General features: G+C 38.4%; 1 protein-coding gene, 2 long non-coding RNA genes and 4 pseudogenes across 3 annotated transcripts; 3 read left to right on the top strand and 4 right to left on the bottom strand.

The window, feature by feature from the left end:
* Positions 1-45,026: 45,026 nt before the first annotated feature.
* On the bottom strand, positions 45,027-67,976 carry LOC110350065 (uncharacterized). Its single transcript, XR_002396367.2, has 3 exons — positions 67,888-67,976; positions 45,798-45,886; positions 45,027-45,150 (listed from the first exon to the last, which is right to left on the bottom strand). It is a non-coding gene; the product is annotated as an uncharacterized LOC110350065 (long non-coding RNA).
* Positions 67,977-73,570: 5,594 nt separating this feature from the next.
* On the top strand, positions 73,571-87,878 carry LOC101699206 (cyclin-Y-like protein 1; annotated as a pseudogene).
* Positions 87,879-108,723: 20,845 nt separating this feature from the next.
* On the bottom strand, positions 108,724-262,018 carry LOC110350066 (uncharacterized). Its single transcript, XR_002396368.2, has 7 exons — positions 258,505-262,018; positions 256,389-256,457; positions 172,570-172,653; positions 160,723-160,906; positions 156,229-156,490; positions 113,588-113,840; positions 108,724-112,284 (listed from the first exon to the last, which is right to left on the bottom strand). It is a non-coding gene; the product is annotated as an uncharacterized LOC110350066 (long non-coding RNA).
* On the bottom strand, positions 134,090-140,159 carry LOC101699558 (homeobox protein TGIF2 pseudogene; annotated as a pseudogene).
* Positions 180,377-181,175, top strand: LOC101699925 (olfactory receptor 6C74-like; annotated as a pseudogene).
* On the top strand, positions 195,280-199,447 carry Actbl2 (actin beta like 2). The gene has a single exon (XM_004848498.3). The coding sequence runs from the start codon at positions 195,386-195,388 to the stop codon at positions 196,514-196,516; it is 1,131 nt and encodes a 376-aa protein (XP_004848555.1). The 5' UTR covers positions 195,280-195,385; the 3' UTR covers positions 196,517-199,447.
* A 14,176-nt stretch (positions 262,019-276,194) lies between the features above and the next one.
* LOC147824578 (pinin pseudogene) lies at positions 276,195-280,039 on the bottom strand (annotated as a pseudogene).
* Positions 280,040-288,358: the final 8,319 nt, after the last annotated feature.

Below are 288,358 nucleotides of genomic sequence, written 5' to 3'. Positions count from 1 at the left end.
TCAGGTAAGGTCCACAGCTCTGATGTCACTTACCTATCATGAGCAGTAGTGTGTAGGGCAGAGTGCAAAGATAACCAGCAGTAAGTAGTATCACTTTTATAGCTTCATGCCTATAATAAGTACAAGACTAGTTCTTCTACCCTTGCAACTGCACTGGCTGTGTGATTTTCTTTTTCCAAGAGAATGAAACAGAAGTGATTTGCACTGTTTCAGGCCTTAATAAACCAGGAAGTTTCTTCTCTTCTTTATTTGGATTCATGAACCACTATTTAAGGTTCAGCTACTCCACTGCATATACAGTGTGCGAAGTGATGCTTCATCCAACAGCCAATATCAGCCAAATGTGTGCGTAAAGCTATCTTACATCATTGAGCCCTAGAAAAATTCAGCATAAGTCATCCCAGCTGACACCAAATGGAGCAGAAAATTGGATCAACCAATTCATATAATCATAAGAAATAATAATTATTATTTTAAGTCACTAAGGTGTGGGGTAGTTTGTTATGCAGTAGTAACTGATATAGGGGGAGGGCCCATCTTTGCAGGTTCCAACTTTACTAGAGCTTCCTTTCTTGCCAAACTCAAAACTTTTTAAATATCATGGATATTTTATCAAGACTGGCAACAAATCAAAATTTTACCTATCTCCCTGTGGCCAGAATATACAGCACCCACTCTAGGCACTGTAAGAAACATTAGCCACAAGAAACAAAGATGGGTGAAAAGAGGGAGACTATCACGTTGTATTTCTAGGTGTCTGCCCAAAACCTCATGGTCTCTAGGTGGGGCTTTTGAGAGGTGACTGGATCATGGGGCTGTGATACTCATCAATGGACTGGACAAGTCCACTGATGAGTTTATAGCTAAACATGATGTTGAAAGTTGAAGCCTGGTTGGAGAAGGTGGGTCACAGAGCCCATTGCCTAGAATGGTCTATCTCCCTCCCTCCTCCTTTAATCTGTCTCCACTTCATATCTGTCATGCCATGAGCAATTCTCCTCTGCCATGTCCCTCTACAATGCCACCCTGACTTGAAACCACCCAAGAGGTGTTAAAACCTCTACAAACTGTGAGCCAAATGAATTTTTCCTCCTTTAAATTGTGGGTGTCAGGTACTGTGTCTCAGTGATTAGAAAATAACTAGGACAAATTTTGGTACCAGAGAAGTGGTATCATTGCTATGACCCTACCTGAACATGTGATTCTTTGTCATTGGTTTGTGGGAGGAGTTTGAAAAGGTTTGGAAATGGTGGCTGAAGCAGCAGCCCTAGTGTGTTTTTAAGCCAAGCTTGATGGGAGGTTTTTGTAGCAGCCCAGAAGTCCAGAATGTTGACAGTAATGCAGCCAGGAAGATCAGGATCAGGAAGTTACAGTTGGGAACAAGGACTCCATTGACAGTTGGACTCCAGACAAAGTGTGTCATGCTCTGGTAAAAAATCTATCTACATTTTCCTCCTGTTGTGAGACTTTGCAGGAGTCTGAGATTAAGAGCAACAGACTAATTAATCTGATGGGTGAAATGTCAAGGCAGTCTAATGTTGAGGCTGTGGCATGGGTGTTATTTAGGGGTTTTAGCCAGCTCTGCATTGAGAATCAAAAGCAAATGTCCAGCTGAATGATTTAAAAGTTTTGAATTTTCCCAGAAAGTAAGATCCAGTAAAGTTGGGTCCTGAAAATATGGAATAGAGGAAAGCTTACCGCTAAAAGATTAGCATTAAAAAGAAGCCAAGCACTTTGGATCTAGACAATACAAAGGATGTCTTCTTGAGGGCATGGGAGGAATCCAAAAGACCTATTAAGTTTCCCAAGGGAAGAAAAATAAAAGACTGCTTTGAGAAGAAATCCCTGGGCTCTTTGTTGGAAAAGGATTGATTCCCCAGGATTCAGATTACTATGCTGTACCATTGAGGCACGTGGAAGCCTGTGGAAACTTAATTCAAATAGACTTTACTACTGTTCCACTTGATGGCAAACCTTGGTGTCATCCATGTGGTACTGGTTATACATGTATGCAGAATGCAAGAATTGTGAAGTCAGGGATGCTTTCACCCAGATTTCAGAAGAAGGCCTGGGAGACCAGGCAGTTTGCCTCTGAGAGGCAGCGCTTGAAGCTGTGAGCACAAAGCTGAAAGCACATGGAGATGCCAGGATGTTGAAAAACCAAAATGTGGAACATCTGAGGAAAGCTGAAAGGAGTGAGCAAAGCCAGCCCGAAAGAGGCCATGAGGGCTACAACCACTGGCCATGCTGTAGAGATGGGACACTCAAGACCTTTGAAGTTCACGTCTCACCACTATTCCCCTGGGTTGATCCCCTTATTTTTTCTTTTTGGAGTGGAAATATTTACCCTGTGCTTTTGTATATAGACAGTGTTTAACTTTCTTTTATTTTTTATAGGAACTCATAGCTAAGAATTTGCCTTAAATCTCAGAGGAAATTCCAGACTTTCAGCAATGCTGAAACTGTTAGGACTTTGGCAATTCTTAGAGATGGGCTAAATATATTATAAATAAAGGGAGAAGGGAAGAATGTTATGTTTTATATCTATATGTCCCTTCCAAAGCCTCATGCACTCATAGGTGCAGCTTTGGAGAGGTGGTTGCATCACGGGGGTGTGATACTCATCAGTGGATTAATCTGTCTTAGTTATATTCTTGTCTCTGAGACAGAGACAATCCTGACATCAGTATCCTCTGCATTGTGTAAGAAAGACTGACTCAATAAGCTTGTTTAAAGGTGCTGTAGGCCCTTTGGAATCAACCAATCTTGTGGCTCTCTTCTGTGTATATTTTCTTTAATTCTTTGGATGAAAAATATCAAGAAAATCATTTCAAAGCTAGGGGTTATAAATTTATTTCTTAATATAAGACTGAAATCTGACTGTGTGAACCCAACTACTAAGCTATGCTTGCCATCCCTAAGTCTTTTAAACTGTCCCACAACAACAGCAGTTCTTCACCTCAGAAAAAGTACAAGGAACTTCTGCTCTCTTTTTTCAAAAATTTCTTTCCCCATCGTAGGAACATAAAGTTTCATTTTGAGCTTATTCAGAAAGCAAATGATGTTGAAACAAGCAAAGATCTTGTTTTATTTCTGTTTCTATAGCTTCATAAAATTTAAAAAAATCTTCCTTGCACAGAAAAGCAATTTCTAAGAAAGGAATGAGATATGCAGATAATAATGAAACTCATTCTATGGAGAGTAAATCAACCAATTTAATTTGGAAAGAGGCAAGAGAAAGGAAGAGCTCATTAAAGGGGAATCAGATCTGAGGTCCATCTATCATTTATCTATCATCTATCTGGACATCTATCATTTATTCCCTGATTGCAAAGATTATTTCCTCCTGGAATGAACAAATAGAAGGAAAAAGGAACAGCTGCTGTGTCTTCATGGTGCAGATTGCTTTAGAATTGGTATTTTAAAAAGAGAGATGGGTGTAAGAAGAGAGCATCTTTCAGTAGAAAACCCCAAGAAGATTCAGGGAGCAGTGGTTTTTCAAAGGAAGAGATCAAACACAAGTGAACGGAAACTGCCAGAGATCAAATAAAAATGGAAATTCAACTGAGAAAAGCCCATTCTGTGGGTCTGAGAGAGTATTTCTGGTACTAGCCCTTAAGAATAACCAGGAATTACTAAAATAGAAATACTATGTGAGTGATTTTAAATTGTTTTTTTTTGTTTTTATTAAATATTTTCACACTTACTGAAGTTAGTTACATTTTAATAAATGTTGTTTTATTAAAAAGATTTCCATTTCCTATATTGATAAACTACCTTATTATGTCATAAGGATTGGAGCCACTTAATCATGACTACCCTACCAGTTTGTTGTGGGAAATTCTCAAAAAGAAAATCTCTCCCAGGAGAGAGTGACAGCCACACAACCTCTCTGTATTTGACCCCCTTGGTATGACTTGGCTGCCACTGTTCAGGAAAATCCCTCAGTCACTAGAAGACAGCTTCCCTGAAGCTTCATGTGCTCAGCTAAGTGGGTATATTTCTGAGTCTCGGTTTTCACACACTCCAAGAAAACCTTGGTTTAGTTATTTGTGCCATGTCAATACCACAAAAATCCCATAAATAATCATTTTCTGGAAAAGGTACATATTCCCTTTGAAAGCCCATTTTCTTTTTAAAAAGCCAGCATAACAGAAGTATCACTTCCTTATTTAGAAAAAAGGGGGGAATTTCTACTGTTTGTTGGCCAAATCCCATGAGCCACCCTAGTTAGCATATTTAGCGTGTGTGTGTGTGTGTGTGTGTGTGTGTGTGTGTGTGTTACTAGGGATCAAACCTATGACCTTTGGTGTATTTTTTTTTAATTTTGAGACAGGATCTAGCTAAATTTCTAAGGTGTCTAGGCTGCGCTCAAACTTGCAATCCTCCTGCCTCAGCTTTCCAAAGTGCTGAGATTATTGGTGTGAGTCACCATGACTAGCTAGTATTTAACATTTGTGGAGTGACAGACACTTTGCTAAATATTTTCACAGAAATCCTTTGAGAGAAGCATAATTTTCTTTTCTACTTCAAGATATAGAACCGGACAGGATCTCATGTGCCCTGGGTGTGCCTGGTGAGAGGCAGAGCTGGACATCTATCATTTATTCCCTGATTGCAGAGATTATTCCCTCCTGGAATGAACAAATAGAAGCTGCAAAGTTCACTAAAATCTCCTCAGACTGGCTGTCAGATTGGTTTCCACAAAAATACTTGCTCATGAACTGCCAGGATTTCTTGTCAATAACTTAACTTTAAATGCCACTGTTCCTCAATCAAAGAAATTTATTGATTATTTTAAACTATGCTATTGACTTATAGCAACTATAGCCCTATTTTTGAGACTAGTAGAATTAATAGGCTATTTCTCCATCCTGGAGATACCTTGGTTAAGGTAGGTATCTATAGTCATCCTACTTGCTTTCTTCTCTCATTGTACATGCTAGAGTGAGCCATGCCAATCAGTAGGTTCTCTTCCACCTATAAGACTTAACAGAAAGATCCAGAACAAAGTAAATGTCAGTCAGAGGTGAGGCCATCCCAAACCTCCACCTCATTGAACATGCTGTGTGCTAGAGCTCCCTCTTTAGCTTCCTGGTTTACTCTCCACACTTCCAACCCTGCCAACAGGATGCTCACAGGTTTGGAATACATCATCGTAACTTCTTGCCATTGGCTCTGGTCAAATTAAGCCAGAGGGAAGTGGTTTCAGGACACTAGAGGCAGGAAGAAAGCAGGTGTGGTTGGTTATCCCTGGGGGCTCGCCACGGAGAAATACTGGGGTGGCCTTATGCCTTCATCAGAGGCAACAGTGTCTGATGAACAACCCTCTCCAGACAGTTCTTTCTCTGGATTCTGGCCTTTCCTTCCACCTGTCACTCGGACTAGCAGTGTTAACAGGAATCCCTATTAGCAGAGAGGTCCATACCATTCCTTTCATTTTCCTAAGCCATATCCATACATTCCATTTAAATACCCTTTTTAAATCACACCCTTTGCAAATCACCCAGTCTTGATATACCATCTGTTTCCCATCAAAATCTTAAATAATACAGTTCTGAAAATGTTGACAAAAACCTACACTATTTACTAAAACATTAATACTCTATAAAAGCTTTAGTAAGATACAGCCCCCAAAATTGCAAGAGATAGCCCTTTTCTGAAGACAAGGATTTTGTTTATTGTGGAAAAATTATTCATTGATTCTGAATTAGATGAAAAGAGAAAAATGTCTTGCTTTTGATATAATTAAAAACATTACCAATATAATATAACAGAAGAGAAAGGGATCTGTTTGACTTTTATAAGTATCAAAGTCAAAGCGCCCTCACCTACATTACTTTTGAGAGTCCAGGACATCCAGCAGCACCAAAGACCCTCCTGTTCTTTCTTTTCGTCTGGCTTTTCGTACTCAGAGGAACATGCAGGTGCCTCTGCCTCCAAGAATCTGAAATCCACTCCTTACTCTGTCACTTCATAACCTTGACCTTGGGTACTTTAAATTATTTCCCCAAACCTTGTTTCTTGTTATCATGCCCCACCACCTCCACCACCAAATTCATGTATTAAAGTCTTAATCTTGACTGTGATGCTATTTAGAGGTGAGAACTTTGGACAGTTATTAGGGTCATTAGAGTGGGGTTTTCATGATAGATTTGGGCCCTTATAATAGAGACACCAGAGAGCTTCCTTTCCTTCCTCCAGATGAGGACACAGCGAGAAAGCAGCTATCTTCAAGCCAAGAAAAGAATATCAGAAACAAATCTTACCAAGCCTTCATCTAGGACTTTCCAGCCTCTGGAACTGTGAGAAAAGATGTAGTTTAAGCCTTATCACTTCTGTTATGGTAGCCCAAAATGATTGAGACGGTTATTTTACTTTTAAACTAAAGGTGGTAAGTCTAAACTCTTCACACTGGAAGTCTCCTCTTCTGTTTAGTGGTTGTACACATTTTGTCATATTGGGTAGACAAACCTAAGTTTCATTATCTATAAAATTCAAATAATAGCACATTCTTTTGGGTTTGCTGAAGATTAAATAAAATAATTCAATTAAGGTACTTAGCACAGTGTCTGGCACCTACTAAATATCAATTAATAATCATTATCACTGCTGTAGAAACACAGAATGAATAACTCTGTCAGAGATAGGGCAAATAGGCAGTCTTCTTGAAGGAGGCAATGAAAATAGAAGACAGCACTGTATCTTATAGTCAGCATTTTTTTTGCATTCCCCAAATACTGAGCCCAATGTTAGCCATATAATATTAGGTTCTTATTACCTGGTCTTTGAATAACATATTAATATTTGCAATAATAAACCAATTTCAAATTAAATAATAGTATAGAAGTTATAGCATGAATAATAATGTGAAATTTACATTGCCAGTAAATGAACCAGCTGGTAAAGAGAGAATTTTGTAAACATTTTGATTGTCCTTTTGAAAATGAAGAAAAAGGTCGAGATAATGTGGGGATCCAGAAAGAAGATACACTTAATCTCAAACCTCTTTAAAATGGGGATAAACTGCCTGGCTGAATTCTGTGGAGGTGAATTTCAGGGAGTGAATTCCCTAGCTAGAATGTACATTCCTTAGATTAAAAAATAACACTATTTTACATTTGCCCTTTACCCCTCAGCAGCATGGGATTATGTTTACTGTTTGAAAAAGATACTGAGCAGGCTGCCCTGAGTACTCTCAGTCCATTGAAGGAGACTTCCTGGAAAGGAAAGAACCTCAATGATGAGTACAAGATAGTGAGTTCAAACAAAGGGGTTTGTTTCTAGTGAAAAAAATAGTTTGAAAAGGATTAGGTTTATAATTAATTTCTCATGAATTTTGGAACTTTTGTTGCATTGTTAAAAATTAATTTTTTAAAGTTAAGAAGAAAGAGGAGAAAGGGAGAAAAGAAAATAAGAGAAGGAAGGGGAGGAGGAACGATATGAAAAGGAGGAAGACGAGAATAAAGAGGAAGGAAAACAGAGAAGATAAGAAAAGGAGGAGAAATGGTGCCCTGAAATCTCTGAAAGGAGCCCAGAGACAGAGGGCTTGGGTGCCCCAGAAAGAAGCACCTTCCTCCCCCTCTGTGGGGGAAGCCAGCTAGGATACAGCAGCAGGAGACCATCTGCTCACAATCCACATCGGAGTGCTGTGAACAGATGAGAGCAGTAATTGCTCAACTACTAACCCTCTTGTGCCTCTCTAAATTTGATAAAGTTCATTCAGTCAACACGTATACAGATTGGATGGGCTCGCTTTGTTGGTAGGCTCAATTGCTGAGGAGGATGGAAGACAGAAGGAACTAGAATAGATAACTGGTTCCATGATTTTCCATCTTGAAGCATTTGAAACACACAAAATGGACTGAAAAGAGTATTATATACAGAAGACATTAACACAAATACCAAAAATTTAAATCATTGTTAATTAATTACTAGACTAATCAGAAGGGAAGGAGATTAGTAAAAGATTTCTTACAGGATGTGAATCTGACAAATGCCCTGAAAGAAATGTAGAGTGTAGCTCAACCAGAGTAGTTTAGATCATTCCAGGTTAGATTCGGGAAAATGGCCTGAGGGAAAATTAGAAATTTAATTACAGTTTCCAAAAGTAGTGTTGAGCTTATGTGGAGTTTATTTTTTTCTCATAGAAAAGAAGTCCAAAAGGTCTGCTGGCATGCTTGTCATCAAAGAGCCAGGTGCTTTATGGTTTTCCATTCACCATCCTTTGGACATAACTCTTATATTCTTGTATGTTGGGATGGCTTCTAAGCTCCAGCCATCACATCCACGTTTCAGACAAAAGGAAAAGCTAGGCCAAATAGTCACATGCTTCCTTTTTGAGGAGCCTCTCCTCTTCCCTCTATATCCCCGTGGCTAAAATCTGTCACTGTCTAACCCTACCTGTAAGGGAAGCTCAAGAATATAGCTTTTTAGCTTGGTACCTTGCTACAACCAATGGAATCAAATATTTATCTTTTTAAAATTTTATTGGGGGGGGGGAGTACTGAGGTCCTTGTGCTTGCTCAGCAGGGGGCAAAACCACTGAACTAAATTTCCTGCCCATAATCAAATATTTATGAGTGAGAGGTAACCCTAGAGTTCAGTAAGAAGTAAAGCAAAAGGTTTCACATAAAAAAAAATTGACCCTGTAATTTATGGCCTGGGTCAAAGGCTCTGAAGAATGAATGAAGCCAAAGAAAAAAACATTGCTCTTTCATAGTAGAATGGTTTTGAAGACATGGATTAAAATTTTGTCAAAAAGGCCTTGAGAAACCTCATGTAGAGGAATTAACTGCAGAATTTGTTCTACTTGATATCTAGTGTCAGTCACTGTGGAAATGGGCTCAGAACCAGCCAACAGCTACCACATAGCAGTTCATACTAAGTGTGACACTGTGATGCCTCTTTTAGGACCAACAACATCCAAATGTCTCCTTTAAGATCTTCAAACTCCTTCATGTTGGTATTTGGTACATTTCCAAACTATCTTCATCTTATTTTGGCTTCCTATCGGTTGAATTTAAAATAGAAATCAAGAGGTTTCCACACAAATTTTTACCACTTTTTATATTTTGTTGCATTCTAGTAAGATGAATGGAATTGTGTGAACATTAATTAAAACATCAATTTAAGACATACGTACATCTTAAATTTGAAACCAAGAGTCATTCTACCAAGATAATGTTATCCAGGGTGATATTCGACAGAGAACACCCACATTCCCCAGTATACATACTGAGAATCAAGTGAGAGAGAAACAGGCAGTAAGAAAGTACCTAAAGAGAGGCTCACTGTTTGCCCTGTGGTCTGTGTTAATCACACTCCTGATCCAAAACTTCACAGACCACGTGTGTAGTTGCCCTGGTAACAGGAGTGTATGGAAAGGGATGCTCTTCTAGAAGTACATCATGGTATTTATTAAAAATAATTTAACACTTTGTTCTCATAAATACAACATTTTCTAAATGCAACTTAGAAAATCTTAAACATGAAAAATTTGACTCATTTCTTGAACAGCAAAAGAAGCAGTCTCAGGAAAGTCTAGTGATTTGTGTGAGGTCACATACCTTCCAAGTGGAAAAACCTACTGTCAACTGAGTATAGCCACATGCATCATGACTAAGCCTAAATAGTAACTCTCTCAAAGTTACTCAGATCATTTCATTCTAAATTTATTTTTACTACTATTAGCAGTGAGTTCTGATAGAATATAAAGCTCTTTTTCTTCCTCTGGGTTGTGCATACAATACAGAAGTCTTGGATACTATAAATTGTTGCTTTATATAATTGTATGTTTTAATAAACCTATTTTTAGCTCCTCTCATATCCAAAATTTACCTAATCTCAAACAAAATAAAATAAAACTTTTAGTTTAAAATACATGCTAAAGCCACCAGCCTTTAAGTCAAGAGGTCTGAGATGTGTTTCTACCTTTGTAAGCATTTTAATCTCTAGGGTCCCCTGTTAAAATAATTAAGTTAGATCCTAAATACTCCTTTCAGCTTTACATTCTAGAATTCAGTGCTGACATGGTTAAAAATCCATTCAAGTTTACTAAAAGGAGTTGGTATTTCCACAAAATAAAGCTCCATGGCACAGTGAAGAACAATACCAGACAACATGGCTTGCCCATATGATAAGACAGAGCCTATAAATAGGAATCCCAGAATATCCATTCATAATGCTACTGGCTGGTGGCTCATCAGCTGCCTGGAGCTGCTATAGATTCAGAAGACACTTCTTTGTTAGGCTCTTCTCTACTTATAAAAACCCAGCAGCTAATTTGAGATTTAGTACTAATAGGTCAGTGTTTTATGTGGCGTAGTACACTGATGAGCTTCTGGAACGAGGCTTATTGCCTGTGCATGCTTGGTTTGTGGCTTCAGAAGAAAATATAAGACCTCATTCTGCTCTGTCTCCTAGTTAACCCTCTCATAATAATCTGACATTGTCTTTGAAAATAGGGCAGTAAATTGTAGACATCCCAGGCCACAGAGGAGAGCTCTGAAAGAAAACATGCAAAATGAAGGGAATATCACTAAATAATGCTAAAATAGATTTTCACATTTTATGTTCCCCATGGAAAATATTAGATTTAGAAATAAAAGGGCTGATAATCTAACTACCATTACCAAAACATCCACATGGATACACATCTCTTCCTCTCTAATACTTCTCCCCAGATCCCTCCTTCTTAAAGCTACTTATTTATTTCCTCTATTTTAGTTATATTTTCTTCTTACTCCTTAAATTTCTTCACTTATTCTCACTTACCTTTTATTCTTTCAAAACTTACTGAAATCTCATCATTCAGAAATGTCCGTGTTTTTTTTTTAATTCCAGTACAGAATTATTTTGGACGGCATAAATAAACTTTGAAGTGCTTTGGTAAAATACTCTTTTTCACTTAACTAAACACTAATTCTCAGAAAGTTTAATCATATGGACATGTGAGCAACATAATTCTTTCTGTCTCAGTGCCAGCCCATACCTATTCTATGAAATGGGCCTATTTTTCTCTGCTTTTAAATAAAATGCTAAAAATCCCCAAAGATTTTGTTTATTGTTGGATGACTAAAATCTTAAAGCCCCTCTTTCTAGGTTGGAAACATCCACACTCCTCTGACGTGGGAATCGAGGGGTATACACTCAATACACAGATAATTGGCTAAATATATTTTCAGTTGATTGGGGCCCATCACAGAGAAAGAATTCCTTTTTAATATCCTTTTACTTATATTTATAAATATTCCTTTTTACATCAAGATATTTCTATAAACATACAACTAATCACATATTGCTTTCCTATAAATAAAGACACTAAAATATTTAATTTCCTTTTCATGGACCCTTCCTCTTCTCTTTCACCCTTTTAATAAATTACTTTTCTTACCTCTTCTATTCTTATTTGCTTCATCATTTCAATTATCCTATACTTTTTATCCATAAAAGTGTAGAGAAAAAAGTGAAGAAGAATCTCAACGTTCAACAAAGTCATCCGGTTAGACTGAAAACAGAAAACCAATGCCAAAAAGGACCTAAAGTCATAAAGATAGTATCAAATCAAAAGGAAAGTACATCTCCTGACTTCTCTTATATGGTTGTGTCCTTTACAGGAAATGATTCCCTCTTTTGAATTGTTTCTCTTAAAAACAAAACAGTCTTGACATCTTAAATTGACTTCTCTGGGCAAGACCCAATCAATACTACATATAGGTATTACATACTCCCTAAATTCTCCTTTCAGCTCTTTTTAAAATCCATCTATTTTCTCCATTATGCCTGTCCCCATTGTTAAGTAGGCTCCAAAGTGATTGTGGTTCCTGAATCCCTTCTTTCATAAGGCAGATAACTTCAAGTGACATACAGAATTCTAAGAATAGATTTTTCTTCATCTTCTCTGTGCATCTCCAAAAAGATCCCTGCAAGCAAAAGTGATGAATGGGGCCTATGTTAAAAGCCAATCTGTGTACACCATACTGAAGGAAAAGAAACATCTTCAAAACCAATTTAAACCACTTCTCTTTACAGCAGGTTGCCATCAGTAACAATGAAGTTTCTGGTACCATCTTGCTACTCTCTCACACACCAAAACCTTCCTCCTACTTGCCACCAAAATTGATCCGTAGAAATACTAGTTCCTGATGTACATAACTTCTCCTAATATTGTATAGAAGATAATGACTCATCAAATCATTGTAATAGAGTCCATCTAGCACCCACTGGCAAGATTTCCATTCACTACTTTTTGTCAGGGTGCTCTGCAATGAGATGAGAGAAAGCACCAATATCCATTTGCACCTCCATAGCAAGCCTATCTATGCTGGTCCAAGCTTAGCCCCTGTCTCCAAAAGCTTGTCCCAAGGGACCATCCTATGGTTCCCTGTGATGTGAGCTGAAAGAAAGGCAGAAGTACAAGCAGCACAAACAATGATGGAAGTGTGTAAGTCCCCAGCTCATGCGACTCATTATGTTTCTGTCCCTGCTCCTGCTCATTCTGACAGTACCAACTTTAGCTTACAGTGAGGTGCTGTTGATTTTACCAGAACTTATTACTCGCTGAGTCTGTCAGAATCTAGCTCAAAATGGGAAGTTTATCTGCTTTTCTAAATTATTTCATTATTTTTAAAGTGTTTTCCTTCTGTTTTTACATTTCTAAAAATTCTAATTTATTACATAATAGGCAAACAAAGAAAATCCTCTAATTTTCTTTTTCTCTACTTTGTTTCTTATTTTAATCTTCTTTTATCTCCTAGAAGATATTAGTTTAAAAATTACATATTTTTCCTCTACTGTGTATTTCTTTCTTTTTCAAATTTTCTTTCCTTGCTTTGTATGTGACATTCACATTAGGTTTTCCTATGCTACTTATTCAATTTTTACTGTCCCTTCATATTCAATCTCTGTTCTAGATTCCTATTCTGTTCTGTAACAAATAATAATAATTTCTTGCTCAGCCCCCTTAGGGTGTCATTTTACTGATTTGGGGAGTGGAGGGGGATATTCAGTGTGAAACTACCCTGTGTGGGATTTTGTCTGAAATCACTTACTTGGTTTGCTTCCCTTTCCTGGCTTTATTCCCTAACTTCCTCCTTTGTCTCTGAGGAAATAGTTTCTTCAAAAACCAGTTGCATACAAGCTCTTTTCCCAGTATCCGCTGCTGGGGGAACCTATCTTATGAAAATTCCAAAATTTTACTCTTAATGATATAAGAAAAGCCTGGCCCAATCTCTATTGATAGTGTCCATATAGTAAATACTTAATGCACATTTGATAAACAAATGAATGTTCTACAATAAAATATAAAAGAAAAAAATACCATTCAATAAAGTAGATGGGAAACATTTTCTCTTTTATATAAATACTTGATGTTGATATATAAAACACATGATAATACTTTGCTAAAGATGCTTAAAATGTATGCACTTCTGAAGAGAGGTATAATATAAAAAGTTGTCAAAACTTAATTTGTTATCCAAAAAAAATCAGAATAATAAATGTTAAGTCAAAAATTAGTAGACAGAGTTAAATTTAAAGTATATGAGTAGCACATTAGAAAGTTAAAATTTTCCCCTTGTTAATGAATGTCAAAACACTGAGTGTTCCATCTAATTTCTTAAATTTGAAACTTATGAGAAAATTTTTGAAGCATACCCTGTTGGGTTCTCTGGATATTGTAGCAACACACACACACACACACACACACACACACTCACACACACACACACACGCACCACCCAGCATATACATACTCCTTTTATTATGGAGCAAAACACAATAAGAGAAATACTTGAGGTTTACTGAAGTTTACAGAAGAACAACATCTTTCTTGTTTTTTAAAGTTACAGAATAGATTCTAAACATCTAATGAATGGCTTCAACAGAAGTAGCCTGGAAAGGAAATAAATGCCTGGACTACTGCTGCTGCTGCTTTCTGCCTGCCTTGCCTGGACTGTATTTCCTCTGCAATGCCCCTCTCCCATGCCACCTTGCCTTAGAGTCAGACAATTAGAGACTGAAACCTCTACAAACTGTTAAAATCATAGAAATCACAGAAGCAAGAAGTACCATCAAAACAGCTCATTGCAACTCAGGATTCCAAAAATGGGACTCTGAAAAGAAATATACTGAATTACAGATGCTCATCTATCTTTCTCCATCCCACCAGCTCCGGCAATTGGAAGGAGAGCCTATTGTTGGTTCAAAATGTGAGATGTCACTGGAGCACCAAAAGGGAAGTATGGAGTCCATAAGAACACATTTAAAATTTCTTATAAAAGATTTACACTGTACTAAGGGCTAAAGTCTCAGACTTTAGAAATTTCCAGTCTAAAAGAAGAAGGATAAAAATAGCTGTGGTGTCAGACCATGAAAAAGCTTTGAGAGGTCTCACTTACTCTCTGTGAAAAAGACAAAGAAAAAGAAAGTGCTAACAGACATTCTACACAGGCCAAAAAAGAGCCCAGGAGAAAAGAACTGGAGGGCATTTCAGAAGGTTAAAGAGCCAATAATAACTGTAAAGGCCCCAGCATCAAGAAGCAGAGCTGCCCCCAGTGCAGAGGAGGTAAACTTTCTGGGCCACCATACCACCATCCTCAGCACCAAGGAGCACAGCTGCCCTGAGCTCAGAGGAGGTAAACTTTCCTGGACAATGTACCACTGCCCCCAGAGCCAAGGAGGTGAGCCACTTGGGTGCCAGCAGCACACATCCTCCCTCATCCGCTGAAATGAGAAGACATAAACAAATCTCAAAACCAGACTTCCAGATCTCCTAAAGCAACCCCAAAGGGAAACTACATGGAACAATCTGGTACTCAACCACCTGGACTCCCTGAAATGGCAATAAAAGAGGATCTAGAAAAAATAAAATCAGAAATAATTTCTCAGATAACAGCAGAGATTGTGCCATAGTGCAAGACATGATTAATAAATCTAGAGTAGACACAGATTAAAAAAATAAAGGAGCTGAGGAACATAATGGAATCCCAACATAGGAAACAAATGGAATCCATAAAACAGATGCAAACAGATTTCCAGGAGATTTAAAAACTCCATTGAAAGTCTATGCAGCAGAATGAGCCAATGTGAGGACAGAATTTCAGATATAGAAGATAAGATTGGAATTAGTGACCAGGAAAAGAAAAGTTTCTTTAAAATAGTAAGGGACCACAAAAAATCAATCCAGCAGCTGCTAGATGACACAAAGAAGAATAACATAAGACAGATCGGAGTCAATGTTCACAGAAGTGATCGCAAAACAGTTCCAAGCAGAGAAAAAGAACTTGACATATAGATAAGTGAGGCATGTAGGACTCCAACTAGCCTTGATTAAAAAAAAAAAAATCTACATAAAGGCATATAATAGTTAAGATTCCAGAAACCTAACAGAAGAACAAAATTCTACAAGAAGTTAGAGAAAAGAAACAAATCATATACAAAGGAAAGCCCATCAGAATCACAACAGACTTCTCAGCACAAACCCTCAAGTCAAGAAGAGCTTGGAGTGATGTATTTCAAACCCTAAAGAAAAACAGCCTCCAAACCAGATTGATGTACCCTGCAAAACTATCTTTCAAAATTGATGGAGAAAGAAAATACTTTCACGACAAAGAGCACCTTAGGAAATTCACGAATACCAAACCAGCACTCCAATAAATTTTAGACAATATCCTAGGAAAAGACAACGAGGATCACAACCCCGGGAAGCCCAGTAGAATGAATCCATCGGGCATGACAAGAAATTAAACACAAAGGGGAAGAATCCAACCAAAGGAAAGTCATGACAATGATAAGTCAATACATGTCAGTTAAAACCATCAATGTTAAAGGCCTCAATTCACCAATTAAAAGAAACAGACTGGCAGAATGGGTCAAGAAGCAAGATCCAACAATATGCTGCATACAAGAAACACACTTAATTCAAAAAGAAACTCATAGACTGAAAGTTAAAGGGTGGAAAACAGTACTCCATATGATGGGAACCTGAAAGAAAGCAGGAGTAGCTATCCTCTTTGCAGATCAAGTGATGTCAAACCAACTCTGATTAAGAGAAACAAAGAAGAACACTACATCCTTGTAAAGGGAACACTCCAAGAGGAAGAGATGACAATCATTAACATATATGCACCAAACACTAGTGTGCCCAACTATATAAAACAAATACTGGCAGGCATAAAAATCAAATAAGCACTAATACAATAGTAATGGGGGACCTTGATACCCCCTGTCACAGATAGATCGACTAGACAAAAAATAAGCAGCAAAGTACTAGAACTCAATCAGACTCTTGAACAAATGAACTTAACAGATGTTTACAGAGTGTTCCACCCCAAAAAATCAGAATACACATTCTTTTCATCTGCATATGGATCATTCTTTAAAATAGATGACACACTCACTCATAGAACATGTTTAAGCAACTGTAAAGGAATTGAAGTTTTCCCCTGTATATTATCAGACCATAGTGCAATGAAATTGGAGATCAATAGCAAAAGAAACCACAAGAATTTCATAAACACATGGAAATTGAACAACACACTTCTGAATAACCAATGGGTCACAGAGGAGTGTAAAGAAGAAATCAGAGAGTTCCTACAAATAAATGACAATGTCAATACAACATATAGGAATCTATGAAACACAATGAAAGCAGTCTTAAGAGGGAAATTCATAACAGTGAATTCTCATATTAGGAAAACAGAGTGAGTGCAAATAAACAACTTGATGCTGAACCTCAAGCTTCTAGAAAAAGAAGAGCAGCACAAGCCCAAAGCTCATACAAGAGAGGAAATTACAAAGATCAGAGCAGAAATCAATGCAATGGAGACTAAGAGAAAGATACAAAAAAAAAAAAATCAATGAAGCAAAAAGTTGGTTCTTCAAAAGAATCAACAAAATTGACAAACCCTTAGCCAACCTTATCAGAAAAGGGAAAGAAAAGGCCCAAATCCATGCAATTAAAAATGAAAAGGATGAAATTACAACAGACCCAGCAGAAATCCAGAGGATCATCAATACCTAATTTGAGAACCTATCACCAATAAGATAGAAAACACAGAAGAAATGGACAGATTCCTAGATAAGTATGAATTACCAAAGTTGAACAAATACCTAAAAATTCTAAACAAACCAATATCAATCAATGAAATTGAAAGTGTATTTAAAATCTTACCAACTAAGAAATGGCTGGGTCCTGATGGCTTTACTGCTGAATTCTAGAAGACATTTAGAGAAGAATTACTGCCACTACTGTTTAAACTCTTCAATGAAATTGACATGGAAGCAATACTCCCAAATTCATTCCTGGAACCAGCCATCACCTTGATCCTCAAAGCAGAGAAAGACCCAACCAAAACAGAGAACTATAGGCCAGTTTCACTAATGAACATAGGTACAAAAAATCCTTAATAAGATATTGGCAAATAAAATGCAGAAGATCATCAAGAAGATCACACACATTGACCAAGTGAGATTAATCCCAGAGATGCAGGAATGGTTCAACATACACAAATCAATAAATGTAATGCACTATATCAATACAACCAAAGAAAAAAACTATATCATCAACTCAATAGATGCAGAAAACAATTTGACAAAATCCAACATGCATTTATGATAAAAACCCTACAAAAAATTAGAATAGATGGTCTCTACCTCAATCTCATAAATGCTATCTGTAAGAAATCAACACCCAATATCATACTGAATGATCAAAAACTGAAATCCTTCACACTAAAATCAGGAAGAAGACAAAGATGTTCACTATCACTACTCCTGTTCAATATAGTCTTGAAAACAGCCACAGCAATTAGACAAGAGAAAGAAATAAAAGGAATAAAAAGAGTAAAATTAAGAAGTCAAATTGCCATTATTTGCCAATGACAAGATACTCTAAATTTAAGACCTCAAGAACTCCACCAAAAGTCATCTAGACTTAATAACCTAATTCAGCAAAGTAGCTGGATACAAGGTAAGCACACAAAAATCAATAGCTTTCCTCTACATGAACAACAGACTCACTGAGAAAGAAATAGGGCAAACAATTCCTTTCACAATAGCATTCAAAAAAACTGAAATACCTAGGAATCAACCTAACAAAAGAAATCAAAGACCTCTTCTCTGAAAACTATAGCACTCTGAAAAGAGAGATTGAGGAGGATATCAGAAAATGGAAAGTCATCCCTTGCTCCTGGATAAGAAGAATCAACATAGTGAAAATGGCCATACTTCCAAAAGGGCTATATAGACTCAATGCAATCCCAACTGAAATCCCAAAAGCATACTTCATGGACCTTGAGAAAACAATCCAAAAATTCAATTGGAACAACAAGAGACCTAGAATAGCAAAAGCAATTCTAGGCAACAGAGACATGGCTGCGGGTATCAGAACCCCCAACTTGAAACTATACTGCAAAGCTACTGTGATAAAACAGCATGATACTGCCAAAGAAATAGACCTCAGGAGCAGTGGAACTGATTAGAAGATGTAGAAACAACTCCAGATACACCAGCCACCTCATCTTCAACAAAGAAGCCAAACACCCTCACTGGAGGAAAGATAGCCTCTTTAATAAATGGTGCTGGAAAAATTGGGTTTCAACTTGCCACAGATTAAAACTAGACCTATATCTCTCACCACACACTAAACTAAAATAGAAATGGATTAAAGATCTAAATATTAAAACAGAAACGCTGGACCAGCTGGAAGAGAAGTTAGGTAGAATTCTTGAAGACATTGGTGTAGGAAAAGATTTTATGAACAAAACCTCAGTTGCCCATGAACTAGCACAAACAATCAACAAGTGGGATCTCTTCTTATTAAAAAAACTTCTGCCCAGCAAGAGAAACCACCAACAGTGTAAAGAGAAAATCCACAAAGTGGGAAAATAATTTCACCTGCTGCTCCTCAGACAAAGGTCTACTATCTAGAATCTATAAAGGACTTAAAAACATCAGACCTCCCAAATTTAAAGACCCAATCCAAAAATGGATATCTGAAATGAACAGACATTTCTCAGAAAAAGAAGTAGAAATAGCAAATAAACATATGAAAAAATGTTCCACATCACTGGTCATTCGAGAGATGCAAATGAAAACAATGCTGAGATTCCCCCTCACCCCAGAAAGAATGGCTGGTATTATGAAATCAACCAATAACAAATGCTGGCAGGGCTGTGGGGAAAGAGGAACCCTGCACCACTGCTTGTGGGAGTATAAATTGATGCAACCACTGTGGAAATCAGTATGGAGATACCTCAAAGAACTAGGACTAGAAGGCCTATTTGACCCAACTATTCCTCTGCTGGGGATCTTCCCCAAAGAATTAAAAGAATCATAGCACAGTGATATATGTGTATCCATGTCCATAGCAATAGAGTTTGTAATAGCTAAAACTTGGAAACAGCCCAATTGCCCATCAACTGGAAACTGGATAAAGAAGATGTGGGGTTTTTTAATAAAATGGAGTATTATTCAGCCATAAAGAACAACAAACTAGAGACATTTATAGCTAAATGGATCCACATTGAGCCGATACTCTTAAGTGAAATAAATAGGCCAAATGTGTAAATACCAAATAGTTTCTCTAGTGTGAGAAACTAAAAGTGTAAATAAGGACTAAAAGGTATAATAGATAATGTGAAATAGGAAGAAAAGGGGCAATAGGGAAGAGGAAGTGGGAGGGGTAGGGAAAAGGAAAGAAGGGTGTAGAATTAAAAGGAGAAAATGAAAAAATGGAAACAAAGTCTTTGTAAATAGGAAGGGATGCAGGGGTTGAAGGGAGGCCTGGGGAATGGGCAAAAATAAGAACCAAGAGAGATTATGTAAAGGTGCAAATTTCCAAAGATGAATACCTAAAATGTACCAATAAAATTGATTTTAAAAAAAGAAAATAAATGCCTGCTTTACAAAGAGAATTACTAATAATAAAGCCAAAGGGAGTAGCAGCTGTTATTTCTGATGTTTCTGGTGGCCTGAGAGTGCCTGGGCCTTGGCTGTGGCTACCAATGCCTAAGGGCTCCTTGCTCCCCAGCTTGCATGGGAACAGCTGTGCTGATCAGGACAGAGCTACATCTCTTTAGTTCAGAAGGTGAACCTTCTTTTCATGTGTTGATTCTGAAGTGATGTTTCCAAATCACCCCAGCAACACTGGTTCCACTTTAGCCTGTTATCATTGCCAGGCTTAAGCCCTGAGCCCAGATCCATTATGAGGTCCTCATCACCCCATATTGGGCCCTCATTCGCTGACCATTACCTGAGACACCAGCCTGGCATCTTTGGCCTGCTATCTGGTCACTTTTATCCCTTTTGCTTCAGCCTGGCCCATATGAGTGTGGTGAGATCCTCTCTATACTCTGACTCCTGTAACCTATTTTGTCCTACTTTTGGTGTAAGATACGAGGGATCCTCATGGATTTTAGTAGAAGAAAGTTCAAATCTTCAACAAGAAATGATTGTTTTCAAGTAATAGTCACTATAATAATTAGTTTAACCAAAAATAATGGGATCTTCTGGAAGGATATACAGTATTCCCAAAGGATACTGTAGGAAGGATATAGGAACCCCAAAGCAATACAATAGGTCCTCAATAAGGATTAGAATGAGAAGAAACAAACGAAGTTTCATTCTTGGGTTCAATGGGCTTGAGGGTCTTTTATCTCAGCTAGCCAGATCCAATTCTATCTTTATAAGATTTTTCAATTCAACTGACTAAATGCTCTGTGTCTAATTTCATATTCTTGAGAGAATATATTTGATGGGTTCAGCATGGTAAAATCAACCATAACAACAAGGAAAAAAAATAGTACCTCTTTCCGGTACCTCAGATACTATAAGAGAGGCATGCTCCCTGGGGGCGGGAAGGAGTGACAAGCATCACTAATATACCTTGTTCTCTGAAAGCCTGGAGGATGAGTCATTCTGGAAAACTACTTTCACAGTGCTGAGATTTTATATAAAACTTACATTATGTATTACTGACATCATATTTATTGAAAATCTTTAAAACATATACTTCAAGCTTCCCTGCCTTCCTAATTGGTATGCTGTGGGCATTTAAACCTTTCTCTTATGACTCAGCCATCCTTATCATCACCGCATACTGTATACTCTGCAGTACAGAGACAGCCTCAAGTCTTTCTGAAGTCTGGGGGCTTATTTTCAACCAACTAAAATGGCACATATTGTTATATTTTAGGTTGTTCTCTGTCATCGATAGCTTCCTGTTGCTTTCAGTGCACATATTTCTAAAAGCCCTTCTTCTCATGTTTAATTTGCTAGTGGTACAACCCCTGTGGCTTTTCAAATTAAATTGCCCAGGCTGTTTGTTATAATCCATTAGCTTGCAAGAACAGTCAGGCACTCAGGATCCTCATTTAATGGAGGATAATATACAAGTACACAAAATATTTAAGAAAGCTCATCATTCAAAAAGCCAGCTTTCACAGGGAACTAGAACATTGTCTAGGGTACACAGCACAGCTCTTGTGACCCAGATAGTCTGCTTCCTGTGGGGGAAGCTGAATGGAACATCACAGAGTGGGTGGGATGAAACTGAATGCCTCAGTGCAGTCACCAGCAGGTAAAAGCTTTTTGAAATGTGTTCATATGTAAGCTTTCCTAGCTGAATAATGTATTCTGTTGCATTTCAATGTACCTATAAATTAGCTGGGGTGCTTATTAAAATATAGATACTGGTTTAGTATGGGTAAGTGAGCGAGAGTCTGCCAGACCAAAAAGCTCCAGGTGATGCCTGTGACAAACCATCCTGATGAGGAGGCTGCTGAGTATGTTTGTTTTCGGCCTGTTAGTGCCTCACATCACTTGCAAGAATATAAGAAAGAACTTCACAGAGAGAAGGAGTCCTCCATGGATCACCCGGATGCTTGACAGAATGGCAGCACAGTCAAGATTACATTAATGGCTTCTCTGGATGTTCTATGCCCCTGTAGGCCTTCTCACTAAAACCCTGACCTCATGCTCTAAAGTTTGCCAGGCTAATACTCAGTGAGTTTGGGGGAGTTCATATGCAAGTGATCCATTCCACCTTCAGTCCACCCCTCCCGGAGTTAACCTTCTCCACCTTCACTCAAGATGTCCTCCCAGTTATGTCTTCCCACTTCCTCTCTGTTTCCCATTTCACTTTCATATTACTATCAACCCACCTCCTCTTTCTTCTTTCCTCTTTCTCTGGTTCTGTTTTATCATGGCTTCTCTTGCCCCACTCTCCTACTGGTTTTGGCTCAGCTTGTCTGTTTGAATCCTGACTGATAACAAGCACTTAGTACAGGGCCTGGGGCATATAGCTCAATGCTCAATGGATTTTATCTATAATCATTATTATTAACTGTGCATAAGGAGACACTGGCAGATACTTCTCTGAACCATTGGCTATGGGTATGGTCAGATCCCAGGATGCCTTACCCTGAGTTATATAGTCAGCTTCTAAGAATGGTGAATTTAAGTATATACTACATATATATGAAAAAGAAAACAGGCCTCACAAAGAGGATCAGAATTCATATCTACTTATAAGATATGGACTTATAAATTTGTGCCTATTTACTTCTGGTTCTTGAGCTTCTGTGAGATAAGCAAGATTGCTAGATGATGGCAGTGGCATTATTATATTTTAGAAGTTGCCATTGATAATTTTTAATGTATCAGTTATTTAAAATGATTCACTGTTCTGAAAGAATAGTTAAAGATGAATAAAATCAAAATCTTCTTTGTAGATCCTACTTAACCCCACCTGTGCTGGACATTGTTTGATTTTCCTTCACCACCCCTCCTAACCCCCTTCTTGCAATGACATTCCACCATGAAGGAATTAACTCTCACATTCCATGTGGTTGAGAAAAAACTGTTAACAACAATGCCCCACCTGTGGCCAAAAGGGTAAGCACAAAAGCAAACTCAAGCCATCATTCTCTGATAGCTCTTTGGACAGAGTGGACACGTGATGGACACATGACACAATAGTCCAATAAGAATTCTCTATGAAGATATCATACATAGACCCTGAGGAAAACAGAGTCTCTCTCCTAAAGCATGAGACATAAGGATGCGACTTTATGTTTACCCAAATCCATCTCCTGTGTCATGTACAGAGAACTAGCTTGAGGACAAAGAAACAAATTGAAAAATCAGGTATATGCCTTGCAAGCACAAGGTCCTGAGTTTGATCCCCGGTACCGCAAAAAAAAAAAAAAAAAAAATCAGGTATAGAAAACAGACTAATATGACCCATTGACCTTAAATTTTGAGTACCAGGGCCAGACCATGCTTGAAACTGTATACTAGTTTATTAATTACCAATTGCTACACCACAAATTCCCTGAAATTTAGCAAATTAAAACAATGTGTGGCTTCTGAGTTTCCAGAATCAGGAATGCTTAGTTGGGTGATTCAGTTTCAGGGTCTTTCACAAAGTGTAGACAAGTTATAGATCAGGCCTATGGTCATCTGAAATTAATCTGGGATCCACTTGCAATGTAGTATAGACAGAAGGTCTCAGTTCATTGCTCTGGAGCTATCAAAGCATCTTCACCATAAAACTCCCCAAGTCTGTAGTCTGAGATTGAAAGCAAGCAAGAAATTGTAGTGCCTTTTATGAGCCAGTCCGCAGAGTCGCAACACTGAACTTCCACTGTATTATGTTAATTAGGAATGAGTCACTAGATGCAGCCCAAACTCAAGGAGGAGAGTTAGGTCCAACGTCCATAAACAGTTTGTGGACTTAAAACTACCACACCACCCCCTATATTTTCAAGTTACATAGCCCTAAAATTTCCATTTTTATTTCTTGGAAGAGATTGTACTGGATTTCTGCCATTTGATGTTAACACTCAGGAAGTTGGCAGTGTGCCACTCACTCCTCCTCTAGCCTTGACCTTGACTTCATATTCTAATGAGTGGCACTTTCTCAAAAGGCTGAGATGCCAACTGATATACATATGTCTTAGCTTGTTCTGCTGTCTTATATCATACTGATAAGTGCCCTGAGCTCAGTTGCTCCTGGACTAAGACCCTGGTGAGTACACTCCAGATTTCCTGACTGGCCAGTATCTGCCCGAAACTTCAAGGATCTGCTTGCTCCATGTTCCTGACTCTTTGCTTGGAAATTCTTTTTGTCATCTGCTTACCTGTTATCAGTCTCTACCTTGCTACTTCTCTGGATTTCTTTTCCTCACCAATAGCAAGGTCTGTGATTCTTTGTTGTCTTACTAGTACCTGCCTCTTCCCAAAGCAATTATTTCCAGATCATAATCCTAAAATACTGGCCCTTCTCTCTGCAGTTAACTTTTCCATACCTGTGATAAAGATGATATAATATTCTATAGTTCTTTTCATAGGAGATTCATGTAACTTTATTTCAAAAAACTTTTCCTTAAGAAGCAACTGATAAACCAGTCTCATTGTTAGAGTTATAATGCTAAAAGTTGGTATCTAGTAGCAAATGCAAATATATTACTAATATGTTTATAAATTAATGTATCATGAGCAGGAACCAGAACACATTAGAAAAACTAGTATGAGTCAAAGTGTGTTAAGGCTAAAGAAATAGACATTACAAAGCCCATTTGTTCCTAATCTGAGACCAATAAATGTAGCAACAATGACTATGAGCTGTTTTCAATCTTTTTTCTCAAAAAATAATGGAAATATTTGCAGACAATAAGGGCATCAGACTAAAATGATAGGGTCTGCTTTTGCATGAAATTTTATCCAATCTGTATTATGTTGTATACAGTACTGATTATCAATGATGATAAGCTTTGACTGGTTACATGTGATAGCTTTTACAACTCATTAAAATATTCATATGCTAGGAAATGTTCAGACCCAAAATGAACACCTCTGGCATATAATTGATCCTGGATTGACAAAGTGCCCAAGAACACAAATTAATGATCAGTGGCCACCAACACATCTAAGATATGTCTGCAATTAAACTTCATTTCTAGAATCCCATACCATCACAGCCAATAAGCCATAAGTATCAAGACTTTAAAATCTGGACCAGCATTTTAATGGAAAAATATTGATGACATAGATGAAATTATTGTATAATTTCATAATTAACACAATATGTTAGTATGATAAAATGTAAAACATGGAATTAATGAGAAAATCAATAGAAGAAATTATTGATGGTGAATTAATTGAAAAACCTTATCTAATTTAATGTCTTTCTTTTACACATATGGGAACTGGCATTTTCAGGGAGAGAAGTGAATTGTCCAGGTTTGCACAGTATGTAGGATCACTGGATACCACCTCTCACTCAAAGCATTTGCCTCTTAAACATGTTACTTTTTTCACAACAGAGAAATATGATCTATGTTGCCACACTCTAAGTTTCCTGACTTTCCAACTCATTTACATCCAACTGCCTGCTTCATTTGAAATTCATAGAGGATATCAAACTTAATAGACTAAAAGTGAGCTATTCTTTCTTAAATTGGCTCCCAAATTCACTTCTTGCTCATTTTCCTTGTCTCATTAATAGGCATCCTCCTAGATTCACAAGACAAAAATGTGAGAGTACAGCCTAATTTTCTTCCTCAAAGCTCATATTCAGTCATTTACAGGTCCTGACATTTCTACCCAAAAAACATACTTACACTTCATCTACTTCTCTCCACCTTCACTCCCAACACAATAAATCAAGTAACCATCATCCTCTGCCTAGGATTCAGCAGTAGCATCCTACTTGGATTCCATTCTTCTCCCTTTCCAACCCTGTTCCAATTTACTTTTCTTTAAATAGTCGAAGTGATTTTTAAAATATTAATCAAGGATACAACTTTCTGGTTTAAATATCTTTCATAGTGACTCTTCAAACAACGATTTCACAACTTTGTCATTATTGACGTTTTGCACCAGATAATTCTTTGCTGTAGGTTCTAACCTGTGCACAGCAGTATTTTTGGCAGCATCCCTGATTTCTACTCACCAGATGTCAGTAGCAACCCCATATACACAGTGGTGAAAATTAAACAAAAAGGGGAGCTGGGCATGGTGGTGCATGCCTGTAATTCCAGAACTCGGGAGGCTGAGGCAGGAGGATTGCTGTGAGTTCAAGGCCAGCCTGAACTACACAGGGAGATGTTGTCTCAATAAATGAATGAATAAATAAATACAAACAAAAAGAATCACAGGCACAGACAAATTCTCTATGGAGAGTCAAATCATTCCTCAAGGAGAAGCACACCTTTATTGTATGATGAATCTAAACTTCCATACTTTCAATGTGAACTAAGATGACTTTTCAGTCTTCTCATGCTCAGCCCATCCTTTAAATGCTTTCCATTATTTTCTCGGATGCTTTTGTCATTTCACATGTGCCCTAAGTTATTTTACCCACTTCAACAATCTCAATATCTATCTAGCGCTGATGAAACACAATTTCATATTTTTAGCCCAGATCTCTTTCCTGGACCAACGTGGCTCCCATTTGTGGATCTCATGGAACCTCAAAGCCACATACCTAAAGTAACTAAAGCCAGACATGTTTTCAAATGCAAGTCACACGGCCAAAAGTAAGGAATGATCCTGGGCCAGGATCATAGCACTATACATGCAGGAAGAGGTAAGCGAAATTACAACACTCACTCTAGGATTACAAGGCCATAAACACTAGAGTGTGCCTGTGATCTGCCTTCATGGCATCGTGCATTTACAGTATGTGGGTGATTTGTGGGCTAATAAAGACATATAGAATAAGCAGGAATCATGGTTAGAAATGTTAAAGTTAGCCCTGGGAGAAAATGTTTTCATTTCATCACTTTAAAGAGAAAACAAAATAAGGAAATGGACCTTTTTAAAAAGTGCCTAAGAACAAATAGTACATTTTGACATGTTTGGTATCAAAACACAATATCATTTTCCTAGTAATGGTTCCAGGAAGCTAATAACTTTGCGTGCTGTGATCCTAAGTCCCACTCAGATCAGACCACCCGTCCTGACTTAAAGGTAGTGTAGCCTTAAGCCCCTTCTCTGATAACTGGAATTCCCTGCCAAGTGGGCTCTGTGTTCACATTCTAGTATCTTTTGGCCTTGATACCTGGACCGTTGGAAACTATAATTAGAAGCAGAGTTTCCTGACATAAATAAAGTGGGCTCTTCCAGATGAAGGAGCTCAGCAAGGCACAGTACACATCACAGAAAGTGTTGACAAAGGGTTCTCTTAAAAGTTACTCCAAGCAATAAATAAGTCATTCCCAGAAGAGTTGGCTCATGGTTTGTATTGTCTTCTGCAGCACTCCTGTGATTCTAAGGGTCTGTTTCATTACCAGTGGGGCTGTGGTGGCAAAATTCAAATACATTTATTTCCAAACAAAGGCTTCATTTTATTACTTATAGTGCTAAGAAGAATCACAACGCATTTTTTACCAATCTTCTTTAATCTCTGTATTTCACCATTTGTATAAGTAATGCACAACCAATGTTAAACAAATCTATAATGACTTTTGTTGTGTTTCAGAAGTTGCTGAGCTTTGCCAAACACAATTTAGAAATCTTATTGCAACTACTACTTCATGTTAAATTGAGGAAGTTGACTTCCAGAGAGGTTAAATGACTTCAAAAATTCACCAAGCCAGTTAGTGTAAAAGCTAGCACTAGCACCTAGTCAACTGTTTTACACTAAAATATTAGATAGACTGAAAAAAAAATCCTCTAAAGGTGACCTAATGGCAGCAGTGTCTCCTTCACTTTTTCTATTCTTCATCTGTTTCTACTCTACCTCTGTAGAGAATTCTTAGTGGCATCAGATGTTGGAAATATAGCCTCTGTTCTCACTAATGCTAGAGCTGACAAAATGGAAAATAGAATTGATCACTCCAAAGTGTGATTTCTAAAAAGTAGAATCTTTTTCAAGACAGGAAAAAAACAGTAAAAATGATTCCTAATTCATGAAATAAAATACCTAACACAAACCTATGGCAAGGAAATGAAAAGATATATTTTAAATTGCATTTAACATCTGATCAGCTGGCTTTCATGAATAATATCTGTCTATGACCTTTTCTTCTAGTTTCACCAAACTTTGTGCTATTATTTCTTTTGACTTTATCTAGAATATAGAAACTAGAGACAATGGGGATTAAGAAGAAAAGGAAGATACATTAAGGATCTACAGTACAATGTTAAAAATATACTAAACTCTATCAACCTTCTACTTGGGCACCTAACTGCTTCCCCACCCAAATGTGGTAGCCTTCCCTACAAATCCCCTGGACAGCAGAGGAGTACTGTTAGATTAACTTGTAGATATGAAAAACAAGATATAGTTTAGGGGTTAGGCAGCAAATTATTAATTAAACCAGGCTTAAAACTCAGGGATGTTTTCATACTAGTTCAGAAATCTTTCCTCCACATCAGCAGGTGCCAAAATTCTGCCATACAAGGCAAAGTGGTAAGTATTTTAAACTTTGGGGGCCATATAATCTCTGTTGAGGATTGCTAGGTTTATCAAAGAAAAAGAAGAACACATAGTTAAATTTAAACTTCAAATAAACAACTAATAATGTTTTACTACAAATACATCCCATATATATTGTTGTTTATTTGAAATTCAAATTTAACCTGACTTCCTGTATTCTATATGTCACAACCACTCAACTTAGCCATTGTGTGCAAAAGCAGCTAGGAACAATGACTAAAACGAACACATGTTGCTGCATTCCAATAAAACTTTCTATTTACTGCAATGGGTAGCAGTGCCGATTTGGCTAGTAAGGGTCATGCTTGACCAGCATCTACTCCAAATAATTGGCCTTGGCTTTATCTAAGTAGCCTGGATAAAGGAAATAACAAGTTTATATAATTGTTTTATTTGATGCATAGACCATTTAACAAGATAAACTTTAAATGTTAATTCTCACTGACAGTACAAATGGCTCAATTTGTCAAAATACAATAGCAAAGCACTTTCAAGTTTTTTGAGTTTCCTCATTTTGTACATTCTTGAACTGACTTTCAGAGGAGTGGGGTGACTTACTCAAGGTCACATTGGTCACACTGTAACCAGTAGAAAAAGCAAGCCTAGAGTTCAGAGATACACCATCACTTTAATGTTATTTGAAGGTTGTTATTGTTATTGGGTTGTTAAAATGCTGAAATCTCTGTGATTGTAATATGTTGCCTAAACTTTACAGAACCACATTTCCCTACCCAGTAAATTTGGGACATAAAAAATAATAGGCACATAGGAAAAATTAGAAAGTAGATTGTTCAGTTTCTTGCTTTCTGAAGTCTCAAGCAAGTCTGCTGTCATTCTGCTCAGTACCTTCATGGGCTCTACTCTCACTGCTTAACCTGCAAACACCTGCTCCTGTAAGGATGCTTCAGAGAGGTACCCAGGAATTTCTACAGCCCCATAGTGGATACATTCCTGCCCAACTGCATAGTATTTATTTTCAGCAAAGATCACTGTTGAGGAAACATTTTTTCTAATAAATAACTCAGAATTTTACCTCTTCAATCGCTGAAAAGAACACAACACACAAAGCTGACTAGTGTGAAGGATCAGAGAATGAGAAATCATAGGTGTATGAACAGCCACTACTCCAGGATTTAGCAGAGCAGAAATCAAAACTGTTTATAAACACACTTTTTCAGGAAGTATATAAGATTTCTGAAAATAGTAATATTGCCTTGAAATAACAAAGTAACTTTCCAGGAAAAATGTGAATCAAGAGCAGTGTGTAACACACAAAAGAAAACCAGAAAAAGCTGGAATAAAAAGCAATATAAATGCAGCTCTCCTCACTAAGAGGAAGTCATGTGTTTATTAACAAAGAATAATGTGAAATTTATACAGAGACTCTACTGCTAATCACTTGTATCTTGTGATATCTTTGTGTGCCCCTGAGTTCTGCCTAAAGCAAGTATGTATGTGTTTATATAGTCTTATATACAATGTAAGTTAATTCATTGGCACCTGACTCTTTTGCTGCCTTCATCATGTCCCAAGTCCATGTCATGCTTTATAGAAAGCTGTTTTATGTGGGTACAATATGACGCTTACACTCAAAATTGCAGCTATGCAGGAGTGACAAAATCAGCAGTACCTTTACAAGAGTACAAACCTCGTTTCTGATTACATAAACAGAACTCTATCTTTTCTGGAATGTATTTGATATTGCAAATAACATGGCACTGTAAACATCCCTGCTAGATTTTATGGATTGGAAGTCTCACTTCACATTTGCAATTTAATCTCCTTCCTCCCTGTGCAGTAGATTCTTGTCATTTTGTCCACCCATCATCTATGTACTTTTCATATTTGGGGAGAATTCCAGGATAGATGGGAGTACCTCCTACTGCAGCAGCAAAGGAAGAAATAATCCACAGATATTGGAATCCATGAGTGAGAGGTGAGGGAAGACTCTGGAACCAATATGACTATAGTAAAGGAATGATGGTTCAAGGAAGCAGTTAATACCTTATTCAAAGGTAGAACTTATAGTAGAATTGCCATACTTTCTATCTATAAGTTATTCCCTCAGATTTGCCATTTGTTATTAAAACTACAATCTACCTATCAATTAATAGGAATTTTACCATTTAACACAGTGCTAGGAATTCTGTGAGACATGTATAACCTCAAAACACCTTTTAATACAGATGTGAAATAAAAAAGATAAACCAAGAAATAATGAATTGTAAAGATGGCCTATGGTTAAGTTCTAAATAATGTGATAGAGAACAGAGAATTTTTAAAAAATTATATAAGAAGGCTTCATAAAGGAAGTTACTCTAATCTATAATATAATATGGATAGGTTTTAGGAAGGTAGATAAAAATTAGAGATTAAGTCAATAATCTATAGAGTAATGGGGGTCATCATTATTTCTAGTCATTTAAGTTGGTTAGAACTTCCACCTCTTGTTCTGGGTCCTACCAGTTAGAGAAAACCATATGAAACATTAGAGACCAGGAGGCTTACTGACCTGACTCAACTTGTTCAGTGTGATGTGCTGCCCTACACATGTGTCTTCTTACCATTCTCTACCTAAGTATTTCCCTCCAGACAGTACCACACCACATTTTTCCTTTTTCTACTGCTTACTATCCTCCTAATCTGCATAAATACATTCTTAGTCAACTGTCACAATGGCCTTCAAAGCTCTAACTCCTACCTATCTCTCCAAACTTGAGAAGGTTTGTGATGGGCATCAATTATACTAACTCTATCTCTAGGGTGGATTTTTATCTGGATCATCCATTCATGGCAATTTCTGCTAGGGAGTACTACCTTTATATAAGGGTCTCTTACAACATTACACCTGGTTGGGGTCCAGTCTTTGTTTTCTATACCTCTTATAGTTTGTTAAAACCCAAGATCTAGGACTACACAGCATGGTCAGGCCCCCCTGGCAAATGCCAGTTTGAGATTTGGCCAATGACCATTTTTGCAATGACAATCATTGTTCAACAATTATTTTTATACTTTCCAAGAGTTTCCTCTGTTTCTCTGTCAGCTATATATTTTGGAATATATCTGTAATGTATATCTTGATCACTACTGACAATTGTCAAATTATACTCCATAGTTTTTGTATGTTCACTACAACATCAGGGATGTCAACTGAAAGAGTCCAATACATATAGTCAGCTATACATTTTGAACTATGTTTTTAATTTATTGTTTTAAATGTTCTATATTGGAAGAATTTCTATGTGTATTTACTAAACATTTGGATAGGAGAAAGCATACCCAAATACATCCTTTCTTTCTTTTCAATGTGTTTTCAAATGAAAAATGCATACAGAAAATATAGCAGGTAGATGTACTCAATATCTAGACTTAACATACATCAATATATTGTCATAATTACTTTGACATTTTATATACACACATACTCCGCTCTCTCTTCTCTTCCATTATGATCGGTATGGATGATTATCATGCTTGCTTTAGTGCTTTACCAAATATATATGTATCCACAGGTAATATATGGTATTGTTTGTAACACATTTACTACTTACATAAATAATATAACCTGAGGGCCAGGGATTTAGCTCAGTGGTTCCACTTCCTGCTTCACAAACACAAGGACCTGAGTTCAATCCCTGGTACCAAAAAAAATAAATAAATAGTAATAATAATAATAATAATAACAATATAACCTGAGCACAATAAATGATATTTTTTAGTCAACATTTTGCCTTTGAGAGGTGTTCAAACTAACACATGTAGATCTAGTGTGGTAATTTATGGGTATATTTCATTTTATTGCAAAAATTAACCATAATTTATGTATTTATTTCTTTGTGGATAGATACAGAGATCATTCACTACCACCTTCTTTTGTTCTCACTGGTATAAATGGTAGCTATCACTTGGATCTGAAACATTTCCCAAAAGTCCTTGTGTTAAAGGTTTGCTTGGTCTCTGGCTTATGGTGCTCTTGGGAAGTGATGAAAACTTTAAGATGTGGGACCTACTGTGAAGAAGTTAGGTCACAGGGGACACTTCCTCAAAGGGGATTGTGGGATCCCACCTCTTCCTCTCTCACTTTTTCTTCCATCCACAAGATTAGCAGCATTCTCTACCATGTGTTCCTATTATGATGTGCTGCCTCCCACAGGAAAAACAGTCATGGACTGAAACCTCCAAAACAGAGCTAAAATAAAACTTTCCTCTTTTTAAATTTATTATCTCAGATAATTTGTCACAGCAATAGCAAACCAACTAAGACAATGGTATGCAATGGCAGTCTTTGCTCAAATCTTCTAATATATATGATATACTCGGAGGTACATATAGAAAAATGGAATTGCCAAGTGTAATGTGGAATGTATATCTTGATCTTCACTAACAATTGACAAATTGCACTCCACAGTTTTTTGCACATCTTCACTATATTAAGGCTGTCCAATGAAAGAATCCAACGTTGAGAGTTGGACACCATTGTAAGTTCATTTGCTCTAGTTGCTGCCACTAAATGCCAGCTAAAACTTAACTGAGACCTCTCCCTGTAGTGTGGGTTTCCTCAAAGCTATAGGATGGTTTTTCTCATCCACATGGTGGCTGGGTTCCAATATCTCAGAAGGTAGCCAGCTCATATCAATGATAAGAGGTCCAAAACCAAATGGACTAGTTAGTCAACTTTTCACTGTTGTGACAAAATACCTGAGGATTATTTTAAAGAAGTAAATATTTATTTTGGCTAATTTTTTGAAGAAATTTTAATTCACTCTCCTTGGGATCCACTGTTTCTGTGCCTGCTGAGGCAGAACATCATGGTAGCGAGTACATGGTGGCACAAAGCTGCTTACCTCAGGGCAGACAGGAAGCACAGAGAGTATAAGAGACCAACAGGAAGGGGCTTGGGAAAAGATATAATCCCAAGGTCATGCATCTGTGACCTATTCTCTATAACCGGGTCCCATATCATTGAGTTTCCATCACTTCATAATAATGCCATTAGACTATAAATCCATCAATGCCTTAATCCCGATGAAGTTAGAGTACTCATGATCAAATCACCTTGGAATGCATAAATACATTTTTGAGACATTTTATATGTAAAGTATGACATGAAATCTGAGAAAATCAGAAAAAAAGATGATGATAAGATGATGTTGATCACACAATTAACCTGTGAATGAACCAATCTTAATGCTTGTCCTTCTACTGAACTTCCCATATGGGATAATACATACAAACCAATTTGTGTTGGGCCTTCTGTTATCTGTATTCAAAATTTCTTTAATTAATATATTTTATTTCAACTATCAACAACAGGATAATAGGAGAGATCATTAGGAATGGAAGACCAAATGCATCACATATGATGGTGTTAGAAAGCTGAGTCTGTATGTCAAATGACTAAGGGACCACAACTCTTCATATGTCCTCACATCTCATTATTTTTCATCTTGTTTTTCAATCTTATTTTTCATACAAATCTATGGTGGAATTAAATTTCCACTGCAAAAAATACTTTTTACATTGCTATCACTGAGCTTCACATCCTGAAACAATTTATCCCTATTGTACCCTAAAGCCTGGTTACTTTGCTAATTTGTTGATGATATCTCATCTGGATATTGAATCTGTTTGTTAGTCAATTAAACAGATGGGAGAAAAACCACTTAGATCACCCCTACTTTTATGACCTATGCTACTATTTGAATTTTCATCCCAGGTCCTTAATAAGTACCTACAAACAAATTGTAATGATGAAGATTTGCATCATTATTTGCAGAGTCCATTTATTTTCCTGGATGCAGAATTTGTCCAAACAATCAAGATCTACCCTAAAATTTTATATGCTTAGCTTTAGAACCAAGTAATAATTTGGGGTAAGGTTGGATATTATCTTTAAGTTAAAATAAACACAGAGCTAAAATACTAATAAATGTTATTGGATGCTTATATAATTTGAAATGGCATTTCTACTTAAAAAGTAATTTTGTAAATGATGGAGACATTAGACACACAAATAATGCCTTTTACTACTTTTTTAGTTTAAAATAGTTTATTTCAGATCTCTGAGTCAACATACATTGTATTGCAGACAATTCAAATTCAGAAACCAAATCTCTAGAGTTTAGAGAAACAAATGACTTAAAGCAAGTTGAAAATTCCTTAAATGACTCAAAAACTGCAGAAATGAAAATCTCTGTCCTTTCTTCTACTTTAGTATCATACCATAATGATTCTTAATAACATGTTGTATTTCACATTTTTAAGAAAACAGAACATGCACAATACTCAGTAGATAACTAGACTTATTACTAATGAGAGACAAACTATGAAAACAAAAGGAGACCAGGTCAACCTTCTTTGGTGAAAAGAAGGCAGGAAAATTATTTTTAAAAAAACATCATAAATTCCATAAAGGCAAATAAAGGTGATCTGGACACTCAACATCACTGAAGTGCTCTTGAACAAATCTGCAAAGTAGATTTTGAAGCTAATTACAATTGGGGAATATAAAGGCTAATGGTCCCGATCATCTAGACATTAGGATTTGTGATTCAGAAATAAATATGAGGAGAAATAAATAGATAATAAACATCCTTGAAATATAAAAGAATGGTTCAAATGAAGAAAAAACATTATTTGGAGCGGCATTTTCTTCACAAAGAACAAGCATTGGAAAGAACAAGAGTTGTAATGATGCATTGAGGTTTATTTTCCCTGCAGTAGCCTTTATTTCTCTCTCCAAAGCACATCTTCTATCCAGTACTTAGGCAAATGCTACTCTAGAGATGTTATTTTATAGCAAAATAAATGCTATAAAGGAATATAAGAAAACAGCAGCCTTTGTGTTTATTGTGAAGTAATGAACCCCAAAATAATAACTATAGATTTAGATAGGGCTTTCAGAGTTATCACCTGTTCTATTTTTTGAGACAGGCTCATACTATGTAGTCCAGGCTGGCCTTGAACTCACTGGGTAGATCAGACTGGCCTCAAACTTGTGATCCCCTTCTTCAGCTTTGGAAGTGCTGAGATGTTCTTTCTCTGTTGATTGTTATAGTCACAAGCAAGATCTTTTGTTTTCCTGTTCTCTACTTTCTCTTGTGTATTTTTCATGATAAACATGTGAATAGCAAAAGAAAGAAGGGAATGGCAGGTCAAAAAATGTCATTAACAAGACTGCAAAATTACCTGAATTAGATTTAACTGCAAATGCTCTGACAAGTTGTGCCAAATTTAGTACCCACCCCACCACTCCTCCCTCCCAACCTCTCCTAGCCAGGGCCCTTCTGTCCTACACATGTGCTGCATTTCCTTTTCCTTCTTGCCTGCAGACCTTGGTTTATCCAATACCCTAACCCATAATCCTACTGTTCAATCCTTATTGAGCTGTACCTTATAGTTCCTTCAAGACTTAAAACAAATACCTTTGTCTTCAGCAGCCTTCTCCCACTAACCTAACCCTACAATGTAGATTTTTCTTCCTCTAAATACAGAAATATTATATCTAGGCATACTTGATACAGTGTCTGGGTTCAAAAAATCATTTTTATCATTATTATAACTTAATTCTCATATATGTTAAATTGACAACTTTACTATCAAATGAGGACATCATCTTAAAGGTCTCCTCCAGATTACATATGTCAAGCATTCACTTTTTTCCTTTACCTTTACAATTTTTGTCTTCCACTTCTAAGTATAGAATGCTCAAGTAATACTTGATGAATTCAGTTAATTTTTTTTTTTTGAGACAGGGTCTCACTGTGTAGTTCAGGTTGCCCTTGAACTCACTATGTTGCCTAGGCTGGCCTTGAACTCATGGCAATCCTCCTGCCTCAGCCTCCCAAGTGCTGGGATTAGAGGTGTGCACCACCATGCCTGGCAGTTAATCTATTTATGATTGTTTAAAACTTAGTTAAACCAGTTCTATCAATAAGATATTAAAATGCTTAATTTATATTCCAGGACCGCACAAGATAATAACAATTATGGAAATGTAATCAGTTGTGCTAAAGACCAAAGAAAATAGGGAGACTTAATATCAAATGCTCTTAGAGCTTGTGCCCACTCTACACCCCTGCATTGAAATCAGTTAAATGTTTAGTACAGTCATCTTCACATAATTATATTTATCATTTGATTTTCCATCTAATTGAAAGATCATTTCTTCTTTCCAGTAGGTACAATTGCTTGCCTACAGATTTAATGGTTTCTGACACAGTTAACTTTTGTTTTTGGACTTCTCTTTAAATTTCAATATACTAATTAAGTTTACTTAATTTAGTTAACAAGATTATTTGCATACATCTTAAGACACATATTCATGGGCCCTTTGTCTCTGTAAAAAGGTTGCAAAATGTTTTTTCAGTCTCTCAAACTCTACATTCCTGGAGGAAGGTGAACAACTTCTTGGTTGGCTCCTTATTACCTTGATGTTGATGAAGAAACCATACCTTCCCGGGCATAACAAAATAGGTCTGAGAAATTTCTGGGCTCATCAGAAAATGCCAAGGATGATAAATAGATTAGAGGGGTCTGTGAAGCTGTTCTATATTGGATGACTTACTCAAAGTTCCAGTATGGATTGGATATGGTTCATTTATTATTAAAGTGATTACTGGAAGCCTGAAATATCAATGTCACCTGTTAGACCTTCACCTAGGGTGAGAATTGTCTTCTTATACATCCACTCCCATCCATCTGCTCTGTTCTCTCAGTCCTCAATTTTATAGATGGCTATTACTTATGTTATAGATAATTGTACATCAGACATCATCTAAACTCCCATTTTGGGCTCAGAAGCTTTTAAAATTAATGCCCTTACTTCAAATTATCTACATAGAGAAACTAATGTTTTCCTTTCTCTTTCTCTTGCTCCCAGACCCACCTTTTTGTGCATACACACATTCTGATTTCTACAAATAACTTTCTACATGTCAATAATTTTTATATCAAATATTCTTACTCCTGAAAAAAAAAAGTTTCCAGAGATCTCTGATCTCAAAAGAGCTGTGAACAGTCAGGGACAGTCTCAAATGAATTGAGGTTTACCTTCAAATTACTCTATTAATATTTCTGAAAAACTGACACTGATAAGGTAGAAAAAATACAAAACAAAAGCAATTTTACCGCACATTTCTATCTCTACTTCCCATTTGCAACTCATGAAGGGGAATACTGTGTGTAGTATTCTTTGATGGCCTGAATTTGCAGAATATTAGCACTTGGGAGGAATCCTGAGTCTTCCATCCTTTCCTCATCTCAGAAAAAGACTGTAGTTAAGTAAAGCGATTTATCCCTGTCAAATAACTAGCTGCTAGCAGATCAATGGATCAAGGACTCCAATCTTGTTATTCTAGACCAATGCTTCTTCCACTGTTTTGTTAAATTGGCAATATTGCAACCAACAAAAGAGTTAAGTAAAAGAAATCCAATACTTCTTTTAAATTCCTCTAAAGCACGGCATCATCTATTAGAAAAAGAAACAAATGAATAGATATAAATAAATCCAATTCACAATTACGAAAAATGCACATAACATGAAACATTCCCAAAGGTATTCATCCATGTTGAAAATACACCCACATACCATGGAAATCCCCAAAATTTCCAAATTTCCCCTCTTTAGAACTAGGAGTGTTAGATTATTACTGAGAAATTTCCAAAGCTTCTGAAGTGACTTGAGGTCAAGTAGGACCCTGAAAACAATGGCCTGAACGAATACTAGGTGATAATATCATAAATATCATAGAGCAGGGGAGTAATTGCTAGCACCTGCTAAAGGCAAAGTAGGTATTTCAAGGACAATGTGTGTTTAGTTAAAATAAAATTCTCAATTCCTGGTTCTTAAAGAAGAATCAAATTAAGACCTTAATGTGTCTTTCCTGTCTTCTGCTCCCTGCTCATATCCCACTTATAGAAATTGGTTGGTAGCTTGGTAGAGGGAGAAACCCTCTTCTGATGCTCATTCAGAAAGAACCAAAGCATCTTCTGCCTCGCCATGTGTCCCCATGCTCTTCCTGTAAGAACTGAGTCTCCTTACTTCTCTCATCAATGCATCATCAACGCATTGCTGATGTTTCAGAAGAACTAATTTATAGCATTTCCCCTCACATGTAACAGCATAGAACTTGGATCCAATAGAATCCTAAAGCTTCTGATTTCATGTGATATGGGGAGATAGGGAATCTCTCCAAGAGACTGAAGAAAAAGTCAGTTGAATCTGTTTATTCATGATATCTAAATCAATCCTTCCTTTCTGTCTTCCTCCCTTGCTCTCTTCCTCTGACCTCTTCCATTCTCTACTCATATCCTTCCTTGTTCTTCCTCCTACTTCCTTCTACCTCCTTTCTCCCCTTCCCTTTTTCCTTTGAATTTTTAATCTCTTGGATTGCAGGAAGTTCAGTCTGTAATTGTAGACCAACTATTTTACAATTCTTCCTTTCAAAAAACGATATCGTTAACAGATGCTGATTAACACAAGTTCCAGAATTTTCAGGTGCAGAATGAGAAAATAAATAAGGTTTTATGAAAAGACAACTAGAGGTGAAATTTTTCTTATAGGAATGTGTTAGATTAAATAATTCCCCTTCCACACTTCCTCTACTCTCTCTATCTCACTCAAGTGGCCCCTCCAGTTGGAACCCATCAGGAAAAGTATTATCCTGCCTTTCTGGTGATACTAATTTTAGGACAAGTGTGCCTGCCCTTAAAAAATTCAAATGCCAACAAAGTGGAAGAGATGAATGAATAACCATTCTACTGGCTGTGAGATGGCCACTGTGTGAGAGGGCTGTGCAAAGTGCTGTGGAAACACGAGGAAGGAGACAGGCTTTGGTCTGATTTGGTGAGGCATCCTAACAAAGGGGAATTTAAGCCCAGTGGACTGAAGTATCTAGTGATGGTATTTATTCACCATGTACCTGATGAGGACATAATTTTTAAGGTGTGTGATGAGGAAAGTCTTTCAAAATCTCTCAAATTCTTCTGTGTTAACTGTTAGCCATCTTGCCATACATCCTGAAATTCACACTCAAACAGGTGAGCAAGGAAGCAGTGTGGCATGGTCCTAAGACATAAGTTGTAGCTTCAGACAGGCAGGCTTGATTATCACTTTTTTCCAACCCTTGCTGCAGGTGGTTAACATTTTGTTTCTTGGCTTCCTAATTTGTCCAATAGGAAAGTACCAGCTTGAATGTTTCTAGTGTATTCATAAAATATCCAGGCCATCAGCACCAGTGTTCATTCTCTTTCTCTCTTCTTTCTCTGTTTCACACACACACACATACACACCACATCTTTTATACTGAATCAAGTTCTCAATCCTCCATCTACAAAACCTGTAACCGGCAGTGGCATTACCAAACTGTGAAGACTGTGTCTAAGAAGCATGGTAGCTAGTTTCCCTTATTCTGATGTACAAGACACGGTGAAGGAAACTCAAGTTTCTAAAATTAACTTCTTAGGGATCCAAAATTCATAAAACATCTGTCGCTTTCTTCTCCTTCCTCACTTAGAAGTTTCTCTCTGTGAATTTTAATCCCCTTGCACTGTAGTATGAAAGGAGGAAGAAAGAAAATTTAGTAGAAGACCCCAAACAGTAGTTTAGCTTTCAACTAGCATTTTTCATGCTATACAATATAAGTGAGGTTGTTTAGCCCTGACATTTTCTTTTGTGGAGTAAGCACACCTGAAAAATCTTTACATATGGAAAAATCTCTTTTCATCTTCTGGAAAATAAGTAGAAATTTTTAACTTACAAAATTTTGTTTCAGTTGAAACATTGGGGAAAAAAGCAAAAGGATTGGGGTGGAAACAAAAGCCATTCCCAACATGTATAACTGTCAGTTTGCACTACTACTAGATTTATGAGGTTTGTCACCCACCTATCCTGTTGAGGGAAACTGCCCACTCACAGCCCCATGAAACAACTACCCACATTTGTACCATATGACCCAAGCCATACTCAGCAACAGCCAATTGCATCAGTAGGGCATTCCTTTAAAAACATGTCAGTCCAGATGGACGGATAGGAAAAGATAATTGGAACCATCAAATTTCATCCTCTAGAATTCAGTGCTGGAAAACACAGTGAAGGCAGCTTCCAATAGGAACACAGGCTAAAGGGGGCATCAAAATAGGTCATGTGAGGGAGGCAGGAGGGGAAGAGGACATAAAAAGAATTGAGATGTGTCATGTACACATACCAAATACCCACAATACAAGTAGTCATTTATGGACTGCAAACATGCACTACCAAAAAAAAAAGTAAGTCATCTGGCTGAGAGGCCGGAAAGGCAATGCCATATGTCAGTTGCTGTTCTCAAGAAGAAAATCTCTGAGGAAGAGAAAAGAGGAAACGTGCAGAAAGCCTAAGACTCACCACAACTTTATTCAGCCTCTTCCTTCTCCTGTCACCAGAAGTTAAGCCTCCTAGAAATTCCTCTGCTTCACCCACACACACACTTTGTTTGCCAGGCTCTGTTCACTTTCCCAAACAGATGACATGGCTATGGATCTCCTCATTCTGAGCCACCCCACTGCCATGTCCCAGGCTCTGTGAACCATTTGTCTTTCAAGAAAAAGGTCAACTGACCATGTTGAAATGTGAGATTTGATGGAAAGCAAGAGAAAGAACACTTGGTGAAGGAGCCATCACAGGCTTTATAGACCAAACACAATTGTGGCACTGCTCTCATTTCTGCAAACCATTTGCAGAGCTGAAATAGTTTTCATATATATAAAACTATCATAAGTGTCCTTACTAGCCCTTTCCAGGCTGGATCATTCTTGCTGAAATAGCTGAAATAATTTTCCCTCTTAAATCTGTTTTCAATTCCAGTTATCATCATTCTCCACATTCAATTCAGACCTTAGAATTCAATAGGAGCCCAGTGAATTTTTTTGCTTCAGGCCTAATTCTTCAGTGATAAATTCAGAAAAGTGACAGATAAATCTGTTTTCTAATGGCTACAACATCTCACGATAGGTACCATTACTTAATATATATTAATCATTAATATGATAACTGGAAGGGAAGAAAACAGAAAGATATATATCATATAGATATTTTTAGGATCTGTATTCTAAAGTACAGTTCTGGTGGAAGCTTCTTATTGGGACAAGAGTTAGGAAGAATAGTGAGTATTTTAGGGGGTAGATATTTAATAATGTTTTATTACAACTTTATGTTTTTAGATCAATTTTAGGTTCACAGAAAACTTGAAAAGGAAGGTACAGAGATTTCCCATGCACCCTGTGCCCCTACACATGTACAGCCTCTCCCATTATCAACATCCACCATCTGAGTGGTACATTTGTTACAGTTGGTGAAGCTGCGAAATTCCACATCATCACCCAAAGTTCATAGTTATTACTGCAAGTCTCCCTCTCTCTTATGTATTCTATGGGTTTGAGCAAATGTGTGATGACACATGTCTACCATCATGGTATCATATAGAGTGTTTTCATTGTTCTAAAATCCTTTGTGCTTGCCAATTTATCCCCCCTGCTCTTGGCAAACACTGATCTTCCCATTGCCATAGTTTGATGTTTTACAGAATGTAATATAGTTGAAATTACATAGTATGCAACCATTTCAGATTGGTTTCTTCCATGCAGTAATATTCATTCAATATTCCTACATGACTTTTCATAGCTTGATAACTCATTTCTTTTCATTGCTGAATAATATTTTATTGCTTGAACTGATTGGTTTATTTGCTCACATTTTGAAGGATATCTTGATATCTTCTAAGTTTTGGCAATTATTTTAAAAAGCTGCTATAAACATCTATATGCAGGTTTTGTGTCTTTGGTTTCTGTATGTGAACAGAGGATTTCCATTCCTTTTGGTAAATGCCAAGAAGCACAAATTCTGGATTATATGATAAGAGTATATTCAGTTTTGTAAGAAACTGTCAAATTATCTGCCAAAGTGGCTACAACATTTTACTTCCCTATCAGCAATGAATGAGACTTCTTGCTATCCCGTACACTTACCAACATTTGACAGTGTCAGTGGTTTGGATTTTTGCTATTCTAATTGCTGAGGAATGGTATCTCATTTTTGTTTTAGTTTGCATTCCATATGGTTATTTACTATGAGTATATCTCTCTTGATGTGACGTCTTTCAAGGTCTTTGATTCTTTTTTTAATTGGGTTGTACATTTTCTTTTCTTTTTTGGGGGGGGGGGTTACCAGGGATTGAACTCGGGTCCTTGCGCTTGCAAAGCAGGCCCTGGAACCACTGAGCTAAATCCCCAGCCCTTTTAGTTGGGTTGTTTGTTTTCTTATTGTTGAATTTTTAAAGTTCCTTATACATTCAAATAAGTCATTTATGAGATCTGTCTTGTGAAAATATTTCCTCCCAGACCACAGCATGTATTCTTTTGACACTGCTTTTCAGAATAAAGTTTTTAATTTTAATAAAATCTAGCTCAGCAATTATTTCTCTCATGGATTATGCCTTTGATATTTTATCTAAAAAGTCATCACCATACCCAAGGTCATATAGTTTTTTCTCATGTTATTTTCTAGTTATATTTTATAGTTTTACAATATAAGTTTAAGATCTATTTTGAGTTAATTTGGGGGAAAATATAAAACTTTAGTCTAAATTCTTTTTTGCACATGGATGCCAAGTTGCTCAAGCACTATTTGTAGAAATGAGTGTCTTTGCTCCATTGCATTGCCTTTGCTCCTTTGTCAAAGATCAACTGACTGTGTTTATGGGAGTCTCTCTCTCTCTCTCTCTCTCTCTCTCTCTGGGCTTTCTTATCAGATCCACTGATCTATTTGTCCATTTCTTCACCAGCTCTACACTGACATAATTCCTTAGTTAGTAAGATTCAAAGCCAGGTAATATCAGTTCTCCAAAAATGTGTTAGCTGTTCTGAGTTCTCTGACTCTGCATATAAACTGTAGAATTAGTTTGTCAATATCCACAAAATAAGTTACTAGAATTTATGTGTATATATTTCACTGTGTTTTTAAATTTTGTAATTCGCGTATAAATTGTACACATTTATGGGGTACTGTATGATGCTTCATTACTTATATTATGTAGTGTGCAAATGAGGGTAAATACATCTATCTTCTCAAACATTTATCATTTTGTGGTGAAAAATAATCAAAATATTTCCCAATAACTTTTTGCGAAAAACAGTACCTTCTCATTATCTATAGTCATCTTACTCTACAAAGAACACAACTTATCTAACTATAACCTAGCACCTACTGACTAACCTTTCCCCAGTCCTCCCTCTTCCAAGCCTCTAGTAACCATCACTCTACACTCAACCTTACTATGATCAACTCTAAGATTCTACATATGAGTGTGATCCTGTAGTACTTGTCTTCCTGTCTCTGGCTTATTTTACAACATACCTCTAGTTTCATCCATGTTGTCACTAATCACAAGATACCATCCTTTTCTATGGCTGAATAATATTCAGTGGTGTCTATACACACATTTCCTTTATCTATTCATCAATTGATGGACACTTACATTATTTCCATTTCTTGGCTATTATGAATAATGATGCAATAAACCTGGAAGGGCAGATGTCTCTTCAACATACTGATTTCATTTCCTTTGGATATATACTTGATAGTGGGATTGTTGGATCAATGGTAGCTGTAGTTTAAATTTTTTGAGGAACTTCAACACTATTTTTATAACAGCTGTGTTAATGTAAATTCTACTCAACGGTGTCTAAGGGTTCTCTTTTGTCCATATCCTCATCAGCAAGTGTTATCTTTTGTCTTCTTTATGATAGCCACTCTAAGTAGAACAAGGTGATATTGTGGTTTTGATTTCATTTCCTGATGATTAGTAATATTGAGAAGTTTTAAATATATTTCTTGGCCATTTTATGTCTTCTTTTGAGAAACAGCTATTTTGGTCTGTTGCCCTTTTGTTTTGTTTTGAGTTCTTTGAGGTCCTTATATAATCTGGATCTTAACCCTTTATCAGATTTATAGTTTGTAAATATTTTCTCCCAATATGTTATTTGTGCATTCTCTTCATTGTTTTCTTTGTTGTACAGAAATTTTTAATTTAATCTTAATTCCTTGTTTTTACTTTTGTTGCCCATGCTTTAGGGGTCTTATCCAAATAATCTTGCCAATTCCAATGTCATGAAATATTTCCCAATAACTTTTTTTGAAATATAGTACATTCTTATTATCTATAGTCATCTTACTGTGCAACTGAACATGAGAACTTATTTCTGTTATCTAACTATAACTTAGCACCTACTGACCAAGCTTTCCCCAGTCCTCCCTCTTCCTAGCCTCTGGTAACCATCATTCTAGGGTTCTGGTGCCCTAAGGTATGGTATTATTAATCCTAATAACTTACAAATATGCTCTCTGAAATCTGCCTCCCCTCCTACATAAATACTCAACAATTCTAGTTGAGCACAAAGATGAGGAGGGTCAGTACTTATTGTTTCAAATTTTAGATAAGAAAATTTAATTTAATGAGTAAAGGGATTAATTACCTATGCAAAGACATTAACTCCTTTGAATCAATCAAGTGACTCAACAAAACTAAATAAACTCAATGAACATGTAGCCATGTCACAAAATAAAAATTAGCAAGCACAAGAGAAGAAAAGGACAAATCTCTTCATCTTCAAGGGCTTTTGCAAACTTGGTGTCTCTTCAGATTTAGCTGTCCACTCAAATGTTGAGGAACCTAGAGTGAGAGTAAGCCTGTGTTAGTCCATTTGTGGTGCTATAAAAAAATACAACAGGTGAAATTTATTTATCATGGCTCCAGAGGTTGGGAAGTCCAAGATCAAGTTGCCAGCAGATTGGTGTCTGGTGAGGGCTACTCTCTACTTCCAAGATTGTGCCCTGTTTCTGCATGCTCTAGAGAAGAGGTGCACACATCCTCACATTGCACAGGTGGAAGGACAAGAAAGATGAATGCTGCCCAAAGCCTCTTTCTGTAAGGACCTTAATCCCATTCGAGAGGAAGAGGCCTCCATGGTTAAATCACCTCGTGCAGGTCCCACCTTTTAATATTATATGGCTCATTAACTTTCAAACCTGACTTTCGGATGGAACACATTCAAACCATAGCAGGGCCTTTACAGAACAATGGACATTTGCCAACTCGGCCAATTCATGTAACAGAGAGAAATTGTGTATAGGCTGAGTCTGACACATTCAGGCAGCTGTGAAATCAGGCCTGCATACCTTAATAACTCACAACAGAGCTCTTGGTCAGTAAGCCCATAAAAAGATAAAAGTTGTATGTTTTATAATATACAACAGTAGGGACAAATCCTGACAATGCAAAGCAAAGAACATGCAGAATAGGTCAAATTTATAACTTACAACATTATAGAATTGTCTTTCTTTTCTCTTTTTTTTCTTCTTTCTTTCCTTCCTTCTTTCCTTTCTTCATTCTTCTTTCCTTTCTTTCCCTTAAGGAAAATTAAGTCTTAACTTCATCACTGTATTCCAGAAAAGGTCAGACCATCTTTGTGTAAAACTAGCAACTGGCAACATGGAGGAGACATATTTCAGAACCTTTCAGTATACAAATGTCAAATCAAATTAGGTTCAGACTTTCCACTTCGTTGAACCATAATTCGATGAGAGTTTTATTATGCAAATGCACTGAAAAGCACAGGTCACCAAAAGCCCTACATACAACAATGGCAGCCATGTTGTACCACTAAGAAAACACTACATCTTGAGGGTAGGAACTGGAGCTGATATAAAGTTCTAATACTTCTAGTACATTGATCTTGCTACTATAGTGATATCTTCACAGAACACACAATAAATGATACTCAGAAGTGATATTGTTCTGTGCCAAGTTAACCAGAATGAAATGTATTCTGAGCTTAACTATAAAACATTAGTCTCCTAAATACATCTTTGGTTTATACTTTGTTTATGATCTCCTTAGTTGTCTGTAAACTAAGGGTACTTTTATGTTTGCTTCTTTTTTATACATATCACCATATGTATAATCTTTCAAGATTAACTACCAGTCTCATTGAAAATAGCTCATTAAAAATAGCTGCCTTCTTATATGACCAAATCCATAATCCTTCAAGATTAACTAATTTCATTACACATGATTCAATGTACTCTTCACATTTACCAGAATATCTAGGATAAGTTGAGTTATTAAAGATTTTCTTGTTCTCACACACAAATGACTTCAGAGATTAATGCCTAAATACCCTTATAAAATCAGGAAATAAGCTGAGCAATTTCCCAGAAGCTTAGAGACAAAACTCAAAACCTCTAGCTACCTATGAAATAAACTCATTAACTTTTAAAAAACCTCATTAAATTCATGGAATTGCAATAGAGTCCACTAATATTCTGTAAACATGACATTTACTCCAATCTCTTCTTTTGGTAAATACTGTTCAAGTAATGCCTTCATGACAAAAGGGCTTAAAAATTAATTTCCAGCAAATATTAAAAGATACCACTTGGAATACATAACTTTAACTCCAAAACATTTCATTTTCCTGTTAGACTGACATCAATTTAAGGGCTCATAAGCTTATTTCAGTCAATATAAATCTTCCTTTCAAGTTATGAGGAAAAACAAAGTCGAAATCTGCCAGTTTCTTTTGGCAACCCTGATCTAAATAAAACAATGTCAAGGATGTTGTGAGGACCACAGCAGACTCAGGAAATTTCTGAGTGGAGGAGACTCAGATGTCATCTAGTGTCACCATCTCTCTGGTTGCATGGACACCTCTCTAACGATCCTCAGTGGAGGACCATCCAGACTGTGTTGAAGAACCCTGGTAATGACACACTCACGTGCCACTCATGCCACTACTGGGCTTTTGGGAGGTCTTGCATTTGTCCGTGCTGTTTCAGATCCAGAAAAGCATCTTTGCATTCTATGTATGACATTTCCAGGGACATGGCAAAGTCTACTCCCAGCCTATGGTACTACGTGTTTGTCCACTCCTATGTATTTACTCTGGACTAAAGGTCCTTTCCCTTATCTTTTCTCATTTTCTGAAACCCAGGCTCAGTAAGGCAATACTAGCACTAACTTCAGGCTCAGCTTGCTTTGATGACTACTTAGACACAATTTTCCCATACACCCTTAGTACACTCACAGAAACAGGTTTTTTTAAAATTTGATCTCTGCCTCCACATAGCCATGAAATTATAGGCAAGCACTACTTCTTCTGCCAACTTTTTCCACAGCTTGCCCTGACCAGCTCTCCTTCTAAGAAGCCCAGATCAGACCATGGAGAGCTGATACTCACACATGCCTGAAACTTCTGTTCATATGTCTGCACTATGCATTGTCAGATCAAACAGAACAATTAGTATGTGGTTATAACAAAGCAGATCCAAGTTTACTAAGAAGACAGCCCTTGGGGTTTCTGTGGACAAGTGACATTACAGCAGAGTCTATCCAACATCTCAAACCCACAGCTCAAGAAGAAGAAAGGACAAGCCAGCACCCAAGGCAGCACTGACCCTCCTGTTCAAAGCAAACACTTGTTCCAATCCATCTTACCCAGTCTACTTTAGAATTTCCCCTTAAGTATTTTCTTTGTCCTGTATTTTCACCTCTCTTGGGTGATCACACTTGGCCCTTTTCCTGCTTAGGCCCTGTACAGAACCGCCAGCCAGATGTGCCAATCTTACATTCTAAGTGTATTTGAAATAGCTAAGTTAGGCAAGAGGAAATGAGCAAAGGGCATTGTATGGAGAAAGGGTGGCAATAGTAATGGGCTGGGGGCAAAGCACTCACTTTCAAGTATCCAGGAAACAAATAACTTTTACATTTCTAGAGCAGAGGGTAAAAAGAAATGATGGAGTATGAGGTGGTGAGGTCCACTGAGGCCAGATCAGAGAGTCTGTGCCTGCCTTGTGGAAGAGCTTGGACTCTGTGCTTTAAGCTGTAGAGAACCAAGAAACTTTCAACCTACTACAGAACATATAAGTAAAAGTAATTGTACACACTGATCTTTTGAATATACTTTTGAAGTTCCTATGGTTTGAGTGATATTTTGGGGGCATAGTTTTAGATATGCATTTGTAAGTTACAGACTACTTAAATAAAAGGATGATGTATATATGTGTGGGTGTATGTGCCAAAGAAATTCCAAGATTTATGACAGATCTATGAAAGATTTCCAAATTCTCAGAATCTCATATTTCTTCCCTTTCTGTCTCTCCTTATCTTACAAGAGAAGAAAAATAGGAGAACAATGGTAAAAGTATATACAAAGTTTTTTTAAAAGAGAGGTGAAAAAAGAAGATTTAAAAAAAGAGAAGATAGGAGAAATCATGTTTTTCTTAGCTTATGAAATAGTTTGTTGATAACCTATTACTGTTTAATTATACTTCTCATTTTCATATTCTAGCAGGTAATGTCTTATCCTCTAATTATATTATTTCAATATATTTCACTTTACCCAAGGAGATTTTAAACATAGTGAATGCAGAAGTTATATTCAAAAGATCATTGTGGACAATTACTTTCATTTATGTTCTGAGGTGGGTTGAAAAGGTCTATCTATAACCATAGGTCTATCTACAAATGTAACCTTACAGACATAATTGAAGATCTTCAGGTGAGATCATGCATTATCCATTATGGTGAGCATTAATCCAATGCCAAGTGCCTTAAAAGAGAAGGAAACAAGACACACAGAGTAGATGTGAAGACAGAGGCAGAGCTTAGTGTCTATAACCCAAGGAACAGTAACAATTGCCTGCAACCATCAGAAGTTAGGAGAGGTGCACAGAGTGAATTATCCCTCACAGATTGAATTTCCAACCTCATGCCTCATAATGGCAATGTCCCAAGGATAAAAACCCCTGCAAAATGTTGGCTAACATCTCATTTTTCTTGGATTTTGTCTTTTAAATATTGATTGATCACAAGTTCTCTAGTGCCTTAAAATTTTTTTCATTCTACTTTTTCTAAATCTTTAACCCTTGTTGGGAACATCAGTCTGCTGCAAGCATTTGACCTGAGTTTGAGAAACTTCAGATCAACAACAGTGGTGATGCTCAGGAGTGTGACTAAGTCAATGCTCTGCCCCTGTGGCCCCAAAACTAACTCAATCACTCTATCTATGTATTAGCACAAGCAAGTATCTGGGTAAAACTGGCTGCACTTAAGGACTTCATTTCTTCCCACCACAAGCTCATATTTATTAAAAATATTTTTCCCATTTCCCCCTTTTAAGATGGTTGAGAACTAGTGAGAATCTCAGAAGTCTGAGGTCATGTGTTTTTACCTGGCCATGATCTTTAGCTGTGTAGTGCCTTCTAAATGAGCCCTACAATGGGCCTCATAAGAACAAAAATGAAATATACCTTGGAGTACCCAGGAAAATGGAATAAAAGGTAGAAAGAAGACCAAATAGCTTATGGCAGTTTCTTTTTTTTCTAGTACATTTTTCCAGTACATGAAGTTTATATTCATCTTAGGAAGTAGATGCATGTACATAACACAGCCTGATTCTTTTGCAATCCCCTTTCCCTACCCATCCACTTCTCTGTCACTCCTCTGAATCCCCTTTCCCAGTTTTCATTCTTATTGTTACTATTATTATTATTAATAGTAATAGTAGTAGTAGTAGCAGCGGTAATAGTTTGTGTGTATGACAATACAATTTAGGTCCTACAAAGGGTTTTCTTTTTGTATTAAATTCTTTTATTGGTACATTGTAGGCATACAACACAATTACATTTCTAATTGGGAATTGTACCTTTATATAATGCATCTTGGTTCTTATTTTTTCCCCATTCCTAGCCCTCCCTTCACGCCCTCCACCCTTCCCTATTTACAAAGACTTTATTTCCATTTTTTCCATTTCTCAGCATTTTTTCCTTTCCCTTCTTTCCTTGCCCCTGCCCCTCCCACTACCCCGAGCCCTTTAGACCTTTTCTTCCTATTTTACATTATCGATTATTCATTCTAATCATTGGTACATTTTAGGTATACAATATAATGACATTCATCATTGGAAATTTGCACCTTTACATAGTCTCTCTTGGTTCTTATTTTTCACCCTTCCCAGCCCTCCCTTCAACCCCTCCAGCCCTCCTTATTTACAAAAATTTTGTTCCTATTTTTCCATTTTCTCATATTAATCCCATTCTCTTCTATCCTTTCCGCTAGCCCTCCCACTTCCTTGCCCTTTGCCCCTTTTCTTCCTATTTCACATTACCTATTATACATTTAGTCCTTACTTATACTTTCGGTTTCTCACACCAGAGAAAGTATTTGGTATTTACACATGTGTGTCCTATTTATTTCACTTAAGCGTATTGCCTCAATGTGCATCCACTTAGCTCTAAATGTCTCTAATTTCTCATTTTTTATGGCTGAGTAGTACTCCATTTTATAAAAAAAAAACCCACATTTTCTTTATCCAGTCTCCAGTTGATGGGCATTTGGGCTGTTTCCAAGTTTTAGCTATTACAAACTGCTCTGCTATGAACATGGGTGCACATATATCACTGTGCTATGATTCTTTGAATTCTTTGGGGAAGATCCCCAGCAGTGGAATAGCAGGGTCAAATGGGATTTCCAGTCCTGGTCCTTTGAGATATCTCCATACTGATTTCCACAGTGCTTGCATCAGTCTACACTCCCACCAGCAGTGGAGCAGGGTTCCTCTTTCCCCACAGCCCCACCAGCATTTGTTATTGGTTGATTTCATGATAGCAGCCATTCTTTCTGGAGTGAAGTGGAATCTCAGTGTTGTTTTCATTTGCATCTCTCGAATGACCAGTGATGTTGAACATTTTTTCATGTATTTATTTGCTATTTCTACTTCTTTGTCTGAGAAATGTCTGTTCATTTCAGATTCCCATTTTAGGATTGGGTCTTTAACTTTGGGAGGTCTGATCTTTTTAAGTTCTTTATAGATTCGAGATAGTAGACCTTTGTCTGAGGACGAGCAGGTGAAGATTTTTTCCCACATTGTGGGTTGTCTCTTCACACTGCTGGTGGTTTCTCTTGCTGTGCAGAAGCCTTTTAATAAGAAGAGATCCCATTTGTTGATTGTTTGTGCTAGTCCATGGGCAACTGAGGTTTTGTTCATAAAATCTTTTCCTACATCGATGTCTTCAAGGGTTCTACCTAACCTCTGTTCCAACTGGTTCAGAGTTTCTATTTTAATATTTAGATCTTTAATCCTTTTTGATTTTAGTTTAGTGCATGGTGAGAGATATAGGTCTAGTTTTAATCTTTGGCAAGTTGAAACCCAGTTTTTCAAGCACCATTTATTAAAGAGGCTATCTTTCCTCCAGTGAGGGTGTTTGGCTCCTTTATCAAAGATGAGATGGCAGAGGGTGTCTGGCATTGTTTCTGCATCTCCTAATCTGTTCCACTGGTCCTCAGGTCTGTTTCTTTGCCAGTACCATGCTGTTTTTATCACAGTAGCATTGTAGTAGAGTTGCAGGTTGGGGATTGTGATACCCCCTGCGAAGTCTCTGTTACCTAGAATTGCTTTTGCTATTCCAGGTCTCTTCTTGATCCAAATGAATTTTTGGATTGTTTTCTCAGGGTCCATGAAGTATGCTGCTGGGATCTCAACTGGAATTGCATTAAATCTATATAGCAGTTTTGGAAGTATGGCCATTTTCACTCTATTAATCCTTCCTACCCAGGAGCAGGGGATGTCTGTCCATTTTCTGATATCATCTTCAATCTCTCTTTTCAGAGTGCCATAGTTTTCAGAGAAGATGTCTTTGATTTCTTTCATTTGGATGATTCCTAGGTATTTCAGTTTTTTGGATGCTATTGTGAAAGGAATTATTTGCCCTATTTCTGTCTCAGTGAGTCTGTCATTAGCATAGAGGAAAGCTATTGATTTTTGTGTGTTGGCCTTGTAACCAGCTACTTGACTGAATTTGGTTATTAAGCCTGGAAGACTTTTGGTGGGGTTCTTGGGGTCTTCTATATAGAGTATCATGTCATCTGCAAATAATGACAATTTGACTTCTTCATTTCCTATCTTTATTCCTTTTATTTCTTTCTCTTGTCTACTTGCTGTGGCTAATGTTTCCAGAACTATATTGAACAAGAGTGGTGATAGTAGACATCTTTGTCTTCTTCCTGATTTTAGTGTGAAGGATTTCAGTTCTTGACCATTTAGTATGATATTGGCTGTTGGTTTTTCATAGATGGCTTCTATCAGTTTGAGGTAGAGACCATCTATTCCAATTTTTTGTAGGGTTTTTATCATAAATGCATGTTGGATTTTGTCAAATGCTTTTTCTGCGTCTATGGAGATAATCATATGGTTTTTGTCCTTGGCTCTATTGATATAGTGTATTACATTGATTGATTTGCATATATTGAACCATCCCTGCATCCCTGGGATGAATCCTACTTGATCAGGGTGTATGATCTTCTTGATGATCTTCTGCATTCTGTTTGCCAGTATCTTATTAAGGATTTTTGCATCTATGTTCATTAGTGAGATTGGCCTATAGTTCTCTTTTTCAGTTGGGTCTTTCTCTGCTTTGGGGATCAAGGTGATGCTTGCTTCTAGGAATGAATTTGGGAGTATTGCTTCCCTTTCAATTTCCTTGAAGAGTTTAAACAGTAGTGGCAGCAGTTCCTCTCTAAATGTCTTGTAGACTTCAGCAGTGAAGCCATCAGGGCCCGGGCTTTTCTTAGGTGATAAGTTTTTAATTACATTTTCAATTTGATTGGTTGATATTGGGTTGTTCAGAATTTTTAGGTCTTCTTCGTTCAACTTTGGTAATTCGTATGTATCTAGGAATCTGTCCATTTCTTCTGTGTTATCCATCTTATTGGTGTATAGGTTCTGGAAGTAGGTATTGATGATCCTCTGGATTTCTGCTGGGTCTGTTGTAATTTCGCCCTTTTCATTCCTAATTGCATGGATTTGGGCCTTTTCTTTCCTTTTTCTGACAAGGTTGACTAAAGGTTTATCAATTTTGTTGATGCTTTCGAAGAACCAACTCTTGGCTTCATTGATTTTTTGTATTGTTCTCTTAGCCTACTTTGCATTGATTTCTCCTCTGATCTTTATAATTTCTTCCCTTGTATGAGCTTTGGGATTGTCCTGCTCTTCTTTTTCTAGAAGTTTGAGGTTCAGCCTCAGGTTGTTTAATTGGGCTCATTCTGTTTTCCTAATATGCGTATTCACTGCTATGAATTTCCCTCATAAGACTGCTTTCATTGTGTCCCATAGATTCTTGTATGTTGTATTGTCATTGGCCTTTAATGAAAGGAACTGTCTGATTTCTTCTTTAATTTCCTCTGTGAGCCATTGGTTATTCAGAAGTGTGTTGTTCAATTTTCATGTGTTTATGAAGTTTTTTGAGTTTCTTTGCTATGGATCTCCAATTTCACCGCACTATGGTCCAATAATATACAGGGGATAACTTCAATTCCTTTGCACTTACTTAAACATGTTCTATGTGTGAGTATGTGGTCTATTTTGGAGAATGACCCATGTGTAGCTGAGAAGAATGTGTATTCTGATTTTGTGGGGTGGAAGACTCTGTAAACATCTGTTAAGTTCATTTGTTCAAGAGTTCGATTGAGTTCTAGTATTTCATTCCTTATTTTTAGTCTAGTTGATCTATCTATTTGTGACAGTGAGGTGTTGAGGTCCCCCACTACAATTGTATTAGTACCTATATGACTTTTCATGTCCGTTAGTATTTGTTTTATATAGTTGGGTGCACTATTGTTTGGTGCATAGATATTTAAGATTGTCATCTCTTCCTCTTGGATTCTTCCCTTTACAAGGATGTAGTGTCTTTCTTCATCACTCTTAATCAGTGTTGGTTTGAAATCTACTTGATCTGCCAAGAGGATAGCTACTCCTGCTTTTTTTCAGGTTCCTGTCACATGCAGTATTGTTTTCCCCCCTTTAACTTTCAGTCTATGAGTTTCCTTTTGAATTAAGTGTGTTTCTTGTGTGCAGCATATTGTTGGATTTTGCTTCTTGACCCATTCTGCCAGTCTATGTCTTTTGATTGGTGAATTGAGACCATTAACATTGATGCTTATAACTGAAATGTATTGACTTGTCATTGCCATGACTTTTTCTTTTTGTTGTGTTTTCCCCCTTTACATTTAATTTCTTGTCATGCCAGATGGGTTCACTCTGCTTTGCTTCCTGGGGTTGTAATCCTCAATGTCTGTTCCTAGGAAATTGTGTAAAATTCTTTGGAGTGCTGGTTTGGTATTCACAAAGTTCCTAAGGTGCTCTTTGTCATGAAAGTATCTTATTTCTCCATCCATTTTGAAAGATAGTTTTGCAGGGTACATCAATCTGGGTTGGAGGCTGTTTTCTTTTAGGGCTTGGGATATGTCACTCCAAGCTCTTCTTGCCTTGATGGTTTATGTTGAGAAGTCTGCTGTGATTCTGATGGGCTTTCCTTTGTATGTGATTTGTTTCTTTTCTCTGACTGCTTGGAGAACTTTGTTCTTCTGTTGTATTTCTGGAATCTTAACAATTATATGCCTGTGTGTAGATTTTTTTTGATCAAGGCCATTTGGAGTCCTATATGACTCACTTATCTGTATGTCAAGCTCTTTTCCCCTGCTTGGGAAGTTTTCTGCCATTATTTCTGTGAAGAGATTTTTTATGTCATCTGCACTCTCTCCTGTTTCTTCATTGAGCCCAATCAGTCTTATGGCATTCTTTTTTGCATCATCTAGCAGCTGCTGCATTGATTCCTCATGATCCCTTATAATTTTGAAGCAATTTTTCTTTTCCTGGTCACTAACTGCAATCTTATCTTCTATATCTGAAATTCTGTCCTCACATTGGCTCATTCTGCTGTGTAGACTTTCAGTGGAGTTTTTCATGTCCTGGAAATCTATTTGCATCTGTTTTATGGATTCCATTTGTTTCTTATGTTGGGATTCCATCATGTTCCTGAGCTCCTCTCTAGATTTATTAATCATGTCTTGCACTAGGGGCACAATTTCTCCTGTTATCTGAGAAATTATTTCTGATTTCATTTTTTCCAGATCCCCTTTTGTTGCCAGTTCAGTGGGTCCAGGTGGTTGAGTATCAGAGTGTCCCATCTCATTTCCCTTTGGAGTTGCTGTAGGTGATCTGGAAGTCTGGTTTTGAGACTTATTTATGTGTTTTCTCATTTCTTCTGGGGCAGGGGGCTGTTAGCGCCTGCACGTATTACCTCCTCTGAGCTGGGTGAGGTGAGATAGGGGCCACGAGCAGCGGTAGGGATGGTGACCCAAAAGCCCTTTCCTGTGGGCTGGGAGCAGCCGGAGGGATGGTGGCCGGGAAACCCCTTCCTCTGGACCAGGAGCAGTGGGCTGGTGTCTCAGAAGCCCCTACCTCTGGGCCAGGAACAGTGTGACTCAGTACCTTGGTCTGGTGGCCTGGTGTCCTCTGTGTCTTTGTAGTGTGGAATCAGGTGGCTGCCTGTCTGCAACGGGGTGATTCCGTGTCTTCCGCGTGACTCTTGACCTCAGTAGGGCGTGCACAGACCTGCCTGTCTGCAGCGTGCTGTTTCGGCATGTGTTCTGTGCGACTGGGGACCTAGGTAGGGTGGTGCATAGGACCTTTATCATCCATGGTATTCACTTCTATTTTCTCTTCTCAGCAGCATCCATTATTGATAATTGATTTATTCATTCTCTTATTTTGATTTATTTTATTTCCAAAGGATCTTTATTTTTTATAACATGAATTGAAGGACCCTAGTTATCAAAAGAGACTCCATATTACTGCTGAAAGACCCACCTGCCAGCTCTTTAGATGAACTTAAAAGGAGGAAGCTTAGAAACCTCCTCCCCTTAGAAAGTCTTTTAGAAACAACAATTAATCAACTATTGTTTTACAAATGTTCTAAGAGCAGGACGTTCTGCTTCTGTACCTTTTGCTTGCTTTACTAGTTCTATCCCATAGAGGGGCCTAGAAACTGCTGGCCTCAAAGGTGTGTAAAACATGTTTGTCTCCCCCCAGTCCGGGCTCGAGTCTGATGCTCGGCTTGGGTCCCGGGCGGTAATAAACTCCTGTGTGGATTTAATATCGGTCTCTGGTTGGTTCTCTCTCGCTGAGTGTAACATGCATAATAAAGGAAAAGTAAATTGAAAGTAAGAAATGCCAGTTAAGTGAAATGGGATAGAAAAATACAGTGGAGTCAGAAGTGAATTTAGATCACGAAGGGAATATCATAAAGTATACTAATGTGGTTGGGAGTGGGCTACAGCTTGGGCCTAAATCTTTTAACGGCCAACTAGAAAGGGAAAGCTTGTCTTCCTTACAAGTTTACAGAATCCATTAGGTAAAATCTAAACAGTTAAATAGGTGAAACACAATTGTTTCTGGTACTGAACTAAAAAAAATTCTCCTTGTGTCCTCAATATAGAGGGCACTATGAAATGTGATAAAAGGCACCTTGGATACCATCCTTAAATCTAATTATTGAGGAATTGGATGCTTCACTTGTGATGTAGTTTCCTTTTGAATTCTTCTCATTCTCTAATTTGTATGAGGAACCCCACATCTGTGCTTATTGAGCCCTCGTTTTGAGATAAGTTGGGCCTTAGCAAGTGGGTCACTTTTTTTCCATCCTTTTGCTCCCCTGTGCTTCCTTTTATAAGTCTGGGAGCCACTACAATTTCTTTTAGTGGTTCCTACTCCCTAGTCATTTGGTATTCCTCGTTGATCCTTATAGGATGTATTAGCTCCCTATTGTGCTGTAACAAATTAGACCAAACTTAGAGGCTGGAAGCAATGCAAATTTATTATCTTAAAATTCTGGAGGTTGGGAGTCCCAAGTGGTTTTCACTGGGTTAAAATCAGTTTTCAGAAAGGACTTGGAGGCTGTAGGGGAGAAGCAGCCCCCTTAACCTGTGCTACCTTCTAGAGCCACTTGTGTTCATGGCTCGGTCTTCTTCCAGACATCATGTTACTGTGACCTCTGCTGCCACCATCACAGCTCTTTATCTTCCCTGCCTCCCTCTTTTACTTATAAGAAGCCTTGTGATTATACTGGGCCACCTGGATAATGCAAGATGATTTCCCTATCTCAAGACTCTTAATTTAAACCAGGTGTGGTGATGCACACCTGCCTGTAATCCCAACACTCAGGAGGATGAGGCAGGAGGATTATCATGAGTTCCAGGGCAGCCTGGGCAACATAATGAGTTCAAGGGCAGACTGAACTGCATAGTGAGACCTTGTTTCAAAACAATTCCCAAACCAAACCACCCTTAATTTAGTCCCACGTGTAAAGTTTCTTTTACCATGTAATATAACACATTCACAGATTCCTGAGATTGGGATGTGGATATCTTGGGGCTGAAGGAACATTACTTTGCTTACTAGGCATTATTCTGAGAACCAGAGGGCTGGGCTGTGTGTTGTGCTGTATACTATATGAGCTCACTTGGTAAGTGTATCAGGTAGGGTCCAGGCAACAAATGTGGGCCATGCCATATGGTTCAGTACAGGGAACTGAATATGGGCACCAGTGATATAGGGGAGGCATGAGCTGGAAACAGGGAAAGTGAGAATACTCAGACACTGCAAGAGAAGGCAGTGTTGCCAGAACTCAGGCGCCAGGGTCACCAGGCTGAAAGCATGGAGGAGGTGTTGTCTGGCAGATACTCAGGTCATGAAAAGTGAACAGATACTGTGGGAGATACAGAAAAAAATGGGGAGATACCCTGGCTTCTCCCTCTTTCTCATTGTGCATCTGTCACCAGTGTCTCCAAATTTTGCCTACACTTATCAGAAGCTAATAGATAAAAGAATATGAAGGGTATAGCTGACAGACCCCTGGAAAATGCCACCTGAGAGGAGAATGACAGGGAATTGATGTGAGAACAAACTGGTAAATGTCCTACACACCTCTGTGGTGAGAGAGTGCATATGAAAAAGAGGAGCCAGAGATCTGGTACTTGGTTCTTTAAATCTTTTACACTGGCTGTCATCATAGGGAAGAAAAAGAAACTGCATGCATATATTGGGGAAGAATGTTCTGGAAGTATCCATTGTAGGATTTCCCCAATGAATGGATCTGAAAAGATCAGCCACTTTGAAAAGGCAAATGTTTTCTCTTTATGGAACTGAATGGACAGTAGTTCCCTCTGCTCTTTCATCTTACTTCCTCCACCTTTTTCTCTTCTAATTGCTTCTATCTCTTCCCTTCATTTTCTTCCCTCTCCTTTTTCTTTCCTTTGCCTTCCTTTCCTTTTTATTCCCTCCTTTTTCCTCTTCCATTTTCCCCTCACTCTTTCTCATTCATTTGTTGCATTCACTTATTAAAATGCAGATTTTATCAGTCTACAGATACATTCTTAAAAGTAGTAGTTCTGTATGACTCTTATTGTTCACCTTGTCTATGTTTTCATTTTTTTTTTTTTTGTACAGGGGATTGAACTCAGGACCTTGCACTTGCGAGGCAGGTACAGTGCCATTGAGCTAAATCCCCAGCCTTATGTTTTCATTTTTTACTTGTAGTTCTCAGGACCAGGGACTTCAGAATTATTTCATTAGCATGTTTTTGTTTACATGTCTATCTTAAGAAGTATTTAAAAAACCCTTTGTAGGGGGAGAACCCAACAAAAAGAAAAAGTCATGGCAATGACAAGTCAATACGTTTCAGTTATAACCATCAACGTTAATGGTCTCAATTCACCAATCAAAAGAAATAGACTGGCAGAATGGGTCAAGAAGCAAAATCCAACAATATGCTGCACACAAGAAACACACTTAATTCAAAAGGAAACTCATAGACTGAAAGTTAAAGGGGGGAAAACAATACTGCATGTGACAGGAACCTGAAAAAAAGCAGGAGTAGCTATCCTCTTGGCAGATCAAGTAGATTTCAAACCAACACTGATTAAGAGTGATGAAGAAAGACACTACATCCTTGTAAAGGGAAGAATCCAAGAGGAAGAGATGACAATCTTAAATATCTATGCACCAAACAATAGTGCACCCAACTATATAAAACAAATACTAACGGACATGAAAAGTCATATAGGCACTAATACAATTGTAGTGGGGGACCTCAACACCCCACTGTCACAAATAGATAGATCAACTAAACTAAAAATAAGGAATGAAATACTAGAACTCAATCGAACTCTTGAACAAATGAACTTAACAGATGTTTACAGAGTCTTCCACCCCACAAAATCAGAATACACATTCTTCTCAGCTGCACATGGGTCATTCTCCAAAATAGACCACATACTCACACATAGAACATGTTTAAGTAAGTGCAAAGGAATTGAAGTTATCCCCTGTATATTATTGGACCATAGTGCGGTGAAATTGGAGATCCATAGCAAAAGAAACTCAAAAAACTTCATAAACACATGAAAATTGAACAACACACTTCTGAATAACCAATGGCTCACAGAGGAAATTAAAGAAGAAATCAGACAGTTCCTTTCATTAAAGGCCAATGACAATACAACATACAAGAATCTATGGGACACAATGAAAGCAGCCTTATGAGGGAAATTCATAGCAGTGAATACGCATATTAGGAAAACAGAATGAGCCCAATTAAACAACCTGAGGCTGAACCTCAAACTTCTAGAAAAAGAAGAGCAGGACAATCCCAAAGCTCATACAAGGGAAGAAATTATAAAGATCAGAGGAGAAATCAATGCAAAGTAGGCTAAGAGAACAATACAAAAAATCAATGAAGCCAAGAGTTGGTTCTTCGAAAGCATCAACAAAATTGATAAACCTTTAGTCAACCTTGTCAGAAAAAGGAAAGAAAAGGCCCAAATCCATGCAATTAGGAATGAAAAGGGCGAAATTACAACAGACCCAGCAGAAATCCAGAGGATCATCAATACCTACTTCCAGAACCTATACACCAATAAGATGGATAACACAGAAGAAATGGACAGATTCCTAGATACATATGAATTACCAAAGTTGAACGAAGAAGACCTAAAAATTCTGAACAACCCAATATCAACCAATCAAATTGAAAATGTAATTAAAAACTTATCACCTAAGAAAAGCCTGGGCCCTGATGGCTTCACTGCTGAAGTCTACAAGACATTTAGAGAGGAACTGCTGCCACTACTGTTTAAACTCTTCAAGGAAATTGAAAGGGAAGCAATACTCCCAAATTCATTCCTAGAAGCAAGCATCACCTTGATCCCCAAAGCAGAGAAAGACCCAACTGAAAAAGAGAACTATAGGCCAATCTCACTAATGAACATAGATGCAAAAATCCTTAATAAGATACTGGCAAACAGAATGCAGAAGATCATCAAGAAGATCATACACCCTGATCAAGTAGGATTCATCCCAGGGATGCAGGGATGGTTCAATATATGCAAATCAATCAATGTAATACACTATATCAATAGAGCCAAGGACAAAAACCATATGATTATCTCCATAGACGCAGAAAAAGCATTTGACAAAATCCAACATGCATTTATGATAAAAACCCTACAAAAAATTGGAATAGATGGTCTCTACCTCAAACTGATAGAAGCCATCTATGAAAAACCAACAGCCAATATCATACTAAATGGTCAAGAACTGAAATCCTTCACACTAAAATCAGGAAGAAGACAAAGATGTCTACTATCACCACTCTTGTTCAATATAGTTCTGGAAACATTAGCCACAGCAAGTAGACAAGAGAAAGAAATAAAAGGAATAAAGATAGGAAATGAAGAAGTCAAATTGTCATTATTTGCAGATGACATGATACTCTATATAGAAGACCCCAAGAACTCCACCAAAAGTCTTCCAGGCTTAATAACCAAATTCAGTCAAGTAGCTGGTTACAAGGCCAACACACAAAAATCAATAGCTTTCCTCTATGCTAATGACAGACTCACTGAGACAGAAATAGGGCAAATAATTCCTTTCACAATAGCATCCAAAAAACTGAAATACCTAGGAATCATCCAAATGAAAGAAATCAAAGACATCTTCTCTGAAAACTATGGCACTCTGAAAAGAGAGATTGAAGATGATATCAGAAAATGGACAGACATCCCCTGCTCCTGGGTAGGAAGGATTAATAGAGTAAAAATGGCCATACTTCCAAAACTGCTATATAGATTTAATGCAATTCCAGTTGAGATCCCAGCAGCATACTTCATGGACCCTGAGAAAACAATCCAAAAATTCATTTGGAGCAAGAAGAGACCCGGAATAGCAAAAGCAGTTCCAGGTAACAGAGACTTCGCAGGGGGTATCACAATCCCCAACCTGCAACTCTACTACAATGCTACTGTGATAAAAACAGCATGGTACTGGCAAAGAAACAGACCTGAGGACCAGTGGAACAGATTAGGAGATGCAGAAACAATGCCAGACACCCTCTGCCATCTCATCTTTGATAAAGGAGCCAAACACCCTCACTGGAGGAAAGATAGCCTCTTTAATAAATGGTGCTTGAAAAACTGGGTTTCAACTTGCCAAAGATTAAAACTAGACCTATATCTCTCACCATGCACTAAACTAAAATCAAAAAGGATTAAAGATCTAAATATTAAAATAGAAACTCTGAACCAGTTGGAACAGAGGTTAGGTAGAACCCTTGAAGACATCGATGTAGGAAAAGATTTTATGAACAAAACCTCAGTTGCCCATGGACTAGCACAAACAATCAACAAATGGGATCTCTTCTTATTAAAAGGCTTCTGCACAGCAAGAGAAACCACCAGCAGTGTGAAGAGACAACCCACAATGTGGGAAAAAATCTTCACCTGCTCGTCCTCAGACAAAGGTCTACTATCTCGAATCTATAAAGAACTTAAAAAGATCAGACCTCCCAAAGTTAAAGACCCAATCCTAAAATGGGAATCTGAAATGAACAGACATTTCTCAGACAAAGAAGTAGAAATAGCAAATAAATACATGAAAAAATGTTCAACATCACTGGTCATTCGAGAGATGCAAATGAAAACAACACTGAGATTCCACTTCACTCCAGAAAGAATGGCTGCTATCATGAAATCAACCAATAACAAATGCTGGTGGGGCTGTGGGGAAAGAGGAACCCTGCTCCACTGCTGGTGGGAGTGTAGACTGATGCAAGCACTGTGGAAATCAGTATGGAGATATCTCAAAGGACCAGGACTGGAAATCCCATTTGACCCTGCTATTCCACTGCTGGGGATCTTCCCCAAAGAATTCAAAGAATCATAGCACAGTGATATATGTGCACCCATGTTCATAGCAGAGCAGTTTGTAATAGCTAAAACTTGGAAACAGCCCAAATGCCCATCAACTGGAGACTGGATAAAGAAAATGTGGGTTTTTTTTTTTATAAAATGGAGTACTACTCAGCCATAAAAAATGAGAAATTAGAGACATTTAGAGCTAAGTGGATGCACATTGAGGCAATACCCTTAAGTGAAATAAATACGACACACATGTCTAAATACCGAATAGTTTCTCTGGTGTGAGAAACTGAAAGTATAAGTAAGGACTAAATGTATAATAGGTAATGTGAAATAGGAAGAAAAGGGGCAAAGGGGAAGGAAGTAGGAGGGCTAGCGGAAAGGATAGAAGGGAATGGGATTAATATGAGAAAATGGAAAAATAGGAACCAAATCTTTGTAAATAGGGAGGACTGGAGGGGTTGAAGGGAGGGCTGGGAAGGGTGAAAAATAAGAACCAAGAGAGACTATGTAAAGGTGCAAATTTCCAATGATGAATGTCATTATATTGTATACCTAAAATGTACCAATGATTAGAATGAATAGTCAATAATGTAAAATAGGAAGAAAAGGTCCAAAGGGCTCGGGGTAGTGGGAGGGGCAGGGGCAAGGAAAGAAGGGAAAGGAAAAAATGCTGAGAAATGGAAAAAATGGAAATAAAGTCTTTGTAAATAGGGAAGGGTGGAGGGCGTGAAGGGAGGGCTAGGAATGGGGAAAAAGTAAGAACGAAGATGCATTATGTAAAGGTACAATTCCCAATGAGAAATGTAATTGTGTTGTATGCCTACAATGTACTAATAAAAGAATTTAATACAAAAAAAAAAAGGTCCAATGCAGTCAGAAGTAAATTTGTGAGCAGTAGAATGGACTTATTTCTGGTTAGATAAGTGTATCAGTTGGATGGAGGAAGAAAGAGTTTTCCATCATATTGTATGATGGAGACACACAAAATCTCCATTATATTTCTGGGTAAAACTACAAACATAATTGCTGGTGAAACATGACTAAAAGCCATTGGAGAACTGGAGACAATAGAGAAACTTCATGTTGAAGATGAAACTAACAAGTAGACATATATCCTCACATGTTGTCCCTGTCATTGACTATGCTTCCAGCCAAATTTTCTCATTTCTTTCCAAGAAAAGAAGACACATATACTTCGGGTCATGTTCAACACTGCACATAAAGTAGATCTGGGATGTTCTTTGGACTCTTCCATATCATTTCTCTTCTTAAAAATAAAATGTTGCAGGCTGGCTGTAGAACTAGGCGAAAATAGCTAAGACTCAAGCAGCTCCTGTTCACAATGATTATTTGAAGATTTATAATATACTAGATATAATTGCTACTAAATTAACACTAAAGGCTTCAGGTAACTGATCTGCAGACCAAAAATATCCTGACAGCAGGGAACATAATTGCTTATTTATACAAATGGTCTGTGCCCTCAGGCATTCTGTGTAAATAGATCATTATAGCCATTTCCAAGACGTTATAATCCATTAGATAAATTAGACATGCTTTACTAGTCCTAATGATACAATCCCAGGACAAAATATCTCCAGAAACATTTATCCATTCATCCCTCCCGACAGGCTTGGCTTTATGTGAGGGCATTCAGCCGAGAAAGCTACCAAATGCTTCTATTTTGAGAAAAGGCAAGTGCTGAATCTCAAGGTTCAAAGAGTTGGTACCTTCTTTGTGTTGCTGAGCAATAGATGATTCCACAGAACCAACCCCTATATTTAAGTCAATAAATTATGACCTTTTTAATAACTACCAAATCACATTTTTTTGTTTGTTCATCATTTATAACTGATGATTTTCTTCTGAATGCCCAGAGTAGGTCTCATGTTTCCTTCTTGGTACTATAACTACTGATTGCCTAAAAATAATTCCAGGCCTTCTCTTGCCCTTCACCGGCTCTTGCCAGGATTGTTCTGGTAGTCTTTTATTAGTCTCCTTGGCTCTGGTCTCTTCCCCAGCTCATTTAGTACTTAGCAACAGATGAATTTCCTTTCAGCAAAACTAGAAAGTATACTTTGTTTTGCCACATATGTAAACACATACTTTTTCATTCAATTATTGGAATAATTGGAAAAAGCAAAATCATTTCTCTGATCAAAACTGTTCCATCTGACTTCATTGCTTATATCCAAGGTGACTTTGAGTTTCAGTCTGTCCCAATTTATATCCATTATTCTGGCATAATCTTAAAACACCTCTTTTCATTTTCAAAAGTGTCCCAGGTTTGGACAATAATGTTCAAATATAAAGTAAAGCAGCTGACACTTGTTAGCTTAAAGGTCACTCCTATGCTGAACTGTAGCTTCTCTAACAATTCTGTTAACCACAATCCCAGGATTCCAGAAAATCTGAAGGGCCAGCTAACCACCATGCCACACTCTGTGCTAAAAATTTATGGAATGAAGAACATTGCCCTTCAAAATCATGGAGCCCGGAGGCTAGAAGACAGCTCCCATTTCGTCAGCTCCACCATTTTGCTGATGAAGAAAATGAGCTGATGATGGTGCATTGGTGACACAGGCATCGGTGTCTGCTAACTCTTGACCCAGGGCATTCTTCATGCAGCAAAGACTATGCATAAACAGGAGGATATGAATGTAGGAGAGACTTTTTCTCGTGTTAGGAATGAATTTTGCATTGAGCTGTTTGCATTCCTCCATACCTAGCAGCTGTGGCAATTTTTAAGAGGATTTTTCAGGGTGGGGGGTGCAATCTGTTCTTGTGGAGCACTCAAGTTAAATGACTCAGAGAGAAATCACACTCACAACTTCTATTTTATTAGCACCACCTGTGCACTAAAGAAAGGAACCTTCCGTGAATTTTAAATAAAAAGAAACTGGGTCCTCACATCCAACTGCCCAAATAAGTTTATAAATGGATCTCTAGCTTCTTCCATGCACTGTTTTCTTCTAGTCCACAGGCTCTGAGTAGGAGCTTGGCTCTCTGTTCTCTTTCTCTCCCTCCCTCCCTCTCCCTCTCTCTTCCCTCTCCCTCTCCCTTCCCCTCCTCTTTTCCCCCTTCCTACTAGCTTCTTTCTACCACAAACAGGAAAGACAGGGACCAAGCTTTTCTGTCATTGCTGAGCCATGCAGGCTGGAAAAGCGATAACAAACAATAAGTCACCTTAGCTAAGTTATTGTAGTGTATTTCCTCTTCCTGATTGGATAGTCGCAGTAAAGCAGCTTCAGTGACATTTAAGAAAGAATTAAAAGTATGAAGTAGATGTGTTGGTTAGTTTGTTGGGTCAAACTGGATGGACTCTAGTCCCCAGGCCCTCAATATAGCACTAATCTAAGTGTTGCTGTGAAGGTGTTTAGTAAAGGTGATGAAAGTCCATAGTCTGTTGCTTTTAAGTAAAAGAGATGATGCAAGGTAATCTAGGCCTAATTCAATCTGTTCAAAAGCCTTCAGAGCAGATCTGGGACTTCATTGAGTGACATTCAATTTCCAACCTGTCCTGCCTCCTGCCTTGAACTCTACAGAGTTCAGACTTATCATATAAACTAAACCTTTGCCTTAAATCTCTTACTATATAATTCCATTACTTTAGCTATATCCTAATGCAGTGTGGATAGAAGAAACTTGGGTTTTCTCCCCATTTGTTGTGTAATTATATAGTAGGAAAGAAACAGATCATTTTCTAGTTGACACATATTTCAGGCCTGGCAAGTACACACCAATAGAAATAGTCTCCTCACTGGAGTTCATTCCACTCCCCCTTTTTACCTAAGCCCCTGATCAAAAGATTTGCCCATCACACCTGGATGTGCTTAAAACATCATGAAGGATGGCTCTCCCCAGACCAGTTAGTCTCAATCCTGGCTTCACTTTAAATCTTTTGGGAAGTTTTAACAATACTGAAACCTGACCCTACACCATGTAATACAAACTAGAATTCTGGGGATGAAATCTAGGCATAATCTTTTATAAGCTCCCAGGTTATAAATATGAGCCAAGATTGGAAGACACTGCATTCAACTGACCATTTGTAACTGACATCGGCTAAAATCATCCTGCCCTAAATAATACAGGGAGAATTATCTGAAACCTCATTCACAATTTGTGGAAATTTCCAGGTCCCCCCTAAAATTTCTCCAAATTTTCAAGGGCAGTTGTAGCCTGAAGGTCAGATTGCCAGACTTAGCAATAAACAAGACAGGCAGAATGTAGGACATTTAGAGCATCCTGACAAAGTCAACACATGTTTCAGGACAAAATCATGAAAGACAAAGGCATTTTTCTGTGTATATAGAATGCCTGTTTAGCCTCTGGCCATGGACACCCTCAATCCAAGCTCTTTCTCTTATTGAATTGGTTTGATCTCTTTACAGTTCTACATATTCTGTCAGGGTCCTACATACCTGAAGTTAGGTGTATATCATTCATATCCTATGTCTGCAAAGATAATGCAAGGCTGTTATAAGTGAAGTTGACTTTGCCAACAGTCTGAAGAAGAAGGGGAAGTTAATGTTTTAGCAACATAAACAACTGAACAGTGACTATGAAGAATCTTCACTACAGTGGTTGCCACTTCCCCATATTGTTTAGTCTTTTCCACTTCTATCCTCTCTTCTCTCTTTCCTCTTCCCTAAACTCAAATTCCCATTCTTTTCTGATGCAGAATGGTTTATTAACCTCTGTATTTTCCTTCTCACCTTTTCCCTGAAATTTCTTACCAAGATATGCTGGCCCCAAACAGAGCCCCTTCATTATAAGTGACTCTCCTGCCACCTAGAAAGACACTTATTTTTCACTCAGGTCTATGATTATGTTTGTATTTCCTATGTCAACAAACACTAATTTGGGGGCCCTCTGAGTCTAAGAAACTCTGTTGTACTTCTAATTTTCATTAAGGGGGAGCTATTTCTGTTTTATAATCAATACAGTCACCTTAAGTGAACCGAGTTAGAGAAACTCAATTTCCTAAAACTGCATTATTAGGACTTGGTACCTGGTGCGTACAACACTGTAAGTCAGCCTTTTCCCAACATATGCTAATCATTATAATTACCTGAGCCTGTTAAAAGTGCAATTTCCTATTTTCAGCCCAGACTTAGAAAATTACAATCTTGAAGGAGATTATTTTTATAATTAACCAAGTTTAGAAAACACTGGTCTAAGCTCTTGAAGGTCCCATTAAACCTAAGTAAAGACATTTCCAAATGGAGGTATTAGCATAAACCGGTTTAGTCAAGGAGTCACAGAGTAGAAATCCCCTGTGGGAGTTCACCTAAAGCCTCCAACTCTAATTCTCACCTGTTCAATCTGTAGGCCAGAATGACTTCCGAAGTTTCTTCCAACTCTAGCGTTCCATGAGTATACTACTTTGACCCATAGAGCCTTAAAAAAAGCCTTCCAGACTACAACCTTGAGGACTAGTCAGGGTTGACCATGAAGATAAGAGAAAAATTTTAAGAGACCAATAAGTGAAAAACAAAGTAAAGTCTTGTTGGAGATGATATTTTCAACTGGGGGCAGTCCAGTGAGAACACAAAACAATAGGCAATTGGAGAAAGGAGCAGCGACCAAGAAGACAAGTGAGGACTTCAATGACATTGGATCACCACATTTTGGGACAATCTTGCCCAGGACTACCTTTGTTGTTGTTTCATACAAAAAGGCATGACCAGATAGTCTCAATGTCCCTGAGTAGTGGGCCATCCTACTCCACTAAGAATTGTAGCATGAATGTTAAAAGTAGGAGTGGTTGATCTCACTGAAGTACAGTGGCAGAAAGTGTTTCCTTAACTAGAAAACCACAATTTTCTCCTCAACACACACTGAACTCATAAAAGCAGTTCACTCTGTTCAGTGGTGTAAAAATTAGAAAATGACCTGTAGGCATTTTTTCAGATGCACTGTGGAAAGAAGTATGTCACGTTAAAGATTAGGGATCTATGAAGGGCACAGAGAACCAAAAGGAAGTTTATTCATCCTTTAAAAAATAGCTGTCCATCACCCCAAGCAGAGGTCTCCCTTAGCTACTCCATTAGTTACAAATGATTTCACATCTTTGTTCAGTTTTGAATTCAGATATGAAAGCTTCAAATCACTACTACAAAACAGAAAGATAAATGATATAATGCTCATTTATATACCTTGTTCAAATAAAACACCAGAAGAAAGTCTAGAATACTGATAAATATTCCAAAACAATGAGCATAACTGCTCCAAAGATATGTAACCAAAGGATTAAACCACTTAAAATGATTAAGTAAAGCAAGATTTTTATCATGGTAATTTCACATGAAATTTTACAAAATACCATATGAGCATGATACTTTAGAAGGAGAATAATAATGTATTGAGAGTACTCTTCATAAAGAGTTTTCTAAAGGTGAAGAAAGAAAAAATGGAAAAGAAAAAGAGAACCATCTGGGCTCTTTTGTGAGGTTATTGGTCACCCAATGTAGAACCCTAGACCTGGCACAGATTACATCTTAGGACCCACATCTCTAGAGGCTTGTGAGAGCAGCCAGAATACAAAGTGAAGTTAGGAGAGAGCCATGAGCCAGACAGTCCAATCTGTGATTCTGTGCCCATGGGCAAAGATCTTGGTTTGGGACCCTGTTTCCTTATTTACAGAGGGTGTAACACCAACTTCACCATACAGGCAAAGAATGGAAATCTGGTATGAGAAGCTCAACACATTTAATCAGAGCCTAATTAATAGTAGGTACTAATATGACCTGAAATTTCCATAGCGTTTTATTACAGCTACTATTTATTAAAGGCCTTCTGGATGAATGCACATTATAAATGATCAGACATAAGGTATTTAGGAGAAATTATATGTCTCTGACAATGTTATCAGGCCTGATATGCTAATAAAAACCAACTCACAGGTATCAGAATTCTGCAAACTGAGAAGACTGACATATTTTGATGATAGCAAAGTGAGAAGAAAGAATAGCAAAAAACAGAATAGGCCAAGGAGGGCTGCCCAGAAAACAGAAAGTCAGAATGAAGGCCATGCATCTTTAAGAGGAAGGATCAGCAAAACTGAGGCAATAAGATATTGAACACAAAATGTGACTCTAAAAAAGTCTATGTAAATAGGGAAGGGTGGAGGGGTTGAAGGGAGGGCAGGGGAATGGGAAAAAAATAAGAACCAAGATAGATTACATAAAGGTGCAAATTTCCAATGATGAATGTCATATTGTATACCTAAAATGTACCAATAAAATTAATTTTCAAAAAACCTCAAATCAGATAACGTCACTGCAATATTTAAAAACCCTTCCAAAAAAACCAAAACAAATATGCTTAGAAGTCTGCTTTTCTAAGGGCACTGGCTCCAGAGCCTAGCTGTTGAGATTTGAATCTCAGTTCCACAACTTACTAGCTGTTATTTAACTACACCTGTTATTTAACAGGTGCTTTGCCTCAGTGAACCTTGGAGAGAATGCTAGAATGTGTCTCAGGGGATGATTGTAAGGGTTACACATACTTAGCTCCAAGAAAACGCTATATAAATTACTCTTATTATATTTTTATCATTGTTATTTACTCAATAAAATCCCATAAAAACCTTAAAAAATCTTTTAACTACCACTAGTATTTTTACTCTTATTTTATATTTAATTAACTTAATACTGCCACATTAAGTCTTTCCAAAGCATAGTTTAATAAGTCTTAATACTTTTTAGTATAGATTATTACCTTTTCCAACCAGTCTCAAGGATTCCTATAAAATAAGTAACTTTTAGCAAATATTGCTTAAAAACATTAATTTAAATTTGCTAATTAAAAATATTCAACCAATTAAAACATTCAAGAAAACAAATCTAAAATTCATTCTAAATCTAGCATCTAAAGTAACAGGCATCAATACCACATTGACATAAATTCAGGCGTTCCCTCAGTCAGCAGAAAGACAAATAATTTTAGAAAAAATTATTTACATATGGGAGAATATTATAGGAAATTAAGTTGGAAAAGGGAGAAAATAATAAGCATTGATTCAGAGTTTAGGAATTTCATGAAAACTTTTCCGAACTCCCTCCTCTTTTATTTGTAGGTTGTGGCAGCAAAGAAGGAATCCAAATGAACCCAGTAGTCAAGATGGAACACTTTACCACATTCTGTCATAATCGCGTGTATTAAAACTCCTCTCCTGAAAGTAGAATTGATCCAATGCAGAATGTTCTCCCATCCATATCAACCACAAGGACAAAGCCTGACTTCAAAGGGCAGCCGCCACCAAGCTATAACCTCAGCAGTGACCATCTTGCCAAATATAGCCAACAAACTCTAAATCACTTCTAGTTCCCTTCAAAATAAGCATGTTTCTAATCAAAGTGTATTTTCACAGATCTTCAGGAATGCTGACATTCTTGGCTTGGAAAAAGCGCTCAAACTTTTATCTCTAAAGAAAGCAGGCCCATGATCACAGTGGGGCAGGATGGTGGCCACTAAATGATATGAACCAAGCTGCCACCGAGATTTAATCATTTTTGACATTCATATATAAAAGAGAAGCTGGAGAACAAGATTAGAATGTTTAGAATTAACTGTGTACATATAGATAGACTCTTTTTTGTCATTTTTGGTCCAGAATAGACAAAGTGTGGTTTTTTTTCAAAGCGTGTTTTTATGTTGCACATTGTTCACTAACCCACAGTCAAATGCACAAATTTTATTTTACCAATATGATATCCCAAACATTCTGTAGGAAATCATGGTCCCTGCATCTTGATAGTTTAGATTTTTATTTATTTGTTTGGAGTGTGCATGTGTGTATATGTGTATGTGTTACAAGGGCTCAAGCCCAGGATTTTGTGCGGGCAAGACAAGCATTTTAACACTGAACTACAGCCCCAGTAGCCAAAGCTACTGTTTTTTGCATTCCCTAAGTAGGCTGTATTTTAAAAACTTCTAATGAAGCCATGAAAATGTATTTTAATGAACACTGGCAAATACATCTACTACAGATGGCTTAATGCATTTTAAAGACTGTATTACTAATTTACTCTTTTAAATTACTGCTTTACTATCATTATGAAAAGGATATATATTAGAGTCATCTACTAAGGACTATTTTTACTATCATGAAAAAGATATATATTAGAGTTATCTACTAAGAGGACTATTTTTACTATCATGAAAAGGATATATATTAGTTATCTACTAAGAGAACTATTTTTAAATAGTTCTGTCAAAGAGAATTTAAAGGTTTTTAAATAAGAGATTTAAAACTAACAAAAGTCAGCTTACATTATATTTGACCATATCGCTCAAAATACAAGATAAAAAAGAATAATTTCTGACCACTGGTCAACTAATAATCAATTTTTATGTAACATCTAGTAAAGGAAAAGATCCCTTAACAAGGAATTTTAATACAGTATAATCAATGTTCTAAAAGAGGAGGCAGCCCAGGAGCATCAGGGTGCACAGAAGACTTCTACACCACGTGCTGGGGCCAAGAAGAGCTGTGTAGAGGAGCAGTTTCTAGCCTGAGACATAAAACTGAATTCAAGCAGTGTTTCCCCAAGTACGATCCAAGGACAGCTGAGAAATTGAAAGCTTCTTAAGAAAGTGTTATGAAATCCTGCATTTTCCATCATTATAGGTTGAACTGTAATGCCCCCCACCCCCACCCACCCACAAATATAGTGAAATCCTAGCCCCTGGTTCCTTATAATATGACCTTATTTGGATGTTGGGTCTTCACAGAGGTAATTGTTTGGAAATGAGGTCGTTAGGATTGCCCCAACCAAGTATAGCTGGTAGCCTTTTAAAAAGGGGAAGTTTTGAAACTCAGAATCACAGATATACACAGGCAGGGTGTTGTATAAAGATTGAAGGTAATACTGCCACAAGCCAAGGAACTACTGAAAGCTAGGAGAGAGGCCTGATCCTTCTCTACCACCTTCAGACAGGGCCCAAACCTGTCTGATCTTAGATCTTGATCTTAGATATCTACCTTGGAGAACTGTGAGGCAATAAATTTCTGTCATTTAAGCCACTCAGTTTGTGGCATTGTGTTAAGGTAGCCCTAACAAATTAATATTCCACAACATATTTGTTTGAGGCCATATCCTTACATGTGCTTCAACCAAATGACATATTGCAAAGATTGAATTAGGAAGCAGGTAGGAGATTCTAGTGTCTTCTACCGAGCCAAAAATTAAAGATATTTGAAAAAAACTGTAAAATAATGCCGCTCTTCTCACTAAATTGTCTTTTCCTGTCAAGACTAAATATTTTTATAAAATGGTATTCATGCATTATCACTATTGTTATTTTAAAACTTATCAGTGATATTAATGATAACTATATTTTTTCTTACCTTTAATTCCTTATACCACAAATGTTGATAGATACAACCTTGAGAAACAAGAATTCTTTGAGCTCTTCAATTTTTGCAGTTTAAAGGAGTTCTTCAGACTAAAAATTTGACATGGAGTTAGCCAGGGAAAGTAGGAGCAAAAGCGTCCAAGTTAGGGGAACAGGACAGGCAAAGACACAGAAGACAAAAAGGAATCCTAGTTCAATGTAATAACACAGAGAGTATAAAAGGGCATAGAGATGAAAAAGTAAACACCAGATCACAAAGGTCTGTATAAATTAAGGAGTATGAGTGTAAGCAAAGAAACAAAGAACTGACTAGCCATTTTGGGGACAGGGTCCTCTCAATGCAGTAAGAAGAATGGAGGGGGCAGAAATGAGAGCAAAGAACTAGTCAGAAGTTAAGTACTTTAGCAAAGACAAACTAGTAGCTATGGAAATAAAGAGAAAATGTAAACCAATAAAGGACTTGCTGATTATTACACATGGGAGGTGAGAGACAGAGAGGGACTTAATTTAGAATAACAGTTTCAGACTTGGTCAACTAATTAGTTAGTGGTACCATTTAATGAAACAGAAAACAGGTAGAGGCCCAGTTTGGAGGAGGGAAAGTAATGAGTTCAGTTTTTCAAATGGTGATGCTGAGATGGCTGAAGAACATCTGAAAGTGGTAGACTACCAAGGAATTTATCATAGAGTGCAGGAGACAGGTATGGATTGGACATACATGTTTGGGAAGTATTTCTATATAAACTATGTAGAGCACAGATTGTGCTGTTTATTATTATCATTTCAATGTGTAATTAATGCATGAGCTATTTGTGAGACATTTTACATCATTTTTTCCAAACCAAGTCTTCAAAAATCCTGTGCATGTTTTTCCACTCGCAGCTTGTTCAAATTGGACAAGCCACATTGCAAGATGAAAGTGTGTAGAGTAACTATATGGAACCCAAAAGACAGGAAGATCAACAATGTGACCACTGAGACATCACCATTAAGGAAAGAGCAGAAAGGGGGCGCAAGAAAGGAATGGTCAGAGAAATAGGAACACAACTGGAGAAGAGAGTGTCATAGAAGCCAGGAAAAGAGAAAATTCTTGGCATAAAGTACTGTTCCACAAGGTCAACAGGTCAAATCAATAAGACGTTCAAAATGTCCACTGAGCTTTGATTTGAAAAAAGAAAGTCTGCCTTGATAAGTTTCAGATGGATAACACCTTTCCTCTCAAGCAAATTATGTTTAATGCATAAACAGTGCCTCCCATCTCTTTAGCTCTATTTGCAATAATTAAATATATTGATTTAAATGACACCTGGGAGGTTTGGGAGAAAGGAATTAACTTGTTCCATATTTATAAGTGGAGTTCAGATGTATAAACACAAGTTAGAAAGACAGAGAGAGGAAGGTTAGTGTGAGATGAAAGGGTCAGTAAAGGAAATGATAGTTGGAATAAAGGACTAATGGCCCCTTGAAATAACCTTGCTCTGTGGGAAGCCCTCAAGCAGTCTAGTCTTGTACTGCCCAGTACTACAGCAGTAGACACATGTGGCTTCTGAGCACTTGCAATGTGGCTAGTCCAAATTGAGAACTGTGAGTGGAAAAACACACACAGAATTTTGAAGACTTAGTTTGGAAAAATGATGTAAAATGACTCATAAGTAGCTCTTACATTAATTATATACTGAAATGATAATACAAGCAGCACAATCTGCACCATGACCAAGAATCAGTTTCTTCCTGTTTCTTCTGTCTTGCACGCTCACTGTCAGAGGCTTCAAAATGATAGGTTTTTCTTGTTTCGATTTGCTTCTCATGGCTGTATGGCTGTATATATAATTGACACCAGTGGTATTTGGAGTTACACACCCCTTTTTTTCTCCTATAGAAGCAAAGAGAGTGACACTTTACACCTTTCTTAAAAGGAAGTAACATTCTCGATGGCTACCTGAAAACTCTACTTGCATCTTATTGGCCAGATTTGGGGCCAGTCCACAACCAGTCATTGGCCAGGGTGTTGGGATTATTCTTGGATCAATTAAATTCCCTTCGAACAGAAGCAGCATCCATTGAGAATCCATGTTGATAGAGGACAGGTGGATGTGTGAACAAAATTAGCATTCTGTTAAGAATGGAGAAGGTAGGGAATTTGGCTGGGTAGGGAATTCACAGCAGCCAGGAATCTGTTTAAATACAAATAAGAAGGAGCCAATAGGGAAAGCTTAAAAATACAAAACAGAGATTTGTATTTCCAGCCAATTATTCAGTCATGAAACATCATAAATTGGGCTCTCATCAGTCCCACATTCCTGGGTTTAGTTCAGGGAAAACCATCTATTTTTTTTTTAGGTTTTTATTTTTTATTGGTACATTTCAGGTATACAACACAATTACATTTCTCATTGGGAATTGTACCTTTACATAATGCATCTTGGTTCTTATTTTTTCCCCATTCCTAGCCCTCCCTTGACCCCCTCCACCCTTCCCTATTTATAAAGACTTTATTTCCATTTTTTCCATTTCTCATCATTTTTCCTTTCCCTTCTTTCCTTTCCCCTGCCCTTCCCACTACCCCTACCCCTTTGGACCTTTTCTTCCTATTTTACATTATTGACTATTCATTCTAGTCATTGGTACACTTTAGGGATACAATATAATGACATTCATCATTGGAAATTTGCACCTTTACATAGTCTCTCTTGGTTCTTATTTTTCACCCTTGCCCAGCCCTCCCTTCAACCCCTCCAGTCCTCCCTATTTACAAAGATTTGGTTCCTATTTTTCCATTTTCTCATATTAATCCCATTCCCTTCTATCCTTTCCCCTAGTCCTCCCACTTCCTTCCCTTTTGCCCCATTTCTTCCTATTTCACATTACCTATTAAACATTTCAGTCCTTATTTACACTTTCAGTTTCTCACACCAGAGAAACTATTCTATATTTGTACATGTGTGTCCTATTTATTTCACTTAAGAGTATCACCTCAATGTGCATCCACTTAGGTATAAATGTCTCTGATTTCTCATTTTTTTATGGCTGAGTAGTACTCCATTTTATAAAAAAAAAACACATTTTCTTTATCCAGTCTCCAGTCGATGGGCATTTGGGCTGTTTCCAGATTTTAGCTGTCACAAACTGTGCTGTTATGAACATGGGTGCACATATATCACTGTGGTATGATTCTTTTAATTCTTTGGGGAAGATCCCCAGCAGTGGAATAGCAGGGTCAAATGGGACTTCCAGTCCTAGTTATTTGAGGTATCTCCATACTGTTTTCCACAGTGCTTGCACCAGTCCACACTCCCACCAGCAGTGGAGCAGGCTTCCTCCTTCCCTACAGCCAGGCCAGCATTTGTTATTGGTGGATTTCATGATAGCAGCCATGATTTCTGGAGTGAGATAGAATCTCAGCGTTGTTTTCATTTGCATCTCTCAAATGACCAGTGATGTTGAACATTTTTTCATGTATTTATTTGCTATTTCTACTTCTTTGTCTGAGAAATGTCTGTTCATTTCAGATGCCCATTTTAGGATGGGGTCTTTAAATTTGGGAGGTCTGATCTTTTTAAGTTCTTTAAAGATTCGAGATAGTAGACCTTTGTCTGAGGAAGAGCAGGTGAAGATTTTTTCCCACATTGTGGGTTGTCTCTTCAAACTGCTGGTGGTTTCTCTTGCTGTGCAGAAGACTTTTAATAAGAAGAGATCCCACTTGTTGATTGTTTGTGCTAGTTCACGGGCAACGGAGGGTTTTTTCATAAAATCTTTTCCTACACCAATGTCTTCAATGGTTCTACTCAACCTCTGTTCCAACTGGATCAGAGTTTCTATTTTAATATTTAGATCTTTAATCCATTTTGATTTTAGTTTAGTGCATGGTGAGAGATATAGGTCTAGTTTTAATCTTTGGCAAGTTGAAACCCAATTTTTCCAGCACCATTTATTGAAGAGGCTATCTTTCCTCCAGTGAGGGTGTTTGGCTCCTTTATCAAAGATGAGATGGCTGAGTGTGTCTGGCATGGTTTCTGCATCTTCTAATCTGTTCTACTGGTCCTCAAGTCTGTTTTTTTGCCAGTACCATGCTGTTTTGATCACAGTGGTTTTGTAGTAGAGTTGCAGGTTGTGGATTGTGATACTCCCTGCCATGTCTCTGTTACCTAGAATTGCTTTTGCTATTCTGGGTCTCTTCTTGCTCCAAATGAATTTTTGGATTGTTTTCTCAAGGTCTATGAAGTAAGCTGCTGGGATCTCAATTGGAATTGCATTAAATCTATACAACAGTTTTGGAAGTATGGCCATTTTCACTCTATTAATCCTTCCTACCCAGGAGCAGGGGATGTCTGTCCATTTTCTGATATCATCTTCAATCTCTCTTTTCAGAGTGCCATAGTTTTCAGAGAAGAGGTCTTTGATTTCTTTCGTTAGGTTGATTCCTAGGTATTTCAGGTTTTTGGATGCTATTGTGAAAGGAATTATTTGCCCTATTTCTCTCTCAGTGAGTCTGTCATTGGTGTAGAGGAAAGCTATTGACTTTTGTGTGTTGACCTTGTAACCAGCTACTTGACTGAATTTGGTTATTAAGTCTAGAAGACTTTTGTGGAGTTCTTGAGGTCTTCTATATAGAGTATCATGTCATCTGCAAAAAAGACAATTTAACTTCTTCATTTCCTATCTTTATTCCTTTTATTTCTTTCTCTTGTTTAATTGCAATGGCTAATGTTTCCCGAACTATATTGAACAAGAGTGGTGATAGTGGACATCCTTGTCTTGTTCCTGATTTTAGTGTGAAGGATTTCAGTTTTTGACCATTTAGTATGATATTGGCTGTTGGTTTTTCATAGATGGCTTTTATCAGTTTGAGGTAGAGACCATCTATTCCAATTTTTTGTAGGGTTTTTATCATAAATGCATGTTGGATTTTGTCAAATGCTTTTTCTGCATCTATGGAGATAATCATATGATTTTTGTCCTTGGCTCTATTGCTATAGTGTATTACATTGATTGATTTACATATATTGAACCATCCCTGCATCCCTGGGATGAATCCCACTTGATCAGGGTGTGTGATCTTCTCGATGATCTTCTGTATTCTGTTTGCCAGTATCTTATTAAGGATTTTTGCATCTATGTTCATTAGTGAGATTGGCCTATAGCTCTCTTTTTCAGTTGGGTCTTTCTCTGCTTTGGGGATCAAGGTGATGCTTGCTTCCAGGAATGAATTTGGGAGTATTGCTTCCCTTTCAACTTCCTTGAAGAGTTTAAACAGTAGTTGCAGCAGTTCCTCTCTAAATGTCTTGTAGAATTCAGCAGTGAAGCCATCAGGGCCCGGGCTTTTCTTAGTTGCTAAGTTTTTAATTACATTTTCAATTTGATTGGTTGATATTGGGTTGTTCAGAATTTTTAGGTCTTCTTCGTTCAACTTTGGTAATTCATATGTATCTAGGAATCTGTCCATTTCTTCTTGTTGTCCATCTTATTGGCGTATAGGTTCTGGAAGTCAGTATTGATGATCCTCTATATTTCTGATGGGTCTGTTGTAGTTTCACCCTTTTCATTCCTAATTGCATGGATTTGGGCCTTTTCTTTCCTTTTTCTGATAAGGTTGGCTATAGGTTTGTCAATTTTGTTGATTCTTTCAAAGAACCAACTCTTGGCTTCATTGATTTTTTGTAACATTCTCTTAGTCTCCATTGCATTGATTTCTCCTCTGATCTTTATAATTTCCTCCCTTGTATGAGCTCTGGGGTTGTCCTATTCTTCTTTTTCTAGAAGCTTGAGGTGCAGCATCAGGTTGTTTAATTGGGCTTGCTCTGTTTTCCTAATATGCGTATTCACTGCTATGAATTTCCCTCGTAAGACTGCTTTCATTGTGTCCCATAGATTCTGATATGTTGTATTGTCATTGGCCTTTAATGGAAGGAACTGTCTGATTTCTTCTTTAATTTCCTCTGTGTCCCATTGGTTATTCAGAAGTGTGTTGTTCAGTTTCCACATGTTTATGAAATTTTTTGAGTTTCTTTTGCTATGGATCTCCAATTTCATCGCACTATGGTCTGATAATATACAGGGGACAACTTCAATTCCTTTGCACTTACTTATTAAACATGTTCTATGTGTGAGTATGTGGTCTATTTTGGAGAATGACTCATGTGCAGCTGAGAAGAATGTGTATTCTGATTTTGTGGGGTGAAACACTCTGTAAACATCTGTTAAGTTCATTTGTTCAAGAGTTCGATTGAGTTCTAGTATTTCATTACTTATTTTTAGTCTAGTTGATCTATCTATTTGTGACAGTGGGGTGTTGAGGTCCCCCACTACAATTGTATTAGTGCATATATGACTTTTCATGTCCATTAGTATTTGTTTTATATAGTTTGGTGCACTAGTGTTTGGTGCATAGATATTTATGATTGTCATCTCTTCCTCTTCAATTGTTTCCTTTACAAGCATGTGGTGTCCTTCTTTGTCTCTCTTAATCAGTGTTGGTTTGAAATCTACTTGATCTGCCAAGAGGATAGCTACTCCTGCTTTTTTTCGGGTTCCTGTTGCATGGAGTATTGTTTTCCACCCTGAAAACCATCTATTTTTAAGTGGCCTAAGCAGTAGATCACTATGAAAATTCACACTGTATTAAAACAAAGATATTATTTCAAAGTTGAATGTCAGTGACTTTCAAAACATCTACCACTTGGTACTATCTGGACCTCCAGCACCTCCACTTACTTGAACAAATGGCAAATAATCCTACTCAGCTTCTGACTTTGTTTTCAGTAGACACACTTGGCTTGTCTTTATGCTCCTTCTCTCTTCCTTACACTCCCCACCTCTTTTCGGGCCACATTAGTGACAGTGTGTGTTCTTATGACTATTTGAGCCTAATGTGAAATAGATGAGCCACACTGTCCTAAGGACAGTGTGAGCATGCATGCCTCAGGATTTTGTGACTGAGCAGGAAACAAAAGATGTCCTTCAGTTACTGTTGTGTTTATCACAAAAACAGCTTGGGTTTTGAAACACTCAGCGTTAATTATTCTAATTGCCCCACATGATTCCTCTGTATCAGTCCAAAGGTCAGGATATACAGAAGGAATTGGAACTCCTCAAAGTTGTTTCTTCATTGGGAACAATGAAACAATGAGAGCACAGAGTCGAGGCTAGCAATTAAATGAAACAAATCATGCTGACATGGTTCCAATCAACCCATGGAATTTTCAAATTAGGAGAGACTTTCAAGACAATCCAGCCCTCTGTAATAGGTAAAATAATGCCCCCCTCAAGATGTCTGCATCCTCATCTTTGCAACCTACGAACATGTTTTCTTACAGAGAAAAAAGGGAATTTGAGCTGGAAAATTATCCTGGACTATCTGGGTAAACAAACATAATCACAAAGGTCAGATAGAAATGAGGATGGATGGTTGATGGAAGCAGATATTGGAGCTATGTAAATGCTAGTGTGGAGGGGACAATGATCCAAAAAAGGAATGCAAGAAGCCCACAGAAGGAAACAGGTTCTTCCAGAACACAGCTTTGCTAAAGCCTTCATTTTAGGCTTCTGACTTCTAGAACTATAAAAGAATCTTACGATTTACATATAAAATATCCCCCAAAATTCTCATGTGTGTGAAAGGTGATTGGATCACTGGTGAGCTATAATCATCAATGGATTCATCCTTTGAAGAACTGAGTAGGTAAATGTGCTGGTAGGAGGTGAGGCTTGCTTGGAGGTAGGTCACTGGTGCTGTAACCTGGAACGGTATATTCTTTTTCTGGGGGTTGGGTAATGGAATCAAACTTAGGACCTTGCACTTGCAAGGCAGGCAGCGGCACTACTGAGCTAAACCCCCAGCCCTGGTAGGGTATATTCTTGTCCCCAGCTCCTCTCTTCACTTTCTGCTTCCTGGATGCTATGTGTTGAGAACCCTTCCCCCACCATGCCCCTTTGTATTCTTGCTTCTGCCTTGGAGCCAGCCAACAATAGTCTGAAAATGTGACCCAAAATAAGCCTCTCCTTTGGGTATTGGGTATTTTGTCCTAGTGATGAGAAAGTGACTGAGAATAGACTTGTGTTGCTGTAAGCCACCAAGTCTGTGTTTATTTGTATTAGCAGCCATAGAAAACCAATACACTCTGTGACCTCATTGTATAGTGACCACATTCTGAACCAGTGCCTGCCACACACTGAGGTGTTTTTGCTTCCCTTTTCTAAAGTACTTGCCACCATGATATCAGGGTATTTTTGTTCGCTAACCATGTCCCTAATGAGATTCTAAGTATCTTAATGGTAGATGCTATTTTTTCTTTTTCGTCTCCAGTTACACCCATCACAGATTACTGATGCAGAGAAATCATTTACTAAATATCTGCTAGCTGGAAGGAAGTCAGAAAATTAAAAAAGAATACATATATACTTGAAGTCCATTTAAAAATCCCCTAGATTTAGGATATCCTGTGAGTCTAAATCACAGGAAATTAATGACGGCACTCTCCAACTTTGTGATTATGTGGTACCTTCATTTTAGAAATGGCATGACACTGGACAAATTGAAGAAAAATCAATGCCAAGTTCTTTCTAACTAGGATGTGGGATGTGAATACAGAGATATAGCTTTGACTTCTAACTTTCAGGATGTTTGTGTCTGTGCAACTGAGCAGAGGATTGTGAGTAACATTTGTATGATCTAAATGGAGAGCCTCCTGGGAAACAAGGTGGTCCTCAACATTCCAATATACATGGATTCTCCATATTGAATCATTCCACAGCAGTCTAGGAAATACTGCTATTTGACTGAAATCCCATATTACACAACTCTGTAGTTCAGATCTCCCCGATCCTCACTCTCAGTGTATAACCACTGTGTGTAGGATGTCCATTAGGCCAGAGTCAAGCCAGAAGGGTGCAGATCAAAACCACCATGAAGAGCTTCCAAACCAGACTCTAAAGCATGCTTAGGGCCAAAGCTCAGAGAAGGCAACACCTTGTTTTGAGTTCAAAAGTCTAGATTAGGATGAGAATTTTGAGAAAATGTCAAAAAGGTAAGAATCAAGAACCCCTGGAATGGAAGAAGGGATTAAAATAAGGACAAAAGGGAGTAAGAGAAGGTCAAAGACATTTACCATAAAGGGGAAAGCTGGAAACAAGAGATCAAGGCTCAAAGAGCAGCAGAAATGAAATGAAAACTCCTGGCAGGCTCAAAGGTATGAAGGTTCCAGAAGTTAGCCTTGTTAGTTGTAATTTTTCCTTCGGTTTGGCAAATGATACTATTAATTCCCTCAAGGCTTAATCTGACAACCAACAGAAGTGATGCAAATCTTATCTAGGCTCTTGATTCATCTCACATACCATAGTCTCTGAACATGAGCACTTCCTTCCTATACACAACACTTTATGCCTGTCAGCATCTTCTTTCATCATCTTGGCCTCTTGGCTATGATGTGCAAGTGTTACTGAGGCCACATTGGTGTTGTCAAGGCCACAGAATGCTGAGGACCATGGCCAGCTGCAGGAGACAGGCAAAGGCAGCAAGCATTTCTTTAGATCTAAAGTCTTCCTTTAAGGAACTTTAAGGACTACACATGACAAAATTTCTCTTCAGTTTTATCAGTTTTTATTGTTGTTAACCCAGAATATTATATAGCACATAATATACACAGCCCAAACATTCATGAAGAGGTTCAAAGAGCAAGAGAGAGAAGGGAATCTCTTGAATAATAGTCTTTTATTTGGTCAGCCAATGAATGGCCTATTTTGGCTGCAACAGAGTTATTTACAAAGTTTCCAGCCTCCAAACACTGCTTTTGTACCCTGAAGCCTTTCTCATTGAAGTCTGAAGGTTGCCTCCAGTCCTCTGGGTGAACTCCAGGCAATATCCCCACATGCATGAACTTCATAATGTGTTGAGCAAAGAGACAAATTAATCCATAAACATGTCCTGAGGGACATTCATAGGTAAGGTGCTATACTAGGCTCTGAAGGGCACAGCAGTGCCTTAGGAATAGACCTGGCCCTCAAGGAGCCAGTAACAATAATGACAATAATGACAACAGCTAACATTTTCTGAGACCTTACCAAGTGCTGAGTCCTGTGTGGAGCTTCTAATTTAAACACTAAAGGAAATCAGAAGAACACAGGAATTATGATTATTCTTATTTAATAACTAAGAAAAAACTGTCCTGCTCAAGGTCACATGAAAACATCAAATTTGAGTCTGAATTTCAAATTTCTGTTCATAAGTCTTGGTTTAATAGATGAAAACTGTTTACAGGAGACAATCTATGGTAATGGTTATATAAATAAATATAGACATAGATATATACAAAAACTGTGTGTACACAAATGTGGCAAAATGTTATGGGTACAAGGATTCTTTGTACCATACTTATAACTTTTCTAAGTTTAAAATTATTTCTAAACAAATTATTTACTATAAAACTATGCTTAGCTTGAGGAACTTTATTACTGTTAAATATTAACTAAGTATATTCACCTATGCTAATGTGATAGGAGACAATGTTGGTTAAAATTAATAGTTCTTTGCTAATAAGCATTAAGGTTTTCACAGTTTTCTTTGTCATTTGTGTTTTCATTTTTAGCCAGTTACGTATTTGTGACTTCACTCACTTTTTTGTGGGTGGTGTAGTGGATGCTGGGGGACCCTACCCAGATCCCATCCTCAGGGCTGGAACATTCATCTACATATTGTTAGGAATATTAGCTGCTGATATCTCACATTTGTATCCCTCCCTGGGAATTCCCTCTACCCAAAGGGAACCATCTCACCCAATGGTTACTGTCAGTCTCAGGCAACAGCCTATGAGAAATGACTGGCTAAGGGGTAGCACTAAGTCCTGAATTTGAGATCACTTTGAAATGCTATCCCAGGTTCCAGTAAAATTGAGTAATATTTCAGTTGAGACCACTTTGTGTATCAGCATCTTCCCCCAGCCACTTATCTTCCTAACCTTTTCACTCGTAAATCTCCAGACAGCACTCACAAATGAACTTGCATACAACTCTATCCCACAGCCTGTTTCCTGGAGAATCTAAGACAGCCAGGACATCTTCTGCTTGGTGAGTAATGCTCAGTACTATATTTATTACCATTAGAATGTGAAATCTTATCAAATTTGTTTCATGAGAATTAAAGATGTTTGCTGTTAATCTACCCATGATTATCATTAATATCTTTAATATTACTCATGTCTAACAAATACTGTGTACTTTTTTTTCTTTTGATACCAAGAATCAAACTCAGGACCTTGTGCTTGTGAGACAGGCAGCAGAACTACTGAGCTAAATCCCCAGCCACTACTGTGTACTTTTAAAAGGCTTTTGTGTGTGCTCCATTTGATCTCATGATCTTAATCATGCAGGTCATGAGCTGTCTGTCTGTGTTCAGACCTAAATGTATCACTCACCAAATTACTTAAACTCTTTAGGCATTTTTTGTCTCATTTAGCAAGTAGGAATGATATGATTTCCTACACTGTAAATTATATATTATGGGATGGTGATTATATTGTTGATTAATACAAAGGTGATTACTGTATGTAGGAAGCTCTTAGGTGATGATGGTGATCCTTTCAACTGTAGTCACAGGTGGGGCTTTTTCAGAGCTGGCTGTATCTAGAGTAAGCAACTGATTCATGGTACAATGCTAGGATTAAAGGTGGGTGATTACTAAATCAGTCCACTGATTGGTTTGGCCCTGCCCTAATCCTGGTATCCCGGATACAATAAGGGGGTCAGAAAGAGGTTTGTCTTGCTCTTGTTGCTTTTGCTACCTTTGGTCCACCATGAACTGTTGCCCCTCTGCCATGTGCCATCCTACCTTGGAGCCAGCTGAGTATGGACTGAAAACCTCCAAACTGTGAGCTAAATAAACCTTTCCCTTTTTAACTTTGCATGTTGGGTATTTTGTCTCAGCAACAAGAGAAAAATAACTAAGACACATATCATGATTCATAATTCTACAGCCATATATTATAACATTCAAATTTCATTTCAAAAAAATTCTCTGAATGTGTGCAAATAAACAGTTGCAGATTGTTGAAGGTAAATTCATAGTATGCCATGTTTTCCATGTGTAACTTGAACTATATGTAAATGGGCTTGGTATTATTTGAATTAACTTTAAAGGTGACTTTGATCCTATATTTCAAATTTATTTTATTATATTTTGGTTTATCACAGACCTTGAGCAGGTGGTAACATACTGACACTGTGCTTCTGTGTTTCTTCTAGAAGAGTCAGACAGTGACAGTGACTGAATAATTCGGTGAACTTGGGGACTAAGTCTTCTTAACCAAATAGAGGGGCTAGAAGAACAAATTTAGTATAAAAAAGTATTATTTTTTAAAAAGTATTATTTTAAAAGGTATTACTTAAAATTTATCTATCAGTTTTTTGCCACTGACCCTTGCAAGTATTCAAAAATTAATTTGTAAAGTTTATATTCTGGGCATTCCTTTATCCTTAAAAATCCATAGAAACAGAAAGGTAAACATCAATGTATCAACTGCTCTAAATTTCACCATTACCAATTTTCTTTTGGGAGGAATTGGAAAGCTTGGTGCTTCCCACATTTATTTACTGGGAAATATGCATTCCTTTGGAATGCTTCATAGCCTGAGAAGCTGTGTGTGTATATCCAACCTAAATTTGGTCTTTCAAATGCCTATTTATTTCATTTCTCCTACAGCCAAAGTGAGGCATTTCTACTGCTCATTTAAAAATAAGTGGCTCAAGCAGTCACATGCTTTACACTTCCCACCTCGTGAGTCAGTCCGTGTTCCAGCTGTGATGATCACCGCCCTCCGGGATGCCAGACACCTGCACTGGAGGCCCCTACCTGGGACATCTGGCTGCCACACTCCAGGACTCAGGCTGCTGCCTAGGACTCCGGACACCCACCCAGGATGCCCAGCTGACCATGCCCAAGGCCTTCCAGCAACTTGACCAGCAGAACTAACGGGGCCCAGCAGGTGTAGCTTTGGAATCAAGCCCTTGTGACCAACCAAGGGCAAGCACCATTTTCCTGAACAAATGTCAAGCATAAGTGGATGCTCAGAGGATATGCAACAACTACATCAATGAATCTCCAGGGCAGCTTACTAGGAAGTACAGCTCCTGCTCAACGATATTTCTAGATGACAGCACATTCAGCCAGCCTAGTTGTGGAGTAACAGTAGAATGTGTGAGTATAGCAGTATATAATCTCATAAAGAACAGAGATGCAAACAGATGCCTGAATATTTTTGATGAGTGATTGCATCCACTTATAAGAGAGAAACTTGCAGAGGACTGCTTCAAGCAAGATTATGAACACATATATATTTACAGATTTTTTGCTATTATTTTTAATGCCACACGGTTACCAACTGAATGTGCAATAACAACTTTGGTCTTCTTAGAAAGGCTTTTATCGAATGCTGAGATTGACATCTGTCCCACTAACTGGAGAAGGATAGTCCTGGGAGCCATTCTTCTTGCCTGCAAGTATTGGGATAATGCGATTCTATGGAACGTCGAGTTCTGCCGGATCTTCAAGGATGTTACACTTGAGGACATAAATGAGTTGGAAAGGCATTACCTGGAGCTGATTAAGTTTAACATTAATGTGCCTATCAGTGTTTATGCCAAATACTACTTTGACCTTCGCACTTTAGTGTTTGACAACGGCATGTGCTGCATGCGTGTGCCTCTTACCAAAGAAAGAGCTCAAGATCTAGAGGTCAAGTCACAATTTTGTGAAGAGAATAACTTGTGCAGAGCAGCTGTGAGAAGATCATCCAGTGATGGCAATTGTGTTGGTTTTTATGTCTAATAGCATCCTCTCTTAAAAGGGAGAAATGGGACCTAAGACATCATGAACCCCTCATTTTCAAAAGTTGGAGAAAAACCACCTCTCTTGCAAAACAAACAAAAAACCCCAGCAAAGTTAATATTTTCACCAAAAAGACCTTGAATTCAAGCAACTCCTAGACAGTGACATTTGCACTGGATGGGAAAGAAAGAGGCCTTGTCAAAGCAGCAACACACTTCCTGTTCTCACTGATGCGAGCAGAGTTGCAAGGACTACAAAGCAGAAGCTCTGAGCTGACACAGAGGCATTTGCTTACTTTGCAGGCTAATGCCTGTGAGCTCTGTGAGGCTTTTGAAATAGTTTAAATTAAAATTAATTTAAAGTTTTAAAGTTATATTTTAACAATAGTACCCATATAACTGTTCTGCCCGCAATATGGCTACATGTGCCTATAGGATTGTGCAGTATTGCCATTAAAATATGGGGATCTAAGGCCAGGGATTTAGCTCAGTGGTTCCTGTGCCTGCCTTACAAGCACAAGGGCCTGAGTTCAGTCTCCAGTACCAAAAAAAAAAAAAAAACCACCAACAACAAAAATATGGGGATCTTTTATATTGCTGGGGAAAAAATTGAGAGTCTCCATCACTGAGACACACACCAAGCCCCACACATGGGCATTTTCATACTCACAAAGGCCCTGAGGAGTAGACTGTTGCACTGTCAGGTATTAAAGGTTCTTCCTTCCTGTGGTGTCATTGAGTTGCTAGTCATTATTGTCAACGAGTTTACACAGAAAAGCTGCTGTAGAACACTTGCCACTCATGTCCTTTGCAAGCATTACTTAATACCATTGTGGCATGTTGGTGGTCATAAAGAGAAAGTCTCAATTATGGACTTTCTACCTCTATCGGGCCCATGCTGCATCTTGTGAACTCTTAATGGTCCTTCGTGTTTTCTAGTGATTTTCCCCTTGTTAAATAAACATAATAGAAGATATTTTCATAACGCAAACCAACACGGTGGTCTACTGATAACCAGAAGATAGTAAAATGCAAGATGTCCCAAAACTTTCAGTGTAGTTTTAAGCCTTACACTACTGTGCTGCTGCCTCCCAGGGCATTGCAGCAGAGGCTGCAAACTTTTATAAAACATCATTTGAGAATTTCGGTTTTGCAAATTTGGAATATTAAGCTTTTATTTTTACTTTTTTCCTAGTGTCTCTTAAAGGGAATAGAAGAAAGAGGAACTGGAACAAAAATTCCAATTAAAAGCTTACTATTCCACATTTTAAAAATTGGGACTTTCAGATGATGTTTTATAACATTGCAGCTCCTGTACTTCTCTTGGTATCAAGGCTTGGGATTACACTGAGATTTTTGGGATGCTTTGTATTGCCACAGAATTTCCCTCCTGTTTTTAAATAGTTCTTTAAGAGCTATGTACTATCTACTTTGATCATCTAAATTTCTTTTCTCTAGATTTGGTAAAGGAAGATTATTAAAGGCAGTGTTAATTCACGTGTTATAAAAAGGAATTGGACCCCAATAGCAGCAAATGATATGAAAGTTTCTTTTAAAGTCTACCCTACATGTTAACCTGGCCCTAGATGCCCCATTTCAAATCCTCCTATTTAAGAGGGAACTTATGTGAACCTTAGGAATGTTACTGAAAGCTTTAAAGGGCAGAGATTAAGTGATTTGAGGAAGTTTACAATGATGTTACCTACATTTGAAATATTAATACTGATTAGTGTTCTTGCCCTGTGAGATCCATTTTTCTTCCATCTCAAATGTAATCCTAGGAATCTTGTCTGTAACAAAGCACTTCCAGCCCGGCAGTAGTTCCTCATAGTGTAGCAGGCCCTCACACAACCTTGCATATTGCAGGTTCCACCGAGTTTTTTAAAAAGACATAAGAGATAACCAGTGGCATATGAAATATTACAATCTACCACCTCAAAATAGTTTGTGGAATTTCAAGTTTGGAGATCTGAGTGTTAATTGCAATTTTATTTTGAAAAATAATGCTACCACTTAGTTATGTTTCTTCCTCTTGTCTATATTTTCTAAAAGTCAATAAAGTATTTTGATTGAAATACAAAAAAATAAGTATTAACTTGTTAAAAGTAAGGTTTCTAAATACCATCTCTCACTATGCAAATTATTTAACCTCTTGGGTGAGTTACTTCACTTCCTGGATATCATTTTTCTTGTCTGTAATATGTGAATAACAATGGTACCCACCTCATGCACATACTGTGACAATCAGCTGACATAATATACAAACAGCTCTCAGAGTACTGGCTGAAAGATAATAAGTGTAAGTGTTAGCCATTGTAACTTTAATATTACCATCATCATTATTGCTATTATTAAAGCTTTAATCCATGTGCCTTATATATTCAAAATGAAGTTAAATCACTTTATTTACAATATACTATGGTTCAGTCTTTTCTTCTAATTCACACCAGCCTTTTCCCAAAAAAATATATACATGATAGTGTGGTCTGAAATTTACATTTACTTTTTTCCCTATTCATAATGTGACAGGCAGTTACCATGAGATTTTTCAGAGCCAAATAAAGCCTCATAATTCTTTCTGTACAAGAGCAAAGAAAATATTTGATTCTTCTTTATTCCTAATTGGAGACATTTGTGCTTTTGTTAATTGTACAATTTTAAGATCCTAAAGCTGGAGTGATTTAAAAATCAAGTTCATTGTGCAGCTTTCCAAATTCCTGAAGGGTAAACTCATGGCAAAATGCTGAATATAAAGAGACAAAACTTTAGGATAATTACAAGAGGTAATCATAGGTTATTATATGTGAAAAACACTTGTTTTCTAAATATAAAATGCAGTTTTTAAATCTCTCAATTTATTCCATGCAAAGGAAACAAATAAATGATATAGAAGTCCAGCAAGCTTAGAAATCAATGTTCTTCTATCCAGTTGGCAGTGATGATTTAGAACTAACATTTAAGAACAAGGAGTCATAACCTCAAGATACTTGTAATTGGCCAGTAAAAAAAAAAATTTTGGAAAAGATTGGAGTGAAAGAAGAGGTGGGTGGGTGGCATCCATCCAATTAGAAGCAATTTATAGCTGCACCAACATGTCCCTGGGCATAAGTTGTAGGGTCAGACCACCTCTGAAGAAGTGATTTGCTCTGCAAAGGTTGAAGGAAATCAAAGAATACAGACACGGTAGTTGAGACATAACAGTCTCTAGCCTTTCTTTTGTCTGCTCAAACCTGGGGAGAAATTGGACCAGGTCCAGTGAAGGACAATGGTGAAACTCACCAAAGATGTCTTCAGCCTTGCTTTTGCAAATCTTCTCGACTTCAAGGGTTGATTTAGTACTTCCTTATCAGGCCCATTTCTGCCTTTATCCCAAGCAAATGGAGCAAGAGATTTGTGTCATCCTTTGAACTTAGAAGTTCATTCACATCTCCTTTATATGTGGAATCCAAGAAGTTGAACCCAGAGGGTCTGAGAATTAAATGGTGGTTACCAGGGACTGGGACATCAGGGAAAATTGGGGGATATTGGTCAAATGATCCAAAATTTCAGTTAGAGGAATAAGTTCAGGACATCTATTGTACAACATACTGACTATAGTTAGTAATAATGTATTGTATACCTGAAACTTGCTAAGAAAGTTGATTCTAAGTGCCCTCACCACAAATAACTGATAAGTATGTGAGGTAATGCATGTTAATTAGCTTTATTTAGCCATTCTTCAATGTAGGCATATTTCAAAATACAATGTCGTACACCATGAATATATGCCCTTTTGATCTGTCAATTAAAAATTAGTCTTTTACAGCCGGGGATTTAGCCCAGTGGTTCCGCCGCCTGCCTCACAAGCGCAAAGACCCAAGTTCAATCCCTGGTACCAAAAAAAATTAGTCTTTTAAAATCAGCCCATAAAAACTCCAAGCAAACTTGCAAGCAGCAAAGAGGATATGTGATTTTCTCTGTTCTTTCTTCTAGTTTTTGATTTCATAAATCTTTTTGCCAAATAGTTACAAACCTTTGTAGTCCTCTCCAGTGACTGAACTTTATCTTTCTTAGATGATAGCTTTACTCTGCTTTCATATTTTTAAAAGGAGAAACTCAAAACATGTCAGATGTTTCTCTTCAATGTCATAAGAATTTCTGGGTATTATCCTGTCTCCTGATTTTATTTTGTCAAATAAATCATATTTAAAACTAATATAGTGAATGGTTACTGAAAATAACTTACCATTAATTTTCTATGAGCTTGAATCCATCGTAGTTTTATCAAGATTGATTAATTAGATAACTGATTTAAGGAACCTTACAAGAAATAGTGTAAACATAGTGCTTTTAAAAGAGAATATTCCCAGAAAATATAAGGAATTATTTTCATAAAATGTCTCTATGACTTTAAAGATTAGACATTTTGCAAAACCTTGGCAAGCCAGCTACTTAACACTGTCTTTAACAAAGAGCTGTGGTCCCAGGTGGGAGGAAGGAGGAGGAGGATATTGTAGGCGGGGGTAAACAGAAGGGGCATGCAAATACATGCACAGTACCATATGCCAGCATCTTACTAAGCAGATTTCATGTTAAAAAGTAATTCGATTTTAAACCCTGCTAATGAGGCACTGTTTCCTTATAAACTTATTGTTTCCCATACAATTTCTTTGGAAAGCAAGATACTCTATTTCTTCTGCATCTAATAAGAGAAAGTACTGGTATGTTAGGACAAAAGAGTAAACGGAGACTATCAAAAGGTATAAATATGTCACACAGTGTTCTCTCTGAAAGAGCTGGAAGACATAAGAAAATATTCACACAGCATTTCAGGAATATCTCTACCACATAAAGCAGGTCATTCTTGCATGACCACAAAAAAAAAAACCACAAAGCATATACATATTTCCTCTACATAATCATAGCCAACATCAGTAAAACATACTTCTAGTTACAAAGTACCTTTACGTCCCTTTTACTGCAACAAACCCATGTAGTAGAAATTATTATCACAGCTATTTTACAGATGAGAAAGTTGAAGGTCAGAAAATCAAGAGCAGAGAGTTCATATTCTTTCTGCCTTCATATATGCTCTTCAGAATGTATGCTGTTCATGTTATAACACTGCTGAGGGGTTGGCTCTCACCATCACTCATTCATCCGGGCATCCTCTAGTGCTGATCAGAAGAGTCTGACAGCATTTGTCCACTGTTGGTTGGGGCCTTGTCTCAAGTCAGCTCAAGGTCCATTCTGCTACCTGCTCTTCTGGGCTGGCAGCCAGGTTTATCAGCACTCCCCAGCAAGCCCTCAGCTCTTGATGCTGTCTCTCACTGTGTCTTTAACACTTTTGCTACCACCACTCAGCCTCAGTAAATCACGACCCTCATCTGACCAGGTCAGTCTGCTGTGTCACAACTATAGATCTCACCTCCTTCCTTCTGTTTTTGGCCTTCTGATCTGATACATCACACTAAAGTCCAGGGGATCCTTGGCAAGGACCTCATTACTAGCAAGGACACTTGTAAGAATATGCCAGGGGTTCTCAGGCATTTCATCTCTCACAGTTCCTAAGCCCACCAAATAACCCCCCTCATACGCACACTCATTTCACCTCAGTTGAAGACAAGGTAATACTTCATTCACTTATCTGCTTTGGATAGGCAATTTATAGCTCTAAAATTCATTAAATGTCATCTTAAACATTTAACAAACATTATATAGTACCTAGTATATGTTGGACATTGTTCTAAGCCCCTTACAAATTCATTTTATCCTCACAAAACGCCTTGTGCTTCACTGTCTCTGTTTCACAGGTAGAAAATCTAATGCCGAGTTACTTTGTCCAAAATAACTTGCTAAGAAGTGAGGGTCAGGTTTTAAACATGTGAACTTGCTAATTCTAGCGCCCATTATTGTAGATAGGTAAGTTAATTAGATATATTGTAGGCAGTTAGACAGGGCCTCCCTTAAGGTGCCAGCCCTCCAGGAGCCAACACAGCAAGGAGCCAACAGGGACAACAATTGAGGCACATTCACTGGTTAACATTATAAAAAGAGGAAGTACCACTTCAGCTGGGGTTAGACAGCAGTGATTGATATTTTAAATGGAAAATGCCTTGTATGTGACTTGTTTTCCCATTTGACCCCCATTTAATCAATATTACCTGGGTGACTGTATTTGTAATCTTATTGGTTGGTCATGGTTTTGTCCCACCTCATCCCCACCTTGTAAATTTCCATTGGGTCTTATAGTTTTGTCCCACTTTGTACCCGCCTCACCACATGGCTTTGCTGTATAAAACAACTTTGAAAAGTGGGGTGAGGGGGCAACCCACTTTCTGGTCCCCCTTCTGTCTCTCTTAGACAAAAGCTTTCTGTCTCTCAATAAATTTCCCCTACTCTTAACCTCCATTGTTCCTAGAATTCATTCTTCAATTTTAGAGAACATGAACTCTTGTTTCAGATATCTAGTAGGTTTGGGAGCTACATCTCTCCCTCCTATATCACCTTCTCTCAACCACTACATGCTCTGACCTTCTGGTTGAGGGACATATGAGGGGAATTAATAAGGATGAATGAAAAATGTATGACAGTGTAGGATAAACTGAGAGTAAAGTGCCCTGAGGTTGAAAAGATGAAAGAGTGATCTCAATAGATAGTTAAGAGAGCAGGGCAGATTCTCTGCAAACAAATCAAACATTATTTGGGGTTTCTAGGCCTCTCTGATACCTTCCTTTCCCTCTTTACCCCTCATACACCAGAAGTAACCAATGTGGAAACACCTCTGCAGCCATTTTTCTTTCCAGCTCATGATAGCTTATTTATAACACCACCTACTTGTCAAGATGCAGAGATTTTATGGCTTCATAGAGACAATACTTTGTTAATTTATAAATAATTATTTTTCAAGCTATGGTACATTGACACTTCCCTTGAGCTGGGGGGAAAAAAAATTCAGCAGATTTACATCTCAAATTCTTATGGCACCATAAGAGATTTTGGGAGAGGGTTTGCTTTGTTTTTGTTTTTGCTTAATTTGGTATTCAAATCATGTGGTTGTACATTACAATTAGCTTGGTTCATATTCATCTGAGGATCTTTTGTGTGGCAACATCACACACATCTCACTATTTTCCATAGATCCTGGTTTATTTTATGATGACAGAGAAAATGGAAATGTTACAGCTGAGGAATTTGTTATAATATTAGTCTTCCTCCAGCCTTAAAAGGCTGATTGTTCACCATTCTGCCTTCCAGCAGTTCCCTCTCTTGCACAGTTACTATTGAACTGTATTTAACCGACTGGGTGGGCTTCTGGTAGTAATTAAATTGCCATCTTCATTCAATCCCAGGGGGAGCAAACAGTAAGGGTAGCAACAGCAGAGCTTGTAGTAACATTTCACCATCGGCAGAAGGGCAACTTGAAGGGCTATTTTGTGCTCTGTCTCTGTTCTTTTGGCCTTAAACCTACAAACATTTGATGATAAAGCATCCTGTAAAAACTCCGCATAATTTACTGGACTCTTGCTTACAGCAGTGTAAGACCGAGGGCCTTACCAAACGCTCTGAGGAGCTGACTGCAGTGAAGCACAGCCGGGGATCCCAGCGGTGCCTCCAAAATGTAAGACCAAGGGCCTTACCAAATGCTCCGAGGAGCTGACTGCAGTGAAGAACACCCGAGAAGGAACACACCAGACAAGTTGGAAAGTAAAACAGAACTTAGTCTGGCCAGACGGCACTCCCAAAGCAAAGTAGCTTAGAGAGGCGACTAGCCCAGAGTCCAAGGCTCTTTTATAGGGGGTTGCAGGGGAAGTTAACAGGTGAAATTTACAGAAGAGGAACAAAGGTTAGTGGTCAGCTGACACGTACTGATGGTCAGCAGATGTTTGTAGATTGTTCTATAAACATCAGTTTTCGAACAAAGAGTTGAGTAATTTACTTTGAGACCTTATGGCTGATACAGATCTTATCTAGTGTCCGGGAGCTAACAAGCATCTTTATCTATTTACTCACATTCAATCACAGTTGGGGGTAGGGGAGTTTTATGATTACAGAGTTATGCAGTCCCACAGCAGGGTTCTATTATTTTTTGACACTTCATTTCCACAGTTAGGCAATGGCTTTGGAAACACATTAAAGATTCTTTCAAACAATGCTTGCTACCCAAATGCCAACAAGGATCAGATTTTGAATACTTAGCCCTGAACCTTAGTTTTTAGAAAAAGTAAGAGAGAAAGAAAAGAAGGTAGGAAAGGAGGTGGAGGGGGCGGAATATTACAGAAGTAGCATAGATCTGTGGCAAAAAAATAGTTCTGGAATTCAGAAATGAATATTAATTGCACCTCTCCTAGTGCTTGGATCCAAGAACAGGAAAAATATCTTTAGTCTCTTATCTCCTTTACTCAAAATTCAGAGTCTGAATACATCAGAACAAGGTTGAGCTCAATGATTTAAAAAAACATAAGAATAATAACAGCGGTGATGAAAACACATAATAGAAACCTGTAGCTAGCAGTTGAGATCTGGTGTAGTACAACCATAATTCAGGGCCCATCAACTCTGGGGTCCTTTTCCATTCTTACCTGGGCAACTTATGGGTCAAGATGGTTCCCTGAATTCCAGCCATCAGGTCTGCATTTCAAACATTTGGGAAAAGGAAGGAATGAAGAAGAAGGAATGACACTTTGAAAGTCACCACAGATTCACTTCCCAATCATACTTTATGGTCCAAACTGAGTCACTTAATCACAAGGTAGCTGTAAAAAGATAATTTTTTGCCAGATACCAAAGTAGCCAGCTTAAGAGGAAACAGATAATATATTTGCAGTTGCAAATGGCAATTCCTGCCATGTAGAAATGCAGATTTCTCATCTGGGATATTTAAATGTCTCAATGAGACACTATTATAATACTCCAACCAGAACATCTAGAAAACAACATAGAAACCACCTGTGGTCTCACTTCAGCCTAACCTTTCCCCTTCACTTTGCCTTCCCATCCTATTCCACTGTTGATATTGCCTAGTAATTGATATTACTAGCACTTTAAAAAAGAGAAATTTTAAGAACTGACCCCTATTATCTGATAAATGTCTTTCAAGTTTTTGGCTGATATAGCTACATTGTCTAGTGTGAAATTAGATGTTTTATGGTGAAAAGCTTATCCAAACATTTAAATTCAACAACAAATTCTAAACATAAATAGTAATATAAACTAACAAAAGTCAGAATTCACTTCTGAAACTGCCTAAGTGACAATCAAGAAGAGAATAAAAATTGGAATCATGCTAAGAAAAAAACCATAATATAAAGAAAGCTAAAACTTAAAGGTTTTATGAAACATACCAATACTACCAGTACTATGCTAACACGGGTACTTGTCAAAGGTCACAGACAGTGTCATACAATTGTCACAAGAAATCTATGAGAGGGGCACCTCTTTTTTAAAAACTCTTGTCCTGTTATAGTTTGGGTCTTAAATGTTCCTCAAAGGCTCATGAGTTAAAGACTTAGTCCCCAACTTGGCACTTTTGGGAAGTGATAGAAATTTAGAGGCGGGGCCTACTGGGTCTTTTTAAGTGACTGGATGTATGCCGTCTGAGAGGATGTGGAACCTTAGTCTTTTCCTCTTCCTCTCTCTTTCATTTCCAGCCATGAGGGTAATGGCTTTGCACTGCAATGTCCTTCCCACCATGATGTGCTGCCCACCATGGATGTAAAGGAATAGGGCCAATTGATCATGGACTGAAACCTCTAAAACTGTAAGTCAAAATAAGCCTTTTATAAGGTGATTATCTGTTACAGTAGCTGAAAAATGGCCAACACATTTACAAATAAGGAAATTGAGATTCTGAAAAGTTTACAGACTCATTCCAGGTCACATATGTAGATATAAAATGGAAAGAGATTTAGAAAGGATGACACACACACTCTCACACATACACACACACACACACACACACACGCACATGCACACACCACACAGTAAAATGGTCCAGAGCAGAAAGGTCTTGTATAAAGACAGGCCACCTTCTAAGGAGCAGAGACCTATACAAGAGACACAGCCAACCTAAGTCACCACACAAGAGAAAAGCCTGAGTTGCACCTTGGACTCACTCTGACCTACTGTAATCTCCTGCACATGCTCCACTGGCTAAACCCAGAGTCCAAGAGCAAGGGCATTCTTGATATCATAATATAGTCTACAGAGGTCAGCCTCCCAGAGAAGAAAGCAGGGATGAAAAGAGAGGGATGAATCTAGAGGGGCAACAAAGCACCCAGCACAGAGAACTCACTGTCACTGTCCTCTTCTCACTGCATTCAAGGGCAACAGTGGGCAAGTGATATAACTTTGTTCATTTTTCCATCAAAATGTGCCTTCCCATTCTTGCACCTACACATACACGGCATAGTCAGGATGCAGTTTGTAATTCACGGCCCTCTTACTGACAGCAGTAACTTTCACACACTGTATATAAAGGTTTCCGTACCTTAATCTCAGCCTTTAAGGTCTAGGCAATTCACTAACCTATCTTCATTTATGTTAGGATGACAGAAATCTACTTAATTTCTTTCATTGTCTAATGACACAATCAAGAGCTTCTTCCTCCTATATGAATCACCCATTCACCAAAGAATAGCCTGTGTAAGTCTCTTGATTTTCTTAAGAGAAAGAGAATGGCAAGTTAGCGATATTCTCCAAGTGGCATCCTGACTTGAAGGCATGTCTCAGCCAAGATCTTTCATCCTGGATGAGCAGGTCCTTAGACAGGTGATTTGTTTTCCCTTTCTCTGCTCCTTTGCCCACTAGGTATGGCCTTGTCTACCCTCATTAAATGTTCTTTTAGTCCTTTCTAACCCAACATTTACTTCCCACCTACTCAGTTCTTTAAGAAAGCCTGTTTAGACAAAGCCATTCCCAAGGGGAGTTTCAGGTTATTTAAATTTTTAAACCAACTATGCTCACTAGGAAAGTACAGTGATCCTCATTATCTACTAGTACCACTTGAAATATCCTGAACTATTTTGCATGGAGATTTAACATAAGCCTCCTTTTTTTTCCCTGAAGACATACTCTCTCACTGTATGACTTGCCATGATTATGTAATTAACACCGTATTGGTGGGAATTTAGATTTCTTCTTTGTTTCACCACTATGAACAATGAATGCTATACTGACATAGTTGTAAATATATCTCTGTGCCCATCTGGGAATATCCCATCAGACTCCCAGATCAGGAAATTTGATAGGTCAAAGAACTTACTTTTTTTTTCTTTTAACAGATACTACAAAATTGATTTTTTAAAGCTATTTGCAATCTTGCCTAATATATGAGATTAAGCATTTCTTCATACCTCACTTCAACCCATACAAAATAATGGATCCTACTAATCACTCAAATGTTTCCAAGCCTTGTAGGCAAAAAATTGTTTCAGAATATTTTAATTTAGACTTATGTGATTGCTAGTAATATTGAGCATTTTATATGTTTGTAGAACATTTTTATTTCTTTTTTTCCAATTTGCTGCTCTTCATGTTTTCTCATTTTTAGTGGAATATATTTTTCTCATTGACTTGTGGATATTATCCATAATATAGGGTAAACCCTTAATCCTATTATACACCATAAATATTTTCTCCTAACCTTATGGTAGGCAATCATAATAATTTTTTTGTGAATATAAATTTTCAATTTTGTGTAGTAAAGTATATGAGTCTTTTTAATCTCCTCAAAATTATAAAAATATGAAAACTTAGGAATGCATGACCTTTCTACACACTGCTTTTAGGACTTCACTTTATACCCACTGTTTTGGAAATTTTTAGCCACTGGATTAAACATCTAATGTATTCTTTTAATCTGGAAATTGTTCTTCAGCTTTAGAACAGTTTCTTGAATTATTTAAAAATTTCTTCCCCTCTATTTTCTCCATTCTGATTTTCTGATATATCTAGAACTCTTGAACTGGTCCTCTAAATTGATTTTATTTTCTATCTTTTAACCCTTTTGCTATGTAGTTTCTAGGAGATTTTGTCATTCCTATTATTCTACTGAGTTTGAAATATGTTTTCATATTTTAAATTTCAAAGTGATCTTATTTCTGTCTTTTTGAATGTTTTATTTTTGTACTTCTTGACTTATTTCATGAACTAAATGCCTCAACTCTCCAAAGATTTTTAATGAGAATAAGTTTGTTCCTTCTGATTTTTTTGGTTGTTTCCATTTTTCTGCATATTCCCTATTTTCAAGATACTTGGTTTTTTTGTTTTGTTTTGTTTTGTTTGTTTGTTTGTTTTGTCTCTGGCTTTCATGTCAGAGACTCTTCTTTAATATCCAGTGACATTTGCCACCCAGTCATATTTAAGAATGAGTGGCCACAGAGCCAGGGATGTCACAGAGCCAGGAAGCCTGGGGCGTCCCTAGCTGAGCCATCACATTGAAGAAACCCCAGTGTCTGTCTTTCCTGGGCACTTAGCCACTATGCTGGGCAGGTGTAACTCCAGCCAAATTTTCTGGCAGCCAAATGGAGGGAGAAGGTTACTAGCCTTAACATACAGAAAGTAAACTTCCACTTTACCTCTTATTTTCAATGTGGCGCCCTGACCCCTCTGTCTGGGGCTCCATCCAGACCCTCTGTTTAGAAACTTCAGACAATCCTCATCCAGCCACTGCAGTGAAGGGTGGGACAGGCTGGAGCTGCAGGACCAGGTTAGAATTTCAGAGCTGATCACCTATGCACAGGATTTCTGCATACTCCACAGAGTGAAACTAACTCTGCCTTCATCTTCTTTTTCCAGTGGCACCTACTACTGCCAGTTCCTGAGACACAGGGTTCTATGGTATAGATAAGGTTTCTTCTTTTCTTTTCCTGCTGCCAGTTTAAAATTCAGCTTTTTCTGTTTTGCTGAATCAGTCAATAATTCCTCACCTTCCTACTTTCCAGCCTCCAAAATGTTACTATTGTCTCCTCTCCAACTTGATCTTTATATTGTATTTATCTTTCTTCTCTTACTGTAAAATGAGTTCTTTGGCCAAAAGTAATGTTAGGTGGAATATAATGAACATGGACTAGACCATTCTGAAATATAAAGATAAGGCAGAGTTAAGAGAATTAATTTTCAAAAAGAGAGTATGAAAACAAAGAGAGAGACTATGAAGAAGTGAGAGAAAGCTAGCAGGAAACCACAAAAAGATATAAGAAAGCACGGGTCCCCGGTATAAGGTGCTGCGGAGAAGCTCTTACGAGATCTCAGAACTGGTCTACATTTGACAAACTAGTGATCATTAATCATCAACTTAGAGTGTGTGTGTGTGTGTGTGTGTGTGTGTGTTATTAAATATGTAGTTTTAAAACCTGACCAACATGGATTATATGAGATTAGGAGATGAGAAGTTAGAGACAATGAGTACCTTTGAATGAGTACCTTTTCCGATAACATTTGTTATAAAGAGTTATGGGAGTTTTTGTCTGGTTCGGAGGGTAACTAAGGGAAATACAGTGTAAAAGAAGAATTTTTCAAGATTGAAATTATTGCATTTTAGCAAGTTGTGATAGAATAAATATAATGATTCAAGAATAAATGAAGAAAACTGCAGAGAGAACAGAATCTAGTAGGTATGAAAAGAGATTCACCTTTTTGAGGCCATAACAGTTTGTCTATTGTAACAAAAGAAAGAGAACATGGGTTGGTTAGTAGATAGAAATATTCAAGGGTAGTTATACTTGCCTTTTTATTTTCAGCCAAAAAATATTCAAACACATCTACTAGGCAGGGATGGTTGGGGAAGATTGGAGGATTTAAGGAAAACAAAGGTATGAAATATTCATCAGGGAGCCGGGGATTTAGCTAAGTGATTTCACCACCTGCTGTGCAAGTGCAAGGACCCAGGTTCAATCCCCAGTACCAAAAAAAGAAAGAAAGAAAGAAAGAAATATTCATCAGAAAAATGGAATTTATTAGAATTGTTGACTACTAATGACAGCATGCATGAAACTTCTTGTGATAAATATGAAATTAACGTAGTTAAGATAATATTTTACCCTACATTAATCTGCCTAAAGTATGTCAAGAAGTTGGAAATTTAACTCATTTGAAGAGTTTTATGGGGTAAAAACCCTACAAAGGGAGTCAGGAACAGTTTCTAGTATATGGTCATACAAGGAACCAGGGAATCTAAGATAGGGAAGAAGATAAGTGAAGATAGGTAAAAAGCAGACTGCAGCAAAAACATAAATTGATAGATCAAAAGACTGAAGCTCCAAAGAAGTTGAAATATTATTACCATGCAGCTACTGGAATAATGAGCTGGAAAGACAGGAAATAATACTCAGCTTGACAACGAGATTGCAGTGTTGGTATCTGCTGTCTATGACAAGGTCTAGAGTGTGAGCAGGGAAGTGGAGAAAATAAAGGAAATGAGAAGGTACAGGGACTAATTGATGATGGAGTTATCAGGGAGTATGACTCCCACATGCAGAAGAAGAATGCAAGGTTTTGATGAATAAGGAGGAATCACAAGGTATGAAGGAATTGTCCAATAAGGAAAGACTGTGGGAGTATAGGTGGAATTAGGCACTTCAAGAAACTAGGGTTTTTAGAGAAGGGGAGAAATATTGTTTGGCAATAGCAACCAGGAACAAGAAGAACATTTACTCTAACATGAAGCTTTGTAGAGTCAAGAGAAAGAAAAATCTCTCAGGAAATAACTAAGTTTCAGCTAGCCCAAGAGAAGCAGTGAAGGCAATATTTAAAGAACAAGCTTCTTTCTTTCCTAAATCTTCTTCCTTCTTAGATTCATTTTTAGTTTGTTGGTTTTGTTTTTCTGGAGCACATCTTCTAAGGATTCTTCCAGAAAGTCTGTGGATAGTTATATTTTTGAGCCCTCTATTGTTTAGTGAAGGGTTTTTTTTTTTCTCCTGAACTCTACATTTTGCTAATTAAAGAATTCTGGGTCCCAAACAATCTTGTTTTTCATATCTTAACTTCTTTCACACATTTTTTCTGCATATTTGGATGAGTTCTGGAACCATTCCCCCCAACATCTTCCAGCTCATGAAATGTATCTTCAGCTGTGACCATCTTAACATCCACCCCATCTGATATTGGCTTTTAAAAATTGTCTTTCACTTTTAAATACCAATTTTTAAATTATTTTTTATATCATTTTATTCTTGGTACATGGTAGTAAATTGTCCAGAATTTTTCTGGGAATTTTATTTTAATTTATTCAAGTCCTTAGTTTGCAGTTTTGACTCTAATTTCTTGTGTGCTAGTTCTTTTGTTTCTTGAATTTGAAACTTCTTCTTCATAGTGTTGATTTTTCTTAAGTGTTTAATGATTTCTGCATAACTGTCTGGATCTGTATATGAGAATCCTTTTTTTTTATCAATAAATGAACATTCTATTTACAACCAACAATTCTTTGTAGTTGATGAGGTGGTGATATGTGAAGTTCAGTAGAGAATGTGGATAGCTTGTTTAAATAAGAGTTCTTGTTTAAATAAGAATTCTTGTTTAAATAAAAGTTTAAATAAGTGTTCTGTAGCACATCATGACAGCCCGTCTAGCAACCCTAAGACTAATTATTCTCCATCAGATTCCCACCTTCAAGAGTTACACTCAGAGCTTATCCTAGTAGGAAACACTGAGGTCAGCTGACCTATTCCTTTCTTACCCCACCCCCAACTTCTTCTACCATTTGTGTCGACCCCAGACATTGATTGCTTCAGTCTGCTTTTTTTCTCCACCTAGATCCAATATTCATGCTTGGAGAACTCCTCAATCATATAGTTTGTTCTGGTTTGAAGACAAGACTATGAATTTTATCCCAAGAGAACATTCTAGTTCTGCCTGCTGCTCAGTTTAAATTTGGGGAGCAGGGAGAATAAAGGATTCTCAGTACAGTTCTTTAATTCATTTTCCTAGATTCTCTGTGCTCTCATAAGCAAAAGAATAAAGTTGTCCCTATCTCATCCCATACATAAAAATTAATTCAAACTGGATAAATGTCTCAGATATAAGACCTAACACCATAAAACTCTTAGAAAAGATATAGAGATAAATCTCCATGAACTCAGAAATGGCAATGGCTTCAAAGATATGTGCCAAAATCATGAATATTAAAAGAAAAAAATAGATTAGGCATCATCAAAATTAAAAACTTTTTTTACTTCAAAGGACACTATCAAGAAAACAACCTACATAATAAGGGAAAGTGTCTGCAAATCAGATCCAGAATATATTACAAACTCTTAAAACTCAACAGCAAATTCAGACAAGAAAATTTTAAGATGGGCAAAAGATTTCAATAGACATTTCTTCAAATGGACAATAATCACATGAAAGATGTTTAAGAACATTAGTCATTAGAGAAATGCAAACAAAAATAACAATGTGATGGCATTTCAAACACATAGGTGGCTATACTTTTTAAATGGAAAATAACCAGTGTTATCAAAATATGGTGAAGCAGAAACTCTTTATGTATTGCTGGTGTGATTGTGAAACTGTTGAGTCCTACAGAAAGCAATTGGCTTCTCAAAAAAGCTAAACATAGAGATATAATATGACTCAGAAACTCCACTTTTAGGAACATATGTGAAAAAATGAAAATAAGTTCTCAAATACTGGTAGACATATATTCAGAGCAGCACTATTCACGATAGTTATTTAATGGATACAGAGTTTTAGTTTGAGGAGAAAGTTGTGCTGAACTTTCTATCACCAGCACATACAACATACTGGTTTATGCTGGTTCTTCTTAGGAAACCCAAGTGCTCAGATCTAGTCTAGTTTTCATGGAGAAACAGTCAATGCCAACTCCAAGTAGTTAATTCAGGCTGCTCCAAAAAAGTAAAAACTACTGATTGTCACACCCAGGGCTGAATGGATCTTTGATTTAAGATTAAGGTCAAATTTGTATAGCAGACACAAAAAGCATCCCAAAATCAAACATCCAGAAGTAGTTTCAAAAGTCAATTTTAGCCATGTTACATATCTATGTTAGAATGGTACCAATATAGTTTCAGACAACTTGAGAACTTTAAACTGGACTATATAATGCTCCTTGGTTGCTTACCTATGCTACTTGGTAGTCAAGAAGTAGAATATTAGAGAATTTGACCTTTGAAAGGCTCAATAGAAAAACGTTGTTTCCAAAAGCTAATTGTTATTGTCAATTTTTTCCTGCTTACTCCTCATCCCCAACCAAGAACAGACTCCCATCTGCACATTCAATGTACATTCTTTCTCTCCCCTCCTCTCTCTGTAAGACCGAGGGCCTTACCAAATGCTCCGAGGAGCTGACTATAGTGAAGCACACCCAGGAATCCCAGTGGTGCCTTCAGAATGTAAGACCAAGAGCCTTACCAAATGCTCCAAGGAGCTGACTACAGCGAAGAACACCCAGGAAGGAGCACACCGGACAAGTTGGGAAACAGACCTTTATTAGCCTAGCCAGACGGCACTCCCAAAACAAAATAGCTTAGAGAGGCAACTGGCTCAGAATCCGAGGCTGTTTTTATAGGGGGTTGAGGGGGAAGTTAACATATTAAAGAAAGGGGGACAAAGGTTAGTGGTCAACTGTCACATACTGATGGTTAGCAGACATCTGCAACTTGTTCTAACAATTGTGGTGCCTGGAATATCAGTTCCAGATAAACAAAGAGTTGAGTAGTTTACTCTGGGACTCTAGGTCTGTTACAGATCCCTATCTAGCGTCTCTAGACTACCTGGGACTCTAGGTCTGTTACAGATCCCTATCTAGTGTCCCTAAACTAACAAGCATCTCCATCCATTAACTCACATTTTAATCACAATGGGGCTGGAGAAAAAGGAACAAAGGTTATGCAGTCCCACATTCCCCACTGATTTTTTTTTTGGAACTTATGTAATCTTACGCACAAATATAGGTATCCATTGTATACAACAACATGACAATAATAAGCATGTACACACAACTATGATGACAAGAAAAAGTTGTTTTAACCATTGTAGGTTGGGCAACCATGAAGTTAACCATTTGAACAAGTCCCCGCCATCCTCATTATATATTTTTTTAACCAGATCTTCTAATTGTTTTACCTTTTTTTTTTTTATCTTTGGACCATTATTGGTAAGATTGAAACAACATATATTTTTTACTCTTTTACAACCTTGGTGGTGGAGGAGCAATGAATAGTCTATTGTTGCTCTATTATCTAAGATTGCCTGTCTCTGTTCCTGTAACTCTTGGTTAACTAATGTCAAGGCTGATGAGGTAGCATTTAACCCTTTGACCACCTTGCAAGCTAATTTTCACACTGCCTTTTCAGCATGGACTCCTATAGAAGGCAGGGCAACAAAAGATGCTATCATGGTTATTACTTCAGCATCTGTTAACAGACCTACGTAATTATCACATCCTGGTGCAGTGTAAGGTGACCAACGTTTAGTTTTGTTAGGCACAACCAAATCAGTCCTGTCTGGCAACACTACAGCTAGACGACTCAAACAGCAACGGGTCTTGGTTAAATTTGCTGGAATATAATTAAAGGTTATTCCTTCACAGGTATAAAACCATCCTATGGGCAGGGAGATATGGCAATTATTATACACAATTTTTTGTTTTATGTGGCAGGACATCCCTTTTGACTGTTTTATCCTCAGACACTTGGTTGTACAATTTTCATATATAGCGCATTCAGTTTTGTTTGACATAATTACCTTGGGTGTATATAATTTGACAGCATTTTTAGGTTTATGGCAGGTGTCATGCCCCCAATTATAACTATCCATGTAAGTAAGATTTTTTTCCTGGGATGTCCTTAAATAGGGTATAGGGTCGTATTAACTCTAAAGAGGTGCATACGGGAATGAGACAGCTTCCCAGCACATAATGGAAATTTACATCAGCATTTAAGCAGAATTCAGACAAGTTAGGCGAGTTTTCCAATTGAATCCATACATTTTTTGTGTGATCTAGTCCTCTTGGAGGCAATAATGTCAGTGTCCTAGAGAATATCATCATTAAGGTGAAACATCTCCAACCCGTTCCAGTCTTAGCTTTTGGTCACCTGGTTGGCTGATAACCTTCCATTTGTCCTTCTTGATGTCTGTGGGAGGTCCTGCTTTTAGATGGTTGCGATGTATCCAGGCAGAATGTCCAGCCACCTTCACCGCCAAGGGAGTTGACAGGACAATAGGAACTGGTCCCTTCTAACGAGATTCTAGGGTCTTGGAATCAAACCTGCAGATAAAAACCAAATCTCCCGGCTTATAGGGTAAAGGTTGTAAAGGGTTTTCATTTGGACTAGTCATTTTCTTTCGTAATGTCTCATGTAGCTCTGACTGAAGCTGATGAACTGCCTTTAAGGATTTAAGGAGTCGAAGGTGGGAAAATTTTTCCTTTAATTCTACATCTATTAATGGAATGATTGGGGGAGATTGTCCATAAACAATCTGGAAGGGGGACAGATTGAGGGGGGTCTTGGGAGGGCAAAGGGGAGAAGCTCTACCCAATCTAGTTCAGTCTCCAAGCATAATTTAGTCAGAATTATTTTTTAAAGTTCGATTTGTTCTTTCTACCTGTTCTGAACTTTGAGGCCTATAGGCACAGTGTAGATTCTACTTTATTCCAAGGATATTACTAATTAACTTAGATATCTTAGCCGTAAAGGCTGGACCACTGTTGGACCCCAGAGCTAAGGGCAAACCAAAACTGGGAACTATTTCTGTCAGGAGCCTTTTAACTGTTATTTCTGCTGTCTCCTTCTTAGTGGGGTATGCTTCTACCCATCCTGAAAATGTATCCACAAAAACTAGCTGGTATTTGTACCCATACATGCCCGGCTTCATTTCAGTAAAGTCCAATTCCCAATGTTCTCCTGGAGTTAGCCCTCTGTGTCAGACCCCAGGGGGCCCGGTTATCCGATTAGCATTTACCTTGAGGCAGGTGGGGCATCGTCTCACCATGTCCTGGGCCTTTTGGGCTAATCCCTGGCTGACAAAATGGGGTCGTAAGGCAGCCATCATCCTTTTTTCACCGAGGTGGGTGGACTCATGTAGTTCTCACAGCAACGTGTCTGCTACAGCAGCTGGGAGCACCACCTTTCCCTCCTTAGTTGTCCACCACCCATGTCTTCCTCGAGTCCAGTGTCTCCTGTTCATTTCCATTAACTCTTTGTCTGTATATTCAGGTTTTTCTGGGAGCACTGGTGTGGGAAGCAGAACCATTTGCTTCCCCACTGATTTTTGGGTGGCTTGTCTGGCTGCCTGATCAGCAGCATTATTCCCAATCACCTCGGGGCTTGACTCCTTTTGGTGCCCACGGCAATGGATGATGGCAACCTCTCAGGGCAACAAGATGGCTTGTAATAGTGCCAATATCTCAGTCTTATTTTTAATTTCCTTCCCTTCGGAGGTTAGCAGCCCTCTGTTCTGATAAATCTCCCCATGTACATGGGCAGTGGCAAAAGCATAATGGCTATCAGTGAATATATTTATCCTTTTTTCTTTTCCCAATTCCAGAGCCTTAGTTAAAGCAATCAGCTCAGCCCTCTGTGCTGATGTCCCTTGAGGTAGCCCCTGCTCCCATTCCACCTGTTGGTCCTGGTTGACCACCGCTGCCACTCCAGCATACCGCACACCATTATGAACGAAACTGCACCCATCAGTATAGAGCGTTATCTCTGAGCGGGGGAGGGCCTGGTCCATCAAGTCCGGACGTCCTCCCCTCAAGTTTTCAAGAGTCTCGAGGCAATCATGGATGGGCATTTGTTCGTCCTATTCTGGGAGTAGAGTAGCCGGATTTAGGCCCTCGGTGGTGGCAAACTTAATGCGTGGCTGTTCTAATAAGAGTCCTTGATATTGTAACAGTCTGGCATTAGACAGCCATTTGCTGGGTGAGCTATTTAACAAGGGCTCAATGGCATGGGGAGTGATCAAAGTTAAATCCTGTCCAAAGGTCAATTTGTCAGCCTCTCGGGTTAAAGCAGATGTTGCTGCTATTGTCCTCAAACAATTAGGCCACCCTCGGGCCACTGGGTCAAGCTTTTTGGAGAGGTATGCTACAGGCCACTTCCATGGCCCCAAAAGCTGAGTAATTACTCCCTTAGCCACCCCATTTTTCTCTGTCACATACAAGGTAAAGGGTTTGTTTAAGTCTGGCAGTGCCAGGGCTGGTGCCGATGCAAGTGCAGTCTTAAGCAATTGAAATGCCTGCTGGCAAGCCTCAGTCCATTCGAGGGGTGTATTTCCTCCCACAGTGGCCTCATGTAGGGGTTTGGCAATCTCAGCAAAACCAGGAATCCAAATCCTGCAATAGCCAACTGCCCCTAGGAACTCTCGCACCTGTTTCTTTGATCCTGGCTTTGGAATCTGGAGAATTGCAGATACTCTAGATTCTGCCAGCCTCCTCTTTCCCTTTTCAAGAATATAGCCCAAGTAGGTTACCTTGGTCTGGCAGAGTTGAGCTTTCTTCCAGGACACCCGATATCCCAGTTCCTGGAGGGCTTTCAGGAGGCCCTTGGTGGCTGCAATGCATTCCTTATCGTTTGAAGTCGCCACCAGGAGGTCATCAACATACTAAAGAATAGTCGCCTGGGGAAACATTTTTCTTACCTCCTGCAGATCTTTGCTGAGAACTTCCCCAAACAGAGTGGGGGAGTTTTTGAATCCCTGTGGCAGCCAGGTCCATGTCAGCTGTCCAGTTGTTCTGGTGTCTGGGTCAGTCCATTCGAAGGCAAAGAGGGGCTGGCTCACAGGTGCTAGAGGCAGACTGAAAAATGCATCTTTAACGTCTAATACTGAGTACCACACATGACCGGGAAGGATGAGACTCAACAGAGTATAGGGGTTTGGCACTGTTGGGTGAACGGTCTCCACCCGGCTGTTTATTTTTCATAAATCCTGTACTGGTCTGAAGTCTGAGGTGTCAGGCTTTTTCATGGGAAGCAGTGGTGTGTTTCAGGCTGTCTAGTAAGGGATCAAGATGCCGGCTTTTTGGAGTCAGTGGATGTGTTTGGAGATCCCTACCTTGGCCTCGTGAATCTTTTTTTTTTTTTTATCTACTAGAAGAACCCCGTCTTTTTTTTTTTTTTCTTGGTCTCCTTTTTTTTCTTTCTTTTCAACTTTTTATAATCCCTTTTGTAATGGCCCTTTTCTTTGTAATATGTACATTGATCTTTTTCTAACAAGGGCCATACTTTATTTTTATCCTTTTTTTAAATTTTCTCTGTATTTTTTTTTGGATAAAACCTCCATCTGTCAAGGCTGCAATGTTCGCCCTTCCTATCTTTTTAGCCATTTTATCCTCAAAAGGATCCCTATTGTTAAACACCTTCATTGTCACACTCATCAACTTTTCTCTATTTTCTCTCTCAAATCTTTTTATCTGCTGCAGTTTCTTTCTAATATCTGGGGCCAACTGAGTAACAAAAGCCAAATTTAATTGCCTGCCAATTTGCAGGGGCATCTGGGTCAATTGGAGTATACGCACGGTATGTTTCCACAGACGCTCCAGAAAGGCAGAAGGGGATTCCTCAGGTCCTTGAAGGACCTTGCTTACCTTGCTCAAGTTGGTAGCCTTTTGAGTGGCTCCCCTCAGGCTAGCTAGGAGATGCTGACAGTAGTTTTGGAGAGCTTCTCTCCCGCCTGAGGAATTAGCTCGCCACAGGGGACGGGTGGACGGAAGTTGCGCCTCAAGATGGACCCGCTGTTGCTCATCGAGGGGGCCCTCTGTTCCCCCTAACACTGACTTTATGGCTTCCCCTCGGATCTTTTCTCTTTCCTCGGAGGTAAAAAGAGCTTGCAGAAGTTGTTGACAGTCATCCCAGGTTGGGTCATGTGTATGAAAAACAGATTCTAGGAGGGAGATCTAAACCTGGGGTTTTTTTGAAAAAGGGGGATTTTGGTGTTTTCAATTATACAGATCACTGGTAGAGAAAAGGATATAGACATAATGACACTGTTCTACTTCCCTAAGAGGCAGAAGAGGACCTGAACTAGTCTCTTCAGTGAGAGCTCCACTGGGACCATAAGGGGCCCCTGTTCGAATGTGGGAGGGGGAGGTCTTATAACAAGATCTAAGGGGTCAGGATCTTGTGAGAGCACTGGCTTGGGAGCTCAGGTTTTGGCCTCTTGGGGTTCCCTTGGGGCCATAACCAGAATGCGAGAGTTTGTTCGCAGGGAACAATGCTGTAATCATGCCGGAGGCTCTTGACAAGCCCGAACCCAGATATTTATATATGGAAACTGATCAGGATGGCTAGGGTGCCCAGTGACCCTTTTCCATATCGCCCTGCAGAGACCTGGGTCAAAAGAGCCCTCAGCTGGCCATCCAACTCCAAAGGCTGGCCATTCCAATTGACACAGGGAGTGAAGTTTTCCGCGAGACAATTTAACCCCATATTCGTTCTCCTGTTCGGGGGGAAAAAGCCAATTTAAAATTAGTGAGAAAACAATCCAATGGGGTATTTCTGGAGCAGGATCCTCCCATCTCCGCCCTGATGGTTTGGAAAGAATTACAAAATTAAACACCCAATGGACAGGACATTAACATATTAATGACAAGACAAACAGGCGCCACAACAAAAGCAAAATTAAACCTTTCCTTGTTCCTCGTCAGGAACCTTGGGGTCAGGGGAGGCTTACCGGCCTGTCAGCCACCTCACTCCTGACAACAAATGGTTGCAACCGGCCAAAACTTACCTCCGGAGGTTTTCTGAGGTCTGTGCCTGAATCTCCTGCTGGATCCTGCCACAGATTCTCGGCTGAACCGGGGTTCCTTACCCAGGCATCTCGCTGGGGCCTCCAAAATATAAGACCGAGGGCCTTACCAAATGCTCCAAGGAGCTGACTATAGTGAAGCACACCCAGGAATCCCAGTGGTGCCTTCAGAATGTAAGACTGAGAGCCTTACCAAACACTCTGAGGAGCTAACTAGTGAAGCACACCCAGGAATCCCAGCAGTGCCTTCAGAATGTAAGACCAAGAGCCTTACCAAATGCTCCAAGGAGCTGACTATAGTGAAGAACACCCAGGAAGGAGCACACCGGACAAGTTGGGAAACAGACCGTTATTAGTCTGGCCAGACGGCACTCCCAAAACAAAATAGCTTAGAGAGGCAACTGGCTCAGAATCCGAGGCTGTTTTTATAGGGGGTTGAGGGGGAAGTTAACATATTAAAGAAAGGGGGACAAAGGCTAGTGGTCGACTGTCACATATTGATGGTTAGCAGACATCTGCAACTTGTTCTAACAATTGTGGTGCCTGGAATATCAGTTCCAGATAAACAAAGAGTTGAGTAGTTTACTCTGGGACTCTAGGTCTGTTACAGATCCCTATCTAGCGTCTCTAGACTACCTGGGACTCTAGGTCTGTTACAGATCCCTATCTAGTGTCCCTAAACTAACAAGCATCTCCATCCATTAACTCACATTTTAATCACAATGGAGCTGGAGAAAAAGGAACAAAGGTTATGCAGTCCCACATCTCTCTCTCTCTCTCTCTCTCTCTCTCTCTCTCTCTCTCTCTCTCTCTCTCTCTCTCTCTCTCTCTCTCTCCCCTAACAAATGTCCCTTATCTTTACCAAGGCTCTGATGTCTTAGGGCACATGAGAGCTGTACTATGAGTAGCTTTTAAGAATCTTCTTCCCTACTCTGATGCTTGTTTACCTTGAAAGAAGTTGCTCAATTCTCAAACTGTTTCCAACTCCTTGTGGATTTGAGTTAGATCAAGAAGAGCCAGGAGGTAATGGACTAGTAAAAGTAATGGATCAGAGCAAGCTATCACATGAAGGCCAGGCCTTCTAATGATCCCCTCACATTTCCAAAGACCAAGAGAGTTTGTAAATTATCCATGACTCACATCACTTCCTTTGCCAGGCTTCCTGGTGTGTGAGACTGAGTGACCCTAGAGACTCCTGCTGGAAAGATGGTTGGGTGAATGTTTGGGGAAATAAGGGAACCTACACCCTTCAGAGAATTTGAAATTCTGCATACAGCCCATATGTAGATTCAAATGGTATGCTCTGTCATGGTTTAAACTACTATAACTACAGACTGAAGAGACTATTCTCAATGAGTAAACTAGAGCTTCCTGGGGTAGAGCTTAGTTGTGTCTGAGTTTGTCTCACACTTATTGTTCTTATGTTTCTTGATAGGGTTAATAGGGGCAAGATTGCTTCGGCAAATATACTTCATTATGGAACCTTTATCCCATGGGCAATTCACCTCATGTAGAGGGCTCTGTCACACAAATCAGAATCTTTTATTAGACTTCATTAGTGGAGAGGCAAAGACAGGGCTTAGCAAACTCTCAGAATGAAAGAATAGAGGATAAGAGCAATTATTTATAAGCTATATATTTCTGAGGTTTTGCTTTTTTTGCTTTCTCTTAAAAATATGTCCAAATTTTCTGATTGCCTGCAGTTGGATCTTCACCTTCAAAAACAGTTCATCTCTGTGTGTGGTCACATGGGCTCAGTGGAAGATCTGGTTGGGGCAACTTGCTCCAGACATCCCGGTGGGAGGGAAGGGTTTAAAGACCAGAAGGCTCCTACTGGTGTGCTTCCCACAAAAGCTGCAAGACAAAACACAACAAAACACCTGAGCACAAAACACAACAAAACACTCTTGACATCTACTCAGTTTACATGCAGGATTCTCCTCACCTACAGATCTGGCTTGTCCTTCTCCAGGGACCCTTGGGCTGAAGCAAGCACTGCTCCTTTCCTCCCTACCCTCTCCTTCCATCTCAGCAATTACCTGATTCAAAATAATTCCATTAAAAAGCAATTTTCAAAGAAGTATGCTAGAATGATGATGTTTCTTTAAGCCTTTCGGACAGTCCTTTATAAATGAGCAAACTTGCTTTTCCTTCAAAATCTGATGTAATAAATTTTATGTAAGAATTAGGCTAGCTGAAATACTATGGTATTATGTGCAAAAAGCCTCTGTAAAGACTAGAAATGACCTGTAAAGAGCTTGAAAAAGTACTTTTTCACTTGAATGTTTATTTCCACATCTGTACCTTCCCTCCCATGACAGAGAGAATAGTGTTTTCCTCCCAGAAAATGTCCATATCCAAATCCCTGACACTTATGAATATGTTACTTTACAAAAGGTACTTTGCAGATGTATTTAAGAGTCTTTGGGATGGAATAATTCTTCTGGATTAGCTAAGTGGTCCCTTTGTAATCACACGAGGGAGGCAAGAGGTCAAAGTCAAAAAATTGAGAAGTGACCATGAAACCAAAGGAAAAATGATGCATTTTCTAGAAGAAAAATAGGGCTATGAGCTAAGAAATGCAGACAGCCTCTAGAGGCTACAAAGAACAGGGAAACAGATTTTCTCCAGAAGCCTTCAAAACAAATGCAGCTCTGTTTACACCTTGATTTTAGACTTCTGACCTCCAGAATTTTGAAGAAATCAGTCTGTATTGTTTTACACCGTTAATTTTGTGGTATGTTACAGCAACAAACAGGAACTAATATACCTCCCCTTGCTCTTTCTTAAGGTGCAAACACCAGCAAACTCTGTTAGGCCTCCCTGCTACTTGTTTCCCTTTCTGAACAGCAATGAGAGGCATCAGAAAGGCACTATAGATTGGGAGGAAGAGGTAAGTAAGGTATCACTGCCTATCCACTTGCTCTAGAAAGTGCCTCCAGCAGTGGTACAAACAAGGGTTCTTGAAACACCACTGTCTCCCTCTTCCCTTCTAGTTTGATATGAGTGGCTTCATCTTCTAATTGCTAGTGTAGGTCTTCCAAAGCATTTATTATGAATTTTGCACGCTAAGCCCTTCTATTAAAATAACTGACTTGGGTTACATGTTCTTGGCTAAGTCCTTTTAAGGACCAGTCACATTTTTAACTTGGCTCACCTGTATTTTTATACTGATGTTGCTTGTTCTGGGGGTCAAGATGATATTACATATAAGATCCTCTCCCACACCTTTAACTCTCAGCAGAGTGACATCAATGGCTTCCCAGGGGACTGACAGCTTTGCCCTTTCTGTTCCCTGCTTCTGTCAGTGTAATGAGTTTCATAACTCCTCACAGCAGTGGCTAAGATGCAACTTCATTAACTTCTGCAAATTAGTTTAATTCTGGTGTGAATCAGTCAGACTTTGTGATCTAGTAACACAGAAAAATAAGAGTGACAATGATAGGTAAAGAATTTCTTTTTCAATCAGTGTACATATCATTGGCAAATCAAAACACTTTGTGGTTTGTGAACTGAACGATCATTCTCATCAGTTTTACTTAACTTTCTGCAGTTGAGGTAACAAGGCAAGGCTTTACTTTGGACATTGCTAAAGGAGAGCATCATTTGGAACAATGCAATAGATTGCCAGCTCTTGAGTTTTATGTATTTAATAAGGCCTGGGGATTAGATGTCTTTGGAATCATAGAACTGGTCTCTATAAATAAAGCCTCTAACTCCTACCCTGATGTATTAATTTTCTAGGAATGCCTATAATAAAGTACCATGAGTGGGTGACTAAATTTATTCTCTCATCTTTCTGGAACCTAAAAGTTCAAAATAAAGGTGTCTCCAGGACTGGTTCTTTCTGAGGCTATGAGGGAGAATTCATCCTATGCCTCACCCCCATCTTTTCGTGATTTGCCAGCAAGTAAAAATGTTCCCTGACTTGTACAAGCATCACTCCAATTTCTGTGTTCCTCAGTCTTCCCATGAAACTCTTCCTGTGTAACTGTTTCTGAATTTCTCTTTTATAAGGACAAGCATATTGATAAAAACTCACCTTAATTACTGCATTTTAATTTGATTGACTCTATAAAGACCCAATCTCCAAATAAGGTCACATTGTCAGCATATGAATTGGGATAGGGCAGAGGAGAGACACAATTCAATACATAACACCTATTCTCCAAAGTAGGCTATTGACAATCACATTGGTAGTTCTAGTAGACTTAGTTTGCATGCCATGAGCTTTCATTTTTAATACAAAACTCATTTGACCCAATGGACTAGTTGGTTTATTTTAATGTTTCTTTCGGTGGGAATAGGAAGAACAACTTTGGGAAACTTTTCTTATTAATCCTGAAGATTCAGAGACATGTGAAGGCTACTTCTCTAGATTCCTTTAATTATAATTTAGAAATTAAGAATCACAGTGAACTGGTAACATCTGGTTGTGTGTTCCTTTTTTGTGAAACTGGAATGAGTTAAGATATTTTCAGACTATAAGCTTGGAGTAAGAAAAGATAATATCATTTAAGCACAGGAAAACATCCAATATCACATGATTAATGCAGTAGAACCACTCAGCGCCATGTTCCTCTGCTTTCCCCCAAATCCAAATTTGAATAGCAAATTAATCTATTCAGTTCTTAAATAATGTATATTTCTACTTTTTCTTCTTTCTCTCAAAACTTTCTATGGGAAAGGTAAAGAATTTAACAACAATACACTTGGAGAATCAATGATAAGCAAGGCCCCTGATGGCTTAAGACCTGGGGCAATGTTTTGCATTCTACATGATTCCATGGAATAGATATTAACATGTGGAACACATTCCTTTTCTCATTTACCTAAAAGTAAAATAAAAATCCAAATGCACTTAAAGAACACCTTCTTGGATAACCTCAACTCACTGAAAGTCATGTTTCTCATGCTCAGAAGCTAAAAGAGATCAACTATACAAAAAGAAAAAGCAACCTGCAACTGTTGGCTATATTCCTTGAAGAAATTATGTATCATTTTCTTTAACCTTTACAATTCATATTTTTCTGAAAATGTATGTGCATTTTTCATAAAGTTAATGTATCGAGGGAAGCACATGGCACTTGGATAAATGAGTTGTGGTTAAACTAGTTCATGTCAATTTTCTGGAGTTGTAAGATATTTTACAAGAAGGAAAAAACACTATAGAATAGTGTACAGGTACCAGGAAATAATTCCTCCACAGGTACACTTTTCACTGGCTACTGGAATACCAATTGGCCAGTTGTGTGACTCAGGCACAAAGGCCTCCTCACCCAGCTTTATTAAATGAGCGACATGATCTTCCTCCACAGCTGCATCTCACAGGCTCTTTTCTAATCACCAGTCACTGATATTGTCATCTACAGTCACTCCTGCACATCCTGTTCCACCAATCCTAAACATCTTTAGAGCACATCTTCTCTTTCTTCTATGCCTTGGTCATCATAACTTGACACATTTATCATGTGAGAATAGTGTGAGCATTTTTCATAGAAAGCCCTTTTTGTTAAGACCAAGAATTGCAGAGTGATTTCATCAGCAAAAATCAGAGAAACAAATACTCCTTTTGAAAAGCTTCAATCTTTAGTGAACTACACATTAAAAATTAGCTGGTTATAACCTTCAAATACAAAATATGTTTATACCATTTCACAATGGCCTCTTGATGAAAGTCTATTCTTTGTGGTGTCTTTGTTGCATATTTAGTCACTCCAAAGGATCAAATGTATCAAAAAGTTTGGCAAGAAATCTTTCCTTCCTTTTCCAATTTCCCACAGATTTTATAAACGTTGGCCCTTGAACACACAAAATTGTATGAGCCTATTACTGCAAACTTATTCTGCCTGAAGATTAATAGACAGCAGCAACTTTATATTCCAGTCATAGCCTAAAATTGAAGTTCTTGAGATTTGGAACCAAGCTGAAAATTCTAAGGCGGAACAGTGGATATTTCAGTTCCGTAAGTCTGGGAGCAAACTGGCCTCAATGCCTGTCATCTCCAGCTCCACAGGCACCAAATGCAGGTAAGAGCAGGTAATTTCAGTTGCTTCCTTTATTCTCTCATTCCCCCAGCCCTTCCTATCCACCTCATAACCGTACTGAGTATAGAAGCACATTTTCATTTTTCAGAACCCTATCATACACGAATTTTTAAACTAAAAATTGTAATTTAATATAAAGATTTTTTGACTTTTTTTGTACCGGGGATCGAACTTGGGTCCTTGTGCTGGTGCAGCAGGCAGTGAAACCACTGAGCTAAATCCCCAGCCCTAATATAAAGATTTTTTACCATTGAAAACCAACAGTTATTGGCATATGTGATAATGATAATAGTAGAATAAGGCTTAAGAAAAGGCACCAGTCAAATTACTGAGTCCCAGCTTCTCCACCATTTCTATTAAGTAGAGACCTATGAAACTGCCTTTTACATAACTAGGTCAAAAAAACAGTTTAACACTTACAATTTCTTATGGTTCAATTTAATTGAAATCTCACCTACCTAAAAAAAATAAGAATAATAATAGTTGCTTTGAGTCATTTAACAGGGTAAAGGATTTTATTTGCATAATTAACTATAACCAAAATAGCAAGTAATAAATATAGCAAGAGAGTGCTTTTCTAATCGTAATGTGCATAGGAATTACCTGGGGATCTTATTAAAACACAAATGCTGATTCGGTGGTTTTCCTGGGGGGCCCAAGTTCTGCATTTTTTACAGGCACCCAGGTGTACCTGACACAGCTGAAATCATACTTCAAGTAGCAAGGTTATAGGAAGTGCACTTCTCTAAGGATAAGAATCATCTGGGGCATTTGTTAAAAATACCATTTCCCAGGCCTCTCCTATGGAGACTTTCATTTAGTGAGTCTGGGATTGGGCCCAGATAGTTTTTAGCAAGTACCTATAGGTTAGTCTCATTATGAGGAGAATATAAGCAGCACTACTGTAAGTAAGAGAGGTTGAAAATAACTTCCTTATAAATGAGGAGGAAGAAAAGGTTATTTTCAGCAGAGAGGTCAGAGGAAGTTTTGAAGAGGAGACCATTCAACAAGCCTTAAAAGATAAGTAGGAACTGACTCTAGATAGATGTGGAGGAAAGCACTCCAGACGAAAACTAGGATGAGTTAAAACTCAACACAAGGATGTAGTGGCTCAGTAGGAACCCACTCAAACTGTTCTAATTATCTGGAGCACAGGATTCACCAAGAGGAAGGTCTCAATTACCAAGAAAGACATTTGGACTTTATTTTGAAAAACATTGAAAGATGTTGAGCATTTCTGAGAAATAACATGAGCAGAACTGGGCTTTTAGCACCTTGGCTGTTTATAGATTGAAGCTGGGCCTGGAATCAGTGCATGCAGATCTGGAAATAGAGCCCATGACTGAGAATCAAGAGCTTACCTCTTCCTGCGATAGACTCAGGAGTGAGTCTTTCTTGGTTTCACTCTATCAAGAGAGGAATGTCCACTTAGACATCTAGATGCTCATGGAGGAGTGAATTTCTAAAATATTTGTTTTGTATTAGTCATTTCAAAGAAAACTGTCTGGGAACAGCTATACTGAGCCCCACAACAATGGAATGGTGGGACAGTCCTTTGCAAATGACAAGTAGAATTCATTCTCATCATCCACATAGACTTCAAGAAACTCAGATGGTGTCCTAAGGATTCTTTGTAGCTCATTCAACCCCATTTTCTCTAAGAAGCTCCATCTGTCCTTGAAATGGCACTTACAATGCCCAGACCCCAACCTCCAAAGTGATCAGCAGCTAAACAAGCCTGCCTTCTGAGAGTCAGTCTTCCAACTCAAGGACACCCTCTCTTTTATTTAACACAAGTATTATTAATGCAGCAAAAAAAGAAATCCAGTGGAAGAAAGGAAGAAGGAAGGAAGGAAAGAAGAAAGGTAGGAAGGAAGCAAGGAAGGAAGGAAGGAAGGAAATGATACTTATCTTTCACCCCAAGCTTATTAGAGTGTTAAGCTCTATTATGAAATGTCTTCAAACTCTAACCTTCACACTGTCTCTCCTGAAACCCTTCTGGCCCTCCTAGCACTCCTGCTACAATAACTCCTTTCTACAGAATTATTTCTACCTGAGGGCCTCTGGAGCTACTTAAAGCTCCCACCAGGAATCTGTTACTCTGCACACTGGGGCCTGCCACTCCCCAGTGCATCTGCTGCCTAAGGGGTCACACATCTCAGAATCAGTGCTGTTCTGGTTACAATGAGTTTTTATTCTCCCCAGTTCATGATATTAGCTATTCAGCTACAGCAGACTTCTCATATACTAGAGTCATCTCTTAGACATTTAAACTTTTTCTGTTTCAATAGTGAATGGGATTCAAGAACTTTCTGAAAGGAGCTAGATTGGCTCAGGAGGTAAACTGACTAGGATTCATGAGTACTGTGCAAGATCACTCAAGATAAAAACAAAGGAAAACCCCTATTTCATATTCAGAAACCCAAAATTACAAACTAGGTAGGAAAGGTCAATGAGAACAGAACAAGCACACATGAGCAAAGTAATTGGAGGATAAACAAAGGAACAATGACTTCTAAATCAGCTGTATTCAAGATGTCATCCACAAAACTCAAATACTCATAAACTAATTTTTCAAAACATTACAATTCATGTATACTTAGACATTTTTGCCTCAGAAATAGCAGGCACAGTAGCCTCTCAAATCCACACACTTCACTGTGTACAGTATTTCTGTCACAAGCAGACAAGCATAACTAGTCCTGAAATAGCCCTTTCTGTTAAAGCTTTTTATTCTCTTTAATACAAGTAAACACAGCCCACTGCTGTCAAGGATGCTTAAGGCCCTTTCAGCATTAATGCTGACTTATTGCAGGCCACTTAGCCCTATTTTTTGGTTCATGCCTCTATAAAAGAGAGACAAGACCAAGTTGTACCTTAGATAATAACAGCTGCAGTTTATCGGGTACCTGCTCTGCTCCAGGCCCTTTGCGTACACCATACTGCTTATACTTTGTCCTGGTTTAGAGCTAAAATGTCCCCTCAAAGTCTTGAGCGTTTGGAAGGTGACTGGATCATGAGGGTACTATACTCATTGTTGGGTTCACCCACTGATGAGTTCAGTAGCTGTGCTGTTAGGAGGTGGGGCCTGGTTGGAGGTGGATCACTGGGGACGTGACCTGGAAGGGTGTATTCTTGTTCCCTGGTCCTCCCTTCTCTCTTTGCTTCCTGGCTTCCATGGGTTAAAAAGCTTTTTCTCCACAATGTTCCTTTGCCATCCTATTCCTCCCTTGGAGCCAGGCAACTCTAGACTGAAAATGTGAACCAAAATAAGCCTCTCCTCCTTTAAATTGTGTTGGGTCTTGTGCTCAGTGATGGGAAAAAGGACTAAAAAATCCTTTTACCAAGCTGCTAGCATAGCTCTGTCATTCGACCCATTTTATAGATGAAAAAACTAAAACCATGAGACTAAATCACTGTCTTGGAGATACAGTATAAATGGCAAAACAAAGATTTAAATCCATATTGATATTGTACCAAAGCCTGAGTTGCCATGTTTCCCCATGTGACAGGGATAGATCTATTTCTGAACAGTTATTCACATTAACAGGTAAAAGATTCTATGGTTTCGGAGAACAGAAACCTACTTTTGTACTACAGTTCTCATCAGATATCTTTAACCCTGCCTTTGAGACTCATTCTTCTGAACTGCACTGTAATAAACCTCAATGCCATTTCTCAGCTTCACAAGGCTTATTAACTGTCCTTCTGTTGCCCCCATTGATATTTTTCAGCTGTTAGTACAGTTTGGTTTAGTAGACAGAATGTGGGAATTGACCACTTCCTTAATTACACCTGGATATGAAAAGAAAGAGCATTCACCCAGAGGGCATAATGTAGAATCTGAGAAGGATATTAACATCCCCAAAGAAGACCCAAAAAAAGCCACATTAAGAACTACCATCACAAAGCCACTTTTATGATTTTTCAGCCCTTCTAATTTATTCCACTAAGAAAATAAATATATAGCTTTCTCTATTAATCACTTGTAGAAACGTTTTATATCACCCCTTTTCACAGGCATAATTTGCTGATTTGGGAAAATATTAATATGTTTTATTCTTGCTCAATATATATATATATATGCTCCTTTAGCTACATCAGTAGGAGGTTAATCTGCAGTAACCCATCTTTAAATAAATTAACTAACATTATAAAGTCCTCTGTGTCTAGAGATAGATTGCTAACTGGAGCATTTGAGGAGGCTGGCCTCAGGGCTGGAAAGCAAGCTGGATCCCATTTGCTTAACTACATGTTTGGGTTAACCAAAAGCAGCCAATCAGAGCCACACTGTATTTATGTGAACTCCTTTGCATCTATAAAATAGATTCCTGAGAACCAAAACAAAAAATTTGCTTAACCAAGTTTGCTGCTCTCTTGAGCTCCCTATTCTTGATGTTGGTTCATAAAAACTGTTTTTGGTCAGACTAGCGGTCATTCAGGGGAAAACCAGTCATTAAAAAACCTCATGATGACCAAAGAGTGTGCATAGGAAAGAGATACTTTTGCATCAAGACTAGGGTCAAAAGTGCGATGCTGGAGTCTTATTGCTCTCCACGCCATCTTTACCTGGCCTCAGGAGTTGCACCAGTAAACTAGTATTGCAATCCTCGCTAGGTTAGGAATAGAGAAAGGGAAAATACATAGCCCAAGTCTGTAATTTCTACTTAAAGTAGAATAAGATTGGGGATATAGAAAGGAATATAAGCAGAATAGAATATGCATGTGTCCTTTGTCTTGTCTTTTCTTTCTTTTCTTTTTATAGCTTTCTTGATTGCAGAAGAATATCCTTCCTTTCTTCTTTTCCTTTTTTCCTTCATTCTATATCCACTATGTGCCCAAAATATTTCTAACATTTGATATGGTAAGGGATGGAGGAGAAAATACAGCCTTGGAATTAAGCTCTGGGAAACAAAATTAGCGGCCCACAGATGATTCATGTAGGGAATTTTGACTTCAGTATCCAGGTCTACTGAGAAATGTGGGTTTGAATCCCACCCAGCAGCCACAGGTCAAGGGGAAGCTGTCTTTTTCTTCCATCCCTCCTACCTCATTCCTAACCTAATTGAGACTGTGCTCTCCCTTAGAGACACTAACTTCTTAGATGTGAACTCTCAAAACTTTTATGATTCATCCATGATGTAATCATTAGTTCCTCACATTTCCCTTGTTTTTCATGACAACTTCGATGTGGGATAATAAGCACAAAACTGGAGATACTCGGGTGACCAAATGGGGAAACACAGGGGGTGAATGTCGGAAAGCCTGCTGAGCAGCAGCAGCTGGGAGCCTGCCCCATGTGGAAGGAATATGGCACTGTGCTCCCCAGGAGGCAGACACTGCTTACTACCCAAAGGCAGGGCAGACAATTTGGCTTTTGTTCCTATTGGCTTATTCATTGTTCTGATGCATCTGAAAGCATTTTTTAGTCAAGAAGCCCTGATGATTGAGAATAAACTTGACTTGCAATCACAAAAAGTTTCCCGATGTGTTTGTTCAGCTGCGATTGAACAAAAGAGCATTGTCTCCCTTAAGAAAGAGAGCAGTACCTTTATACATTACAGTTAGGAAGACAAGACATGAAGAGATATTAAACTTCCCATCAGTGTGTGGTCCCTTAGACCTCACATCCATGATCCTGGCCCCTTGTATCAATAGTGGAAGCAGTAGCTGTTGCATGTGTCAATATATCCAGAACTGAAAAAAACAGCAGTATTGTTGCTTTCTCTTCATTTCCACTGATACCTTCTCATCTCGTATCTGGATGGTTACACTAGCTGTTCATACTTGTTGTTGCTTGGCCTGGATGGGGATTAAACCCAGGGCCTTGCACATGTAAGTGCTCGACCAGTGGGCTATAGCCCCAGGCCATGCTGGTTACTTCTTACCCCAGGATAAGCAACAGTTGACAAATTAGCCTTAAATACTATTTCCATCATACTATCTCCTTGCTCAAGAACATAAATTCCTATTTCTTGAAGCAAATCTAATTCACTACTTGAGCCCCCTTAATCTCTTCCATGGTCATTCTCCTACTACCCTGTGCATGAAGAGTGACCTTCATTAAATCCTTTCTGCATAAACTCCACTTGGCTTTAAAATCTCACCACCGAACAACTTCATCCCCACTGAAGAACACTTCCTCTTGACTCTCACATGGCTTATGGTCTGTCACGGATAGGTAGGTTACTGTTTAATTATTGTGCCAGAGATAATAAATTTTTTTTTGGTTTCTATCATTTCTGCTTTTTGAGTCATAGAATCTGGCTTTTGTAGATAAGCACACGACTCCCAGCTAGGGACAACATTAGGGACTTAGATGTTGCTTTTGCTAAAAGCACCAACTAAAAGCAGGGTAAAAGTCTGGCATCTCTGCCTCATTTTGTATCTGTCTCCCTCACCACCCTAAACTTTGGGTCAGATTTCCTATTTCAAAATAAAAAAAATAAAATGGCTGGGAATGTATCTCAGTAAGAAAGACCTGGGTTCCATCCCTGGTAGCACTAAATAAATAAATAAATAAATTTGACCTAATTGATTTATAAAACACTTAGCCCAATAACAGCCAAATTCATATTCAATTTTAATACTTATGAAGTCTTCAACAAGATAGATCACTTATATTTTGGCTATAAAACAGATCCTAATAAATTTAAAAGATTGACATTATATAGAATATATAGTCTCACCACAACAGAATTAAATGAGAAATAAATAAAAATAAGATATCTGGAAAAATTCCCAAGTATTTACAAGTTAAATAATACAGTTATAAATAATCCATGAATACATCAAAAGAGAAATTTGAAATTTTATTGAACTGAAAAAAATATACAATATAACAAAATTTGTACAACACAGCTATTACGGTCCTTAAAGAAAAATATATAAGTGCATATATTAAAAAAAAGAAAGTCTAAAATTTATTGCCTAATTTATCATCCAAAAAGCTAGAAAAAGAAGAGCAAATTAAACTCAAATTAAGTCAAAGGAAGTAAATAAAAGAAGTAGAAATAAATTCATCACAAATAAGCAAACAATAAAGGAAATCAATAAAACCAAAGCCTGGCTCATTGAAAATGTCAATAAATTTTAACAGTTTCTTGCCAGACTTATTAAAAAAAATTTTTAAAGGGGACAGGGAACACAAATCACTACTATCGGGAATATGAGCAACAACATGACTCCCAATTCTACAGTACTAAAGAACACATAAGGGAACTTCAGAGCAATGTTCTGAAAATGAAGTCAATAACCTGGATGAAATGAGCAAATTCTTCAAAAGATAGAAACTACCAAACTGAAAGGTAAGGCATGATGAGACGCCAAATCACCTCGCTGCAGACAGGCAGGTCTGCCCACACCCTACCGAGGTCCCCAGTCTCGAGGAACGCACGCCGAATCAGCCCACTGCAGACAGGCAGGGCTGTGCACACCCTACCGAGGTCCTGAGTCACACGGAAGACATCGAACCACCCCGCTGCAGACAGGCAGCCACCTGATTCCACACTACAAAGATGCAGAGGACACCAGACCACCAGACAGAGGTACTGAGTCCCATTGTTCCCGGCCCAGAGGTAAAGGCTTCTGAGCCATTGTCCCACTGCTCCTGATCCAGAGGAAGGGGCTTCCCGGTCACCATCCATCCCACTGCTCCCAACCCAGAGGAAGGGCTTTTGGGCCACCTTCTGTCCCACTGCTCCTGGCCCAGAGGAAGGGGCTGCCAGGCCTCCATCCCTCCCACCACTCCCAGCCCAGAGGGAGGGGCTTCTGAGTCACCATTCCACTGCTCCTAGTCCAGAGGAAGGGGTTACCCGGCCACCATCCCTCTGGCTGCTCCCAGCCCACAGGAAAGGGCTTCTGGGTGACCACCCCTACCGCTGCTCCCAGCCCCTGTCCCACCTAACCCAGCTCACAGGAGGTAATCTGTGCAGGTGCTAACAGTCCCCCGCCCCAGTCAAAATGAAAAAACACATAAATAAGTCTCAAAACCAGACTTCCAGATCACCTACAGCAACCCCAAAGGGAAATGAGATGGAACACTCTGATACTCAACCACCTGGACCCACTGAACTGGCAACAAAAGGGGATCTGGAAAAACTGAAATCAGAAATAATTTCTCAGGTAACAGGAGAAATTGTGCCCCTAGTGCAAGACATGATTAATAAATCTAGAGAGGAGCTCAGGAACATGATGGAATCCCAACATAAGAAACAAATGGAATCCATAAAACAGATGCAAATAGATTTCCAGGACATGAAAAACTCCATTGAAAGTCTACACAGCAGAATGAGCCAATGTGAGGACAGAATTTCACATATAGAAGGTAAGATTGCAATTAGTGACCAGGAAAAGAAAAATTGCTTCAAAATTATAAGGGAACATGAGAAATCAATGCAGCAGCTGCTAGATGATGCAAAGAAGAATAACATAAGACTGATTGGGCTCAATGAAGAAACAGGAGAGAGTGCAGATGACATAAAAAATCTCTTCACAGAAATAATGGCAGAAAACTTCCCAAGCAGGGGAAAAGAGCTTGACATACAGCTAAGTGAGGCATATAGGACTCCAAATAGCCTTGATCAAAAAAGAAATCTACACATAGGCATAGAATTGTTAAGATTCCAGAAACACAACAGAAGAACAAAGTTCTCCAAGCAGTCAGAGAAAAGAAACAAATCACATACAAAGGAAAGCCCATCAGAATCACAGCAGACTTCTCAACACAAACCATCAAGGCAAGAAGAGCTTAGAGTGACATATCCCAAGCCCTAAAAGAAAACAGCCTCCAACCCAGATTGATGTACCCTGCAAAACTATCTTTCAAAATGGATGGAGAAATAAGATACTTTCATGACAAAGAGCACCTTAGGAACTTTGTGAATACCAAACCAGCACTCCAAAGAATTTTACACAATTTCCTAGGAACAGATATTGAGGATCACAACCCCAGGAAGCAAAGCAGAATGAACCCATCTGGCATGACAAGAAATTAAATGGAAAGGGGGAGAACCCAACAAAAAGAAAAAGTCATGGCAATGACAAGTCAATACATTTCAGTTATAAGCATCAATGTTAATGGTCTCAATTCACCAATCAAAAGAAATAGACTGGCAGAATGGGTCAAGAAGCAAAATCCAACAATATGCTGCACACAAGAAACACACTTAATTCAAAAGGAAACTCATAGACTGAAAGTTAAAGGGTGGAAAACAATACTCCATGCAACAGGAACCTGAAAAAAAGCAGGAGTAGCTATCCTCTATGCAGATGAAGTAGATTTCAAACCAACACTGATTAAGAGAGACAAAGAAGGACACTACATCCTTGTAAAGGGAACAATCCAACAGGAAGAGATGACAATCATAAATATCTATGCACCAAATACTCGTGCACCCAACTATATAAAACAAATACTAACAGACATGAAAAGTCATATATGCACTAATACAATTGTAGTGGGGGACCTCAACACCCCACTGTCACAAATAGATAGATCAACTAAACAAAAAATAAGTAATGAAATACTAGAACTCAATCGAACTCTTGAACAAATGAACTTAACAGATGTTTACAGAGTCTTCCACCCCACAAAATCAGAATACACATTCTTCTCAGCTGCACATGGGTCATTCTCAAAAATAGACCACATACTCACACATAGAATATGTTTAAGTAAGTGCAAAGGAATTGAAGTTATCCCCTCTATATTATCAGATCATAATGCAATGAAATTGGAGATCCATAGCAAAAGAAACTCAAAAAATTTCATAAACATGTGGAAATTGAACAACACACATCTGAATAACCAATGAGTCACAGAGGAAATTAAAGAAGAAATCAGACAGTTCCTTCAATTAAATGACAATGACAATACAACATATCAGAATCTATGGGACACAATGAAAGCAGTCTTATGAGGGAAATTCATAGCAGTGAATATGCATATTAGGAAAACAGAATGAGCCCAATTAAACAACCTGATGCTGAACCTGAAGCTTCTAGAAAAAGAAGAGCAGGACAATCCCAAAACTCATACAAGGGAGGAAATTATAAAGATCAGAGGAGAAATCAATGCAATGGAGACTAAGAGAACAATACAAAAAATCAATGAAGCCAAGAGTTGGTTCTTTGAAAGAATCAACAAAATTGACAAACCCTTAGCCAACCTTATCAGAAAAAGGAAAGAAAAGGCCCAAATCCATGCAATTAGGAATGAAAAGGGTGAAACTACAACAGACCCAGCAGAAATCCAGAGGATCATCAATACCTACTTCCAGAACCTATACTCCAATAAGATGGACAACACTGAAGAAATGGACAGCTTCCTAGATACATATGAATTACCAAAGTTGAACGAACAAGACCTAAAAATTCTGAACAACGCAATATCAACCAATCAAATTGAAAATGTAATTAAAAACTTAGCAACTAAGAAAATCCCCGGCCCTGATGGCTTCACTGCTGAAGTCTACAAGACATTTAGAGAGGAACTGCTGCCACTACTGTTTAAACTCTTCAAGGAAATTGAAAGGGAAGCAATACTCCCAAATTCATTCCTGGAAGCAAGCATCACCTTGATCACCAAAGCAGAGAAGGACCCAACCGAAAAGGAGAACTATAGGCCAATCTCAGTAATGAACACAGATGCAAAAATCCTTAATAAGATACTGGCAAACAGAATGCAGAAGATCATCAAGAAGATCATACACCCTGATCAAGTGGGATTCATCCCAGGGATGCAGGGATGGTTCAATATACGAAAATCAATAAATGTAATACACTACAGCAATAGAGCCAAGGACAAAAATCATATGATTTTCTCCATAGATGCAGAAAAAGCTTTTGACAAAATCCAACATGCGTTTATGATAAAAAACCCTACAAAAAATTGGAATAGATGGTCTCTACCTCAAACTGATAAAAGCCATCTATGAAAAACCAACAGCCAATATCATACTAAATGGTCAAAAACTGAAATCCTTCACACTAAAATCAGGAACAAGATAAGGATGTCCACTGTCACCACTCTTGTTCAATATAGTTCTGGAAATATTAGCCACGGCAATTAGACAAGAGAAAGAAATAAAAAGAATAAAGATAGGAAATGAAGAAGTCAAATTGTCATTATTTGCAGATGACATGATACTCTATATAGAAGACCCCAAGAACTCCACAAAAGTCTTCTAGACTGAATAACCAAATTCAGTCAAGTAGCTGGTTACAAGGTCAACACACAAAAATCAATAGCTTTCCTCTACACCAATGGCAGACTCACTGAGAGAGAAATAGGGCAAATAATTCCTTTCACAATAGCATCCAAAAAACTGAAATACCTAGGAATCATCCTAATGAAAGAAATCAAAGACCTCTTCTCTGAAAACTATGGCACTCTGAAAAGAGAGATTGAAGGTGATATCAGAAAATGGACAGGCATCCCCTGCTCCTGGGTAGGAAGGATTAATATAGTGAAAATGGACATACTTCCAAAACTGCTATATAGATTCACTGCAATTCCAATTGAGATCCCAGCAGCATACTTCATACACCTTGAGAAAATAATCCAAAAATTCATTTGGAGCAAGAAGAGACCCAGAATAGCAAAAGCAATTCTAGGTAACAGAGACATGGCACGGGGTATCACAATCCCCAACCTGCAACTCTACTACAATGCTACTGTGATGAAAACAGTATGGTACTGGCAAAGAAACAGACTTAAGGACCAGTGGAACAGATTAGAAGATGCAGAAACAATGCCAGACACACTCAGCCATCTCATCTTCGATAAAGGAGCCAAACACCCTCACTGGAGGAAAGATAGCCTCTTTAATAAATGATGCTGGATAAATTGGGTTTCAATTTGCCAAAGATTAAAACTAGACCTATATCTCTCACCATGCACTAAACTAAAATCAAAATGGATTAAAAATCTAAATATTAAAATAGAAACTCTGAACCAGCTGGAACAGAGGTTAGATAGGACCCTTGAAGACATTGGTGTAGGAAAAGATTTTATGAACAAAACCTCAGTTGCCCATGGACTAGCACAAACAATCAACAAATGGGATCTCTTCTTATTATAAAGCTTCTGCACAGCAAAAGAAACCACCAGCAGTGTGAAGAGACAACCCACAATGTGGGAAAAAATCTTCACCTGCACTTCCTCAGACAAAGGTCTACTATCTCGAATCTACAAAGAACTTAAAAAGATCAGACCTCCCAAATTTAAAGACCCAATCCAAACATGGGCATCTGAAATGAACAGACATTTCTCAGACAAAGAAGTAGAAATAGCAAATAAATACATGAAAAAATGTTCAACATCACTGGTCATTCAAGAGATGCAAATGAAAACAACGCTGAGATTCCACTTCACTCCAGAAAGAATGGCTGCTATCATGAAATCAACCAATAACAAATGCTGGCAGGGCTGTGGGGAAAGAGGAACCCTGTTCCACTGCTGGTGGGAGTGTAGACTGGTGCAACCACTGTAGAAATCAGTATGGAGATACCTCAAAGAACTAGGACTGGAAGTCCCATTTGACCTCCCTATTGCACTGCTGGGGATCTTCCCCAAAGAATTAAAAGAATCATACCACAGTGATATATGTGCACCCATGTTCATAGCAGTGCAGTTTGTAATAGCTAAAACTTGGAAACAGCCCAAATGCCCATCAACTGGAAACTGGATAAAGAAAATGTGGTTTTTTAATAAAATGGAGTACTACTCAGCCATAAAAAATGAGAAATTAGTGACATTTATAGCTACGTGGATACACATTGAGGCAGTACTCTTAAGTGAAATAAATAGGACACACATGTCTAAATACCAAATAGTTTCTCTGGTGTGAGAAACTGAAAGTGTAAATAAGGACTAAATGTATAATAGGTAATGTGAAATAGGAAGAAAAGGGGCAAAGGGGAAGGAAGTGGGAGGGCTAGGGGAAAGGATAGAAGGGAATGGGATTAATATGAGAAAATGGAAAAATAGGAACAAAATCTTTGTAAATAGGGAGGACTGGAGGGGTTGAAGGGAGGGCTGGCCAAGGGTGAAAAATAAGAACCAAGAGAGATTATGTAAAGGTGCAAATTTCCAATGATGAATGTCATTATATTGTATACCTAAAATGTACCTATTATTAGAATGAATAATCGATAATGTAAAATAGGAATAAAAGGTCCAAAGGGGTAGGGATAGTGGGAGGGGCAGGGGCAAGGAAAGAAGGGAAAGGAAAAAATGATGAGAAATGGAAAAAATGGAAATAAAGTCTTCGTAAATAAGGAAGGGTGGAGGGCGTGAAGGGAGGGCTAGGAATGGGGAAAAAAATAAGAACCAAGATTCATTATGTAAAGGTACAAGTTCCCAATGAGAAATGTAATTGTGTTGTATACCTACAATGTACCAATAAAAGAATTTAATACAAAAAAAAAGAAAGGTAATTACGCATGATGGTGGCAGAGTGAGACACTCCAGCAGAGTCTCCACAGGAAATATCAATTTGAACAGCTGTTCCAGCACAAAACTAACTTCACAAGAGCAACCAGGGGACCAGGTGACAGATCACAGTACCTGGGTCAGTACAATAATAAGAAAAGATGTGTTGAAGAAGACAAGAAGCTGTTATTTGTATCACTCATCCCTCAGCTCCAAGCAGCTCAGATGGAGAAAGATGCCTCCTGCTTAGGGAAGAAGGGATAAATTAAGTCCAGATCTTAGATTTGAAATCCAGTGCCAGGCCCACCAGAGTAAAACCCAGCACTACACACAGCCTCATGGTCTCTACCACCAGGTTAACTCCCACAGACAGAGTGCTGAACCACCACAGACTGGTGGCCAAGAGATTGCATCTACCATCACTATCCCAACCTCAGACACCAAAGAACAGAGATGATTAGAAAAGTAAGTACTGGACTTAAACCTGGAACTCACCATCAAGCCACTGAAACCTAAAACCTGGATTGAAGCCTCCGGCCCTGCTCAAGTGACAACCAGAGCTCCAAAGTCCCCATAAGACAGACTTGTGTGTCGTTGACTACAGCAGTCCTGATCTACAAGTCCTCTGTAGCAGCAGGCAGGCTATGGAATGCCCATGGTCATTGCAGCACTGTTCACAATAGCCAAGAAATGGAAACAACCCAAGTGTCCAACAACCAATGAATGGATAAAGAAAATTAGGACATATAAACAACAGCATACTACTCCATCATAAAAAGGGTGAAATCAGGACTGAGAATATTGCTCAGTGGTATAGTGCTTGCCTAGCCTGTGCAAGATACTGGTTTCAATTCCCAGTACCACCAAAAAGAGAAAAAGATGAAATCTCTTTGCAACAACATGGACAGAATTGAAAGTCATTTGTATTAAGTAAAATAAGTCAGGCTCAGGAACAAAGGTTAAATATTACATGATTTCACTTATATGTGGAATATAAAAATGGTCTGGAAAAGATAAGACTAGAATATTTGTTATCAGAGGCTGGAAAAAATAGGGGGTGAGGGGGATTGAGAAAGGTTGGTCATCAGGCATTAAATAATAGGTAGGAGAAATAAATTCTAGTGTGCTCTTGGACAGTGGGTGACTAGATTGATTGATATAGATAGATAGATAGATAGATAGATAGATAGATAGATAGATAGATAGACTATATTTTTCGAAGAACTACAATAGATTTTTAATATTTTTATGAAAAAGAAATGATAAATGTTGGAGAAGACAGATATGTTTATCCTAGTTTGAACATTATACTATAGATACAAGTAATGAAACATCACATGGTACCCCATAAATATGTCCCTGCTCTATGCGTCAATTAACAAAAATCTTCTAAGTGTTTTAAAAAGAAAGAGAAGTAAATTACCAAAACAGACACAAGAAGAAAAAATGACATGGGAATAGCCCTGATCTATATTTTTTAGTTAAATTTATAATAAAAATTCAATGGAGAAAGATATTCATTCCAATAAATGATAGCAAAACAACTTATTTAAAATGCAACACAGTAATAAAGCTATCAGATTTTATAGAAAAATACAAAAGAACATATTTTGACACTGACTTGAGCCACGATTTCTTAGATCAGACAAGGCATGAATCAGAATGTAAAAATAATTCTCAATATTAACAAGACAACCTAATTTTCAATAGACAAATATTCTATAAATATTTCATTAAAAATATAACATATGCACAATAACCACATAAAATGCTGCTTAACACTTTTAATTATCATGGTGTGTAAGTACCATGGATATCACTATAGAGTTACTAGAATAGCCAGTTAAAGGTTGATAAGTAGTGCTGGTAAGACTGTAGAGCAGCTGAACTTCTCATATTATTACTGATGCATCTGTAAAGTATTACATACACTTTCAAAGATACTTCAGCAATCTCTTAGGTTCATCACATACAGAATAGCACAGGCTGTATAATTTGTAATGAAAAAATATATATTTCTTATAGTTCTGGAGGCTGGGAAGTCCAAGATCAAACCACAAGCATCTGGTGTTTGGTAAGGGCCTTCTTGCTGTATCCTCACATAGTTGGAGGTAGGAGAGGAAAAGGAGAAAAATGTTTTGTTTTCCTAAGAGAGAGCAGGAGAGACTAATCCCACTCCTACAAGCCCTTTTTACAGTGGCCTTAATCCATTTCTAAGAACACTTGACGCTTGCACTGGGGCCCACATCCTACCACTGTTGTTTTGGTAATTAATTTTACTACATGTGAATGCTGGGTGACAAGTTGAGATTATAGTACCATATGAGCAGCAATATATAAATGAATCATGTATTTAGAATTTGGAATTCTACACAGCAAAAGAAAAGAATGAATTACTGATATACACACACTAAAAGAAGTGAACCTGAAAAGTGTACATTGAGTAAAACAAACAAGATACAAAGAAGAATGGCACAGGGTACATAGTAGTTGGCCCCAGTACAAAACAGAGTAGGAGTAATCTGCTCCCGTTTGCAGCTTAGGCACTTCATTCATGGTACCCAAGTCTCAGGCTACACGTACTTGCTATATAATTCTATCTGTATGAAATTCAAAAGATAAAAAACTGATCCATAGTGACAGAAAACAGATCAGTGACTGCCATAGGCCAAGAGTAGGTAATTTTTTTACAAAGGACTTGAAGGAACTTTCAGGGATGATGGAAATCTTCAGTATCTTGATTGAAGTGGTGGATAAATGGGTATATTTCTCAAAACTCGTTAAACTGTATACTTAAGACAATGCATTTTATTTTAAGTAAATTATACCCTCAATAATGCTCACTGTGTTTTTAAATAGAAAAAGAAAAAGCCATTGCTCATACCCACTTCCTCTCTTCTGCCTTGCCATGAGCTGGAATGTGAACAAGGTAGGGAGGGATAAGCCAACTTCAACCATGACAAGGAAGAGAAACCTGAATCCCAGGAGCCCAGCTGTCCCTGCATGCTAGATAATTCATCCCTGAAGAGAAAAAGGTCCCTATCATGTTTGTGTCACTGCATTTTTTCAGTCACTACATAAAAGTTCTTAGGCTGTGTCCCAAATAACACAATTACAAATAAGTAATTTTACCAATTCCTTTCATCTGTATTTACTTTATCTACTAAAAATAGACCATAAATTCTTCATAAGGCAGGCCTGCAGAAAAATGAGCCTTATTCCCCAAACCATTCAGGAGACTCAAATTCATTAGTTGTAGCCCTACCCCACACTTCTCTCCATCACCCAGAATAGTTCATCTTAGGGAGCCCTGTGATGGGAGCCAATGTACTCTAGCTGGCTAATTAGTACTTTCTCTGTAAAAAGAACACCCCCAAATTAAGCAGACATCATGAAGTCATTTCATGGTTTCTTGCAAAAAGAAAAAGGGGAAAAGAAAAGTTAGTTCAAGAACTAACCATATGGTCAAGAACATGATGAAATCTCAAAAAAATGTCTTTATTTATATTGAAAAGGTAATAGAGTCCACAGGACACCAAAATAACCAATCTAGCTGAAAGGCCAAAAAAAAAAAAAGTAATTGTGTTTAGTTTATCAAAATACTACTGCAGTGGCCCTCTTGGCACAGTTGTCCACGTGTCAGTCTCAAAATGCTACCGCAACCCCTCAATACGTACACATTGATTAGGGTTTTCAACTTTTAATGTATTTTGCTGCAGTACACAAACAATATGTTCCTATGACATTTTCCCACTAACCTACTAGGATCTAAATTCACTTATACTTTGAGGATTTAAAAAAATAAGGATGATAGAAGTTTGTCCAAGTAGCTAGATGGTAGCAGTAATTTCAGTGACACATATGCCTCTGAAAAAGTATAATGAAATGAAAGAAGTAGGGGTGTCCAGTTAGGATCAAAAACAGATGAATAGCTCTTTTTTTTCACTGAGCACCTACTGTGAGAGGGCTTCATCCAAAATTCTTAATAAATGAACGCTGGGAGGCTAAAGATATTCTTTCTGAAAAATATCCCTGTGCTCAATTTTAAGAGAAAAAAGTGAAACACAATTTTTTAGTTTTTAAGACCCCTGCTGTCTCTAGTGTCATTTTCTCATTTTATATTTGAGAACTTAGAAAAAGAAAAAAATCCACATTTTATTAAATCAAGGAATTGAGAAAGTCCGTTACTTTCTTAAAAACATTCTAATTGCTCACAGGAGTAATTTCCTGCAATGTTGTCCACTTATTTATATGACAAAAATACTAGCTGGCAAACCAAATGCCTAAGTAACCACTTCCAAGCCATTTTTTTAAAATACACTCACACATTCATAACAATAAACACATATACCTTTCACCTTCCTCCTGGATTTTCTGTTTAATTGGCAAGTTATGGCACTGACAAGGAATGAACTACCAGTGATTCCTTTGGGGTCATGTGTCTGTAACTCCTCTGAAGTCCCATGTAGGGCCCATTATCACCAATATGGCTCCTTATCCATTCCTACCCATGCTGCCTAATGCTGGGATATAAATCTCTTCCCTGAGCGGGCACAATTAAAGAGGGAACTTATGCTTTCTCCTTCTTTCAGCTCTCTGTCTATCCCTTCAAGCACTACCTCTTGCCTCCAACTCCAAAGGAAGAGAACTTGTTCCTCTAATTATCCAAGTGCAGGACTTATATTGGACCAATTCACTAAGAGTGATTATGCCCTGAAACCAGAACCCTCAGCAGTTCTTCCTGCCTCCATCCATGTGTCCTACTAAATCAAGATGAGCCCAGGGCTCGCCTTCTTTCATCACAGCTAGAACCACTTAGTGCACTTGCTCACTCTTACGCGCTTTCTTTCCATCTCTCTCCACCTCTATCATTCCTTCCCTTCTACCTCCTTTGCTCAAGATCATAAGAACTTTAGATTTGAGAGCAATAAAGTAGGAAGCCTCTTGTAATCTCAGAGCTCAGTAACTTTCTAGTATAACTTTATAAAACAAAATTAGTAGATGTTTATCAAATATTAATAAAGTAGTATCCTGATTCTCTTCTGGCCACTATTTCCCATTGTGTGCTCCCTCTGCAAGGATCTCCCAAAGAGAAAGGTGGTTGTTAAGATTCCCAGCCCATGTTCTGAACATCTACATGGCAGCACTTACTTTCTGTCCCTTTAATTCTGCATTGACTGAACTATGATAGCAACCAATCATGATATTTTTATTTATATAACACCTATTATTCTCAATTTCACAAATACTACCTTATTTGAGTCTTTCGTAACCCTATGATATTTGTACAATGGAGATCATCAACTCCACAATTACAAAGCAAAGGCTAAGAAGAATTAAGTGGCTCACTCAGTGAGTTTACAGAAGGTCAAGGCTAAAGCTGAGAGCTCTAATTTGCAAGTTAGGACATTTCCCTCCATGTATGATCATTGTCTCTGTGTTCACTTACTTCTAAAAGGGAAAAAAGAGCTATTCAGGAAACACATCTAAGGAGCATTTGGGGCTTATGTGAATATAAGAGACGTTCACAAGTGTATTACATGTGTATCCTATGTTTACATGAAACAGAAAATAAAAGATATGTGTGTCATTATTTCATCTAGCATAATTTTAGCTTTCTTATTATTTTCAGAACTAAACTTATATATTCTTCTACTTATTAGGAATTTGCACAATAGCTAGCATCCTCATAAGTCCTTTCTAATGGCTGTTTTAGTCTAACAACCTCCTTTGTCTCTATAGCATGAGCAATATACTTTTTTTAAATAAAAACAAAACAACTTTATTTAACAAAGACAAAACAAGTTATTTACAGTAGTTGTTTGCTCAAATAACTGAATGGGACAACTGCTTCTCTTCCAGGTGTATTTTATAACCAACTCCAAGCAGAGGCTGCCCCACCCCCAGACACCTCATTTTACTTAAGAGGGGAATGCCAAACAGAATTCAGCAGCATGGCTCCCTCACCCCTCACCACCTCCCCTGCTCAGCTCTCTGTGGGAAGGGAAAATCCCATTCAGCCCAATATACAAGTCCCCTGCTACAGAGCACCCTGCAACAGTCACAATGGACCTGGGCTTGCTCATAGACCTGGCTGGGTTGGACAACATGGGCAGACAGCAGCTTCAACTAGCTCCGAAGCTGCCATGTTTACCCTTTACCAGCTAAGCCTCAGGATCTGAGGACCCCTGATCCCCTGGGGCAGAGGAAAAAGGGGCTGGAGGAGGTGGAGCAGAAGGTTCGGGAATCTTGCCCACCCAGAGAGCAGAACTCCCTTTCAGTCAAAAAAAAAAAAAAAAAAAAAAAAAAACTATTCCCACTCTCACAAGCAAGGGATGGGCCAAGCCACTCAAGAGAGGTGGGGGAGCCTTCTTGAGGGCACCAGGGTCTTCCTAAAAGGACAGAGGATGTGTTCTGTCTTTCTTCTGGCCAGGCCCACCCAAGTCAGTCAACACCCAGGAACCCCTTCCACTTGTGCCCAACCTGGCAATTTCAGCAAACTACAGACAGGCTTCTGGTATAATTTTTGGCCCAGTAACATTATTAAGAACAAAAATATGCTGGCTAATAAATATCTAAGATAAGTCTTTCTTAGAATATATAAAGATGGGGTATACTGCTGTTGAACACTATCAGCAATGAAACAGCGGAAAAAAAAAAAAAACAAAAAACGGGAGATGAAGACCAACTATGGTATGTTTCACTGGGAAATTCAGGCACGCCCCTGCAACTCCAACTTACAGAAAGGTGAAACAAAGATACTCAAAGCTACAGTATCAAGCTGTTAACCCATTTTCAGCCCCAGCTGTAGGCATTACTCCCTGCTTCCTCCAGGAATACCTTTCTGCCTTGGTTGTGGGAAAAGCTGCCTACTGGAGGAGCTACAAGGGCTTCCTGACCAGCAGATGGCTCACTTCTCTCCAAGAAGGGGATGCTAAGAGCTTCTGATGTTCTAGCCAAGTTCCTAAAAGGATTCAGGACTCAGGCTGTAGACAAAGCCTTGAAGAACAAAGAAAGGGAAAACATTAAAATGAAAGAAAAAAAAAAAACCACTGTCTTAGTCTAGTTTACATCCCATACCCCCCCCCATACAGTAAAAACAAAAATTTCTCTGGTTTTCTCATTTTCTGCTCTAAATCTAGGTTTGGTCAGATTGGGCTCTCCTTTGGCTGTGGCTTTATTCCCTTCAGTGACTAATGCAAAAAAAGCCAGTGCCCATGTGTTTTTCCTCCCTGCTTTTTTTCCAGAGGTGGCAGCAGGTGATGGTGGTAAACCAATACCAAAACAACCATTTGGAATTTTGTGCTACTGCAGAAATTTAGCTGGTCCCCAAAATAACAAATATGCCTTCCTTATACAACAATCCTCGGTTGCAGTGGTGGATAATTCTCAGTTTATCAGACTATCATTCAATGCTGTCATTCCCCACACCTGGGATAACTACTGCTATTAATGCAAACCACAGCAAAAAGGAAAAACTTAATAGTTTAGCAAACACCTAAACATTCAACTGGAGTCGGTCCTGTTACGTCTGGTGAGTTCCGTTTTTGTCCATATTTATGAACTTGGAATGTCCACACCTGGCTTGACAGAAAGAGGCACAGCTTAGAGGCAGCTTGGAGCCAGAGAGGTCTGAACTTGGCAGGTTTCCTGAGCCCAGCCCAGGACAGCAGGCTGGAACAAGTGTCCTGGGGTTCTCTGGAGAAGCAGCAGCGGCACCATGCAAGTCTCCAATCCCTTAGTCTTGTCACTGAGGAGGCCCGGAGAAAGGGCAGAGTCAGCATAGGAGAGGTTCCCATCATAATGCAGTGACGCCAGAGGGCATCTTCCTGCTAAAGACCTCTGGACAGAGGAGATGATCCTGATGCTTGGCAGTGATCCATAGAAAACCCTCTGTAGGTAGGAAGTGAACCAGGAACCCAGGATAGCTGGCTGTAGCCTTGAGCACCCCTATTGGCAGATGCCTACTTCCGGTTCTCAGAGACTAAAGGGGTGAGAGTGTGCAGAAATGGGGGTGCTGGGTCCTGCTGCTTCTGAAGCACCATCTCAGCGGCCCTCTGCAGCACCACCTCCACCAGCAGCTGGAAGCTGCTGAAGTCCTCCTTGTCCTGCTCTGGAGGTGTGGGTGGTAGTGTGTTGAAAAGTCCACCTGTGGGGCTCCCAGCCTCACCCCTGGTCAGTAAGGTTAGTGTACCCCCTGGAGTGACTAGGGGCTTAGGGGGCTCTAGCTCCCCTCGTGGGAAGGGAGCTGCTGCCTTTTCCCCCTGGCCTGAGTGGAGCGGCACAGAGCACACAGGAGAGCACATTGGTGCGGGCTGGTACAGACACAGCCAGCACTGAGGGGCTGTTACCACGGGGAAGGGCTACATCTGAGGCTTTCCCCCCACGGCGGGAAATGGTGAACTGATTAGGGTCTTTGCCATCCTTCCGCAGCATCTCGGGGAGGAGCCACCGCCGGGCATTGATGAACCAGTTACATATCTGCAGCACTGAGAGGTTGGTCTGTCCGGAAAAGCTCAGTTTCTCTTGCTCAGAGGGGTAGGCGTTGTAGTGGTGCAAGTACAGCCAGTCCCGGAGGATCTTCACTGACTCCTTGGGCAGGTTCCCCCTGCACTTCCTCTCGCCCACCAGGGACAGGAGACCTTCATCCTCACCTAGATCGCTGTCAGATGTGGTGGCTAGGGGCGAGGCTGGACCTCCAGTGAGCCTTTTGGATTCTACATTATCCTGCCTCCCAGGTGTCTGAGGCCCAAGAGGAGTCTGGAAACTCTAATCACCACGGCCTGCAGCAACCCATGTAATATTTGCTGAGCACCAACTATGTACCTTCTCCCGGCAGCTTTCCGGCCCACGGGGCCTCGGGCGGGGGGCGGGACGTCCCGGCCAGGGGCGGGGGACGCCCTGGGGCTTGCGCCGAGTACCTGCCCGGTCTCAGCAATACACTTTTAAAACAAAGAAGTGTCATAACTAATAATATAGAAGTTTACCCGATTTGTTTTGGCCCTAGTACTTATCTACCAAATACTACTTTTAAACTAGAACTGTACCACTGAGTATTCCCCAAATAAAGAAAACAATGATGAGATAAAATAGAGGTCTCCAGATATCTTCATCGGGTCAATAGACAAGTCAACTTTGGATGATCAGCATAGAGATCTACATCAACATTTTGGGATAAAAGCAAGCCCCTATAGTGTTAAAAATTATTCTAGCTCAAAATAATAAACTAACTATGGTTACTAACAGTACCAGTCTACACACAAAGGACAGCCAGATGGTAGAGACTGAGCAAAGGGCCAATAACAACCACACTAAGCAGACTTAGCAGGTAATGAAGCTTCAATCAACCGACATGAAACCAAACCAAGTTTACTCCCATAGAGAGGTTTAGTTTGCCAAGTTCCTGGTAATAAATACTGCTCTAAAATGAGCAGACCAGTGCAAGTGTTGATAGACCCATGAGATCTGGACCAGCTGTCAGACACTGTTTTAATACACAGAATATGTGCTCCATTTGGCTAAAGGATCTTTCCAAATTTGCATGGACCCTTAAGAAGTGTTACAATCAAACATCTGGGTCTACAATCAAAGTTGTAAAATGAATTCTACAGCATTTCCATGAATTACATATGGCACTCCATCTTTTCATCAGTGGCAAACCTTAGATGCTTACAAGATGCAAAGGGGGCTCTGACTTCAGAGACCTTGGCCAAGTAACATAACCTTGAACTAAACTAATTCCTCTACGTGCCTTATTTTGTTCTGGGGCTTTATTAATTCATTTCTTGATTTTTTCCCCCAGCAGATCTTTAATGGAGCATCCTCTACATGCCAGCCACAGTTAAAGGAAATGGGGAGGCAGAAGGCAGAAGTCAGTGAACAGACAAATGGCCCTACCATGTGGAACTTACATTCAGGTGGAGGGGTTGTGGGGAGAAGAGCAAACAAAAAACAAAAACAAGCAAAATGTATAGTATTGACTATGATGACTTCTCTATATGGAAATAGTGCTCTGTCAACACAAATGTCAACACAAATGGAAGGAAGATAGGGAGTGTAAGAGTAATGATATGTTTCCACTTTAAATGTAAGGGACTCCTCATTGCTGATGTGGCAAAACTGAGAATATCTATCTTATTGTGTTGGAAAACACTTAAGTGAAAAACTTAAGTGAAAAGAGCTCATTCTTCATTATGATTGCACTGTTCTGATCTCCTAAGATAGTCGTGACTTACCTGAATGCCCATGAGGAAGTACTACATGTTACACAAAATTAATCAAAATTTCTTTCTGGGATCTTATTAGTTTTCCATTAGGGAAGTAATGAGAGGCACCACCATTTGAAGAAAGATTATTGAACTAGAATTTGGGGCTTTTAGGATCTAGTCTCCACTATGTATAAATCCTTTCATCACTTTTTACCAAAGTAAATATTTTTGTTTGTTTTAATGGCTCTCAGAACATTTGGTCAATGAGGTATATGATATGAAAACCACAAATTAAATTGGAAAGAAAAAGACTTGGAGAATACAAATGAAAGAATTTGTCGAGTAAGATGAGAAGCAAATAAAACTATTCAGAAGAAAGGATACAGTGGGTCAGAATATGAAGAATGGAGATTTTAAAAAAATTTCCTTGACTGGAACCAAAATAACAAGACTAGTAGCATATGATGAAACAAAGAATGTAAACCAGAGCCTGCTGAAGGATCAACATGAGGACATAAGGACCTAAAACTTCAATGAAAAAGGAGACTGTTACTCTATTTATATAGAGAAAATAACATCATTTAAGTAACAATCAAAAAGAGAATTTGAGAAGTACATTCCAAGAGTAAAAGCAAAAATTTTCGGAGTCAAAGATAACACAGAGTAGACTGGGATAACATCAAACTAATTTCTAAAAATGGTTTAGTACTATTTTCTGTAGTTTTCAAATTTTGTGATTGGCATTTAATATCTTTATAATCAGAAAGAAACTTTAATGATATACATATATGTATATATACTTACAAAACAGCATGATGGCAGAAGCAAAGAAGAAGCTTGAACTAAGAATTGAAATTAAGTCATTGCCCTGAGGTTATGTTCTGATGATCATCTACTCCTATTAGAAACTTTTTGCATAAAGGAAGATTGCAGCTAGAATCCTGTTCAGTTGTTTTAGAAGTTTCTGCAGTATAGAGAATTTTTGCAATAGAAAGGGTAGTATAAGAAGAGATCAGAATCAGTGGTAGGAATAGATCCAAAAAAGGGCCATTAGCCTAATCATCCCAGCAAAAAAAAGGGGTTCATTAATGTCCAAGGTAGAAAAGATTGGTAACTATCACTAGAAAGACATTTTTAAATCAGTGATTTTTACATTGTGAGCAAGATAAATTTTCCAACCAAACTTCATTTTCAGGCCCAGCATAAACATCAAAGAGTGTCTAATCCACTGTAGTAGAAGAGCCTAGTAGCCCTCCTTCCCAAGTCTCTCCCAGCTCCTAAAGCTGCTCAATAGCAGCACTTCTATGGAGTTCCAGGCTCAATGGAACATGACTTGGAAGCTGTTGGCTTTAAGTCATCTTCATATACTGTATTAGAATTTTAATTTGCTGTATGGGGAGGAAAGATTCATGTAAAATATATATGTAGTAATATAAATATAACTCATATCTCAGTCACACATGTCCAGGTTTACTGAGGGCTCTCTGAACCTGGCTAAAAGCATCCAACTGGAGTCACTATTCTCAGTACACAAACACCTAGATCACAGAACTGGCTGGCTTATACAGCCCTGTTCCATAGGTGTCAACTAAATAATACCATCCTCTATATATAGCTGTTCCTTGGAGATCAAATTCAAGAATGCTCTGTGAAACCCAGTGACTAGGTTATCTGAAAGCCAAGAACAACTTGGTAAAGTGAAAAAAGCAGAAGTAAAACCAAGAAAGGCCAAAGTAAATCTAAAGCTAAAAGAAACTTTCGTCTAAGTACACTGTATATTAATCACTTACTGTTCTTTGATTTTTGTTTTTGTTTTTGAAAGAAGGTCACTATGTTGTTCACACTGGTTTTCAACTATGGGCTCAAGTGCTCCTCCCACCTTGGCCTCCCAAGTAGCTGCAACTACAAAAATATACCACTACACACACCTGGTTTGTTTTTATTTTTAATTTATCTAGTTTGCTATTGCTTTTTGCCTTACTATGTTCCATTTAGATGTTTTAACCAAAAAATGTACCTTAAAATCTGCATATATGATTTTCCCTGAATTGGTGGAGTACAAAGCCTACTGATATGCATTATGGAGAAGTCTACTGAGATCATGGGACAGGGGCTCTGATAAATGATCTCCAAAGGACTCTGAAATAAATAGGCCCCAAGCCTCAACTATAATTCAATAGCAATGTATGGTGGAAATGAAATCATTGCTATGTATTCATTTTATTTGACATTTTTTATGGATTAAGGAAAATAAGAACAGATCATTACTTTACATGCAGACAAGTCAGGAGGAAAAAAAATGAGTTAGTGATACTTTAGGAATCAATTCTTTGAACAAATTGAATGATTCTTTCTATGAATTTATACATTAAAATATATAAATAAGAAATGAGTGAGAAATCAGACACTTCTTCCAGACTCTGGTTGAGATTTTTAGAGGAGTGCTTCAAGGTCTCTAATCACCCCTTTTTTCTCAACAGCAAAACCGTGTTTCTTTGTTGACCACCAAGATTCTGAGACCCAGGACAAAGACATCTAAGCTTTTAAGGAATTGGAAACTGAGTAGTGTGGGTTGGGAAGAAGAGCTGTTGTTTCTGTCTTTCTAATGAAATCTCTCAGAGGGAAATCCCCTTCCTTTCAAATCAAAACCAGAAATGAGAAAGATTGCATTTATAAAAAAGCTTTTAAACCATTGTCTTGTTACTGTGAAATGGGAGACTCCTGTCAGATTTTCTAGGAATAAATTTCACCAGCTGGTTCAGGCCTTTGTAGTTCACATGTTTTGCAGGCAATAGCTGGATCCCATCCAAGCACTGAAATGACAAAAAACTCATCTTTCACACAGGCTGCCATGATGATAGACTCTGGAGAACTGGAGGGAGAGAGAAGAAAGGTGTGGTGGGATCGCTGAGCAGCGGTGGTTTTACAGAGCACTGTAAAGGGCTTTATGGTTCCATTACCAAAGGCAGCACTGGGAGGAGGTGCTGTCTGGGTTCTGAACAACACTAAGGACATGCCTCACTGGGGCTCAGGGCCAGAGGTCCCTGCACCACAGAGTGTGGATGTAAGAAAACAGATCTTCCTGCTTAGCTACACAAATTGTTGCTGCACTCTTTACATTCAACTTCTCATGGGACCCTTAATAAATACCAGGAAGAAACAAGAGGGAAAATACCACCTCTTTTTCTCTAGAAGACAGAAGTATCTGATTTCTTTCTTTAAATAAAGTCTCCAAATGAAAAGTAGGAAAAATAAAATTTTAAATCTCAGAAGGTTTTCCTCTCATGTCTCTTTGGTGATTTGAATCTTTGTAGTTCAGTTTTGACTTAGTCTCATTTTCCAAGGGTTTCTTCAGAGGTTTTGTTCAAAGGAGCAGCACAAAGGATCTAGGGAGAAAGAGGTAGGAGAAAATATTTTTTTTGAAGTGCTACCATTTGAACTCACAAATGTCAATCAATCACAGAATCTCCCCTAGCCAGCTTATTTTGGTGGTCAGATTTCACAAGGCCTGTGTAGAAAGCAATTAGCAATTGAAGGAGATGAGAAAAGGAAAATGTATCAAAACTCACTGAACGAATGAAAAATAAAAGTCAGTGTTCAGGGGAAAAAAACACTCTTAAACAAGAGTTTGACAAGATGCTCACCTTGACCAAATTTTTCCAGGCTCCCCTGAGCCACCTTTGTTGACTAGGCTCCGTCCTTTGGCATTCCTCAAGAGCCCAGTTTTGGGGGGTGGGTTTTTTGAGGTGCTGAGAATTGAACTCAGGTCTTTCACACTGAGCTACATCAACATTGTAAAGTCACTAAATTGCCCTGGCTGAGCTCAAACTTGTGATCCTCCTGCTTCAGCCTCACAGTGTTGGGATTTCAGGTCTATGCCCTCACACCATCAAAGAACCCAGTATTAACAAGAACCCTGATAAGCCAGTTTAAAGTCTCTACATTCCATATCTGATTATTCTCAATACCTGACCAAATTTCTCATCTTCCACCATTGGTATCTGATCACCCTTTCTGCCTTTGGCACAAATCTGGTAAGTTGATTTAGCCAGAATCTCCCTTACCCTGGATGCTTTTTCTTAGTCATTTTCCATCCACTGACCCTACCCTACTTCTTGACTCTGAATTCCCTCTTACACGGGCTGTATTCAGAATTGAGGCCTATGTTGAGAATGGAATTCTCTGCTGAGATCTCTTTCCTCCTATTACAGTAAAATATTTTTCACCGCATTAGTTACTGTCTGGGTTTGGGTTTTCTTTAACAAGCTTATCCTTTCCATAAGTCTTCTTCATAAAAAACTTGATTATCTGATTTATAGACAAGACCATCCCTTTATTCACAGAATGGAAGGAGTCTAGCTTGCAATGGCTATTTACAGATATCTGACACAGAAACTGTTTTATAAGCTAAGAATGTTTATTGCACAGAACTGGTTGTTTCAGCTCAGTTTCAAGAAGCAAGCACAGGATCCCAGACATTGCAATTAATATACGTAAGTGACATGAGAACAAATTGTAAGGATCACTAGTATGAAGAGTCTCCCGGGATTTCTGAATGGAACTATTCCTCGGGCCTAGAGTTTTCTCCTACAGAAATCTAGCATTAGCAGTCCTTTTGGTATCGCCTCTCTCTGTATCTAGACCTTAAAGACCCATCTATAGAGTCACTACATACTAAATGTTCCTATTGAAAGGGAGATCACTTTTCAGGGTCTTTGTTTTACAAAACTGGGAAATGACACTCCCAAACTTTTACCACTGCTCCCTGACAGATAGTAAGGCCTCCCATAAGAGTTATGCATTACATTTCCAAACAATCAAAGTTCCGAAGGAGAGACAAAAACAGAGGAAGAGAGCTTAATTCCAAAATATAGTCAAGCAATAGGCAACTTCAATGAATGAAAATGGGTTGATAAATTATTCAGTCACATAGAAGTCAAAAGACCAAGTTATTTGATTAAAATCTATCCACTTTCAATGGGTTTGACTCCACTACTAAAACTCCATGTTTAATCAAAAGACAAGTGTTCAAAGTAAAAAAAAAAAAAGAGAGAGAGAGAGAATAAGCATGGTTAATATAAAATTAGAGGAAGTAATACTGAGAAAATAATTTTAAAAGCAGGACATCAGCTCCATCTAGGTGACATTCTAAAGGAATAATATAGCTAAATCTCTTGAGTGCCCATGATACGACAGGCACTGTCTAATTCCTTTACATGAACCAACTCATTTAGTCTTTGCAACAACCTGTTTGATAGTCATTAACTATATTTCAAAGAAAAAGAATCAGAGTTCAGAGGGGTAAAGAAATTGCTGGAAGTTTCACAACCAGTATTTCTCCCCAGGCCAGGTAACCACTACATTACACTGGGCTCCAGAGGAACATGCAGATGCAAAAGTAAAACACTGGCACTAACCTCTGTGGGGAAGAACTGCATAAGACCAGGTCAAAAGATAGAACAAGGTCAGCAGTTCTTATTTTTCATTTTTTTTATTATTTGCAAGCTGAATTTACTTTTAAAGACATTAACCTCATAAACAAAGCTATGTGCTTTAGGAGGATACCATTACCTTTATCATAATTTGACTTTATGTTGAAAACAGACTAAGCTAAGTTTAGGGTGATCAGGACCCAGAATAATGATCTCCCAGAATGGTGCATCAAGCAGTTCTTATTTTTCTAAAATCAAAAAAAAAGACTATGAAAAAAGTAAAGAACCTCATGAGTCTGATATCAAATCTCAGGAAGCATTTGTCTAAACAGATGGTTTATATTCTTAGAAAAGAAAGCAGTAAGTATTAAGTACTAAGTACTGAGTGCTAAGTACCAGCCCAGGCTCATTAAGGACAAGTCTTGCCTTCTGACAGTGTCATCAAAATGATAGATCAAGGGAATTATAGAGATAGAGGGTATCTGAGTTCAATAATACACTGGCAATGTCCATATTGATATTCATTAAAACATGATAAATAGGGTTAGTTGAAGAAATATTCCCCCAGAGAGTTAATAAGCAGATATCTGTCAAATAAAAAGGAGGTCTGGACTGGCACAAAGTTCTTGATTAATCCTATTCTATTTCTATTTATGATTAGGATAAGATATACTTCCAAAGACAAAGATATCAGTGTTGGGAGATATCACAAATAGAAAGAATAAGTGTAATAAACATTTTAAAACAATTTTTGATAAGCTGGAATAATGTATTTAAACTCATGAAACAAATAAAAATATTACACCTAAGTATTAAAGAAAAAAATCAATTGCAAAGGTACAGAGTAAAGAATTGCCTTAAAATAGCTCACTCGAAAAAGACCTCAGGGCTTGAATGGATGAACCTGAGAACAAGCCCACAGCACAAGACCACTGTCAAAAGAACTACTGTAGTCTTGGGCTAAACATAGAGAAATTTATCTGTCATTTTTATGTGCTTGGATCATACCAGGACTGCTTTCACATTTGAGATGCATGCTGGAGTACATTCAGAGGAAAATACTCAGTAACACAAAAGAGCTAGAAAACATATCAGAAAGCATAGTTGGCAGTGCCCATAATTTATCATGTGCCAAACTTAACTTACTATTCTCCTCTCAATATGTTTTTCCTCAAGTATGCACTATCTTTTCTTGCTTAATGATGTCTATCCCTTCCTTCAGGCTAAAAACCTAAATAATACCCTACCACAGTTTATCCTATTATTAAGAACTGATCCTCTATCTTGTCAGTTCTCCAATAAACCCATTTTTCCCCATCTACTTTGCCTTAAATGTACCTTTTCTTCATGACCAACTTCACTTCTTGTTGCTCCTCTCTGTACACTCTGCATTCCCTAATATTTCATTCATATGATGAGAACTATAAATCAGCTCTACTGTCAGAGGAGTGAGTCTGGAGGGTGTGGTGCAGACCAGATGGGTAAGGCTTGAACCATTGCTTACAGGAAGTACTCTCCTGTGCAGCCATGGAAGTGTCATCAAATTGCCTGCTGCAGGGAGCATAGTTGAGTCGTGGCAGCTGCTGCTTGTCCAACCCTCCCATCTCCTTCATGCATAGGTCACAACAGAAGAAGAGCACCAAGGCAGAGGCAAACCCATCCTAGAAGGAAGGAAGACTCTAATCAACAATTTAGGCTTGAGATCGCCCAATCAGCCTGGATTAAACTATCTTGGGACTGTGCATCCGTGTAAGAGTCTTCCTATCCTATTTCTCTCCCTGTCTGTATACTATAGCCTGAGGCCCCGCCTACCTCTTGCTCCCTTCTCCAAGCAGTTTCTTTCATATATACTTGCATCTTATCTACTTCTAGGTAGGCAGAACTAACACAACTTATACATGCCTTATAGTTCTACTTTTTGCCCATTTTCTCTAATATCTCTTCATCAAAGCCTTATTATCACCATGTCAACATATTGCCTTAAAAATTATTGCAGAGGCACCTCTCTTTCAAGAATGTACTCAGAAGAAAAATATGTCTCTTTTCCCCATGTGTGGTTTTGAATATAGTACTGTGTCATACCTCCACGTTCTTATTTTTACTGAAAATACCCTTAGTCTGTTCCTCATATTACAGACTTCTAGTCATCCTTCAATGCCCAGCTCCATCATCCTCTCCTCTATGAAGACTTCCTCGAGCCAACTAAAAATATTTGGTTGGCAACTACCACAATTTTGGCTCCATGTTTCTTATTACATCTTCTACTATCATACTATCCTTCTTAATCAATATTAAGCCTTAACCTACTGACTGCCACACAGTCAGTGCTCAGTACTATTAGTTGAAATAAACAAATTATTAAATCTGAAAAAGATAAGACTTAATGAGCAAATAATTACCTTAAAGTAACTGAAGCATTGTCATCAGACAATCAGATCTTGTGGTATTTCAAAGACACTCTCAATAAGCACTTTTGTATGGTACAAGGGAAAAGATGGAAGTTGGAGAGCAATGGAAACTTTTTGTTGTTGTTGTTAAGGGAAACTTTTTTTAAAAAGCATAAACTATATTTCCTTGCTCCCAAGATGAGGTTACTGTGTTCTGAAACAGTTTTATTCAGTGAGGCATAAGAACAATATAGATCCACTCTGATCTAGAAATCCTTTTTAACCATTATCACAGGTTTTAGAAGAAGTCAGATAAATAGCAAAGATCTTTTTATTGGGTAGTAATGGTGCATAAGGGTAGCATTTTTATTTCTTAAGCAATATTAGAAAAATGGTTTAAAAGTACCAGCTCTCTCCCTGATAACGTTAATCCTAAAGTACAAATTCCAATTTTGTCTCTCTTCTCTTTGACACTAATCCTAGGCCAAGTATGGATTATTCCTGAAATTTAAATTCTTCACCAAAAAAAGGCAACAGAAAAAAATATTGATCTTCTGCTCAAAGTTTCTCAGAAAAAGGCAATAACTTACTCCATCAAAATATTTTCTCAGGTAAAATATTTTTTTGCTTGGAGGACTGATACTTACCTCTACTTGATTCCTATCTTGGTAGGGCTCTTTTAGGAGTTTCTTTCACCAGTAACAGTAACCCTTTTCCTACCTACCCACATAAATTTCCTCCTCCTAGATAAATTTAAGTACAATTATAAAGAATTTCTGCCAAATCCCTGGGGAGAGGAGGTCAAATATCAAAATGGCTCCCCAGTGTTAAAACAGGCACATACATAAAATGACTGTATTGGAACGTAAAGTACTGGCTCTATTCTCTCACTGTTGCCTGAAGTTAACTTTTATAGATCAATGTCTGCATGATTATTTTGTTTTCTCTTTTGCATGTCTCACAAGGGCAGGTAGAGTTTCTGTCTGTTTTGCTAATTCCTATCCCTACTGTAGGCTCTCATAACTGTGAATGACTGGTTGAAATAAAAACTAGTACAACCATTATGGAAATCAGTATGGAGATTTCTCGAAGGACTGAAATTAGAAATTCCATACAATCTAGCTATCCCCCTGCTAAGTATCTTCCCCAAAGAGCTTAAGTCATCATACTACAATGATATTTACATAACAATATTTATAGCAGCACAATTTGTAATAGCTAAATCCTGGAAGCAGCCTGTATACCAATCAACAGACAACTGGATAAACAAAATATAGTATCTATATATAATGGAATACTACTCAGCTATAAAGAATGACAAATTTAGGCATTTGTAGGAAAATGGAAGCACATGGAAAACATAATGTTAAGTGAAATAAATCAGACACACAAGCTTGAATACTATATGGCATCCCTCATTTGAGTAAGGCAATGTACAAAGAAAGAAAATGGAAAAAAATGGATAAAAAAGGACAAGGGGACAGATTTCACACAATAAGAAAATGGTCCAAGGGAACAGGAGAAGGGGAAGGGGAAGGGAAGGTGAAATGAGAGGAATAAAGATATGCCATGTATAGCAACCTATTAACTCTAATGGATGTAAATATTATAAGCCATAACATGTGCTAAGACAAATAGCATCAACAGGTATTAAAAAGGTGATTGGGGAATCAGAACGGGGGTAGGAGGTTTTTTAAAAAGCTCTTATAGGGCCAGGGATTTAGCTCAGTGGTGCCTCCACATGCTTCTCAAGCACAAGGTCCTGAGGTCAATCCCCAGTACCAAAAGAAAAAAAGCTCTTATGGGCTGGGGATTTAGCTCAACAGCACAGCGCCTGCCTTGCAAGTACAAGGTCCTGAGTTTGATCCTTCTACAAAAAAACCCCTCTTATATGTACATCTAACCACTCCCCAAATGATCGTCAACTGCATGAATTACAAACACATACTAATAAAATAAAACAAATTGAAAAATAAAAAATAAATAAATATAAAAGAGTGAAAGCCCTAGAGTACAAAACAATTATAACTCTCCAAACTGAGACAGGACAGGAAACATGTTTGTGGATGAAATAAGATGTGAATTGTCTCCCATTCTATTTCTTCTCCAGCAATATCAACAACATTGTTTTGACATGATAGGAAGGTGGAACAAGGGTATTACAGCTTGGATTTGAAATGGCCCCCAAACTCATGTCCTAAAGGCTTGGTTGAAAGCTAAATGGACTTTTGGGGTTGTAATTAGGTCAAGAGGATGCTAACTTCATCAAGTGGGTTAATCCACTGATGAGATCATAATTTGATGCCATTATTGGGAAGTAATAAAAGCAGAAAGTGGAGCTAAGGAAGCACCACCTTGAAAACTATCTGGTTCCAGCCTCTCTCTCTCTCTCTCCCCCCCTCCCTCCCTCCCCCCCTCCCCCACTGTGGAGAGCTGCGTGTGCCGCGCCTTAAAGATGGCGCTGGTTTCCGCCTTCCGCCATCCCGACGGCGAGAGCTCTTTATGATAAACAACTCCTTATTTGGCTGTGATGTGTCTGATGCTCTGCCCCCTCTTACGTGTACCTATCCGCATTCGCCACATGACTATCCATGATTGGTTGGTTCAGGGGTACTTATTCTAGGGACGGGTGCTCCCCAGGGGTAGAAGAAAAAGAATGTTAAGTTTTCCTGAATAAACTGCTAGAAGAAGAGCGTTGGTGTTGCGTCGTCATTGCTGGTCAAAGGCGAACGCGACAAGTGGTGGCCCGTACGGGGAACCCTCAGCTCAGAACTTCTAGCAGTCAGGGCAGCGCGCTGGTAAGTTCCCGAGGTAAGTTGGGACAATAAGGTCCGCGGTCATTGCGGCTAGTTGCTCTTGTCTGTAGGCAGAAGGGAGCGAAGACAAGTTCGCGGATTCGCGAACCGAAAGTAAAGTTCGTGGGACAACGAACCGAAAACAAGACATGGGCGCTTCTCATTCGCACCCAATTTTTTTGGCTCTACAGGAGCTGCTCTTATCAAAGAATTTAAGATTGAAAAAATCCATTCTACAGAGGTTTCTAAATGAGTGTGATACTGCCGCCCCTTGGTTTGCAGTATCGGGTAATCTTACAGTCCCCTGCTGGGACAAACTAGGGCGAGACCTAGACATGGCAAAGGAATGGGGAACATTAAAACCAGGAGTTATACCCGTGTGGAAACTTGTTAGGAGCTGCTTGGGGGATCATAGGTGCTCTCATGCGGTAGAGGAAGGGCAAGCAGTGTTAGAACAACTGAAAGAGGAGAGATCGGCAAAGTCAGACAATTCATCTGAGACTGAAGGCTCTAGCTCTAATAGTGAATCTGAGGCGGAAAATTTGGAGAAGGAGATTCACGCTCTTTTAGAGAAATTAGATAAGACATCGATTAAGGAAAAGAAAAAGAGGAAGCCTCCGGAGAAGGAGAAGGGAGACCTGGTTCCATCTGCTCCTCCTCCCTATCATCAGGAGGAAATGGGTATGGGCCAAGGGAGCCGTAACCGGTCACTTTGCCCGGATGTATGGCATCAAGTCCGCACAGAGCTGACTCTGGCCTGTCCCGTGTTCCAAGATAACGCTGGGTTCCAGTGCCTGTGGATGCTCCTTCTTCTATGACACTGTTTAGACAGAAAAGAGATTTTGGGATCACAGCCGCCATTGTTGCTGCGGTCTCATTGGCTGCTGTGGGAGCTACCACTGCAGCGCTTGCCATGAGCCAAGCTGTTCAGACAGCCCAAACCTTAAATAATCTTTCAGCTAATGTGGCTCAAGCTTTGGATATCCAAAAGGGAATTATTGGCCAATTGAAAGGAGGGCTATTAGTATTGAATCAAAGAATTGATTTGACCCAAGAACAAGTTGATGTATTATGGCAGCTAGCTCAATTAGGATGTGAGTGGAAAATGCAGGGTCTCTGCATTACTTCTGTACAGTATCATAACTTTACTTATGCCGCTAATCTATCAAAAGTTTTGTCTGAGTATCTTTTAGGGAACTGGACCGGAGAGTTTGACACCATGATGGAACGGCTAAGAGTGGCCATCGTCCACGTAAATTCAACCAAAATTGATCTCTCCCTGGCTACAGGATGGACATCTTGGATTTCTTCCGCCCTGAATCATCTTAAGGAATGGGCGGGTATTGGGGCGGTAGTTTGCCTTCTGATATTGACCTCTCTGGTGGGCCTGTGGTGCTTGTGCCGGATGAGGATTACACAAAACCGAGACGGGGCTATGATTATTCAAGCGCTCACAGCCATTGAGGCTGGGCAGTCCCCCCAAACATGGCTTGCAGCCATAAAATTATGAGGCATCGCGTTCAGGCTGCACGGCACAGCACTGCACATGAGAATCGCTGTCTGCTGTTAGTGGTCTCATGGGGAGCATGTCTGATTGCATGCGGGTTAGTACCGTCCTCTCCCAATAAATCCTTTAACAACTCCCGCCTCTGGAAAAAGGGTACTGGACGGGTTGGACTCAAGTCGGGTTGAAAAACCTGATGTAGAGTCTATACAATGTCCTTTATGGTTGCCAGAGATCAGACCTCTACTCTCAGCCTGTTTCGCTTCTAAACAATAAGGGGGAACTGTGGAGAGCTGCGTGTGCCGCGCCTTAAAGATGGCGCTGGTTTCCGCCTTCCGCCATCCCGACGGCGAGAGCTCTTTATGATAAACAACTCCTTATTTGGCTGTGATGTGTCTGATGCTCTGCCCCCTCTTACGTGTACCTATCCGCATTCGCCACATGACTATCCATGATTGGTTGGTTCAGGGGTACTTATTCTAGGGACGGGTGCTCCCCAGGGGTAGAAGAAAAAGAATGTTAAGTTTTCCTGAATAAACTGCTAGAAGAAGAGCGTTGGTGTTGCGTCGTCATTGCTGGTCAAAGGCGAACGCGACACCCCACCCCCTTCCCAGCTGCCAGGATGTGAGCAGCTCTCCTCCACCATGTCCTTTCACCATGATGTTTCTACCTTGGAGTCAGCCTACCATTGACTGAAACTTCTGAAACTGTGAGTCAAAATAAACGCTTTCCTCATTTTATTTTTCTCAGGTATTTGGACACAGGGATGCAAATCAGACTAACAAAAAGTATAAAACTAAAACAAAATTAAACTATTTGGTAGGTTGAAAAAGCCCCCCCCCACAATGGCCACATCCTAATTCCTTCAACATGTGACTTTATTTTTATATGATAAAATGGACTTTTTGTAGATGTCATTAAATCGAGGACACTGAGATGGTGAGATTGCACTGGATTTTCTGGGGAGCCCTAAATGTCTTCACAATGTCTTTATAGTACAAAGACAGAAACATATTTGACACAAAGACAGAAGAGGATGTGGTAATGAAACAGAGAAAGATCTGAAGATACTTTTCTGATAGCTTTAAAGACAGAAGGGTCATGAGCCAAATAATGTGAGGAATGAAACTATAATCTGGAATATAGAGGAAACAAGTTCTTTTCTAGAGTCTCTCAAGGGAACTCAGTCCAGAAAACCCTTGTTCTTGACCAGGTAAAACAGGTTTTGAACTTCTGAGCTCTAGAACTGTAAGAGCGTAAAAAATACTCACATATAAGCCACTAAGTTTGCAGGAGTTTGTTATAGCAGCCATTGACAACAAATATAAACTGTAAGTACAATCCCTTGGCAGTATCTAAAACATTAATAATCAAGAATAGTTATTGGAGCTTACTATACATCAGACTGTGTAATGTCCCTTATGTACTTTGAGTCTTTGGAGTCTTATATAATTTCTATAAGGGAAATATATTAAGAACTCTAATTTATAGGTATGCAAACTACGTCACAAAATTATCCCAGTACAGAATTGGAATTTGAAGCTAAGTACCCCATGAGTCAGATTTTCATCCTGTTACACAGATTCTTTAATATCTATTTTGTGGTTCTTTTCTATTTTAATATGATAGAAGGTGAGGGGTTATGGTGGGTTACCTCAAAACAACACTACCACAAGGGTTCGCTTTGTCTAGATCCATAATATCATTCATTTCAAAGGATTATTTCAAATAGTTGCTTCTTAATACATGAAAAAACCGAGTCATAAAAAATTAGGGCTACCGACGGCAAAACTGGAAACAGCCTGGTGGCTTCCCTCTGTTGGGCCTCATGGAGTTGTGACCTTCATTGTCTTTCTCTAGGACATTGCTTAAACTTGTTTGGAGTGCTGGTTTGGTGTTCATGAAATTTCTCTGGTGTTCTTTGTCATGGAAGTATCTAATTTCCCCATCGATTTTGAAAGATAACTATGCAGGATACAACAGTCTAGGTTGGAAGTTATTTTCTTTTAGAGCTTGAAATACTTCACTCCAGGCTCTCCTTGATTTGAGGGTTTGTGTTGAGAAGTCTGCTGTGATTCTGATGGGCTTTCCTTTGTAGGTGATTTCTTTCTTTTCTCTAACTGCCTGTAGAATTTTGTTCTTCTGTTGGGTTTCTGGGATCTTGACTATTATATGTCTAGGTGTAGATTTTTTTTTTTATCATGGTTAGTTGGAGTTCTATATGCCTCACTTATCTATACATTCAATTCTCCACCTCTGTCTGGGAAGTTTTCTACTATTACTTCTGTGAACAGTTTTTTATGTCAATTGTACTTTCTCATGTCTTTTTATGGACTCCTATCAGTCTAATGTTATTCTTCTTTGCATCATCTAGCAACTGTTGGATTGATTTCTCATGGCCCCTTACTATCTTTGAGAAATCTCTGTTTTCATGGTACTTAACCGCAATCCTGTCTTCTATATCTGATATTCTGTCTTCAGATTCTCTTAATCTGCTCTGCATGCTTTCAATGGAGTTTTTAATCTCTTGAATATCTGTTTGAATTTGTTTCATGGATTCCATTTCTTTCCTATGTTGGGCAATCATGGTTTCCATTTCTTGCTTATGCTGGGCATTCATGGCTTCCAGCATGTTTCTGATCTCATCTATTTTCTTATTTGTTTCTGCTCTAGAGCCTCTAATCATGTCTTTCACTCTGCTCACCATCTCTGTATTTATCTGGGAGTTTATTTCTGCTTTGAATTTTTCTAGAGCCTCATGCATCTGTTTTGTTACTTCCTGTGCTATCAGTTCAGGGTGTCCAGGTGGTTGATTACCAGACTTTTCCACCTCATTTCCCCCAGAATTTGCCTTTTGTGGAGTGGAAGCTTGAGTTTGTGCCTTGCTTAAATGTCTTCTCATTTTTGTTTTTAGTATTGTCCTTGGTTTAATTCCTGGATTGATATTTTGAAATTGCTTAATGTAGATATCTTTGTTGCTTGTGTTTAAAACCCTTGTGGAATGATTGCTTTTCAGAGGTGTCTTCCAGATATAGCTGATGTTCAGGTTTTACGACTCTAATGACTCTGAAGCTATTTCATTTTCACTATACCGGGAAGGAAAACTGATTAGATCAATCACAACATCTTAGCCCAAATGATACAATCAGCAACACCATAGCATCAAGAGCAGCTTAGAAAATGACAATTTATGGTAGTTATTAATCTATCACATTTAACTGTGTGAATTAAATCAAAGCCAAGGACCAACCCAACATATTTTTATAGTGAATAAACTCTTCAATATAACAACTTTACCCTTTGGGATGGGGAGTTAGAAGGAGTTGGGGAGGGAGGGACAGGTAGAAAGATCAGGAAAGATTAGCGATGAGGCTAGAAGACACAGGATGATCACACAAACTCTAAGAAATTGTTAAAGGCAAGAGGAAAAGGCAGAATGAAAGAACAAAGACATGAACAGAACCACCTAACAGCAACAGAGAGGCTAGATACTGTATTTACTTTCCTTTAAAACTAATGATAATCCAGAGAAGGAAAAAGAGAAGAAAAGAAAAATAAAGGAGAAATCCAAATTCAATCCAGGAAGGAACAGAGAGAGAGAGAGAGGAGAGAAAAGAAAGGGGAAAAAAGAGAAAACTAAAAATTTGAACAGAGTAGAAAAAAGTAAAAATTAAGAATTAAAGATAAGAGAAAAATTTTTTTTTCTTTTTTGCAAATAACAAAAAATAAAAATGAAGGGCCTCCTTCAGTGTATGACTCTGCTGTCACAGTAGGCAACATAGGCAGCCATGTGCATATACAAGTCAATGAGTCTCAGCAAGCCTGTTGCAGACCTGTGAGATTCAGGCAGATTCCTGGCTGCTAGTCCCAAGTTGAGCTCCCTGTCCTCCTGCAGGGTTGAACTCTGCAAAGTTCTACTGCGGGTTCCAGTTGCCCTTCCCCTGAAGATAGTGCAAGTTCCGATGGGAGGTGATGATCTGTCCAACTTACCAAGTACGGTGGTCTGGTGTGCCTTTATTGTAGAGATTCTCCTTACTTTTCCGCTGAGCTTCAGTTTTCATCAAGGAGCCTGAGAGGCCCTCTTCCTGTTGCTATCTTCTGCTCTATCTTGTGGCGCTCAGGACAAGGGCCTTTATAATTCCCTGTGCCTTGTGCCCCAGGAAGAGCCTGGAATGGAGCAGTGGTTGGGTTGGGGGGGGGGCCTTCATGCTTCCTGGCTCCTCAGCTTGCACTGGTTGGTCACACTGAGTGGCTGAAATGATAACGCTTTGGATGCATTAGAGTAAATAAAATATATTTTAAAATAATTTCACCTATTTCTTTTAACTTTTATAAACATGGCTACTACAGAATGTGATATTAAATGTCTGGCTACAGATTTCTATTTGATAGTGCTCCACTAGATTTTTATCCCAAACAGTACAGAAAAGAGTCCTTTTCCAGGCTACATGAAACAATCTCAGCTTGAACATTTTCAGAGTCAAGAAGGAACTCGAAAAGCTGGCAATTCCATTTTTGAATGGCTCTTACAGTCACTTTCTACTAAATGAACATCATAGATAAGGGGAGAAGATAGATTATAAATATATATTCTCAAGAGAAGGATTTCAGATTAATTAATTCTAGCCTTGGTCTTACCAGTGTAAAACTGAGAAATGATTCCTCAGATTACTACGAAATTCAAAACCATCCCTCAAAACATAATACCATAAAATAACTGAAAGAAAACATTGGATTTTTAAAATGGAACACAAACTTAGAACCTACACTTAAAAACACATTAAATTATTTAAACATTAAAAATTACTCTATAAAGGAAAAAGCACTCTAAAACCAAAAGACAAATAAGCAACTGAGGGGCAAGATGGCTCTCATGTGACAGACACAGATCCTGATTTCATAACAGAAAACCAAATCCTACAATTCATTTTTAAGCAACTTAGCAACCCAACTGAAAAGTGAACAAAAGATGACAGTTCACACAAGAAAAAGCACAGTGGCTGTTAAACATGTAATAAGATGATCACCCTTGCTCATAATAAGAGAAATGCAAATTGAACAACTACAGTGAAATACCATTTTCTGTCCATTAGTTTGGTAAGCATATGAAAGCTTCCAGATGCTTGGTATCATTGAAGTGTAGGAAGTATAACATGGAACAATATCTTATGAGGGCAATTTGGCAATAAGTAGCAATATCCCATAAATATACTCACAGAAGTTCACAAAACAGTGGATATAAGACTATTCACTGGACAAAAATTGTTACACCAAAGAATTAAATCCAAAATAAATACCACCAATAGGAAACTGGCCAAGTTATGGCACATTCATATAGCACTGTGCAATAATTTATAAGAATAAAACAAGCAAAAGATCCAGAATAGCCAACACAATATTGAAGTAGGATCTAGTCACAGTACTTATACTCCCTGACTTCAAATCTTACTACAGTAAACTACAGTAATCAACATACTGTGGTTTTGCAAAAAAATTAGAAAATAAATCAGCCCAACAGAAGAGAGAAACCAGAAATAGACTCATATAAATATAATCAATTCATCTTTGACAAAGGAGCAAAGACAATAAAGTGAAGAAAATATCATTGTTTCAACAAATGGTGCTGGAACAACTGGACTTCTGCCTTCAAAAAGAGAAAATGAATCTAGACAAAAACTTTACTTAAATCCTTCATAAAAAATAACTCAAAATATATTATAATGTGAAATGTAAAACAAAAGTCTATAATACTCCTAGGAGAACACATTGGAGAGAACCTAGATGACTTTGAGTATGATGATGAGTTTTAGGTACAGCACCATGGCCGCAGTCTGTGAAAGAGACATTTAGTAAGCTGGACTTCATTCACATTAAAAACTTCTGGTCAAAGAAAAACACTGTCAAGAGTATGAGAAAACAAACCAAAGACTTGGAGAACATATTTGCAAAAAATACATCTGATGGGCTGGGGATTTGGCTCAGTGGTTTCACTGCCTGCTGCACAAGCAGAAGGATCTGAGTTCGATCCCCGGCACCAAAAAAAAAAAAAAAAGATATAGTAGGGCCGGGGATTTAGCTCAGTGGTTTCACTGCCTGCTGTGCAAGTGCAAGGACCCGAGTTCAATCCCTGGTACCAAAAAAAAAAAAAATACATCTGATAAAGGACTGTTAACCAAAATACATAAAGAATTCTTAAATTTCAATAGTAAGAAAATAATGTGATTTTAAAATGACCAAAAAACCTTAACAGACACTTCAACAAAGAAGATATGCAGATAACAAATATGTGTGTGAAAAGATGCTCCACATCATATGTCATTGAAGAATTATAAATTGCAACAATGATGGAATATGACTCTATGCCTATTAGAATGACCAAATTCCAAAGCATGACAATACCAAATGCTGACAAGGCTATGAAACAAGAACTCTCCTTCACTGCTGGTGGAAATGCAAACTATTACATGCACTTTGCAAGACACTTTGGCAGTTTCTTACAAAATTAAACATACTCTTTCCATAAAATCCAGCAAATTTTACTTCTTGTTATTTACCAAATGAGTTAAAACATATATCCACACAAAAATCTGCACATGGGTATTTATCCTATGTTAACTCATACTTTTTCAAAACTGAAAGCAACCAAGGGGTCCACGTGGTAGTAAATGGTTTTAAAAAATCCTGTAGCATATCCAGATAATGAAATATTATTCTGCAATAAAAAATGTGAGCCATAAGGTCATGAGAGCACATGGGGGAAACAGATGCATATCAGTAAGTGAAAGAAACCAACCTGAAAATGGTACACACCATATGTTCCAGCTATAGAACATTCTGGAAAAAGCAGACTTATGGAGACTGTAAAATAAGCAATGATTTCCAGGACTTTGAGGGAGGGAGTGATAAGTAGATGGGACACAGAGAACGCTTTGGGCAGCGAAAGTACTCTGTATGATACCATACTGGTGGATACATGTCACCATAAATTTGTCAAAATCCATGTAATGTGTAACACCGAGCATGAACTCTAATATAAACTGATAACAAGCTATCATAGTAGGTTCACTAACGACAAAAATAGTACCACCCTGTTTCAGCAGAATGCTAATGGTGGTGGGGTAGCTACTCTAAAAAATAAAGTATATTTGAAACTTATAATTAAAAAAAATAAGATAGTTTGTCATAGTTAATTTTATGGGTAAATTTGACTGTCCATGAGGTACATAGACATTTGGTCAAACATTATTCTGGGTATATCTGTGAGGGTGATGCCAGATAGGATTACTATTTGAATGTAGTTGGGCCTCTTCCAAACAGTTGAAGGCCTGAGAGAAACAAAAAGTCTGACCTTCCTACAAGCAAAAGAGAACACCTCCCACCTGAATGCTTGAGCTGAGACATTGATCTTTTCTAGCCCTCACCCTCCAACTGAAACACCACCTTTCTTGGGGCTCATGCCTACCAGTTTTCAGACCCTTGGCTTTCCTGGATCTCTGATTCGTCAACTACAGATCTTGGGACCTCTAATCCTCAATAATTGCATAAACCAGTTCCTTAAAATAACACACACACACACACACACACACACACACACACACACACACACACAATACTCGTTCTGTTTCTCTGGAGAACCTGGATGTTCAGGTCTCTAAGAATTTTCATATTTCATTAAATGAAAAAAAATTAAAGTAAATTGTGCTCACACATGGAGAGAGAGACAGACACAGACAGTGAGAGACAGACAGATAGACAAACAGACAAACTAGGTATTTGTCCATATAGTACAACAGGCACTTTTCATATGATATTTTTTAGGAGTTTTTAGGGTTTTTTCTATGAACATGTGTTTCCTATTCAAATAAATATGTTTAGAGTAAGAATAAAAATGCCTTGACTAAAAATTACTATCAAAAGCTTAAAAACAAATACTTTGAGGTAGACTGTTCAGCTTGTGAGCTTGAACAGGGAGTAGCCAGCCATACTGTGGTAGCCTACAGTGATATTTTGTTCCTTCCACAGTGGTTTTTAAGGCTCACCCTGGGCCTGGGTCTGGAAGGATGTCAGCAATGACTGACCCTGAGAACTGAAGGAAAAACACCACCCTGCACCTCTTCCCAGATCACCATCTACCAGGCTGACCCTGCCCTCTCTTCAGGAAGGCAGATGCAGAACTCTTCACCCTCCTCTGGCAAATAGGACATGAGTCCGCAAGGGAGCAGCCCAACTGTCAGGGTTCTCACCTCCCCTACCCAGGTTCTCTGACAGCTGATCAGAGCAATCAACTAAGAATCGCATAAGACCAGTGCCCAGATAGAATGCAAACTACTGAGGGTGAGGATTCAGGCAAGGAAAATTGCTTTGCCCACTAGCACTTGGCACTCTTGTATCAAAAACCCTGCCTCACTCATACAAACTTTTCCAAAATGAACTGATCTTCAGAATAAGCTAGCCCAGACCATAGCACAGTTTCTCAAACCATACCTTTATATGTCAGCTTACAGCCTGGTGAAATCTGCTTCTCCTTTGTCCATTCCATGGGCAGCAAGTGACTGTTGTGACATCTATGTCCTCTTCTATGAATGCCCACTCTAAATAGTTTGGAGTGACTTGCAACTATGGCATGGACATTTCTCATCTGCCATTGTGATCAGCAGAGATTTGGGACCTGTAACACCAAGGTAGAGGAGGAAATATTGTACATGCAGAGCAATCACCAGGTCCTCTAATAGTTCAAGAGAAAAATTCCCCATGTCTCTTGGCACAAGGAGCGCAAAACCATGTTTTCCATGGCTTCACCACAGGGAACCTAGTTTAGGAGTCTTTAGCCACCTATTTGCTCCTAGATATGTAGATTAAAATGGCTCTGTTTGTTTTTTCATTTGCAAATAGAGAATAATAACTCCTTTCCCTGAGGTAATAATAAGGACTAAGTGAGATAATATGTAGAAAAGCACCTAGCACCTACTCTGCTCATTGCACCATCTTGGCTAGTGAATTTAACTTACTTTCCCCGAACAAATGCAGATGCTTGCTGCAGCATTGTGCATACATAAAATTAGTAACACCTCAAGTTGGTAGCCTCCTTACAAGCTTTTCATGGTCTCTTTATTTCAGGTAAACTGTAACCCATATACCTTCTTTTAATACTCCCTGGAAACTAACAAAAAAAGAGATCACTACGTACCACGTGTGGGCCCTTAGTAGAAAAATGAAGAGGGGGTCTAAACCTTGTACAATTTTTAGTATCAATTTTTGTATCAATTTTTAGTAACCCTTGTACAATTTTAGTGTATCAAATTTTAGTATCAATTTTTAGGGACCAGTGAGCTATACCATAAGAGGAGTTTAGATTCTAACGTTTTTAAAGTATTTTTTATATTGTCCTTTCTTTCTAAACCAAGCTACATCCCCAATCCTGAGTTTCCAAAAAATGTTGCCACAGAGAAGACCCTCAATAACAACAACCAGTGCCCAAGTAGTGGTCTAGCTTTCATATGTTTGAACTCTAATTTTAATTGTCTCAGTAACCCTAAGATAGGTACTATTCTTTTCCCCATTTTGCAGTGAGGTTAATCTGCCCATATACCAGGCTCATATGGTGGACCCAGAATCAACCAAAGCTGTGTGCTTAATCAGCAAGTTAAACAGTCCTCTGCAGACCTGCTCACTGGTGGCCCACAGACAGAAAGAGGAAGAAGCCAGTGTTTGAAGTCAGGAAGAAAATGTTCTTCTTTATCCCCCTTCTCAATGCTGCCTTTTAATGCCAGACTCTCTTAATTCTACCTCTGCCCAGTTCTCTAATCTATGCACTCTTCTCCCTTTGAATGCTTGATCTTTTAACTTTGATGAGGACTTTAATTTTAGATGTTTGACTTATGTCTCTTTTTCCCAGTTTTTCTCTCCATTTCTGACTCCTGACCCTTGCCTTTTCTAATCCACTGTTTTCCACTCCCCGACCAAGCTCTTATCTCCTGATTCTGTTCTAATTTAATTGGTCTGCTCACTCCACCAGTTATACCCATGGATTTCTACATTTCTATGCTATTTCTCAGGTCCCACTGCTTTCAGATACACTGGATTCACTCCTGCATAAAGCCTTTCTTTCCTGATCATTTCAGCAAGAACTAGGATAACCTCTCTGGATTTTTATCATCTGCATCTCTAATGGCACACCTGAAAATATTCATCAAGGGTCTTCTCTACTGTGGAATGTTCATCTCATCTAACACAATGCTACATACACAACAGAAGCCTGACAAACTGGGTTAAATATTAGCCACACTGATATCATGTCTCATCAAGCACAGCAGCTATATCCACTGCCTTCCTTCAGTTTATTAAAGGTCTACTGTAAAGTTCATGTTTATAAAACTTATATCTGCCCATGATCATTATTATTGCCAGAAAAAGCTATATAAGTACACTGTGTGTGCAACTGGCAAAGAGAGCTATTCTTCAAATAAAATAGAGAAGGAAATAGCCAATATTAGAAGACAGAGAAAAAAAGACAATTGCTGCAGCAAAATAAAAGACAGTTGAATTTGGGGCAATCTTAAAATAAATACTACCCCAAGGCCAATTTAAAAATATGAGAGGTAAAAAACTCTGATGATATGGTGAAAACTTGATTTCAATAAATTAAACAATATTTACATTTTTGTTGCATGCTGTGACAAAATTAATCATACTCATTTTTCATTTGTTTTTATTTACTTTCTGATCCACAAATATATTTGTGTAAACTCTAGAATTTGTCTGCATTGTTTTATGCTTGTTTTGATAATCATAATTTTAATAAATAAAATACATTTGCAGTAAAAAAAAAGATTACATTCATCATGGGGAATTGGTACATGTACATAACACATCTTAATTTTTTATATCCTCTTTCCCTCTTCTTCCTTCCCCTCTTCATCTCTTAGTGCTAATTGTATTTAAATAAGAGGAATTTTCTTTTTCTTAAAAATAAATCAAAATAATTAAATATGAAGTCCACTGTGATTTTCCAAATCCACCAGACCATTGCTAACTCACCAAAGTCAGGAAGTAATAATAATTCCCTCTCTTTATAAAATGCCTTTTCTCCCCCAGGAAACTTCAAAGCTCTTTGCTTATGCTGGGCTCTGCAGCTGCCAGGAAAGAAATGTGTCTCCACTTACCTCCAAGGGGATCAGAGCTCATGAGGAACCAGCTAGACCCACAGCCTACAGGCCTTCCCAAGGCCCACTGTTACTCCTATTCTTTGAGAAATGACACCCCAGGCTCTGGGGCCAGGGCAAGAGAATAGAAAAGGTGACATTAGTGCAAAGCTACTCACTTAAGCAAGCATCATAAGATCAGGAATGATGTGAACTTAATGCAATTCCAATCAAAATTCTAAGAGCATGTTTTATAAAATAAAATAAAAAAACAAATCCTAAAATTCATGTTGAGCCAGAAAACAATTTCTGAGCAAAAAGAGTTTTTCCTGTGGTTAGCTGACCTAATTGTGCCACCCCCAGTTCATGACTCCTCCCACACCTAACACTTGTCCTCCTTCATTGTCCTTTGTTCTCAGGAAGTGTCTGCATCCAGTGTACTTTTCTATCAAATCGTGTAAACTAAATGTAACTTCCTCAACCAATGAACTGGTGATAAATGCCTTGTTTCTGTGTCCCAAACTACTCCCTTCCCTTAATCCCATTCACTGCCAGCTCCGGGCTGATTGCTTTGGAGAAATCCCCGATCAGTCTGCTGCCATAATAAAGCTGTACACTTGCCTCCAAATATATATATATATATATATATATATCAGGAATGAGCCAGATATGGCTCAATAAACCATCATAGCAGTCATTGGGATGGATAGGAGAGTAAGCATTTGCTATGACTCTCACAAGCTTTAGACAAATACGTGGGCCCAGACTCTGAGACAGATTCTACACTCTACTGTGGTATTATACAAAGCTTTAATTTTATCATTAGCCTCCAGGTTTACTGAGCATCAGATTTATTCAATTAAGTGGCATCAAAGCTGTTCTCCAAATAACATAGACCTTCAGTGGAAAAGGATAAAATTCTTCAGCTAGAAGGACCTTAGATCTCACAGATTCCTCATTCCCATGGCTTGCTGACCCTCAGCACCACTATGAGCATCATCCCGGATAGGGACAGAGTGACTCAGTGGCATCCTTTGTCTGTGTTGATTTGTATCATTTATGATGCTGGATATGTTCTAGAGAAAAGAGGTCCAAGCCTCTAAGTCTCATTTCTGTCATTACTGGGCTTAACATGACCCATGAGAGTCCTATGTATCATTGGTATAAACCACAGAATTGCTGACCACAAGAAAATTGTAGTCAGCATTGATCTTTCTGCTAATTTTGTATATCTATTCTGAAGATTAAACCTTAACCCAATGTTCTGAGGATGAAGAGTTCTCTCCCTTGTTGGGCTTTTCTGAACACTACTAGAATGCACCTAGAGGGTGGGTACATTATATAATCTCAAGGAGAGTATAAAATGATTTCCAGTGCACAGAGAAAAGAGGAAAGAAGACATAGGAAAATTATAGGCAAAACATGTAGACATGGACATGCACAAAGTGCCTGACTTAAAAATATGCCTAAGTAGGCTGTGCTGGCTGGAGGACAGGGAAATGATGGCATGCCTCATGAACTGGATCAGCTCTTGTGTATGTTCAGAAAACATTTTTTTTCCTTTGAGAGGCCCAGGCCCCTCAGTGCTTTGGAAGGCCAGTAATTTTGGAATGGAGTGAATGTTATACCCCATTCATCACTTAAATTTCCCTGCAAAAGTGAGTAGCAACACCCATATTTTGTGAGAACTCCTAGAAGGACAAAGCAACCTCTGGTTGTTTTTAGATCGTTACCATGTTACAAGAAGGAAGAGGTCTCTCCTCTTTCATCGCTACACATTGCTGTGATGGCTGACTACAGAAATTAGTAGTTTTCAAAATATCAGCAAGGTTAATAATTATTGGAAAGAAGCAAAATAGGAAATCAACCTAATAGGCCTGATCCCAGTCCTGATCCCAGTCCTGGCTGGGCTACTCCACCCTTGTATTCCCCACGTAGTGAGGATGGCAACCAACATGATGTAAATTTCTTATCCACTCATTACTTCACACACATCATCTTAGTTAATCCTCTCCAAAGCATCTAAATATTATTAATCCTATTTCATAGATTATAAGACAAATACTCCACAAACTCACAGAAGATCAGGTAGTAAGTTGTGAAGAAGGACACACAACTAAGTTGTTCTAATTTTAAAACCAATGTTTTCTTTATTACACCAAATTGCTTTTCTGTGTCTGATATCAAGACCCCTCTCTGTCTTTCAATAGTGTTAGTTCTAAATTTCTAAAGTGATTCTGATTCTGGACAGAGTTATGATAGTTGAGTCCTAATAGGAACAACTTATCCATAAAAAATCTTATCAGAGAAGAGCAAAATAAAGGAAAGTATAGTAAACTAAATATTGCAGTACAATTCTAATAAAAAATTTTGTAATTTCCTTGTAACATCTTTGATATTTCAAGAAATATGAGATGCAAGATGCTCCGTGAATATCTGAATTATTCTACAACACTATAGATTGTCAACCTACAAGTCAGGAAGTTTTTAAGAATATCTACCCAAAAAGTATATGTATATTTTTAAAAAGCTGTGTGACCAGAAAACTTAACAATATCACTCAATTTCTGTATTATATGCATATGTGTATACATAACATATATATTGACATATGTATCTCTATCTGTGGGGTAGATGCATATGTACGTAGATATTAGATAAATCATTGATCAATCTGCCAAACTCCATCCATCTGGCTGAATTGAGTGAACGCTCTCTAGCACCATTTTGCTTTTTCTCTCAGCATTGGTAGAGTTGATAATTTCCTTGTTCTTGAAACACTGTCTCCACCTGTGGCTGGGGTTCTCCATTTAGAATACTGGCAACTGCTCCTCAACCTCATTTGCTGGCTCCTCCCACTCCTTCTGACTTCTAAATGTTGGAGTGCTCCAGGGCCAGTCCTCACTCTACATTATCCCAAGTTTATCTCCTCTAAACTTGTGGCTTTAAATAACATTCATACACTTGGCCCCAAAATGTGCACCTCCAACTCAATCGCTCCTCCAAGCTCCTGGCTTCCGTATCCAGTTCCCTTCTTGATGTTACCTGTTGGCATCTAGCCATCATTCAAACTTCACCCATTTAAAACATCATTCCCAATGAAACAGCTCCCCTTTCACAGAATTGTTTAGTGTAGAAACCCACAGTTATTCTGAATCCTCTTTGTCCTCTAAGCTCTTCTTTAATCAATTAACAGATTCCATTGACTATATCTTTAAAATATGCTTCATGTCGTTCCACTCCAATGACATTACTGTAGCCCAAGCCTTCGTTACCTCCCATCTGACCAGTTGCAAGAGCTTCTTTACAGACCTCCTAACGTTGGCTCCTTACCATCTTTGGTTTAGTCTCAATACAAAGCCAGTTAGAACTTATTAAAATGAAGCAGATCATGCCTTTGTACAAACCCTTCATTAGATTTCTATCACACTCACAATAAAAATCCAATGACCTACAGTGCCTTCTATGAGCCAGATCTGCCTCCCCCCTGGCCCTCATCAACCACGCTCTCTCTACCACTTGTTCTGATCCATCCACCCAGCCTCTTCTTGCTACTTCCAGTTGTGCTTCAAGCTTGTTTATGTCTCAGGACTTTAAATTGACTCTTTCTTTCCTGGAACATTATTTTTCAAGTGTTCACATAGTCTACCCCTTCACATAACTCAGGTCTGTCTCAAATGGAACTTCACTGGGGAGGTCTTCAGAAAATCCTATCCAAATTTATGCTCTATTCTTTTATTTTGCTTTAACTTCTTCAATGCCCTTTGAATTATCTGGAACCATATATTTCAGTTATTATTGCATTCATTATATTCATTACTTGTCCATGCACATTTACTCTTAAACAGGAATGTTTACCTATTTACCTATTTATTCTGACTCTACATTAGAATGTAATCCCAAGGGTCCTTGGCTGTCATGGTCAGTGCTCTATTTCAGTGTTCAAGATAGTGCCTGGAACACAGCAGGCACTAAGGCAATGTGTGTTGACTGAGTAACTTAATATTTCACGACTTGTTACTTTGGATGTGGCTTTTATCTTTGGTATCTGCCAATGAACTTGCCACTTAATTTTTAATCCCTTTAATACCAGCTAACCCCTTTACTAATTATGGCTAGAATCACTTTCCTTTCTATTTTTAAATTTTTACATCTCTGCCAGTTTACCTAACTATTCTCTTCTCTGAATAGTTCCTACACAACATAGGTATCACAAGGGAAAGGGTATCTTTAACTGTATTTCTCCAGAGAGAAATATCTGAATTAGCACCAGAGAGAAAGTTTTTTTTCTTAACCCTGCCTCCTCCCAATGACTCTCCTACTTCCATCTCAGCCCTGGACAAATGCAAATATGAGACCCCACAGCATTGGTGTTAGGTCACTTTTTGCCACGTGCTGGGATCTACTCATGTCTATTGCTGTGTACATGATGTAATTATACAAGAAAGTTGATGAGAAAACTCAACATTATTTCTCTTTTTGCCTGAACGTAGACCAGCAGGCTCCTGTTGTCTGGGGCTGAAGAGAATGCTCCATTCTTGTTCACTATCACAGCATGGACAATAGTGTATGTATGTGTTGTGTGTGTGTGTGTGTGTGTGTGTGTGTGTGTTTATGGGGTTACCTAGCATGCAGAAATAAAACTGTAGTCAGATTGGCTTCAGTCTGGAAATGGCCAATGAGCCATGCTTACAGACTTTCATAAAAACATTAAAGTCCATTTCAGACTCTTAAAAATAAACGAATCTTTGAAAAAAGTATGTTAAAAACCATTTTTAAGAGATGCTTACAAATATCCTTCCAAAATACATGAAACAGTTGAAAAGACAATAGAGACTTACTATCCTAGAGTGAAACTACATTGCTAGAAGGCTTTTGAAATGACTGACAGCAACATTACTTTCCTGTACTTTACGGGAACTGCATTTACATAATTGCATAAAGTGATTCAGAATTGACCTCACGTGTGAAAACAGGCAATGGATGACAGTAAGATGTCATGGTGAAGGAAAGTGCATTATGGAAATAACTTGTCAAAGCTAAGAGATCAGACTATTTTTCAGGGTCCATGGAATTTGTAATCATGAATTTGCTGCTCCATTCGTTCCTTTTAAAGAATGTGATGCAGACTACTGTAAAAGTGCCTATATGTGGCCTCCAATTGTTATTTCCTAGGCATCAGTAAGGAAGAAGAAAGAATTTCCATAATCTTTGAAGTGCAAGCAATCAAATCATTTTCCTTCATTACATTGTTTCCATTCTCATTCATTCTGACTGTAAAATTGCAGGTGTCCTCTGATAACTAATTCCAGTGGGGGGCAGAGATTTCCCCTAGGTGACCTGGAATTCATTTAAAGTAGCACAGTTCTCAATCCACTTTATTGAGTAAGTGTTGGAAACAAATCAGATTTTAATTTATGTAGAATTAAGATAAGAATATGGATTATTGGAGAAATAAGTACCAATGAAAATGACGTTTTCCTACATAAAATACAAAATCAACATTTAAATAAAGAAAAGCATTGTTTTCTTTATGAACATGTAATGAACATAGAGCCTTCTCCTAAAGCAGTCTATTTTCTAAGGCAATACAAACGGGGGAACATTTTCTGATACTTGCAACATGTCTCTCCAGACAAGAGCATACACATGATCTTGGAGCTTTCCATAGCAACAAAGGAGAAAAATAATCCACACTGTTTTGTTCCCAGGCAACCCTTACCATGTACCTACTATGTGTCAGGCATTTATCCTGACCTGTGAAAACAGAATAGCCCTTCCTGCGTTAGCAAGGAAAAGCACACACTGCAGCCTTGTGACTCACAAAGCACCCCATTTGTTGCCTAAAATATACAGTTTCTATTGCAAGACAGTGTACACAAAGCAAGATTCCTATGCTTTGACTCATCCTTGAGACACAATCATCATTTGTCAAGGAAGATAATTCTCAGTGGCCTCACGGACACACTTTCAGCTGTCACGTGGCCCATGCATGTGACATTCATGCTTTTCAGTCCTTCGTGCCTGCAGTCTGCTCTGCTCCAGCCAGCACCACAGTCATTGCCGACCCCAGCCCAAGAAGCAGCCTCCAAGAAAGCACAAGGTAGGACTTTCCACACAGTTCCTTGAAAGATTTGGTGGGACTGTCTGTCACTTGGAGGCTGCTTATGTCAGGGCCCCAGTCCCTCTGCTCACCTACACTCCCTGCCTCCTCCCCTATTCATTACAGTCAGTAAAAACCCACACCCACTATTGCCCTCCTCATTTCATAGGTGCTCTCTCAGAAGGTCTGTGTTCCTTGCCTGCATTTTTACCTGGCTGGAAACAGAAAGACTGAAAGCAGTAGGAAGAGTAGGGAGAAAGAGGAGTATGGTCTCAGAATCTTGATAAGACCAAATTTCTGATCATTTCATTTCAGTGTCTAAAATGTCTTTTCTTTGCCTAAAGCAAAACATACCCAAGGTTAAGTCCACAGAAAACTGTCAATATACAACCATTTGTAGACATACAAAAATGTCAACTTTATGTGGTTCGACCTGACAATAAAAGGTGACTTGATTCTTTTTTTTTACTCTGTTAGTTCTAAAGTTTAGCTTTTAAATATTCAGTTAGACTTTTCTAACCTGCCACTTTCCAATGTAACTTTGTTATTATGGGAATCTGGTTCTGTGTTCACAACTGACCACAAACAAATTCTGGAACACAACCCGTTCATAAGTTAAGCATAGCTTATGAAGAATGTTCTTTCCTGAGTAAGACAAGATTGATGGATTCCTTTTATTACAACTACAGGATAAAGAAACCACAAAAGGTTAACTTATATCCTCCAGATAGCCCTCTCAGCCTTTTGACTCCAAAACTCAGCCATAACCTGAGCTTATCTGGTGGTGAGCCAGGCCAGTCCTAGACTCAGAAGGCTCAGCCAAGGCCACATGTCTGAACACGGCAGCCCGAGAAAGGCTGACTCGTCAAACACGGACAGATGTGGAAATGCAAGTCTAAAACAGTGTTCCAGCCATGCCAGCCTGTTAGAATAGCCTGAGAAGAGCTCAAACCACTGTGCATCCCCAGAACTTCTGATCTCACAGGCAGAGATGCACCATGGGCATGGGCATCCAAATTTCACAAAGTTCCCTGGGGAACTCAATAAGCAGTCTCTTGTAAGAACCATGGTTTCAAAGATTAGTCCAAAACCAGGAAACAGCTTTATAGACTACAAGTACTATTATACTATATAAGGCATAAGTACTATTTATAGGTTCAGAATGAGCCCTTGTGCAGGATGTCACCCAAACAGAAAAGGCAGGGTCTGAAGGCCACGTGGAAGGTGCCTAAGGCACCTAGGCTGCCCAGAAGTCAGAATGTCCGTGGCGTGAGGAAGATGTCACACAGCATCACAGGGCCCCAGTCACAGGTTCACGGAGGACCCCACAGAGGGTGTTGGGAGAGTAAAAAGCAACCTCAATACTCTCTGTCACTCAGAAACTTCTGAGAACAGGCAGGAGTCAGGAAACTAAGGCCAGTGCCTAGGTGAACATAAGGCAGCACCATCCTGAAGGACGAGGTAATTCCATCAATGCTGTATCCTTAGCTCTTTTTTTTCTTTCTCCCTACTTTCATGTTGGTTCCGATTCCACCCCGACCCACCCAGAAGAGGCTTTATTATCCCAGCTGTAGGGATAAAGACTTCAGGGGCAAGGACACAGCAGGTCTTTATGGTTTTTCTCTCAGAATAGATAACTTACCTCCTTCTCTTTGTCATGCCCAGAAAACAGGGATTTCTCCTTTAAATTCTGCTCAAGATCTATTTTTTCAGGAAACTTTCCAACTAATGGTATAATTTATAGCCCACTCTCTCAGTTAGTACATGCACAAAGGAACCCAGCTGAGAGGGTTGAGACATGAAGTTGTGTGGCCAGATATGAGGCTCTTTCTGCCCAAAGGATCCTCTTTCTCTAATTTGCACCAAGGTCAGTGTGGGCTAGCAGTGCTTCTGACAGAAACTACAAATTTGTATCTATTTAAATGCTTGTTGACTGAATGATTAATCTACTGATTTTAACCCATCTCCCTGACAAAGTCGATAAATAAATGCCATATTTTAAACACTTGATGGAGAACTTACTCTGCACACACACACAATTTTCCTCCTAAAACTATTCATGTAACAACAACAAAAATATTCATCAAAAGTAGCAAGAAAAAGCTTGCACTCTGCCCAACCAATTTCATTCACTGACGACAGCAGAGAAAAGCATAAAGGCCCCTTGTTTTTCTGTCTTTGTTTCTCATGTTCTGTGCAAAATTGCACAGGAATTATGAACTGCTAGAAATGGTGTATAAATGACCAAAAACCAAACAACAGCTCCATAAGAGATCCAAGCTGGCCCCAGCTGAGCCAGGCTGCTGGAATTCTGGAACAAGAATTAGGGAATCAAGTTCCATCCTTGGCATGGGCCCCAGTTCATTGACCTTCACTTGCCCTCACATCCTCGGCCTCCCAGAGCACGCACAGGGCTTTGTGACAAGCAGTGCAGCACAAAGATCTTTCACTTGATACTTAACAGGATCTGAACATCTCAGATGGAGGCCACAAAGCCAGTTCCCACGAGGAGAGCACCTCAGACATGCCTGTCCCTGAAGTCCAGCTCTCCAAAGGATCTGTGGCTGGTTAGTTGTAGCTTTGGTGCCATGGGAATCATGGGTGAAGAAATAAGCTGTAGAAAATATCTCAATTCCCCCAATGGGACAGACATTCTTAACAAAGCTTGATCCAGCAGTGTAGAAAAATTCAAGTAACATGTGACTATGTCTTCAAAGAACAGGCATGTCCTCTCCATTCGGACTTGCCCTGGCTGCCCTCCCAATCCGATCCCTCCCCTAAGCTCACTCAATATTAAACCCTTTATGACATGCGTTTTGTCCTGTGACTCCTTTACCATTGTTCAGACTCAGATGAAGGTGACTCAAATGATTCCATTTGGACTGCAGATTCTGGTCCTCATCTCTATCTTCATCAGAAGAGTCATCACTTTTCTCCTGAAAGTCATATATATGCTAAAGGTGGAAACTCCAGCTAATGGAGTTCTCTGAATATATGTGCAATGCTCACATTTGGTTGCCTAGAGGAATTTCTTCTTTCTCTAAAACTGAAGGCATTCCCAAAGCAGGAAGGATGCAGGGAACTCACCTAAGAGAATTTGATCCCAGCTGGTCTCTGGAATCCAGTCCATTTCCTTCTCCCACACACCTCACTGGAATGTTTTAAGAGTATCTGGAACAAATCAAAAGGAAGTTCCTACTTAACATAAGGTGAAGTTTTAGTTATATCACATCCCAGTCCCCTCACCCTCTCCAGTGCATCTAATTACAAAGTCCTCCATGCCCTCATGGGTGGGAACTTGACGGTGGAAGGTCAGGTAAGGCAGGGACTAGACTCAGTTTTGACTGCTTTGCAATAATCAAATATCTCTCTAAATTTAAGTTAGTGTTCTTAAATTTGCTGAGCAAGAAGCCATTGGCTAAGAAGTTGTGATGATGCTGCCTCACTCAGTCTACACCCTAACTACTGCTCCCCAGACTTCAGACTCAGAAGTGGAGCCAAGTGACTCCTTAAGTCCTGCTGGAATCCTTGAAGCCTTTTCTATCTACTCAAAAACGTTTTAGGTATAATCCCTTAGTATTGGTCTCCCTCTCATCATTCAGGTCTACCAGGCTATTTAAATCCAAAGGAATAAAAAGTGGCAGACCGCATATCTGTGGACATTATTAATAAGGAAGTGAAATTCCAAAAACTCAATCTGGGCTGAGATGTGTAACATCTTTACTTATATCTTTGTATTTGGAGGGGGTTTTTCCTTTTTTCTTTTCTCTTTTTTCTTTTTTTTTTTTGGTACTGAAAACTGAACCCAGGGCTTTCACACTAATCTATATCACCAACTTCTTTTTAATTTTTTAAATTTTGAGACACCGTCTTGATAAGTTGCCCAGGCTAGGCTCAAACGTATGATCCTCCAGCCTCAGCCTCCAACAATGCTGAGATCATATGAACATGTGCCGCCACACCTGGATTTAACTGCTGTTTTTACTTCATATTTGTCCTCCAGAAAAATTATCCCCCAATAATAAAAATGTGGAACATATTTAAATAAGTACATATACATTCATTTACACACCTACAAAATTAAATGAGTAGTAATACAGGAGCCAATCTTTGGAAATGAATGAAACAGCCTAATTCAATGGTTCTCAACCAAGGGTGGTTTTGCTCCCCGGGGGACATTTGGCACTACCTGGAGAAATGTGTTATCAGGGCTAGGAAGTGGAATGAGAATGCTACTGGAGTCTCCCAGGTAAGGCTGGGGATGCACAGCCCCCTCACAATGTACAGTCCTCCATCATATCCAGTCCAAAATGCCAATAATGCTGGTGTTGAGAAACCTGGATCTAAAAACACAAATGGTCCTAGGTATACAAAAGCATTATTTTTCCACACAACTTAGAAATTCATTTATTCTCATTAATAAATTGTAGACTCATTAAGACAAGCATAGCATATCAAATAATAAATGGTATATTAAAAGTACTATGCACATTTGATAGCAAAGACTAACAGAGATGAGACCTATAGCTGCTCCCTTTCTTAGAGGTTTGCTGAGCAGCACAGCCGTTGACTCCTCAGGCAGTAAAGAGTGTTGCTGCCCCCTAGGGGTTGAAGAGGTCCCTCAAAACATCTCTGCTCCAAAGATCTGAGCTGCAAGGCTAGTAGGCGTGCACTTCTCACATGCACATGTGAAAAGAAAGAAAAAAATACCTTTGAGTTTTATGGCAAGAAATTGTTGTTTACATTTTTTATAAATGTAACTAAGAGTCTACAGTCAATTAAGTTTTTTCTCCATTTTATGCGTGTGACATGAAACTGAAAAGTCCAAGTTTCAAGTAAGGTTAGCAGGTATTTGGTGTCTATTTTTATTGTCATTTAATTGGGGTAGAAAAGAAAAGGTCAAAGGACCCACAACTCTCTAGTAGAACTGTCTTTCTACACACCCTTTTATTGGAATTATAGCAAGCCAATAACAAGTTGTAAAAAATTGTAAATCAAGAGAAGTCCTCATTTAAAAAATTATAAAAATTTAAAATTTAAATTAACTCTATTTAAATGAAAATTAAGAATCAATTTCAATAGACAAAGGTCTTCTTTAACCAACCATACTGCCCTAACACACACATACACAAACACATGCGCGCGCGCGCGCGCACACACACACACACACACACACACTGCCCACAAAGAGAACGATGCTGAAAGGACTTCTCTACAAGCTTTAAGAAGGAAGGAGAGAGTATTGCTGCCCCTTCCTTTCGGGCTCCAGAGAAGATGCACCCAGGCTGCAGCATGCATTCCCCAAAGTTATCACTCCCTTTTCCTCACCCTAGGTCTTCCTCAAGCTTCATCATGACCAGAGGGGCTGATCCTTGATTATTTTTTATGGACCAGAGATAAAAAACTTCTAACTCCTTCAACACAAGGATTCCAAAGCATCTTAAAACAATACAAAAACACATTTGGAGCTTTACAGCTTGCCTATGAAATAGGCCTGAACTCCTTTTCTGTGCTTTAAGCAAAGAAATTTGATTTTTAAAAACTAGGACTTTTTTTCTGACTCATCTAGTCTTCTACAGCCCAGACCAGTTCACAACTCAGCTCATAGTTACATAAAATGGAATGGCTCTTCCTCCTCGCTCTTTTCATGCAGCAGGCCTACCTACCTTCCATCTCTACCTTCCCTAGAGTCTTGAAAATATCAAAATTCAGACCTTACTTTATTCAAGGAGAAAAGCCTAGAAGGAGACTACCATTAGAGCAAGAGAAGAGAAACACATTGTAATTAAGATATGATTCCATAATTGGCCAAAAAGAATAGCTATGTGCTTAATCAAGGTGACCACTTTTATAGTCCATAGATCAAAAATTTAAAAATACACTGTTGCAAAAATGACTGAATGAATGGATGAATAGAGAGATAAGTAAGGCAAGAAATTTTCATTAGAATTAGAGCATTTCCATGAATTGTCTGCAGTCCAGTTCTCCTAAACAAAGAATCATGTGCGGTATTACATGAGAAAATCCTTTCTCAACCAACTGAAAGATGTTATCTAGAAATACATACTATTATATTATTATCATTTACATAACATTAGATATTACTGTTTGAAATACACAAGCAAATTGTCTGTTTATCTACCTCACAGATTTATTGTGAGAATCAAGTGAGTTAAGTCAAGAGAAAGTTCTTAGAAGTTCTTTCAATGGCTATATACAAGTATAAGATAACATTATTATGGTCAAGTACAGTATTGGATTGGTTATGGTCAAATACAAATGGATTGTCATAGAGATGAATTGTTACTGTCAAATACAGTAAAATGAATTGTCACCCAGAAAGGTGTTAGATGTTATGGCTACATGGGCACAGATGTTAATTCCTTCAAAGATCACATATTCTGATCGCTCACCCAAAAAAGCAAACATAATTTGATAGATACACAAGATAATTTGAAATTGGAACTATACCTTACCTAACTTCAAGACATATTGTCCTTTAATCTAATCCAATTCATTACATTATTTTAAAGGGCCCTTAAAGAATATCTACTCAAGATCCTCTTTATTTCTTATTTGTATTTTATATTTTATAGGCTATAAGGGAAATATTTTTGATACAGATATGTGATTTTTAAAAAAGAAGGCACAAAATTGTGTATTCATAAAAGTCTCAGCTATGTAGAAAACAATATGAAAATAATAGTAATGGGTACCCTGGATGATGAGACTACAAAAGGTTTTTTTTCTCCTTTCATGAGAGTCCAGTGCTTTTTAATGGTTTTTTTCAAAGTTACATACATACTTTCTGAAAGTTATTTCATTATAAAAGGCTGGTTGATCAAAAATAATGGGTTTTTTTGTTCTAGCCCTTTCTGCCATCAATTTTCTTTGCTCAGAGGCAACCAATATCATTTGTTCAGATGTTTGCTCCATTGTCTCTTCTTTTTAAATGATGCTGATACAGCTATTTTTTGATGTTTCAGATTTAGTTATTATCTGTATTTTCTTATTGTGGAGGGGAAAGGATGACATTCTTAATGCCTCTTGACACTCATGGGTTGCCCTCCCCTCCATCTTCTAGTATAATTATATCATTAATTAATATTAAACTTTTATTCAGTATTTGAGGTACTATGTCCACCTCAAGATCACCCTAATTCCATTTTTGCAGGTATTAACAGTTATTGCAGTTATTAGCAGCCCATTTTGTCTGTTTAATTAAGATTCTAGGCATAAATAGGTTCTCAATTCATTCAAGCACTTAAGTATACCATAAGCTTCATCTTTCCTTTTACTTAACATTTTTCTGGAAACTTCTGTGTTCCCTTCTCTTTGGGTTTGTTGATCTCTAATCCTGTTTTATAGAAATTGTATCTGAATCCCCCTTCACCATGTGGAGACTGTATTGGCTTTTGAGGGTTTGTTTTGTTTTGTTTTGTGTTTTTGTTTTTATCTTGTATTTACTTCTTTCTTGGTATATCCTCTGATTTTCATGGAGCATGTGATCTAATATTTTTTTTGTATTAAATTCTTTTATTGGTACATTGTAGGTATACAACACAATTACGTTTCTCATTGGGAACTGTACCTTTACATAATGCATCTTGGTTCTTATTTTTTCCCCCATTCTTAGCCCTCCCTTCACGCCCTCCACCCTTCCCTATTTACAAAGACTTTATTTCCATTTTTTCCATTTCTCATCATTTTTTCCTTTCCCTTCTTTCCTTTCCCCTGTGCCTCCCACTACCCCTACCCCTTTGGACCTATTATTCCTATTTTACATTATCGATTATTCATTCTAATCATTGGTACATTTTAGGTATACAATATAATGACATTCATCATTGGAAATTTGCACCTTTATATAGTCTCTCTTGGTTCTTGTTTTTCACCCTTGCCCAGCCCTCCCTTCAACCCCTCCAGCCCTCCCTATTTATAAAAATTTTGTTCCTATTTTTCCATTTTCTCATATTAATCCCATTCCCTTCTATCCTTTCCCTTAGCCCTCCCACTTCCTTCCCCTTTGCCCCTTTTCTTCCTATTTCACATGACCTATTATACATTTAGTCCTTATTTACACTTTCAGTTTCTCACACGAGAGAAACTATTCGGTATTTACACATCTGTGTCCTATTTATTTCACTTAAGAGTATCGCCTCAATGTGCATCCACTTAGCTATAAATGTCTCTAATTTCTCATTTTTTATGGCTGAGTAGTACTCCATTTCATAAAAAAACCCGTGTGATCTAATATTAACTAAGAAAGCAGAAGGAGACAAAATGTTGAGACCCAATTGCATGTCTGAAGAGTCTCATTAGTCTCTGAGATTCACTGTGAGACTGGCTGGCTATAAAACTGTAGCTGGAATATCATTTTCCCCAGAGTTCCCAGTTCACTATTGAGAAGACTAATGACATTCTTTTTAAAATTCTTTTATTAGTACACGTTTGCAGTACATGATGTTTACATTCATCTTAGGGATTAGATACATAGGTACGCACACTTAACATTTCTTGATTCTTTTTATTCCTCTCCCTCCATCTCCAAATCCCCTTTCCTCATTTCTTCTAGTTCATGTTTGTGACATGTAATTATTACATTCACTGTGAGTAGTTGGTAGATGTACATGACACATCTTAAAACTTTTTATGTCCCCTTTTCCTCCCTGCTCCACAACTCTTGCCAGAGATCTAGGACATTCTATTTCTCATTCCTTTGATTGTGATTATTGGGGAGAGGATTTCACTTAAAACTTTCAGAAACTTCTCTTTCCACCAGCATTCTAAAATCTCTCAAAAATATAGGTTGTGTCCCAGGGTTCTCCCACGTATTTGTGAGACAATTTAGATGTTTGCCCCCCCCCTTTCTGGAAAGTTTTCTTAATTTATTTCTTTCTTACTATCTTTCTGTTCACTTTTTCTCTTTTCTGTAATATTTACTAGTTGAATATTGTACCTCCTTGATTAACCCTCTAATTTTAAAAAGTTCTCCTATTTTTCTGTATCCTTATCATTTTATTATATTTTCCCGGATAGTCTTCAACTTTGTCTTCCAAAACTTCTATTAAGATTTTCATTTGTGCAACCTTAATAAGCTCTCAGACTTCTTTTTGCTCTCAAAATATTTTTGCGACATTCTGTTCTTGTTTTAGGGATGTAATGTCATCTTTTATTCTCAGAAGACATCATTCATAGCTTCATCTTGTTGTAGGAGTTTCTTTTTTTGCACATGGCTTTTACTGATAGTGTCCAAGTTTGACAATTGTGAATCTTGTTATCATTTCTTACAGTTGTTTTCAAAACCACCCACAGATATCCCTCTCCCTGTGTCCACATCCCTTTGCATGTGACTTTACAGCTTTGCCCTTCGAGAGACTGAACTGATCGCCTCCGTCACCTTGAATCTGAGAGGCCTTGTGACTTGCTTTGCCCACCTGGAGTCATGGTCGAGACATTGTGTCAGCTTCAATGCCACCAAACAATCCTGGGCTTAGCCTACTGGAGAATGACAAACCTTAATATGGACCAGATGCCAGTCAGGATAGGGGATGGTATCTTTGATTCATTTGCTTTTTATCTGGGTCTTTAGCTTATTTCCCTGTTTCTGACCCCACTGTGCTCCCTTTTTTAGAAGTATATGGGGTGACCATTCCTGAGTTCCTGTGGGACTGCTCAGTAAGAATAAATACTTTTGCTCCTGGGCCTCCCCACTCCTGGATGAGGTTCCGTTTCCTCAAGTCAACTTAGTTACCATTTATTCACCTCTTTCCTTCTTTAAAAATGTAGTAGCTATGATATCCTCTTCTGCTCTCTTTCATTATTTTTTCATGTTAGTACATGTTTGTAGTATATAATGTTTACGTTCCTTCTAGGGAATTGGTACATGTACAAAATACATCTTAATTCCTTTTTAAAATCCCCTTTCCCTGCCCTCCTTCCCCCTCCATTCATCTTTTGATTCTATTCCTTTTTTGTACATATGCACTACCTAATTTTTACATCTTTGCGTGCAGTTGGTACATGTGCATAACGTATCTTAATTCCCTTTTCATCCCCTTTCCCTCCATTCCTCCTGCTCTTGACCTCTTTCCCAATGAAGAAAAATCTACCTCCCTACTTCCTCTTATCTAATTTATACTTTGCTCTTCATTTATATTTTAGGTTTTTCATATAAGAGAATCTATGTGATATTTAAGCTTGTGTATCTGATTTGTTTCACTTAACATTATGTTCTTAAGGTGCATCTATTTTCCTATGAATGACTCAAGTTTATCTTTCTTTATGTCTATGGAAAGTAAATGTAAAGGAAAAAATACAAGGAAGACTCAGAAAACAAAAAGAAAGTAAATTCAAATTATCAGAAAAAGTAGGAAAGGAGAACTAATAGTGGTCATGAAAATGCAAATCTTGAAGAATATTCAGAAGTTTGATGAAGATATGAAAATCCCAGCCATCTGCAGATGTTTAATTCAACTGTATGTTGATTTTAAGGCAAGGGAGAATATAGAGTCACCAAATAATGTAAAATAATTTAATATAAAGCATATATGTTGGAAAAATCAAATACGTTACAAAAAATTAAATTGTAATTATTGTTTTTATATTTTTATGACATTATTAATACAATATATTATCCCTGTAGGATGCTTGCATTTGTATACTTTTGGGAAACTAAAACAAAATAAAAAATTTATATTTAGTGAAGTTTTGAATAAAAATCATGTGAACAGATTTTTTTTTTTAAGCTACTACTGATGAGTAGCAGACTATTGAAGGAGGTTGGGTGTGGGTAGCAATATGTTTGTGAATGGTCTCAAGAAGTATCTTATGCAGATCCAGCCCCTTTGCTTCTAATTTTCTCTTCTTGTTTATTTAAAAATAGAAATGAGCTATGAGAAACCACACAACAGTGACAATCTTTATTCTTTTTGGACTAACAGATGATCCACAGTTACAGGTGGTTATTTTTTTTTCTCCTATTTTTCACTTACCTATTGAGTGTTACAGGGAATCTAACCATCATCACCCTCACCCTATTGGATTCTCATCTCAAGACACCCATGTATTTCTTCCTCCAAAATTTCTCAGTTGTAGAAATCTCATTGACAACTGTCTGTATCCCCAAATTTCTTGTCAGCATGGCAACAGGCGATAAGAGCATTTCTTACAATGACTGTGCAGCGCAGCTGTTTTTTACTATCCTCTTGGGGGCAACTGAATTTTTTCTCTTGGCTGCCATGTCCTATGACTGCTTTGTGGCTATTTGCAAGCCCCTGAACTACATGGCTATCGTGAGCAGCAGAGCATGCAGATTGCGGCTCTTTGCTTCATGGTTGGTGTCTGGCTTCCTGATCATATTTCCACCCCTCCTTATGGGTCTCCAGCTTGATTTCTGTGTGGCCAACATGATTGATCATTTCTTCTGTGATGTTTCTCCTATACTGCAGCTCTCTTGCACAGACACAGACATAACAGAATTACTGATGCTTCTCTCAGCCATTCTGACATTCCTTATTACACTGCTGTTAGTGATCTTCTCATACACAGACATCATCAGGACCATTGTGAGAATACCTTCTTCTCAACAGAGGAAGAAAGCCTTTTCCACATGTTCTTCCCACATAGTTGTTGTTTCCATTTCTTATGGCAGCTGTATCTTCATGTATGTGAAACCCTCACACAGTCCGTGAGTGTTTCCCCATTGCTCAGAGAGAGCTTCTCAGACTCTCATCTGTTGTTTCAGAGCTCAGCCCTCCAATGAAGAGCTTCCACAGCTATTCAGGCTCCTTAGGAGACTCTGACTTAGACATGATGGCAGTCGGAAGAGAGACTAACGATGCTTCCTTGGTGGCGTCCAGGAGCAAAACACTCTCTCATATTTTTTTAAATGCCTGCTTATTTCCTTACTGCAAAGCTTAGTAGCATTTGGAGAGAATGTGTAGATAAACAGATGGATTAAACTTGCCAGTATTAACAAGAAGTCTCCTCACTTCATTTCATAGATGAATAAATGGAGGTCTTTAGAATCTAACTCTTTTGCCCAAAGACACCTGGGTGGTTAGTGAAAATTCTGGAGCCACCCAGAGTCCTGAGACTCAGTGTTCTTTCTCTATCCCTTGCTACTTTCCATGATTATGTCAGGAAGCCCATGTGGTGGGACTAAATCTTATCCCTGGTTGGTATTATTGTTGGTTTTTTCTGTGCAGCAGGTGAGACTCTGTGGTGCCACTCTCTATTCTAGCCTTGACAACCAACATGACTTATGCGACAAGCCAGTTCAATAAGGATTCTGAAGTGTACAATAAAAGCATATTATATTTCTTTGCTAATGTCTAATCCATCATCCACATAGAACTGTGAACTTTTTTTTTAAACTCTCAGACACAAATTGCCAACTATTTGATACAGGCTTCAAATTCTATCTTCTCAAACAACTGCATGTGTTTCAAACTGAAAACAATTTCAAAGTGTATGAAGTGGCTTTTCTGGGCAGTTAAATGCCCCTTGAGCCAGTAAGAAGTGGCTAAAAATAAGTGTTTCAGAATAATGTTAACACCATTGTCTGATGTCTAATGATTCATAGACAAGTTACAGATACCTAGTTTCTGCCAATATCATCACCGATTGCTCAGAAAATCTTGGTCCACATGTCAAGGTTCCACACGTGAAACCAGAACAGGCTGCCATATCCTCTCCCCAGCCCTTTTCCAGGGTCAGTGCTCAGCTCCACCACACAACTCCAGAGGGCATCAAGCCAGCAAGGGGAGCTGAAGAAACCAACAGAACATCCCATACCTCTGAGACCCAGAAGGAAGGAAATACTGCATCTAGGTGAGTAAGAGACATCTCTTATTTCTTCACATCTGCATATCTACATCAGTGAACTGCAAAAAGCAGTTTAGCTTCCTTTTCTACACAGTATATAGCCACTATGACAAAATACAAGCAGCACTTGAGTTCAACCATTCAAGTGAAATACTAAAGCATTTGCTTTAGGGACTTTCCCAATTGTCCCTTTAGTCACCCCAAACTTTCTATTTCTTTGTGGTAACAATAGATTCCTTCCACATACATTGGGTCTCCTTCATCCCTACTAGGGCCCCTTGTGAAGAGTGTTTTGTACACAGCTCCCCACATCTTCACAGCAAGGAGGTTCATCTGGCCAGAGCTGAGTTCCTGGAGAGTAATGGAAAATGTGGTAACTGTTGCTAATATTTACTGAATTCTTGCTCTTACAATGCACTCTGCTAAATATTTTACAGGCATCATCTCATGTCAAATCCAAGCAACTTTATGAGGCAGATATAATTACTGTCTTTCATTTATAGAGGCAGAAACTGAGATTTCAGGAAGTTATGAAAGGGCACAGTTTACAAACCTAGCAAGTATGTGACAAACCTAGTTTTGCCAGATTCAAAAGTTGTGTTCTTAACCACTACGTTTCCATAGTAGCTGTAGAACCAGAATAAGATTTTATGTGATAGCAAATTTAGAACCCAAGAAATAATATGTATGAGTTAAGAGTTTGATTAGCTGAGGAGGTGGGTAGTACACACCTATAATCCCAGTACTATAGGAGGCTGAGGCAGGTGGATACAAATTCTAGTCCAGCCTGGGCAACCTAATGAGTTAACAAGAGACCATTTCAAAATTATAAAAAAAGATCTAAAGATGTAGCTCAGTATGAAGGCCCTGGGGTTCAATCCTCACTACTACAAAAGAAGAAGAGTTTGATGACAATGGTCTTCAGAGGGCTTTATGGCTAAAAGGTTTATTTATCCTAATAGTTTGGAACTTAATTAACTGTGAAGGGACTAGGACCTAAACTAAGGAAAACAAATTAGAGCAGAAAAGAGCAGAGGTTAAGAGAAATATCTCAATGAATATTCAATAGAATTTGAGGCCATACAGTAATCTGTTTTTAAAAGAGTATCAATTAGTTGAGCCAAAGATGACACCCAAATTAGAAAAATGAGTGATTTTGAAAATGTAGATATGAATTATATATACAGATAACTGGAGAAAAGCTAATGAATTTGGTTTTGAATATGTTAAGTTAGAACTTAAACAATCATATATTAGAATATTAATTTAACCCAGTCAATCAACTATTTGTTTCAAAATACATATTAGAAATACAAATCAGCAGTCAATGATTAAACAACTAGATTTGCAAGACTCTGTTGTAGACATGTAAGAAATGCAATGTGAGGCTGATATAGAGAGTACAGGGAGGGAGAAAACCATGTACATAAATAATTCAAAACAGAAGAGAAAAGACCTGTAACAGATATAAGTTAAGCACTATGGCCCTTATGAGATTCAGTCCTTCTAGGGAAAATGAAGAAGGCTTTAAGGGTACACTGGTGAGCATCCAATATAGGTTTTAGATGATGTATCAAACATCAAAGAATGAAGAAGGTGGGAGGGACATTTGCAGTGGAGGATGCAGTGTCAGAAACACTAAGAAACAGGCTGTCTAGGAATACAATTAGTCCAGGAGGCTTCAGCGTAAGGACCATGGATGGGGGTGGAGAAAGAAGAGTAAAATATCAGGCAGAGTAAGTAGGTTGGAGCCAGGTAATAGAGGCCCTTCAGATCTAAAGCAAGGAGTTTAGACTTGCTCTATAGCTAAACTGAAGTCATCAAAAGATTTCAAACAGGGAGTGACATATTCATATATGAGTCTTATCTAATTTTTATTTCTATACATAAATGTATGATTTTTATAAAATAAATGAAATTCTGAATCAAACCTCTCCCCAGTCCCTCTACCATTTTGGATAATTTTGTCCTTTAGTTAATAACTCTAAATTATTTTTCATTTTTTATATTCTATCAATATTTCAAATTGATTTTTTTTTCTAGCCTTAAGTGATTTTCCCCTTTTCTCTATGGTGAGAACTGGAAATATTGTCAATGTCAAACAGACATTTTAACAAAAGAATTCTTCCTCTCTTATTTTAATCCTAAGGTATACTTCTGACATTGCCCTAGTTTGACCCAGTTCCTATATGCATCTGAGTGTAATAAAAGCAAAAATTGCTCTGAAGACTTTAACCAAGGATTTCCTTTGGGAAATTCTTATATCATCTCTGGGTGTTCTTCAAAGAACTTGGTTTCAGAGGAAATGGATCTGAGAAGGTGAAAACACCTCATGTCTCTCCTAAAGATAGCTCTCCTCTTTAAGGGGACAAAAAGGGGAGGAAAAGTCCTGGAATCAGAGAACATTCTTCAAAATCCTGTTCAGGTCTCATTCAATCCCCATCAAACCAGGAATAGGAGAAAATTTGAGGAGCCAGTCCCCAAAGTGACAGCAAGAACAGTTCACCACCAAATACAGCTGTATTTTACTATATTCTTAGAAATTTCATTCTAGGTGTTAGCTAAAATTCTTTGTTTTATGACATAAACCTATTCTACCATATCTCATCCTCAAAACAAAGAAAAACAGAATTTCCCTTCCTGCCTTGCTGTCATTTGAATTATATTTCTTTTTAATTCTCAAAGACTAAATTTTAAATATTGTTATTTGTCATATAGGAAAGGAAGCTCAGTCACTTAGTATTTTATATGTTACTTTTATAGATACTGAACTATTCCCAGAATAAGAAAGAATAGAATTTGCCTTCCAACTGTTTGTTTCCCTCCCCCACCATGGTCTTCCCTAGTTTCTCAGAACACAGGCAACTGGCAAGGCTACAAGAACCATGGATGGGTAGACTGGAAAAAATGCCACATAGACTCGGGGCCAGGAGGACATTGGGAACCCTCATTCCTTTTAAAGGGAGTAACTACTATCTGGCTGTAATTTGGTAATGAAGTCTCAATGCTGCTTGATTTTCTATTTTTTCAAAACAAAGTGGAAATTCAGGAATCTACTTATTTCACAAATATTCAAAGCTGAAGGTTCAAAGATGTTTGTTGAGCACTGTGGGGGTCAAAGAACGTGCTGAAGGATCTCTGTCTGCACACTGCATTAAGCCCTTTTCTGGCCCTTTGAGAATCCAGAATTTGCAAAACACACTAGAATAATCTGTTCTTCAGGTTCTTTGGTGTCATTTTTCCTGGATTTGGTGATATAACGACTAAAGAAAGGAAACCTTCAGTAGGCAGCTTTTAAGTCCTAATATTCCTGTGTCCTAGCTTTCATCTATGATTCCTACTTTCTCTTTAGCTTCTGTTTACCTTCTCTCCTGATCCCTACCCCCAGGGCCTCCTAGCCTTTCATCCTTTCCCTGTCAACTGATTACCCAATCCCTTAATGTCAGCAAAAAGAGAATGAAGAAAACCCACAGCCAGCTTTCCTAATGCCAGATAGCTAAAGTAATTTCCTATCCACGTCTTCTGAGATGCCTAAAAAGGCCGATATTCTCTTACCTTAAGAGAGAAAAAATAAAACACTACATTGAGTCATAGTCTACCAATCATTAAGTTTTCCCCAGCAAGTGAATTAGCAGGTTCCAAAGCTAAATTAGCCTTTTCATCCTGCATCATTCACCTTTGATGTCCTTTAGCCAGGACAGCATGTTTCCATAGCAGCAGGCTGTCTGTATAAGAGAGACAGGGCATGTCTAGTGTTTGATAACTAGGTCATGGGATTCTATATGATCTTAATGAAAATGTGCCAGAAATCAGTCATAACACCTAAGCAGTCACAAACCTGGGCTCACCAGAATGAAGATAATCACTGACCACAACTCTGAAGTACAAAGCATTTCTTGGTTTTTGTACTTTGTCTTTTTATGATAGACCGGCTTGATTACAGTAGCCTTTAAGAATGTGATTTCTGGTCCCCACCTCTGTCACAGGTGCATTCACAGTTGTTTCTTCTCCACCTCAGAGAGATCTGCCCTTCAAATTCCCTCAGGGCCTGGGTCACTGCGTTACATGAATTACCTCAGCTCACAGGTGAATTATCCCTGACTGCAACTCATACTCTCTAAGGTAGTCTGATCATTAGAGCCTTTATTTTCATCTGATTTCCTTGTTCTCAGGTTTTGACTTTTTTATCTCTACAATCTGATGGCTTCACCTTGGTTAGCTTCTACTCTTGGCCCACTTTAGAGAATATCAGATTTACTCAGTCACCCCAGGCTCTCAGAGGCTCATCCCGCACCTTGGTTTCTCCTGTTCACATCTTGGCATACCATGGTCAAGTCTGGATGTCTGAAGACAGTACCATTGGATCTGAAAACTGAAATCAGACAGGCTCCGCTTCTCACGTGGCTGCAATCCAAAGGATGCATTTGTCTTCCTGATTAAGTTTTGCTTTCTAGTGGTCCATTGCCTGTCCTATCATTTGCTCCAGAATTTAAATTTCATACTATTTTCTTCTGTCAGATAATAGCAGATTTGCCTCTTTTCTTGTAAATGCCTTTCTTTCTCAGAGCATGCATTAATTCACCATATCTTGTTCTCTATTTTCAGAGTAAGATATACTGATGTTAATAACATGGACAAATTTATTACAGTGGTTTTCTTCCTTTGACCTCAATATTTAATTTGGTTTGCACTCTGAGACACTATTTTCACATGTTAAGATGTTATTTCCCAACAGGCAACACAAAGACTTCACAAGGATTATCTGTGTTGGTGCTCCTCTCCCCAGGGAAAGCCAGATATCTTGTGTGCTTTTTTTACCCATCATTGGGCAGAGTTTGGGCTTTAGACTTAGTTTGATTGTGTTCAAATACTAATGTGGTTACTGTTGTCTGTATAGCCTGGGTCAGTTTACTCTTGGAGCTTCAATCTATTCTGCTAAAATGAGAATAATGATCCCACACACCTCATAAGTGTTGTACATGAAACATTTCACATAAAGCCCAGCACACATAAAGTAACCATTAATCACTATTTTTCTTGTTCTCTCTCTATTTTTCAGAACACTACTCAGAGCTTATCTTGGAATCAGATATGTGAGTCCCATCAGTAATGGATGAACTTCTGTGAATGTTTATATTTTTCATTGCATAATCTTCTCCACTGTTTTTTCTCCTTTTCCTTGAAAGCAAGATATCATTGAAGATTCATCTATAACACACAGGAATCTATTTCTCTTCTTAACAACTTTGTTTACAAGTCAGTTGAAATGGCCAAAAGCTGAGCTATGATATTTCTAAAGTTACAAGAAGGAAGTGCTGCCATAAACTCCATTCTGTTTTTTTTAAAACAGGAGAGATCCTGCGGCTCTAAGGAATAACTACTGCTCTTACTCACAGAAAGTGGAGTAGCACAGGCTGGGGGCTTGGAGTTGTGGTTGGTTGCACCGGGAAAATGATTCTTGTGCTCAGATTTTCCTCACGGGCACAGCCTGAAACTAAGCTGTGAGATGTACCTCACCAAAAGCACTTCTTCCTCTCTCCTGTCCACACCTGCCTCAGTAAATAGGTGGATGAATCACATTTTATTTGAAGGAGAACTTGCTATAATTTTATTATTTTCATACTATTTTTATAAAAGTCTATATATTAAAACAAATCATAAAATCACTATGAACTTTATCAGTTAATCATGGATTTATCATTTATAAAAATTATTAAAGCCATATATTAGAGACTTCTCTAGAGTAAATACTTATAGCAAATAAGATATCTTGATTTAATTTTACCAATATGAAATATAAAATTTACATAGTACTAACCACAAAGTAAACAAGCTTTTTAACTTTTAAAAGTGGTCAGCTATGTCTTTTAATGAATAAATGAGTGTGTAATGAAAACAATCACAGTAGTTACCCATCCCTGTATCTGTTATTAAACACATTATACTAAGAGGCACATTACTCTGTCACTAAGAGAACAGTGGAATTTAAGTAGATTCTCCAAGCTATTGACATATGGGGAGAGCTAAAGACATGTGCAAAACCCACCAAGGGCACAAGGACAGAGCGTGGAAGGAACTGAGTGAGGACCAAGGAGGAGGGTGGCTGACTTCAATGTTCTAAATTGTTACTGGCCAAAAGGGACCTCATTAAACTGCCCAGTTTAAGGGCTAAGAATCTAGACAGGAGATAATCGCTAAGATCCAGCCTCCAGGGGCCCAGAGTCTGATCACATATAATCCACAAGGAATGCAACACGTGATTCTGGCATTATACTTCCTTCCTCATGCCTGCTAAAATCCAAACTCATTCTAAGATTCTAAACCCTTGATCGTTCTTGTGTAGAGACCTAGTTCCAAATACACCACTGATTCTCTGATTCTCAGCTGGCAGTATTGCCTCCACTGACAACTCCCTGTCCCTCCTCTGGAATTCAGCTCAGGAATCATCTTCCTTTGGCCACTCTTTGCCCTTTTCTGACCCCAGGGCCAGGCACACCTTGTTCCACCTTCATATCTATGTTCCGTCTTTTTATCCATTTACCACATTATACTCCCATCATCTGTGTATCTGAGAGTGATATTAAAATTCTAGACAAATGATCAACAATGGCAATGCCTTATCAGAACACAAGCTGCTTCTCTGTACTAGTGTCCAGTGGCCACCTGTTACACTGCAAGGAGGTGGCTTTCACCCAAAAGACAGTAAACTCTTTAAAAACAAGGGTTGAATTTCATTGATCAAAATATTGTCTATGCCTAGCACATGGGAGAGGCTTACTAAATGCTTGTGGACTGAACCAACAAGTCCAAAGTTACTCTGCAAAAGCAATTGCTTTCCATTTACAATGGCACTGTTTTCCAATCACCTCTTCTCATTGTGTTCATATATTGTGCTCAGATGTGGACCTTACTCTAGTTTTGCATATTCACATGGTACTTAAAGTAGGAAAACTGCAAAAGAAAATTAAATTCTGGACTTAAATACGTTAATTATAAAGACCTGTATAGCTTTAGGTAAACTAAACATCTGCAAATTTTTATCAGTTATGAAACCCAGTACCACCAGGAACAGGCCCTCTGCCCCACTCCAGCATTTGTAACCCCTCATGTTTCACTCACGCAAATTCTTACTACTTTTTAAAAACATAACCAGCACAAGAGATGATATTTTTAAATGGCAAGAATTATGATATAATCTCTTGTATTGTTGGGAGTTAAAGAGCACAAACTTGTTAAGATACTTTCATGACAAAGAGCACCTTAGGAACTTTGTGAATACCAAACCAGCACTCCAAAGAATTTTACACAATTTCCTAGGAACAGACATTGAGGATCACAACCCCAGAAAGCAAAGTAGAATGAACCCATAGGGCATGACAAGAAATTAAATGTAAAGGGGGAGAACCCAACAAAAAGAAAAAGTCATGGCAATGACAAGTCAATACATTTCAGTTATAACCATCAACGTTAATGGTCTCAATTCACCAATCAAAAGAAATAGACTGGCAGAATGGGTCAAGAAGCAAAATCCAACAATATGCTGCACACAAGAAACACACTTAATTCAAAAGGAAACTCATAGACTGAAAGTTAAAGGGGGGAAAACAATACTGCATGTGACAGGAACCAAAAAAAAAGCAGGAGTAGCTATCCTCTTTGCAGATCAAGTAGATTTCAAACCAACACTGATTAAGAGAGACGAAGAAGAACACTACATTCTTATAAAGGGAACAGTCCAACAGGAAGAGATGACAATCACAAATATCTATGCACCAAACACTAGTGCACCCAACTATGTAAAACAAATACTAACGGACATGAAAAGTCATATATGCACTAATACAATTGTAGTGGGGGACCTCAACACCCCACTGTCACAAATAGATAGATCAACTAAACAAAAAATAAGTAATGAAATACTAGAACTCAATCGAACTCTTGAACAAATGAACTTAACAGATGTTTACAGAGTGTTCCACCCCACAAAATCAGAATACACATTCCTCTCAGCTGCACATGGGTCATTCTCCAAAATAGACCACATACACACACATAGAACATGTTTAAGTAAGTGCAAAGGAATTGAAGTTATCCCCTCTATATTATCAGACCATAGTGCGATGAAATTGGAGATCCATAGCAAAAGAAACACCAAAAATCTCATAAACATGTGGAAATTGAAAAATACACTTCTGAATAACCAATGGGTCACAGAGGAAATTAAAGAAGAAATCAGACAGTTCCTTCAATTAAATGACAATGACAATACAACATATCGGAATCTATGGGACACAGTGAAAGCAGTCTTAGGAGGGAAATTCATAGCAGTGAATATGCATATTAGGAAAACAGAATGAGCCCAATTAAACAACCTGATGCTCCACCTCAAGCTTCTAGAAAAAGAAGAACAGGACAACCCCAGAGCTCATACAAGGCAGGAAATTATAAAGATCAGAGGAGAAATCAATGCAATGGAGACTAAGAGAACAATACAAAAAATCAATGCAGCCAAGAGTTGATTCTTCAAAAGAATCAACAAAATTGACAAAACTTTAGCCAACCTTGTCAGAAAAAGGAAAGAAAAGGCCCAAATCCATGCAATTAGGAATAGAAAGGGTGAAATTACAACAGACTCAGCAGAAATCCAGAGGATCATCAATACCTACTTCCAGAACCTATATGCCAATAAGATGGACAACACAGAAGAAATGGACAGATTCCTAGATACATATGAATTACCAAAGTTGAACGAACAAGACCTAAAAATTCTGAACAACCCAATATCAACCAATGACATTGAAAATGTAATTAAAAACTTATCAACTAAGAAAAACCCGGGCCCTGATGGCTTCACTGCTGAATTCTACAAGACATTTGGAGAGGAACTGCTGCCACTACTGTTTAAACTCTTCAAGGAAATTGAAAAGGAAGCAATACTCCCAAATTCATTCCTGGAAGCAAGCATCACCTTGATCCCCAAAGCAGAGAAAGACCCAACCAAAAAGAAGAACTATAGGCCAATCTCACTAATGAACATAGATGCAAAAATCCTTAATAAGATACTGGCAAACAGAATGCAGAAGATCATCAAGAAGATCATACACCCTGATCAAGTGGGATTCATCCCAGGGATGCAGGGATGGTTCAATATACGAAAATCAATAAATGTAATACACTATATCAATAGAGCCAAGGACAAAAACCATATGATTCTCTCCATAGATGCAGAAAAAGCATTTGACAAAATTCAACATGCATTTATGATAAAAACCCTACAAAAAATTGGAATAGATGGTCTCTACCTCAAACTGATAGAAGCCATCTATGAAAAACCAATAGCCAATATCATACTAAATGGTCAAAAACTGAAATCTTTCACACTAAAATCAGGAACAAGACAAGGATGTCCACTATCACCACTCTTGTTCAATATAGTTCTGGAAACATTAGCCACAGCAATTAGACAAGAGAAAGAAATAAAAGGAATAAAGATAGGTAATGAAGAAGTCAAATTGTCATTATTTGCAGATGACATGATACTCTATATAGAAGACCCCAAGAACTCCACCAAAAGTCTTCTAGAATTAATAACCAAATTCAGTCAAGTAGCTGGTTACAAGGTCAACACACAAAAATCAATAGCTTTCCTCTACACCAATGACAGACTCACCAAGAGATAAATAGGGAAAATAATTCCTTTCACAATAGCATCCAAAAAACTGAAATACCTAGGAATCATCCTAATGAAAGAAATCAAAGACCTCTTCTCTGAAAACTATGGCACTCTGAAAAGAGAGATTGAAGGTGATATCAGAAAATGGACAGACATCCCCTGCTCCTGGGTAGGAAGGATTAATAGAGTGAAAATGGCCATACTTCCAAAACTGCTATATAGATTCACTGCAATTCCAATTGAGATCCCAGCAGCTTACTTCATACACCTTGAGAAAACAATCCAAAAATTCATTTGGAGCAAGAAGAGACCCAGAATAGCAAAAGCAATTCCAGGTAACAGAGACATGGCAGGGGGTATCACAATCCCCAACCTGCAACTCTACTACAAAGCTACTGTGATAAAAACAGCATGGTACTGGCAAAGAAACAGACCTGAGGACCAGTGGAACAGATTAGAAGATGCAGAAACAATGCCAGACACACTCAGCATCTTGTCTTTGACAAAGGAGCCAAACACCCTCACTGGAGGAAAGGTAGCCTCTTTAATAAATGGTGCTGGAAAAATTGGGCTTCAACTTGCCAAAGATTAAAACTAGACCTATATCTCTCACCATGCACTAAACTAAAATCAAAATGGATTAAAGATCTAAATATTAAAATAGAAACTCTGAACAAGTTGGAACAGAAGTTAGATAGAACTCTTGAAGACATCAGTGTAGGAAAAGATTTTATGAACAAAACCTCAGTTGCCCATGAACTAGCACAAACAATCAACAATTGGGATCTCTTCTTATTAAAAAGCTTCTGCACAGCAAGAGAAACCACCAGCAGTGTGAAGAGACAACCCACAATGTGGGAAAAAATCTTCACCTGCTCTTCCTCAGACAAAGGTCTACTATCTTGAATCTATAAAGAACTTAAAAAGATCAGACCTCCCAAATTTAAAGACCCAATCCAAAAATGGGCATCTGAAATGAACAGACATTTCTCAGACAAAGAAGTAGAAATAGCAAACAAATACATGAAAAATTGTCCAACATCACTGATCATTCAAGAGATGCAAATGAAAACAATGCTGAGATTCCACTTCACTCCAGAAAGAATGGCTGCTATCATGAAGTCAACCAATAACAAATGCTGGTGGGGCTGTGGGGAAAGAGGAACCCTGCTCCACTGCTGGTGGGAGTGTAGACTGGTGCAACCACTGTAGAAATCAGTATGGAGATACCTCAAAGAACTAGGACTGGAAGTCCCATTTGACCCCACTATTCCCCTGCTGGGCATCTTCCCCAAAGAATTAAAAGAATCATACCACAGTGATATATGTGCACCCATGTTCATAGCAGCACAGTTTGTAATAGCTAAAACTTGGAAACAGCCCAAATACCCATCAACTGGAGACTGGATAAAGAAAATGTGGGTTTTTTTATAAAATGGAGTACTACTCTGCCATAAAAAATGAGAAACTAGAGACATTTATAGCTAAGTGGATGCACATTGAGGTGACACTCTTAAGTGAAATAAATAGGACACACATGTATAAATACCGAATAGTTTCTCTGGTGTGAGAAACTGAAAGTGTAAATAAGGACTAAAATGTGTAATAGGTAATGTGAAATAGGAAGAAAAGTGGCAAAGGGGAAGGAAGTGGAAGGTCTAGGGGAAAGGCTAGAAGGGAATGGGATTAATATGAGAAAATGGAAAAATAGGAACAAAATCTTTGTAAATAGGGAGAAATGGAGGGGTTGAAGGGAGGGCTGGGCAAGGGTGAAAAATAAGAACCAAGAGAGACTATGTAAAGGTGCAAATTTCCAATGATGAATGTCATTATATTGTATACCTAAAATGTACCAATGATTAGAATGAATAATTGATAATGTAAAATAGGAATAAAAGGTCCAAAGGGGTAGGGGTAGTGGGAGGGGCAGGGGAAAGGAAAGAAGGGAAAGGAAAAATGATGAGAAATGGAAAAAATGGAAATAAAGTCTTTGTAAATAGGGAAAGGTGGAGGGCATGAAGGGAGGGCTAGGAATGGGGAAAAAATAAGAATCAAGATGCATTATGTAAAGGTACAATTCCCAATGAGAAATGTAATTGTGTTGTATACCTACAATGTACCAATAAAAGAATTTCATTAAAAAAAAGAGCACAAACTTGTTGCAAGATTATATAAATGATAAAAGTTTCCTTGGTGATGGCAAAACTAAAACAGAAGTTAGCAGATCATCCACCAAATCCCACATCTACTACCCTCTCACAGCATTGGTGATGCTATATGGACTCAGTACCAAACATCTTTTGGTTCAAAGGCAATTTTCAGGCAGCACTCAGTAAATCTAGGATATAAGGCTCCACTTCATACCAAATGGGCACTCCACTGACAATGAGTTCAAATACATAGTTTTCAGATTTATCTTATCACTTAATTTTGTTTATTGTTTTATTACTTGAGTTATTGTAAATGAATAACATTTTTATAAATTGCGTTTTATTTAATAAATCATGCAGGAAAATTGACGTTCAGCCTCTGTGTAGTCAACATGGGCCAAATAGACCCTAGCCCTGGTAACAATGTCTAGGGATAGCAACTGCTTAATAAAATCAGGTTACTAAAAATTTATATCAGAAAAGAAAGATCTATAATAACTTACTTCACTGATCACTCTATTGCTTTTACTTGGTCTCTGACAGAGTAGAAGTCTATTAAATATCTCTGTTTTTCATGGTACAAGTTTATTATAATTATAGCTGTCAGGCCACCCTCACCACTCATTATTTCCATTCATTGAAATAGCTTCTATCATGACGACATACCATAAGATAAGGAATCTAATAAGGAAAAAAATCTTAAAAAATAAAACTTGCAGACTCAAATCCTTCATGAGAACAATATATTAAAATTTAAAAGTTAGAGGCTGTGTAGAGAAAATAGACCCAGAGGGCACATTAAGGAGGGAGTGGGCCTCCTGACCATGTTACCCAGACCCACTACTAGCTCTCTTTCATCTAGTTTTTATATCCCCCATTGAATCACATAGTTATCTAGAAACCTTGCCAAGCAGGCTGACAGCCCTGTGTGGGTTGCTTAATTACAGTAACCTGTGATTTGGCTACTTGGCTGCTAATTTTCCTTCCTTATGAAGGAAGGACTACTAATAAATTTTATAATCACCATCATTATTAATACTTTTTAAATTGACCCTAGGAAAAATGCTGGAGACTGGTGGGACAGGACTTGGGAGGGGTCAGAGTAGTCCTTTAAATACTTGTGTTCACACTACAGACTTCTCTGAAGGCAGCTCTGGAGGGGTTTAGATTTACTTACTCTTTCTTTTGCATATCATACTATTTTTCCTATATTTAAATTCTACGTACCGATCTGGAGAGTCCAGCAGGCACCATGTTTGACAATGAGCTGTCTGCCTTGGTAGTAGATAATGGGTCAGGCATGTGTAAGGCAGGCTTTGGGGGTGATGATGCCCCTCGGGCTGTGTTCCCCTCCATGGTAGGGCGTCCGAGACACCAGGGAGTGATGGTAGGCATGGGCCAGAAGGACTGCTATGTGGGGGATGAGGCCCAGAGCAAGAGAGGCATCCTGACCTTAAAGTATCCCATTGAGCATGGAGTGGTCACCAACTGGGACGATATGGAAAAGATCTGGTATCACACTTTCTACAATGAGCTCCGCGTGGCACCAGATGAGCATCCCATCCTTCTCACTGAGGCACCTCTCAACCCGAAGATCAACCGGGAAAAGATGACTCAGATCATGTTCGAGGCCTTCAACACACCGGCCATGTATGTGGCTATCCAAGCTGTGCTGTCCCTCTATGCATCAGGACGGACCACAGGAATTGTGATGGACTCTGGGGACGGTGTCACCCATACTGTGCCCATCTATGAAGGTTATGCCCTGCCCCATGCCATTCTACGTCTGGATCTAGCAGGCAGAGACCTGACTGATTACCTCATGAAGATCTTGACGGAACGAGGCTATAACTTCACCACTACAGCTGAGAGGGAGATTGTGCGGGATGTCAAGGAGAAGCTGTGTTACGTGGCTCTGGACTTTGAGCAAGAGATGGTCAGTGCAGCTGCTTCCTCTTCCCTGGAAAGAAGCTATGAGCTTCCTGATGGACAGGTTATCACCATTGGGAATGAACGCTTTCGATGTCCCGAAGCCATTTTCCAGCCTTCCTTTCTGGGCATCGAGTCCAGTGGAATCCACGAGACAACCTTCAACTCTATCATGAAGTGTGATGTAGATATTCGTAAGGATTTATATGCCAACACTGTGCTGTCTGGAGGCAGCACCATGTACCCAGGCATTGCTGACAGGATGCAGAAAGAAATCATAGTCCTGGCGCCCAACACCATGAAAATCAAGATCATAGCTCCCCCAGAGCGGAAGTATTCTGTTTGGATTGGGGGCTCCATCCTGGCCAGCCTGTCCACATTCCAGCAGATGTGGATCAGTAAGCAGGAATATGATGAGGCTGGTCCTCCCATCGTTCATAGAAAATGTTTCTAATGGGCTTCCGTGTTAAGAGGCTTTTATTTTTCCTTTTTCTCGGCCACAGTAATGGTACAACTATCATCCACTAGAATTAAGGTAAATAGTCCACTCTTCGTAGTGTGCAAACCAGCAAATCTGTCTCTCCATCCAAGTTTCCTGGGCTCTGCTCCAGCTAATCATATCATGATCTCTGTCAACTGAAGGAGAATTCTGATACCATACTCTATGGTCTTCTCTTATAGGACTCTGAGATATATAGGCTTGCTTAAATGTAAATAAGTGACAAGAAGTAAAATCACGAGAAATGTCATTTCAGAATTTCCAAGGTTTAAAACCTAGTTCTTGATAAAATATTCAACAACAGCAACCTGTTTAAACCTGCTTTAAAAAGAAATATATATTAGTTAAATAAGAATTGTACAGGCAAATAATATCTATATACATATATACACCAGGGAAATAAAATATTACATATTAAAGTATATTTGTATATCTGGCTATCTGAACAGCTAATGTTAATTTCTTCCCCAACAGTCATCGTCTTAGCATCTCTGTTTTTTAATTGTTTCCCTTTTTAAATGAACAGATTGATGTATATAAATCTGCTGGTCTGTTGTTTTAACATCTTACTTATTGAAACTCCTCATACTTGCAAAATAGCAAACCTACAGATAATGCCTGATTTTTAAAATAGACATTGTCATATCAAATTAATGTCATTCTGGTACAATTTGATGTCAATAATTTTGCTTGTATTTCTTTGCATAGTAACACAAGTCTAGAATGATTTCTGTCAGCTATGACTTTAGACACTTCTCTTATGCAAGGATTTCACTATAGGAAATTGAGCTGCAACATTTTTGTGAGTTATAAATTTTAGTAACAGTGTAGTAGCCCTAGTTCTGTTCTTGGAAATATTTTTGAATAATTGTTTATTATGTCTAGTGATTAGCAATACTTCTTTATGTGAGTGTCTCTCAGATGTTAACATCTTAGAAAATATCAATGTACCTAAAATATGCTAATGAATCCAGTGATGCTTTAACAGCCAATTTTAATTCTTAGTGAGTTTATTTTAATCTATGATGTGATTTCTGATTATTTGGCTATCAGGATTATTTGTATTTTCAGGGGTTTATGTAAATATTTAATATATTTATTTGGGTTGCTTATTAAGGTATTGTCTTGGAAAGGAGTAATTTCTTCTTTTTTCCTCTTAGGAAACTTCTGCTTGCATTTTAAACCCCTAAATAAGTCTTTAAGCATTTTTGTTTAATATAAAACTTTTCAAATAATTTAATTATTCCTTATTTCCTTTATCTTGTAACATAATTTTTAAAAATCATTTACCCAAAATTAATCTGCAAAGGCACTTTATTTTATAAGTCGGGGTCTCCTCTCATTAAACTAAAATTGCTTCATACTTGCATGCTTGGATTGCTTGTTGTTCTGCCACAATCCTTCCCAAAGTACCAAAGGATAATCTAGAGATGGTTAACCTATCTGTATGATATATTCACCTAATTGTTCCAATTTTACACCTGGTACATTTGAACATTTAAATGTTAAAAGGCAACTAAAAAGAAAAGATGGCCTGTCAGATAAGATTACAAATTTCTCATAATCTCAATTTAAAAGTTTGGGTTTAGTGGATGATCTGGCATTTGGGTAATTAGTAGCCAGGAGTAATGGCAACAATAATATCTTGGATTTATATGCTACAGCCCTTTTAATTGGCAGAGTGAGTAGTTCTCACAAACATTCTGACCTACATTCTGAATTACCAGAAAAACTGCCTCTCTCCACCCACAGAAAATTTATGGGACACAGTAAACTGGAGTTGGTAAGGTGATATCTAGAGTCAGCTATCAGACTCTATAACATTAAGTGAAAATACAAATTTTATAATTAATGGCAACAGAAATTTAAACCTCAGATGTTTGGGTGTTCTCCTATTCATTAATATTGACTGATTATGGATGAGTTTAAGAAGGAAACTGCTCATCTTACAACTTTATATTTCTGAATGGATATCATTTACTTACACTGACATGTTATTGACCAGTGGCTCACAAGCCTAGCTGATCAACCAAATTACTTAGAGAACCCTAGGCTCAGAAATTCTGATTCAGTAAACCTAGGGTGAGGAGTGGGAGGTCCAAACGTGCAGCCAACTAGAGTAAGCACAGCTCCAGAGAACCCAGAACCCAAAGTACACCATAGACTTCCAGGTCAGGAAAGGAGTGGGCATTTTCGTCCTGAGATGCGACAGCACTGAAGAAATCCTCCCAAATGAAACTGATACCATTGTAAATGACTTTCACTCTCCCTTGGTGAAGCATCTCCAGTAGCTATGGAAGGCTAGCACTGTATCGCCATTCCCCCAATTATTTCCCAATAGGGACAATGTTTTTCTGAAAATATATTTTCTGCTCCAAAGTTAGTGCCTGCACTATTCTTGCCTACAATGAGGTGTGCTTATTTTTCTTTATTTAATTTATTCAAAGTTTATTTTAAACATTTCATTAATAATATGAGAAAAGATTCAAACACATTTATATCTCAAAGCACATTAAAAAACAAATTCATGTATTCCAAAAACTATCAAGGACTGAAGGAAAGTGTTTTAAATTTTACATAGAAATTTGTTACACTATAGTTAAGTACACAGAACAAGGGAGTTCTTTATTTTTCAAAATTTGAATGTATTTGATTAAAACTTAGTACAAAGAACTGGATTTATTTCTCAATCTCAATACAAAATTCTATCAGGAAATGAAAATCTTGATATTCTATAATAACTTGGTCCTGTTGAATTGTAATCAAATCATGTTATTGCTATTCTACTATTGTAGCTTCTATGACCTCTGACTCAGTTTCTTATCACATACTATTAATTAAATGCATGCATTTCACTCGAAGGACTAAAGTGGTTTCTATTTTCCAAAGTTGTAAATGTTCCCTTTACTCTGTAAAATCTCATTTGATTTATTTTCTGTTTGGTTTTCACAAATTCATCTATCCAAAGTTATAGCACCGTACATAATAATTTTTCTACTCTATAAATCCCCTTTGCATTTTTCATACTTCTCTTTCCCAAATCCTTAGTAACCACTGATCATTTTTTAAATTAATTTTATTGGTACAATTTAAATATACACAACGATCACATTTAGCAAAGGAAATTTGTACCTGTATGCGATATATCTTGATTCCTCTTTGTCTTCCAATCCCCTCCCCCCTTCAACCCCTTGTACCCCCCCTTATTTTCAAAAGCTTTGTTTCCATTTCTTTCCTTCTTTTCTCATTGTTTTTCTTTCCCCTTCCTTCTTTTCTCCCTCCCCTCTTCCCAGTTTCTCTTTCCTTTTGAACAATTTCTTCCAATTTCAAATTATCTATTATACATTTTGGTCCTTATTTACCCTTTCAGTTTCTCACACCAGAGAAACTATTCAGTATTTACACATGTGCTATTTATTTCACTTAAGATTATGGCCTCAAGGTGCATCCATTTAGCTATAAATGTCTCTAGTTTATCCTTCTTTATGGCTAAGTAGTACTCCATTGTATAAAAATACATCTTTTTTATCCATTCATAAGTTGATGGACATTTGGGCTGTTTCCAAGATTTAGCTATTTATTACAAACTATATCACTATAAACATGGGTATGCATATACTTCTGTGGCATGATGCTTTTAATTCTTTCAGGAATATACTCAGAAGGGGAATGGCTGGTGGCCAGCGATGTCGAACATTTTTTATATATATTTATTTGCCATTTGTACTTCTTCATCTGAGAAGTGTCTATTAATTTCAGATGCCCATTTTTGGATTGGGTCTTTAAATCTGGGGGGGTCCAATTTTTTCAGTTCTTTATATGTTCTAAATATTAATCCTTTATCTGAAGGACTACTGGTTAAAACAGAGTGAAGAGTGAGTAGGTTGTCTCTTCACTCTGTTGGTTATTTCTTTTGTGGTGCAAAAACTTTTTAATAGGATGAGATTCCAGTTGTTGATTCTTTGTATTATTTCCCATGCAGTCTGGAACAGACTAGAAGAGGCAAAAACAACACAGAAACACTCAGCCACTTTATCTTTGACAAAGGGGCCAAACACGTTCACTGGAAGAAAGATAGCCTCTTTAACAAGTGGTACTGGAAAAACTGGCTTTCTATATGCTGAAAACTAAAACTAGACCCATGTCTCTCACCATGCACTAAACTAAAATCAAAAAGGATCAAAGATCTAAATATTAAAACAGAAACACTAAATCTGCTGGAAGAGAGAATAGGTAGAACTCTTGAGGACAGAGATAGGCAAAGACTTCATGAACAAAACCAAGAGTGCTTAATTTTCTTTTTCTTTCTTTCTTTTTTTTTTTTTCTGGTACTGGGGATCGAACTCAGGACCTTGCGCTTGTGAGGCAGGTATGGTGCCACTGAGCTAAATCCCCAGCCCAAGACTGTTCATTTTCCAATAGTGAGAGAAAGTAGTCCTAGGTTGGACTGTATCCTAGAGACCAATTCAAAACTCTATAATATAGGAAGCCTTAGACATGAGTACTGCATTTTTCAGATAATCATAAGATAACCCTTTGGGTGACAAAGACCTTACCACATTTATTTATTAATTCCACAACTTATTAATTCAATACTTTACACCAGAATCTACTAGACTAATATTTTTAAAACACTGAGGAATTTATAATCCAATAGTAGGAGAAACTGCTAGTTAGTTCACAGACTAAACACAGTCCAAAGTATATGGTTATGCATATTAGAACACTTTAAAGCCAGAGTGATCAAAGGATTTGCAGAGTAAATAGAGTCACTGATTTAAGTCTCAAAGCTCACACAAGTTATGTTGAACACAATAAGTTAGATGGCTCAAGAACAAGTATGATCATTATTTACTAGGGCTAGTAAGGTTATTGATTCTCATTTTGAAAGTTTCCATTGGACCATAGTAGAAACTTAAAGAAACTCTAAAGAAGTGCACAACTTTTAAGGATAAATTCAAGTGTCACCATAAACCTTTATAGCCTACTGATCCTCCTTTCCTAGGAAAAGAGACAAGCTCCTCTTTTGTGCCTCTACTGTATTGTTTACCAGTATATTGGTATTATAAACGTACCACAAACATATCTATATTTGTTAAGGTGTAAGTATTAAGTGACTCCCACAGAGTCATGCACTGAGGTTTTGATCCTCTGTGTAGCAATATTCAGAGGTGGAGGCTTTGAAAGATGATTATCATAAGGATGCTAACTGATCACTATATTATTCCATCAGTAAGTTCACAGCTGAAAGTGCTGTTAGAAGGTGGGGCCTGCTTGAGGAAGGCTTCTGGGGACATAACCTAGAGGGGCTTCCTCAAAGCCAGCCAACCAGAAACTAAAGTCTCTGAAAACACAGCCAAAATAAATTTTATCTGCTTGATGTTGCATATGTCAGGTGTTTTGTCCCAGCAATGGAAAGATAGCACACTACTTTTTGGTGGTCCTGACATAGCATCAAAAAGTACCCACAGGTCAGCGACAGAGACAGTGTTTTTGCACCTTTAAATTTTCCAGGATTTTCCTAATGACATCCACATAGCGTTAACTCAACAAGAACAGTTTGAATTAATAAGTTAGTGAATTTGTGAATTCTCGTGTATTTCATGAACATCACAGTTCTGCACTATGTATTTCTTACCACTCTGTTCTTGGCTCCTGTCTATCAGCGTCTGCTTCATTTGCTAGTATTGTCTTTCCTCTGAGATATATTTTCTCTTCTTTTTTCCTTTTTCTCTTTCCTTTTCCATGTGTTGTTCCCATGCTTTTCACATATAAAGCTAGATTTTAATAATCTATTTATCAATATATTTTCCCTTCTTCTGACTGATCAATCAATCCCACCTTTTGGAGTATGTGCTATGTAACTGCTAATGTTTTAGAATGGAGGAGGAATAAGGAACAAAGGATGAAAAAGGAAGAAGGAAGGAAGGAAGGAAGGAAGGAAGGAAGGAAGGAAGAAAGGAAGAGAGAATTGAGTGCAATAGTGTATTTAGCTTGTAATCCCTTGGTGGTAATTTCCTCTTTTCTCAAAGCTCCGAATTGGCACAGAGTTTCAGGTATCTGACTCAGTAATAACTCATTATAATGTATCCAAAACTAAGCTTTTCTGGTACCTAGGCACAGCCTGCTTCAAATTTATGAAGGATTTCTTTCAAAAATGTTTGAAACTAAGAACTAGCATGTGGTTTGCCAAATACTGTGTCCAGATGTTGATAAGTACAGTTTGAATTATTTTAGGGGCTCTAGTATACCCAATACATGTGTATATCTGTAGAGAGACTGTACCTTAAATCAATTGATATTTTAAGACTTCCTTTTTAAATATGAAAGGAACTATAACTGTCTTTTTAAAAAGATTAGGCCAAAAGTTGTAAAGACTCTACAGCTTCCTTGATATTCCTGCCTTGATTCCAAATCTGCTGTCCTAACCATTTTATAATTTTATGTTCAGTTAAATCTACTCAACAGATGTGCCAGCATGATATGCTGACAGATACTTTATCTGGAAAGCATCCTAACAGTGCTTGAAAAATGGAAAATCTTATTTAATTGGCTATTTGACAATATGTAGAATAAAAGCCAAATTTTCCTCTCTGGAATTGGGAACAAGGCATTTGTAACCATACATAAACCATATGACATAGTATCTGGTGACACACAGAGCAAAAAACACTAAAGACTACACTCATATCCATTTCTTAGTTATACTGTGCTAAGAAAATATTTTCCTGGCTGTTTTATAGGGTAGGGGTCAGCAGAGTAATCAAGACACCAACATTTTAACTTCCCTCCACACTGCAATTTCTCTCTGAAGATGGAAGTCACAGGGCATAGAGTCTCTGTCACAACTCCTCTGCCCCTGTTGCTCAAAAACAGCCATAGACAACATGTAAATAAATTAAAAAGATTATATTACAATAAAGTTTTTATTTTCAGAAAAATGGGTGACAGGAAAAATTTGGTCCATGGGCCACAGTTTGCTAAACCCTGGTTTAAAGGAAGATTTCTTTTCCACGTGAAAATAAAAATTATTTCATTTAATTGGAAGCTATAATTATCCCCTGGCTACTTTTAGCTCCTTTTGCAACTGGGCAAACTGGCATGAAAGAAAATTACTATTGGCTTAAATAACTAATCTTGAAAACCAAGGGGATGTAAGTTTGCTACTTTATCATGGTAAGAAGACGGAGTATGAATAAAGCTAGAGGATCCCCCTGGAGTAAGTACCATTTGAACACCTATGTTTAGGAATAAAACAACCCAGAGCTATTGTAATTCTATATGGACAGATTACTAAGGTTCAATTTCTTCAGTGGTGAAGGCTCATCCCCACCCCCACCCCAGGTAAAAGCAACACCGCCAGCCACGGGGGGTCCCTCGAAGGGTTGGTTTGGGAGGAAAAGTATGAGCTGCAGATTTAATTTTTTCAGGATCCAAAAAGGAACACTTGTTGGAATATACTTGACATAGCAAAAAGGTGGAGGCCACAGTCCTTTTTCTGTAACTCAGAAAGACAGAGTTGCACAATAGACAGAACTATTAGACCAGAGACAACCTGACTCAGTTGGGTTGGGAATCTAGAACTCATACATGTGGGCTACATTAATAGATTCAAAATCATGGCATAATGTTGCTGGGGTGGGGGTGGAAAGCAGTATGCTCCTTTATCTTGATGACTGTAGTTTTATTAATCATGGTTAACATGTTCTGTGCTAAGATTATAAATGCCAAAAATAGTATGTAGTGCGTTCATCAGAATGTTCTGGATGAGACAACTTCTGCCCAGAGGTTATATTTGAAGAAAATATCATGATCTCCTTGATTTTGGTTGTAGCAGCTATGTACAGAATTCCTAAAAATGATATATCATCCAGGTGCAAGCCAGAGGTGGTTGAGAATCAGTAGATTATGTGGGGATAGCAAACTATGAAATGTGTGGTTCAACTGAGATAAAAAATGAAATCCAAGATCCTTTCTGTTCAGACCCTGTAGGGAACAGATATCACCAGGCTAGAGAGAGGCATTCTCTCCAGCAAAGAGAGGGAGAAAGCAGCATCCCAAGGACTAATGTGATCTGGAGAGCAGGATGGCACTGCCACTTAGCGGTGTGCTCAAGAGAGAGACCAAACTGGGTAGGCAGCATGAGCCAACTGTGTGCTGTCTTCATGACTCGAATTAAAGTAGGGGTAGGAAGTGTTACTCACTGCCATGAGAGCCTACAGCATCACCAAATGATTGGTGTTAGGTGTGTTTTTCAGTGGAGCACAATTCCCAGATGAGGAGCTGCACCAGGAGAAAAAGGATGAGATGAGGGACACATGCTCCCTATGGATCCACTAGGCATATGGAGCATACTTTCAGATGAAAGTGAACATTTGCTTGGAAATTTAAAAACTTCAAACCATTCACACTGTGGAGCCTGTTCTCTTTGAAAATACTGTGTGAGAAATTTTTGACTTTTTAAATTTTTATTTCCAGACCCTGAAATATTAAGGCCTGCAGCTTAGAAAGAAACACATGCTTTAAAATGTGATGAATTATCAGGCCATTCCAAGGAATATGCTTAAGCAACTTATGAACAAGGTGTAGATATCTTGGATAACTCAGCTTCTTCCCAAGGAAAATCTGTAGCATTTCTACCAATTCCTTTAATATTGACCCCTTATTCTTTGCCAAAACTAATAAAATATAACATTTTAGCTATATTTGATTTATTTCAGAAAATTTTTACAAACTATATAAAGAAGCACTCTTGTGAACAATCCTTCTAGAAAGACTAATAGGACTACTCATAAAAATCCTAATCTAATAAAACTAAGAAATAATTATCCCTTCATCTCTAGACTTGAATTTAAGTGACAAAATGGAATGAGTGTTTCAAATTGAGAAGGAAAATTAACTCCTAGGAGATTATATTTAAGTGGGTTGATGCTTATGAAACCTTGAGTTTTAGACTAAAGTGTTCAAACCAGACCAACATTATCTTTTTAGATAACTAACCACAGACAACTGCAAATTTTTAGTCTTTACTCCCAGATTTATAGCAAAACTTTCCACTTCTTCTATTTGCTGAATGACTTGAATAAGCTTGTCACAATACTTTCTTGGAAATCACAGACAGCGTCTCTGTCTCTAGTTGATACACACATCTGTTCAGCCTACCAAGAAGTTTCATGCCCTTAGCTGGAATAATAAAGTGAGAAATAGAAAGGAGAATAATGACGTTGACTTCTGGTGGCCTCCTAACTCCCCCACATCAGGGTTCATACAAATGTGCTCTGATTCCTTCCCAAAAGCTTTTTAGAATTTCAATAAATCCACAATAACACAAAACACATATTTTAAAGAAGGGGAAATGTTTCCAAGCCTCTGAGTTTACTCCAAATCAATATGGGATTGTAAACAATGGGACAGCTCCCTCTGATTTTGTGTGCCGTGTGAGTTTCCAGCATTTAAAGCCTTCTTCACAAGCAATCCTGTCCCATTTAGAGTGACTGGACCTTAGGTTACAACATCTATGTTGAGATCTCAGATGGTTTCAAAGCCAGAATGCTACTCAGAGAGACAAAGGAAATTCAAAAGTAACCACAAACAGATACAAATCAAATCAAGTTGTTCAAAGTTATTTTTAAAAACTGAATACTTTTAAAAATAATTCAGTAACAAGGCAGTATATTAGCTGTGGCTAAATACTTATTGGAACCAATTTTTCCTCATTCACATCTTGAGAGAATGAAAGGATGCACTACTTTGATGTTTAATATTTCAGTTCTTGGGCCAGGGATTTAGCTCAGTGGTGCCACTGCCTGCCTCGCAAGCACAAGGTCCCAAGTTTGATCCCTGGTACATAATAATAATAATTATTATTATTATTATTATTATTATTCAATTCTTATTTGAATCACTCTGTATTTTCCAACCGGCCAATAGGGCAAGGGGTTATGGAATAAGGACAAAAGGAGGCCAAATGGGTGAAAATGACAGTAGTGACTCTTTCATCATCTTTCTGTATTGTTCCAGGATATCAGATCTTTCCCCGCCTAGGATCTGGAAAGCCCTGCCTGCCAGAGGACTTGATGTTTGTGGCCTTTTTCCCATGTCTGGTTTCCCTTGTCAGCCACCCCATCCTGCTTCCTGGAGCAGTGTCCTGAAGTGACGGTGGCTATCAAATCAGTTATGCCCCCTCAAGCTGTCAGAGGAAAATAGAAATCATAAGTGCTCACCTTTCTACCCCATTTCTGAACTCTCCCATTTCCCCTCTCACTTATAAGCCTTTTGAGTACATGGGATAATCCAGGATAATCCCTATCTCAATATCTTTGATTTAATCACATCTTAAAATTCCTTTTCCCAGGTAAGGTGACATATTCACAGGTGGTGGGGGTAGACGGATAACATTTTTTAAGGGACTGTTGCATTGTTCTGCTTGTCATGGAGGTGTTGTATCTTTCATTTGGAATCACATGGATAAGCCTCAGACACTGAAGGAATCATGTACAGACAGAAGCACAAATCTAAACAGCAGGATCCATACTGGGCCTGCCTTCAATGCCAACCTGGGTGAGGCAGAGTGGACTGTGCAACACACACCTAGTTTTAGATCCCCCTCTGCTGGTGGCCAAATGTGGCTACAGAAATTAACATCCTCAGGACTCAATTTTTTCATCAAACAATAGAACCTGAATTAATGAAATAGCATGGCTATAGTATGTGGTATCACACATGGCTATAGTATGTGGTATCATGTGTATAGTAAACATTCAATAAATATCTATTAATGAGGGTAATAAATATGTCCAGAATAAACAGACACCAGAAAGAAAAGTTAAAATCTACATGATTCATATCCTTCTTCACCCATTAAAGTAATAGCTGCTTGTTTTAAGCAGACTTCTGACCCCTGAAGCAATTTGGAGGAGGTGGACTGGCCAGCCAGCTGGCTTAGGGTGGCTGACCATCATGAAGGAGCAGAGCCAAAGCAGACACCACTTTGCTAAGAGCCAGGTCCAGGAGACACTGGTCAATGTTTCTCTTTTTAGTTTCATAAGGCAGTTTTTGAAAGTTTGATAATTGATTAAATGAAAAAATTAAAGGACAAGTAAGAGTGGTCCAAAAGGGCTTTCCGTGGACTTCCCTGGCTGACTCAGAGCTCCAAGATATGGGTGCATTAGACAGCAGGAAAGGAGGAATAAAACCTACAGTCTCTGCCTTTGTGTTTGTTTAAAGTTGAGAAAAACAAATGATTTTTTGTGTGTGCCCAGGCAGACTGAGTTTTCCCAAATAACTGCACCCTTCCTCCATTTTCTTCTTCTCCAATAGCACTGTTTTGAAAGATGCTTACCACTACTTAAACATCCAAATTTTTTTAATGAGGTATATTGGAGGTAAACACACCCTTCCATCTCTCTGGGAGCTTGACTTGATCTATGACTCTCATCCTGAGTTCAGTTCCCAAAACCAGCCAGGTATCTTGGCCGCTAACTGGCTTTCACCCTAGCCAGCAAAGCTCGGCTCAAGGCTGGTTCCCAGTGCAGCACCCTCCTTTAGCTTCCACAGCCCAGTTTCAGTCCTGAGAAATAAAGTACAAGGATCCTATGCAGGAAGGTGCCTAGACTTGGGCATAGTTTGGCATAGAATTTTAAAATATTTAGATACATAGTCCAACACCTCCAGTAGCACTCTTGCCCTGGGTGCCATAAATGCTAGGGCCAAACCCGAAGGCAGTATTTCTTCCTGCCATCATGAATTTCATCACTAAAGGGATGTTAGTGAAGTGGGGAAGTGGGATGTAAGCAGTCTTCTCCACTCATGAACCTAGCACAGAGATACAAAAGAATGGGAGGGCTGAGCAGGAAGGCCCCTGCCATAGACCAAACATCTTCCAAGTAAATTAAGGTGCCTTCGTGCCTACAAATGTAAAATATACTTTCTCTACAAATCAGTCTCATGAATTCTATCTGAAGGTAACCGAAAACAGATCCAAAGTTCCAACCACATCCTATATAGTAAAGGAAACTGGAATTACATTAACAGAAAAAATGTCCATAAAACTCTTTCGATACACTCTTCTTTCATGTCACAAGGTCTTCATCTCAAAAAGGATGTGGTGGCCTGGGTAGTTTCAGCAAGTATTTCAGGACAAGGATGTCTGATGAAGCCCTGGAATGCCAACAGCCTGGCCTCCTTAGGGATTTTCAACTGCTGCTGTCTCGAATCCTTGCCAATGTCTGTGCCTTGAGATCCACATTCAACAGGGAGGCTGACCACCCGCAGTCCATTGTCCCAAACAACCATCCTCAATATTTCCAGTATGTATCCCATTTAAGAAAAGCTGTTTCACTGATGTAATAAAATGTCTAAAGAAAGTCTAAGAAGGGAAACAATCAAGAGTAATCAAGCCAATCAAAAGGAACTATGTCAACAGGAAAATCCTAAATGTTCAGGCAAGCAAATGAATGAGCACATGTGGCCAAAAGGGAAGGAGAAGGAAGCCAGTGGAGAAAGCACCCTGCACAGGCCTGTGTTCAAATGATAGTCTGGAAGCTGCAAACAGCAGGCAGCTCAGGGCCTGAACTCCTCCTCCACTCTTCTGGGGGCCTAGGACACAGCTTTCTCTCCTTCCCTTCCTCATGCTCTACTCTGCCTGTACTGCTTAACTCCATCTCCTCATTCTTCCCATCTCCAGCTTTATTCTCAAACTTACAAGGCAAATATTTTGACATTTCTGCTAATGCCAGATGTCTAAATGGTACACACAGCATATCATTTTTTAAAAAAAGAAGAAAGAAAAACTAATCACAGAAACAAAGAAAGCCAAAGTCCAGAGCAAAAAAAAGAAATTATTCTCTGTACACAGGAACTGGTTTTGTAACAAGCAATGCCCAACATTCCACACTTCCCCGTCAAAGCCCTCAGGGGCATCTGAAAGGTCAGGGAAAACATAGACAAGGTAACATAAAGTCTTTTCCTTTCCTAGACAATATAATCTTTGTAAATGCAACATTGGATTTTCCAAAGAACTCTGTAAAACCCCGTTTCTCTGTCAACTTCAAGAGTACAACACAGCTCCTGGGTGCAGCCTCTCTTTTGGGAGCTGGGACAGGGTCTCACCATGTCCTCTAAGCAGGCTTTAAACTCCCAATATATCTCAAGCTGGCCTTGAATTTGTGATCTTCCTACCTCCGCCTCCCAAGTGCTGAGATTATAGCTGTGAGCCACCACAACTGGCTCGGCCTCCTTTTTAAATCAAAAACACATATTTTATTTATTTTTTAAAGACATAAGTTTTAGAATGCAAGGAATGATCTCCTCCATCACCTAGGCTGTTCTTCATCAAGAAGTGGGCAAGGGGCAGGAGGGGGTCATTGGTCAAAAATTACTTCACTTTCCTGGTGTTTTGTCTTTCTCCTTAAGGAGGAGCTTCTCCTCCCCACCAAACTCTACTACCTTGGATTGGAAATGAAAATTTCAGTTTTCTCAGACCAATTTCCATTTCTGTGGCTAGACTGCAAGCTTAGGAGTAAAATCCATTCACCTTTGTCAGGCCCCTTCTCTGTCCCCATATATTCCCTAAGCCCCAAGGCCTTCTGGTTCCAGTAGATTTACAGATGATACCTGGCTGAGTGCCTATTCATGAGAAATAGTAGGTTTCTATCTACAGAGATGCAGGAGCAGAGATGAACTCTACGAAACAGCCCACACTACACTGGGTGTGGGACCAACTTGCATTCAAATTCTGACTCTGACACTCCCTGTTACTCATGAAGTAACTGTTCTGCATGTATTCCTCCATTGGGAAATAAGAATAATAACACCTACCTACTCAGACCATGAGAAGTACATTAGGATGATATAATTATTGGCCAAATAATTGGATGGGAAAATTTCTAGGTGCCCTGCTAGAGAGATTTCACTATCTTTTAAGAAAAGAATATATTAAACAAATTAGGAGTTAAAGTGGGAATCTAAAGGGCAAGCTGAAGCCATAAAAAGTATTTGCTAAATGGAATTCAAAGGAAAGTGACCGCTGCTTTGCAGGGACATTTCAGGGGAGGAGGGGCATTGGTTTGTGGGAGAGGAGGTTTGAATGGCACCAAGACAACTGGACAGGGCAGCTGAGTTTCTCATTACATCTTAGAATTCTTTTATCAGAACTAAAGTGGAAGGGCCGGGGATTTAGCTCAGTGGTTCTGCTGCCTGCCTCGCAAGCGTGAGTTCCCGAGTTCAATTCCCGGTACCAAAAATAAAATAAAATAAAATAAAATAAAATAAAAAACTAAAGTATCACTTATGGCTGATGTATTTGTGTAACAAGCAATATTCTTCGAAAAATATTGTTCTGAAATTACCGTCATCTTACAATATTTTTTAAAAACCAACACCATCGTTACAAAGTTTCTGGCCAAGTGTATAGTAGATGTCTAGTAAGTGATAGTTCTCCTTCCTTTTTCTTCACTCCCCCTGTAGATATAAGGGAAGCAAATAAGCAAAATTATCCCCCTAGGATTAGAAGGACTACAGGAAAGAGGGGGGGAAAGGAAGGCTTGGTGGAAAAGCATCTGCAATCCTGATCTGAGTCAACATATGGCCTTTCATAAGTAGGAACTACTGAGTCTGTCATATGTTAGCTTCGCCATCATACTTCTCTTTCTTTTATTCAATTCCACAAACAGAATTTCAGTACCTCTTCTAACCTAGGTGCCATAGGAGCCCCCGAAGTGGGTAAAATAGTTCTTTCCCTGAAGGAGGTCTCTAATCAGGTGGCCATCCATGTACAGTAATAACTGGGAAACCCAGCTTACCATGCCACAACCTTGAAGAAAGACCAAAAGGCCCATGGTTGTTCAGAGAAATGAGATAAGGCTGGTACCAGATAGCAGAATGTAGAAGGCCTCCATGGAGGAGGTGGTGGCATTCAAAATGAGCACAGGGGCTGAGTGCAATTCTGATTGGCAGATGCAGACACTTTCACTTATCATGATGTGATTTTACCACTTGCCCTCACAGCCTTCACCACATACTCTCTGTCAGCCAGGATCTGGAAAAGGTTCTGTATTCTACTAGATTCTAACAGAACTGAATCTCAAAGCCATTCACTAACTGGTTCTCTTTTCTCATTATGTGCAAATCAGAAATTAGAATATAAGCCATACAAAATACCCCAAATCTCACAGACTGTAACACTTCTTCGTGATCACTCAGCTATCCTATCTGTGTCATTATTTTCCTTCTTTCTTCTCTCCCTACGAATTTGTTCCTTTCTTGTATCTAAACCTGTCCTTTTGAAACAGAATGGTTCATAAGATAGAACATAAACACCAAAGTTAAAACCTAGATCTGCAACATACCAGCTATATAAAATTTAACACAATATTTAATCTCACTGAGCTTCCAGAACTTCATTCGAAATGTGTTTAACAAATCTACTTTAGAGGCCAGGTGCTCTATTAAACTAGTGGTAAATAAAACAGCATATCGGAGAGTGTCTAGAACAGTGACAGCAAACCTTTTAGAGACCGAGTGCCCAAACTACTGGTGACAGCATCACCTGGCACTGCTACTCTTTTCCGAGCATGTACTTGGCCCCATGTGCTCTGTTATTCGATTCTTGCTACTGGGGTGATATGAGGCAACCTCGGGGCAATGCTGGGGTAACTTGTCTCACATGCCAACATAGAGGATTCTGCATGCCAACAGGGAAGGCTCTTTGTGCCTGCTAAGGCAAGCATGCCATAGGTTCACCACCATTGGCCTAGAATGTATTATCCCATAGAAGATACTATGCTCTTACCTCCTTCATTCTTTGTATGTAGAGTACTTGTCCATCTGCCCTTCACCCATCAATAACCTTTATTCAAACTTGCCCATGATCCCTAAGATAATTTACTACTCATCTCCAGGAGAGAATGGGTGACTTTCAGCATTAGGATTCACTCTAACCAAAGCATCCACTTTCTGTTTCAGGATTTTTCAGGATAATTTTACTCCTCTTACTAACAGAACATTTTGTTTTTAACCAGTTTGCTTATGCTCCATATCTGTATATATTTGTACAGTTCCTGATGAGTTTCTTTTTCCTATTTATTTACTCTCTGAAACGAATCTAGCTCAAGTGACTAGCGTGTGTGCAGAGAAGGCTGCAACCAACTCTGTTTCACTTTATTTGCACCCTGTCTGGGCCAGAGCAATGAGACAAAAGCCTTCAGCCAAAACTGTCTGATGGTGCTGACTTATAATAAACTGTAATTTAATGTAGTTCTAATTTCACAACAAACTCTATCCCTGACAAATTTTTTTCAGTTGAGTCTTTAAAACAGGAAAGTGAGCATCAAGAGGTGGAAGACAGCCACAGCTGATAACTGACATTCCTGCCCCAAAGAGCCTAGTGACAGGGACAGTGAACAGCACAGGGAAATGTCAGACCTGGTGCTAATCTGGGTTCTACCTCTTACACCTTTTTGAATATAGCCAAGTAGGTCAACCTCTTCACACCTCGATTTTATAATCCATAAAATTATATAACAATACCTACACTTGGTAAGGGCACACTTAGGATTAAAGGAGATAAGAAACAGATGCTTCTATTCTTGCTAAATAGCATGCTGTCTAGTAGAATATTTATGAGTTTTCTTTCTCCCCTCACCTTGTAAGAAGTTCTAAAGACCAAAAGTCATCCCATCTAGGAAAAAAGAGGCCAAAACACAAAGGTGGTTCTTCCTTGGAAGGTCCCGAAGGCTCAGGTCAAGAACAGAAGCTGTGTCATGCTTCCTTACAGGAAACCTGGAGCAGTGAACCATGACCAAAATAGCTCTCCTTGTTCTAGGTCTTGACCACTGCTCGTAATTTGTCCCTGGAATCACCTTCTTTTCCCTCTTCTGGACTTCTCATCTATGTTACACATAAAAGGACAGGAGACTGGCAAAAAAAAAAAAAAACTAGGGGGACAACACTTCCTCAACAGGTAAAATATCTTAAGACTGGTCTTCTGTCCATGAGTCCCATCAATTGGACCCAAGATCTTCATACTGAGAGATTTGTGAGTGCCAGGCCAGCACTGGTCAGGTTGGGGAAGCCTCTCAAATCAAATCTTGCCATTAGCCTAACAGTAAGTGGCTCCATCACTGTAGTAAAGACCACCCAACATAGCGAACTCAGCTTCTAAAGGGACAGTGTTTACAAGCACAGTACACCAATTGTCAAATTGGCATATCTTGAGGATCTACAACTTAATTTGACAGGAAAATACCAAATGCAGAGTTATTGTGGCTGTTCCATGCCTAAGACCAGAAGCCAGCAACGTGCCACATCTTGAATCCTTATATAGAAGTACACCATTTCCTGCCTTTCTCCACAATAATAAGAAAGAAGGTTTCTGTGTTAACACATTACATGAAAATCATCTCAGCCCAAGTTAGATACTTTCAGTCCCCGTGATCTCAGCCTATGTCCCATTACTGGTTGTCTCAAGCAGCTAGTGAAGTCAATAAATATAGAGGGCTCTCTCCTGTTTGAGAACAGATGTCAGCAATATGTGTGTTGCCTTTTTCACTGTGTTAAAGTTCTCATCAATCAGGCTCACCTTCTCTAAAAACATACCAGAAAAAGTTTTCAGCTAATCACAGGAAAAAGACAATGGAGTTGAAATCACAGAATGAAAGGTCTTTTGCTAATAAATCTTGGAGAACTCCCAATCCTAATTCAAAGTTAGACTTATTTTGACCAGAGATGGGGTACAGCAACTGTCACTTCCTCCATTGTACCCTGCTAAGATTCCAAAGAAAATAGAGCAAAAATTTAGTACAATAGAATTTTTATTTTTGGTCCTGGTCGTCTATACAAAACAAATAACACAGTATCACAATAGAAATGAGTGTTTCTCAAAATGCTGATTACTTTGGACCCATGGCTGAAGTGTTTACATTCCACAGGAAGATTCCCTTAGACTGTGAAATCAAATTTGGTGTGACAGAAGTGTGTACAGAGAAATCTATCAAAGAACATTATCTAACTTCTTGGCTTACTTCAAATACATAAATCATTCATTCTTTTTCTCCTCTTCTCCCTATTCCTTGATTTAATCTTTCCTCCTCCAAATCCATTCAGCAATTTATGAGAATCACTCTCAATAGTATAGCCAGAAAAGACCTGTCTTAACCAGCCTGTCTCAAATAGCTACTGACACTGGGAACCCTGACCGTTCTCTCCAACAATGTTCACAACTGAATAGAACACAGATCCCTTCTTATTAGCTGAGAAACCGGCCCTAAGAAAAATGATCCCCTTCACGGAACTCTCCTAGGCCAGCTCACTGCCACCACCCAAGTACAAGACCTCTTCATATCTCACTTACTCTATTAAAGTAGCTTCCCATTTGGAATCCTGACATCTCATTTCTCCTTATCCAATATACCTTGTAGGCAATTGTGATTAAATTTCTTACAGTCAGCTCTGATTATATCATTGAGATGCACAGAACCCAATCCCTACTGAAATGAATGAAGCAAAGATTCCTAGCAATACAAGGTCCTACATAACTTAATCCCACTCTATCCTCCTGCCCCTGCCTCCTAAGACTATATCCAGGCAACATAGACTATTCACCATTTCATGATGACACGCTGTACATTCCATGATTTTGTTCCCAAAATCTCGTCTCAAATCATGCTGAATCAATAAACCTAGGTATCACGCTAAAAAATACTATATTCTTTGGTTTCTCAATCTGGTTCATTCTTTCCTTTAACATCTTCCTAACAATTCTTTCCTACTGTATGAGTAGTTGCTTGTTACCCTTTGGCAATTCTGCTCCTGCTCTGTCTGGAGGATTCCTGAAAGATCAGTAATTACAAGACTCCTCGGGACAGCCAACTCACACTGAGTCCTAGTTTTGTCTATGTCATCCACACTTAGGATCTTCTGCCTTTTCCAAAGTTCTCTGCTAAGACTACATACATGTGAGACCTAATTTATCAAACTCTAAATTTTGTCCTTTGCTCCGTTGACCATTAAAGCTTCAGAGATGTCTAAGAAATGATCCTTTCTGCTTCATAATTCTGGTTTCCCTGGTCTGACTATTCTCAATTTCAGTAAGTTCTACTCCCACTTGAATAAAGCAGTATTTCTGACTCCTGTCAGTCTCCAGCTATTTTTAATGAGACCCGGGGGATGCCTCATGAGAACTCATCAAAAGCCCTCAAAGCTTCATCATACCTACTTCTAGAAAGCCCCCAGAAGAAAGGAACTCAGTCTGATGTCCTCACCAGTGCAGTGCCCTTTTACAGCATGATGCCCGAGCCAGGCTTGCTCCTGACTTCCCCAGATGAATGCAGTTGCTAAGGTCTGAGTGTTTGTATCACCCACAAAGTTCATATGTTGAAACCTAAGTCACCAAGGTGAAGGTGGGGCCAATGGGAGGTGATTAGCCCACTGGGAATGGAACTGGGGCCCTTATGAGAGAAGCTCCAGAGAGCTGCCTTTCCTCTTCTGCCATGTAAAGTCACAAGCCAGTGACATCGTGAAACAGAAAGTGAAACTGGACCAGACACTGAATCTGCTGACACCTTAATTGTGAACTTCAGTCTCCAGAAGTATGAGGGGAAAGATTCCTGTTGTTTATAAGCCACCTCATTTATGGTTATAGTTGTTACAGCAGCCTAAACAGACTAAGTCATCAGTCTCCCTGGCAGCCCTCACCATGCTGATGCCATGCGCATTCTGTACAGTGGGGTGGAGAAGCGCCCTCTACTGACTGAGCCTTGAACTACAAAACAACACTAGTTGAACCTGTGTCTCACTACATCCCTCCCAAAAGAAAGTCCTCATCATCAGCCAGGAATCTTCTCTCGGCAAAATGCTTACCACACGTGGTCCTCACCACTCTCCCCTCTGCGCTCCTCTTCAAAGACACCTATCTTCCCACAACCTGAGGCAAGTGCCTTATCTGAATCCTGGATCAAACAAACTGGGCCAAACACTCCTACTGTGTGTCCAATTTACATGCCTTTTAAGTCCCCTGTCATACATGCTCTTCACAGCATTTCTTGCAAGGGATGAGATCATTCCTTTTGTTATAGATGAAACACTGAGACTTACATGTGGCTTATCCAGTGTTGCCAATACATAGAGGGCCAGGACTGAGTTCAGGGCTTTATTCCTAGTCCAGAGCTAGTTCTACACCTCTATCACAGGAGCAAGGACCCCTAGAAAGGAAAGCTTCATGGAAACTTTGAGAACTAAAGCTGCCCGTGGACTCGAACAGGACAACAGAGGCTCAGAAACAGCAGGATAGTCTCATCCGGGAGGAAAACTGTAACTGAAGCCTTCCCTCCTGCCAGAACAATAGGGATGCCAGTCTCTGCAGGACAAGCAGGCGTTCAAGGATTGGAGAAAAGAAGTTTCACCATCCTTATAAGAGATGAGCCCTGGAGGTCATCTCCTTTCTCCAAAGTGTAAATCAGACAAGCTATAAATGGCCTGAAACCCAACTGAGCAAAGAAATCTTTAGAAATAAAAACAACAAAGGCTGAGAATGGGGGGCCATGAGTTAAAAAATATTAATAATAAATTGTCTCTCTTTTGTTCGTGTTTTCTTTCCATAGTCACTAAAACAGAATATGTCAAAGATAATAAATATATAAAGAATAAAATGCCTTATGTGGTGTATGAGAGATTGCTTCAAATTAAACTCAGTTTTGTCAGATATTAAGGCCCTTTATATGAACTCTCAGCTTCTCCACAAAAATCACTTCTTGAACAACCTGGGCTGCAGGCTGGTTGGAACTCTGTCTCCTGTAGTCACAGAAACAAGAATGAGGCCCCAAAGTGTTCAATAGAAGAGGGAAGAAAAATGACTTCTCACCCTTGGGGTGAGTACAGAAGTTGGGGCCAGCTTAGTCTTTTACATCGCAACTCCCCTCTGCAAAGTCCAAAGGTGCATCAACATCACATTCTGAAGCAGAGGCTATGTGACTAGCTTTGAATTTCAGGCCAAAATTTCAGGCCTTCTCTTGCAGGTCAAGAGAAGAGTAGGCATTTCTCAGAGCGGTCTCTGACACATCTGTGGACTCATCACTGTGAGTATGCTTACACCAAGAACACCCCACACTCGCTCCTTGGTCTGAGGGAGTGGGCTTCACTTACAATGAACATTCCATGAGAGTTTTGCTCACTGCTCTTTGTCCAGTGTTCAAAACAGTTCTTGGCAGCCTGTAGGTATTCAATGAATAAATACCAAATGATGAGTAAGGACATAAGCAAGCTCACCCCATTCCCTCTAATAATCCCTTCCCCAGTTCCCAATAATCCAAGTACAAGGAAGAATCAATTTAGAATCTTACACAAACTGGTTGAGAGCAAATTCAAAATTCAACTTGAATCGTAAAATACAGCTGGCCTACAATTCTTTGAGGCTACAAGCTCAAGCTAGAGGAATCAAATTTTCAAACACTCCTGAATCAAACTGCCTGGACACCATCTCCTCTACCCTGGAAGTATTATATGGTTTCTAATACAGCAACACTGATACAATTTGCTTTATCAAAGCATCCCAAGTAGCGCTGACTAATGAAACTCCTACAGCAGCACAACTACAAAATTGATGTTCTAAATAGATAAATAAATACCTTCTTTGAATGTACATGTTTCTACCAGTCTTCATTCCCCAGTCATTGGAGCTCATAATCTTGATGCTCACATTAACACCTGCTTAGTTGTTTTTGGCCAAATGTAATCTATCTTGATAATTGGTGTTTCCTCTTCTCACTCCTGGACTTTTGGGATACTCCTCCATCTGATCCTGCAGCTTTCCAGATCCTCCCATCTTACCCATCTAACACATCCCTGCTGGATTTATATTCAAAAAGAAAATCTGAGCCTGACCACCTCTCAAACTTACCTCCTGACTATTCCCACACAGAAAGTCTGTTTTAGTCATGATGAGGTTTGAGGTGTTCCGCAAACATTATCAGCTACATCTTTTCACAGGGCAGGTACATTTCTGCCTAAACCACTCCTTGGCCATGAAATTGAAAAAATAAAAATGATACAATGATGATGATATACTACAGAATTGTTGTGAGAATTAAATAAATCCCTATAAATTCCAATTGCACTCTGGAATGTATCAGAATATTCAAATTATTTATCTCATTATCTTTCTTTGAGCCTCTGCTTCCTTATCCATAAAATGAAGGTACTAATGATATCTTTTCTGAAGAATTTTGGCATGATCAAGTGAGATGAGGCAGATGCAATCACTTTGAGATGGTAACATGCTGGTGGTTTTAATCACCTTTTCTTCCCAGTCTGAGTCATAGGAGCCAAGCAGGAAGCACCTAGTCAGTGTACAGAAACAACATTTTCACCTGACACAGACTGCTCAGATTACTCAAGGAATTCAGCATAGACCATCTGAAGAGTTTTTCACTGCTGTTATTTTGGGGCTTGTTTTGGTTTTCTTAATTCTTATCTTTCTCATCTATGCACCCAAAATGATTGCAAGCTCCTGGAGGGCAGGAACATAAATATGCAGCAACTGCTTATCCCATAAAACCTTGTACACAATAGGGCATCAAAAATCACCTGGAACAGCTGCTATTACTGGGTCTGGGAATGGCAGTGGAGGGGAAAACTCCACCAGTTTGAACTAAGACTCCTCCATCTCAGAAGCCCCATGGCCTGTTAGAAGCTGATTGTCCTTCTCAACATCTGGGGACCATTTGCCTGACATTTCTGAGAACTGAAATCAGAAGGGACATCAGCAGGAATAAGGAAAGATCTTCCAGTCCACTACCAATTTTGATGGTACACTGTTTCTTCTCCCTGGAGAAGATGCAGGGCCAATGCCACAGAGCTGCTCCTTGTTTCTGATGGACATCAATCTCCTGAGCAGTTGACCTGGCCTCAAAGCTAAATGAGACCCTTAACAACCCCATTTTGGGTTCTGGTGGACTTACACACTTACAATGATAACTCTGCAGTTCCCACAAAGCTATCATGTCAGCAGTTCCCAGAGTCCAACTATCTCCCTCACATTGTTTGTATGTCAGCCCAGTACAGTTTTGCTCACTCTCCATTCAACAACTGCTCAGAATTTTCCTGCCTGGGAAAATTATCTAAATGAAGTCGTTCTCCCCCATGTCCCATTTCCTCAAAAGTAGCTCTTCCCTGAAACTCATGAGAACCAAAAAGGGTCATGGTCTAACATCCATGCCTGGATCTCCCCTTACTCATCTTCACTCATGCCTGCAGAGCCAAGCAGGACAGGGGACTGACACAGGACAGAATGGCTGCAGGGGCACAAATACCAACATGTAGATGTGGCAAGAGAATTAAGCCATTCTCAATGTTTTCTCCTTTCTCAAATAAATAAACATCAGTGAAGTCCTGTCAGCCAGGGTGCCTACAAGAACAAATTACTAATGAGATGAGACTAAGAAGCATATAGGGAAAATTACAGAAATCAAGAAAACTAAATCCATATCTCAGAAATTAGTGCAGAGGGACAACCACAAGCAAGCCTCTGTTGCCTCTTTCTCCTCCTTTTCGTCATCTAGCCTTGCTGGTTGGGAGCAAATGGCAGCATCTTCCTCACCTACCTGAAGGGGTTAAACCAGGTGGCCTCCTGAGATACCATCCAGTTCTGGGATCTGGGGTTCCATGCTGAGTAAAGCAGGGTAAAACCACATCACAGGAGCTCCAGAGCAGTGGTTTTCAGCTGGAGGTTGGTGAAGGACAAGCTGCTACTGGTAGCTAGTGGGTTGGAATTAGTGATTAAGCTATACATCCTCCATTGCACAGGAGAGTGCCCCTTGATAAAAGAGTGTCCAGCCCAAAATATTAACAGTTCCGAGGTTGAGAATCCTCATCTAAATTAATTAAATAGGGATTTGGAGGAAAAAGGAAATGAGTACAGCAATCCCCAAACCCCTCAACCAGAAAGAGCTGAACTCAATATAAACCTGAAGATAAAGAGTTGATAAAATTTCATGGTTCAAATCAAAGAAAGGCATCATTTACATATTTAAAAGTATAGGAATATCTGCTACAGGGTCAGTGGATGCAACTGAAGGAAAGCAGTGACTCTGAATCATAGCCGTCCTTCTATAAGAAATGGTACAATCTCACTCCATGTAAGCAAATGAAAACCTGTTGGAACACTCTCTGATCCCTAAAGGAAGGTTGAGAGTGGGAGACATTAACAGGTGGAGGAACAGTGAAGAAGGCCCCCTTGGTGTCCATTTGGCCCCAGCTGATGGGAAGCATCTCATATTAGCTGAGCCAGGTGCCCAAGATCAAATACAACCATACTACTCCAAAGTCTACAAGTAGGAACCAGAGAGAGTTCTCTGCATGAGTACCCTTCTTAAGCCAATGAGACTCAGTTTCTATTCTCCCTTCACTAGGACCTTCTTCAACACTCCAGCCAGTTTCTTCAAGACAGAGGTGAGGTACAACTAGCCCATTCCTTTAAGTGAACTCGGGTTTTGAAAACCTGGCAACTGATACAGCAAATCAACAGCACAGAAAATAAGTGTCACAGAAATGAATTCCTCATAGTGACTCCACAGGATATCATATCAGGTTCCTCCCTAGGACAACCCTGCCTCACTAGATGTCAAAAAGCATCTGAAAGTACTGGCTTTTGAGTCAAACATGTGGGAGGATGTGTCTAACTACAGGCGAGCCTGAGAGGACTCAAGCAGACATTACTCATGCTTTTCAGAGAATACTAGAATTTCTAGAATTTCTAGATTACATCTCCTTTTGTGCAATCAGAAAACAAAACAAAAAAATCCTTAAGGACCATAAAAGAACCAGTAGATATGGCTTAAAAAGAGGTCCAAATGCATATTTAGGAAAAAGATTTACTATTTTTAAAACCATTATTTGAGAATCCATTATTTGAGAATGCAGAAATTTACAACATGTAGAGGACAAAAATGACACCTTTACTCAGGAGCATAGGAAGATGACAAAGTAAAAAATATTGAAATGAAAAAGTATTTGATGACAAAAATGACTTAGTACACAGACAGTTGGTGTTCTTTCACAAGAGATCAGAACAAGTGAAGTGGAAGTAATATGATAAAAAAAATATTATAAAAGAAAATTTGTAGGAACTGAGTAAAGATTACTTTGGCCAATAAAGTTTTTAAAAATCTAGTGATAAGTGACTTCCAAGGTAAAACAGTAAAAAAAATGCCACATGCTTCTTCCTTTTCTGTTAGGATGTTCTCCTGGGACCTGGGAACTTATGCAGCCAGCCAGACAGGATACGTGTAGGTGTTCTGGCTAATGGTTCTAACTAATGTCTCAGCTATAGCTCCCATCAAATTCCAGACACTTGAGTGAACAAGCCTTCAGGTGACTCCAACCACTAGCCACCAAGTCAGCTCTAGCCTGAAGTGTCCCCTGGTAATGTTTGCTATGTTATTTTGTGGACCAAGATGATCTCTCTTTGCCAAACCCTGACCAAATTGCAAGTTTATAAACGAACTAAATGATTGTTGCTGTTTTAAGCCACTTTGTTGGGGTTTTTTGGGGGGAGGGAGCGGTTAAACAGCAATAGATAACTTGAATGACAAACAAAAATTTTTCCAGCTAAAAAGAAGCGGAACATAATAAGTAGTTGCCCCTGCTTTGACCTGCTCTCGTTGCCTCAGAGCTGAGAGTTCAGTGACATGGAGTGGGTAGGGGATGCACAGTTCAGATTCATATCACAGCATCATGAAAGAGTCTGCCACTGAGCTGCACTGGGCCCCGAGAAAACTACATCTCCATCTCTTTCCGAAACAACCACGTGGTCATCTAAGAGACACCCTAGCAATCTTCTAGGGGTAGAAATATCCTTTGGACAAGCTTTCTATACACACACACACACACACACACACACACACACACACCATTGCAGTTATTTTTGTTATGTGACCAACAAGAACATTTTTCAATATTTATAGCTCCACTTGGAGAATTCCTTATTTACAGGAGAAAAAACCTGGAGCCACTTCGTTGGGATAAAGAAAAAGTACAGTTTCCTGCAGTATTTTAAAACCAGTTTGGTTTACTGCATGTGACAAACTACAACTTCTGAAGTGTTAGGGGAGAGAAAGTCGATGCATAGTACTAGGGGATCTGAAATCGCCTGGCAATTACTGCCATTCTCTTTATGGTTCCTGAAGTCCTGCTGCAGTTACTTCTTGTAGACAGTTGACTCCTCACTGGCAAGGATCATCCCAACCAACAGAACCAGGAGCACCTTTCTGAGAGCTTGCAAGAAATATTTCTGGGCAGCTCTGTTACTGGTTCCAAAGGGGCTGATTCATCCCTAATTCATTCCTAATTTATCCCCCTGGGAAACTGAGAGCATCTTATTAAGATACATAATACTTGCTGACAGGTTTTCTTCAACTCAGCTAGTGAGCCACAACATCCCAAGGTATTTGGAGAGCACATAATCCCCAGAAGTTTCACAAAAGCCATCTGACAAGAGGAAATACAAAGCCACATTTCATACACATGGCTTTCCCCTTTGTGATTGTGGCCAGCCTCAAACTCAAGATTCTCTTGCCTCAGTTTCTGAGCATCAGGATTACAGATGTGTATTGCCACATCTAACGTTAGCCGCCATCCTAAAGAATCCAACTGCTGGGATTCAGACTCCTAGGGCAGAGAAGCTGAGCCGGTCACAGCACCCAGAAGGAAGCTCCCCCACTGCCATCCCAAGCTCCTAGGGCAGAGAAGGTGAGCCACATGGGCACCAGAAGCACCACCTCCCGAGGAAATGAGAAGACACGTAAACAAGTCTCAAAAACAGAATTCTGGATCACCTACAGCAACCCCAGAGGGAAATGAGATGGAACAATCTGATACTCAACCACCTGGACTCTCTGAACTAGCAACAAAAGAGGATCTGGGAAAAATGAAATCAGAAATAATTACTCAGATAACAGCAAAGAGTTTGCTCATGGTGCAAGACATGATTAATAAATCTGGAGAGGACACAGATAAAAAAATAGAGGATCTGAGGAACATGATGGAATCCCAACATAGGAAACAAATGGAATCCATAAAACAGATACAAATGGATTTCCAAGAGATTAAAAACTCCATCGAAAGTCTGCTCAGCAGAATGAACCAATGTGAGGATAGAATTTCACATATAGAAGATAAGATTGAAATTAGTGACCAGGAAAATAAAAATTGCTTTAAAATTGTAAGGGAACATGAGAAATCAATCCAGCAGCTGCTAGATGATGCAAAGAAGAATAACATAAGACTGATTGGAGTCAATGAAGAAAGAGGAGAGAGTGAAGATGACATAAAAAATCTGTTCACAGAAGTGATGGCAGAAAACTTTCCAAGCAGGGGAAAAGACCTTGACATACAGATAAGTGAGGCATAGAGGACTCCAGCTAACTTTAATCAAAAAAAAATCTAAACATAGGCATATAATAGTTAGAATTCCAGAAATCCAACAGAAAAACAAAATTCTACAAGCAGTGAGAGAAAAGAAACAAATCACATACAAAGGAAAGCCCATCAGAATCATAGCAGACTTCTCAATGCAAACTCTCAAGGCAAGAAGAGCTTGGAGTGATATATTTCAAGCCCTAAAGGAAAACAGCCTCCAACCCAGATTGATGTACCCTGCAAGATTGTCTTTCAAAATTGATGGAGAAATAAGATACCTTCATGACAGGGAGCACCTCAGGAACTTCATGAATACCAAATCAGCACTCCAAAAAATTTTAGGCAATACCCTAGGAAAAGACAATGAGGATCACAACTCCAGGAAACCCAGCAGAATGAATCCATTGGGCGTGACAAATTAAACGCAAAGGGGGAGAATCCAACAAAAAGAAAAAGTCATGACAAGGCTTTTAAAACTTTTAACTTCATCTCCCTAATGAGTGTATAATTCAATCTTATTATTGTACTGATTAGTATGTTTCTGATTCTAGAGTTGCACAGCTTTCCTTGTGCTATACTGGCTATTTACCATCTTCTTACATCTACATTTTAATTAGGTTGTCTATTAATGAGCTCTAAGAATTCTTTATATATTCTGGTCATAGATTATATGTATTGTAAATATGGTCTATTTAAGGACACTTTTCATTTTAATGATGTCATTTAAAGTTCTAAATTTTGATGGAATCTCATTTATCAATTTTTTTCTTTTCTACATCATGTTTTTTGTATCTTAGGTAGTTCTTGCCTACTCTGAATTCATAAACATTTTCCCTTATAATTTCTTCTTAAAGTTTTATACTTTTAGGCTTTCTTACTTAGGTTCATAGATCCCTTCAAGTTATTTTCATGTATGGAAAAAAAGGGTTGAGGTTAATTTTTTATATACGCATACCAGGTGTTCTAGTGCCATTTGCTGAAAACACTATCTCTTCCTTGGCTCTTGAATTGAGTTTATATTCTATAAAATGCTAATGTTAAATAATCTTTCAAAACTCAGTGGACCATATATGTGTGGTTCTATTTCTAGATTCTCTGTTTTATTCAAATGATCTATATGTCTTTCCTTACACCAACACTGCTTTGATTACTGTAGCTTTAGAAGAAGTCTTAAAATTAGGTACTAAACATCTTCCAACACTGTTTTTGTTTTTGTTTTTGTTTTTAACTTTTCTAGGCCCTTTGTACTCCTACATAACTTTTAAATTTCAATATCTAATTCTTCATTTATAGCAAGTATACACAGACCTGAATTTTTATATATACCTTGTGTTTTCTAATCCTGCTAAATTCAAATACAAGTTCTAGGGCCTCCTAGAGATTTCTTAGTATTTTCTCTGTAGATGATCATTTCATCTACATATAAAGATTTTGCTTCTGCCATGCCAATCATATCCTAATTGTGTCATTTTATTGCCAGAGTATTTTGGTGGGGCCTAGGTTTCAAAGTTTAATGGACAGATAAAGAGTAAGCATATCTGCCCTTGTTCCCCACCTTAAGGAGAAAGCATTGTATCTTCTCCATTCATATAAGGCATTCTCGCTGGAAGTATGGAGTACATGTCTTTAATCTGTTGAGAAGTTTCCATTCTACTTCTAGGCTCCTGATAGCTTTTACCATGAACAGCTGTAGAATTTAGTCCAATACTTTTTCTCCAACTACTAACAGGATCATACGGCTTTTTCCTTTCCCCTGTTAAAATGATGACTTTTAGGGGTGGATCTTCCAGTGCTGAACCAACACTGCCATCCCTATAACAAAACCACTTTCTACATCCTGCCAGATCTGACTTCCAATAGTTTGTTTTGTTAAACAAATTTCTATGTTCATACTTTTTTCTTCTATTATCTTTATCCAGTTTTAGGATTAGGACAATGTTGATTTCCTAAAATGAGGGGAGAAGTGTTCCTTCTTTTTTCTGCTTTAATTGTTTGATATAATTTATCAGTTAAAAGGTTTATCAGCCTGCTGTTGTCATATAGGTAGGTTTTCAAGCTAGGAATATACTTTCTTTAATAGGTGCTATTCAAATTTTATATTTCCTCCAGAGTTAGTTTCATTAATTTGTCTTCCAAGGTACTTCTTAGAAGTTGTCAAATTTATTTCAAAAAAGATTTTTGTAATATGCTTTCTATATCCTTTAAAATTCTGTAAAATCTGTGGTAATGTCTCCTAGATCTTAATATTGTAATTTAAAAAATGTATAACTGATATTGTGTAACAGGAAGAAAAGGTCTAAAAGAGCAGGGGAATTGTGAGGGGTAGGGGCAAAACAAAAGATACATAATACTGGCCTTGTGGCAGGGGTGGGGTTTCAGAAAGGAGTGTCAGGAGAGTAAAATGAAACACTTGAACCTTGTAAAAACAATAACAAAGGGCTTACTATGGAAAAGAGTACTGAGATTCCTTTAAAAACTAAAAATGAAACTACCCTATCATCTAGCTATCCCACTATTGGGTATATATCTGAAGGAAATGATAACATCAAAGAGATAATCTGTACTCTCATGTTTGTTGCAGCACAATTCACAATCACCAAGATATGAAATCAACAAAGGTGTCTCTCTATGGATAAATGGATAATGAAAATGTACACGATGGAGTCCTATTCCATCATCAAAGAGAAGGAAAGCCTTTTATTTGCATCAAAGTGCATGGAACTGGAGGACATCATGTTAAATTTAATAAGCCAGGCACAGTTGAACACATACTGCATGTTCTCACTTATTTGTGAAATCTAAAACATTCATCTCCTAGAAAAAGAGACTGGAATAATGCTCAAAATTTTTCTGAGAAGGAGAGGGAGAAGAGGGGATAGAAGAAGGGTTACATAGGAGCACCAAAACACCATTAGAAAGGAAGAAATAATTCTGGTGTTTGATAGCCTAGTAAGATAACTATAGCCTATAATAATCTATGATATATTTCAAAATAATTAGATGAGTTCAAAAGTTCCTAACATTTAGAAATGATCAATGTTTGAGGAGATGGAAATGTTAACTACCCTCATTTGTTTATTGCACTTTGTATACATATATCAAATTACTATTCTGTATCCCATACACATGTACAAATATTATAGGTCAAAAACAAAGGGCTTAATATGCAGTGAGTAGGTACAAATAGTCTCCAACTTACAATGGTTCACCTTAGGATTTGCCAACCTTAAGATGCGAAACCACTATGCATTTAGTAGAATCTGTACTTCAACTTTTGAATTTTTATCTTTCTTAATCTAGCTTGACCCTAGAGTTAGTCCAAATGCCATATATCCAATAAGACTTAGGGGAGAAGGATTTGGAAAAACAATGAATTTCCTTTTTCATTAATGGAAATGGAGTCAGAAATCAGCAGAAAAGCTGTGTGATGTGAGGCAGAATACTTAACTATTTTCACTTTAGTTTTTTACCTACAAAATATGATGAATTATGCTTATAAGACAAATATGAGAATTAAATAAGAGCACATGGGTAAAAGGGAAAAGTGTATTAGTTAGGGATTGCATTCCATTGCTTAATAATAGAAGCTAGAAATAAAATGTGTTTCCACAGGATAGATATTCATTTTTATTAGAATACATTTGCTATACATAATAAATACATTCATTGTGGGCCTTATGATTTGGATTGAGAATGCCCCCAAAGGTCTCAGATGCTTACTGTGGGACTTCCAGGAGGTGATTAGATCAAGGGGTCCATGTACTCATTAGTGAAATCATCCACTGCAGTTCAGCGCTGGGTGTGCTGCTACAAGGTAGGGCCTGTCCAGAAGACATGGGTCCCTCGGGGAGGGTGTCTCTCCTTCCCCAGCTCCTCCCTTTCTCTCTGCTTCCTGGTCACCATGAAGTGAGCAGCTTTTCCTCTGCTATGCCCCTCAGTCTCACTGTTTTCTGCTTGGGAGCCAGCCAACCACGGAATATAACTATGAGGCAAAATAAACCACTCCTCCTTTATGTTGTGGGTATCAGGTGTCCCAGTAAGAAGAAAGTGACTAAGACGGTGGGGAATTGGTACATATACATATGGAATCTTGATTCTTTGTATGTTCCCTTCCTCTCTCCTCTCTCCCACTTCCCCCATTCTCAGATTCCCTTCCCACCTCACAAAGTCTGTCTCCCTATTTCCTATCATCTATCTCTTATTTTTTCATTGAGTTTACACATCTTTAAAAAAAAAATGCCAGACTTAGGTAGTCCTAGGTAGTGATAGCTCTACAGTGTCACTGGGGATCCAGATACCTATGTTTTTCTATTCTCCTTAGTGCATGGCTTCACCTTCAAGGCTATCTTATGACCCAAAATGACTGCTCAACTCCATCCATCATGTACCCTTTCCAGAGGAAGTAGAAGAAAGAGTTAAGGAATAGAAAAGAATCTGTATTTGCAGACTGTTCTTCCTCAGGATTCCAATCCAACAACTTCTTACATTTTATTGGTTAGAACTAGGTCACGTGATAATATCTAGTAGCAAAGGAAGTTGGGAAATGTGATCTCATTATTGAGCACATTGTCATCTAAATGAAATCAGGATTTTGGTACTAAATAAAAAGAAGATACGGATGTTGGTTAGGCCTCCAGCAGTTTGGCCATAGAAGGGAGCTACATTTCATTATGCATCAACTCCCTACAAGACACTTCACATATATATTCCTTACTTGATGTTAATAATAACCCAGAAAGGTTTACACATTACCACTTCATTTATGAATAAGGAAATGGAATCAAAGAGAATAAGCAACATAACCTCCGACATAAGGAAATAGATTTAAGACAGATGCAACTTCAAAACTTGAACTCTATCCACAACACTGATCAGCCTCCAAAGTTTTCTCTGAGGAAAAGAGTATTTTGCAGAAATTCAAGCATACCTTTAGAACTTCTGTTTTATTAATACCTAAAATTATCTCTCAGTTCCCTGGAGAAAGTGAGGAGCTAACTTCAGCTACTTTGTAAAAACTGCAGAAATAAAGCTTCCTGTCATCTCAGTTGGGAGAAAAGAAACAGTCACTGAGTAATCTATATATGAATGTCCTATTGATGTGTCCATATTCCAAAAGCATTTCCTGACCTGTCTCTCCACGTCAGGACAAAAAGACAACAAATGTCATTTCTGCAGAAAGCCAACTATCACTGTGAACAGTTTCTATCCCTAAAGTCCCAGTTCTCTTTCCTGCAGCCACATTTTGTCTACATTTAAAAGAAAAGATTATCTTTATGCTTGCTCTCCTCTTGATTTATTCCAAAAAGGGATATGGCAGAGAACATAGAAGAACCATATCCAAATTCTACAGCTCTCTACCACTCCAGTTGCATCCTGGGTTCATTCCAGAGATCCGAGTGTCGGAAGAATAAGGAGGTGCAAAGTAAGGAAGGAAAGAGACAGAACTGTTTGATCAGCTGTAAACAAGCTCTTCAACACTCTGCTCAGTCTCAGGTATACAGTTTTGAGTTGCATAGCCTGGGAATAAATTGTCGATGAACTTTCTTTCTACAAAGTGACCCTCAAAACATACAGTCACACCCCCTGTAGGGCCCTCCTTGCTGAAGATACAGAGGCCATTTGCAGGCACCAACCATATTGTGGCTTCCACAGCCTTTATAGGCATGGTACTTCCTCTCCTACCAACAGCATTTCCTTTGGAAAAACCTCAGTCTTTCCTTCCACTTCAAAGACTCCACATAGTTTCTATTAGGAACCTATCCTCAAAGCTGATTTTAATGGGAAGGAGACAGTGGGACAACCCAAGAGTGTCCAGAGGCCTCCTGGTGGCTTGAAGATGTATGTTCTCTCCTTGCAAGTTTTTTTAGGATTAATCTAGCTAAAAGGTTTTTATAATTTCACACATCTCCTCTGAAGAAAAAATAGTTGTGATGGTTTAAGAAAGAGGAGAAAAAGAGGGCGATATTTTCAAAGCAAAGAATGAAAGAGGGTTGTGAGGTGAAGGAGACAACAGAGACATGAGAGAATAGGTATCTAAGAATTGAAATATACAAATTTCTGGGAGGCAAGAAAGAGAATTAAAAGGCTCTCTGTCTGCCTGTAGCACCTCATTCCTCAACTGGCACTGAATCACAACTTTTATAGAGGAGGGATATCACCAGTGGTTATACAGACTGCTAGCAGCAAGACTAGGTCCATAACATAGAGATTGGTTGGACTCTCTACCTATGCTGGAGGCTTGTCAGAGAAGTTTCCATGGCCCTATACCCCAGATAAGAGCTTGCCCTGAAAGGTGATGTGAGGTCAGAGTGCAAAGAGCTTCAATTGAGCTTTCTTGGGATCATTTATACATTGCAGTGCTGCTCTTAGACCCAGGTAAGAGAGGCCCTGCCTTAGACATCCAGCTGTAGCCATAGCCAGCTCATTGAGGCAAGGACACTATATGGCCAAAGAGAGCTCACATTCCTCTTCTGGACCATGCCAGGTGGGTGAATCCTGAAGTTTCTTTCCTAATATTTCAAGTTGTGTTCAGGGCCTGTGTGGGCTTTCTCCAAGGTCTTTACTCCTAGGAATCCACCACATAGTTGGTGTATGCCACTTAAGCCTAAGGGGCAGCTTTGAGGGATGAGTGGACATAACTTGGATATGAGCACACAAGGCCCCTTCTGATGCTGTTTGTTGCTCTTTTGTTTGTTTGTTCCTGTACTAGAAGTTGAACTCAGGACCTTGTGCTTGCCAGGCAGGTGAGGTGCCACTGAGCTACATCCCTGGCCCTCCTTGAGCTGTTTAACGTTGATGCTTGGAAGGGCAATAGATGGATCAGTTCTGGGAACCCATTCTTCCATACTGCACCACTGCAGTATGAACACCATAAAGACTTTGAGAAGTCTGTATTTAACACTGACCTTCCAGTTTATCATTAAAGTATGTTTATCAAGATGGAAAGATACAATATATTTTATTTAACATCTTATTCCTTGACTTATAACTTTCAATATTTAAACCTACAGTGGATATATGAGCTTGCATTTGTATCCTTGCCCTAGGCCCCACAAGCTTGAGAGTAAATCCATTGGATTTCTCTACAGTCCCTTCACTGAAGTAGGAATGTGCTAGACCCAAGCACATGACATGGGGCCCTGTCCAGACTGTCACCAGCCATCTGTGTGCATTGGGCCAGCCCTGTGAACTCTCTGAGCTTCAGAATCATCAGGCTAGAAGTTCCATTAAGTTTCAACACTTGGTGAATAAAAAAATCTAGAGCTTGATTCACAAACAGAGAGGTGTATCAGGCAAGGGTTTCACCAACATTACTACTGGAATTAATGTAAAAGGAATTCCAATATTCTGCTTTTGCACTGTACCTTTTCCATTGAGAGAACTGTTTTTCACTGAACCTTGAATAATTAGAACAAAATCTTCCACAGACCTACAGCTATGGAAATTCTTATACTACAGAACCCGCATGATCACATTTTTCTGGGCTTAGCACAAAGTTTCCTGGATAGGTATTGTTTACATTACAGAAATGGTTCCAAAATCAATAAGAAGTGTTAACAGCTTATCTCTCCCCAGAAAAGAAAAATAATAAAGAATTTTGTAAGGCATGCCAGGGAGGCTGAGAAGTACATACATTCATGTCTAACACAAAATGACCCCCGCACTGGAAAGAGCATTTATCAAATTTCTTTTTAGAAGTCAGTTCTTCTGAGCAGAGGACTCATTGTAGAGAAATCATGTCATAGCAGGATAAGGCTATGGAATGATTTTGCTTTCCTTGCCACCTACTTCCACCCCAAATAGGAAAGGACATCAGGAAACTAAATCCCCATTAAAATTTTTGCAAACAAACTTTATTCTGTGTGATGTATAATTTTCTCATTTTTAAATTGGAAGAGGTAAATTGAACAAAGTGTGGCAGGAAAGCAGCAGCCCAGAGTATAGACAAAAATCTTACAAGTTGAAACTCCAAAGAAGTCAGGTGGCAATAACATGAAAGATGACAGACTCCAAAGAAAAATAGGTCATTCATTGTAATAAAAATGTTATTAATTATGATGATAGAAATAGGAGTGTGATGTGGGTGTGACAAGAAATTTAATGCTCTATTTTGGGGAAGGAAAAGAAGGAACTCAAAACTATATAAAACCTGAGTGAATACGAGGAATGATACCAACAGAAATGAAGAGGTCTGAGAGGAATCAGGAGGAATCCAAGCTTAGATGTAAGTCTAATATGGCAGGATCAGAGGAATTCAAGTTTAGATATAAATCTAAAATGGCAGGATCAGAAGGAATTCAAGTTTAGACTTAAGTCAAGATGGCAGGTGGACAGTGAAGTGGCCATCTCCTGCAGGCATCTGGAGATTCAAGACTAAAGCTAAGGAAAGAGAAAATGGCTTGAGCTTTGGATTTGGGAGTCACTCAGGAATGGGATCAGAGATGAAGCCACAGTGCAACTGTGAGGTAAGAGGAAGAAATAAGTAGAGTTTGAAGGACCTTTGGGTTGAGCCCGCTGTCAATTAATGAAGGAACAAAATGGAACCTAGGAAACCACAAAGAAAATGGTGTGTGAAAAATTAGGAAAAGAACAAGGGCAGAACAGTTAGAGAGAAGAGAGTTTTAAGAATAAGAGCATGAGCAAGTTAGGGTTAAGGAACAAGAAACTTGGAAAAACATATGAGGATCTTAATATCAGCAGTGAAAGCCAAGACTAATGTTAGGATGACAAGTTGAGGATAAAAGCAAAGAAACTAGAAACAGCAAATTCATAGTGCTTTTTTATGGAAATTGAAGCCTTGGCCTTTTCACCGAGTTACATCTCTAGCCTTTTTTTTTTTTAATCTTGAAACAGGCTCTCACTAAATTGTCCAGGGTGGACTCAAACTTGTAATCATTCTGTCTCACCCTCCCAGACTTCTAGGATTAGAAGCATACATCACCATACCTGGCTCATACCTCTCCGTTGAGAAGTTTGGCACAAAAAGGACGATAGCCAAGGGATCAGCAGCAGGGAATGCATACACATGACTTTCAAGGGAAGGGAAAGCCACTCAGGTATCCATAGGTGGCAGATCACTAAGGCTCATGCTTATTCCAAGATTGCCAGAAGGAACGGGTTCCCCAAAAGCCAATAGACAAATGCCAAATAGCCAGAGCAGTTCAGTTTTACTTCCCTGCTATCAGAGCTGATTAGACTTGAGTGTCTGGAATGCGCCTGGATTTTCTCAGAGAAAAGAGCAATAGAAACACAAGCCATTGTGATAAGCAATGCACACATGTGAGGCAAAAGTTGGCCAGAGTAGTTCCAAAGGTAAGGGTTGGTCTTTCTGGGAAATGATCCAAGTGCCCCCACGGACCTATAGAACGAAGGTTTTGCAGACTTGAGTACAATGTGGTATCAACATGAACAGGAAACCTAGTTATGAACACAGCTGTGTAGTTCTCTTTAGGTGACCCAGGACAAGCTCCTCAACCTCTGAGTTTCCATTTTCTTAATTGAGAAAAGGAATAAAATCACCCTGCCCTTTTTTACAAGATGTTCAGGATGAAGATAGTTTACAAATTACAGACATCTCTATAAATGTATAGTTTATTTCTTTTGCCATTAAGACAAGTAAAATTATATTCTTAATGGCCTCAGAAACTTGAAACATAACTTAGGTGCAATAATATTGCATCTAAGTTGCACTGAAGTCTATTGTCTGAAACATTGAAGGGGACATTTACATAGAGGCAGGTTGATAGGCTGCTGTTTCCTTTAAGGACTGGTGATAGAATTTTCATTGACATTAGGGAAAGTAAAGCAAAGCTAGGTCCTTTACACTGATCAGAAGACGAATAATTTTTAAGTTTTGTGTCCAACTACCTAACAAAAGAATTTTTCATTTTCTATTCTACATGACTGCAGAATTGACTAGCATGGGACTAATTCAATCAAGTTGTATTTTATTAATTAATTTGAATTTTCTGACTGAGCTATAACTTCTTAATTCAATTTATTCCATTTACATTTTGGTGCTATAAAATATATTTCCATGAGGAGGAATCTAGCTCTATTATGGGGATATTTGGTGACTGTAAAAAGAAAAACCAGTAATTATTTTAAGCTCAAATAATTGGTAGTTTTTGTTCCTACAAAAAGAGAGAGGGGAGAAGGTGGCTGAAAAAGAAGAGAACTAAAGAAAAAAAGATTGCCATATATTAAATATCTAGTTGTGAAGGCTAAAATAGCTGATTGCAAAAATTTTATTGGAGCACAGTTAAAATTAAAAATAATTTTTATCAAATATGAGAAGTGCTTTATTCAAATGGAATTCCAGTGATGTTTTAGTTCTGTTAGGACCAAATTAATGTCTTAGAGACAAGAACATAGTAGATTTTCAGTAAATTTCTGTCAAATAGAAACATTTTTAAATGCGTCTAAATTAAACCATAAAAAGCTAAAGTCATATATGAAGACTAATTCTTGAGCAGAATGACATAGCTACAAAATGTAGAATAAATTTTTCTGGACATGTTGTAGTGCCAGGTACCTCACTGGGAATAACTGAAATTAAATATAAGGCTGTGTTATCGACTGTTTGGTTTGGTTGAAGTTTTTCTTAAAGATAAAACATTTCTAGACAGCCTATGAAATCCATTGCTTTCCAGAATTCCATAAAATATCCAAACTTGAAGGTGAAGCAGAGTAGGAAAAGGGCAGAAATCACACCAGAAGGACATTCTTCTTCCCATAGAGAGCACTTTGGTTCATAAAACTTTAGCTCAATCAATCAAATAGAAATATGGTGTCTTCAAAATTCAAAATTTAAGAACTTTCCCATGTTTTATGTAAGGCCCTATTTTCTTCACTGGACAGAGAAAGAATATAAATGATCTGGTTTTGACCTTTTCCAATATACTTCGGCTCATTCTCAGATCCATTTATTGAGTCTCTACTATGTGTTAACTGTTTTCATATTACCCTGAAAATAATGCTGCAGAACTAAAAAAGTAGATAATTAACTAAGTATTAATTGGCAGACTCTGGATTTAATCCAAATATGCCTGGTTCAGGGTTCACTTTAAGTATCTCTTTCTTGGTGTGACTCTTTCTGTATGACAAGAAAATCACAAGACAACATGAGCTCTCATCTCCCCTTTCTCCTTCCATGCACAAGGAGAAACTATGCTTCATGCCATGGATCACCCTTCTGTGAGCAGCAAGGACCAATTGACAGAGTTCCATCTCCCATGAGCACAGAGAATTATAGACACCTCCTCCTTCCAGCAAAGTATGGTTCTCAGCAACAGTATAGATCAACCCTCCAAAACTGTGCCATTGTTTCCTCAAAAGGTATGTTTACTTCCAACCTCATGGCTAAGTAATATTGCCACTGAGGCCATTAACAGAATGACCTCACAATTGTGCTTGCTATGTCTGGTTTTATTTACTACTTAATCTCCCACCTTAGTCCATATGCCCAGAGGCCTCAGTAATAAGATGTTTTTACAAGTCTAATAAATAATTATATGCAATATTTACGGCAGTCCATTCCTATTACATCAGGTCCCATTAAAATCAAGATTTTAAAAATGTTAATTCTTTTCCCAGAACATGTATCATATGCTATAAAGTATTTCCATATAGGGTAAAAAAAGCAAATGGATTTAGACTTTTTAAAGACCCTTCTCCCTCATCTCAAATAAAGCCTTCCTGATGTAAAAACTCTTTGAAGATTCTTTCACTGCTTTTTAGTTATGAGTGCCTCTCTTGCTGCAAGATTGAGTCTAGGCTAGTCATGCTGAAATGCCAACAGAAACTCCCTTAGCAGAGTATGTTATCTTTCCAACTGCATTTGGGAAACTTAAATTTTAATATTTTATTTGAGATTGCTCTGCTTGATTTCACAAGGTGAAACTCCACATTTGCTCTTAGATCAGTTTCTGTCTTGAAAAGCAAGCTTCTAGTCCATTCAAAATATACTCACGGTGCTCAACCCTTTGTCCACTTTCATGAGAGAAACTAATTAGGAAAGCATAAAAACAAATTATTGTCTAATGATGTCTTATTATAATGCTTTCTAGGTAACAGAAGATTTTCACAAACCTTATCTCATTTAATTTGTGTATTATCCTTGTTAATATATTATTTTGTGAGGTAAATAGTGTTCTAGTAACTTTCTAGATAAGAAAACTGAGATTCAAAGAATTCTAACTCTGTGTCCAAAATTACATAGCACTGTAAAAAGTCAAATTCACTTATTGATGGACTTAATGGTTATCCCCTAATATTTCCTCTCTCTTTATTTGAGTAGTAATAAAATCTTCAAATTTTAACTGGGTGCATGACGGCCTAGGAAAAAGATACTACCCAACCACCCTTGTAGTTAAGTGTGACCATACCATTATTTTATACAAGGGTATTTCAGAGAGAGAGCCATCCACACTTTTAGGAAGGGCTCCTAGAAAATGTAGAGCCCACCTTCATCACGATCTTCTTATTACTAGGTGGAATGGGAACATGATGGCAGGAACAGAAGAAGCCATCTTGAACTATAAGGTGACTAAGAAGGTCTTGTGCAACATGGCAATAAGGTAGAAAGAGCCTGGATCCCTGAAGACTTTGTGGCATTAGTGGCCATATCACTCTGGACTGCCTACATCCTGACATTAATATGAGAAGAAAACATGAGAAGTGAAAGAGAACCTGCCTTGGTTATGCTATTATTTTGATTTTACAAATTCAACAAATTGAACCTCAACTAATTAGTTTTAACTAATAAGTTATTTGATTCCTTCTCTACAATATGATAAAGATGAATGACTAGAAAGAGAAATGATCTGACTTGATCAAATAGCAAATGACCTAGAAAGCCAGAAGACCCAAGAAGACCAGACAATAACTTCTATGGCACTGGGCATGGCCGTTTGGTAATTAATTTATATGAAAATTCATTTTTATCTAAGTTGACATGGAGAATCAACTATATTTACATCCTTCCTCTAACACTAAACAGCTCAGTTTTTTAAATGTCACCCTTCAAGAAGCAGCACTGCCACAGAAAGAGAGAAATGGAGCTAAGAGTTACCTTCCCGATATGAGGCCTTAGAGGTCTTGCTGCCTCCTTAATACCAAAATCTCGTTCTATCAAATCATGTATTAAAAACCACACCTGAGAGCCAAGGCACTAAAAGAGTGGTCCCTCTGTGCATAAATGCAGACTCATGAAGGGCTGCCATCAATTTGGTTTTTGATCTGGGATGGAAGTCTGCCTGCTGAATCCCAGCAGAAAGTAATACAAACCAGGTGAGCTGAAGAACAAGCCCCAGAAAGCCAAGTTCCAACACACATCCCACTCTGAGAGCAAGCTTGGCGCCAAGGAAGTGGGAGAAATTTGGAAAAGAATTGTAAACATTAAGTGGGAAGCACGAGCGTGGAGCAGACACTTCCCCACACTTGTCAAAACCCTCTAAATTACAGTCCATAGTAGCCCCATGGCCAGCCACAGACCGTCCTCAGAAAACCCAAGCTCTGAAGGTGCATGCTTAGACAGGGCCATAAAGCCTTATCACCTGCCCACCATCTGGAGTTCTTCATTGCTCAGACAGGGAGCCAAGGGCTTAGAGATGGTGAAGAACTTGCCTGCAGTCATGTGGGCTGTTACAAGCAGGGCTGGGATGAATAACCAGAGCTCAGCCCTGCACACTCCATCCTTGCTTCTTCATGTTAAATGTCCACCAGACCCCTTCCCTTAGCATGACAAAGCTTTGATGAGATCATCTAAATTCACTCCTCACTCTATCCCACACAACTCAAATGAAAAAAAAAGTATGTGCAGAAGGCATTTCTTCCTGTGGAGCACTGTTCCTTGTGTCTAGCAGACCTCTCTCATCCAGCCCTCTTGTCAGGGAGTTTAGGCCTCATGTCTCTCAGAAAGCCATTCTGAGGCATCTTCTGTGTGTCCCAAAAATACTTTATGCCTACCACTATCTTATATTTTATCCTATGAAATTAAGATGATCTGTTGGCTTAAGTGTCTTCCTCAGTAGAGCAAAAACTCTTATACTTCACTGGTTCTAACAATCTGTACTGTCTATGTATTTTATTTATGTTATGTAATTTAATCCTCATAACAATGCTTATGGTCCTAATTCTACAATGAGGAGACTAGGGCACAAGGAGATTAGAGGATCTGACTAACACACAGATAACCTACACCAGGGTCAGAAATGAGGTTCAACTCTGGGCAGGAGGACCCCCAGGAGCTCTTGACTACTCTGCTATATTATTTTTCAATTAAAAGACCTTAGGACTGTGGGGAAGGGTTTTATTTGTAAGAGGAAGAGAGTGGATTTGTCATGTCATTTCCAGATCTAAAATGGAAGACTGTCACAGCAGATATCATCCATTCCCTTCTTGTATTCCTAGGATCATTCACTGCGCACTCAAGTTCTAATATCTGCATCTCTTCCCTCAGGGGTTTTTTTCCCCCAGAAGTCTGCTCTGACTGTGTCCAGTATACCAGAAAGCCAGGGAAATAACACCTTCTAAAAGTAGCTCTCAGCCAATAACTAGGGTATTGGAATATAAATGCCCAGCTCCCTCTCCCTTCTGATGGGATCACCCTGGAGTGTGGGTTTGCACCATTCCCCACGGCTCCCAAGGATTAAGCTCCCATTGTCCACTGTGGTAGCTGGATCAGCAGCATATCTATATTAGTTGCTTTCCCCTTCCTCCCTGTGAGAGAAATTGAGCAGAAAGCAAATGGATAAGACTCAACCTGTCATTCCCTACTTTCCTAGTGCTCGCTGTACTGAAATACAGTTACTTATTTTTATCTCAAAGACCATATCTTGGGGAGCCCAGCTGTTGCATGGTACCACCCCTGAGGACCTGTTTCTACTGCATTCTGTATGAAGGGCACCCCTGGAATTGCACTGCCCGCAACCCATGTGGCTCTATCCAGTAACCAAGAGGAGAGAGGAGTCTCAGCTCACTCCATCTTAATTACCTACCCTTCAAGTAGATTCCCAAATTTCTTTCATGTGCACAGCAACATGGAGATGAAGCTGTTCTTGATTTCCTTCCTGAACCTCATAAGTATATCTCCCAACAATCTGTAGGTCTCTTGATCAGAATATGATTGCCGCTGTAATCTTAGTGGCTGGTAACACAAAGTTCAGAATAAAAGTGAAACCCTGTAAAAACTGTTGACAGATAAAGAAGTTGTGGGGTGAGGCAAGAGAGTAAAAATTACAAAATAATGGGAAGTGGGATGATTCAACCTAAATCAGAAACTGAACAGAAAGAAAATGGGTAAGAATCAACCTGAAAAATGAACTGACACTTCAAAAACTCTCTATCCTTGATGTCTTAAATAGCAATTATCTGGACATGAAAATACTGAAGTTATGGCCAGACAGGGGAAAAAAAGGTTTATTTCAAGACCTTAGAATTTATATACATAAAACCATAACCCCTCTTTAATATATTCCTTTATGTTTTAAATTTTGCCATTATCAAAATACTTACGGAAAGAAGAAATTTCTTTCTCAGTAGGTTTCACTTTGCACCTCTGTTAGAAATGGGAAGTAGGTACCCATTTTATAGGCTCCTTCTGTGATAACTAGCATAATAGCTAATGAAAATGTAGCTTGAATCTGCCCTTATGAGGAGTCTGAAGCATAGCTGGGACAGTTTGACTGTCAGTGTGAGCCCTTCTGTTTCAGAGAACTGTTTCCCTGCACCCATCATGCCACCATAGGCATTCAGTAGTTGTTGACTGATCACCAAGATGTGTAGGCCACAGTGAGAATTAAGCAACCTTATAGCTGCACCCATACAGCTACATATCTATGGGCTAGAGTTACCAACAATTTTTCTTTGTACCCTAGAGTTTCACCTCCAATTAACTTTCTCACTGTGCCCCCTAGTTAACGTGATAAAAATGGTGTAAACTCTGTTTCTTTACCACATTACTGATGATAAACATGACTCATGATTGGTAACTTGCACTGAGACTGGGGGAACCATAAATGAACTATAAAAACTGGATGCCAGTTGTTACAAGTAGTGTTACCTCTTATGGAGTGTGAGGCTTTTTCGCTACCTACTGGATATGAATTTAATTCCTTGCATATCACAGGCCAAAGACAGTAGCTTCTGGATAGTCACATGAACAATAGTAAGAATGGCTGCACAAACTTCGCCCACAGCACCAAAGGGTCTATTATTGCATACTCCTACTTTGTAGCTCCTGCACTAGAGCATTCTGCATAGACTAGGGCCAAGGGTGGCCTGTTGTCATGGTGAGTCTCAGAGCCTAAGGAGAAGGTACCCTGATGGGTTCTGCAGTATCCATGCACAAACTCCATCTAATTTGCAAAGTACTAGTCCTTATAAAAGCTAACATTTTGAAAAGGTGATGAAATGAATGTATACTTTCTCCTCTCCTTATCTCTTCACTATAGCACCCATGCTAAAAAAAAAAAATTCCCACTAGTCATTATTAATTATGAATCTGTTTTTTTAGCCAAGTGTATTCTACCACTGAGCTACTTCCCAACTTGTTTTTTTTTGAGACAGAATCTTGATAGGTTGCCTAGGTGGGACTCAAACTTCTAACGCTCCTGCCTCAGCCTCCCTAAATGCTGAGATTACAGGCATGCACCACTGTGCCACATTTAATTATGAACCATTTTTTTAACCCTCTATTGAAGTCCTTTCCCTCTATGGAATCTATCCTCCCTCTATCAGACCCCAGAATACACCTAGTGCCATTCAGTCATGCTGCTTTTCATGTTTTGTCTCTCTGACTCAGAGAGACAAATTTAACAGGGGTTGGCTTTCTTTCTAGCCAGTTTTCCTGTTATCATTTTCTCAGGCCTTATTCCTCACCCTACCTCTGCTCCCTCATCAAAACTGAGTTCTTCTTGATGGTTCAAAATATGTAAATCAATAAATGTATACACTATATTAACAGAGCCAAGGACAAAAACCATATGATCATCTCAATAGATGCAGAAAAAGCATTTGAAAAAATCCAACACCCATTCATGATAAAAAAAAAAAACCTGCAGAAAATTGGAATAGATGGGTTTTTTTCAACCTGGTAAATGCTATCTATGAAAAACCAACAGCTAACATCATACTAAATGCTCAAAAACTGAAATCCTTCACACTAAAATCAGGAACAAGACAAGGATGTCCACTATCACTACTCCTTTTCTGAAAACATTAGCCACAGCAATTAGACAAGACAAAGAAATAAAAGGAGTAAAGATAGGAAAGGAAGAAGTTAAACTGTCATTATTTTTTGATGACATAGAAGACCCAAAAACTCCACCAAAGGACTTCTAGACTTCATTGACAGATTCAGTAGAGTAGCTGCATACAAGGTCAACACTCAAAAATCAATTGCCTGTTTGTACACAAATAACGGACTCACTGGGAGAGAAATTAGGGAAACAATTCCTTTCACAATAGCATCCAAAAAAATAAAATATCTAGGAATCAATATAATGAAGGAAGCAAAAGACCTCTACATTGACAACTACAGTGCTCTGAAAAGAGATCAAAGAAGATATCAGAAAATGGAAAGACATAGCTTGTTTCTGGGTAAGAAGAACCAATATAGCAAAAATGGCCATACTTCCCAAACTGATATGCAAATTCAACCCAATCCCAGTTGAAATCCCAACAGTGTATTTCACAGAACTAGAGAAAAAATCCAAAAATTCATTTGAAACCAGAAGAGTCCTAGAATAGCAAAAGCAATACTAGGAAACAGAGATATGGCAAGGGGTATCACAATCCCAATTTGAAACTATACTACAAAGCTACTGTGATAAAAACAGCATGGTACTGGCAAAGACCTGAAGATCAGTGGAATAGATTAGAAGATGCAGAAACAACTCCAGACATACTCAGCTACCTCATCTTTGACAAAGGAGCCAACCATCCTCCCTGGAGGAAGAACAGCCTCTTTAATAAATGGTGTTGGAAAACTGTATTTCAACCTTCCAAAGATTAAAACTAGACCCCTATCTCTCACCATGCACTAAACTAAAATTGAAGTGGATTAAAGATCTAAATATTAAAACAGAAACACTAAACTCGCTGGAAAATAAGATAGAACTCTTGAAGACATCAGCATAGGAAAACACTGTATGAACAAAACCTCAGTAGCACGGGAACTAGCAGAAAGAATCAACAACTGGGATCTCATCTTATTAAAAAGCTTCTGCACTGCAAGAGAAACCACCAACAGAGCTAAGAGACAACCTACAATGTGGGAAAAAAATTTTATCAGCTGCCCCTCAGACAAAGGACTACTATCTGGAATATGTAAAGAACTTTAAAAAATCAGACCACCCAACTATAAAGACACAATTCAAAAATGGGCATCTGAAATGAACAGACATTATTCAGACAAAGAAGTAAAAGCAGCAAATAAACATATGAAAAAATATTCAGCATCATTGGTCATTTGAGAGATGCAGATGAAGACAACACTGAGATTCTACCTCACCCCAGACAGAATGGCTGCTATCAAAAAATCAACCAATAACAAATGCTGGAGGGGATGTGGAGAGAAAGGAACCCTTCTCCACTGCTGGTGGGATTGCAGACTGGTGCAGCCACTGTGGAAATCAATATGAAGATACCTCAAAAAACTAGAATTAGAGGTTCCATTTGACCCAGCTATTCCTCTTCCGGATATCTTCCTAAAAAAATTAAAAGAATCATACCACAGCAATATATGCATACCCATGTTTATAGCACAACAGTTTGTAATAGCTAAAACTTGGAAACAGCCCAAGGGCCCATCAACTGGAGACTGGATAAAGAAGATGTGGTTTTTCATGAAATGGAGTACTACTCAGCCATAAAGAACAAGAAACTAGAGATATTTATAGCTAAATGGATGCACACTGAGGCGATACTCTTAAGTGAAATAAATAGGACACACACGTGTAAATACCAAATAGTTTCTCTAGTGTGACAAACTAAAAGTGTAAATAAGGATCAAAATGTATAATTGATAATTTGAAATATGCAGAAAAGGTCTAAAGGAGTAGGGGAAGTGGGAGAGGTAGAGGAAAGGAAAGAAGGGAAAGGAAAAAAAATATGAGAAAAGGAAAAAAAACCAAAACAAAGTCTTTGTAAAGAGGGAGGGGTTAAAGGGAGGGCAGGAGAATGGGGAAAAAATAGGAACCAAGATATATCATGTAAAGGTACAAGTTCCCAGTGATGAATGTAACTGTATTGTGTACCTAAAGTGTACCAATAAACTTAATGGAAAAAAAAACCAAGCTCTTCATGACCATATTCCTATGTATTTGATTCTCTTCCCATTCCTTTCTGTTGTTATTTATCTCAACACTCTATACTTTTCAGTATTGCCAAAATATGCTGTTTTAGTATCTCTCCTTAACAAAATTCACTTCTTTCCCAAAGCCTTTATAACACAGCACAAATTCTCCAGGCCATGGTTGCCTGAACACCCACACACACACCAAGAACATGTAAATATTAGAAAAAAAACCCTATACACATTGCAAAGCAGTAGAATGGCCAGTTTTGTCATTGGCTGGTTCTTAACATAAAAATTCTTCTGCTAGAAGCTTTCATTTCCTACTATTATATTACAGTAGGTTTTCATGAGAACCTCTTAGACTACAGAAACCAAAACATTTAGATCCACAAGCTTCTCAAAAGTTAAAGCAACAGTGATATCAGGGTATTATTTAGTCCTTTCTACTATAGCTGGGGACTGCACAGCTCCGCTAAAGATGCAGAACTATGATTCCAAGCTTTCATAATACCAAGGAAAAGTTGTACACATACACAATGGACAATTCACTGAGAAATCTGGGCTTTAAAAAGAACAAATAATGATTCCCTAAAAAGAATGGCAGTGGGCATCTGGGAACCAGTAGTTTTCTTTCCAAGAAAGAAATCATTCTGGAGCCCAGAGGAAGGGGCTTCTGGGCCGCCGTTCCACCACTCCAAGCCCAGAGGAAGGGGTTTCTGGGCCACTCTTCCACTGCTCCCAGCACAGAGGAGGTGAGCCGTGTGGGTGCCAACAGCACCCTTTCCCAACGAAATGAGAAGAAACGTAAACAAATCTCGAAACCAGACTTCCAGATCACATACAGCAACCATAAAGGGAAATGAGATGGAACAATCTGATACTCAACCACCTGGACTCCCTGAACTGGCAACAAAAGAGGATCTGGAAAAAATGAAATCAGAAATAATTTCTCAGATAATTTCTCAGGTAACAACAGAGATTGGGCCCATAGTGCAAGACATGATTAATAAATCTAAAGAGGACACAGATAAAAAAATAGAGGAACTGAGGAACATGATGGAATCCCAACGTAGGAAACAAATGGAATATAGAAAAAGATACAAACAGATTTCCATGAGATTAAAAACTCCATTGAAAGTCTAAACAGCAGAATGAGCCAATGTGAGGACAGAATTTCAAATATAGAAGATAAAATTGCAATTAGTGACCAAGAAAAGAAAAATTGCTTCAAAATTGTAAGGGACCAAGAGAAATCAATCCAGCAGCTGCTAAACGATGCAAAGAAGAATAACATAAGACAGATTGGAGTCAACAAAGAAACAGTAGAGATTGCAGATGACATAAAAAAACTGTTCACAGGGCCGGGATTCAGCTCAGTGGTTTTGCCACCTGCTGCACAAGTGCAAGGACCCGAGTTTGATCCCCAGTACCAAAAAAAAAAAAAAACTGTTCACAGAAGTGATGGCAGAACACTTCCAAGCAGGGGAAAAGAACTTGACATACAGATAAGTGAGGCATATAGGACTCCAAATAGCCTTGATCAAAAAAAATCTACCCATAGGCATATAATTGATAAGATTCCAGAAACACAACAGAAGAACAAAGTTCTACAAGCAGTTAGAGAACAGTAACAAATCACATACAAAGAAAAGTCCATCAGAATCTCAGCAGACTTCTCAATGCAAACCCTCAAGGCAAGAAGAGCTTGAAATGATGTATTTCAAGCACTAAAGAAAAACAGCCTCCAACCCAGGTTGATGTACCCTGAAAACTATCTTTCAAAATTGATGGAGAAATAAGATACTTTCATGACAAAGAACACCTTAAGAACTTCATGAATACCAAACAAGCACTCCAAAAACTTTTAGATAATATTCAAGAAACAGACCATGAGGATCACAACCCCAGGAAGCACAGCAGAATGAATCCATTGGGCATGACAAGAAATTAAATGGAAAGGGAGAGAATCCAACAAAAAACGGCATGAAAATGATAAGTCAATTCATGTCAGTAATAACTATCAGTGGTAATGGTCTCAATTCACCAATCAAAAGAAATAGACTGGCAGAATAGGTCAAGAAGCAAGATCCAACAATATGCTGCATACAACAAACACACTTCATTCAAAATGAAACTCATAGATTGAAAATTAAAGGGTGGAAAACAATACTTCACGTGACTGGAACCCGAAAAAAACAGGAGTAGCTATCCTTTTTGCAGATTAAGTAGATTTCAACCCAATAATGATTAAGAGAGACAAAGAAGGACACTACATCCTTCTAAAGAGAACAATCCAACAGGAAGAGATGACAATCATAAATATCTATACACCAAACACTAGTGCACTCAACTATATAAAACAAATACTAACGGACATGAAAAGTCTTATATGCACTAATACAATGGAAGTGAGGGACCTCAATATCCCACTGTGACAAATAGATAGATCAACTAGGCAAAAAATAAATAATGAAATACTAGAAATCAATTGAACTCTTGAACAAATGAACTAAACAGATGTTTACAGAGTGTTTCACCCCACAAAATCAAAATACATATTCTTTTCAGCTGCACATGGGTCGTTCTCCAAAATAGACCACACACTCGTTCATAGAACATGTTTAAGTAAGTGCAAAGGAATTGAAGTTATCCCCTGTATGTTATCAGACTATAGTGCATTGAAATCAGAGAGCAATAGCAAAAGAAACCGCAAAAATTACATAAACACATGGAAATTGAACAACACACTTCTGAATAACCAATGGGTCACAGAGGAAATTAAAAAAGAAATCAGACAGTTCCTACAATTAAATGACAATGACAATACAACACATCAGAATCTATAGGACACAATGAAAGCAGTCTTAAGAGGGAAATTCATAGCAGTGAATACACATATTAGGAAAACAGCCCAATTAAACAACCTGATGCTGAACCTCAAACTTCTAGAAAAAGAAGAGTAGGACAAACCCAAAACTCGTACAAGGGAGGAAATTAAAAAGATCAGAGGAGAAATCAATTCAATGGAGACTAAGAGAATGATACAAAAATTAATGAAGCCAAGAGTTGGTTCTTCAAAGAAATCAACAAAATTGACAAACCCTTAGCCAACCTTATCAGAAAAAAAGAAAGAAAAGGCCCAAATCCAAGCAATTAGGAATAAAAAGGGTAAAATTACAACAGACCCAGCAGAAATCCAGAGGATCATCAATACCTACTTCCAGAACCTATATGCCAATAAGATGGACAACACAGAAGAAATGGACAGATTCCTAGATACACATGAATTACCAAAGTTGAAAGAAGAAGACCTAAAAATTCTAAACAACCCAATATCAACCAATGAAATTGAAAACGTAATTAAAAACTTACCAACCAAGAAAAGCCCAGGTCCTGATGGCTTCACTGCTGAATTCTACAAGGCATTTAGAGAGGAACTACTGCCACTACTCTTTAAACTCTTCAATGAAATTGAAAAGGAAGCAATACTCCCAAATTCGTTCCTAGAAGCAAGCATCACCTTGATCCCCAAAGCAGAGAAAGACCCAACCAAAAAGGAGAACTATAGGCCAATCTCACTAATGAACATAGATGCAAAAATCCTTAATAAGATACTGGCCATCAGAATGCAGAAGATCATCAAGAAGATCATACACCCTGAACAAGTAGAATTCATCCCAGGGATGCAGGGATGGTTTAACATATGCAAATCAATAAATGTAATACACTATATCAATAGAGCCAAGGACAAAAACCATATGATTACCTCCATAGATGCAGAAAAATCATTTGACAAAATCCAACATGCATTTATGATAAAAACCCCACCAAAAATTGGAATAGATGGTCTCTACCTCAATCTGATAAAAGCTATCTATGAAAAATCAACAGCCAATATCATACTAAATGGTCAAAAACTGAAATCCTTCACACTAAAATCAGGAAGAAGACAAGGATGTCCACTATCACCACTCTTGTTCAATATAGTTCTGGAAACCTTAGCCACAGCAAGTAGACAAGAGAAAGAAATAAAAGGAATAAAGATAGGTAATGAAGAAGTCAAATTGTCATTATTTGCAGATGACATGATACTCTATATAGAAGACCCCAAGAACTCCACCAAAAGTCTTCTAGACTTATTAACCAAATTCAGAAGAGTAGCTGGATATAATTCAACACACAAAATCTATAGGTTTCCTCTACATGAACAACAGACTCACCAAGAGATAAATAGGGCAAATAATTCCTTTCACAATAGCATCCAAAAAACTGAAATGCCTAGGAATCATCCTAATGAAAGAAATCAAAGACCTCTTCTCTGAAAACTATGGCACTCTGAAAAGAGAGATTGAAGAAGATTTCAGAAAATGGAAAGACATACCCTGCTCCTGGGTAGGAAGGATTAATATACTGAAAATGGCCATACTTCCAAAACTGCTATATAGTTTTAATGCAATTCCAATTGAGATCTCAGCAGCATACTTCACGGACCTTGAGAAAACAATCCAAAAATTCATTTGGATCAAGAAGAGACCCAGAATAGCAAAAGCAATTCTAGGCAATAGAGACATGGTAGGGGGTATCATAATCACCAACTTGAAACTATACTACAAAGCTACTGTGATAAAAAAAAAAAACAGCATGGTACTGGCAAAGAAACAGACCTGAAGACCAGTGGAACAGATTAGAAGATGCAGAAACAACTCCAGACACACTCAGCCATCTCATCTTAGATAAAGGAGCCAAACACCCTCACTAGAGGAAAGACAGCCTCTTTAATAAATGGTGATGGAAAAATTGGGTTTCAACTTGCCAAAGATTAAAACTAGACCTATATCTCTCACCATGCACTAAACTAAAATCGAAATGGATTAAGGATCTAAATATTAAAGTAGAAATGCTGAACTAGCTGGAACAGAGGTTAGGTAGAACTCTTGAAGACATCGGTGTAGGAAAAGATTTTATGAACAAAACCTCAATTGCCCATGAACTAGCACAAACAATCAACAATTGGGATCTCTTCTTACTTCTGCACAGCAAGAGAAACCACCAGCAGTGTGAAGAGACAACCCACAATGTGGGAAAAAATCTTCACCTGCTGCTCCTCAGACAAAGGTCTACTATCTAGAATCTATAAAGAACTTTAAAAAATCAGACCTCCCAAATTTAAAGACCCAATCAGAAAATGGGCATCTGAAATGAATAGACATTTCTCAGACAAAGAAGTAGAAATAGCAAATAAATACATGAAAAAGTGTTCAACATCACTGGTCATTAGAGGGATGTAAATGAAAACAACGCTGAGATTCTACCTCACTCCAGAAAGAATGGCTGCTATCACGAAATCAACCAATAACAAATGCTGGTGGGGCTGTGGGGAAAGAGGAACCCTGCTCCACTGCTGGTGGGAGTGTAGACTGGTGCAACCACTGTGGAAATCAGCATGGAGATACCTCAGAGAACTAGGACTGGAAGTCCCATTTGACCCCACTATTCCCCTGCTGGGCATCTTCCCCAAAGAATTAAAAGAATCATACCACAGTGATATATGTGCACCTGTGTTCATAGCAGCACAATTTGTAAGAGCTAAAACTTGGAAACAGCCCAAATGCCCATCAACTGGAGACTGGATCAAGAAATTTTGGTTTTTTATAAAATGGAGTACTACTCAGCCATAAAAAATGAGAAATTAGAGACATTTATAGCTAAATGGATACACATTGAGGTGATACTCTTAAGGGAAATAAATAGAACACACATGTTTCTCTAGTGTGAGAAACTGAAAGTGTAAATAAGGACTAAAAGGTATAATAGATAATGTGAAATAGGAAGAAAAGGGGCAAAGGGGAAGTGGGAGGGGTAGGGGAAAGGAAAGAAGGGAATGGAATTAATATGAGAAAATGGAAAAATGGAAACAAAGTCTTTGTAAATAGGGAGGGATGGAGATGTTGAAGGAAGTGCAGGGGAAGGGTGAAAAATAAGAACCAAGAGAGATTGTGTAAAGGTGCAAATTTCCAATGATGAACGTCATTATACTGTATATCTAAAATGTACCAATGATTAGAATGAATAATCGAAAATGTAAAATAGGAAGAAAGGGTCCAAAGAGGTAGGGGAAGTGGGAGGGCCAGGGGAAAAGAAAGAAGGAAAAGGAAAAATTATGAGAAATGGAAAAAATGGAAACAAAGTCTTTGTAAATACAGAAGGGTGGAGGGCATGAAGGAAAGGCTGGAAATGGGGAAAAAACAAGAACCAAGATGCATCATGTAAAGGTACAAGTTCCCAATGAGAAATGTAAATGTATTGTATACCTAAAATATACCAGTAAAAGAATTTTTAAAAAGAAAATGTGGGGTTTTTTTATAAAATGGAGTACTACTTAGCCATAAAAAATGAGAAATTAGAGACATTTGTAGCTAAATGGATGCACATTAAGGCAATACTCTTAAGTGAAATAAACAGGACACACATGTATAAATACCGAATAGTTTCTCTAGTATGAGAAACTGAAAGTATAAATAAGGACTACATGGTATAATAGATAATGTGAAATAGGAAGAAAAGGGGCAAAGGGGAAGGGGAAGTGGGAGAGGTAGGGGAAAGGAAAGAAGGGAATGAAATTAATATGAGAAAATGAAAAAACGGAACCAAAGTCTTTGTAAATAGGGAGGGATAGAGGAGTTGAAGGGAGGGCAGGGGAAGGGGGGAAAATAAGAACCAGCAAAGATTATGTAAAGGTGCAAATTTCCAATGATGAATGTCATTATACTGTATACCTAAATTGTACCAATAAAATAAAATCTAAAAAATAAAAAATGAAATCATTCTGTTTTTTGAATAAGACAAAAAATGAAACCATAGGTGAAACTCAAGATTCAGTTAAAATGGAAATTTTATAAAGGATATTCCACATAGTAATATATTATATATATATATATATGTTTATATATATTGATTGTCCCAATTCATATTATGAAATTTCAGGGGTTTTAGCTAATGAGAAGTTTTTAAATTCTTCATGAAGAAAAAGTTAAGGATTCCTTTTTGTATAGTGTATCACTGCTGCATGATTTGAAAGTTGGATCTTGGAAACCATGACTCTTCACCCCCCTTCACTGGTGCCAAAAATAATTACAAGTGTATCTATTGAAAGAAAAATTTTAACCTCTGAAGTATGAAGGTTACTAGGTGCTTCATAGCTTTGGAGCAGTACATACTGCTTTGTTTTAGTTTTGCTTTGTTTGCTCTGTTTGACAGCATTTAGGTAAAGCTGGAAAACCTAAAGGGCAGAAGAAAAAAAGGAGAGTAGACAACACTATTCCAAAGGGAGGAATAGTTCCACGTTCATTCTATTCATGTGTAAACTTGATGTACCTGCTAGTTTTCGTATTTGTGTCTTCTTGACTTGAATTAAGATATGTCATACTAAGAATCTGCTTAGAGACAACATTCATTAATCATCAAAGATGAGTAAAATACTACTCTGTTTTATGAGATCCAAACATATTGTCATCATGGCTGAACTTAGTCTAGACTATATAACCACTTATCATCAGAAAACAGTCAAGGGAACTTCTGGAAGGAATAAATCCTTCCTATGGCTTCAGTCTTACCTCAGCTCTCAACACCCTGACTCTCTACACTCCAACTATTCATTTTATTTCAGTTGTTCACATGCTCCAAGACTCTTCCCATATGCAGTATTATTATGTTGTTGTTTCTGCCTAGAAAATTCTCCTACTCCTCACTTGAATCATTTCTTGTTCAGACTTCATATCAGTATTACATCTCTCACGAGGCTCTCCCAGGTCCCTGGCACAGTGCATCCCCTGAAGAGGACCACTACATTAGTAACTCATCGTTTCATGTGTACAACAGTCCCTGCTAGACTCTGCAGTTTGTGAAAAGAGGGACCAACTCTACTGTATCATCAGGAATGTGGTACAGTTCCTGACACAGTGATGCTTACTTGTAAATCTATGAATCAAAGAAATACTTAGATATACAACTCAGATATTACCTGATGTAACACCAAATTCATATATGACAGTTTTACATGGGCTGATAGAGTCAAGAGCCAGCTATTGACACAAGCACAAAAGCAGCCAAATCTTTATAAGTCCCAAAGCAGGGAAATTCTTCAATGTTTGACATCAAAAACAAATGTCTGTTTAGAAACTTAGACCATTAAATCAACCAAGAGATAAAATTGTTTAAAAAATGAACCAAAAAACAAAAAAAGTGCAAAGAGTGATCAGCCATAACTCAATATAAGGTAAGCTCTAGAATCTGTATGTGAGGTGTTTTGGGTTGTTCTTGGTTCATTTCCAAAACACCCTGGAGGAGGCTTGGCATGAAGAAGCAGAGATGATAGACTGAAAATAAAAAATGTGTGCATAAAGTCTTGGATCAAAAATAAAGGCAAGTAAGTCAAACCTTTGGAAAAACAATTTTCAGAAGGACTAGAGAAGAATTTCAAGCATTCAAAAGTGACCTGAAATAGAAATTTTTAAAAGATCCAAAATAGTAATGGCAGCAGACTGTAGTGAGCAGACACTATAAGGCTTGCAATATGACAAGCATTTTGCAAGCACTGCCACATTTAGTCCTCAAGCCATCCCATTAGGTAAGCACCATTATTCTGGCCTCATTTTATAAAAGAAATAACTAAGGTTTTAAACAGTTAAGTAATTTCCCAAATTCTTATACAGTGAAAACCCAAACCCACATTTTCAGAGCTCACATTCTTGAACTCACTATACTAAAAATTATTCAAATCAAAATAGTTCTCTGTCCTATTTGTACTAACTCTACATCCAAATCTTTCCCTTTCACTCTCTCAAGTTTTTTGGTGAAAACATCAGAAGACCTATTGTTTAAGTGTCCTTCTCGCTATAGTAGCTACAGAATGTTCCACTAAAAAATGCAGAGAAAAAGTTCAAAAAGAGTAAATCAGCTCCCTGTGTTCAGCCCCCTGTCAAGATCTGTAATGATACAATTGTAAAGTGCCAGTTACATATTTTTTAAGTTCTGCATATGTGTCATTATGCACGTGTGGCTTCTGTGTGTTAATGTGCATACATGTGAACCTAAACGCTCAACATACAGTCTAGAAGCCTGTACACTAAACTCTAACAATTTGAGTCAAGGGGACATGTGGAATTAGAAGCAGGGATGAAAGGGAGATAGACCTTTTTAAGCTTCACCTGTCTACACTGTTCATAATTTTTACATGCCATTTAGGTAACAGTTTAAGATAAATTAGGTAATGTAGCCCATTTTCCATTTTTTACTTGATAAGAGAATATTCTTATTATAATGGTAGCAGATTTTACCCAGCAGCACTATTGCATGACCACTGCATACTTTGCAAATAGATATTGAATTCCTTACATCTGAGAGAGGTTATTGCAATTTCAATCTATTGTTTTTCTTTTTTCTTTTTTTTTTGGTGTATTAACTAACACTTCTTTGGTAATAGACACTAAGACTACATTAAACGTGAAATAATAAACATATTTCCTAACAGTTCCCACAACTCTTCAGGGCACTAGTCTGTTTGATCATGAAAACTCAAGTGAGGGCCCAGGGATGTTCTGCCCTCAAATGAGTATCCCTTATCAGTGATGGTGGGGAGTTTACCCAGTCCATCAGATTTCATGTCATTTCTCCCATAGGATGGAGCCTAAAATAATCTTTGACTCAACTGTTCTTATTTCCCAAATCACTAGGTTCTGTTTTTCCCATGTTATCTTTTATAAAAATACAGTTAACATAGCTATATCTCCTTAATAAAAGAGTAAAACCATACTGAAATATATCAAGTAGAAAGTGAACAAAACATCTTTGACTTTTCCTCTAATTGTAAAGTTAATCACTGAAAATAATTTGTGTATTCTTCCAAATATTTTCCTGTGTGTTTATAACCCAAGCACAGAATATTATGTGACCTGCTTTTCTCATCCCTTCATTCCCAATTTATTTCAGACCTTCTCATGTCAGCACATTTGGGTCTACTGGATTCTTTTAATTATCTCCTGGAAAGTTACACCCTCATTAATTTAACCACTACTATACTGATGGAGATTTAAAACATTTCCACTTTTAAACTCTTCTAAATAATGCTGCAACCAATATCCTGGCATGTGTATTTTAACACATTTTTGTGTATGTCTATACATTAGGATTTATCTAGAACAGAATTTAAAGATTCTGTTTCTTTTTGTAAGAAAGAGCCTCGCTATGTATTTACTATGTAGCCCAGGCTGGCCTTGAACTCATGGCGATCCTCCTGCCTCAGCTTCCCAAATGCCGGGAGTACATGTGTGCACCAAAACCACCACACTTAGCAAGAATTTCATTCTTATAAATTAAATTCCTGTTTATTGTCAATTTTGAAAAATATTGCCAAATTTCCACCTAAAATTATACAAATATTCTTTCATTCTCTAGCTTTAAAGGGTTTTTTATAGCTAATAAGCCAAAATATTCTACAACCTTCACGAATTATTCTTATTTTTCAAAATTGTTTTAGTACAGTTCTCACTTAAGTCAACATTACAATAAAGTTTTCAAGTTCTGTTAATAGTCTGTGATGCAGGGAAATGAAGAATGAAGAAAGCCAGTTCTGTGGTGCCAATATACCTGTAATCCCAGAAGTTGGGAGGCTGGGACAGGAGGATTATGTGAGCCCGGGCATTCAAGTCCAGCTTGGACATCATAGGGAGACTTCATCTCAAAAAGAGAAAGGAGGAAGAGGAGGAGGAAGAGGAAGGGAAATGGGGAGTTATTGAAGCATTTAGTTCCTTAGGTTTCCACCTGGGTCTGGAAGGCCCGCTTTGTCACCATCACTCAGAGTCATATGAAGGGCAGGCTGCGAAGTGGCAGATCCTCTTGATCCCACTGCTCATATGGATTTTCTACTTCAGTGGCAGTAATGCCTGGGGTCTTAGAGAGCAGCCTGAACCCCAGGTGTACTGTCAGGGCTCATCTCAGAGGGCATGTGGGGCACAGGAGAGCAGGTCTGAGAAACCATGCAGCCCATGAAGAGAAAGAGGCTGTGGGGCCAGGCAGAGCAGGCTGTGATTTCCCCATGCCCTCAGTGTCTCTGTGAGCCTGGAAAGTCCTATAACCAGTCTGACCCATGGGCTCTTCATAGGCTGGATCTAAGTACCATCAGATGAGAGGCTTGGGTGAAGGGTCTAGCACAGTGCCTGAGGCAGGATAAATGTACAATGCAGTATATTAAAAGAAGATAGGAGGGCTTGTACTCACTCATTTTCCATCAAGCATCCATTAAGAACCTAGCAAGCATCAAGGACATAATCCCAACAATCTCATTTATAAAATCATATCAGCACATGCACATAGTACTGAAAAACCCCCAAATCATGCACTTTGAAATACCCTGCTGTTAGAGATCATGTCAGGAAGATCAAAGCCAAAGTAAACCAGCTTTAACCCAAGACCAGTGGAATGCTGAGTGTGTTGAGGCAGCCTCATCTTGGTCAAGGAGTCAATCAGATCCTTGTCACCACTCCTGCTAATCAGAATCACATGTACTTTCCTAAAATGAGTGTAAGTTCTACTCAAGCAGAGCTGGAAGAGACTGTGTTCCCACATACAGGGCTTGAATGCCTGGCAAGTTTAACAAAATTTGTTTTTCAGAACTAGGGTCTGTTTTCTCATCAACAGTGTTTAATCCCAGCAACTTCATGGCCCGAAGTCCTCCACGAATGCTGGCTATTCCTTCAGGCTTGGGTGACCAAGAACAGAAAAAAATGAAATTTGTCACTGAGAGATTTTTTTAGGTGGCAAAGTGGACCCAGAAAGAGGGATGCAAGAAGGTCAAGGAAGAGTCTTGACTCTCTAGACATGAACACAACACAATTCAGTTTCCAAGAAATATGACCAACAATCCTCTATCAAGCCCCCATCTCCCACTGGATGGGACCTGCTGAAATGATGCCTTACTGATTTATAAATCTTCAGTAATATAGTCATGAAGAATATTTCCATTCTTTAGACTCGACCCAGTAAATTTTAAAATGACTCGTCTTTGAGTTAAAGGTATAAGGGTTTCGAGTGGAAAGGAAGGGATGGGCATATTCCCATCCCTCAACTGTCTCAAGGCCACAGCTTCATAATCTCCTTCCTACCTCTGTGGTTAAGAAACTTGACACTGAAGAAAGAACTGAATTCAGGATCTTTGTCCTATACCAGTCGTGAGTGCTTCTGGAGTAGGACTGTGTTGTTGAGAGAAGGGAAGAAGAGAGAGAAAGAGTTCATATGGGTTTCCTTTGTATATGTCTATTGTAATATATAATGCAGTGTGATTAAAATATATGGGAACATTTATATTTTTTAAAAACAATTACATGACCGGGGATTTAGCTCAGTGGTTTTGCTGCCTGTTGCACAAGCGCAAGGACCGGAGTTCGATCCCCGGTACAAAAAAAAAAAAAACAATTACAGTAAAAAGCACATTGCTTTTAATCCCCCTCAAAATACTCCCCTTCGCTTCAAACATGCTTATCCCATGCTTATTTTTCTTGCCATTTTATGAAGCATTTCTAAAAATCCTCTTTCATAAGTGTAAAAAGTATAATAAAAAATACAGTGAATGCTGCTGCCAAGTGCTATCCAACAGAAAAACAGGGTTGTAAAAACATTACAGTGTGTCCTCATTTACTTCATTTACTAGATTTGGCACCATGGGACTTCTGGCTCTTCCCCAAAGTTGAAATGACCAGGTAAATGTTTTGAATCAGTTCAGGACATTGAAACAGCCATAACAGCACAACTAAAAACACTTCTGGAAGAGGACTTCTAGAACCACTTCAGAAAGTGACAAGAACAATGGCATAAGTATGTTCAAAGAAAGAGGGAATATATTGAGGGAGATTAATGGCAATGTGACTCTTACCATAATGAATTTTTTAAAATTTAAATATTCACAGTATTTTTCATTCATATCTTATACATGATCTCAAGAAAAAATTCACATATAATCCTTGTAGATGCTGGAGAGTTAACATTTCTGGATAAATTAATGCTGTTGGCCATCATTTATGAGTATGTACCAAGTGCCTGTTGGTTTCTCTTCATACTCCAACATACCAGATGAATTCTGTTAAGGGTCCATGCATGCTGAGCATTCAGTTCTTCTTATCATTATCTGCACATGACCTTAAAAACAGAAAGCAAACCAACTTCACATATAGTGTAAATAATATTGAATTTCTTCAATAGAACTAAATGTAGTAAAAATAACATGGCATTTGCAACTGTGTAATGTACAAGCAGGCTGCTCACATTGTTCACCTCCAAATAAAGAAACTATGAAAAATGCCATTAGTGCAAACATAATATAGCTAACAGGATCAGAAGTGTTCACTTATGAAAAACAAATAAAGGTAATAAACAAAGAACAGCTAGGAAAATGTGACTTCTGCCTAACAAGCAATAGAAAAAGCCCTGCTTAGCGGGCATTTAATAATTGAATCTTTTTTATTCCTATGGCATTATCCAATTTTGAGCTAAAAGTGTACCTTGAATGACTCATTGACAACTATGAGGAACACAAATCTAGAGTTACATAGAGATGAGTAAGACAGGTAGAATGGGAATAAATACAGGAACACATACTCACACACCAGGACCTTAGGGAAGGAGCCTGAGGGACCCAAGGCCTGCAAAACAGCACTAGATTGATTTCTTTTGAAGAACAATGGAGTTAAGAAGGAAAATCTGATATCAGAGAGGATACATTTGGCGCTGGTTCTTGGTTCCTTTCAAGCAGCAAGTTGGCTCAGTACAGAGCCAGCTAAAAATGTCAGGGTGTTGAATGTTTTTTTGCTCTAAAGCTTCTGTTGCCATAGGAACAGCCAATCATCTATTTTCTGAAAGCCAGTTAATAATTAGATGTGGGAGGAAATAAATTTCATCCCAAACTTGAATTCAGCTCACTCTTGTCTCTGATACTGCCAGCAAATTCGTAATATCTTTGGAACTAATATGCAAGAAAAGACACCAGGTCTAGATTCCAAACATCTATTCAGATCTCTTGGTGTAGATCGATGCAGGATGACTACAAAATCACAATGCATGTGTTTGAGCATGAGTGCACTGCAGCAAGCAAACCAGAGCTTGCATAAAAGCATATTGTATTCTGTAGAGACAAAAGGAGTGTGTGCTTAGTCCAACAATGCTATCATTGCTTGAAACTTTTCTAGAACTCCTCTTTTTGATAGTCCTTTCAGAGTCGATTTAAAAGCCTCACTGGGAAGTCCATTTTCCAAATTTATAGAGATGCAGTAGATGATTTTATATCAGTACTAAAGTCCACAGTGGTTCCAAAGTCAGAAAAACTGCAATATTCTTGTTTAAATTAGCAGCAGAAGCAACAAATCATCCTTACAAATCATGTCTATGCACACCCATAAGGATAGCTATTGTCAAGAAAATAGAAAGTAACAATTGGTGAGGATGTAGAAATACTGCAATGCTTGTGCATTGCTGGTGGGATTGTAAAATGACATAGCTGCTGTGGAAGACAGCATGATATTTCCTCAAAAAAAAAAAACCACACAGAATTATCCTATGGTCCAGAAGTGCCACTGTTATTTTATATTCCAAAAATTGAAAGCATGGTCCTAAACAGATATTAATACACCAAAGTTCATAGTAGCATGATTCACAGTTGCTAAAACACTATATGACCTAAATGACCATTGACAGATGAAAAGATAGACAAAATGTGGCATATACATGCAACTGAATTATTTAGCCTCCAAAAAGGAATAAAATTCTGGCACTTGCTACAACATGGATATACCTTAAAAACATTATTTTAAGCAAGATAAACCAGAAGCCAGACACATAATGACAAATATTGTGTAATTCCATTAATACGAGGTACCTGGCGTGGTCAAATTCATACATACAGAATACAAAGTAGTGGTTGTCAGAGCCACGAAGGGAAGAGAGAGAAGGAAATCACAACTTAATAAGTACAGACCTTCAGTTTGAGGAGGTGAAAAACTTCTAGGGATGGAAAGTAGTGTTTGGTGTATAACATTTTATATCTACTTACTGCCACTGAATAATAAACTTAAAATTATTAAAATGATAAGTTTCATTATTTATATTTTATCACAATTTTAGTGGTCATAAAAGCCAAACCAGGAGTATCCTGAGCATCTTTAAACCTGCCAGTTCTTACTCAGTTTCTCACCTCTACCACTTGGCACACAGAAGTTCTCCAAGGTCCATCCAGATGGATAAAGTGAAGGTGTTTTTCCTGTCACTCTTGATCAGACCCTGATTTGCACTCCGAAAAGAGAAAAGCAACCTCTCAGTCATTAAACTCAATCCAAAGTGGCACTGTCAGATTTAGCAAATAAAAACAGTTAAATCTGAATTTTCTTGGCCGGGGAGGAGGGGTGGTTACCGGGGATTGAACTCAGGTCCTTGCGCGAGGCAGGTGGCGGAACCACTGAGCTAAATCCCCAGCCCTAAATCTGAATTTTAGATAAGAATGTACAAGAATGTCCTAATGTCACCTGGGGCAAATTTATACTAAAACAAAATTTTTGTTATTTACCTGAAGTTCAAATTGAGCTGGGCATCTTGTATTTTATCTGAAAATCCCAACCATAAATGAATTGCTCTTGCTCAATGGCACTGCCTCTTGCCTTAGAAAAAAATGCCTGAAAATCTGCCACACCCAGAGCCTGCAGAACTTGGATGTAAAGGATACTGTTATCAAAGCCTCTTGAGCAGAGAACAGAAAGTGAAGCACAGATCTGTTCTCTGCCCTTGTCTCCCATTATGCAACAGTCAATACATCTCCCACATCCAACGCTTCAGCCTTTGTCTTCAACCCTGGGGTTAGGTGATATTCCATCCTGCCCATTAGCTTAGCTCTCATGGGGTCTGGAGCTAGAAAGCCTGGTGGCTTGTATCAGATCGCCCTAATTGCTCATTAGATTTAGAAATATCACATTGAAAAGCTGTTTACCATATCTTTGAGAGCTCTCTTATCTAAATATGTCTGTGATGATTTCCAGCAACAGGAAGGCCATTTTAAAACCATCACTGCCAAGTTTTCATGTAAATACTCTCCCAGGGATATTAAACATGCAGTACAATTCTCAAGTAAAGTTCATGAAAAAAGACAACATAGCCTCCATTTTACACCTAAAGAAATAGAAAGGCCTTTTCAGCCACTAGTCCACTCTAAATTCACCGCATACATCTCTCCACCTGCCTTTCCATCTCCTTTGTATGCTTCTTTCTTTAAACTCTGGTGCCATAGTCAGGCATGTTTATGTTTTTCACTTTGACCCTGTTTGCTTTTTCTCCTGGGCCTGTTAAGACCTACTGCTACACCCACAAAAAGGAAATATTCAAAAGTATAATAAAAATATGGAATTTGCCATGTGGGTAGTTTGCCCTTCTCTGTACCACTCCAGTGTCACCTACTAAAGAGCCCAAGCCTCAGGGGACACATATGAGTATAGCCCCCTCCACAGACCCTAGTATCTTATTGGTTCCCCAAAAGAGACACAGACAACTCAATTCCACAAGGACTTGTAGGGTTCCCATTGCATACAAAGCACAACAGTTGAAGCCAAGGAATCAACTGAGATACTGTTACTACTCACGAGGCACTTATAAACTCAGAATAATGTAGGGAAGGCCTTTCCTGGTTCGCCACGAAAGTATCTGGCTAGCTCTTGTAAGTCTTCCCCTATTCTCCCTATTTTTCCCCTACTCCTTTGAATGTAGGTTTCTCTACAGAGCTTGGTCTTCCTTGCATTCATCCTACCTTCTTTTCCATGATTTCAATTCTCACATCTATGTTGTGTCTGCTGAATTTTCTGACCCTGCCCAAATTCCCACTGGGCATCTCTGTCTGTATATTTGTTCCAAATTTAGTATGCTTCAAACCTTACATATTGGCTTTCTCCCAGATACTTGTTCCTGTCCACCTTATGTCAACTACATGCCCAACGGTGGAGAGTCTGAAACTCCCTCTCCTCACTTCTGTCCACATGTAGTTACAGTATTCATCCAGTTCTACTGCCTTCAGTTTCTCCCATAAATGCCTTTTCCCATTCCCACCAGCCTTGACTTGGTTCTCTCCCTCATTACCAAATGTGTGGGTGACGGTAATTTTGTAAATGTTACCCTTCCTCTAAACTCTCTCTTCTCAAATGTACTTTTCAAACTCCTTTCAGATTTATCTCACAGTCACTACCCTCCTAACCAAAAACTCATAATGTCTCTGTCCTGCCTAGAAAAAAAAATCCTTGGAATGAAATTCAGGGCTCTGTCGTCTAGCCCCAACCTCACACATGCTAAGCACACACTCTACCACTGAGCCATACCACCAGCACCCTGCAACTTCATTTTTAGGTTTTACTTCCATTTTATTGCCCTACATGCCTTATACTTGGCCCATACAAAGCCTTTTCTCCACAATTGCTTATGTAGCTCCTTGCTTCTGTGTCTCCTCTTTTCAGATGACCTTTGTTTCTTGGAAAGATAACAGGCTTAAATTAAAACATCTGAATTTAAATGCATTTGTTTGATACTGTTAAATTACATTTATCTCAATTCCTCTTTTGAAATGGGGACAATTATGTGTACCTCATGAAGATTTTGTAAGGCTTAAGAGATAATATATTTAAAAGAGTTTACCATGCTTAACATGTTCAAAGTTTGGTTTCTGTCACTGTTGTTGTTAATTTACTTATATTTATCAATTACTATTCATCCTTCAAGGCCCTAATAAAATGGCACTTTCCCATAGACACTTGTCAAAAACTATTTTTTATTAATTAAGTTTATTGGCACCTTTTAGATATATATAATTATCACATTCATCATATGGAATTTGTACCTGTACATGATATATCTTAATTCCTCTTTTTCTCCCATTCTCCTAGCCTTCCATCAGCCCCACTTCCCCTCCTTATTTACAAAAGCTTTTTTTCCATATTTCCTTCTTTTCTCATTGCTTCCTTCCTTTCCCACTCCTTACTCCCTAATTCCCCTTCCCATTTGAGCATTTTCTTCCTATTTCATAATATCTAGTATATGTTCTGTCCTTATTTACACTTTAAGTTTCTCACACCAGAGAAACAGTGCAATATTTACACATGTGTGTTCAATTTATTTCCCTTAAGATTATGGTCTCAAGGTACATCCATTTACCTAGAAATGTCTCAAGTTTATTCTCTTTATGGTTGAGTAGTACTCCATTGTGTTAAAAAACCACATCTTCTTTATCCATTCATAGGGCGATAGGCATTTGGGCTGTTTCCAAGATTTAGCTAGTACATATTGTGCTGCTGTAGACATGGGTGTATATATATCACTGTGATATGATGTTTTTAAATTCTTTTGGAAAGATACCAAGTAGGTAAATAGCTGGGCCAAATGGAATCTCTAGGTTTAGTTTTTTGAGGAATATCCATACTGATTTCTATAGTGGTTGCACCATTCTACACTCCCACCAACAGTGGACAGGGTTCCTTTTTCCTCACAGCCTTGCTAGCATTTGTTATTGGTTGATTTCCTGAGAATAGCCATTCTTTCTGGAGTGAAATGGAATCTCAGCATTGTTTTAATTTGCATCTCTCAAATGATCAGTGATGTTGAACATTTTCTCATGTCTTTATTTGCCATTTGTACTTCTTTATCTGAGAAGTGTCTATTTATCTCAGATGCCCATTTTTGGATTGGGTCTTTAAATTTGGGGGGGGATATGATTTTTTTTTAGTTCCTTATATATTCTAGATATTAGTCCTTTGTCTGAGGAACAGCTAGCAAAAATTTTTTCCCCTTCTGTTGGTTGTCTCTTTACTCTGTTGGTGATTTCTTTTGCTGTGCAAAAGCTTTTTAATAAGATAAGATCCAATCTGTTGATTCTTTGTAATATTCCCTGTGTGATTAGGGTTTTGTTCATAAAGTCTTTGTCTACACCAATGTCTTCAAGAGTTCTACCTATTCTCTCTTCCAGCAAGTTTAGTATATCTGTTTTAATATTTAAATCTTTGATCCATTTTGATTTTAGTTTAGTGCAAAGTGAGAGACACAGGTCTAGTTTTAGTCTTCAACATGTGGAAAGCCATTTTTTCCAGCACCACTTATTAAAGAGGTTATTTTCTTCTAGTAAAGGTATTTGGCCCCTTTGTGGAAGGTCAGGTGACTGAGTGTGTTTGGAGTCGTTTCTGCATCTTTTAATCTGTTCCATTGAACTTCAGGTCTGGTTTCTTTTTGCCAAAAGCTATTTTTGATTCTTCCCTCCAACCCTCACCAGTAAGGTGAGGTGTATCGCTCAAGTCCACACCTTTTCACTCTGCTTTACACTCTAATTGGTTGCTTATAAGTAAAGCTTCTGAAATCCTTCTCATCTCTACCCTCCCACATCCCTCACAAGCATATGAGTAGCAACCTCCTGTTCAGTTTAGGTCTTTGAAGACTCCAGCTAAAAGTTTCAACTGAGACCTGCTGTATCCAATAAAACTCCTTGTTCAGACCTAAGCTCCTCCTGACAACATTGCTCTCAATGGTACTTGAAAAAATAAAAAAATCTTTTCATTTTCTATTTTTGTTCCTGTTGCTATAGTAAATGCATGGTTCTCCCTCCATTTTCCCTGCTCTTGAATTGGCTCCTAATTACACTAAACTCTTACTTAGTAATAATTTCTTTAATTTTTTTAAAAAACACATATTTTTTAATTCCCTGAAAACCACAGCTTTCCCTTAAATTTTCCCTAAGATCTATGAAACCCACTTAATGGTGATATAAAAAAAATTTTTTGAGAAGAGATACAATAATATGAAAAAAAGATGACCAGCTCTAGATTATATATTTGAGTCTGTTGAGAGCTCTCAAATTCATAAAACATAGGTCACCCAAGAAATTTATAAATTTTCCAAAGAAATTCATGATCTAGAGATAAAATATCTTAGATGTCAAAAACTTCACATTTTGTTCATCTTTCATTAGGAATCAATGGCCTGCCAAACTAATAAAATTGAGCTGGACTCTGCTCATAATATATTTTTCACATTCTAATTAGAGAGCAGACTGAAACTAATGGAAACTTTACCTTAAAAAAGACTCTAGATTCATATCCTGACCCCATACTTCACGCTTTCATCGTTGTTAAGGTAAGTCCTAAGAAAAGTGAATACAAATGGAACCTCAAACTTTTCCCTAGATGCTTTTTCCCTCCTCAAGCATTATCAAATTCAAAATAAGGTTAATTTACAGAACGTTGAAAATCATTCTGTTTACTGCACACATTTGGGAGATGTGGATACAAATATTTACTGGACTTGCAAATTCAATGTCCTAACACAAACCATCTGAGTTCAGGAAATTTAATACATACAGCAATAATTAACAACAGATGAAAATTTTACATTCTCAAAGTTTCACATTTTGAACTTGAGCAAACCCTGTAGGGTAGGTGCTCATTACAGCTATACAAGGCTTTTGAGAAGTATGTTTTCATTGCTAAATTTTGTTTCTATAGCCCCACTCAAACACAGAGGAAAACATTATTCTCTGAAATGAAGTGTGGTTAAAAATAGAAAGCAAATTAATAGCCAGTCTTTGAGATTTCCTGAGTTGAACTTTGATCCTGTCCAAGAAGTTATTGTGAAATCTTTCTTTTTTGTTAAAATGAATGAATGGTTAAATACCCCAATAAAACAACACAGCATTGAAAGTTATGAAGTCCTTTACATTCCCTAGGAAAGCAAAACAGAATTTGAACTTCAACTTTAAATAGTGGTCATTTCCAGGTTCTATGTTTCAAACCATCTATAAGGTTCTACATTTCACATAATCCATGGCTATAATAATTCACAGAAATACAGGATTCTAGAATGCCACCCTTTCATTTTACAGATGAAAAAAAAAATGTAATTTGCCCAAGATAAAATTTCTAATTATTTAAAAAGTTGGGACAAGAACCCAGGTCACCCAATCTCCCACTTTTTCTTCCAAAATGATATGTGTCACCACCCTTTGCCAGCACTGCAATGCTATGGGTTTCAGGACCTTGGAGGAGAAGGTAATATGGAAGCCAAGCATCCAGAGAAAGTTGCTCAGACCCACCACTGGTATCCAGAGGAAGTTGCCCACATCTCTCCACTGGGCAATCCCTGAAGGTACTCAGAGCATGTCCCTTCACTCATGACCACAGGAAGAGCCAGAGTTCACCACTAGAAACCCAGAGTGAGCAGGCATTACAGTTCTCTCCAGGGCCACCCTGGCTGAGGAAACCCAGCTTCCACCAGAAGGAGGAAGGATATTTGCTAACAGCTTGAACTGTCAGCTTTTCTCTGGTTAGGACTTCCAGCCTTGGAGCTGGAAACTAGCCTTACCAACCTGAACTGCTGACTTACATAACTGTGAGATGATAAATTTGTATTAAGTCTGTGATGATTTGTTACACTAGCAATAAAAATTAATAGATCTATTGTTACTAAATGTAATCCACTTACATGTGTCCCTTAGGAATAAATTTCTTTGCACATCACCTAAGCACAAATCATCCTGAGTGGAAGGCATTACTATTTACCACTGATTAACCATTAAATTATACTAAAACATTTGCAGAGTCTACAAAGGATTCCTCAGAATCAGTAGTTTACATTCTAAAGATAACACAACATTCATCTATATCCTGTTCACATTCTCTGCCCTGGGTTCTCCCCATGGCTATTAGGGGACTCTCTGGAAGTCACATACTCCTACAAAATATCTGCCCTGCAGATTTTTGCCCTGTTGCCCTGCAACAGTTCCTCAGAAGGAACTGTTCTGATCTGCCTCACTGCCTTTTTGTAATGTTCACTCTTCTGACCTCTTATACCACTTGGAAACGATACGGGTGTGGATTTTTTTTTTTGAAGTGCTAGCTTGAAATAAATGGAGAGTTTAGAAATACCATCAAATAGATAAAAATAGCAATGAGAAAAAGAACAACCCAAGCTCCAGGCAAGTATCTCCAGAGAGAACAATAGAAGAATACAGCTCTGTTTTGGCACAACAGTCCAGGGGAAAAATTGCTCCAACTCACCTCCAGGGCACAGTCGCCCCTGAGACCTTTCCAGTACAGAATCTGGGTCTGTAACTCTGAGGAACTGGGTTTCTTTGATGTGAACAAAAAAGATTTAATATCTATCATAAATTTCTATTATTTTAATCATAGCCTCTCCTAAATGTTATTCCCAAGCCCAAGTCCTTGTCATTAGCTGTCTGATAGACATTTCTAAGTCTTTCGTAGACATCACTGGACACCACCTCAGACAAAACCACTGTCTTCACCCCAAGGCACACCACCTCCTGACTTTCTTTTGAACTACCATCCATTGGACATCCGCCTTGTATCTGCCATGGCACTCCAGCTTTACATACATCATAAACTCACAAATACTTCACAAGTGTAGACATTTCAAAGATGTTAAATTCGTTCTTATTATTAAGACCAATTTTGCTGGGAATTTTCTGTCCCCTCTGGTAAGAAGTTGCTTCCTTTCCTGAGGGTGGCACTAAACTCCCAGCCCTGGACTGCTAGTGGTCATCTTGCCTGTCACATGTAGTAAGAGTGAAATGCTGAGAAAAATGATCCAACACAGGAAAGAGAAAAGATGAAGGACAGAGTCCAAAGGGAAGAAGCACCAACACAATCTGTCAATATCATTCAGTGTTTTGATCAGGTGACTGTCGCCACTTATATATTTTCCAGTTTTATGATGAATTTTATGTTTAATCCCTGTTGAATTAGATTGTCATTTATTTTTTTTCCCCATTAAGTTTACTGATACATTTTCAGTATAAAATACAGTTACATTCATCATTGGGATCTTGTACCTTTACATGACTATTTTGGCTCTTATTTTTTTCCCCTTCCCTTGCCCTTCCTTCACCCCCTCCACCCCTCCCTATTTGAAAAGACCTTCTTTCCATTTTTTTTCCTCTTCTCATATTTTTCCTTTCCCTTTTTTCCCTTCCCCTACCCCTCACAATTCCCCTGCTCTTTTAGACCTTTTCTTCCTGTTACACAATATGTTATACATTTTTTAAATTACAATATTAAGATCTAGGAGACATTACCACAGATTTTACAGAATTTAAAAGGATATAGAAAGCATATTTCAAAAATCTTTTTTGAAATAAATTTGACAACTTCTAAGAAGTACCTTGGAAGACAAATTAATGAAACTAACTCTGGAGGAAATATAAAATTTGAATAGCACCTATTAAAGAAAGTATATTCCTAGCTTGAAAACCTACCTATATGACAACAGCAGGCTGATAAACCTTTTAACTGATAAATTATATCAAACAATTAAAGCAGAAAAAAGAAGGAACACTTCTCCCCTCATTTTAGGAAATCAGCATTGTCCTAATCCTAAAACTGGATAAAGATAATAGAAGAAAAAAGTATGAACATAGATAGAAATTTGTTTAACAAAACAGACTATTGGAAGTCAGATCTGGCAGGATGTAGAAAGTGGTTTTGTTATAGGGATGGCAGTGTTGGTTCAGCATTGCAAGATCCAACCCCCAAAGTCATCATCTTAACAGAGGAAAGGAGAAAGCCATATGATCCTGCCACTAGTTGGAGAAAAAGTATTGGACTAAATTCTACAGCTGTTCATGGTAAAAGTCATCAGGAGCCTAGAGGTAGAACAGAAACTTCTCAACAGATTAAAGACATGTACTCCATACTTCCAGCGAGAATGCCTTATATGAATGGAGAAGATACAATGCTTTCTCCTTAAGGTGGGGAACAAGGGCAGATATGCTTACTCTTTATCTGTCTATTAAACTTCAAAACATAGGCCCCACCAAAATAGTCTGGCAATAAAATGACACAATTAGGATAGGATTGGCAAGGCAGAAGCAAAATCTTTATATGTAGATGAAATGATCATCTACAGAGAAAATACTAAGAAATCTCTAGGAGCCCCTAGAACTTGTATTTGAATTTAGCAGGATTAGAAAACACAAGGTATATATAAAAATTCAGGTCTGTGTATACTTGCTATAAATGAAGAATTAGATATTGAAATTTAAAAGTTATGTAGGAATACAAAGGACCTAGAAAAGTTAAAAACAAAAACAAAAACAATGTTGGAAGATGTTTAGTACCTAATTTTAAGACTTCTTCTAAAGCTACAGTAATCAAGGCAGTGTTGGCATAAGGAAAGATATATAGATCATTTGAATAAAACAGAGAATCTAGAATTAGAACCACACATATATGGTCCACTGAGTTTTGAAAGATTATTTAACATTAGCATTTTATAGAAGATAAACTCAATTCAAAAGCCGAGGAAGAGATAGTGTTTTCAGCAAATGGCACTAGAACACCTGGTATCCGTATATAAAAAATTAACCTCAACCCTTTATTTCCATACATGAAAACAACTTGAAGGGATCTATGAACCTAAATATGAAAGTCTAAAGTATAAAACTTTAAGAAGAAATTATAAGGGAAAATATTTATGAATTCAGGATAGGCAAGAGCTACCTAGGATACAAAAAACATGATATATAAAAGAAAAAAATTGATAAATGAGATTCCATCAAAATTTAGAACTGTAAATGACATCATTAAAATGAAAAGTAGTCCTTAAACAGACCATATTTACAACACATATAATCTATGACCAGAATATACAAAGAATTCTTAGAGCTCATTAATAGACAACCTAATTAAAATGTAGACATAAGAAGATGATAAATAGCCAGTATAGCACAAGGAATGGTGTGCAACTCTAGAATCAGAAAAATTCTAATCAGTACAATAATAAGATTGAATTATACACTCATTAGGGAGATGAAGTTAAAAGTTTTAAAAGCCTTGTCATGACTTTTTCTTTTTGTTGGATTCTCCCCCTTTGTGTTTAATTTGTCATGCCCAATGGATTCATTCTGCTGGGTTTCCTGGGGTTGTGATCCTCATTGTCTTTTCCTAGGGTATTGCCTAAAATTTTTTGAGTGCTGGTTTAGTACTCATGAAGTTCCTGAGGTGCTCTTTGTCATGAAGGTATCTTATTTCTCCATCAATTTTGAAAGATAGTTTTGCAGGGTACATCAATCTGGGTTGGAGGTTGTTTTACTTTAGGGCTTGAAATACATCACTCCAAGCTCTTCTTGCCTTGAGGGTTTGCATTGAGAAGTCTGCTGTGATTCTGATGGGCTTTCCTTTGTATGTGATTTGTTTCTTTTCTCTCACTGCTTGTAGAATTTTATTTTTCTGTTGGATTTCTGGAATCCTAACTAATATATGCCTATGTGTAGATTTTTTTTGATTAATGCTAGCTGGAGTCCTATATGTCTCACTTATCTATATGTCAAGTTCTTTTCCCCTCCTTGGGAAGTTTTCTGCCATCACTTCTGTGAACAGGTTTTTTATGTCATCTGCACTCTCTCCTCCTTCTTCATTGACTCCAATCAGTCTTACATTATTCTTCTTTGCATCATCTAGAAGCTGCTGGATTGATTTCTCGTGTTTCCTTATAATTTTAAAGCAATTTTTCTTTTCCTCCTCACTAATTTCAATCTTATCTTCTATATGTGAAATTCTATCCTCACATTGGTTCATTCTGCTGAGCAGACTTTCAATGGATTTTTAATCTCTTGGAAATCTGTTTGTATCTGTTTTATGGATTCCATTTGTTTCCTATGTTGGGATTCCATCATGTTCCTCAGATCCTCTATTTTTTTATCTGTGTCCTCTCCAGATTTATTGATCATGTCTTGCAACATGAGCAAAATCTTTGCTGTTATCTGAGTAATTAATTCTGATTTCATTTTTCCCAGATCCTCTTTTGTTGCCAGTTCAGAGAGTCCAGGTAGTTGAGTATCAGATTGTTCCATCTCATTTCCCTTTGGGGTTGCTGTAGGCGACCCAGAAGTCTGTTTTTGAGACTTGTTTACATGTCTTCTCATTTCCACAGGAGGGGGTGCTTCTGGTGCCCATGCGGCTCACCTTCTCTGCCCTAGGAGCTTGGGATGGCAGCGGGGGAACTTCCTTCTGGGTTCTGGGACCAGTTGAGCTTCTCTGCCCTAGGAGCCTGGGATGGAGGTGGGGAGCTTCCTTCCAGGTGCTGGGACCAGCTCACCTTCTCTGCCCTAGGAGCCTGGGATGGAGGCAGGGAGCTTCCTTCCAGGTGCTGGGACCAGCTGAGCTTCTCTCTAGATTGTCATTTATAACTCAAAATTGTGACTTGTAAGTCTCCACATTAAATAAAATTGCTACTACTTTTTTTTGGATGTCAATCTTTTTTATTATTATTTTTACATATTATGAAACCTCACATAATTTTGCTAAATACCTCTTACAAAATAATGCAAAAAGTACAAGAATGTCTGGTAAACAAACAGTCTATATTTTCCAAAAAGACTTTTGTACAATGTGCATTTCTTAAGGCAGCATCCTTCTTAAAAGGAAAGGTAAACCTTTTACTCATCAAGAAATCTTCTGCTGCAAAGAATAGCCTAGAAGAGCCTGGTTTCTTCCATCAATCCCTTTTGTGTTTCCTGTCTGATTTTCTGTGTCTTTCACTTCTTTTTTTTTTTTTTATTAAATTCTTTTACTGGTACATTGTAGGTATACAACACAATTACATTTCTCATTGGGAATTGTACCTTTACATAATGCATCTTGGTTCTTATTTTTTCCCCATTCCTACCCCTCCCTTCACGCCCTCCATGCTGCCCTATTTACAAAGACTTTATTTCCATTTTTTCCATTTCTCGTCATTTTTCCTTTCCCTTCTTTCCTTTCCCCTGCCCCCCCCCCACTACCCCTACACCTTTGGACCTTTTCTTCCTGTTTTGCATTATCGATTATTCATTCTAATCATTGGTACATTTTAGGTGTACAATATAATGACATTCATCATTGGAAATTTGCATCTTTACATAGTCTCTCTTGGTTCATATTTTTCACCCTTGCCCAGCTCTCCCTTCAGCCCCTCCAGTCCTCCCTATTTACAAAGATTTTGTTCCTATTTTCCCATTTTCTCATATTAATCCCATTCCCTTCTATCCTTTCCCCTAGCCCTCCCACTTCCATCCCCCTTGCCCCTATTCTTCCTATTTCACATTACCTACTATACATTTAGTCCTTATTTACACTTTCAGTTTCTCACACCAGAGAAACTATTTGGTATTTATACATGTGTGTCCTCTTTATTTCACTTAAGAGTATTGCCTCAATGTGCATCCACTTACCTCTAAATATCTCTAATTTCTCATTTTTTATGGCTGAGTTGTACTCCATTTTATTAAAAAAAAAAACACATTTTATTTATCCAGTCTCCAGTTGATGGGCATTTGGGCTGTTTCCAAGTTATAACTATTACAAACTGCCCTGCTATGAACATGGGCACACATATATCACTGTGGTATGATTCTTTTAATTCTTTGGGGAAGATCCCCAGCACTGGAATAGTGGGATAAAATGGGACTTCCAGTCCTAGTTCTTTGAGGTATCTCCATACTGATTTCCACAGTGGTTGCACCAGTCTACACTCCCACCAGCAGTGGAGCAGGGTTCCTCTTTCCCCACAGCCCCACCAGCATTTGTTATTGGTTGATTTCATGATAGCAGCAATTCTTTCTGGAGTGAAGTGGGATCTCAGCATTGTTTTCATTTGCATCTCTCTAATGACCAGTGATGTTGAACATTTTTTCATGTATTTATTTGCTGTTTCTACTTCTTTGTCTGAGAAATGTCTACTCATTTCAGATGCCCATTTTGGGATTGGGTCTTTAAATTTGGGAGGTCTGATCTTTTTAAGTTCTTTATAGATTCGAGATAGTAGACCTTCATCTGAGAAAGAGCAGGTGAAGACGTTTTCCCACAATGTGGGTTGTCTCTTCACACTGATGGTGGTTTCTCTTGCTGTGCAGAAGCCTTTTAATAAGAAGAGATCCCATTTCTTGATGGTTTGTGGTAGTTCATGGAAAACTGGGGTTTTGTTCATAAAATCTTTTCCTATACCGATGTATTCAAGGGTTCTACCTAACCTTTGTTCCAACTGGTTCAGAGTTTCTATTTTAATATTTGTATTGTTAATCCATTTTGATTTCAGTTTAGTGCATGGTGAGAGATATAGGTCTAGTTTTAATCTTTGGCAAGTTGAAGCCCAATTTTTCCAGCACCATTTATTAAAGAGGCTATCTTTCCTCCAGTGAGGGTGTTTGGCTCCTTTATCAAAGATGAGATGGCTGAGTATGTCTGGAGTTGTTTTGGCATCTTCTAATCTGTTCCACTGGTCCTCAAGTCTATTTCTTTGCCAGTACCATGCTGGTTTATCACAGTAGCTTTGTAGTAGAGTTGCAGGTTGGGGATTGTGATACCCGCTGCCATGTCTCTGTTACCTAGAATTGCTTTTGCTATTCTGGGTCTCTTCTTGTTACAAATGAATTTTTAGATTGTTTTCTCAGGGTCCATGAAGTATGCTGCTGGGATCTCAATTGGAATTGCATTAAATCTATATAGCAGTTTTGGAAGTATGGCCATTTTCACTCTATTAATCCTTCCTACCCAGGAGCAGGGGATGTCTGTCCATTTTCTGATATCATCTTCAATCTCTCTTTTCAGAGTGCCATAGTTTTCAGAGAAGAGGTCTTTGATTTCTTTCGTTAGGACAATGCCTAGGTATTTCAGTTTTTTGGATGCTATTGTGAAAGGAACTATTTGCCCTATTTCTCTCTCAGTGAGTCTGTCATTGGTGTAGAGGAAAGCTATTGATTTTTGTGTGTTGACCTTGTAACCAGCTACTTGACTGAATTTGGTTATTAAGTCTAGAAGTCTTTTGGTGGAGTACTTGAGGTCTTCTATACATAGTATCATGTCATCTGCAAATAATGACAATTTGACTTCTTCATTTCCTATCTTTATTCCTTTTCTTTCTCTTGTCTAATTGCTGTAGCTAATGTTTCCAGAACTATATTGAACAAGAGTGGTGACAGTGGACATCCTTGTCTTGTTCCTGATTTTAGTGTGAAGGATTTCAGGTTTTGACCATTTAATATGATATTGGCTGTTGGTTTTTCATAGATGGCTTCTATCAGTTTGAGGTAGAGACCCTCTATTCCAATTTTTTGTAGGGTTTTTATCATAAATGCATGCTCAATTTTGTCAAATGCTTTTTCTGCGTCTATGGAGAGAATCATATGGTTTTTGTCCTTGGGTCTACTGATATAGTGTATTACATTGATTGATTTGTGCCTGTTGAACCATCCCTGCATCCCTGGGATGAATCCCATTTGATCAGGGTGTATGATCTTCTTGATGATCTTCTGCATTCTGTCTGCCAGTATCTTATTAAGGATTTTTGCATCTATGTTCATTAGTGAAATTGGCGTATAGTTCTCTTTTTCAGTTGGGTCTTTCTCTGCTTTGGGGATCAAGGTGATGCTTGCTTCCAGGAAGGAATTTGGGAGTATTGCTTCCCTTTCAATTTCATTGAAGAGTTTAAACAGTACTGGCAGAAGTTCCTCTCTAAATGTCTTGTAGAATTCAGCAGTGAAGCCATCAGGGCCTGGGCTTTTCTTAGTTGATAAGTTTTTAATTACATTTTCAATTTCATTGGTTGATATTGGGTTGTTCAGAATTTTTAGTTCTTCTTCATTCAACTTTGGTAATTCATATGTATCTAGGAATCTGTCCATTTCTTCTGCATTTTCCATCTTATTGGTGTATAGGTTCTGGAAGCGGGTATTGATGATCATCTGGATTTCTGCTGAGTCTGTTGTAATTTCACCCTTTCCATTCTTAATTGCATGGATTTGGGCCTTTTCTTTCCTTTTTCTGATAAGGTTGGCTAAGGGGTTGTCAATTTTGTTGATTCTTTTGAAGAACAAACTCTTGGCTTCATTGATTTTTTGTATCATTCTCTTAGTCTCCATTGCATTGATTTCTCCTCTGATCTTTATAATTTCCTCCCTTGTATGAGCTTTGGGGTTGTCCTGCTCTTCTTTTTCTAGAAGTTTGAGGTTCAGCATCAGGTTGTTTAATTGGGTTCGTTCTGTTTTCCTAATATGCATATTCACTGCTATGAATTTCCCTCATAAGACTGCTTTCATTGTGTCCCATAGATTCTGATATGTTGTATTGTCATTGTCATTTAATTGAAGGAACTGTCTGATTTCTTCTTTAATTTCCTCTGTGACCCATTGGTTATTCAGAAGTGTGTTGTTCAATTTCCACATGTTTATGAAATTTTTTGAGTTTCTTTTGCTATGGATCTCCAATTTCATTGCACTATGGTCTGATAATGTACAGGGGATAACTTCAATTCCTTTGCATATACTTAAACATGTTCTATGTGTGAGTATGTGGTCTATTTTGGAGAATGGCCCATGTGCAGCTGAGAAGAATGTGTATTCTGATTTTGTGGGGTGGAAGACTCTGTAAACATCTGTTAAGTTCATTTGTTCAAGAGTTCGATTGAGTTCTAGTATTTCATTACCTATTTTTAGTCTAGTTGATCTATCTATTTGTGACAGTGGGGTGTTGAGGTCCCCCACTACAATTGTATTAGTGCATATATGACTTTTCATGTCCTTTAGTATTTGTTTTATATAGTTGGGTGCACTAGTGTTTGGTGCATAGATATTTATGATTGTCATCTCTTTCTCTTGGATTCTTCCCTTTACAAGGATGTAGTGTCCTTCTTCATCTCTCTTAATCATTGTTGGTTTGAAATCTACTTGATCTGCCAAGAGGATAGCTACTACTGCTTTTCTTCGGGTTCCTGTTGCATGGAGTATTGTTTTCCACCCTTTAACTTTCAGTCTATGAGTTTCCTTTTGAATTAAGTGTGTTTCTTGTATGCAGCATATTGTTGGATTTTGCTTCTTGACCCATTCTGCCAGTCTATTTCTTTTGCTTGGTGAATTGAGACCATTAACATTGATGCTTATAACTGAAATGTATTGACTTGTCATTGCCATGACTTTTTCTTTTTGTTGGGTTCTCCCCCTTTACATTTAATTTCTTGTCATGCCAGATAGGTTCATTCTGCTTTGCTTCCTGGGGTTGTGATCCTCAATGTCTGTTCCTAGGATATTGTCTAAAATTCTTTGGAGTGCTGGTTTGGTATTCACAAAGTTCCTAAGGTGCTCTTTGTCATGAAAGTATCTTATTTCTCCATCAATTTCGAAAGATAGTTTTGTAGGGTACCTCAATCTGGTTTGGAGGCTGTTTTCTTTTAGGGCTTGGAATATGTCACTCCAAGCTCTTCTTGCCTTGATGGTTTGTGTTGAGAAGTCTGCTGTGATTCTGATGGGCTTTCCTTTGTATGTGATTTGTTTCTTTTCTCTGACTGCTTGGAGAACTTTGTTCTTCTGTTGTGTTTCTGGAATCTTAACAATTCTATGCCTATGTGTAGATTTTTTTTGATCAAGGTTATTTGGAGTCCTATATGCCTCACTTATCTGTATGTCAAGCTCTTTTCCCATGCTTGGGAAGTTTTCTGCCATTATTTCTGGGAAGAGATTTTTTATGTCATCTGCACTCTCTCCTATTTCTTCATGGAGCCCAATCAGTCTTATGGTATTCTTTTTTGCATCATCTAGCAGCTGCTGGATTGATTTCTCATGTTCTCTTATAATTTTGAAGCAATTTTTCTTTTCCTGGTCACTAATTGCAATCTTCTCTTCTCTATCTGAAATTCTGTCCTCACATTGGCTCATTCTGCTGTGTAGACTTTCAATGGAGTTTTTCATGTCCTGGAAATCTATTTGCATCTGTTATGGATTCCATTTGTTTCTTATGTTGGGATTCCATCATGTCTTGCACTAGGGGCACAATTTCTCCTGTTACCTGAGAAATTATTTCTGATTTCATTTTTTCCAGATCCTCTTTTGTTGCCAGTTCAGTGGGTCCAGGTGGTTGAGTATCAGAGTGTTCCATCTCATTTCCCTTTGAGGTTGCTGTAGGTGATCTGGAAGTCTGGTTTTGAGACTTATTTATGTGTTTTCTCATTTCGACTGGGATGGGGGGCTGTTAGCATCTGCACAGATTACCTCCTCTGAGCTGGGAGAGGTAGGACAGGTGCCCAGAGCAGCGGTAGGGATGGTGGCCCAAAAGCCCTTTCCTGTGGGCTGGGAGCAGCGGGAGGTATGGTGACCAGGAAGCCCCTTCCTCTTGACCAGAAGCAGTGGAATGACGACTCAGAAGCCCCTCCCTCTGGGCTGGGAGCAGTGGGAGGGATGGTGGCCTGGAAGCCCCTTCCTCTGGGCCAGGAGCAGAGTTACAGAAGGTGGCCCAAAAGCCCTTTCCTCTAGGCTGGGAGCAGTGAGAGGGAAGGTGATTGGGAAGCCCCTTCCCCTGGACCAGGAGCAGTGGGACGGCTGCTCAGAAGCACCTACCTCTGGGCCAGGAGCAGCAGGACTCAGTACCTTGTTCTGGTGGTCTGGTGTCCTCTGCATCTTTGTAGTGTGGAACCAGGTGGCTGCCTGTCTGCAGCAGGGTGATTCAGCATCTTCTGCACCTCTCTTTCATTTCTTGAAGATCTTTTGCCTGATCAACTACTCTCTGATATAGACATCTTCCTGTTGGACTGGGAATTCTTATCCTTTGATCCTTTTGCATCTCTACTATTACCACCTTTTGGAGATTTGTGGCTTCTTTCTAGTCCTGAAGTATCCCTTCACTTCCGATCCACTGGTCCACACTCCTTCTGTGCTATCTCTATTATGTCCCCAGTCTCTACTCCAACTTCTACTCTCACTATCACTAGTGCTGCTGCTACTATCTCTGCTGCTACTACCACTTGTACTGGAGCTACTGCTGGAACTTCTTCAACTACTACTACTGCCACTCCTGCCACTAGTTGACTGCTACTAGAACTACTGTTGCTACTGCTTCAACTTCTACTCTTGCTTGTTTTATTTCTAGCACAATCTCTACTACTGCTCCTTGTTTTGGTTTTGCTTTTACTTTCTGAAAGTATGGTCAAGACTGGCTCTGCTGGCACCTCAGTGAGTTTCACAGATTGTACAGGAAACTCCTTCTGCTCTGGTATTAAATTTCCTTGATCCTGAATAACCTGAGATGATGGCTGTAAAACAACTAATGGCAAAGTCTCAGGGAGAGATAGGCTGGGGCTGGAGTACTGGCTAGGACTGCAGCTGGGGATGGGGTTGGGGCTGGGGTTGGGGCTGGGTTTGGGGCTGGGGCTGAGGCTGGGCTTGGGGTTAGGGTTGAGACAGGGGCTGAGGCTGAACCACAGGCTCAAATTGAGCTTTTCCTTTCTTTCCTCAGAATCCTTTTCCATTTCTAGAGCACTAACATTCTCTTTTCCAGGAGAAACAGATTTACATTCTTTATCTGGGTCAACTTCAAATTCCATCTCTGGCTCCAATTCTTTGCTAGTTTCATTTTCTGAAGGCTCCATACTTTCAACTTGATTAGTTTCCATTGCCTCCTACTTAGCAATTGCATTTTTACATTCTCAACCATCTCTAGCACATCCAGAATTTCTTCAGCCTGATTATCTTGCTGCTTCTCACTCTCTCTTACTTCAGTTTCCTCCTCCATCTTAACCTCCATTTCTTAGTTTTGTTCCTCCTCTTCCTGTAACTTTCCATCACTATAAACTACACCTACTTCCTTTTCCTCTTACTCTCCTGCTTCCTCTATTTCTACATCATTGAGCTGATTACCTGTCTCCTCCAACTCTTCCTTTCCCTGGGCCACCTTACCCTCTTCTTGTTCTGCTTTCTGATCTTCATTACGCACCACCTGATGCTCTTTTTCCTTTTCCTTCACTGATTGTCTTCTATGCCTTGCCTCCATTTTATTTATTTGTTCTGCAAATTTGATGCATCTACCTTCAAATAAAGCATTCCTTGTTTCGGTACCAGGGATCAAACTCAGGTCCTTGTCCTTGCGCTTGTGAGGCAAGTGGCAGAACCACTGAGCTAAATCCCCAGCCCCAAGCATTCCTTTTTCTCTGTGGCTCTTCTATTAGTTTTGGGGTAGCTGGACACATTCTTCCAGGAAGACAGAACAAGTGGAGTTTTGTCTTAGTTCTTATACATTTAATTGTCTTGGCATTATGCTCATTCCACTCTTCTTGTAGCTGTGCAAGCTCAACCTTCTGCTCCAAAAGCAGCAATTCCATCTTTTTAGCCCACCTCTTCAAATAATTCTCCCCTCTCATTTTCAACCTGCTTTCTCTCTTCTTCTGACTGAACTTCAAGTTTTTGTTCAATTTCCTGGCACCTCTTTTGCCTTTCAGTAGCAACAGTGGATTCTTTTGAAGAGTACCCATCAACAAGCCAAATATTCACTGGTTCCTTTGCTTTCCCTTTTTATACATATTTTGATCCTGGATAAGGTCTTTACGAGTGCACTCTTTGGAGGTACCTACAAGTGAAGACTGCAACACTAGCTTTTTAATGTCATCTTCCTCTTGGTCACTTTCTTGGCATGATTTCTCTTCTCATCTGGTGCTTTCCACCCAGCCTACTGACTGCCCCTTCAAGGTCTTTCTATTTGGCTGGGGATCCTCCTCCACTATCTGAGAATCCATGCCTCAGGAGTAAACTACCATGTCCTCTACCTCCACCAGGACCAGAAAGGACCAGCAGTCTGGCTTGGATGTGCCTCACATCATTCTGATCTTGCTGGGTGAGCTTGCAAATATTCTCATCCATGTGTTTTAGGCTCTCTTTGGCCTTTTCTAGCTGCTTCTGCAAAGTTCTCACCACGACCACCATCTTCCTCCTGCAGCAGGCTTCCAAAATTGCTGCTACTTTTTATTTATTTTCCCCTTTATTTTGGTACTTGTGTAACAATGATTAATGAGGTACTCCAACTGCACTGTGTTTTTACTTAATAGTTCAAATATATCTAACATAATAAATCACTTGTGTAATTTCCAAAGGTTTTAACTCCCTTTGTTTGACTGCTTGTCTTTTTATTGTTTGTTTTGTGTGTAAACCTGCCCAAAATTTTATTAGCTATTAAAAAATATTAACTTATCCAATAGAAAAAAATATAAAATAATATAAAATAATATACCCCATTTAAAAATTAAAGCCCTCATTAGAATTTATTCCTATTTATGATAGTATATTTTTAATATTTTCAGAAGATGATACGTTCCCTCAACCATTTTAATTCTGTAATAAATTCTCAAATTGGATCTAGAGATTATTAATAAATAATACTTTTAATTCTTTACTATTTCTCAAGGCATTTTATTTATTTGTTGTTGTTGTTTTGCTTTTTTCTTTTCTGAGACAAGTTCTCACTATGCAGTTCAGGCTGACCTTTAACTCACTATGTAGCCTAGGCTAGCCTCGAACTCACAATGATCCTCCTGCCTCAGCCTCCCAAGTACTGAGACTATAACCATGTACCACCAAACCTGGCTCAAGGCATTTTATTTCAAATGGAAAAGTTTCCCAGAACAAATGAAAATAAATATACTCCAGAAGTGATAGGCATGTCAATGATCAAGACACCGACCTGTTTGACCTGTGTCCCTTGCCCACTGGCTTCCCCTCATGTTCAGTCAATAGAAAGCCTTGTTTGGAAGGTGCATCATCCTTCATATCAGCTTAAACATCCCACAGGCTAAGTCACTCTGTATAACATGGTAACCTGACCATTAATTTATAGCATGGTTTGCAATTATGTATGTATTGGCTTCTGCACTTTATATATATATCCCCACCCTCATCTCCTCTCCTCTATCACTAGACTTCAAGCTCCTTGAAAGCAAAAACAGCATCTTCTTATTCTCCCTTATATCTACAGTAACTAGTGCAGTGTGTCCAACTATATAATAAATAGTATCTGCTATTCAACCTAGCATTAAACTCTGAATTTTTCTATGATTGCTTATGTTCTCACGTGCTTTTTCCTTCAGAATTAAAACACTGATTGTATCTCTCTCATCCTTATGCTTCATGTGCAAACAGACATCACCAACAAGCATTTACTGCACTACACTGAAGGCTTGCAGGGAGCCATCTACTCATTTAATAGGCTGGTCTTTCACAATATTCACTTTGGCTCAGACTTTGGAAAAACACCAAAGATCAAATATATTCTAATAACAGCAATGAACCATCCTGGGGGAGGGGACAGATTATTTCTAGAATTACATTTATTTTCCTTTACGATGTGAAATTCTTTTGTCTTTCATCAATGCATATGGACTAAATTAAAGGCAAAAAGATTTTTATTCCTTCACCAAGCAGTTTTGTAATGTCTTTCCCAAAAAAATTGATATCTCTGTTGTTTTAAATGTCATTTTGGTAAAAACTCTTCCCCTAAACTGAGTGCAGAAAATGGATGTGAAGTAGCTTGGATATAATTATGTCCTGAAAGAAACTGTAGCAACTGATGTGGAAAACTGAAGTTATTAGAGTCAAGGATTGCAAAAAGTGACAGATGAAATTTTCCAAAGTCTATGAGCTTTTTTACTACTCTGCTCACTAGTGTATCCTAAAAAGAGCATAGTAAAGACAATATTATAAACGGAATTTGAGCATCTTTATAAAGGAGCTTACATGCTCTCATTTTTACAACTTTATGATTTAAGATTGTCCTTCACTATAAGACATGGCATACCTATTCATAATCCCAATATACTAATAGAATATACAAATTATAGAAAAAAGGGAAAAATTTTAGGATCATTTGGCCAAAAAAAATATTTAGCTAAAGTAATAAACATTAATGAAACATTTATGGGCAACCATTTTACTGAGTTTTTCTTTAGATCTTAAAATGCATAATTCATATACCTTTAAAAGTTAACTTTATAGAAATGTTTACATAAATGCCCATTTCTTGTTTGAGTTTGCAGGCATGTAGATTAAAATTTTATCTACTTGCATTACAACTCTATTAACAGTGGGGATCATCCTTTTCAAAATGGCCATTGGAAAATCTAAATATTTATATTCACATAAAAACTTGTAGTTGAAAAAGAGATGCATTGAACCAGTATTTACCTTCATTTTTTTCTTTTACTTCCACAATGTGGTGGAATCTCCAGAGTAAAAGGCAAAAGAAAAAGATATACCAAGTCGGTTAAGTGTCTAAGGGTCTGGAATTAGAACTAAGAAAAAAAGATTTGGGAGCCAGTTTCATGTCAAAATGATGCACTCAGGTTTCTTCTGCTTCACCAGTTTTGGATCATAGATCTATTTGGGGGGGGGGGGCTGGTACCAGGGATTGAACTCAGGACCTTCTGCTTGGGAGACAGGTGGCGGCACCACTGAGCTAAATCTCCAGCCCTGGATCATAGATCTAACAAGGGTAGGGCAGAGGTGGAGACACCAGATCATCTGATCCCTGACCGTACAGCCCTCTGCATTCTGCTTAGAAGTTTTCATCACCATCCCATAAGTGTTTGGTAGCAACATCCCCCAAAATACTGTGAAAGTCAATGCAGAATATAGATGTATGTTTATAAAATATACTTACAGTAAAGGTTGAGTCCTAGATTTTTTCTGCTACTAAAAGTACTCTGAGTACCTTGAAATTTCAGTGAATTAATACCTACAAAGAACATTGTTTATTATCAATTTCCCAGAGAAAGTCTCTGATAAAGGCCCAGAGATGGCACTTCAGAAATCACGTTGAGGAGTCCTGTATTCAAATATGCTGGCTAACTTTGAACCCCTCCACCTCCACAAGTGATGAGACCCACCCCTAAGACAACTCGATATAATGTTCACTCTGAGACATGGGATCTCTCCTCATCAGCAGCATCTGCTTTCCAATTTCCTCCAAATTACTGGACTAAATCCCAGGTCATGGCCGAAAGTTTCCAAGCTAGAAAATAGAGCCTCAATAGGCACTAGAAAAGGACAAAGAACATGGGCTGTCTTTTAAAACAGCAAATTGACTAGTGACTTAATAAATAAGCTTCCTCTAATAAGCGAGACAAAAAATAAGTTGAATGGCAAACTCAAGTTAAAAAATGATGGTAATGGAACTACCTCCTGACCCAGCAGGTTAGGTGAGGAGATGGCTCTAATGAGCAAAAGATTGCAAGAATTAATGCTTTCTAAAATAGCTTCTAGCTTAGCATTTTTATAGGGTCCACCAAACCATCTACCTAATAAATCAGGACTTGTGTCCTTGAGAAAGACATGCAACCTCTCTGAGCATCAGATCCTTACTTGTGAAATAAAATAAACTTCAGTGCATATAAGAATAATTTCGGGAGTTTGTTTAAAAATGTAAGTTATTAAAGTCTCATTCCAAGAAATTTTTATTCAGTGGTCTTAGGCATATAGTTCTAGATATATATTTCCCTGATTTCAGCTCACAGCAAAAGTATGCATACGGTTTTGTTTTTAGGTTTAAAATTCTGCCTGTACAATTCCTCTTTAAATATTACACAATGTGAAACGAATAGTTACATTTTAAAAAGTATAAAATAGATACAGATTTCAGCAGTGTGCATAAAGAGAGTAAAATATTAACAGCATTTGATGCAAATAAGTTTAATTCAAAAACTCTTTTCTAAGAAAATAACCCCACAGGATTCCTGGCTGCCATTCCACCACTCCCAGACCAGAGGCAGCAGCTTCCAGGCTGCCATTCCACTGCTCCCAGCCCAGAGGAAGGTGCTTCCATGGTGCCGTTTCACTGCTCCCAGCCCAGAGGAGGTGAGTGATGTGGGCACCAACAGCACTCCCCAGCTCCCCACCACCACCTGTAGAAATGAGAAGACACTTAAACAAGTCTCAAAACCAAACTTCCAGATCACCTACAGCAACCCCAAAGGGAAACGAGATGGAACACTCTGATACTCAATAACCTGGACTCCCTGAACTGGCAACAAAAGAGGATCTGGAAAAAAGGAAAGCAGAAATAAATTCTCAGATAACAGCAGAGATTGTGCTCATAGTGCAAGACATGATTAATAAATCTAGAGAGGAGCTCAGGAACATGATGGAATCCCAACATAGGAAAAAAATGGAATCCATAAAACAGATGCAAACAGATTTCTAGGAGGTGAAAAACTCCACTGAAAGTCTACACAGCAGAATGAGCCAATGTGAGGACAGAATTTCAGATAGAGAAGAGAAGATTGCAATTAGTGACCAGGAAAAGAAAAATTGCTTCAAAATTGTAAGGTACCAAGAGAAATAAATCCAGCAGCCACTAGATGATGCAAAGAAGAATAACATAAGACTGATTGGGCTCCATGAAGAAAGAGGAGAGAGTGGAGATGACATAATAAAAACTCTTCACAGAAGTAATGGCAGAAAACCTCCCAAGCAGGGGAAAAGAACTTGACATACAGATAAGTGAGGCATATAGGACTCCAAATAGCCTTGAACAAAAAAATCTACACATAGGCATATAATTGTTAAGATTCCAGAAACACAACAGAAGAACAAAGTTCTACAAGCAGTTAGAGAAAAGAAACAAATCACAAACAAAGGAAAGCCCATCAGAATCACAGCAGACTTCTCAGTGCAAACCCTCAAGGCAAGAAGAGCTTGGAGTGACATATTCCAAGCCCTAAAGGAAAACAGCCTCGAACCCAGATTGATGTAACCTGCAAAACTATCTTTTAAAATTGATGGAGAAATAAGATACTTTCATGACAAAGAGCATCTTAGGAACTTCATGAATACCAAACCAGCACTCCAAAGAATTTTAGACAATATCCTAGGAACAGACATTGAGGATCACAACCCCAGGAAGCACAGCAGAATGAACCCATCGGGCGCGACAAGAAATTAAATGTAAAGGGGGAGAATCCAACAAAAAGAAAGTCATGACAATGATAACTCAATATGTGTTAGTTATGAGCATTAATGTTAATGGTCTCAATTCACCAAGCAAAAGAAATAGACTGGCAGAATGGGTCAAGAAGCAAGATCCAACAGTATGCTGCATACAACAAACACACTTCATTCAAAATGAAACTCATAGATTGAAGGTTAAAGAGTGGAAAACAATACTCCATGTGATGGGAACCCAAAAAAAAGCAGGAGTAGCTATCCTCTTTGCAGATCAAGTAGATTTCAAACCAACACTGATTAAGAGAGATGAAGAAGGACACTACATCCTTGTAAAGGGAACAATCCAACAAGAAGAGATAACAATCATAAATATGTATGCACCAAACACTAGTGCACCCAACTATATAAAACAAATACTAAAGGACATGAAAAGTCATATATGCACTAATACAATTGTAGTAGGGGACCTTAATACCCCACTGTCAGAAATACATAGATCAACTAGACTAAAAATAAGTAATAAAATACTAGAAATCAATCGAACTCTAGAACAAATGAACTTAACAGATGTTTACAGAGTCTTCCACCCCGCAAAATCAGAATACACATTCTTTTCAGCTGTACACAGGTCTTTCTCCAAAATAGACCACATACTCACACATAGAACATGCTTAAGTAAATGCAAAGGAATTGAAGTTGTCCCCTCTATATTATCAGATCATTGTGTGATGAAATTGGAGATCCATAGCAAAAAGAACTGCAAAAATTTCATAAAGATGTGGAAATTGAATAACACACTTCTGAATAACCAATGGGTCACAGAGGAAATTAAAGAAGAAATCAGACAGTTCCTTCAATTAAATGACAATGACAATACAACATATCAGAATCTATGGGACACAATGAAAGCAGTCTTATGAGGGAAATTCATAGCAGTGAATGCACATATTAGGAAAACAGAGCGAGCTCAATTAAACAACCTGATGCTGAACCTCAAACTTCTAGAAAAAGAAGAGCAGGACAACCCCAAAGCTCATACAAGGGAGGAAATTATAAAGATCAGAGCAGAAATCAATGCAATGGAGACTAAGAGAACCATACAAAAAAATCAATGAAGCCAAGAGGTGGTTCTTTGAAAGAATCAACAAAATTGACAAACCCTTAGCCAACCTTATCAGAAAAAGGAAAGAAAAGGCCCAAATCCATGCAATTCGGAAAGAAAAAGGTGAAATTACAACAGAACCAGAAGAAATCCAGAGGATCTTCAATACCTACTTGAAGAACCTATACACCAATAAGATGGACAACACAGAAGAAATGGACAGATTCCTACAAATGTATGAGTTACCGAAGTTGAATGAAGAAGACCTAAAAATTCTAAACAACCCAATATCAATCAATGAAATTGAAAACGTAGTTAAAAACTTACGAACTAAGAAAAGCCCAGGTCCTGATGGCTTCACTGCTGAATTCTACAGGACATTTAGAGAGAAACTACTGCCACTACTCTTTAAACTCTTCAATGAAATTGAAAGGGAAGCAACACTCTCAAATTCATTCCTAGAAGCAAGCATCACCTTGATCCCCAAAGCAGAGAAAGACCCAGCTGAAAAAGAGAACTATAGGCCAATCTCACTAATGAACATAGATGCAAAAATCCTTAATAAGATACTGGCAAGTAGAATGCAGAAGATCATCAAGAAGATCATACACCCTGATCAAGTGGGATTCATCCCAGGGATGCAGGGATGGTTCAACATATGCAAATCAATGTAATACACTATATCAATAGACCCAAGGACAAAAACCATATGATCATCTCAATAGATGTAGAAAAAACATTTCACAAAATTAAACACACTTTTACAATAAAAACCCGACCAAAAATTGGAATAGATGGTATCTACCTCAATCTGATAAAAGCCATCTATGAAAAACCAACAGCCAATATCATACTAAATGGTCAAAAACTGAAATCTTTCACACTAAAATCAGGAACAAGACAAGGATGTCCACTATCATCACTCTTGTTTAATATAGTTTTGGACACAGCCACAGCAATTAGAGAAGAGAAAGAAATAAAAGGAATAAAGATAGGACATGAAGAAGTCAAATTGTCATTATTTGCAGATGACATGATACTATGTATAGAAGACCCCAAGAACTCCACCAAAAGTCTCCTAGACTTATTAACCAAATTCAGTAGAGTAGCTGGTTACAATTCAACACACAAAACTTGATAGGTTTCTTCTACACGAACAACAGACTCACTGAGAGAGAAATGGGGCAAATAATTCCTTTCACAATAGCACCCAAAAAACGGAAATACCTAGGAATCATCCTAATGAAAGAAATCAAAGACCTCTTCTCTGAAAACTATGGCACTCTGAAAAGAGAGATTGAAGATGATATCAGAAAATAGAAAGACATCCCCTGCTCCTGGGTAGGAAGGATCAATAGAATGAAAATGGCCATACTTCCAAAACTACTATATAGATTCAATGCACTTCCAATTGAGATCCCAGCAGCATACTTCATAGACCTTGAGAAAACAATCCAAAACTTCATTTGGATCAAGAAGAGACCCAGAATAGCAAAAGCAATTCTAGGCAATAGAGGCATGGCAGGAGGTATCACAATCCCCAACCTGAAACTATACTACAAATCCACTGTGAAAAAAACAGCATGGTACTAGCAAAGAAACAGACCTGAAAACCAGTGGAACAGATTAGAAGATGCAGAAACAACGCCAGACACACTCAGCCATCTCATCTTAGATAAAGAAGCCAAACACCCTCACTGGAGGAAAGATAGCCTCTTTAATAAATGGTGATGGAAAAATTGGGTTTCAACTTGTCAAAGATTAAAACTAGACCTATATCTCTCACCATACACTAAACTAAAATCGAAATGGATTAAGGATCTAAATATTAAAATAGAAACGCTGAACCAGTTGGAACAGAGGTTAGGTAGAACTCTTGAAGACATCGGTGTAGGAAAAGATTTATGAACAAAACCTCAGTTGCCCGTGAACTAGCACAAGCAATCAACAATTGGTATCTCTTCTTATTAAAAAGCTTCTGCACAGCAAGAGAAACTACCAACAATGTGAAGAGACAACCCAAACTGTGGGAGAAAATCTTCACTTGCTGTTCCTTACACAAAAGCCTACTATCTGGAATCTATAAAGACCTTAAAAAGATCAGACCTCCCAAATTTAAAGACTCAGTCCAGAAATGGGCATCTGAAATGAACAGACATTTCTCAGACAAAAAAGTAGAAATAGCAAGTAAATACATGAAAAAATGTTCAACATCACTGGTCATTCAAGAGATGCAAATGAAAGCAATGCTGAGATTCTACATCATCCTAGAAAGAATGGCTGCTATCATGAAATCAACCTATAACAAATGCTTGCGGGGGGGTGTAGGGAAAGCGGAACACTGCTCCACTGCTGTTGGGAGTGTCGACTGGTGCAACCAATGTGGAAATCAGTATGGAGATACCTCAAAGAACTAGGACTGGAAGTCCCATTTGACCCAGCCATTCTCCTGCTTGGTATCTTCCCCAAAGCATTAAAAAAGAATCATGCCACAGTGTTATATGTGCACCTGTGTTCATAGCAGCACAATTTGTAAGAGCTACAACTGGGAAACAGCCCAAATGCCCATCAACTGGAGACTGGATCAAGAAAATGTGGTTTTTTTTATCTAAAATGGAGTACTACTCAGCCATAAAAATGAGAAATTAGAGACATTTATAGCTAAATGAATGCACATTGAGGCGATACTCTTAAGTGAAATAAATAGGACACATGTGTAAATACTGAATAGTTTCTCTAGTGTGAGAAACTGAAAGTGTAAATAAGGAGTAAAAGGTATAATAGATAATATGAAATAGGAAGAAAAGGGGCAAAGGGGAAGGGGAAGTGGGAGGGGTAGGGGAAAGGAAAGAAGGGAATGGAATTAATATGAGAAAATCGAAAAATGGAAACAAATTCTTTGTAAATAGGGAGGGATGGAGGGGTTGAAGGGAGGGCTGGGCAAGGGTGAAAAATAAGAACCAAGAGAGCTTATATAAAGGTGCAAATTTCCAATGATGAATGTCATTATATTGTATACCTAAAAGGTACCAATGATTAAAATGAATAATTGATAAAGTGAAATAGGAAGAAAAGGTCCAAAGGGGTAGGGGAGGTAGGAGGGGCAGGGGAATGGAAAGAAGGGAAAGGAAAAATTATGAGAAATGGAAAAAATGGAAACAAAATCTTTGTAAATAGGAAAGGGTGGAGTGGTGAAGGGAGTGCAGGGAATGAGGAAAAAACAAGAACTAAGATACATCTTGTAAAGGTACAAATTCCCAATGAGAAATGTATTGTATACCTGAAATGTACCAATAAAGGAATTTTTTTAAAAAGAAAATAACCCCACAAGTAGATAGAGATTTTGTACAAAGATGCCAATAAATAATTTATTTTTGTAGGAGAAAAACCCTCAAGGGCCGGGGATTTAGCTCAGTGGTTCCGCTGCCTGCCTCACGAGCACAAGGACCCAAGTTTGATCCCTGATAACAAAAAAAAAAACCCTCAAAATGATAAAGACAGAATAGTTAGTTGAGTCAATGATGGTAAGACATAAAATATAATAATTATTAGTATGACTATATTTCAGTGACGGGTTCTTTATGGTACACTTAATTTCCAGTGTTATGTGAAAAAATAGTGCAAGCATATATGTATCTACACATATATATGCAAGTTGCCCCATCTGCATAGCTTTCCTGGTACCCTATAATCCTGCCATACTAGCAAAAAAGAGCAACACCACAGGGTGTCCACGGTCAAGGTGATCTGTTTTGTTTTGTTTCTTGATAACCTTTACCCTAAACTCATAAAGTTGTAATCCAAGAGGAGTGATGCAGTCAACGGGCTTGCACCCCTGTTTTAATAGATTTCTCATTATTTGGGTGTGGTAATGCCAGCAAATCAGGTGATGACTATCATTGAAAACACAAAGGACCACACAGAGAATCACTGGGACCTTTCATGACGCAGAGCTGTAGCAAATGCTTTTATTACATCTCAGGAGGGAAGGAATGAGAGAGGCAGGGAATACAGGCTTAGAATTGGCTGCTTTAAATAACTTCAGTGGAGGGTCGGGGATTTAGCTCAGTGGTTTTGCTGCCTGCTGCACAAGCACAAGGACCCAAGTTCAATCCCTGGTACCAAAAAAAAAAAATAATAATAATAATAATAATAATAATAACTTCAGTGGATTCTGAGGCATAGGAACTACCTCTG

This window comes from Heterocephalus glaber, unplaced genomic scaffold (genome assembly GCF_053883595.1).
Source record: "Heterocephalus glaber isolate CG9 unplaced genomic scaffold, H.glaber_assembly_v1.0 deba00001538, whole genome shotgun sequence".
NCBI lineage: Eukaryota > Metazoa > Chordata > Mammalia > Rodentia > Bathyergidae > Heterocephalus > Heterocephalus glaber.
This window is presented reverse-complemented; position numbering and strand designations above follow the sequence as displayed.

What these genes read in the sequence shown, in the direction of transcription:
- Actbl2 (XM_004848498.3), top strand. Translation starts at nt 195,386, where the DNA reads ATGTTTGACAATGAGCTGTCTGCCTTGGTAGTAGATAATGGGTCAGGC.